The 267,926-nt window shown below is 39.3% G+C and overlaps 7 protein-coding genes and 1 long non-coding RNA gene across 10 annotated transcripts; 4 read left to right on the top strand and 4 right to left on the bottom strand.

Moving 5' to 3' along the window:
• The first annotated feature begins 21,597 nt into the window (after window positions 1–21,597).
• Window positions 21,598–34,565, top strand: LOC130419272 (uncharacterized). The gene is made up of 3 exons (XR_008906485.1): window positions 21,598–21,855; window positions 33,688–33,735; window positions 34,288–34,565. It is a non-coding gene; the product is annotated as an uncharacterized LOC130419272 (long non-coding RNA).
• Window positions 34,566–71,487: 36,922 nt separating this feature from the next.
• Window positions 71,488–89,595, top strand: rasgef1ba (RasGEF domain family, member 1Ba). The gene is made up of 14 exons (XM_056745865.1): window positions 71,488–71,760; window positions 75,967–76,149; window positions 76,303–76,425; window positions 76,561–76,698; window positions 79,380–79,592; window positions 79,773–79,847; window positions 81,310–81,405; window positions 81,586–81,688; window positions 82,983–83,062; window positions 84,550–84,645; window positions 86,339–86,434; window positions 86,684–86,807; window positions 87,202–87,274; window positions 88,096–89,595. Exons 2-14 carry the CDS (start codon window positions 75,973–75,975, stop codon window positions 88,118–88,120), a joined length of 1,419 nt encoding a protein of 472 aa, XP_056601843.1. The 5' UTR covers window positions 71,488–71,760; window positions 75,967–75,972; the 3' UTR covers window positions 88,121–89,595.
• Window positions 89,596–90,445: 850 nt separating this feature from the next.
• Window positions 90,446–108,219, top strand: prkg2 (protein kinase cGMP-dependent 2). Its single transcript, XM_056745864.1, has 19 exons — window positions 90,446–90,552; window positions 91,519–92,008; window positions 93,840–94,006; window positions 94,509–94,622; window positions 96,054–96,159; window positions 96,622–96,685; window positions 98,276–98,353; window positions 100,033–100,127; window positions 100,376–100,444; window positions 100,550–100,648; window positions 101,181–101,334; window positions 101,453–101,589; window positions 101,826–101,915; window positions 102,169–102,310; window positions 102,384–102,547; window positions 102,662–102,784; window positions 102,896–102,958; window positions 103,395–103,461; window positions 107,273–108,219. The coding sequence occupies exons 2-19, from the start codon at window positions 91,527–91,529 to the stop codon at window positions 107,366–107,368; spliced, it is 2,310 nt and encodes a 769-aa protein (XP_056601842.1). The 5' UTR covers window positions 90,446–90,552; window positions 91,519–91,526; the 3' UTR covers window positions 107,369–108,219.
• Window positions 108,220–108,500: 281 nt separating this feature from the next.
• Window positions 108,501–113,510, bottom strand: bmp3 (bone morphogenetic protein 3). Its single transcript, XM_056744866.1, has 3 exons — window positions 112,831–113,510; window positions 111,388–112,283; window positions 108,501–110,596 (listed from the first exon to the last, which is right to left on the bottom strand). The coding sequence occupies exons 1-3, from the start codon at window positions 113,096–113,098 to the stop codon at window positions 110,405–110,407; spliced, it is 1,356 nt and encodes a 451-aa protein (XP_056600844.1). The 5' UTR covers window positions 113,099–113,510; the 3' UTR covers window positions 108,501–110,404.
• Window positions 113,511–114,904: 1,394 nt separating this feature from the next.
• On the bottom strand, window positions 114,905–183,096 carry cfap299 (cilia and flagella associated protein 299). 2 transcript variants are annotated; one of them, XM_056744931.1, is made up of 6 exons: window positions 182,940–183,096; window positions 181,190–181,314; window positions 151,308–151,398; window positions 121,269–121,411; window positions 117,423–117,552; window positions 115,163–115,302 (listed from the first exon to the last, which is right to left on the bottom strand). In XM_056744931.1, exons 1-6 carry the CDS (start codon window positions 183,048–183,050, stop codon window positions 115,210–115,212), a joined length of 693 nt encoding a protein of 230 aa, XP_056600909.1. In that variant the 5' UTR covers window positions 183,051–183,096; the 3' UTR covers window positions 115,163–115,209. The 2 variants fall into 2 exon arrangements, with proteins under 2 accessions (XP_056600910.1, XP_056600909.1); XM_056744932.1 differs by lacking the exon at window positions 117,423–117,552 and having other exon boundaries at window positions 114,905–115,302.
• Window positions 183,097–185,793: 2,697 nt separating this feature from the next.
• Window positions 185,794–194,579, bottom strand: fgf5 (fibroblast growth factor 5). The gene is made up of 3 exons (XM_056747119.1): window positions 194,363–194,579; window positions 192,808–192,911; window positions 185,794–186,156 (listed from the first exon to the last, which is right to left on the bottom strand). Exons 1-3 carry the CDS (start codon window positions 194,577–194,579, stop codon window positions 185,794–185,796), a joined length of 684 nt encoding a protein of 227 aa, XP_056603097.1.
• An 8,801-nt stretch (window positions 194,580–203,380) lies between these two features.
• On the bottom strand, window positions 203,381–208,141 carry prdm8b (PR domain containing 8b). 2 transcript variants are annotated; one of them, XM_056746340.1, is made up of 4 exons: window positions 207,969–208,141; window positions 206,069–206,293; window positions 205,565–205,796; window positions 203,381–205,227 (listed from the first exon to the last, which is right to left on the bottom strand). In XM_056746340.1, exons 1-4 carry the CDS (start codon window positions 207,969–207,971, stop codon window positions 203,975–203,977), a joined length of 1,713 nt encoding a protein of 570 aa, XP_056602318.1. In that variant the 5' UTR covers window positions 207,972–208,141; the 3' UTR covers window positions 203,381–203,974. The 2 variants fall into 2 exon arrangements, with proteins under 2 accessions (XP_056602318.1, XP_056602319.1); XM_056746341.1 differs by having other exon boundaries at window positions 206,069–206,290.
• A 13,599-nt stretch (window positions 208,142–221,740) lies between these two features.
• antxr2a (ANTXR cell adhesion molecule 2a) lies at window positions 221,741–264,191 on the top strand. The gene is made up of 17 exons (XM_056746855.1): window positions 221,741–222,187; window positions 223,744–223,815; window positions 225,775–225,846; window positions 226,053–226,134; window positions 226,516–226,620; window positions 226,886–226,954; window positions 227,547–227,627; window positions 230,452–230,512; window positions 230,651–230,737; window positions 231,837–231,906; window positions 235,098–235,173; window positions 235,315–235,410; window positions 238,237–238,284; window positions 238,436–238,531; window positions 240,102–240,269; window positions 240,471–240,551; window positions 260,882–264,191. Exons 1-17 carry the CDS (start codon window positions 222,048–222,050, stop codon window positions 260,918–260,920), a joined length of 1,443 nt encoding a protein of 480 aa, XP_056602833.1. The 5' UTR covers window positions 221,741–222,047; the 3' UTR covers window positions 260,921–264,191.
• Window positions 264,192–267,926: the final 3,735 nt, after the last annotated feature.

Genomic DNA, 267,926 nt, shown 5'->3' with positions numbered 1-267,926 from the left:
GATGGACATGCGACCACTTCAGCTCTGGCTGAGTTCTTTGAAGGGTGTGGAACACAGGGACCAGATGTTTCACTGTCACACCTCAGTGCCTTCGCACCCCTTGATGACACCTGACTTTTCTCAGAGCAGGGGTTATGAAGTCCCTGCGAGCCACCTTCCTCCGGGCATCTTGAACCAGACAGCCGATGCGCTCTCTCCTCAGGGAACGCCCCGCGGAGACTGGCGACTCCATCCCCGCGCAGTCCGGCTCATATGGGAGCGGTTCGGCCAGGCACAGGTGGACCTGTTTGCCTCCCTGGACTCCACCCATTGCCCGCTATGGTACTGCCTGTCCTAGGTCCCGGCACGGATGTCTTAGTGAACAGCTGGCTGCGGGACAAGCAGAAGTATGCCTTCTCCGCAGTAAGCCTCCTTGCACTGGTCCTGTGCGAGGTCAGAGAAAAGGGACATCAAGTACTGTTAGTTGCGCCTTACTGCCCAACCAGACTTGGTTCTCAGACCTGTTGTCTCCAACGACAATCCTCCCCTGGCCGATTGCCCTGACGAAGGACCTTCTGTCGCAGGGGAAGGGCACCTCTGGAATCTCTATGTCTGGCCTCTGGACGGGACGAGGAGATTCTGAGTGGCCTGCGACAGCGGTTGCCGAGTCTGTCCTGCAGTCTAGAATCCCCGCCACTAGGCGTCTATACGCCTTTTTTTCTGCCTAGGCTAGTTAAGGAGGCAGGCGTGTATGTTGCTTAGGCGGCCGCTGTAAAGTGCTGTAGGAAACCCTGCAGTAAGATATTCCAGGTGAAACAGAAACTAAATCTAACATTAACTTTGTGAATGTAAAGTCTAACCTGACGTAAACTAGCTAGCTGGCGTTAGACAAGAAAAAAGCTCCAAAATATCGTTAACTGTGTTACATCGCATCGGTCCAGAGATTCCGGCTTTGGTGACATATCAAAAGTATTCCTGGCTCTTGACTTACCTTCAGTGCTACTTCTTGCCCTCTTAAGCCGAAGTCCCTCACGTCAATCTGTCCATGTCGCTCGCCATGATGCCGAAATCACCGGCACCAGCACCTGCGCTGCTAGGTCGGTGACTGACGTGACTTCAATTTAAAACAAATTGTTGTGTCATTATAAGTGCACGTTCCCCTATTCCACAGCTTTTGGCCTATTCAATATTCGAAAAAACTAAATGTTGAAATAGTGCTAATATTTACACATTCATTGATTAAAATAATGGGATAGGAAGGTGGAATGGCCGTTTTAGAAGGGGGTGGTTTTGACCATCTTATATCAAGGGGGGATGCCATCCCCCCTCAACTCGAGTACTGATTGTAACTCCCTTTACTTTGGGGCGTCCAAATCTTCTATCCATCGCCTTCAATTAGTGCAGAATGCTGCTGCAAAATTCATTACAGGGATACGAAACATTTTGATTGTGATGTCTCGCGAAATAGTGCGATAAGCTTTCCATTGTATATTATACTACTGCCTTTTAAGGTTATATCTTTATTTAATCAATGTTTGGCTGACATGAATTTTCCTTTTTTGGGTACAGCGCTGCTTGATACAATACAAATAAAGTGCTATAAAAATAATTCTGACTTTACTTGACTATATAATCAGATATTACATATAATAATGTAGTAAAACGTAGTGTTGCACATTTTATTGGTGAAAACTTCAGAGTTATATAGCAGTTTTTTAAAACTGCTTTTTATCACATAACTAGAAACACCATATTAATTAACGTTTCATGTTTGCACTTGCTAAGTGTGTCGGGTTAGAAATACTACGTGCTCACGTGGGACCTTCACGCCCGCTAGAACACCAAAAACAGGAAATACGTCTTGACGTAGTCAAGTGGTCAAGCGCAGAGACCACAAGTGGGGGTATTTGGAAGCAGCCTAAGTATTGCATGTTTGATATACTTCCAACTGCTATAAAAATAAATAAACTGTTGGCTACAATCAAAATGTGGTGTGGCTTCAGTAAACATAAAACTAGACATACATTTACATGAATACTTGAAAACAAACCACATGAATACAACAACCAACTAACAGAAACCAACAAGGGGGCACACAAAGATGGCTAAACATAGACAATAGTCACAGTGACAGTATTCATTCAAGTTCATAAAACACAATAAAACACATTAAATGTGTTTATGTACACAATTAAAGCACTTCAAATGTGGTTGTTTTCTACAAAGCTATGTTTACACATAAGAACAAAACTCAGGAAAGATGAACATCGTATAAGATAGATGTTTTTTTGGATTTAAATTAAAGTTACAAATTAAGTGGAGGTGGATCAGGCGTGTTTTCATCTGTTTGCTGTATATTGTGATATTCTCTGATCTGGTGGAGGACAAAAGGATTTTGGTGGTTATTTTGACCAACATGCGTCAGACAAAGGGATGTGGTTTTGATGTTCAGCATCCCTTATAACCTATTAACAGCCTAAAACTTAAGAGAACTTCATTATGCTCAATAAAAATTGTTCCTCAAATAAAGTTGTCACGTTCCTGTCAGTCCTATAGGTTTTGTGTTTAGTTTCTCGTGTGACTTTTGTGATAGCCTTGTGTTCGGTGTCTCACACTCTGTCCACACAAACACGTGCAGTTTTTTATTGACATTTTAAGAGATAACCCCAGGTATTTGTAATATGACTTTACACATCGCACATAATTAAACACCTTTACGTACATATTTGCATATTTGTTAACTGTTATGATTGGATAAGTGACAGCTTTTAAATAGATGCTACATGCATTGTATAATTGAATGCAGTGCATTGCATTACTGCTGAAAAATTGAGACAAGCAGCTCCTGAAAATCTCAAGCCTTCATCTTTAATTGAAAGCATTTAAGTTAGCAACTGCCGAAATCTTATCCTCTCAATATCAGGTTTGACAGAGATACAGGAAACCGATGCTGATGATATCTCTCTATCTGGAGTCTGTCTCCTGAAAAGCACATGCCTCTATCTTTAAAATCATTTTTATTACAAATTTCGGCAGATAGAACTGCTCAAACTACTTGCTGCTAAATTTAAAATTGGCACAACAACTGGCCCTGGCCCATTTCTCCCTGAAAAGCTGAGCCAACATATGTAAGAAATTCACGTGAAATAATGGGTTAAATGGATTAATATAACAGATTTTTTTGACCCTTGACATAAAATTTGGGGGGAGAAGAACCTCACTGGTGGACACACACTTGACAGCACTTCATTTTGATAATGTTAAAACCGCCCTGAAAACAACAATCATATAGTATACTCATCTATATAAAGATGTTGTTTTATATATGTACAGATAAATTACTATTTTGTTTAATTTTTACATTTAATCTATTCTTTTTTATATGAAAATAATAGATTTAGCTTTCCTGTGGCCCCTTTGGCTCAGTGGTTAGAGCATGGCACTAGCAATGCCAAGGACATTGATTCGATCCAAGGGGATTGCACATAGTCAGAAACATAAATGTATAAATCAATGCAATGTAGGTCGTTGTGGATATAAACGTCTGCCAAATGCTTAAATGTAAAGCATGAATTTAAAACACCACTAGAGGGAGCCAACAACTTATGTTTCTCAAAACTCATTGCTTAAAAGAAACTGTCCGCGTTAGTTAACTAAACAAGTAACCAATCATTTACTAATTTTTAAGTTGTTTAAGTTTATGAAGCCACTTTTATACTGTTATTAAATCATATTTAGAATGACTTACTAAATATTTACCTATTGTCTGTGTTTTTCAATGCCTTGACAATGTTGACACAAGCTGTCAGTAGCCGGGTCTCCATCCAAAGTTGTGAATTTAGTTTATGCGCAAAATTGGAAAATTGCATAAAACGTTTTCGAATAAGCACCGTTTCCATCTAACTTGTCACTTCCTAATTGACTGCCACTAAATATCAGTAAGAAAAGTAAGAGAAGCCACTGAATATAGTGATTTTCATAGAGACTAATCCTTATATACATAATATATACACAACCAATAGCATTTTAAAATACCCAGGACGTGTCCTAATCAAATAAAAAAGAAATTTTAGATACACATCATGAATGAAATTACGAAAATGTGGGACACTGAAAAGTCTATGATAAAAGGTCAACCTCTCATTGTTTTTATATTAAAATACGCTTTGTTATGGATGGTTGAAACAATGCGAAAATTGAACATCATCAGACAAATAATAAAATATGACGCTTTTATTATAAAGACATTAAGCAACTGTTATGATAGACCTATGTTGTTATGATAGAAATAAGTTGCAAAGAAAATACACCTTCAAAATGTCTTTACTGATCTCTTATTTTTTTCACTTTACTTAACAAACACATAGGCTACAACAACAACATGCATAGCATGCATAGGGTTGTTGACAACATTCTTCAAATCATCTACTTTTGTGTTCTGCAGAAGAAGAAGTTGTACAGGTTTGATATGACAAGGTGAAAAAAAACACATTTTTGACTGACTGAAGTACAGTCCCACATTAGGATAATCATACTGTCCCACTTTTTGAAACCACATGTCCTTAAGAGGGACATTAAGAAATCTAATAATAAAAATTGACATACAAAGTTATACTACATTTTGATGGACAAATCAATTTATACGCCTTAATGACAAGTTTGTCAAAACTCTATGTCACTGAACTTTAGGTGGTCTTCACACCATGTGCTTTTTGTTTGGTGATTGCTCCGCCCTCAAATATGAATGGACATCTGAGAGGTCATGTGATTTTGACCACCAGACACCACAGCTTTGACTAACCAATAGTTTCACTCTCATTCATTTATTTAGGGCGGAGCTACAAACATTACACCTTAAGTGTCCCACATTAGGCAGTGTCCCATTTTATGGCAATTCACCCTACTTTGCTCAGGCATTTAAGAATTACCTTAACAACATTTCTCATGATGTGTAACAAGATCAGTACTCTGGTTAGTAAGGTTACGCCGTCTCATAGTGGAATAACGTGACTTTTTGGAAGAATTTATTCAGCAAATGCGTTTCAACATCCCATTAGCGAGCGTAAAAACGTTTTTGCGAATTAAGGGTTTTTAAAGAAATTTGCTGTTTCCATCACTCATTTCTGATGCGAAACTTCAAAATGTGAATAAAACCAGAGTGATGGAAACCCTCTTAGGCCAGTGACATCCAATTCGACAGACCTACATGCCCCTATAATTCAGTATGAGACAGCGAAAATGAAAAACAGGAAGAAGTAGTTTCCATTGGCTGTCAATCTCTGTTCAGTCAGCACAAATCAGCACAATCCCAAACAATATATGGAGGGCTGCTAAACAAGAGCTTCCTTTTTTTAACGGAATGGATGAAAGTGGGCAATTACAGAAATGAAAGAGTAACCTAGCAACTAACAGTCAGTCCATCTCATTATCGAGTGACTGCAACATGACACATATCGCATTATACATGCTCATGCACAAACATTTGCATATGAAAACAAATTATATTTCAAATTTTAGTTTGGCCTGTCTTGGCAAATAGAGAATCTGAATTGTCTAGTAATAATAATAAGTTTGTCCTTTTGAAAAATTATACATCAGTTTGAATTTATGATAAGATCAGAGTAAAATTTAAACAAAGAAATCTAAAAATATGGACATAAACATAAGCAATCTGCCACTGCACTGCACACTAAAAACATTTAACAAAACTTGCAAATGTTTTACAGAATCTTAAGAAATGATCTTTGTCTGATAAATCTGAGCTTATAAATAATAATTCATAATAAATTAATAGAATACAGTTTCAATGTCACAAATTACACGTTGAATTTATTAGTAGCTGGCGACAGAGTGTTTTCCTGCACTGAATGACAAATTGAGTGAGCAAATAAAAATGGAATTAAATTCAATTGCACCAAGTATGTTTTGAGTCACACTATGTTTTAACTGCTGTGTCTACATCAGACGAGGAACAGAGCTGAGCAAACATAATCCCTCTGCCACCTTCGGGAAGTGTGGGTCAGCATTTTTCATCCCTGCAGGACAAACATAAACTTAATATGGTGGCATACACATGCAGGGGTTGAAGATCGGGGGCTGCATCTGGGTAAATATATATGATCTGTAATTCCATTTAGTTATATTAGTGCATTTTTACTTTATCTGTATCTGCAGTATACATATTAAATACAACTCAAATGCATCTCTTAATAACAATGTTGCACTATAGGCTCGGTCATAATGTCAGGTCTCGGATCTAAGCACTTACTCGTTTCGTTCTGTGTTTACTTTGTGTCTTGCACAAGGCATTGCTTGAAATCTCTCCATGTGCTTGGAGTCCTTCGTGCCAGAACCCCAGTATATTCTTCGCTCTGGCGGGTTATTGTTTGTTCTGCCTGTGATATCTCACCCTGTGGCTTCTAATAAAGCTTCTGGTTTATGTAAAACCCTGCAATTCGCTTCTGAGTCCTTCCTAACAGAACGGTCTGACCAACATGGAGTCAGCGGGGACAGACTCTCTCTGCTCGGCCCTTGCGCAAAAGGGAGCCCTGTCAAACATCAAACTGTTGGTTACTTCAAAACTGACACCGTGTTTACACTGAAATCAAATTTGTGCCAACGCGTTCTTTTGTCATTTATCGTGTCGTGTCATGTCCGGTTTAGACACGGTGTAAGATTTATCTGGGAGATCACAAGGATATGCAAATATTTGATCTGTTAACTGGTTCCATATGACAGATTTATTGCATGACTCAATCAGAGAAAAGCTTCTTCTTTCAAACATTGTTTCCTTAATCAACTTAGTCTGTGTCATGGTGAAGGGATATATCAAATAGGCCAGTTGATTGAAAATGTATGCCCCCTTGTAAAAGTATTTTTTTAATATTTTTAAAATACAAAAATATTGTAGTTTATTTTGATACGTCGTGAGGCGGGGTTTGGTATTTGGTATTTTTTCCCAAAAATACATTTTGATGTATTTTTGCCCAGCCCTGTTCCTAATCAATGTTTACTTTTTAGGGTGCACTTTTTGATACGTAGCACATACTGTACATACTGTACAATGAAATTGGATGGTCAAACAAGAATGTCCATTACCTTTTAAACCCCCATCAAAGCTCATCCTATTGTTGAGAGGCAGAGATGCGACAGAAGTAGGTCAGCATCACATTAACTTCCCCTCCTCTTAATCTGTAATTCATAGTTGCTCCTAATTGCTCTTTAATCTTTACACGTCAGAAGTGGCTGTGGAGGGAGGGGTTCCTGCATTGGTCTTTAAGGAACGAAGCCCTCATTAGCACGCCAAGCAAATCCCTTCATGTCTAAAGTGAGCAACAGAGATGAATTAGATCTGATCTGAGAGAGACAAGCAGTGCAGAAAGACAGAATTGTAGAAGCTCAAGTCATAAATTAATACCACGAGAGAGGAAATATGTCATTATGATACATACAAGGCAAACATTAGGTAATGATAGTTTTGCAGTATGAAGGTGTTTTGATGGATGAGTTCTGATGTCGCATCACTGACACTTTACTGTTCCTCCAAAATAAGTAAGCTGCAATTTCCATCTGATATGGAATTCGTAACTATTTGACTAGTTGGCTAATTCGTATGAATTCCAATGCCACATTATTGAATAAGAGAAGGAGAGTCGGACACATCTCTTGACCATCCAACAACTTTACACAAGAAAGTATCATACACTCAAACGTTTTTCAACCATATATATAGTAGGGCAGTTCTAGGCAGCCATAACCTGCTTGTGAGCCATTGCTTTAATATTCTCAAAAATAATATCTAAATAAAGAAGTGCATCTTCTCTTTGACAGGCTCTGTGATGGTAGCAGAAGCAGTAGTTAATAATGACTGAACTGGAATAGCGCTGCCTCCAGAGGCTCCAACAAAACTCTGCTCAGTACCGTTCCAGATAACAGCCATGAAATCACATACAACCTGACCAGACTGGTGGAGCTCTTTCTATTTCCCCAGTTGTTTGAAGCTGTCCAGGCCCTGAAGCTTTTGGATTATGCCAACAAAGAGGTGGTGAGTATTGAGAAAGGATGGATAATCATTCTGTGCAGAGGCAGTGAAGTTGAAATCCAAACTGTTGAGGAGCCGGTGGCAAATACGGTCACTCGGTTGACCGAAATGACTAGGGTTTCTAATGAATACCTCAATCAACTCAAATCTATAAGACAGTGTGTTAAAACACAATAAAAATTCTGTCATCATTTACCTTTATTTAAATTGTTCTTAATCTGTATAAATTAATTTGTTCTGTTGAACACAGAGAAAGTGTCATGATTCACTCCCTTGTCAGGTATTTCTTGGTCTAGAGGTGGAATCATACAGAATCCTCTGTTTCATGTGGGAGAGAGACGATTTCTTCTCTCTCCGTGTCTCGTCTCTGGCCCCGCCCCTCTCTCTTCTCGTCAGCTTTCCCTGAGTGCTAATCCCCAGCACCTGTTGCTCGTTACCATCCTCTGTTTGTTTCCCCTATAAAGAGTCCTCATGTTTCTTTGTCTTGTTGCTCGTGCATTGTAAGCTGTACCTGTGTTTGATGTTTGCTGTGGATATACCTTGTGAAGATACCTTGTGGATATACCTGTATGTTTTCCTTGTTCCTGTGTCTTTGTCAAGTAAGTGTTAGTTTAGTGTTTGTATCCAGTGTTTATTTTCTAGTCTAGTGAGTTAGTGTCCTTGTTTTGAGTTTAATATTATCCAGTCTTGTTTTCCCCATTGTGGGTTTTGTTTTGCCTGTTTTGTAGTGTTCTTTTGTTTAATAATAAATTATCTGTTAACACTGTCATCCCTGAGTCCTGCCTGCAATTGGGTTCTCCCTGCATTGTCTTCCTTGCAATTTCATGACAGAATGCACGAGCCAGTAATTAACCCAGCAGGCAGCAACTCGTCCCAGGCTTGGTGGCAGTCAGCCATCTATGATGTGCAGAAAGGCAATGGCCCTTTTCCTCCCCAGGGTGACCGGACCCTGGAAAATTATGCACAGGGGTCGTTGGCTAGGCGGGGCTTTCTCCCAGAGGTTCTGCTGAACTCCTATTTCCTGGCTGGCCTGGTCAGTCCTCCTCCGCTGGAGGAACGGGAGAGGATTATCCAGGGGTCTTTCCAGGACCTGGTAAAGAATCTCTCGAGCAGTGGCCCCCAGGACTCCACCCACTTCCACCTGGATTCCGTCCCGGAGGACCAGGTGCTGACCACTGGGATGGTGAGGTTCGCCGGTCCATCCCACTCACCTCCCGTCTGCATCCAAGGGAGACGCCCACGGAGGCAGTCGTGGGACTCCCCGTCCGACTCATCCTGCACGGAGCTAGCCGTGTCTCCCACCGCCTCTCTTCGGTCGGCCACAGTCCCTGTGGGCCGCTCCCGGAAGAGGAAGCCCAAGAGGGGAAAGCGTTCGAGTACTGCCCAGCATCCGGTGTTCCCGAGGCTGGCTTTCAAGCCGGTCCAGCAGCCGGCACCAAGCGCTGCCCAGCCACCGGACAGCGCTGCCCAGCCGCCATTCCAGCTGGTCCCGTCTGGCCTTCCCGGGTCTCTTCAGCCGGCCCCGTCCGGTCTTCCCGGGTCTCTACAGCCGGTCTCGTCCGGCCTTCGAGGGCCTCTACAGCCGGTCCAGTCCGGCATTCCCAGGCCTCTCCAGCCGGTCCAGTCCGGCATTCCCAGGCCTCTCCAGCCGGTCCAGTCCGGCATTCCCAGGCCTCTCCAGCCGGTCCAGTCCGGCATTCCCAGGCCTCTCCAGCCGGTCCAGTCCGGCATTCCCAGGCCTCTCCAGCCGGTCCAGTCCGGCATTCCCAGGCCTCTCCAGCCGGTCCAGTCCGGCATTCCCAGGCCTCTCCAGCCGGTCCAGTCCGGCCTTCCCAGGCCTCTCCAGCCGGTCCCGTCCGGCCTTCCCAGGCCTCTCCAGCCGGTCCCGTCCGGCCTTCCCAGGCCTCTCCAGCCGGTCCCGTCCGGCCTTCCCAGGCCTCTCCAGCCGGTCCCGTCCGGCCTTCCCAGGCCTCTCCAGCCGGTCCCGTCCGGCCTTCCCGAGCCTCTCCAGCCGGTCCCGTCCGGCCTTCCCGAGCCTCTCCAGCCGGTCCCGTCCGGCCTTCCCGAGCCTCTCCAGCCGGTCCCGTCCGGCCTTTCCGAGCCTCTCCAGCCGGGGTCCAGCCCAGCAGTCCTGCCAGGGACTAGGACAGTTCCTCCAAGGACTTCCCCTGTTAAGCCCTCTGGGGCTCCGTGCTCTGGCGCGCCCCCACGGGCTAGGACTTCCCCACCCAGCCCTACCCTTTCTGGACTTCCCCCTATGTTCTCTGGTTTGCCAACACCCCCCCTCCCTTGTTTGTTATTTTTATTGTCACACCCGAGTCCACTCGTTGTCATGTCATGTATGCCCCTTATCTTGTTGACCATGTCTGTCTGGTTCTTGTCTTTGTCTAAGTCTGTCTTGTCTTGTTTGTGCCTTTGAGGAGCATCAGGATGCTGCTCCTTAAGGCGGGGGTTCTGTCATGATTCCACCTCACCTTGTCAGGTATTTCTTGGTCTAGAGGTGGAATCATACAGAATCCTCTGTTTCATGTGGGAGAGAGACGATTTCTTCTCTCTCCGTGTCTCGTCTCTGGCCCCGCCCCTCTCTCTTCTCGTCAGCTTTCCCTGAGTGCTAATCCCCAGCACCTGTTGCTCGTTACCATCCTCTGTTTGTTTCCCCTATAAAGAGTCCTCATGTTTCTTTGTCTTGTTGCTCGTGCATTGTAAGCTGTACCTGTGTTTGATGTTTGCTGTGGATATACCTTGTGAAGATACCTTGTGGATATACCTGTATGTTTTCCTTGTTCCTGTGTCTTTGTCAAGTAAGTGTTAGTTTAGTGTTTGTATCCAGTGTTTATTTTCTAGTCTAGTGAGTTAGTGTCCTTGTTTTGAGTTTAATATTATCCAGTCTTGTTTTCCCCATTGTGGGTTTTGTTTTGCCTGTTTTGTAGTGTTCTTTTGTTTAATAATAAATTATCTGTTAACACTGTCATCCCTGAGTCCTGCCTGCAATTGGGTTCTCCCTGCATTGTCTTCCTTGCAATTTCATGACAGAAAGGTGTTTAAATGAATGTTTGTAACCAATACCACCATAGTAAGAAAATTTGCTTTTATTTATTTCTGTGTTTTGTTGAACACAAAATAAATGGTTTTGAAGAATGTAGCAAAGCAAACTATTTTGGGGCACTTTTGACTACCTCTGTAATGTAAAGTGGTGTTTATCAGAAAATGTATACACATTTGGAACAACTGTAATTTGTATTTTTGGGTGAACTGTCCCTTTAAGATTATCATTGCTATCAAAAACAAATGATATAGTTCAAAGCTTAAAGTTAATTGTTTTGGAAACACTTTGTAGCATTTGCTATATGACCAATTGTTACATATGATTTTTTTCTGCATGCACACTGTACCTTCGAAATGATTAATGTCAAAGCAACCGGCAGATGATGAGGAATTTGTGTCTTGAATTATTAAAATTAATTGAGATGCAGCGCAGATGTGAAGTGTGGAGCATGCATGTTTATCTTAGCGTGAGGACTGGCATGCGGGTATTTGGCTACATTAATATTTATAATGTTTTTCCCCTTTTTGGCATATCCTCTTTTCTCCATCTCTCTTTTTTACACACACAGAGCCCTTGTTTTCTCTACGTCTCAGTTCACACTTTGCTTATCTGCATAAAAGCGAAGAGAAATAACTTTGCTGCCAAAATTTAGATGAGAAAGATCAAAGCTAGAATACACACAGCTGACAGTGACCTCAAAGCTTCAAAGAGCTCAGATAAGCTTGTGTCTCATCACCCATTAAAAAAAGCCACTGCTGAGCTGACCAGAGGCTCCACTTACCACTTAAATTAAATCCTATTCGTATAACTTTAAAGAAAAACCACTGTAGGAGTTTGTCTTAGCTCATTGCCTGAATCCATCCCACAACCATCTCTATAGTGGTTTACATCAATGCTTGTGAATAGAGAGAGCGAGGGATGAACTGCCAGTGTGAATTAAAGCTCATTTGCTAATGGTCTTGCCCTCACCCTGAGAGCAGCTGGGAGTGATAAATCAGGTGGTACTGCAGTGCAGTGTCAGTGCTCATGGACTGCAGTCGCTGCGGCTTTACGTGCCCAGCTGAATGCTGGTTTGGCAGGCTGCGTATCCGCAACTAAGATGCGAGAACGAAAAATTAAAAGAAAAGGAAAAAGCAGCTGCATTAAACATCACAGTATGAAGTGCGAGAGAAAGCCGGAAAGAGTTTATCTCCATAATCTCCCACATGACAAGCTTTTACTGCCACATGCAGCTGCATTTTCATGCAGCGATTCATCAAAAAGTTTTACGGCCTTGAATCGTTCCTGTCATCATTTTATGTAACCCTCTTCAGCTCCTCCCTGATGAGATTTTGTGGTAGGGGGTCACTCGCTGGGCTGTGAGACACGATATTCTGCATCCTCCAGCTGTGAGAGCATATGGAGGATCTTCAGGGCACAACATGGAATCTGTCTCAAAGCTCAACAAACTCCGCTTGCTGTGAAGCTTGAGGAATTTGTCATCATTTGCAATGTTTGGAATTCTGGATGACCATTTCTGGAACCCGGATAAAGGATTAAAATGTTGAGAGGTTTAGAGAATGTGTGCTTATGTGTTTGTGTAATTAGTGAGCGGCAGCCGGTAGAACAGCAGGCCACCTGCACATGAAGAACAGGACTCACCTGTCTCTACAGGGCTTGCACGAGACCTACTGGAGCATTCAAATACCTGTCACAGAAGACCTTACAGGCAAACACATGCTGACAATAACAGATTTTTTTGAGTGTTTTATTTATTCTTCTCTATTGTTATTTAGTGTATATGCAAGTTCTGGGACATACTTATGTGTTGCCTATGACATTATGATTAACAATAATATACATACAAATACAATTCCCCCTCACATCTGACTCTTCATTTAATTATTTTTTAAATATAATATAATATATGTAATATAATAACATACGTTATAATAAAGTCCTGAGTGAATGAGTGAGTGTGTGTGCCCTGCGATGGGTTGGCACTCCATCCAGGGTGTATCCTGCCTTGATGCCCGATGACTCCTGAGATAGGCGCAGGCTCCCCGTGACCCGAGGTAGTTTGGATAAGCGGTAGAAAATGGATGGATGGATAATAAAGTCCCTCTGCGGTCACTAATTTTATCATTTAAAACTAATCTTTGACCATCGAAATTGTAAATATACAATAGCTTTAATGCACCTCAGCTTAATTAAGTATAAGCAGATACATGAATATGCAAATCAATTCATTCAATTACACATGGCAGTTCAAGATGCTGCTAAACCTGCTTAAAACTGAAAGTGAAACTGAAAGCTGACACAGCAGTGCTGCAACCGATTCAGCCCGAACATAAGCGCCATCTTTGCATATTTATGCCACACAATACTGATCCACAGGGGTCAAATGAGTTGATGTGATTGGTTTCAGGTTTATGACGTCATTGACGCGGGGCAGTTTTAAACCGCATTTTTAAACTTTCTTTGGTAAACTGCAGTTTTATGGAGAAAATACTCAGCAATGGTTTAGATTGATATATTTGCACATGGTTTTTCTGGAAGCACATTAAAAACACCACATAATCATATAAATAACATTAAAAACTTGATTTTTCAACACAGGTTTTTTATTTATTTATCAATTAATTGTAGCATCACTCAACTCCTCCTTTTGCAATCTGTTTTTGGGAAATATCAGCAGTGTTTCAGAGTGTGCATGGATATTCAATTTAAATTTTCACTTGAAATAGCTTTAGACTGTCCAAGTTCTTTAACAATAAAAAGTTTAACATACTACAATTTGTCATTTAAAACATTACTTTAACTTGATTTGATTTGACTATTTGGGGTAAATTGGGGTGCAGGGATAAAATAAAAGATCAACATTTTAACCTTGCAAGCAACATTGTTCTATGCAATATTGCAAGTGATGCAAGATATGGTAAGAAGGACACTGAGGATACTTTAATGGCCAGTTCATCACAAAACATATCATTCTAACCCTGTAAAAGCTTAAAAATGCAGAACTCAAGAACTAGATGTTTTAAAGAAACCAAGTACCCAAACAAATTGGACCATATTGACTTATATTGAATAGACTCAGCGCCACTGAGACAATTCTTAAAATAAAAAATCATGTCTTTAGTTTTTTGGGGTGCCCAGAGGAAAAGAAAATCAAACAAGAAACCTCCTTATTATCTCACATCGCTCTTCTAGACAGAAATTAGATCAAGTGAACATCAAAATGAGACATAAGGTTAAGTCTCCTGCTTCTCACATGTTTCTCCTGAGACCAAAAATTTAATTATCTCATGTTTGTCTCCACTAAAACGTAGAAAAGATCTCCATAGCATCTCACACTGTGCTCCTTCAATAAAGACTCTTACATTCTCACATTTATCTCCTCTGAAGCTTCATAAGAGATCTTTGTTACATCTCACAATGTGCTCAGAGTATCCCCCTAGAGACTCTAATATTCTCACATTTATCTCCTCTAAAGTTGCATAAGAGATCTCCGTAAAATCTCACACTGTGCTCAGACCTTTCCCCTTAGCCAGGGACACTAACATTCTCGCATTTATCTCCTAAAAAGTTTCATAAGAGATCTCCGTAACATCTCACACTGTGCTCAGACTTTTCCCCTAACATTCTCACATTTATATTAATGCATTTGGCAGACACTTTTATCCAAAACGACTTACATTGCATTGTATTATACATTGCCACAACATCTCACAATGTGCACAGAGTATCCCCCTTATCTAGAGACTCTAATATTCTCACATTTATCTCCTCTAAAGATTCTACAGAGAGTATGTATAAAACAATCTAATTAGTTGGGGATTGAGTCATAAGCTATTTAATGTGCTTTTCCAACCATACAGGGTTGCCCAATCAGCAAAGAAAGCTCCATGGTTGCTTATCCTGTTTTTATTCCTGATAACAGCATATGATACAGTAAATTACTGTTTCTAACAATAAATAATGTGCCATATGTACTTAAATTGTACAGCTTTTATTGTATCAACAAATAAAGAATATCATTAACCTTATTTCTACATATTTTCACTATTAATAAAGACTTATTTATTGGTGCACTCTTTGTAAAGCAATTGAACTCTCTTAAACTAAGAGGAGACAGATGTGAGAATGTTAGTTTCTATTTTAGGAGATTAATCAGAGCACAGTGTGAGATATCTTATGAAAACTTTAGAGGAGATAAATGTGAGAATGTAGGAGACTCTAGCTAAGGGGGAAAGTCTGAGCACAGCGTGAGATGTTACGGGGATCTCATATGAAACTTTAGAGGAGATAAATGTGAGAATGTAGGAGACTCTAGCTAAGGGGGAAAGTCTGAGCACAGCCTGAGATGTTACGGGGATCTCGTATGAAACTTTAGAGGAGATAAATGTGAGAATGTAGGAGACTCTAGCTAAGGGGGAAAGTCTGAGCACAGCCTGAGATGTTACGGGGATCTCGTATGAAACTTTAGAGGAGATAAATGTGAGAATGTAGGAGACTCTAGCTAAGGGGGAAAGTCTGAGCACAGCGTGAGATGTTACGGGGATCTCATATGAAACTTTAGAGGAGATAAATGTGAGAATGTAGGAGACTCTAGCTAAGGGGGAAAGTCTGAGCACAGCCTGAGATGTTACGGGGATCTCGTATGAAACTTTAGAGGAGATAAATGTGAGAATGTAGGAGACTCTAGCTAAGGGGGAAAGTCTGAGCACAGCGTGAGATGTTATGGGGATCTCGTATGAAACTTTAGAGGAGATAAATGTAAGAATGTAGGAGACTCTAGCTAAGGGGGAAAGTCTGAGCACAGCGTGAGATGTTATGGGGATCTCGTATGAAACTTTAGAGGAGATAAATGTGAGAATGTAGGAGACTCTAGCTAAGGGGGAAAGTCTGAGCACAGCGTGAGATGTTATGGGGATCTCATATGAAACTTTAGAGGAGATAAATGTGAGAATGTAGGAGACTCTAGCTAAGGGGGAAAGTCTGAGCACAGCGTGAGATGTTATGGGGATCTCGTATGAAACTTTAGAGGAGATAAATGTGAGAATGTAGGAGACTCTAGCTAAGGGGGAAAGTCTGAGCACAGCGTGAGATGTTACGGGGATCTCATATGAAACTTTAGAAGAGATAAATGTAAGAATGTAGGAGACTCTAGCTAAGGGGGAAAGTCTGAGCACAGCGTGAGATGTTACGGGGATCTCGTATGAAACTTTAGAGGAGATAAATGTGAGAATGTAGGAGACTCTAGCTAAGGGGGAAAGTCTGAGCACAGCGTGAGATGTTATGGGGATCTCATATGAAACTTTAGAAGAGATAAATGTAAGAATGTAGGAGACTCTAGCTAAGGGGGAAAGTCTGAGCACAGCGTGAGATGTTACGGGGATCTCGTATGAAACTTTAGAGGAGATAAATGTGAGAATGTAGGAGACTCTAGCTAAGGGGGAAAGTCTGAGCACAGCGTGAGATGTTATGGGGATCTCATATGAAACTTTAGAAGAGATAAATGTAAGAATGTAGGAGACTCTAGCTAAGGGGGAAAGTCTGAGCACAGCGTGAGATGTTACGGGGATCTCGTATGAAACTTTAGAGGAGATAAATGTGAGAATGTAGGAGACTCTAGCTAAGGGGGAAAGTCTGAGCACAGCGTGAGATGTTATGGGGATCTCATATGAAACTTTAGAAGAGATAAATGTAAGAATGTAGGAGACTCTAGCTAAGGGGGAAAGTCTGAGCACAGCGTGAGATGTTACGGGGATCTCGTATGAAACTTTAGAGGAGATAAATGTGAGAGTGTTTGACTCAGGAGACAAGTGTGAGAAGCATGAGACTCAAGCAAGTCTCTATTTGATGTTAATTTAACCTAATTTATGTCTTGCAAAAACCTTCGGGATGTTGAAGGTAGATTATATATCATTCATCAACACCATTTCAATCAAGCACAATACATGACACATTTTATTTACTGTGTCATAGTTTAGTGTGGATAGATCATACATAGACCTGTGTGTGTGTGCGTTCGTGTTTACGTATTTTTTAAAGATGATGCAATTCTGACATGGGAGTACACACATTTGTTTAGTATTTTATTTAATTTCTCAAATTTAAGTGTATTTGATTGTGCAAAAGTGGAACTATTGCAAGTATGCTTCTCGTACACTTTAAATATCTTCCTTTGAAAGACTGATTTTATTTAAAAAAATCATAAAATACTTAGTGACATTAGAACACATTTTTATTTAAACACAGGCTTAATATGAAGAAATGTCCATTGTGTATAAATAGTACTCCAAATAAAGTTGAATTATAATTTTATATCAGTATGCCATGTCAGTAAATATGTTAATGCATTTACACTATTCTACATATGAAATAAATACCTATTTAAATTATTGTTTCTTTAAAAGGGCAACTACTACTTGAACTTTAGTAACTATTCAACTAATTATATGCAGTGGGTACCTGAAGACAAAGCTGATACATGAATGAGACGAGAACACAGGAACAGAGGACCCAATTGCAGACAGCGGGTAAGGGGTGACAAGGACTTTAACAGCAAAAACAAAAGAGAAAAAAAAAACACGAGGGGGTAACAAAACATAACAACCAAGCTAGGAACATCAACTCACTACCCTAAACTAGATACAAATACACAATAAAAAGCTAAACTAGACTGACATACTCTCATTCGCAGACATCGAAGATAGCGTTCGGGACCCCCTGGGGAGGAAGACCCAACCTTTACCGTGCTTTGAACAGTACGTGCCCTATGTCTGTTCTTGGACCGCACTCAGAGCTTTAGGCGCTCTGAGCACTTTTTTGTCTGTTTTGGGGGACAGCGCAAGGGGAGGGCTGTCTTCAAACAGAGACTGGCACACTGGATCGTAGATGCCATTACTTTGGCATATCTGTCCAAAGATCGCCCACTTGCAGTGAGAGCCCACTCCACTCAGGGTATGGCCTCCTCGTGTTCACTGGCCGGGGGCGCCTCTCTGGCAAACGTTTGTTGTGCTGCTGGTTTGGAGTATGCTGAGCACCTTCACAAGGTTTTACAATCTCCGCATGGAACCAGTGTCAGCCCTTGTCTTACACGCTCCCAGCAGGTGAGACCGGCGACTGGATGGTTGTACTCATGTGAGTCAGTGCGCTACTAGGCTCCCTACTTCCCCTGCAGTGTGAAGTATATGCATTCCATCCATCACTAAGCATTGGCAATATGGGTCTGTCATACCGAGTCCGGTAGTGGTAGAGTCACCCCATTCAGGAAAACCCCTATACTTGGATTGTTGCTCCATACGTAGTGACTCCCCTGCAGGGTCATCCCGTATGTTGACTTCCTCACGCTTGGTTTCCCTTTTGGTGAACCTGTGACCTCCCCCCGGTGGCTCAACACACCTAGGTCGTGTGCTCTCTACTCAGGCTTGCACATTATATCCCATGTAGTTCTCCCCGCTGGTCAGACCATGGTTTCTCCTCATGTATCCTTCCCTTGTGGTAGGATGTGGTCTCCGTAGCACACTCTCTCTCAATGTTTCCCAGTGTTCACTTACAGTATTGCGGCTATCTCGCTAAAATAGAGAAACAACTCCACCGCCCAAGAGAACGACCGAAAGGTCTTCCTGCAACAATGCTTCGACGGCCTGGTGCAGCGAACGGGAGATGTCTCTTAGGCTCCTCTGCCCAAAAAGATGAATGAATGGGCACCGCCATCTCATTTTATACCCATATATATGCACGGGGAGGAGACTGGAGTGCGCATGCCATTTGTCAAGTTCATTGCCGTTGTAAATTCCTCTCACAGATGATAGGTTCTCAAGATCAAAACCCAATCCTTCTCTCAACACAACGTGGTTTCAGCCATTTCAGTTCACTCAAATTATTTATTGTTTAACACAATAATTTGGCGAACAATATTTCACAACATTATTCATAAGTATCATTCATTTCAGTATTTACAAATACATTTTTAAACATGTTAAAATTCAAGTTGTAACTGTAAACATGCACCATAAACTAACATAAATAATTGTATTGACAATACAATACAACCATATTGTAATATGTTACCAGTTACTGTTCTGGGGTTTATACTGTGTTGTGTGGTGGGCAGTAAAGGAAAAAGCAGTATTTCAGAGTTAGTCTGGGCTTTTCCAGAGATGTGTGAAAACAGATATGATTATATCAGGTGTGAAGTGTAAGTTGGGCTGAGCAGAGGTGTGGTAGCTCTTGAGGCACTGTCCCAAACGCCATCTCAGCAACCTGGAGAGAAAGACGTGGTGTATGTTCAGTCCTTTCAGTCCTTTCATGGTGCTGGATTTTTGACAGTGATGATGAAACACAGTATTGGATGTGCTTAGTCCCCCTACGCTAACTGTGAATGTCACACCGCTCCTGGTGGCCACCCACTCCTGATATACAGTAAGCTTGAACCTGATCAGCAATATATATTTGATATGTGATTCTCAGTCAAATTTGATGAATATGAGTGTGTGAATTATAATTTCACATCTGCCAATGTGTTAGCATGAAGCTCTTTATCCTGCATTATGAATTCTCACAGACATAAACCCATATCAGTTTTTGCCTAAAAGGTCCTAAACACATTTAGGAACACATTATATTTTAAAAGCAGTTTTTTCGAAGTAGTTTCTATGTTTAAATACAAATGCATTTTTAAAAAGTCAAGAGAAATCGAGAGAGAGAGAGAGAGAGAGAGAGAGCGAGAGAGTAACGCACTTCATTTGAAGATTACAATTTTTGTACCATCGGGAAAAAAGCTTTTGTTCGTCTCAGGCCTCATGAACTGAAGTGACAGACATGCCTGGAATGTATTTTTTGTACAATTTCTGATAACCAAACACTACTCCAGCAGCTCTTCCTCTTCTCCAAGGTAGGCCCCACCCCTTTTTTGGCGTATTCCTTTGGGCAGAGGTTTTCAACTCGGAATAGTGACATCATTTACCCGGCTGTAGTCCAATTCCAGCAGTTCTCTGTAGTCCTTGAACAGCGAATTCTGTTAAAGACAATATCTCGCTTAGCATTGAACATTGAGCTTTATCATTTTGCGGATATTGCTCTATAATCAACATCAGACACTTATTAAAGATTGGAAATTGGAATCACAGGGAATGGCAGCTTTAAACACAAAGAGATTTGAAGTTCCTTTATAGACAGTTTCATCTGACGCACACTCCTGGCCCAAGTGACCTGGTGTTTGGTTAGAGGTCTGTCTAGTGATATAACAATTTCTTTTATATTCAATTTACATTGTTATTTTATATTCATATTTTATTGTATATCCACTGTATTGAATTCAATTCAAACTACTCAACAGTTTGTTTTTGTAGTTTTTGCAGAGGTCAACCGGAAGTTAAGTTTGGGACACGACGTTTATCTGATTTGCATATTATAGCACGGTTTATTTCAAAAGTGTACTATTCTGAGGCACATCTGAGGACTTGACCTCCGTCATTATGTGAACCGGTGACAGGTCATAATTATTAAGTAGCAGCAATAGGTTAACACTATTAACAGGTCCGGCCCGAGGAATAAGCAAACTAAGCGGCTGCTTGGGGCCCCCCAATCGTTTTCTTTACAATTAAATAACTTAAAACAAGTTATAGAAATGAATGAATAACTTAATTAATGAATATGAATGGATAAATGAAATGAATAATTCAAGATAAGAAAATTCTGATTTGCCGACAACTGTTGCTGTGACTGCCAGCGGTTGAGTCATGCGCAATTGCGCTTAGACACATTTCGCGTGCATTGACAATTCGCGCCGGGCCGCAAGTGCGTGTCACTGTAATTAATAAATTACTAAATCTAAATGTATTTAAAAGATTGCACATTTAATCTACATTTGCAAATTATTTATTTCTTGTTTTTGTGACAGTTTGTATTTAGAAGTTGAAGAGTAAAGTCTTTTATTTAAGTATCGTATTAAGTATTTATATTCATTTACAATGTAACATTATAGCGTGACATTTGTGTCAATAATCTTCAAGCACAGGTGACTCTGCGTGCTGGGAGGGGGCCCCCCAAATCAAATTCTGCTTAGGGCCCCCAAGAGGCTCGGGCCGGCACTGACTAAGACTGCTGATGTAAAAAATACAGGTCGCAAAATACAGGTCGCACTATGGAAGCCCGTTTCCGCCAGGGTTGGGAATTTTTTTAGAATTACTAAGTCATTATTATGAGATACTACGTCATTATTATGAGATACTAAGTCATTATTATGAGATACTAAGTCATTATTATGAGATACTACGTCATTATTATGAGATACTAAGTCATTATTATGACTTACAAATTCTAAAAAAAATCCCAACCCTGGTGGAAAAGGGGCTTCCATATCGCACAACTACCTTCCAGAAAGAAGTAAGTACTTGTAAGTACCCGCACATCTGCCTGTACAGTATGTCGCCCCCATCGCTGATCCCTCCCTCCACGAGGACTATAAGCACCGTTATGAATGAGATCTAAAACAGAGACACCGCAACCGTGCTCAGGACGCGATATGCGGACAGACAGACGCAGACAAAGACGGAGAGCCGTCACACCTTTAAAAAAACGTCTATGAGTTCAGAGTGAAAGAAATGCTGAAAACCCGACGCAATGTGCTGTAGGAAACCGGTGCTGAAGCAAGACTACCTGTCGGCTCTGTAGTGAGAGAAACAGCCAGCTGCGTTTTCATTCTAGCGGGGAAATTCTGCAGCTTTATATGGCAAAGTTTCTTACCGAGCTGCTGGGATGTACTCTGCCCGAGAAAGGCGCATCTCCTATGATCGAGGTAAGATTTAAACCCGTCTGTCTTTCTTCGTGTGTTACAAGAAGTTTGAAACAAGCGTTTCTGAGAACAGACTTGATTTTTTATTTATTTATATTAATTTAAATGTGTTAACACTTAATTCTATGAAAGAAGAAAAACACATTTTGTAGTAGTCTAATTGTTTAACTGTTAAAAGCAAACGGCAGATTTGTGGAGGTGTATTGCAACCTTCACAACAGGCGATCATTGTTGATGCTGCTACCACGCAATTCGTGAATGACATTAATAACTTCACATCGTCAGGACATTGCAATTTAGCCTGTGTAGAACAGGAGCCAGACTTTTGGTTCTTAAGCTCTTATGGTGGGTCAGTGTGTCAGGAGAAACTGCACCTGTAAAACGCATGTCAAACACCAAAGATGCACAAAACAAAAATTTACCTAGCCTTCATTTCATTATAACTATGAATGGTAAAAATTGGCCTATTCCTTTAATTAGCCTAGTTTTACATAATAGAATAGGTTATATTAGAAAATCTTCAATAAGCCAAGTTAATTGTGTGTAATCATTGGATCAGCATAAACACCAATTTGCAGTGTGTTGTCTTTGTCAGGACAATGCTTTCTTTCATATTATAAATGTAATGTTTAATTATCATATCGTGAACTCCTATACCAAGATGTTCAAAAACAAATACTTTTCAATGATCTTATGGTGACAATCAGTTTATAAAGGCAGCAGGAGTGTGTCTAGATAACATGACTACAGTAATGCTTAGGGATTAGCACCAGGCCATTACATAAGTGAATATTCTGTTTGGATCTGCAGCACAAAGCCATCAGATCAGCCTTTGCCGTAATCCCAAAACAAAAAATACTTTCCTCATGTTGATGTTTATATTTGAATTACTGTGTGTGTTTTTTGTCTCATTGTTTCTATTTATCTCAGTTGACGCTTAAATAATAATCTTTCTATTTACATGATTAGGAGGAGTTAGCAGGCCAGCTCTTAATCTGTTTACAGTGGTTTAGGTCTTGGATAAAGTTTATTTTGCTATATTTTTATTTCTCTAAGCTTTTTTCAATGTTTTGGTGATTTCAGTTGTGTTTAGTTGTTTAAATGGGTTCGTTGCCTTTGGTTAGATTAAGCTTTCTTAGTGAATAATATATAAAAGCGTTGAAAAGATATGAGAATTTCGATCAACATATTTTAGAAAGTTGTGGAGGGTTTAGGTGTTGAATGATAAATTGGCTCATATCTGGTACTTATTAGCATCCTGCAGTCACTTGTTTAGCACCCAGTTGGAGATTTCTCTGTCATGCAAGCTAAGGTAGATACACACACACACACACACACACACACAAACACCCAACGCACACACAAACACACAAACACACAGAGGGTTATATGTGTATTGTCAAGATATCTCAAAACAAAGGATAACAGCAAGACAAAACAAAACATCCAGGAGTCAGCCCCCTAGACAAGTGAAGCTTCACCTTTTTAACCTTGTTTATTGTTTTATACTGTTGTATGAGGTCTAGTTATGACGTTTGTGTGATTTTTACATTCAAAAACATCAAAATCAATAGGCTATTTTGTACATGGGTTTTGAGGCCAGCCCTACAAATGCTCAGTTTTAATGGGCATGCCGCATTGAAGACTTTATCGCCCACTGCTTTGATTGGATAGCAGCCTCTGCAAGTATTACAAATGACTAGAGGTCCCCAGGTAATACTAATCATGTGCGACAGTGCTCAGGGCACATGAAGCGATCTCTAGCAAAGCAATAGTGCAGACAGTACAAAATGTTTTACTCACAGATAAGATTGCTGCAGCATTCCTATCGAATCTAATATTGACGACACAGCACTGCTTTTAAATTTATGACATTCCAGAAATCCAGTTCTCCCTCGGAGAAATGAAACGAAGAAACGCTCCATGTTTTTATTCAACTTTAACCAGGCATTACTAATGTCGGAATCCAAATGATTTTCCACGACCAGGGGTGGCACAATATTTAACTATCTTTAACTGCATGTTTGTTTATTACTTGCTCGCTCTATCTGGTTCCACGCCACCTGTGTTACTTCAGAATTGTCATGTGCGAACCAGTGGGCGGGGCTAGAGAAGTAGTCATTTATATTTTTCTATGGAGGCGGTGTTCAACCTATCAATGTCATCATAGGTAGGTACATTCCAGAACCTGCCGTTCACTGGGCCTAGTGTCAATAACAGATGTAATCTCAGTGACAAGGGCATTTACAGTTCTAACACATAAATGATGTTCGCTTGAATACGATTCCCTCTTATATAACAAAAGCTTGGGTTCTTTTTTTTTATTTTAATTCATCCCTCCTTTAACTTTGACTTTCTCAACTTGCTGTGCGGGTGTTCATGTCTCTGTGCATTGGTTAAATCCAGCGTACACATTTCGGGTATGGGTCACCAGGGGACACCTGCAGGATTTTTTCTCGGGGTACACACAGAACCCCCCAGCCAATATAAAGCTTTCACACGCAAATACCAATGGATATGTGGTACCTAGGGTCTGAGCGTGGCATCAAGCCGCGCCCGCCCCAGATGCCGTATTTTCTAGAAGTGCATGAGGAACTCAGTAAGACCTGGAACGACGCCTTTTCGGTGCTTAAACGTCAAATTATTTCCGTCGCCCTCACTTCCCTCGATGATGGGCAAGCTAGAGGATACGCCGATGTCCCCCAGGTTGAGCGTGGAGGCCTCAACCTAGACTCCCGTCCAAAGCATGTAGGCTTTCTGAATCTCTGGTGCGGGCCAAGCTGCCTTCGTTCTCCTCGCCATCCTGCAGGTCCATCAGGCCAAGGCGTTGAAAGAGATCAACGAGGGTAAGACCGACCCAGGGCAGGAATTACGGACCTCGCTCTACGGGCAACCAAGGTGACCACGCGGGCCCTGGGTTGGACGATGTCCACACTAGTGGTCCAGGAGAGACACCTCTGGCTGAACCTTGCACAGATGACTGACGCTGAGAAACCGTTGGGCTGTTGGGCTGTTCGGTGATACTGTCGATGACTTCTCCCAGCAGTTCTCGACAGTAAAGAAGCAGACGGAGGCTATCAAGCATATCCTCCCCCGCCGTGACTCGGCCACCCTCCGGCCGTCAAGGTCCTGTGCACCAACTGCTTCCCAATAGCCATGGTCCTCTTCGGCGCACCCCACCCAGTCAGAGGCAAGGATGATCCAGTGCTGCTGGCTGAGGTCGCCATACTTCTGGTGAAGGAAGCAATCGAGGCCGTCCCTCTTGCCGAGATGTTCAGCAGGTTTTACAGCAATTGAACAATCAGGCAATCAAAATTATTACATATTAGGCATATATTAGTATCACATATCACAAATATTTCAATTTCTTCTTTTGTATTCATTCACTACTGCAAGTGATAGTTAACCCAAAAATAAAAATTAATTTACTCAATTTTTTTGTCATTTCAAACCTATATGACTTTCTTTATGACTTTCTACAAAATATATTTTGTGTTCTGCAGAATAAAGAAAGTCATAAAGGTTTGAAATGACAAGAGGGTGAGCAAATGACTGAATTTTCTTTTTTGGGTGAACTATAATATAACTTATATCTTATATAACTTTAATATTTTACTTCATAATATGCAGCTTAATTTACATGAAATGCTTTAAGCCACATTTTAATCCATATTATTCATAGCTGTTTAAACCAATAGGAGTTAAAATACCACAATAATGACCATTTTAAAATCATGTAAATCTGGTCCGAGAATACTATGGTTAATAAACATTATGATATTCACAGTAGCTTATATAATGGTTATTAAAACATTCTATTTAGTTACATTCACATTGTTGTAGTATTGTCATGTTTTTCTTAAAGACATTTTCATAAATGTATTCACTGAGGTCTGGATTTGTCATACAGTATCTGCAGTTATTTTCTGCTGAAAAGGCCTTGAAGGCTTTATCTCTTTTTGTGCCTGTTAGAGTCTTTAATTGACCTTCATTGACTGTTATCTGAGGCAATTTCCATTTTAAAACCAGGTATTTGACTTGAGGGTAATGGACCTCTCCTTCCATGAAATGAAAACATTTGAATTCAAAGTAAAATGCTGGAGAAAGAGAATTGTCATACCAAGCAAAACAAATTCAAACCTGTATTGAAACCTTTTATTATTTTCTCTTATAGTTTATTTTAAAAACATCTGTTATTGAGTTAGGTGTACTGTTTAAATTTGATCAACGATCACAATTATTGAATGTCACAACTACACAGACGCTCTGACACAGTGCTCTTCATTCCCTTTTCTCTCACCATGAATGAATCTACAGGTTTTCATTCCATGGCATAATCTCATCAAAGAACGTTTCTCTTAGAGACCTCCCTTTCTCAAGACCATGTGTCAATCTTCTTTGTGTCTGGTTATGAACAAAGGCCCAGTTCAATCCTCCTGGTGTTTAGAATGAGGAATCGTCTGGCTCAAGGTCTCAAAACAAAGACCTGTCACTCACATATAACAAGCTAATCACCAAAGATCCTGCCGCTGAATTACACGAGGGGACTCACAATGGAAAAAAGGGCTTGCCAAAAAGATTTTTAATGAACACTTGCATCTCGCTTCTGTCTCTTGTGCTTACTTGAGCAGATGTGTTTCTAAATCACGGGAAGCTCCCTCAGTCTAAATTATGAGAAGAGGCTAATTTACACAAACCTTGTTCATTTATATAGTTTCAGTTTTCTCAAACTCTGATTTGAATATATCAACAAGGGGCTTCTGTACATTTCCTAATTCTTTTAAAAGACCCTTGACGAAAGAAAACATGTTTTTAAGCATGTACTTTAGTGAAATCAAATGTGAAATGCCAGAGGATACAATGGTGTTAAACGGCCAAATTGTTTAGCAATATGTTTTTGTCTGTAAACAAGCTGAGTTCATTCTAGATTAGATGGCACTTTTACCAATAAAAATCTTTCCTAAAGATTTTCTAAATATTAGACTGATAATAGTATAATCCATCATTATATGATTATATATTGACATTATACACTCAGAATGACTCCAAAGTGATTCTATGAGATATATCATAGTTAAAATTCACACTGTAGTAGAGTAGGCGTGGCGAGACCGTGGTTCGAGTCCGGTGAGTAATTGTGAATAAGCGCCAGCTGTGCGCACACCAGGCTCGAATCACGTAGGAGATTGGGAGCATATAAAAGGAAGGAGCGACCGGACCGTCGAGGAGAGAGGACCGGGCCCGAACACACACCAAATAGCATCTTGGTTGCTTCAGTCACAGAACAATAAATATTTCATACTCACTGTTATCATTTTTAAAGCTTCATTTATTTTCAGGCTTTAATGACAACATTTCAACGCGTTCTCAGACCTTTTAATCCTACTTTACATTATTGATCGGAATTTGAGCTCTAACACCTTCACTTGTACATATCTCCATGTCTTGCAAATAGGATTTGTTTGTATAATATGCCTTTCACATGACCTGAGGTTAATCTTTTGTAATTATCTGAAAGCTCCAATATTTTAGTGAGCTCTCAAAGACCGAAGTAATAAAACCTCATATCGGTTTTCCCCCAAGACCTTTCACAAGATGTCAAGGTAATTCATCCTGAAGTTTCAAAAACACCCTGTACATTATTCTGTGCGTTTGTTTTATGAGAGATGTCCTGTGCATTAGCTGCCACTGAGTTTACAGCTGGCGAGGCCAGGGGTGAGCAGACGCTTTCAGGACATCAGATGGTAGTGTGCTTATAGTGCTTCAGCCTGCAGTATGTCATCCCTGTGACAGTCTTGCACTACATCACCCTGACACTGAGAAAATGGATGCCCGCTGATGGGGTGGCTGGCTTTGGACTATCCAGACTTTAACAGGCTCGGCAGGCTGTGCTAGACAAGGTCAGCTACAGTATCTGTAAGAGCTGTGCTGGGGCTTATGACTTGAAAAAAGTCTTGAGAAAAGATGTGTTAATGTGGTTGTATAACTCATGTTTAGATAGCTAACATGCTTTTAGGAAAATATGTTTGCTGATTGTAAGAATCGCTGAAATACTATAAATAGTTTGCTTTGACCCTGATAAGAGTACAGTTTGGTATTGTCTCCAAAACAGTTGTTAGGAGCGTGGACACCAAAGTCTAAACCAAAGAAAGTTCCTATAAACATATTTAACTTCCTGATGTAAAAGTATTCCTGTATATTGTTTAAATCATTTAAAGCATTTGAGCAATGTTGTTGTATAATTATACACAGTAGTGCTGATGTGTTTACAAAATCAAGTCTTTTTCTTTCTTCCCATTCACACAGATGATTAGCTTTTTAGCCAACAGGTGTTTACATTCAGAAAATAGTTTATTCAATCGCCATACATAATTGAGAAACAATTTCACATCACTTACTGAATTATACAGTCCATTAACATTTCTTTCAATACCTTGATTAATGTGAGGCCAGTCAGAAGCCACTAAATTATTGGCCATGCTCGATTTCATTATAAAGGAAATGTGATTGCATTCATTGTCATTAGGATGCTGTAATGAATAATGATATTCTGCTCATATATACAGTTGAAAGAAAAAGTATGTGAAATCTTTGGGCTTACTTGGATTTCTTCATAAATTGGTCATAAAATGTGTTCTGATCTTCATCTAAGTCACAACAATAGAGAAACACAGTCTGCTTAAACTAATACCGCACAAACATTATACGTTTTCATGTTTTTATTGAACACAACATGTAAGATTTATAGTGCAGGGTGGAAAAAGTATGTGAACCTTTGGGTTTAATAACTGGTTGACCCTCCTTTGGCAGCAATAACCTCAACCAAACGTTTCCTATAGTTGTAGATCAGACCTGCACAACGGTCAGGAGAAATTTTGGACCATTCCTCTTTACAAAAGTGTTTCAGTTCAGCAATATTCTTGGGATGTCTGGTGTGAATCGCTCTCTTGAGGTCATGCTACAGCATCTCAATCGGGTTGAGGTCAGGACTCTGACTGGGCCACTCCAGAAGGCGTATTTTCTTCTGTTGAAGCCATTCTGTTGTTGATTTACTTCTATGCTTTGGGTCGTTGTCCTGTTGCATCGTCCATCCTCTGTTAAGCTTCAGTTGGCGGACAGATGGTCTTAAGTTTTCCTGCAAAATGTCTTGATAAACTTTGGAATTCATTTTTCCATCGATGACAGTAATCCGTCCAGGGCCTGAGGCAGCAAAGCAGCCCCAAACCATGATGCCCCCTCCACCATATTTCACAGTTAGGATGAGGTTTTGATGTTGGTGTGCTGTGCCTTTTGTTCTCCACACATAGCGTTGTGTGTTCTTTCCAAACAACTCAATTTTGGTTTCATCTGTCCACAGAATGTTTTGCCAGTAGTGCTGTGGAACATCCAGGTGCTCTTTTGCAAACTTCAAACGTGCTGCAATGTTTTTTTTGGACAGCAGTGGCTTCCTCCGTGGTGTCATCCCATGAAGTCCATTCTTGTTTAATGTTTTCCTTATTGTAGATTTGTCAACAAAAATGTTAGCATGTGCCTAGCAAGTGTTTAGCTGACACTCTAGGATTCTTCTTCACCTCATTGAGCATTCTGCGCTGTGCTCTTGCAGTCATCTTTACAGGACGACCACGCCTAGGGAGTGTAGCAACAGTGCTGAACTTTCTCCATTTGTAGACAATCTGTCTTGCCGTGGACACATGGACATCAAGGCTTTTAGATATACTTTTGTAGCCCTTTCCAGCTTTATGTAAGTCAACAATTCTTGATCGTAGGTCTTCTGAGAGCTCTTTTGTGCGAGGCATGGTTCACATCAGACAACGCTTCTTCAGAACAGCAAACTCAAAACTGGTGTGTGTTTTTTATTGGACAGGCCAGCTTTAATCAACACATCCAATCTCATCACATTGATTGGACCCCAGGTTGGCTGACTCCTGGCTCCAATTAGCTCTTGGAGAAGTCATTAGCCTAGGGTTTCACATACTTTTTCCACCCTGCACTATGAATGTTTACATGTTGTGTTCAATAAAAACATGAAAACGTATAATGTTTGTGCGGTATTAGTTTAAGCAGACTGTGTTTCTCTATTGTTGTGACTTAGATGAAGATCAGAACACATTTTATGACCAATTTATGAAGAAATCCAAGAAAGCCCAAAGGGTTCACATACTTTTTCTTTCAACTGTATATCTGCACTAAGGTCATTTGCTGTGTCCTGCTTGTGGATCATTCTACTCATGTTATCTCTTCAGTATGGTGTATGGTTTGATTGACACTTGGCATTAAAAGGGTTAATGATGTCAAACCCCTGCACTCCCTCAAGCACAGCTATATTGTAATTAAAATTGTAGAAACATGAGAAGAAGACTCATCGGATATAGTCATCTAGTATTGTATTGAGTTCAACTAGTGTTTTTCAGGATGTCTTGGGAAAAAATGGAAATATGTTTGTTGTTAGCATACAACAAACATTTTATTTATTCCAGTTTGCTCACAAATGTACGAAAAATGCCATAAAACAGTGATATGTAATATCAGAATATAGAACTTTACATTAGGGAGGACTATGACTTAAATGTCAACAACCATATTTAGTTTTCACAAGCGTAGTAAACATTTCAGCTATTTCTGTCCTTCACTGTACTCTCTCTTCCAGAATAACATTGTTCCCAGACATTTACAGCCAGAGGGCTTAAATTGCTACACTCATAGATTCACCACCGTCCTTCATCTCCTTTCATTTCTTTTACTCAGTCTCTGATCAGAGACTAGCTTTCATCTATGGTGTCCTTGAGGTAGGCTGTTGCCAACAGGTTATCAGCTGTGTTATGAATACATAATTGAGCAAAGCTTCTATATATTGGTGTAGTGTGCGCAAAATATTAGAAAGTAGACGCTTGCCAAAAAGCTTTACAAAAAAACCTTGTTCGCTTTTTATTACTACATAGACAACTGAAGCATAATGCAACAAAAAAAACGCACTGAATTTGGATTTTTCTAAGCATAAAAGTACATACACAATAATATTGTTTTAAATAGTCATTATTAAATTATAATATTTGAACTAATTCTTTTAAATGTATAGTGCCACAATGCAGTCTGGGTGGCCAGTTCCTCAATGCATATATGCTATGTTGCCTTAGAAACTGGGGGGAAAAATGTACTCTAGAAAGCAACATAATTACTATACTTGTAGGCATGTAGTATGTAGGCAGCTTGTGGGAGGCACAGTGTATCTTTGTCTTCTTTGGTGTCTTGCATGCAATTTTCTACTAAGCATTTGTATGCAATCACCCACGTTGTTCAAAGACCTGGAAAACCGTAGACCTGAAGAGCTCTTGCGTCATACCCCTTGTTATGACAGGCCATTTACCTCCTCCACACATGAATTACCTTGAAAAGGTGGTTAGCCTTTCAGGCAACAAAATGTGACATGGATTTTCTAGACCAGCAAAAAAACATGCACATAGTTTGCTGTTATGGTTACTAAGCAACCAGGTTCCCTAATAATGAAGAAGCTGAAGGCTATGTTATGTGGCCTCCAGTTTCTATTAACAATTGTCTGCACTCTCTCACGTTTTGTGCTCAGACAACTTATCTATATAAATGACTGGATTGCTCAGGACGTCATATCACCGAAGCTACCGCGCCGCCATGTTGGTATGCCCAAACGTTCTATTAAATTAAAAGGGAATTATCACATATTAATGATAAAACAGTAGATATAAAAATGGGGACTGGTAAGTCTCACAGTACATTCTTACAATGCAAATGTCTTCAGCACATAAATGGTTAAATATTTAAAGTCAAAAATTTTCCCGGCTTATTAGATATAGAGTGAGTTACATTCATTTTCATAACAATAGGGTACATACCAGATCAGCAGACTAACCAGACACCTCAACATGTGACAAATGTGCTTATTCGGAAATCTGAATACAGGCATGTAAATGTTCTTTAGGTCATGAAGCTTTATTTCTAAATGTGCCATTACAACAGTGCAATACACACTCACCTTCTATACATTAATTTCTATACGCCGCTATTAAATCAATGGCGCTCTCTGTCAGTTGTCCATACCAAGATGGTGGGACAATCACTTCTGGCAGCTTCACCTCCTGCCGTTGGTTTAGAAGTCTAGATGCAATCCGGTCATTTATATAGATCAGTGGCTCAGACCCAAGATTTCAAGTTTACCGATGATGAGTTTAGGGGGATGACAGCACTCCGTAGGTCTTTGCTATTAATAGAAATAGCTTGCTTTACGGATTGGTGCATTAGCTAAATTAAATGTCATCTGTGAAGGAAAGGTTTATCATCTATGATGGGCTGGAGCAGGTGTTGTTGCGCTGGCTCAAGTTATGTCTGCATCAGCTGAATAAATTCATTCAGGAATCCAAATATCAACTACGCTGTCACCTGTTTCCCTTGTAATTGCTTTGTTCCGTCAATAAAGTGACGGATGGTTTGTGGTTCAGGTCAGTGTGTTTCAATCTAAGCTTCAGACACGAATCAAGTGCTGTAGTGTGTTCTTGTGTGGGGGATTCTGTCATCATGTACTCCCTCATGTCATTTCAATCCTGTATGACTTCCTTTCTTCTGCCGAAAACACAATATTTTGATGACGTTTGGTAACCAAACCACATTGGCACCCATTGACTTTCAATGAATGGAAAACCATGGATACAAAACACATATGCAGGTTTGAATTTTTTCCTGAATTTTTGTCAGGATTCTGGACTATTGTTTCTTGTTTTGGCCACTAGTTGTCATTGTTTCCACCTGTTGTTTCTAGTTAGTGTCATTGTTGTCCACATGTGCCTCATTTACCCCTGTGTTTTTAAGTTGTTCCCTGTATCATTGCATGATCTTTGATGTTGTTGTAGCCAGTCACTCTTGTTGTCGCTACTATCTCATAGTTTATGTGTGCCAGTTTGATTAAGTTTTGATTTCTCAAGAGAACATTACTTTTGCTCAGCCTCTACGGAGTTGTTTTCGTTAACCATTTCACTGTTCCTGTTTCTTCCTTGTGGAATACCTTATTTTGGATCTTTTTTTGCCTTGTGGATTACGTTGTTGTCTGGGATTTCATTAAAACTATTTTTTTACTCATGCCTCCGTGTGTGCGTCTCCGTTTGGGATCCCCATTCCTCAGTGGCAACAGTGCAAAGATTTTGCCTCCAACACCGGAGGCCTGTGTTCGAGTCTTGTCCCTGACAATTTTAAAACATGATTCCTTTTTGTGACAAGTTCTGAAGAATTTACCAAGCTTGGAGCCCTCTCCATGGACAGCAGGCTACATACGCATACCGTCTACCCAGCATTATAATTATTATCTGCAAAGGTGAACTTGTGAAATGGTATCAAAAAAGTACATCATAGGGTTAAAACACAGGAAAAACATGTGGAGAACATAGTGCACTATTCCACAAAAACAATATGTCATTTTTTGGAGGATCTATTGACAGAAATGCACAGCAGGGCAGTGTTGACTTGGTCACCGGGAGACTGCATCTATTTATTTATTAGATATTATTTATTAGAATGATCTTGCTTGTACTCTAAACCGCATGCGCTGTGCTGTGTTTTACCTTTCTGTGTTTTCTGTTTTTCTTATTTGCTCCTATAAAGCTGCTTTGGAACAATGCACATTGCGAAAAGCGGTATATTAAGAAATTGAATTGAATTGAAAACGCAATATAATATACATAACAACGTGTTCAGAGGTGTATCAAGGCCTTTTCTGAAAGACTACATATATTTGCCTCAATCAAAAAGTAAAAATGTATGTTTTAGATTTAATGTGCATGTAAAAACCAACAATATATTCTCTTTTCCCCACAGTGCAGGAGTCAGCCACATATCGGACTGAGGCATGTTACCAAACAACGGGTATGTTCAACATCACAGTCTTTCCTCTGTGTCATGTGCTGTAACATAAATATTGATTATGAAGTTAAGACAAGACAAGAAATCTCAATAATATTTCCTATATAACCTAAAACATGTCTTTTGTGTATTTTGATATGATGTATTAAATTGTATTGCACATTGGGATTTTCACCAAAATGGAAATATTACAGTTAAACTGGATATACAGATATAAGAAAAAAAGATATAAAAAGTTTCAAGCAGTTCTTCTGTCTTCCTTGACAAACTACTGGACAAAACATAGTCATGCTATTGAGGTTTGTAATATGTTGGGCAACTCATACAGAATTTGTTTTGAAGGCATCATATAGCTTACATTTGTCTCTACATATACAGCTGTGATAAGGCAGACAATATTAAAACACACATAGCTGTAAGATTTATGTGACCCTTGATCACATTACACAGTTAGTCAAATGACATCACCAGTCTCACCTGGAGTCGAAGAGGGTCTTTTCTTACACCTGTTTGAACAGCATGACTGTAGCCTGATCCACTGTCTCTGCCCTTCAGACAAAGCAACAGTGAAGCGGGAAGATCAGGCACAAGCGCTCCATCAAATCCCCCGTTTCCATTAACACAGGCCCCCACACACTGTGGCATCAGCCAGGCACTAGAGGGAACGCTTTGATCCTCATGCACATAGGCAGACACAGCCCTTCTGAAGAGTGCGTCCAGGAATGCTTCTATATGACTTTCATCTTTTCGAATTCATAATCTCCTTCTCTGCGTGTGCTCAGCTTGCTCTTAAGGCATTTGTGCCAGGGCTCAACCAGAGTCGGGGTTGACTGGGTTTGTCTGACACTTTGATTGCGTGCAATTTGATGCCATTTTTTGAAGATGAGTTTGGAGAGGATTCACAGGATTTGGGTGCGACTGCTTTCGATGAGTCTCACCTGACTTTTACATTTGACTAACAGGGCCAAACAGTAATATAAGCACCATCATTAAAAAGTGACATGAAGGAGCGTTTATGCAGACAGAATAACAATTAACCCAGTGACATTTGCTGCCAAAGATAAATTGCTCTGGAGATTAAAGAATCAAGTTGGATTCTGTTCTCACAGTAGTTGAGGCCCTGAGAAAGGGTGTACAAGACAAGCATTATGGGAGCTCATGTTTCATTGTGTTTGGTTTCGTGTGACATCAAAAGGCTTTGAATGACTTCTTGGACTGGGCTTGTGTTTTTCGTTTTCTTCTTTGTGAGATCACTCATTTGGCCAACAGAGGATTAGAATGACCCAAAACATATTACGAAAAAACATTAGCAGAATTGTATTCTTCAGTAGTCTTATGCCTTGGCGTAATCAAAAGTGTTCTTATGAATAATTTAATTAAAATACATTAAACCTTACATTATATGTTAATTTAAAGAAATGTCAGGTCTTAATGACAATAGCATGTAAGGTTTGGCGCAGTGGCCAATCATTTTTAAAGTGAAATGTGTCTTTGTAGGCAATCCTTTTAGTCGTCCAAAGGCACCAATTCTCTTAAATGTCTTTCCCCCCACCCATCTTATTCTGCAATAAAAGCTTTGGCTTTAACACAGAGCTATGACCTTTTTTTCTTAATTCTTCACTTCTTTCGCATTGTTAGGCAAGTTTCTTGGTGCGAGTGAGTAATTCTGCATGTTTTATAGAAATGCATCAGTAAATGGTGCTAAATTGATCTCTTTAAATTGTCATAATACAAAGGCTAAAGTAGAATGTTATGGGTTGCCAGTTAGTGATGGATTGATGTAATTTAACAGGAAATACAGTGCACACAGTAGATATCTGGTGCTATTACATGGATCTTCTGTTAATGTTATTTGAACAATCTAATTAAACCTTCACTGCATTTTTAACACATTTTTTTAATTCAGAAAAACATATTGGGTTTGCGTTTTATGTTAATTAATAAACACATATCTGTATTTTATGGAATCAAAATGTTCAGTTGGTAATATTTTAAGAACAAATGTAGATCAGACACAATACAGCTCAGATGCTGATTGTAACTATTTATCCTTCAACTTGAAGAAGTCAAAATCAGTTTACATTCAACATGCAAAGACATATGGTCAGTACTCAAATAGACCAAAAAACGTCTTGGTTACGTATGTAACCTCAGTTCCCTGATGGAGGGAACGAGACGTTGTGTCGAGAACGACAGATGGGGTTCGCTCCTGAGAACCTATCAACTCTGACTACTATAGAAAAGGCCAATGAAATTTGGCGAATGAAATTTGCATGCCGGGCTCCGCCCCCGGATATCCGGTATAAAAGGACGCCGGCGTGCAGCATTCATTTACCTCTTGTTCTGAAGAGCCTGAGAGCCTCTCACAACTACAACAGAAACGATACAAGTTTGTGGCATAAGGGACACAACGTCTCGTTCCCTCCATCAGGGAACTGAGGTTACATACGTAACCAAGACGTTCCCTTTCTGTCGGTCTCTGGACGTTGTGTCGAGAACGACAGATGGGGTTATCAATGGAAAACGCCACATACGTGTATCGCGTCACAACCTCAGCGAAGCGACGGTAACAAGCCGGGGCGTGTCAGCTCGAAGCTTCCGTGAAGCTTGTAACCTTCCAGTGTGGTGGTCGGGGGGTTCCAGAGCTTTCAGGAGAAAGATGGGAACAGCCCTGACCGGTAACCAAACACGGACGGGGCCTTAGCTCTCTATAGGCGAGAGCCGTCCGGTTCGGTTTACACTGGGAAAGCGCAACTCTTAATAGAGAAGCGCTGCAGAGGCCACCTCCTACCCGTGGGGAGGAAAATGGTGGGGAAAAGTAAGGTCTCGTCCGGGGAGGAGAACGCATGGAACGTGCGGACTGGAGTTAACCGCGAGGTGGAGGTCCACCTGGGGAAGCTCATGGGTTACCAAGCTTGGGAACCATAGTCATGAGGGTATGGCAGACGGAACAGCCCTCAGAGGGGGTGTTACTGCGTCTGATAGCACAGGTCCGGTTAGAACTATGTGAGATAGGTCATAAGGTTTCCCGGCCTAAGGGGGAAGGCTGCTCTGCCCAGCCAACCCCCAGGAGTGCTTGCTTAGTGATGGAAGGAATGCCTGTTCTTAACCAGGGTGTGGGTAAGAAAGAAGGCTGGTGAGGTCCCAATTTTCTTAGCCAGAATGGGTAAGAAGAAAAGGGGATAGATAGCACACTGACCCGACCTCGGGGAGGGTGGGAAGGTGCTTTCGCAGGCATACGCCCTCCCGGATGTCACTCCTACATGTCGCCACGTAGGACGTGAGCTGATACCGGGTTTACGCGAAGATTGTAAAACCTTGCGAAGGTGGTGGGCGTAGCCCAACCCGCAGCTCTACAAATGTCTGCCAGAGACGCGCCTCTGGCCAGTGCCCATGAAGTGGCTATACCCCGAGTAGAGTGAGCCGTAACCGCCAATGGGCATGGCAAATTCTGAGATCGGTATGCGGTAGTAACGGCATCTACGATCCAGTGCGCTAGTCTCTGTTTGGAGACAGCCTTCCCCTTCTGCTGTCCTCCGAAACAGACAAAGAGCTGATCAGAACTGCGGAAGCTCTGAGTGCGGTCCAAGTAGAGGCGCAGAGCGCGTACTGGACACAACACGGACCGGGTTGGGTCTTGCTCCCCGGTGGGGAGCGCCTGCAAGTTCACCACTTGGTCCCGAAAGGGAGTAGTGGGAACTTTGGGCACGTATCCGGGCCTGGGTCTCAGGCGAACGTGAGAGTAGCCAGGGCCGAAATCAAGGCAGTCCGGGGACACAGAGAATGCATGGAGATCCCCTATCCTCTTAAAGGATGCGAGCGCCACAAGAAGAACCGTCTTAGTCGTTAGGTGAGTAAGATCGGAAGCTTCAAGGGGCTCAAAGGGGGGCTCGGCTAGGCCCCTCAAGACCACGTTAAGGTCCCATGAGGGTATGGAGCGGAGACGAGGCGGGTTGCGTCGTCTTGCGCCCCTTAGGAACCTAGTGACCAGGTCGTGTTGCCCTAGAGACCTTCCGAGCACTGAATCGTGATGAGAGGCGATAGCGGCTACATACACCTTCAGTGTGGAAGGGGAGATGTTAGTCTCCAGTCTCTGTTGTAGAAAGGACAACACGATCCCGACCGAGCATCTCTGTGGGTCTTCTCCTTGGGAGAGACACCAGGATGAGAAGAGGCGCCATTTGTAGGCGTATAACCGCCTAGTGGATGGCGCCCGTGCCTGTAAGATGGTTTCAGCCACAGCGGGGTGTAACCTACTCAGGGTCTCCTCGTCCCGTCCAGGGACCAGACATGGAGGTTCCAGAGGTCTGGCCTGGGATGCCAGAACGTGCCCATCCCCTGAGAGAGCAGGTCCTCTCTCAGGGGAATGGGCCAGGGGGGAGTTGTTGTCAAGAGCATCAGCTCCGAGAACCAAGTGCGGTTGGGCCAGTAGGGCGCAACCAGTAACACCTGTTGCTCCTCTTCCCTGACCTTGCACAGGGTCTGTGCAAGGAGGCTCACTGGGGGGAAGGCGTACTTCCGCTTGTCTCGTGGCCAGCTGTGCGCCAGGGCATCCATGCCATGGGGGCCTCGGTCAGGGCGTACCAAAGCGGACAATGGGTGGTGTCGCGGGAGGCAAAGAGGTCTATCTGTGCCTGTCCGTACCGCACCCAAATAAGCTGGACTGCACGAGGGTGGAGTCGCCACTCTCCGCAGGGAGTGTACTGTCGAGAGAGCGCGTCGGCTGTCTCGTTCAGTACGCCTGGGATGTAGGTGGCACGCAGGGAGCGGGTCACCTGCTGACTCCACAGGAGGAGGCGTCGGGCAAGTTGTGATAGTTGCCGTGAGCGCACGCCACCCTGGCGATTGATGTACGCTACGGCTGTGGTACTGTCCAGGCGAACCAGTACGTGCTGACCTTGCACTAGAGGCCGGAGCCTTCTCAGTGCAAGCAGTACAGTCCACAACTCTAGGCAATTGATGTGCCAGCGCAGTTGGGGGCCCGTCCAGCGCCCCGCTACCGCGTGCCCGTTGCACACTGCACCCCAACCCTGCAGCGAGGCGTCCGTCGTCACCACGACGTGCCTCGTGGGCAGCCCGAGGGGAACCCCAGCTCGGAGAAAGGTCATGGAAGACCAAGGGGTTAGGGTGCTTCAACATACAGGCGTTACCACCATACGCCTGCTGCCGGTGTGCCACGCCGTCCTCGGAACTCGACTCTGTAGCCAGTGTTGGAGCGGTCTCATGTGCATCAATCCGAGGGGTGTTATAGCCGCGGAAGATGCCATGTGTCCCAGGAGCCTCTGAAATAGTTTCAGGGGGACCGCCGATTGCTTGAACTGGTCCAAGCAATCCAAGACTGACTGGGCGCGTGCTGCGGACAGCTGCGCCGACATGGTGACAGAGTTGAGTTCCATACCGAGAAAGAGGATCGTCTGCACTGGGGAGAGTTTGCTCTTTTCTCGGTTGACCTGAAGGCCCAATCGGTCTAGGTGCCGGAGCACCATGTCCCTCTGTGTACACAACAGATCTCGCGAGTGCGCCAAGATAAGCCAGTCGTCGAGATAGTTGAGTATTCGCACACCTCTCTCCCGGAGAGGAGCGAGGGCGGCCTCCACGATCTTCGTGAAGACTCGTGGAGACAGGGACAGACCGAAGGGGAGGACTTTGTACTGATATGCTCGACCCTCGAAAGCGAACCGTAGGAACGGTCGGTGTCGAGGAAGAATCGAGACATGAAAGTAAGCGTCCTTCAGGTCGATTGCCACGAACCAATCCTGACACCTGATAGATGTCAGGATGCGCTTCTGGGTTAGCATCTTGAAGGGCAGCTTGTGAAGGTGCCTGTTCAGGATACGTAGGTCCAGAATAGGGCGCAACCCTCCGTCTTTCTTGGGAACGATGAAAACCGGGCTGTAAAACCCGCTGAACATCTCGGCTAGTGGGACGGACTCGATCGCCTGTTTCGCCAGGAGGGTGGATACCTCTGCCCGAAGCACGGAGGCGTCTCTGCCTCTGAGAGAGGGGGAGATGATGCCCCGGAACTTGGGAGGGGCCCTGGCGAACAGGATCGAGTAGCCGAGACGGACCGTCCGCATTAGCCACCGAGACAGTGTGGGCAACCTTAGCCAAGCTCCCAGGGACTGTGACAGGGGGACCAAGGGGACGGCCTGTTTCACCATTCCCACGGAGGGTGGTTCGTTGGCGGGTGGAGTCAACCGTGTGTCGCCGGGGCTTCCCCGGGGGGATGGTTGGCTCCACCTGTTTTCCTGCCTGGCGGGACAACGGCACGCACTGTCGGGTCGAGAGTGGTGGCAGCTGTCGGATGTGTGCGGCCTCACACCTCGCCAGGGTGTGAGGTCGGATCGCCGAGCACAGTCCGGGGGAGTGTGCGAAAGGCTGGGGTGAACGCGCGGGGGAAACAACTCTCTTTGTGAGCAAGTGGGCGCCAGGCCCTGATAAGGGCCCGGCTTTGGAAACGAGGCAGGATTCGTCCCATACCGACCTGTCAGAGGTGGAACTGTGACGGTCGGGCCAGATGTTGCTTTCCCCGGCGTCTTCTCGTCAGGGGCGCTTCCTGGAAGGCTGCTGGCGAGGAGGGGGCCTAGCCTTCGGAGTCCTCTTCCGGGGTGCAGCCTGGGGGTGCGCCTTAACCGGTGTCGGGTTCGAAGAGGCCCTGGGCTGTCGGGGAACAGGAGGTGCGCGGGAAGTCGAAGGCCGGGGGGCCGTCGATTCACGGCGCGGTAGAATGTGGCTTATCGCCTCAGTCTGCTCCTTGACCGCCGAGAACTGCTGTGCGAAGCTCTCGACGGTGTCCCCGAACAGCCCACCCTGCGAGATGGGTGCGTCGAGAAAGCGTACTTTGTCGGCGTCACTCATACTCGCAAGGTTAAGCCAGAGGTGTCTCTCCTGGACCACCAGAGTGGACATCGTCCGACCCAGGGCCCGCGCCGTCACCTTAGTCGCCCTTAGAGCGAGGTCAGTGGCGGCGCGGAGTTCCTGCATGACACCCGGGTCGGCCCTACCCTCGTGGAGTTCTCTCAACGCCTTGGCCTGATGGACCTGCAGGATGGCCATGGCGTGGAGAGAGGAGGCAGCCTGGCCCGCAGCACTGTAAGCCTTCGCCACCAGAGAAGCAGAAGTCTTACAGGCTTTGGACGGGAGACGAGGTCGGGTCCTCCAGGTGGCAGCCGCTTGCGGGCATAGGTGCACAGCAATGGCACGCTCCACCTGGGGGACTTCGACGTAGCCCCTGGCTGCCCCACCATCGAGGGAGGTGAGGGAGGCGGAGCTGGTCTGCGAGGAACGAGCCGTGAGAGGGGCGCTCCAGGTCCGACACAGCTCCTCATGCACCTCCGGGAAAAATGGAACCGGGGGTGGGCGTGGCTTGACACCACGTTCCGACCCCAGGAACCAAGTATCCAACCGCGAGCGTTGGGGTAGAGGCAATGGCGTACATTGCAGCCCAATGCTGGCGGCAGCCCGGGTTAGCATGACCGACATCTCGACTTCTGCTTCCTCCTGAGCTCTACCCCCCGGGGGGGGGGGAGTTCGGAATCTTCATTGTCGGATGTCGGCATCTCTCCCTCCGATGCTGCGATCGACATCTCATCCGCTCTGCGATCCGTTGCCGAATGCGCAGAGGAGGATCCAGACGGTGAGCCACCGCTGGGTGGGGAATGGCCAAAAGAGCGTGCTGGGGTGCGAACGGCCCGTGAGCGCTTGGCTGGCGGGTTTGCGTCCGCAGAAGTCCCCAAATCACTAACGCCGCTAACCGGTCCGGAGATCTGGGTTTTAGCCACAGATGTCACGGCCCGGGTAGCAGACGAAATGTTGGCTGGTTCCTGTAGGAAGACAGCCAACCGTGACCGCAACTTTTGCATGACGATCTGCCCGCAGTGCGGGCAAGATGCGTCACTGAACGCTGCCTCGGCATGCTGGACGCCCAGACACCTAATACAGCGCTCGTGTCCATCCCCCTCCTCGATGAGGGTACCGCACCCAAGAGAACAGCGGGACATGCCACGCTGTAGAGTTGTTAGTCCTGAAAAGGACTTTTGTAGAAATAGCTCTGACACCACTGGAGCCGCCGAGACACCCAGGGGAAGATCGCTGCAGGAGGGACGATCCGCTGGGACAGGTCTTAGATCCGGCAGTGTAGTTGTAGGAAGAAAAAACTTCAGTTTTTGTACTCATGAGTCGATGGCTCTGAAGAACAAAAGGTAAATGAATGCTGCACGCCGGCGTCCTTTTATACCGGATATCCGGGGGCGGAGCCCGGCATGCAAATTTCATTCGCCAAATTTCATTGGCCTTTTCTATAGTAGTCAGAGTTGATAGGTTCTCAGGAGCGAACCCCATCTGTCGTTCTCGACACAACGTCGAGAGACCGACAGAAAGGGAACAACATTATTTGCTCCGCAGTCTAGTCTCTAAAACAACCTAATACTTAACCCTCGTATGGTCTTTGTATTTTAGAAAATACAGGAAATACAGCATTTCAAAAATCTGTGAAAAATCTGTAAAAATAATTCATTTTGTAAAATATTTAATTTACATAGTACTCTGACAATGTTTGTGGGTCTAGTGGGTCTAATGTAACATATATATGTATATATATTATATATATATATATATATACACATACTCAGAATATATACACAACAACCAGCACAAATCAGCATTTGTACAATAAGTTTGGATTTTCCGTTTAGAGGATGAAGGGATAAAATAATGCCTCCGATAGGATTTGATTGATAAAATCACTTTCCTTTGTATTAATATACAGCATAAGTTGATTGCTTTTAGGTCAAGCCAGAACATGGTCTTTTCAAATGGTGACACATTGCACTCAACCTCAAACTGATTTAAGGCCTCTAGAAATGAAATGTAGTGACATACTGGATACATTAACACCTTTTACACCTGTAACAATGACAGCACGCTCCAAAGCGATACATTAAAGGTTGCACAACATGTATAATAAATGCATCGACCTGCCACTGTGGCTTTGATTTGCTTTAAAACATTAGCGTGTCTACTAGGCCGTGTAAATCACGCTCTACTATTCTCAGTTGCTAAAACAGGAAAGCAATTGATTTTCCCTTTTTTCTTGTCACAAGGGGCCGAGGGTTAACAGAGCCTCATTATGCCTCTGCATGCAGTTGTGGCGTTTCACACACGTTTCGCTGCCAAAACTTCACTCTAACTGATTAAGAATTGGATGGCTGGCTTTATTAGCTGGCTCAGAGCTCCTGTACCCTGTTTGTTGTCTGCTGCTGTGGCCGTAGCTAAGATTAGGGACAGAAACCTGTGTCCGCATGTAAGCAGTTTGATATTCCTGCCAGAGTGAAATAGTTTTCTAACTGATACCATGTGTAATGGTTGGTTTTGGAATCACTTATGGGGATCAAAGCGCATGTTCTAAAGCATATGGTCTAAAGCGCACAGCGCAGGTACACTATATATTCATTTTGTGTTTTAAATACAATTTAAAATGTTATACATGATCAATAAATACGGAATACATCTCGTATAGCCTATGTGAAATTTTAATATCGTTGAATAAATTATTGTTCAAGCTTGTTGTTAAGCTTCATATGCATTTCTGCACTTGAACCGCTGTTTAAAGCTATCTTTCTTGCTGTTGTTATTGCTTCTTCCAAGTACCAGGGCTCATTACCACACCGGTCAAGATGTACTTCCAAGACCTGCAACTGTGCTTCACAACGGCAGATTTCACAACAATATGGCAGCGCTTGGAGATAGGCATCATGGCAGGTTGCACAGTCTCACCCTCGGCTTTCACGATGGCCATGGAAGTCATCATTAGTGCCATGAAATGGGTGGTGGGCTGAAAACGAACCACGTCTGGGCTACATCTTCCACCTATTAGGGCATATATGGATGACATGACAACACTGACCACTACTGCAGCATACACAAAGCGGCTACATGGAAAGCTGCAGGAAAACCTCAAGTGGGCCCGAATGATAATGTACACACAATGTGCGTAGTGTACAGTGATTGGTACGTATTGTGGCATTACAGTAAGACCGTGTGTAAATTCGTCTGACTGTGTAAGAGTTCTTATTGGTTGTGCATGCTAGTGGGGGATAAAGTGCAGTGCTGATGAGTAGATTGTGGGAGTCAAGTTTGAGAGTCTGACTGCTTGGGGAAAGAAGCTGTCACGTAGTCTAGTGCTGCAGGTTCTGATGCTGCGGTATCTCTTTCCTGATGGAAGAAGTGAGAACAGGCAGTGACTCGGGTGGGAAGTGTTTCTGGTAATCCTCCTCTCTTTTTTCACACACCGTCTGGTGTAAATTTCCTGGAGGGAGGGAAGCTCACCTCCGACGGTTCGTACAACTCTGTGCAGGGCTTTCAGGTTGAGAGCGCAGCTGTTACCGTACCAGAAAGTGATGCAGTCAGTTAGGACTCTCTATTGTACTGGTGTAGAATCGAGTGAGGATGTGGTGATTCTGGCCAAACTTCCTCAGCCGTCTCAGGAAGAAGAGACGATTGTGAGCCTTCTTCAATACTCCTTCGGTGTGAGTGGTCCATGTGAGCTCCTCTGTGATATTGAAAACAAGGAACTTGAAAGTGTTGCTCTCTCCACTGGTGCTCCGTTGATGGTGATAGGACTGTGTACGCTGTCTCTCCTCTTGAAGTCCACCACCAGCTCCAAGGTCTTTCTGACGTTGTGAGAGAGGTTGTGTTCTTCACACCAAAGTGACAGAATGTGCACCTCTTCTCTGTAGGCCATTTCATCAGCGTCAGTGATCAGACCTTCCACCGTAGTGTCGTGGGCAAACTTTATAATGGCATTGGAGCCTCTTGGAACAACTATTAGAGATGGTACTTGATCTGAAAAGTTTGAGAAAACATCTATACAAGAATAGTCGGTGTCCACTGGTGGATTTATGCATGTGGATGGTCAGCACCACGCTTTTACCAACGCTGCCAATAGCCTGAGCTTTAGTACTAAGCTATTCTCTAATTAGCTTTTTACAGGATGTAAAATTTCTTTCGGGCTTAGACTTTTCCTCATAGATGGATAGGTCTTAATCAATGCTGAGCATTGACTTCTGAATCTCTGTCTGAGGTTTGACATCTGAAGGACATCTGGCTGTTTAAAGTTGTTGATCAGACATCTTCGGATGTTTTCTGTCTGCTGGCATCTAAATCTACCTATCAATTCACAATCCAGTGGAGCCAATCAAATTAATGTAATGTCTGAAATAGGCATGGGCCGAGTACCGGTTTCAAGGCATAGAGAGATTTAAAAGAGGCAAGGTTTCAAAACTAAATAATTTGCTCTGATACCGCTTCTTAGGTAGGAGCTGTTCTTACACAAAAATACAAAATTAAGTCATGTAATGAAATGTCTGATGTTTAGGCCTAATAGGCCTTTTTTTGAAAGAGTAGTATCATTTTAAGGCTTTATTTTTACCTGATATACAGTATATGTTCTATTATATACAATGCTGGTTAAAAATCAAATGTATTTGCATCCAGTAAAGTTGTTGTTTGTATACACAGACATTTGAAAATAACACATTTTAGTGTTGTAATTGCAAGTCTGTGAAACCGTGACACTTCTGCTAAAGGTTATTTTACCGTGAAAATCTCACACCGGCCCATGCCTAGTCTGAAATCAAATAAAAAAATACCCAATTTAAAAACCTCATCATTCTCATTATTTCAATTAAACAAACTAGCCGAGTTGATTTTTTAATTGCACATAAGGGGCCATCAGATGTTCTATATATTGCTTGATACACTACAGCTGCACCTGAAAAACTCACTATTAACTTGATTAAATTTGCTTTGTTCACTGCTCCGACAGTTTATGGCAGTCAAGCAATTTCAAAGTTCATTGTTTTCTTGTTTGTCTCCATGTTTGAAGACATTATAATAGATTCAGACATTATGGTACGTTTTATTTATTTGGATAATGTGTATTCAGCTGGTGAACATCTGTTTTTCACACAGACCTCAGTGTGTGACAGAAGATGCAATCATCTGAATGATTAAATGAGGCTGGTGCACCTGCGGCTGCAGTGTGGATTCCCCTATTGTGTCCATTAAAGCAGATACCTCGGTAGACACTGCTGGCTCTTTCGGTGCCAGGTACTGATGATACAGTATGGAAAATATCGGGTTTCTGGCACCCGATGACGATCTTATTCCTCCTTGTTTTCAAATAGTGCTCTTTGCATGATTGAGGATTATGAAGAATACCAGAAAACTTCTAGCCCACTCAGCATTTAATTTAATAAATATTTTGAGTTCTTCAGTCTTATCTAAGAGTATTGACAATATTTTAACTATACCAAGGTTGTTCAAAACAAGAGAAAATGTAATGGTCATTAATTCATGGTTATCATGGGATGTTTTAATAGGAATTATGATATGATTAGGTATTTGATATATTCTATATATGGGGTGTTATCTGACAGATTAAGAAAGATGAATCCTATTGGCTGAATGAATTTCTGAATGGTTTAAATGTAAAACCTAATGGTTCATAATGGTATTTTAATAGAAACCATTCGAATTTCTGTGATCGATTCTATTGGGTTTATATTGTTTTTATTTCAGAAGGGTATAAGTAGCCTACGTAGTGTATACAAGAATGTAAGTCCTTCCTTTTTTGACTTGAAGATCTCAAGAAATGGATTTTGAGTAAGGTTACGGTGATAGTAATACAAATGACACTTTAATACATACTATAAAACAGAAACTAACAAAAGTTAATGTACTGTGGTACGTATAGTGTCAATGAATACGTCCAAAAAATAAAAAGCCATAAGAATAAATGATATGTCAATATTTTTGGTATTTTTTAATAATGATATGAATATGTCATATATCACTGTATTATTTTGCAGTGGGTTTTTATTGTAGCCCATTATGATTGCATGCGTTGCATTAGTAGAATGGTTATAATTACACGCATGACTCCCTGTGCTCGCCCAGTCTGTCATTTTCTCGTTCCCTTCAGGATCCACTAAGTGCCGTAAAGCAGACCTGTTGTTTTGTTAATTGCTTTGGATCACTGACCGTTGGACTTGTAGGACGAGGAGCTTTCCGCAGTATTGTCTCATTTATTTGAAGGTCTAGACTTTAATTAGCCAAAACTAGTTCATATCCTCTCTATTACAGTCACATGATTTCCATAAATCTTGACATAGACACCTGCTCACAAGAGTAATATAGTTTGCACTCTTATTACGGACATTACTCCTCAGCCCCAGTCATTAAACATCACCGGACCGGTTGTGGAGCGTGTATTCTAGACAACACCCTTTTGTGTTAGGTGGCACTAAAATTCTCTGACATTGTTCTGATGGATTATTCTCACAGTTTTGCTTAAATTTTGGTTTTGGGTGCTATTTTTAGGTTTTATAAAAAGCAAAAACAGTGCGTAAAATGATCATCAGCTATCTGTCTTAATAGTATTAAGAATTAATACTATTAAAAGAATTAATACTTAATAGAATTTCAAAATCAAGTGCAGGTGGTAGATCCTTTTCTTATCTAGCGCCTAAACTTTGGAATATTCTTCCCTGCACGGTCCGGGAGGCAGACACACTCTGTCAGTTTAAATCTAGACTAAAGACTCATCTTTTTAATCTTGCATACACTACACCTCCATAATATTAATCCTCAGAGGATTTAGGCTGCATTATTTAGATCAACCGGAACCAGGAACACATCCAACAACAAATGATGTACTTGTTGCATCAAAGAGTGCAGAACAGTACTCTACTCTCAGCCAGTCTTGTCTCTTTGTTCCAAGGTTACCGCAGGATGCAGTTCATGCCCAGACCTGATGGCAGAGCTGAGAATGGGAAGCGGTGACCTGACAAGTGCTAAGAGGATAGAGCTGGATAAAGGACGCGACAACTTTGTTTTTTTTCTACAACATTTCAAATGCTATTAGATTGTTAATGATAATCTTTAATTTTTATATTTTTATTAAGCCTTGTTGTGCAAGCACTGATGAGCTTGTGCAGAGGCAGCAGCTTTTGCCAGAGGGGAACTGGAATCCCCTGGTTGGGCCTGGGTTCCCCTGAGGTTTTTTTTCTCGATGGGAGTTTTGGGTTCCTCACCACCGTTTGCATATTGTTTTGCACTATCTGCCTGGCCGGGGGGGCTGCTTTAGAATTCATACTTGTATTAAATGTGTCTCATGTACAGCTGCTTTGTAACAATGAAAATTGTAAAAAGCGCTATATAAATAAAGTTGAGTTGAGTTGAGTTGAGTATTATTACTGAGTTCATGTCAGGTTTGCAATATCCTTGCAAGGCATTACACAGTGCACTAAACTAAAAGAAGTTCATAATAATGTCTGCAATAGGCTAAGCAAAAATAGCTCTGTGACAAATAAGCACATAATACATAGTATGAGTGATAAATCATGTCGCAAATCTCACTAAAAAGCACATCATGATGCAACCTTGAAGAATTTTTAAAATTACTTTACTATCAAATTCTGCACAACCGGAGCAGATGAACATTTTGCAGTATTTTCTAGGTGTCTTATCTCAGATCATTTATGGTTGCATAGCTTTTCTCATGCTTTGTAAACAATCATGACCTGGTCAAGCCCTATGTAACTTTGAGCTTGCAGTGACTTTGTTAACCCACACGGAAAAAACCTATATAAACTTATATGTTTTAATATAGGTTTTGATATAGGAATTTAATATATGTGACATATATAAAATTGGCCGTTTTCCTATATTATATGTACATATATGCACATATATGCGTACATATATGCGTACATATATGAAACCTATATGCCGTATATATGCACATATATGCTCATATATATGGTGCATATATGAGTATATATGCTGCATATATGCTGTATATATGCCTATATTTGCATAAAAATATGCACATATATGCGTACATATATGCACATATATGCGTACATATATGCACATATATGCGTACATATATGCACATATATGCGTACATATATGCGTAAATATATGCACATATATGCGTACATATATGCGTAAAAATATGCACATATATGCACATATATGCGTACATATATGCGTACATATATGCGTACATATAGGCACATATATGCACATATATGCACCTCAATTTTGCCTATATGTGGCATATATACGCATATATGCAGCAAATATAGGCATATATGCAGCATATATGCAGCATATATACTCATATATGCAGCATATATGCAGCATATATACTCATATATGCAGCATATATATGAGCATATATGTGCATATATACTGCATATAGGTTTCATATATGTGCATATATCCTCATATAGGTTCTTTCCATGTGGGAAATGACTTTGTATTTGCTTCTAATCTGGTTTGCCTGTTTATCTGAAATCTTTCTGTACCTTGATCATGGGTTATAGAGGTCACATGATCTATTCCTCTCCACACAAATATTTAAGATGCTGCTCATGAACTGTGGCAGTTTCAGTTTGTATCTACATTTCTTCTGTTATTGATTGATTTCTACTTTCTTGCAGCCCACCATATTTGGGACACTGATTGAAAAACCGCTGGGTGATCACAACTCAGTAAGCAAACTATATTTTATTTTCCTGTGTTCATTAATGTATGAAGATTATACAAATCTGTTAGATCAAATGATCACCAAATGATGTAACACCTAGAACCTTCATTTTATTTTTTGCCTCTTTAATTTGTCCAACATCTGCAACCAAACTAAGATTCACAGGCCAACTGAGACAGATTGATTTTATACACTTTTTCATTCAATTTGATCAGATTTTCTATGGGACGCTTTAGGACAGATTATCTTTAATACTGCAAATCATCTCACAATACATTTTAGGGTTTTATTTACAGCTGGTTTTAAACAACATCAGAGTTGAGGCAAAGAAGCACATGACATTAAGTAACTTTTGGAGCCAATTGCATGAGCAAACAGCTTCGTTCATCTAAATATCTCAGTTGCCACTTGCTTGTCCCAAAGGTGATGTTCTTCATTGATCTGTCATTTATGTTGAATAGTAAACGCAAAGTATAGACCAACTTTTTTGAAGAATTTCATTTCAAATGTTTCTTTATGCACACAAAGTATGTTTGGTGCAAACTAATATTCACTTGGTTCACATTCTCAAGTCATCATAATCTTGAGGGTACTCACGGTAGGGGTTCATATCCTCATCTTTAAACTTTGGGGCAACAGGCATGCTTTCTCAGCCTGATGTAAACTGGGAGAATTCAGAATCTCCACAGACACACAGGAAGACCCAGGCCTAATATTATTCTAATGTATGCGTGTTGAACAATGGCTTTCTCCATGGGACTCTGCTCCAGATCCACTCAACACAGGGGATCAGTGCAGACGGCTTAACTCCAATGAGATGAGCTTTAAGGATTAATGCAATTACAATGTGCCAAAGCCAAATAGATTTTTTGCTGGGCTTTTGTTCTATGCAAACTGTCAGCCGTCAATCCCTCGTCCACCTTCTCTGTTTTAATGCGTCATCTGTTTGCTATATCGAAAAAGGAAGTTCATGGTTCACATTAAACAAATACTTTAATGATAATGATTTTGGCTTGTCGGGTTTTGCTTGTGCACTTGATGATTTTGTAGTCACCTTACTGAATGAACATAAGGACATAACATTAAGACATCAAAATGGACTTTAAATTATGAATTCAGTTGTGAGTTGACAAAATGAACACCATGAAATAAAAATAAGGCGTTTTGTGTTGTGGGAAACCTGTTTGAAATGGGTTTTTATCACAAAATTATTGCCTGTTGTTGCCAAATACATTAAAGAAAGACTTTCTAATATTCTAATATGTTAAACTGCATCTGCATATCAATGCATGCAAATTTTGCTTATTTATTAACTTATGGAATAATGTACAATCAGTTACTTAATATTGCAAAATAAACAACAGAGTAATCAAGTCCCTAACTCAAAGCAGAGGGGTCTTTTATCATTCTGAAGTTTATTTTCCTTATAATGACATGCTGACAGAACATTATCCTGCACATTGTGCCGGCTACTAAATAAATGACATTAAACATTGATTTGACTTGAATAGATTTCATTATGTGAGAAGAATGCAACTGCTCAGCACTATAAGAGAGAAGCAAAACAAGTACAGCGTAGGATTGGTTGCCAGGGACAACAGTCAATTATACAGTGGCCATTAAATTAAATTATTTCACAGCTCTCTAGGATGCTTTATTCTGATTAGTCAAATGTGGCACTCGCCGGTCACATATTACTGAATAATGATGGTTGTCCTTAGCAACCTATAACTGATTTTTCATCACAGCAATCATTTATTCTACCTCATATTATTCTGCAGTTCCCATCACACAGTCAGGTCTTATTTTGCAATAATGGCTGATAAATGCCACAGTTGACCAATTGGATTAAAAAAGTAACAAAGACAAATTTTCCAAGTAGAAGCTTCATACACTTTTTGACGTATCCCGAGATATTATTTTTTTGTATTCCTTTTTGCGCTGTGAACCCTCAAATTCAGTGAGTTTTTCTAGGTCACAAGTAACTAATGTCAAAAGCATTCATTCGATGTCATGCAACTGTCTGTGTTACTATGGCAACTTGAAATGCTTTTATGCTCATCTGCTCTCTTTGAAACAGTGAGTCTTAAAAGAAATGAAATCATTTTCAGGCTCTGATGCATCCATGAAAACACCTGAGTTTTCAATAGGAAGATTTAGTTCAGCTCATCACACCATATGAAAAATGTATTGTAATTTTTTGCTTATGGGATTGTGATGTCATTTCTAATTATAACAAGCCAAACAGATAATGTTTAATAAAAATACTAAAACATGTTACTGCAGGCTTTATGTTACTGAGAACTTTGGCAGAAATTGTATATTTATGCAGCTACAGTGCTGTGAAAAAGTATTTCCTGATGTTTAGTTTTTTTTGCACATGCTTAAATGATCCAGATCATCAAACTAATTTTAATATTACACAAAGAAAACCAGAGTAAATACAAAATGCAGTTTTTAAATGATGGTTTTATTTATAATGGGATTGTAATTATAATTGCAGAATTGTTTTAATTCAGCCACGTTGGAGGGTCTTCAAGCATGAACAGCCTTTTTAAGGTCATGCCACAGCATGTCAATTGAAATTAAGTCCGGGCTTTGACTAGACCACTACAAAACCTCCAAAACAGAGGTGGACTTGCTGGTGTCTTTTGGATCATTGTCATGCTGTATATCCCAAGTGCTTGAGGTCACAACCGATTTTCTGGTAGAGCGCAGAATTCATGGTTCCATCAATTATGTCCAGTCGTCCACACTACCTCCACCTTGTTTGACTGTTGGTATGTTGTTCTTTTTACAAAATGCTGTGTTAGTTTTACGCCAGATGTAAATAGATGCACTAATAAGTTCAACCTTTGTCTCATCAGTACACAGAATATTAGCCCAAAAGTTTTGTGGATCATCAAGATGTGTTTTAGCAAATATGAGACGAGCCTTTATGTTCTTTTTGGTCAACAGTGGTTTTTGCCTTGGAACTCTCCCAAGGATGCCATTTCTCTTTCTTATTGTAGAATCATGAACACTGACGTCAACTGAAGCGAGAGAGGCCTGCAGTTCTTTAGATGTTGTTCTGGCATCTTTTATGACCTCCTGGACGAGTCGTCCTCGGCTCTTGGAGTAATTTTGGTAGGCCGGCCACTCCCGGGACGGTGTACCACTGTTCCATGCTTTCTCCATTTGTGGATAATGGCTCTCACTGCGGTTCGCTGGAGTCCCAGAGCCTTAGAAATCTAGGTTTCTGCTGGAAGAGGTTTTGTGAGACCCGCAGCGGGTGCTCACCCTGTGGTCTGTATGAGTCCTAATGCCCCAGTATAGTGATGGAGACACTATACTGTTAAAAGCACCATCCTTCCGATGAGACGTTAAACTGAGGTCCTGACTCCCTGTAGTCATTAAAGATCCCGTGGCACTTCTCGTAAAAGAGTAGGATTGTAACCCAGGTGTCCTGGCCAGATTCCCTCCAATGGCCCTTGTCAATCAAGGCCTCCTAATAACATCCTCAGAATTGTCTCTCTTCTCTTCACATATAGCTGGTGTGTGGTGAGCGCATTGGCACCATCCATGTGGATGCTGCACACCGGTGGTTGAGGAGAGAACCCTTTCATATGTTTGTAAAGCACTTTGGGTGTAACACACAATAAATGCCTCATTCATGCATATTATCAATTCTACTTTTATTCTATTGCCTGCCAGATGCTGTCAGATGTTACATGCTTCAGCTTGTCTTGGATCCCAGCAGCCTTCTGGTTGATGCTCCTCTGTTTAGTCAATTGAATGACTTTAATGCATTATAAATAGTCAGGGCTCACTATTAAGCCTTTCATATTGATTCACGTCTCAGCTCTTATCTTCAACCTGTGATTCTTTTAGACAGGTTAAATATAGTCCTCAGACACCTGCTGAGCTTTATTTACAGTGAACATAAAGTCAAATTATGAATTAATATGAAGAGGTGGTTAAGTACAAATTCAGAGCCTTCATGTTTGGATAACTTCATGGTTCCGCTTACTTCCACCTCACAAGCTTAGTCTTGTGTAAGCAAGTATTTTACATGGAAGAAAGATAAGTTAGTTAGTATATATCATATCATAGAAATTTAATTCCCATATCTGTCTTTAATGTCTCAGTTTTTCTTTGATTTGTTTTGAGACAACATGTGCACTTTTTGTCATTAACAGTTGTCGCAAACACAATGCAGTGTTCACTTTGGCATATTGCCATTCTGCACTAAAGTCAATTTATCCTCTCATGAAACTGATTTACGCTGTTGTCTTTGACAGCAAAGCTTTTGTGCAAGTTATAGCGTTGGCACAAACACTCTCTGCACCAAATCATGTCAACACTAAGATGCATAAACGGAAAGTTCTACGCGCAGTGTTGGTTCAACCTCATGTCAGAGAAAAAACGAAATAGGTAGGCTTTAAATTGCAGTGACATCGTGAAACAAAGTGTTATGTTGTGTGGGGGTAGAAAAGTACCTACGCACAAGCTGTTCTCTCATAAACATGGGGCCGGGTGACCTTCTTCTGTGGATGTTTGTCTTGCAAGGAAAGGATGCTTTGATGACTAACTGACTCAGCGCTTTTGTATGGACTGTGTTATGCCCATGTTATGGATGGGCTACCACAGCCCTGACTCCTAAGATGAATTTCTCCTGTTCAAAATGTAATAACAAACAACCTTTGTGACCTAGAACGGCGTGATGCATTGGATCTTAGAGAATTAAGATCTTAGTCCAGAAACAGCAGATGTGTTATAAAAACAAAATTAGGGTCAGAGGACGAATGAGGGGATGAAAAGTTCCTAAGAACAGTTTTAAGATTGTTTAGCTGTTCACACTGTATGTCTGGACATATTTTATTTATTTATTTTATTACTAACTCATCCTGATGGGGATTAACTAGTGGCTCCATTTTAATTTGTCTAAAGTGTCGTCAAAAAAGATTATTATAAACACACTCACACGATCAAAGAACATAAATACACACAAGATCAACTACTAGAACATTGTACACTGTAAAGATATATTACATTGATACAGAAAATCATTTCATATCAGACAAAGATAGTCATTCAGTGACTGCTAGAATAGAGTATAGAAAAAGATGTTAAATACATTTTATTTTGTTAGTTTGTTTCTTTGAGTCCACTGCATCCAATTCAGATATCGTCCTTAGACAGCCATCACATCCTTTAGCAACACAATATACCTCCATTGCAGAAAAAGTCAAGCAAACACGGTGAAAGTGTTTCCATAACATCTGGTAGATTCCCCTATACACCAGGCAACTGTTTTATGTTTTTTTAAAATATGTGTTTTCCCTTTGCGGAATCCCCACTCTTACTTTCATTTCCCTTTTCTTTTAAGTCCAACTTGTTGTCAAAAATCGGCCAAATTTAGTGAACCAGAAGTAGTGTGGAAACTTGGACGTCAAAAAATTTTGTTTTTGGAAAAATAACTTTGCAACCAAGAGCAATGACGGACTACTTGTCACATTAATGCTGAAGTTACACTTGGTATTTAATGCTAAACTTACATCACATGTCAGCAGTTTGAAGTTATAGCTGCATTTGGTGGCCCTGATTGGAGGTTGTTGGTTGGGTGTTTGCGGGGAGTGGGGGGGCTCGTTGGTTGTGGGGATTACTCTGCTGGGGCTGTGTGGGTCCGGTTTGGCCTTGTTTTGTGGTTGATGTCGGACAACAGAGGAATAAAGTTACAACATGTCATTACTATTTTCCCTGGTTGTTCCTCTGTTTTCTGGTGTCGATCGTGGAGTGGGACCGGGTTGAACCTCCACGGTTTTCGGCGAGTGGGACTTTCTGGGTTGCAGATGGTGGGCTCTCCCTCTTCCTCGTGGATATTTGCTCGGTGGCTTTTGGTTGGGGTCACTGAGTGCAGCTATGACACGTCAGAGGAGATCTGGCCCTCCCGGCTTAGCCTTGTTTCTCCCAAGGTTTTTTTCTCCATTATTCAATCATTGGAGTTTGGGTTCCTTGCCACAGCAGGACAGTGTTGGCTTGCTCACCGGGAGACTTCATTTATTTATTTATTAATTAGATATTATTTATTAGAATGATCTTGCTTGTTCTATAAACACCATGAATGCACTTTTCATAGGAAATCCCTTTTTACATGGGGTAGTCAAGTCTTGTGTGTTTACTCATGAATAATTCACCTTATGGTTTTCAGATAAACGATATAATTGAGCAACTGGTGTGGCTTTGAGCAAACTAAACTTTGTGAGTTTAAGACAAGACAAACAGGCATGCTCGGCCGCTAGGAATTATTAAAGGTTTTCTTCTTCACATTTGCTGCCCTTTTTAGCAAAAAGAGATAGATAATTTTTTATTCATGGTCTAGTCTTGCCTGTGGCAAGATAGGTGAGATTAGATACGTTAAGTCATTTGTTAAATTGTTCAAAAGGATAATAGGCTTCAATTTCGCATGCACGGGTTGCAGTTGATTGTTTCGTGTTTACAAACCTCTCAAAGTCAAATTGTAAGTCTGCAGTAGCTAGATAATGATTTCCTTTTCCTACGGATATGAAATGTTGCCCTGATTGGAAATGTGCACTTTCCAAACATTGTTTTTGGATTTTGCATTTTTTGTTTTAAATATAGCTCAATTTGTATTCACAGTTTAGGATATTTATATATCTTTTCTGTGTCGGGAGGAAGTATCAACTTCCAAGCTTTCTTTGCTAGTGATATTTTTCTATGTAAAAAGACTACAGAAAGACCTGCTCTCACCGTCATTCAATCAGTCAAGCATTACAAGAAACAGAAAAAAACTGAGACAGCCTATAAAATCAGTGATTTATATCTGTAATCTTAAACCTTATGATCTTTAATAGCATCTACAGGATGCTAGAAACAACCTACCGGCAAACCTGCCCTATAAACTGGTAGTCAATGGGGTCCAAGAACTGTTTGGTTATAAGCAATGCTTAGTAAGCATGCTGCAATATATCTTTCTCTGTGAGAACAAAGAAATGTATACAGATTTGGAACAACTCGTATGTGAGTACATGATGACAGAAGTTTCATTTTTGGGTGAACTGTTCTTTTAGGGCCCTGACATGAACATTTAGTGTCTATAAACGGAATCGGCAAGGTTTAAAATGAATGTGAGAAGTCTTTTAACCCTAAACATAATGAGATCATTAGAGAGAGGCCAGGCTTTAACGTTAAAATGGCATATGAAATGTTTATGCATACAGTATGTATGATGCATATGTGTTTTGATCAGCTTTGATCTGTTCTTCTAGACCAGAGATGGCGTATTCACATCCAAATTGCTCTTTCAAGATTTTTTCCCCCAAGTTATTTTTGGAAGCTGTAAACATTTTTGCACTCATTGTGATTCGATAACTGTTTGCCTTGTTTGTTGGCTGTTGGGAGAAAATGTGAACCATATCAATTTGATTCAAAAGCAAACATTCTTGTTATCAGTGGAATGAGAAACAATATTGCTCAATTGTTTTTCGAATTCTGATCTTCATCTACACATAAATGCATGATTGTGGTAGCATGTGACTGATAAAAGAGACAGAAACTATCAGATTTTGCTTCAGCCCATTGAGTTTAGAAATAAAGTGTATATTATTCTTTATTATATTATCAAATAGCACGGCCATAAAGTTAACATACAGTATGCAGGAACTTTGTTGTTACATGAGCAAAAGCTTGTTAATTTGAGCTTGTGATGTAAATCTTTAGTTTTTATATTTTTATAACCTGACAATTTGACTCATTTGAGTGAAAGGGACAAATGCGACAAAGAATTATAGGAAGTCATAAATGGTGTCAGTTTCAATTGCATTAAACTGATGGTGACTTTGATGTCTGAAGAAGATGAAGGTAATGGAGCACCTGTGTCTGGCGAGTCTGCAATTCAATGCATATTATAGATCAGAGGACAAAGACACTTATACTGTCCATCTGTGAAAATCACAGATTTTCCTGTTTAAACACATAGCTGACAAATAGTCGAAGCGATAAAGAGTAGCAGTAAAAGTGCAAGTTTACTAGTCCTGCAAATTTTTTATTTATAGATATTTTTACTGAGCTGTGGAAGCTATTTTACATTAAATGAGTATTTGTAGCCTTTTGTGATGAATCTGCGGTTTTTCATTGGCGGTAAAGCTGTTCGTTGTTTTTGACAAAAGTTTCCCGGTACTAAAAGGTCTTAGGTTTCCCAGCATGCTCTCTCTGCTTGAGTTCTCCTCCACAAATGCTAAATGATGCTGAGGTCCAGGTTTGTCACTCGTGACAATTGAGGGACACTTGAACAAGTATTACAACAACTGCAAACAGTGGAAACAGCTTGACGTGGCAACACATGATTTTAAAAGCAAAGAATATATAACCATATAACTTAATAACAAGATAATTTGTGTCATCATTATGTCTGATTGAATATAAACAAAATGTAAATGAAAATTAGCTGTTATTTTTGAAAAACGCCAAACATATTACAACTGCTGTATGGGTAACTATTTGAGCTGGACTGCCTGTAGCAGGATGGGGGACATACAGTAGCCGGTCTGACTTTCTGTACATGTGTGAGTGTGTGATAGAGGGATAAAAAGAGGGCAGTCAGACAGACGTCTTTTCCCAAGGCTTTTATATTTCCCCCGGGTGTGTGAGATTGAGTGGGACAGGACAGGTGCAGGGTCTGACTGCGCTCTCAACACTGTGACTAATGACACTGAGAGACAGAGCAGCGAGAGACACCGCCAGTGTGTGTTATTGGAGGAGTTGAGTGACTTGTGGGAACAGATCTTACATTGCACACACTGCATGAAGTCACTGTATGATGTGGCTCTTGCTGTCAAGTGATGGACAAATTGCATACTCAAATATCGGTGAGTTTTATAAAAAAGTGCTCATTTCCAATTTGGTGGACTGATTATTTTTAGTGATAGAGATGAAGGATGTTTATAAAACCTGGAGAAAAGGATTCATTAACATACCCTTTTATTTAAAGAGAAGTCAAGTATACCGTTTATATTCTGCCATCATTAGTCATGGGTGCATAGTACTGCAGCCAGGACAGTCATCTAAGACGTTTTTCAATCTGATCTCAATATTTTACTAGTTGGCTAATTCATATAAATTTGTGTGTTGTGAATCGTACATAAAGCAATATTGAATATTGAAGTAATACAATTACTAAATTGTAACAGTTATGTTTTGCCGTGAGACTTTTTCACAAAAATGACTCTCTTAATGCGGTCGCATGCAAAGCATGCTGGGAACTCTAAATTCACAGCTCAGATATTAATGTAGTCCCACCACAAATTAATTAAGTAAAGATCCATAAACGAGTTTACGTGGGTTGAACGTGATAAAATTAAGTTGCAATCACTCAATAATTTGTGCATTTAGATTTCTGAGATTTTTTCTATATTTTTAATTAAAATATTCGTTAAAAAAACAAGAGCACAATTGTATTAAGTTTACTCAAATAATTTCATGAAATCTACTACAACACAGAATCATTTTTGACAGTGCATGTGACAAAGATGACAACATTGATTCATTCCGAACATCTAAAAAACATTTAGAGACATTATGCGACATTACAATGAAAAACAGGCAATTTTAATTTTAAAAGTGCACCACAAACATCTTTTGTAAAATAATGTGTACTTTGTCAGAAGTATTTTGAATATCTATCATTGCAATCAGATATTACCCACAAGGGTGTAGTAATGCGTTATATCATTTAGATATTTAGATATTTAGTCATTTGGCAGACGCTTTTATCCAAAGCGACTTACAGTGCACTTATTACAGGAACAATCCCCCTGGAGCAACATGGAGTAAAGTGTCTTGCTCAAGGACACACTGGTGGTGGATGCTGGGATCGAACCAGCAACCTTTGATTTACCAGTTCAGTGGTTTAATCCACTAGACCACCATCTCCTATCCTATATCATCCAACAGCAGTCCTCCAAACCAAACCTTGGAGCTTTAATAGAGATAACCTATAGAGCCAGTTGACAGAATACATTCTGGAAGTTCAGAAAGTGCACAATTTGTGTGACAGTATAAAAACTAAACGCAAAGGACCTAAAGTGATTGAGCAGCACTGTATCTGTAATAATCAAACATTCAGTTGTTGTTCAGAGAGAATGTTGAATTTCACTCTGAGGCGTATCAAACATCACCAGTGGATTAAGCTACTGTTGCTGTTTTGCGTTTTGGCTTTAGAAACTTATTTCTAGAGGTCTCACTGCGACAGATGAAAGACGGGAGAGATTCAAAAACGATTACCATCAAAAGTATGTGTGTGTGTCTGTTCAAGCATTTTGTCTTCAAGCCTACTGAAGCATATACACACTTCTCCTCTCAATCCTCTCAATCCTCTCTATATGTCTAACTCATAATGATCTCATATCCAGTTACATCATAGCAAATCTGCACTTTGGAATCCAATAGGTAGCCACTGGCTGAGAAACTAATTCACCCACCAACTGTTAAATTTGTAAGAGATTTATTAGTTTTCTGATATGTGGAAATAATTCTCACAGGCTCCGTATCGCAAAATCTTGCTGGTGACTGTGTGGATGGGAAACCGTGCCATCTTCATCCTCCTCTACATCGAGTATGATTGGCCATTGTCAAGCTTTCCTTGTGATGTTTTTCTCTGCCGGTTTTGTGTTAGGAGTTGGCGAGTTTATGTAATTTAGGAACGTTCAATGGAAGGCCTCAGTTGTGAGTTTTAAAGACCCCTAGAAACATTCTTAGAAATATTATGTCATGTGTTTTACTTTATGTGATATTGTTATTTTGTGAATATTTATTTTTATTGCTACGTAAAAAAAAACTGAGACTCCATTTGTGATGCTATGAAGAGATGTTCCTATAAAATCTAAACAGAATGTAAAAGATTGGACTGTGAAATATGATTTTAGCTTTAAAATGTTATATTGAAATTTTACATTCACTTTTTTATTCAAGAGTCAAATAACAAATACAGTACTGTATATTTTGTGTTTTAACAATTATCTATAATCGGGTCCATTATGTCCAACCATAGTTAACTTTCATACAGATTCTTCATACTAAGGGTTATGTAACAAAAAAAAATGTTTTATTCTGTATGTGATGAATAATAGGTTATATAAGAGTCCTCTCATGTGAGCTTTGCATAATGGCATTTAAACTTCCCCCCCTGACTTCATAGTTTTGCACTGCCTAAGATGTGCTTGATATGCCACCATAAACTCCGATCAGTTTCCAGTTCTTTTATAGATAATCGTCTACCCGTTGCTGTGTAAACAAGTATAATAGAAATATTTCCCAACAGGAAATGGCGGAACAGGGAGAGTGAGGTAACCATTGGAAACTGTTAATAACACCACACTTAGTTGCAAAACATAGCTAAACAGACATACTGAGAAAATGAGAAGTGACAAATTATAAGAAATCACTTTGAAACAGTTGTTAAAAAACACAAAAACATTCCAATAGAACATTCTCATTACTTTCATTAATTTCACCCTTTAAATTTTGAGCACAGACCAGACAAGAGCTGCACTCACATTTGTCTACAGCATACGCCAAGCTTGTATCATTTCAGTTATAAATGTTATAAAGTTAACATTTATTCGGACGTAATCATTGTAATTTCATTCTTACCTTGAAATGTAACGGTTGCCTAACGGCAGAAATAATGATGTATGCGTACATTTCATGAATCACGTGAATTCCATATTTTCCATTTAAAATGTCCGTTAAACATTTCTATTGTTGTGGTTAAAATTTGTAAATTATTGAATGTTTAGCCTCTAACGTCATGCGTTGCAGTGGTTGCACTCGAACCTTAGCTGTCTTCTTTGATTTGATTGGTCACCACACCAGCACTGTAAACAATAACTCCCGCCTTCTCACATTTGATTGGCCAATGGCCACCTTGTTTTGACATTGAGGCCCACTGCTAGACCGCTGACGAAAAAAGTTTGCGGTACCTTAAGTACAGATAGGCTTTTAGGCATTTCTATAACAAATTTTATTACACACCACAGAAAATGGGAGTGGCGTCAGCTCGTAAAGGGCCCGCATTCATCTTTTTTAATGTTCATCAAAAAAGAAAAGAGGAATTCTATGTTTTGTAGCTTTAATGAAAATTCTTCTGTATTTAATATTACAATTTAGCAATAAAGACTGTAAAGTGTTTGAGAACATCATTAAATTCTTGTATATTTCCTACCCGTTGATACGTTCCTACATGATAGCTCTCAATTATACTCTTGAATGGCTATAACATTAATGTTATGTGCGATTAATCGTCGTTAATCACAGAAAAAATGTGTTAGTAATCAGATTTTTCTTTCAGTTTCAGTTCAGTATTTTTACTATTGTACTATTTTTAATCTTTATATATTTTAGAATTATTTCATCCAAATTATTTCATCACTTTTTATCATGATGTAATACTTTCATTTTCTGCACAACAATGTTCTAAAAAATTCACCATCAATCAAAACAGATGGGTGAGATTGTGTTGCTCATAAAAACATCAGCCTCTTTGTACCATATACCAGCTGTCACCACCGTCACACGAAATTACATTTTACTAGGCATCTGCATGGCCAATATACACTTTAATGGTACAAAAAGAGTAATATTTACCCAGAAAGCCTGGATAAGCGTTATACAGTGCTGACTGATGTTTCAGTTTACCATATAATGACTATAGCAGCTGTTAAAAAACATGGTCTCCAAACTCTAAATAGAAAGAGAATGAGCTTTATTTGGCAAGTGTACACACACGCGCAGTATATTTAACTGAAAATATCAGTAAACTTATCATTTTTGAAGTAGTCTTGCAAATATGCATCCTTAAAAGAATGCTGAACATGAGTACAGCCTATGCACTGAGGATCAATCAAGCAGAATGAGTCTAACGAAACCTATATATCATATATAAAACTGAAGATAAAGAGAAGACGTCCGTTTTATACATGTTTTAAATTGGGTGTTGAATATTAAGATCAAACTACTTAAACATTATCGCTGAATTTACATACTTATTATGATGCAGATGACTGCTGCGCCTTTAAAGTAAGCATTATTGACGTACTGTCATATATGTCCTGTTGCTTTGTGTTGACTTATTTTTGTATCAATTTATTCCCAAATATTACAAAATCTAGGTTGAGAGTGAATTATAAATAGAGAGTAATTTCCACAACCTTCAGGAATGATGCCGGATGTGATTAATCACATGATTCTGCATTTTAAACTGATGAGTGTATAAAATATCACCACATGTTGTACATGTATATGTTCTGCTTTTCAAATGGGTTTCATGATGACTGATCACATACATTTTTTTAAAAGAACTTTAAAACAGATCCAATGCCACACGTACATTATAAATAATGCACAATTCTTGTGTATTTTGAACATGCATGGCTAATAAATATGATATGACTAAAACATTTAAATGGTTAGGGCTTACAACCTTCAGCACATATTGGGCTACAGGATACATTTTTAGCACAATCTAAAGGTCCTTAACTGGTTTTTGGATGAGGATTTTCCTTTTCCAGCACCCTTTGCTTCTCCTTCAGGGCCTTTTTCTGCAAAATAACCGGATTTTACATAAATGATATGGATTGGCTCAACTTTCCACCCCCTTTGTTATGCTAACACAGTGACACAGTACATTACATTGACATATAACAATGAATGTTGTTAGAGGTCAAACTGTGTATGGTCACACAACCATTGTAAAATCTTTCACAAGAAAGAAAAAAAAGAGAAAGAGAGGATTTGTGTAAGGAACTGCTCTCTGGATGAAAGGCGTGTGAAGCGTTTGTTTCACTCCACTTGCACAGGCATCTAAACGTGACTAGAATTTCTTCTCAGGAGACCAGAGAGACTCTTAAACACTAATGAAGACATTTCTTTGATCAAATGATCTATTATTCTCATATTGACTGTATTTACCACAATAAAGACTTGTGAAATCACATATGCACATAGATTCAAGATGTGAGCATTTCATAGGGTTATACCACAGTTCATCTTCAACTCCATGTTTTTCTAAGAGTAGGATTTCAGGTTTTAATGTCAGAAGAAGGCTTCTCTTGACAACCATCTATACATTACATTTTTGGCAGGAAAATAATACTTCCTTGTTCTTATGTAATACTATGTACAGGACAGGAAGTTGAAGTTTTCTGATGGAATCAGAATTTCTTAATGAGGAATTATAGTCATTCCTACTTTCTATTTCAAGAAAAGCTATATTTAGGATTGTGATTGCTGTGAAAGCTTAACTGGAAGGACCAAAAGCCTTGTACCTCTTCCTGACAATTCAAATTTACACAAGTATATAAAAGATTCCATGTCTATTGCCATGAGGTTACCAGATCTTGTGCATTCTGTACTCATTTTCAAGTCTCTCACCAAGACTTTAGGAGATCATAAGAATGTCTCTGGAAGACAGAAGCCAGGCATGATTGGACAATATACAGCATATACAACATCCAAAAAGTGTGATTCCTCCACGTTCTCTTTAATCAGACAGATAGCCCAAGGCCGGCTCCATATGGCCCTGCTTTGTGTGGCTTTTGGCATGGCACGCCTGCCATCTGCTCTTGCATTGTTTTAGACACTGATGGCATGACGGTAGAGACTGTAAGCGGGGTCAGAGCAAATAGTCTAACGGGTCACCTGAACAGACAGACATAACCTTTATGCAGACCTGTTCTAATATGGCTGGATTATATAATGGGTCTAAATTTTGCAACAGCGTACATTTGACATACTGGCATCTGACATTTTCACTCTTCCTCTGAGTTGCAAAAAAGCAGGGCCACTGTGGCTGTCGATTTGGATGGACATGAGACAGTTCTTATATAATCTGAACAAATTATCTTTTATGTGAATGTGGTGGGCTGTTTTGCCCCACTGTTAAACATTCTGCGGTAGTGACATCATTTCTGACCACTCTCAAGCGATGTGAGATTATCTAGTGGATAACCCTGTGTAAAAAAGGTGACTATGAGGCCACTTGACTGAGCAAGTGTTCTCTGCATTGGTGAAATAAATGTATAACTCAAACATATAAATAGATGTGTTCAGCTGTTCAGCAATCATGATGGACGACCCTGATCATTTTCTGGGAACATCATTAGGCCGCTCTGCTATATGCCTGTTGACAACAACAACAGACTGCTGCATTCTTTGAGACCTGTGGGTTGAAACTCATGGTTATGTAGGTTTTGAGGAATGTACATTCTGATTGGCTACCTCCTTGTAATGCAACAATGACATCATATGGGCTACATCAGCCATACAGCCAACCATTTTTGTGGGATTTGTTTCATTACATAACTTTCAGGAATATTTTTATGCTTTTTTTGTTTTATTACTTTATAATCTTTGATGAAAGACAACATCCAAGAGAAAGATTAAAAAATCCCAGCATGCAATAGTGTATTTTACACACAAATACATTAGTTGCATGTCTAGAGCCAAACCATACAGTAGTGGCTTAAAATGTCCAACTTTGGAAAATTAATTTCTTTGCTCGTTATTTAAATATATTATTAATGATTTAATAATAAGTAGGGTATTAAAGTATTACAAATTTTCTTTTAATTTTTTGGGAAAATTGTTGTATTCAGTGCTTGGAGTGTAAGTGAAGCTTAATGTGAAGACAAATTTAGGAAGTCTTGACAAAAGACATTCACAAAGCACATTAAGTCAAGAATCAAGAGAATGACTATTGAGCATCATCAAAACATAATTATGTCCATTAAATAAAAAGTTTACTCTTTTGTCCATTTTGCACCATACATTTCATGTGCTGATCATTTAGTCTAACCCGAGTAAGCATTAAAAGCAAATATTATATAAATATGCCCCTGGACATCTCACGCATTTAAGTGTTTCAGGCATCGAACTGGTTAAGAGCAGACCCTTAAAAATGTGACAAAACAATTCCTTTTCCTCAGGTGGTCCTCTTGTTTGTTTTGACAGAGGGGGGTGGGGATGGAATGTCAGCTCTCAAGCGTCTCTACCCAGAAGGTGGAGGGGAGACGGGGGAGAAAAGGGGAGGGTATGTGGGTCACAGGGAGTTTGTCTGGGTGTTGTCTTCTAGTTTCCTCCATTTCCTAACCTTCCCCCATACACTTATGACACTCGACACACATGCAATGTCAGTTGCTTATATCATATGCTTTAGGGCCACTTCCAAAAGCACATAACGTAACTCAGGATGCTTATAATGGAACAAGAGATTTTTAGTAGAATATTTACTTCTGATATTTAGATATTTTGTTGTAAATATTGATCATTTTTGGAGCACCGTGTGTTCAAGGTGTGTGTGTTCACAACTGTGTGTGTACACTTGGATTGGTGAAAAGCAGAGCACAAAATCTGAGTATGGAACACCATACTTGGCCACACGTTAGTATAAATCTTAATGTGTACCAATCTTAATGATATATATGGATAAATATAAATATATGGATGACTTTCTTTTAATAATATTTAATGTAATTCAAGCACATCTCGTTAGTGTTTAATAAAAGCACTTTAGTTTTGAAAAGGCTTAGATGAAAAATGTTGAAAAACTCCATAAACACATTATACTGTATGTATGATGTAACCATCATCTAAATGGTTTAACTAACTTATTAAAAAAAAAGATCAACAATATTATTGCAATCATTTAATTTGAGAATTTGATATATATATATATGTTTATGTCCGTTATTTCAAAATAATAATTTTGTATCAAGTGTAATTAGTAAAGCCCTTTTGCATGGCCATTGTCTGAATTCTTGTCTTGTTTTTATCGGGCATCATGCTTACATCTGCATCAGTCATGTCCTGTGTCTCTCATTCAGACCGTTTTAAATCATGTCTTCTTTTGTAAGCACTTTTTTCCCAGACCTCAGTCAAAGATAATTAAAATGTCAGCACTGCCTCAGACAGCCCAGTCACAGATGGACGCAAGGCAGTCTTTTGCCCCCTGACTGACTTAACAAACTAGCAGCCCATCCTACTCACTGTAGCATCCAGATGGGAAGGGTTCATACAAAGGAGCAGTTTAATATATATTGCACTTTATGTGTTGTGCTTAGAGGTAGTTCTAAAGCTGGGAGTAATCGAAAGGGATGAGAAATTGTTGCATTATTCATGGCACACTCATACTACACAAAACAGTGGTGTGTGCTGTATGTTATAATATTGACATATTTACAGTATGTAATTGTTTTGAACAACCTACAGTTGCTTATTTACAAATATACAGTAAACTTTTAACCTTAATCGTATAGTTCTGGTCCCAGTTGAGATAGATGGGAGATGTTTTTTGTACACCAGTGTGTGGAAACAGGAAGAACACAAGAGTATTACATATATATATAACAAACTATTCCCAAAAGTAATAAAGAGTAAGGAACGTGATGCCTAAAAAGAGACTTTTCTTACCCATTATATCAATTGTGGGGACACATAAAAGATCTTTGGGTCTTGAGATGATGACATCTGTAAAATTTAGAGTTAAAGAGATAGTTCACTCAAAAAGTTAAATTATTTGATCAATAACTCACACTCTAGTTGTTCCAAACCTATTTAAATTTCTTTGTTTTGTTGAACAAAGAGAAAGATATTTAGACGAATGCTTGTAACCAAACAGACCTTGGACCCCATTGACTACCATGGTAGGAAAAATAACAATGGTAGTCCAACGTGCCCCAGAACTGTTTGCTATCCTGCCTTATTTCAAAATATCTTGTGTTCAACAGAACAAAAAAAAAAAAATCGGTAAGAATTTTTTCCTACTATGGTGGTCCATGGAGTCCAAGAACGGTTTGGTTATAAGCATTCTCCAAATATCTTTGTTGAAAGGTTAGATTTCATTGCTTTCCTAAAATCACAAAAGATGCAACGTTCATACTAACTCAAGTGCATGCTGCTATTAAACAAATGGGTTACATTCCAAATAAAGAGAAAGGTTTGTTCACCTTTAAAAAGTTTAAAATGCCATATTGTCTTTGTTTTTACAAGTGAACATACTTTTGTGTCAGGAAATGGTAAGGCAGAACCCAGGCGCAGGCAGACAAGGGTTAATTGAAAAAAAGTTGTATTAATAAAAAAAATAAAAACCCACGATGGTGAGAACATGAATAACAAAACAAGAAATCAAAACCAAAACTTCCCACAAGGTTGACAAAGCAAACAATATTCGAGGTTAAAAAATAAGTCCAAAACCGACTGGGGAATGGTAAACAGGAACAATGTAAACCACAGGGTGCCACGATGCAGGTAACAAGAAAGGAATACACATTGACATAAAGCACAATGCATCTACGTGCAACAAAGGAAACTGAGACAATATATAAGGAAACACTAACTAAGGAAGAATTGGACAGGGACAATGATGAGCAGGTGATGAGGATTAAACACTAAAGGGAACTAGCGGGAAGATGACACGGGACAGGTGAGAGGGATGAACACTAATGGGAGCTGACGGAGAAACAAGGGGGCGGGGCTAAAAGACGAGACATCGAGGAGAGAGAGCATGGCATAACAAAACCAAAACAATGCCATGCCCTTTCTCCACATAAAACACATGGGTTTGTCATGATCCTACCACAAGACCTGAAAATCATGACACTCTTGAACATCATTGTACACACACTATCAATAATAGCCCAATAAAAAAATTATACATTGAAAATTAGAGGTGTTGATTCTCTCAAACCACAAGTCTCTGTGTTACACCTGTCCTTTGATCTTATCCTCTCCATCTGTGACATGTTGTATCATGTGGCATCTGTTGTTATTGTAGAATGGGAAGGGAGAGGCGAGATGTGAGTGACCTTCAGGGCTCAGTTAAGTGGGTTATTATCTGCTGCTCTGTTCCTAATGAGAAGTCTTCAGTCTAGAGGTCACCCAGAACAACAAATCATCACATTTTTATTGTGGAATTCTTTCACTGTTACAGAACTTTCTTTTGGATAATTTACTGAACTTTAAATCAGGCATTCTGTGGTTAGACATGGCCTATTTTTGTTTCTTTGGGATGTGATCCGTTTTGTCAGTCAGATAAAAAGACGTTCTCCTCAGGCCCACTCAAGCAGTAAAATAGGCCAACTGTGAAAAAATTGTGCTTCAGACATATATGGACAACATTCTTGGCAAAATAAATCCAGCCGTATGGTTTTGAGTGCACACTTTACTTCATACAAAACAGATACATTTTGAGCTGAACTTCTTTTCAAATGAAAAATGACAGAAAAATAATCATGAAAACAAGTGTTATTGTGCCCCCTAAAAGCATAAGTGGCCCCTGCCTGTAGAAAAAAATGAATGTAGATGGCACACTTTGCATAGACCATTAATCAGAATACATTTATTTAATACATTTTTAGTGTCAAGAAGTTCAGAAACAAATTCAGGATGACAAACAACAACCAATTAATAAAAAAAATACAGAGTTAATGGGAAATTTTTCATTCATCAAGTATTCAGAGTCACGCATTACCCATATGTGTGGGATTTTTGGGGGGCATTTTTTACAAAATCCTATTCTGGAAACACATTAAAAATCAAGAAGCAGCTCGTTCCTCATTCGGTGGCTAATTTTAGCGCTGAGTCACACTGGTTTCCAGAGAGCAAACTTTGACATTTCCACGCATGTGATCTCATGACGTAGAATGTGAGGTGCTAGCGATGGCCTATGAACAATGATTGAGTAAAAGGGCAACAGACTGTACTGACCTACATTTGCCCTTGTGTCGAGTTGGCTGCTACTCATTATTCTTCATCCCAAGAATAATGTGAAATGGACTGATCTAGGGTCAGTGGAGAAACGCAGCCTCTGCTTTGAGATTGCAGAGGTGAACATGGTCTCTTACTTATGTAACTGACATTCACTTGTTTTTTTCATTCAAAATGCTTTTATGTTCAGCTGTTTTGACTTGAAATAATGGGGTTGGTATTCATACAGGAAGTCAATCTTGAGTTACTGCATGGTGAGAAAATATCAAGTTGGTTTTCTTCCTAATTAATTTTGGTCTATTTTGGTGTAAAACTTTATTTTGTATACGAGAATGTTAAACATATTTTGGAAACATACTTTAATTATTATAATGGAAGCACTTAAGGAATGAAGTATCTGTTAAAGATGTCAATCATGAAATCATGATAACAGAATGACATAAGAGATCAAAAGACAAAGCTGTGATCTCCTTGACCCCAGATTACAGTCATTTAACATGCATGCACACGCTCATGCATGCACTCACTCACTGTGATGTATAATAAAGTTGCTGCAGTACATTTACATTTTTACAAGTATCGATGCCACTCATTCTGATCATCACCTGTTAGTAAAAAATGTTCTTGTACTTTAAAACATACAATGACTTTTTGTCTTGTAAGACAGTCTAAAAATGCCACATTTTGAATTATTTGGAGGATGAAAATATTTAATTGGAATCATCCTCGAATTAACCTCGAGTAAATCAGAATATCTAGATGCCAGTCTTTGAAGCATTACAAAATTGAAAACAGAACAGGCACTGTAGCCATTCTGCATTCTTTCTGACCATGCCAAGCATCTAACTCAAACAAACAACTCACACTCCGTCTCTCAGTTTTCACATTGTTTATTCTCCATTAAGGTCTTTGAATGAAGGGTGTGAATACCTCTGAAGGAGAAGAGAAGTCATACAGTCATGACTAACCCTTATGTGTGTTTAGTAGTTCATGGCTGGATTTGAAAATCTTTCAGTATTAATGATGATTTCAATACGAACTAATTTCTCATGAAATGTATCTAGAACCATTTCCACTAGCAGCACAATCCAGTGTATTGGCTCCCCTTTCTAAATGCCTTTTTTCTTTTTTGGGGGCATTTGTATCTTTATGTAGATAGGAGAGTGAAAAAGGAAAATATGGGATGAGAGAGAGGGGAACAGGAGCTGGGAAAGGACCATGAGCTGGGACTCGAATTCAGGACGCTGCTGCACAACATGTCGGCGCAGTCCACTGGTACCGACCACTCTAAATGCATTTAAACAATTGCCCCTTTTTAATTCTTCTAAGCAATTTTAGAAGAAACATTTGAGATAAAGTTGATACTTAAATAAAACACATCTAAGAACCCATCAAATCTCCTGAGCTATACAAACAGCCTCTGAGCAGCAAATTACTTATGAATAGTGTATGTAAAGTATACCTTACCAGTATATTTATTGTTAGATTACCTAGTTATGTGTGTGTAAGTTAAGACCTGTTTTCTACCTTGTTAATACATGATATATTTCCTTACACTATGGTCCCGAGAGAACGACATTTCGTTCCACTGTATGTTAATCCACAATTTGCAATGTCCTTGCTCTTAAGAAGTCAATTCGGTAGAATCTGTGGAGTTACAGTATATATGTTATATGTAGGAGTCATATCAAGTATTATATTTCAAGCAAACAGTGTTAGTGATTGTAATATTTCTGTGATAACTCAATATTTTTGTCAATTTGTTCTCAAGTGGAGTTCCTGTATGTGAGGAAGGTGATGACCTCACAGCCTCTTGGAGAGGGAAAATGTTTCTGTGTACCGTTTCATATATTCACCATAGTCTCTTGGGTGGGGTCCTACCCAGTATCAGTGAAATTCCAACTGCAAACATCCTGATTGTTTCTTTTACTGAAACCATCAAATGTAAATTGCACATTAGCGAATCACAATAGCAGATGATGGAACATGTGTCAATTTAATGTGATTTATAATGCTTAACAGGTTTAGTTAATGTAACCTTTTTAAAATTAGGCTAAAGATAATTCAGCTATATATTACAACTGGCTGTTCTAGGAAATTAATTAGTTTATCCTTGGATGGCTTTGGAAGGAATTTCCCCCATCTTCGAAACATTCCCTTCAAAAACACCAGATAACAATTGCACACTTTCTGTTGCTTACTTTTCAGGTTTTTCAGGTTTTGTATTAAAAGTAATAATACATTCTGTGTAGTTCATGGGATTTTCTGTAGTTTCGCTATATTATCATTCATTTCTTCTTTCAGTTGTCGTTGTGTTTTTTATACATGTTCGGTAGACTGATGCACGCGGTTGTCCGTAGCTGTCTCCTCATTGGTTGTCTTCCATTATACAGCCCCGCCTACTATTCCTTACCATTCGCGCGCTGAAGGCACCCGCTCACTCGTGAGATCTAGTGAGAGGCGGTCACGTCTCGCAAATACTGCTTGGATCTATTTTTAGGGATCATGCGCTTGGATGTCACCGTCTGTATTCGTATGATCTGGGAACATTCACTATTTGGCAGCGTTGTTTAAAACTCGTTTTAAGTTCTGTCATATTTTCTGAGGTTTATTTCATTTGGAGTGCGTGATTGTACGACCGGAGGTTCTCGCGCTCCCGTTCAAGGCAAACTTCTGCACGAGTGAGCTACAGCGCAGCTTCATTAACTGTCGAGGTGAGAAACTCTATTAATGCAAGAGATGCGCTCAAAATGATCATTTGCCTTGTTTTTGCTGAATATCATGTCATTTTGACGGATTGTTTACATGAAAATAGTTATTTGTACGGAGATTTATTGTTAGGTGGTCTGGATATACAAACGTACTCATGTCTGCTCTGTTTATTTATTTGTCGATTTCACACAGCTCCTTAAATGCAAAATGCGTTTGTTTATTTATTATCTTACGTTATAAGTTACGCAATATTAATGTTGCAGCACGTAACGTAACGTCCTGCGTCTTAGTTATGTATTTATATTATTTTTTAAAGACTTGCTTATGTAAGTTAATCAATCACATTGATTTGTTTTGCCGTTTGGTGAATATTTGTCTTTATTGTGGGTCTGATGGGGTCTGATGCTGCAGTCTCCTGTTGACTTTAAGATGATCATTACCTACATGTTCCTCCTTCACTATCAAATAAGTAACGTTAAGCTATTTTTAGAGTTAATCAGATTGTCTTCTCTGCTAGACTTTGGTTAATCTGTATTGTATAAACAACTTTACAGGATAAACCCTTATTTTTATCGCAAGGTGATCTCGTTATGTATTAAAAAGGAGTGTGACACAAATTAGGCTTAGAAATGCTGATGTGAATCAGGTATCTGTGATTTGGATGTACTTTGCCCTCACATTACCCTAATGGCGGTCTTGCAGGTAGCTCAAAGTGCTTTGCAATGAGAGGGAGACTATGGCCAGCCAGCCAAGCCCTTTATTTACTCAAACACACTTGAGTAGTTTCAGTGAGGCTACAGCTGCCTTCCCCCATCTTACACACACACACACACACACACAAGCACACACACTCACCTGCTCATTTCCCAGGGCTAGCATGTAACCCACTAAAACAGAACCCGTAAACAGAGACGCAGTTTGAAAATTTTCCTGAATACATTGAAAGATGACAGTGACATATTATATTGCTATGACAGAGCCTTAAAGAAACGGTGACGTCTATATTTCCTCATTTCGTAATGTTTAAACATTGTGATTTGTCTTTGTACACTAAACTCATTTATCAGGCTATTGTCCACACAACTGTGAGATTACTCTTTCAAAATCTAGAAATTATACCCATTTTATGAGTATATGACCACTGTTGGAGGAGTGTGGGGATCATTTTCTTCCTCTTGTCATCAGTTTTCAGTTCTCCTTGGTTATTAGTGCCTTTGTTACGATAAATCTTGATCCTTGTTTGTTTATACATTTATCGTAAAGCGTCCTGAAAAAACACGATAAGAATGCCACATAGGCTTCCCTGCGAACATGCCAATGAGCTCGGCACACCCTGTGTAGGGAATCCAGTTTCAAAACAACCTAGAATGTCTAGCTTTTGTTGTTTCAACATCCATGTTTACATTACAAGATCAGAAAGTTAACTTATCTCGCTCAGAGTTGCTCCTCTATGCTTGAGGAAGCTCATTTTGTTACAGAGTCGCAGTTGTCAACATTATTAGTCAACATGTGGGTGGGATTAAATGGTTTCAGCTTCATCCATCCTTCAAACGGACTCTTTACCAACAGCCACCTACACGTACAGTAGGGCTGCACGATATTGGAAAAAACGTACATTGCGATATTTCTTTTTCTGCGATATATATTGCGATGTGTAGAAATACAGAGCTGTTCATCAGATGTCTTGAATTTCTCCAAAAATAAATAATTGATTCAAGAATAATTGGGGTGATTTTGTGGTCATGTTCATGGAAAGTAAACGATGTGAAACCCTGAAAATAACTTTTTATTTATTGCTATTTAATAATAAATGTTGCTTCTTACCCTAAAATAAGGGAGCTCATTTGTGAATGAAGAAGTGCAGTCTGGCGTCTAGAAGCGATCTAGTTATGGGGGATGCTATATGCATGTATTCCAGGTTAAAACAGAGCGCTACACTAAAGAGGACACATAATTATCACATTAGGGAATTAACATGAGGGACAAAATAACGGCAAATAACGGCTTTGGACGGCAATCAGATCTGGCTTTGCACTCGTCATACAGAGCTCTGTGGTGCGGACTTAAATGATCAAACAAATTAGTTGTGTTTCCGCGTGTTGTGGGAACTACTGCACGGCACTCCCGACAAAGTACCTGTTTGTTTTTGGTCAACATCATCCTTTCTGTAGCCAAAATATTTCCAAATAATTGAAGATGCGCTTCTTTTTGCGAACAAGTCGTCCATTTCCGTGCTTTTCTCCCGTTCCTCGCTCATTTCCCCATGCGCACGCATGCAGAGGCTGCGTGTCAAAAACGTGAAGCAACAACGTGTACTTTGTAAAAAAAAAAAGCACCCATAAATCAGAATTCATTACTTTATATCAGGCAAATATAGAAAAAAAAACGTTCCATGCATCGCACCTCGTGCGATGTGACTATTGCGCATGCGTACATCGCGATATCGATGCTAAAACGATATATCGTGCAGCCTTAACGTACAGTATAGTCCAAATAATCAATAGTCAAAGCCAGCGCAGCAGTTTTGTAAATGGCAGGGGTCTTTTTGTTGGCTTATATGCTTATACAAAGCCTGTGGTCTTAGCAAAGCGACAGTGTTTGTTTAAGCAGGAGAGGGCAGTAGACATGTGGCCAGCCTGACTTGACACCTGCAACCAAAAAGTAAACACATCCAGATTTTCGGCTACTAATAAGCTTCAGCTTTGTTTATATGCTTTCGTAGAACTAGATTGGGGTGCAGCTGGTACGCCTCTCGCTTTTGCCATTTTAGCCGATGTGCATTGTTGCCTTAGAGCTTTGCCATCAGGGCTGCATGGACAGATGCGCATAGGATCCTGCTTTTTGGGTTTATTTGACACAAGAGCGGACTGTGGTTAAAAATCCACTTTTCTACAAATGCTGACACAGTCGCTCTTTTGTAGAGAATTGAAACCGTATATGGTCCGAGACTTGTCAGCAATACAGAACTTGACAAATTGTCAATTTGTGGTAGTGAGGGGAATGTCACCCTCGACACGATTCGGTCTTCCTCAGTTTTTATCTCATTGACATGCTCAGATGGTAGAACACATGGTAAAGCAGATGGGTGGGGGGGCGATTGCTGCTTTGACCTCTCGGTCTTTCATTTTGATGCTAATTCCGATAGTTTTATGTAGGAGGTCTCCATGGGGGTCGGCGGATTGAGGATCCTCTGCATCCTACGACTTCCCACTCCCCCTCCTGCACACTCGTGTCCGACCCTGGCACCCAGATGCCTGTGGCTAAATGTGGGCCCGAATAGGCAGGCGACCATTAGGGCCGCGCATTGTTTGGGGTGTCCCTTGGCGCCTGTGCCGCGGCTGTCAGTGCCTCCATTGAGGGGCCCATATGCGCGGCAATGCTCACGGCTGTCTTTAGGAATCTGCCTGCGCGCATATAGTCATAGACCAGGCTGTGAAATGGCACCAAAGCTCACGTTGGAGCTGCCCGTGTGATCAGGCAATGCATCGACATGTGCGAAAATCACTTTCTGTGAGAGCCTGGAAGACAGAAGTGGGAGGCGTAGAGGCAATGTGAGCCAAAGCGCATTGTGTGGGTGAAGAACTGCATGTGGCTGCATATTACCTCTAGCTAACACTGACTCACAGGACCGTCATCTGTCATGGGCCACGTTTTTGTTTTTTAGGGAGACACAAGAATCGTTCTTTTCAGAAGCACTATCTTTTATAGGTCATGTTCGTTAGGATCATATCATCACTTGAAAGAATGTCTGTTTTGTGTGTCCACGTGAAGCAAATGTACCATGAGGATGAATTAGTTCTAATGTTCCTGTTGAACGTTCAGCTGTTTTAAGATATTATGGCGGATTAGTTTGAGAGCATGTGAGTGGAACACTTTTAATCTCTGGCCCCGTGTCTGAAATGCCTGCTCAATAGAGATGAAATCACCCATTCTCTCAGGCTCAATCAGGGAAGGTGTTTGCCCATTGAGATTAATCCCAAAGTGTTCATTCCCATGAGTCGCCTATCCGAGAAAGAGTCATTTTCCACTCGGCTTCCTATAATGATACTGGGGAGCTTGTGTTTTACACAAAGGTAAACAAAATTTTCAGAATGAGGAGGAAGGATCACTATAACGGAGAGGTTCATGCATCAGTGTCTGATTTTTGATTGTGTTTGGGCTTATCTGAGGCTCCTTACACTGACATGTTTGTTGATGCCCACCAACAGGACAAAATGCCTCAGACACCACCGTTTCCAGCGGTGTATGGATCCAACAGCTACAACAACAATCTCTACAAGACGAAGGAAGAAGAATATGGAGGTCTGTATTACCATGACAACAATCTGGTGTCGGGATCCTTGGAAGCTCTCATTGAGCACTTGGTACCTACTGTGTCATACTATCCTGATGTGAGTATATAGACTAAAGATTTAAGGATGCTTTCTAAAAAAAATTATGTAAAAGTTGAGATATGTAAATGAATATATAAAATTAAAAAGTTTTAAGTTTCATTATTCAGACCAACTAACTTATGATTTCATTTGTTTGACTTCTGTATTCAGAGGACATACATCTTTACATTCCTGCTCAGTTCTCGTCTCTTCATTCATCCATACGAGCTGATGTCCAAAGTGTGTCATTTGTTTGTCGAGCAGCAGAGACTCAGCGATCCTCAAGCTGATAAGGTAAAACACAGTGTGGCAGTAGTTAAATTCTGATGTTTTACATTGCGCTAATAAAATTTAAGACAATTAGTGTGTTTGTTGCCATTATCGTGTTTTCTTTTTTTTAAAGTTAATGGTTATGATCTTTATCTGTAGGCGAGAGTCCGGAAAATTGCTCCCAAGATCCTGCAGCTGCTCAGCGAGTGGACCGAGACGTTTCCCTATGACTTTAGAGATGAGCGCATGATGAAGAGTCTAAAGGAACTAACACATCGACTGAGCACTGGAGATGAAGTGAGTCGCACCATAAGTGTTGCTCGATAGTTTAATCTGAAACTATACGCTTTATTCAAGGAAATGTCAGCTAAAGAGCAACGCTTTGTTAAAAATCAACTGAGAGGTGTGAACGCCTGCGTCTAAGCCATTAGCGTTTCTTTAGCACCACCGTTAGCGCATGCGAAGTAAAACGCCTCCGCATGACTTCTTTAACATTCGGCCCGTTCAGATGTAGAACTTAACACGTTGGGTGAGAAGAGTGTCTACACCTGGGGGGTGAGATCTCTTCAGTCCAAATGTGGTTTGACGAGAGGAACGTGAAGAAAGCTCTTTTGTGTAGTTGCTTTTGTCTCAACTGGTGCCCCTCCACAGGCTGCATATAAATCGTTCCATTTGCGCTGACTTGTATGTGACCACTTTACTAGCGTAGCTTTTTTCCACAAAGGGACTTTTTCCATTACATTTGGTTTCGTATTTTATGTCGTCCAGGGTGTTTTTTTTATCTGCATGAAGTTGAAAAACAAAACAGTACTCTTTGTTTGTAATGCTTTTTTTTAAACCAGGAAATCGAGTTGCGCAATGTCTTTATCAGCCATCAATTACTCCAGTGTACTGTTGACGTCTATCAGCCACAGATAGATGTGGGTCACTTCCTTCTGACTTTGGTTAAAGTTGGTAGCCCTCAAAGCCTTATCCTCAAACATCCCTGTAGACTTTCTTTAGCAGGAACACTTGATTTTGTTAGTGTACCGAGAGCCTGAATTGAAAAGAGATTTAATGGCGTTAGCTTTGCTCATCATGTGGTTGGCTAACATTAGAATAATGGGTTACAGCAGGCTGCTAGTTAGAATTGATGTTTAAGATGAAGGACACGATCCATCAGATGAACGCGATTTCGGTAACCCGAATAGACACCAATGTTCTCCTCCTTCTGTGACTCATTCAGCGTAGGAGACATGTGTGGTTATTGATCTACTTTATCCCGACACACACGATCGATGACCTTCTGTGGCCCTGCTTTATGAAGGAAATGTGTGCAGTGTTGTACCGCCTCCTAATTTAGGTGAAAGGGGTTGATTAGCTATTAAGACCATTTGTATGCACCAAAGAAAACAGAGAATGTTCAATAAGGGTCAAATTTTCTTCCATGAAGTTTAAAATGAACTCAACAGTCTCAACGGGCTAACATCTCTTACGCGGGCAGGGCGGGGGAAATGTATTGTTTTGACTATCTGGTAGATTTGTATCTGTGTATGTACAAGAACTGTCTCAAGGCACAAAGAATGTGATCATTCAGTACATGGATCAATGTGTTGTCTGTATTATGTAATTCACTTCATGTTTTTTTCCATCAACAAGTGAATGGTATGTACTGGTATGCGAATCGTGTTAATGAGAGTTTCTGTTACAGTTGAACGCATCTCTGCGTTTGACTGGGGATTTACAGTTACACAATAGACAAGTGATGTATTTATAGCCAGACATGGACCCATCTGAGATGACTGGGCACATTTGTAACTGTCCTTTCTCTTCAGTCTTAGGAGCCCATCATAACAAGGCCACTACAGAGTGGTTTCCAGTTAGGGCTTCTATGTTTTGACCTCAGTTGCACCTCGAGTTTCCCTTCAGTTTGATGACCTGCCGCCTTCCCAACTGGCAGTTCCATTAAACATCTCAGGCATTTGCTGGAAGAGCTGAGAATAGATGGCGTAACATCTGCCTCCAGACCACAGTTAGGTCCTCAGGCTTTTGGTCAGCTTAGATTGTCATTATGCATGTGGTATTCTTTTTAAGAAATGCAATTTAACCAGTCTGTGTTTTGGCGTACATATGGACACCTTTTGCACAAATCCTCTTGAGCTCAGAGTTTGTGCCAGCGTTAAAAATGTAGAGGCGACACTCAGCTTTCTTTGTTACAACTAGTGAAAATGTCATCTGGGTGTTGCATAAATCATGATAAAAATAAGCCTTTCTCAGTTTTTGTGATGTCAGAGGTTTCAAAACATGTTGGGGCCTTGCAAATAGAGAGAATTATTACAATTCTCAGTGATATTTTAAACACGTCCTGCAGTACTCTTGGCCTAACTCTCGTATAACCATACATTTTCTAAATTTTGCATCTACACAATGTGCTAGAGTGCACAAGAATGCAGCTTGTTTGGGGGGGAAGGATTTATGCTAACGTTCCATTAGACAGATTGATAGGCCACTTTTTATTTTCTGTACATCAGAGTCGGGTTCAGCAGCCTGAAGAGAACCTCTTTTTCCTGGCTTTTGAATCCCACACACGTTGTGAAATGTATGAGGGGTAAACTTTGTACTTTATCTACTAATTTTCTGTAAAACCACATAGCTTCAAAATGGACTAGTCTTGGATTGCCTCAATGAGTGGTCTTATTAGTGGTCAAGCTCTTGTCTTGAGATAACACAAGATGGTGGGGTCAAGTTTCAAAGGTTTTAAAGGGGAACTGGAGGCTAAGGGATATTTGTGAGGGTTTTATGCTGACCAATCATGAGCAAAAAGCTTTTTCATGATTGTATACCTGAAAATCAATGTCATCAAATATCATCTAAGTGCCCTTATCAGTGTGAGACACATTTCGCTGTAATTCTTTTTACTGTAAAATAAAAGCATAATTGTTAATGCTGGTGCAAGGATGGCACTCATATCTTCCTACCCCTGATCTTTTTGTCTGCAGATCTATCGTAAGGCGGTTCAACAAATGATACAAACGTTGATCCGTAGTCTCACAACGCTCAGCCAATATGAGGAAGCCCTGGCCAAGATCAACTCCTCTGTGACTGACAGACTAACCGTGCTGAAGACCAAACCTCAGTCCATCCAGAGAGACATTCTGACCATCTGCAGTGACCCTTTTACCCTGGCACAACAACTCACACACATCGAAATGGTGAGAGGGAGTGCTTCGGTTTACATGACCTTACATTCTTCCTGTCAACTGACTGTTGAGTGTGCATTGATTTATTTACCTAATCATTAGTCCGTTTAGTTATTTTAATGGTTTGATTCTTTAAAGATGACTGATTTGACTAAATTAAAAGTTTACATTGAAATCAACTTTATTTTTCAGGAAAGGCTCAGCTACATCGGACCGGAGGAATTTGTTCAGGCGTTTGCCCAGAAAGACCCTCTAGATAATGACAAGGTAACAACCGCTTCCTGTCTGAGGTTGACTAAAAATAAATTGAGCGTAAATGTTTTCTTTTCCCCCGCTGCGACAAAAACAACAAATATCGGACAAATCAATACACCCAATATTTACGTTGACTCCCAGGGTCAACACGGTGTCTCCTTTTTCACACAGCGTTCACAGCACATTCCTCACACCCACGTCTAATCTAACGCCGTCCAAGTTTCCCTCCCCACGTTCCACGCGGAGTTCTTTTGTGGCCAAAGCCTAGCAACTGCTTTCTCACAATAACCCGCCAAAAGTTTGCTCAGCCCTGCCTGCGTTGGGAATGCCCGTGGAAGACGGTTGCCAGGCAACAGTCTACGGCAGGTCGGCACTGGTGTCATTTATCTTTTGTTCCGACCAGCGTCTCTTTAGAGGGTCCTTGTGGCGGCCATAGTTCTCTGATGTTGTCCGTCAAGCGCAGAGCAGGGTGTATTTTGTGACAGACAGACTTTAGGAATGCGTAGAATGAGAGGGTTAGAGTGACCCGTGCTTTCAGACGGATTGTATGCACATATTCCATAAACAATAGTGCAGGGCCCTCAGAGCGTGGTGGGTCTCCAGGGTAAAGAAGTTCTTTCATTCAATCTGCATTGTTTGAGATCATCACTCATCTCAGATTCCTTTGTTCTTGGGTTGGGAATGCTAAATGAAGTTTCATCAGACACTTGTGAATTATTCCTTTCTGTCCTAAGATGATTAACTGTAAAAAAATGTAACTGGTTAGATTGTAGTTGAAAATATATAAACAAGAGATTCACTGTTTAAAAAGTGCCAATGATCAGGGCTGATATATCCTGTCCTTCAATTTGCGATTAATTTGTGCTCTCTATATATTAAATGTAAAGAAACATTACCAGTTTGATGTTTAATATTAATAAATAATAGCATTCAGAAGGTAAATAAATATTCATGTAATCTTGCGAATCAGTATCGGCATCTATCACTTTAAATAGTCTGCTGTGAGTATCGGTGGAGAAATGTATTATCAGTGCATCTCTAATTTTAACTCTCTGGTACTCTTCCGTAAAAATGTTTTTTACTTCATTTTTTACCCCGGACCACAATAGGAAAAATATGATATAATTTAATTGTATTTATAATATATTTAAAGTATATAATAATATATTATATTATATAATTATAATGTTATATTAAATGGAAAAACAGATCATAATTATTGCAAAAATATTACATCAAACTGTGTATTTCCCTAAAAATAATTAAACATAAATATTACCGAAAAGAATGATTGAACTAAATATACTACAAGGATTTCACAGAAAAAAGATTTCAGGAGCTCCAAAGGGTTAAATGGCGGAATAGTAATAATGATCGGTGGTACAAGTTGGTTTAAGTTTTTGCTGTATTTAAGCACCATTGCTACATGTAATCTGAATGATTTTTCTGACCTTGGACATTTTATTTCTTTCAGAGATGTTTCAGTGATCACAAGAAAGCGAGTAATCTGGAGGCTTACGTAGAGTGGTTTAACAGGCTCAGCTACCTTGTGGCGACAGAGATCTGCATGGTATTTATCTGTTCAATATGATTTAATATGACCATTTATATTGTATGCAAATTTCAAGTTGTGTTGTACATTAGGCCACTCTAATGGGATTATATAAATTTAAGTATTAGAATGCAGATTTGTATAAAAAGTGTTTAGTAATTTTGTAACTGTGTTTATAACTTTGGTTTTATCACACAGCCTGTAAAGAAGAAACATCGTGCACGAGTCATCGAGTTCTTCATTGACGTGGCTCGAGAGTGCTTCAACATCGGCAACTTCAACTCCCTCATGGCCATCATTAGTAAGTACTTCATCCTCTCTTCCAGCACTGCAGTTTTTATAGTCACTTTAATTCTCTGCAAACATATCTAGGAAATGCATTTAGCTGTTGTAACAGAATTTTGCTTTTATAATCCCTGCTGATGTGTTCTTAACATCCTTGTGTTTCAACTGTTCCTCAAAACGAACACTATACATCAGAAAATAATAATTTATAGATCAATCCCAATTCATTGATAACTACATTTTTTTGCTTCCCTACATTTGTGTTGGTTTATAATACACTTAATAAGGATTAAAGAAATACAATAAAATAATAATTTGCTCCACTCATTCATTCAATAAATCAATCTAGGCCTCTGATACTATCAGCCCACCCTGGCCCGTGCCTGCAGTGTTATGGGTAGGGAAACGGGGGGAAAAGAAAGCCAGGAGAGGAGGCAGCTGTTCAGCCTATGTGAGCTGGAGCGAAGGCCTCGTCATCCCTCAGGCAGATGGTCAGTGCTGACCAACCCAATAGCATGAGTCTCTCCTGCGCTCAATAAGTGAGGGGTAGAGGGAGGTAGTGGAACCAGCTGTCTATCCCCCGATCATTCCCTGGAGACGAGCCTACGGGCCGAGACTCTTACACAAGCTCCTCTCCCTGGAGATTGAGGGCAGATATTAAAATCACTGGAAGAGAACAAACAAGTCATGGGAAAGGTTGATCCAATCCTGCCTGTGTTTGTTTGGACGCAGCGTACATTTCGTGACGTGAATGGAGCGTCACACGTAGCTTGGAATCGTGTTACTGTGGAGGTCTGGGCCTGACACCTGTTAGTACAGACAGATTGTTAATGGTTCTGTAGACATGGAGAATCAGATGGCACTAATGTAGATAGAGTTGTTGCTTTTGTCGAGACTTCAAGCTGTTTGGTTTGGGGAAGAAAAGAACTGAAATTTCTGGGTTTTGGTATTTTTCACTTACCTATCAGTTAATTTCTTTGTTTTATCAAAGCAAGCTAAGGATAAATAAATAGATGTAGATATCATGAAAAATGATAGTCTCATCAGTGCAGAAGAACTCAACTGCTCGACCTCACCCCTAATGATTTAGCAGTCAACACCATGACCTCATCTGGTCATTATTGCTGACCGCACAAGACTACAGTGACCCCCTGCACCAAAAGCTGACTTTATTGTCTGAGGCAAATGATGCTCCACTAATGCTATTGTTCCTGTGGGCTCATGGGCCCGACTGCTTTATTGGCTATTGAGAAACTGCACCTCTGGCAGGAAACTGTGCTGATCTATGTCTGTTTCTGTGTGTTTTACAGCCGGGATGAACATGAGTCCAGTGTCACGGCTAAAGAAGACCTGGGGCAAAGTCAAAACCGCCAAATTTGATATCTTGGAGGTATGTATTACATCATATTTTAGATGAGATGGATAGCGTTTGTGGGAATCCACTGACCGACTAGACAATTAGAGGTCACTTGGTTGAACAAGAACACTTTTTTATATCAAATTTTTCAACTTTAACAAGATGATAATTTTTTTAAGGAACGCTGAAATTACTGCTTTTGTACTAAATTACCTTCATGTGAGCATTAATAATTAAACATAATTTTGAAGTGTGTATCAAATTAGCATTATGGGCCAATTGAACTTTGAAGTGATATTTTACAACTAGATTTTTTGAGTTAAAAATTATTTAAGTTCTGTTGACTCAAAAAGCTAATTAGATTTAACTTAAAAAGTTAAGGCAGTTGAAATTGGTGATTTTTTTTATAGTGTATTCAATAAAAAAAATGTGTGGTTTTGCACATCACTTGTTGCCCTTTTTAGCTATCTGTTTGACTCCCTAGAGCGAGAGAAATTTGTAGTGGCTGTTACGGCCGCATGTGTGGGAATAATGCAGCACTTAAGTCACAATGTGGCATCACTAAGACTGATGCTGTGTTAAGTGGGACCGACCTGTGGCCCTCATGACGCATACATGCATTAATGCACGTAACCCGACAATATTCAATCCTCTCCAGTTTTAATCTTCACTGGGTGGGAATTGTTACTTTTGTGTCATCCTTTTTTGAAAACCACAGCAATTCTCCCCTGAAGTGGGTGTGCAAATATTTATAGAGCTTTTAGGCATCGTTTGAGGGTTTAGAGGTGTTTAAGGCTTTAATTTAGCGTCTGCTGACTTTGTTTACTGTCTAGAGGCGGTTTTATTTAAGTCTTGATTTATCTTTAGACACACAAGGCCCTTGAACTTGATATACGGCTTGTGTATGCTGCACACATGTATCTACACACGGTTTTGTCTAGTCTGGAGGATTACAGCGTTTTGATGAATATATACCGACTGAACGTGTAGTCTTGAGGGAGTTTCATCTTGGGCTTTGTATCCTGGTGGATCACACATCCCTGTCTCTTTTCTCATTTTCTTTTCATCTCTTTTTACTCTTCACTCAAGACAATAGAAGGATTGAAGTATAATAGGCTTAGAGAGCCACTTGCTTTCCCTATGGAGTCAAAACCTCAAATATCAAAGTTGAAAAGATATCCACCTCAAGCTCACCTGAGATAAGATTAGTTTGCATTTGGTGTATTTGGTCCTGTAAAACTAGAATGTGTTGTTTCATCCAAGTAATGCTGGTTTAAGATGACTAAGAAATGGTGTGGGCGTCTTACCTTCAGGCGAAGAAAGTTTAATAAAGTGAGAGAAGATGAGATGGATCATCTTACATGGTTCCCATTCTAAAAGTCTCATAGTGAACAGTGACTAGAGTCACACCACATGTATTGTAACCTTTGAATAGGTTTAGTGCTCATAGAACATTCTGTACATGTAAATGTCTACATTTTACTTAAGGGTTGGTGTAAAAATGTTTTTTTTGTTCTTAGCATCAAATGGATCCTTCCAGCAATTTCTACAACTACAGAACAGCACTGCGTGGAGCCACTCAGAGATCCATTACTGCTCATAGTAACAGAGAGAAGGTAAATTCACTTCTCTTCTCCTTTCTTACACTTTCTTTCCTTATAGGTTTTTTTCACATAAATCGCATCAACAAAAAATAACCATTCATAATAGTGTCTGGCTTGGGTGACGCATGCACAGCGAAACAGTGTTCGATGTAGACGAGCCACAAATTAGCAGTGAAAAAAATACTTTTTTTTAATGATAAAATCAAATGACGTCAAAGATGCCTGTGATTTGCTCTTTCAACTAAGCTAAAACAGTAAAGGAATCTAAAAACAAAAAGACAGTCTCCAAAAATCTGGTCTCTGACAGACAGAGTTATCGCCCCAATCCAAAATCTTCTTATTTACTCTAAACTGAGGCAACGTCTGGCCTCTTTAACAGTTATGTAATAACAGGGGTCAGGACGCTTGTGCCGTATATGGTGGGCTTTGTACCCAGGGCAAGACGTCAAACGGGACATTTTTGTTGCTTTTCGCTGTTCCCTTTTCTATAACCATGGAAACCGGCCAGCTAACAAAATGTTCAGAGTTATGTCGCCCAACAAAATCAATTGAGCCTTTGACGGGTAATCTCGACAACATTGTTGTTTCCATTAAAATGCGACTGTTTGGATAATGTGGAGAACTTATTTGTTTTTGTTAAACTTCCTAAGACTTGTTTTGCATCTTGAACGGTTAGGGAGGGTTGCATGGGTTTGGGGTGATGTGACAGAATGTTCCAGAGCGACCGAGGAATGCTCTGCTTTCCATAAGAGGAACGAGCGTTTTTTTTTATGGCCTTGTCGCTTGTTTTGTTTTCCCCATGTCAGATCTGTTTTGCTTTTGACTAGCTTGGCTACTTGAAAAATATATGTGACGAACACAAAGATATGTTCCAAAACAGGAATTTCCATTGTAAACACATACTGTACAGATTGGAATGCACTGTTGCTTTCTTAAGGTCTTCAACTCAACTAAACTGTTTATAGAGTAATTGACAGCAACATTTCTACAGTTTATTTTTGTTTTAATATATTTAGTATTTACATTTTTCAGTGCACCACTTTTTTGCATCTAATGCAGCCATAAATGCAGACACATCACACCTTGGTAGGCAGGCTGTTTTTTAAACTCTTTTGGTAAATACATGGGTGAGGATCTATATTTATCGCACCTTTTGTTTATCGATTTGTATTGTAGCAGAATCAGCTCTTATACATAGCACGTGACTTTAGATTTCTGCATCACATAAACGTCAGCACTTGAGTTATGCATCATTGTTATTGCACTCTGTCTGGTAGATCCAGTTGTGCTCTGCCCCGTAGGCTTTAAGAAGCTGAATACTTGTGTCTTACGGCTAATTCATGAGGAACAGGCTTCTTTAAGTCTGCCTAAAATGATGACGAAATGCAGTGATGTTTTGGTTCTCCTTAAGTCTTTGCTGGCATTTAACTTATGTTCTTAACCTAGAAGAACAAAGAGCATTTGTGATTGGTTATTGTAAATGACGAACATCACATCCACACCTACAATCTTGCGTGCCAACCCTCAACAAAGTCTTTTTCAAACTGTGCATGCTATAATCTTGGCCTTGATTTAAAATTGTTCATCCAGGAGCAAAAGTTTATAGATTTGGCTTTACTGTGCAAAATATATTATATACTATTTGTGTCTCTTTTGATTGGTTCTAACTCTTGTGTAATATCATGTTCCCTTTTTACCTTTTCAGATTGTTATTCCCTTCTTCAGTCTCTTGATTAAAGACCTTTACTTCCTCAACGAAGGATGTTCCAACAGGCTTCCGACCGGACATGTCAATTTTGAGGTAATTTCTTCTGTTTGGCCTGGCACAGAGGCAAGCTGAGATGATGCATGGAAACAACTGCCGTCACCTCTGCTGAATAACAATAGACAGTTGAGAAAACAATGTCACATAGCAACAGAAAGATCCAGATTTAGTTCCCTGACTTATGCATCTCTTTAAAATTAAGTTTCAAGGGTATGAATTTACAGATCATGTGGCGATATACGTGAAAACAAAGTAAATGACAAAATGATTTTTCCCCCAATGCAGAAATTTTGGGAGATGGCTAAACAAGTGACGGAGTTTATTACATGCAAGAAAGTGGAGTGTCCTTTCGAGAGAGACCGCAAGATTCTGCAGTATCTCCTGACCGCACCGGTCTTCAGTGAAGATGGTAAAATGTTTTTTTCAGTTATGGTGCACCAATTTTGGCATTCCATAGTAGATTAGGCTGGTTTTAGATTAATCTAACCCACATGAATTCAGGACCGAAAGCTTTTTGTTGCATATAAACCAGTAGTTCCACATTCCATGTCGCTGTTTTCTTCATGTCTTCCTTTCTCAACCAGTGCTTTTCTGCTTACTCATTATCTGACAAGCTTGTCTCATTAACCTGCCCTAAAGACAACAAGCTCTTTAAAAAAACAAACACAACGTCAATCACGTTTGTTACGACTATCTCAGGTGTAAAAATACTGCCAAGTTAGAGACATGACTGCATTCTTCGTGAAAGAAAACAGGTGTCTGGATGTTGACACACTCGTCTGATCTTGCTTATCTCTCAACAGCTTTGTATCTGGCATCATATGAAAGCGAAGGGCCAGAGAACAACATGGAGAAGGACAGATGGAAATCTCTCAGGTGTGTATGTGATTCATTATGACGTTTCAGGCAGAATGACAATTGAAAATGCATTCAGACACGGAGACTAATTCTTATCTGTCTGAAGACAGAATGTGTCTGGGTGTCTAACACACACACCAAAACCATGAAAGATTTTAGATTTGCGACTTTTTGACAACGATTTGACTTTTTTTTGTACTGTTGTGTCACAATAAAATTGTATTGTGTATCTTTAATATTTCTATTTAATATTCACTTTTTGTAATCTCACATTCTTTAATTAATATAAAAAACAGAAAAGATCTCCAACATTTCGCCAAAGATCACACAGATTTAGTGATAGATACACACATATGTGTTTGCTGGAGGGGTGGGGCCTCCTGGCTCCTCTCAAGACACGTTTCCTGATAGCTTTACAGCTTGAGCGAGATAGAGAGAGGGTGAGGACGAGGCAGACACAGAGATTGTGGAGGCTAACGGTGGGCTTTTTTCCCTCACCACTGCGACAGGATCTGTCACTAAACAGATTCTGTCTGTATCAGCAGATCGTGCTCCGGCCCGCCTAGTGTTAGCTTTCCCTTCAATGAGAGGATGAGAGCCCTCCAAAATCCATGAAAACAAGGCAGAGCACCCAGGAAAAGAATTAGCTGATGTGAAGGAAGACAATTTATTTCCATACGGCAAAGTTGCCTTTTACTGTGAATCTGAAATAAGTCCAGACTTGATTTATGGAGTGGAGGAAGCTGGACAGATACTGTATGTGAGGGGATGTATTGCTTTATTAAAAGCATTTTTAAAATTGTAATGTGAAAGCTAAAAAAAAATCTCTTATTTTGCAGGTCAGCTTTGTTGAACAGGACATAATTGTGTCGTGTGAAGAGCTCAAAATGAAGTGAACCTTCTGACAAGCAAGCCGTTTCCCCTTTTGCCCCCTCCAAAAGTGAGAAGTATCCCTGTTTTTTCAAAGGGAGAGGACCATCCATATTTTGCAGAAAGGTGCATTTTTATGTTGGAACGAGCAGCAAGGCCCTTCTCTTTCAGTCTTTCTTACTGGATATTTCAGGCTTTTTCATCTCTTTGTGCAGACTTTTTTATACTAGTTTTTCCTTCTGAATGAAGGGTTGCTTTGAGTGGAAGGAGAAATGGACTTCAGATGTCTGTTGGCCACAAACCGGTTAAACTTTGACGTTGCGAAGTGATCTAGATGTTGGTTTTCGTTCTTTATTGACTCTACGAGTATGCCGCTGGTTGGCAAACTCAATTGGAACAGGTTAAAAAAGATATAAACCAGCATTGTATACTTGGTTCCACTACTGTATATTTTTATTGTACCTAAAGTAATTTAAGCGTAGATTTATGTTGTCACTATTTTTTGATATTGTGTTTGTCCGTTTTTTATGCATTTGACATAAGTATTACATTGCTCTAACCCCTGTGAGTGACGATCTGTGTGCTTGAATAGCCCATCATGGGTTACCGAAATGCACTGGATGCTTTTGTGAATAAAGACGTCGATTTATTTTCCTGTGTAACTTGCTTTGTGATAACTGCAGCGTTAAACTCCCTTTATCTTTATTATTTTCTTATTGTCACGGATTTACTGTAGACATGTTGAATGAAATCTCCACATCGTTTGTGTTCTCAGTGATATAGTTACTATGCTGTGGAAGAAATGCTAATGGAAGGGAAAGCTCACTGAGTGTCAGTAAAATCTTAAATTACTGTTGTTTCAGTATCCTAGCCTTAGTATAGAGTAGTGTTATGTCGTCCTCTTGTGGTTATTTTGGAAACTACACCACACGTGTTCTTAACAGGAAGTTATGCTGTTACATGAAGGTTTGTCATACCTGTGATAGTCAGGTATGGATTCACTTGTAGAATGTATTGAGTTCGTTTTTAATACGTTAATATTATTATTATTAATATTTTCTTATTCTACTGTAATACTTTGTCTTTATTTGTTTATCATTTAAAATATTGCAAAGATACTCACAAGCTGCATTCTATGTTATTTTGTACTAGGTACATGTTTTATAGTAATGAGATATTGCCCAATCTAATTTTATAATGTTTCTAAAAGTTTGTATGAGGATAAACTATTTGGAGGTACTAGCACACAATATCATGTTTGTGTATATTGGCTGATGTCTACCATTTTCCCTATGGAAACTTTCCATTATCACACATGCTTTTCTTTGATGTAAATATGTCTTTTTTTAACGGTGTATATTTGTATTTATTTCGACTGTTGAGCTGGGTTTCAGACCCTCCTGAAGTGTTGTGGTATGGAGTGAGAAAAAGCTGAACAGATTTAAATAAACCTATGCCAATGAAATTAAGATATTCGAGTGTGTATTTATCTGCTTTAATTTAAGTCATTTAAAGTGTGTTTATAGGCTAGATTAAAAAAATACTATTCAACTAATATTTTAATATAGGGATAGAAATAAGCCTTTGTCTCCATCTGCTGGTCGTGAATCAGACTTCGAAAACAATGTTATTTACAGATACAAGTATTTATGGTTACATGGTGTTGACGTGCAAGCAATATGATATATATATATAGTCAAGTTTATATAGCCTAATTTTATATCATATTTTATATATTCTCTAAATTCTAACAACCACAATGATGCTGTGTGCGTGCAGCACTCACTGTAATATTTGCTTAAAGTATGAAATGCACAGTCCATATGATCGTCAACTTTGAATGTTATATTGGCGGATTCCATCGCCAAAGTTTACAAGCACTCTGATGTAACTCATTGGCTTTTAGTCACGTTAAGGCATTTGAATCAATTCAACTGAACTCTTGGATTACTGTAATAGCACTATACGCAAAACTGAAGTATGTCTAGATGAAATGTAGACATTAATCTGGATAAAATGTTCTACAACTACAAAAAAGGAGAAATGACAAGTAATGTATGTATGCTTGGTGCGTAAATAACGGTATTGTATTATGTACAAATGCAAAACGTGCAACATGCTCACAAATGGTACTTCAGATTGAACAAATATACAAGCAAACAAATAAACAACAAAAAATATTTGAGTAGTGACATAAATAGAAAGAGCCGACGCACGAGACAGAGGGAGAGAGAGAGAGAGAGAGAGAGAGAGATCAATAAAGTGAAGCTGGAGAGATTGACGTGTAGTTATTCTGGAGAATTGACAGTCTTTGTGTTGTGTGGGGCGTGTGAACACTGTGGACAGGGAACACCGACGACATCCATGTGCATCTCTTTTCATTATTTTCTACTTTCTTGGCTCGAGTAACGTCGAAGAATAAAACGGTAGGAGTTTAGCTTTTATTTCAAAGCCGTTCAGAAACTTTATGCTTTCCTAAAACGTCACAGCCTATTGATAAAACGTTACACCTGTTCTTCCGGTTTATCATGCATTGTTATTATAAACTTCTTTTCAATATCAATTTTGACATTCTTTTGACATTGTTGCAACAAAGTGCAAAACGTATTGATTTGATTTAGTATGTTACTGTATGTTTAGCAATGTTGCGTATGTGTAACTGTAGCATACGTCCTCTCTAAATGAAAAAAAAAGTATCTCATGATGTAAAGACAAAGATCATACAAATGTCATGTAATTTCAACATCCAATCTAAATATAAACAAAAGTTCTTTCTTTTTGGGTTCGCATGCTTAAAGTTTATGTATAAAGATGTGGGCGTCTGTATTTAGTTTGCTCAAAGGTCTTGCACATAAATACTGTAATTGTGCTCAAAAATGCTTTTTTCTGTGCAGTAGGAGTGTGCAGTGTCCATTGTATGTTTGTAACTCAATGTGAAATGCAAAATATTTCGTTTTCTTCAATGAGTCTAACAAAGAATGACGTCAGGGGATTTCAGGAAAGAGCATATTGCAGTTCATGTGGTTCTGATGCCATCCGGTATTACTGTGCTTCTGAATTATTGATCACATCTAAATGACTGGGGATCTCTCTCTCTCTCTCACTGAGAGTTGGATGATCACTCTGTGTCTTGTGCTAGTGTCTAAGCTCTTCATAATTAGATACATATCAATGATAGGTAGATTAAAGGCTTGGGAGGATCCTCTAACCTTTACCATCAAAGTTGCGTTCTGTAGGGTACAAATGGCAGCATCATATCTGTCAACAAGAGATCAGCACACGCCCTGATAAACAGCAGCAGTATTTATATTATTTATCAGGAGACATGAGCACAGTGACCCGAATGGGACTTCAGTCCTTTAACTTCAGTCATCTCTTATTATAACTTTTAGGTGCCAAAATGGGGAACGGTTCAATGAAGCTGAACCCTCTCAAGCAGGTCAGTGGCTCGGCCAAATCCAAAAACAACGTGGAATCGAGTTTGGTTCCTCAGGTCCTCAGAGCTAGAGTGGAAGAGCTGGAAAATCAACTGAAGAAGAAAGATGAAGACCTGAGTGTCAAGGAGCTTCAGATCAAACAACTGGAGGAGAAACTTGCCCAGCAGAAAAAGACAATCTCAGAGATCTCTGATGCTTTGAGGAACAAGTGCTTCCAACTTAACAAGCTTCAGGATGCACTAAAGAATCAAGGGGAGTTGGATCTCCTGCCGTCACCTATTAAGGAAAAGGTCAGTCAGTGTCTTACCAGCCTGCTCAAAGACACCCTCAACAGGAGAAAAGGAGCAAAAGCTGGCGTGTCTGCAGAACCTTCATCCAGAACCTACGATTCCAGCGGTATTCCAAAATTTTACTTCGAGAGTGCACGAGTTTGGAAAGAGCAAAGGTGAGCTGTCTAGTGCATTCTTATTCTCTTGCTTTATGCTCTTCAATGCTAGTAGATGGATATATTTTATATTGCTTAGTCTTAGTATTTGATGAAATTAAGAAAGGACATCACTCTCAATTACAGTCTAGTAGCCATTCAATAGATGCATTCTCATAAAGGGTAAAAAGAGGTTTAAAGACGTGTCCTTCCTAAACTTAAGGCTTCTAAGTAACCATGTGAGCAGGGTTTGTAAAGTGTTTTTTATTATTTTATTCAGTATGTTTGTACAGGAATATTCATTATTGGATCCCAGCTAATATCAAGCACCCTTAAACACCTGAAATAGATCTGCCATTTTGCATGTTGGTAATCAGTCTGTGTTATTCATATGCTAAGCTCTTGAGTGGCCATGCTGTGTAGATACTCATTATGTTGGGAATCTTAAATTCACCATGCTGAGGTTCATTATCCTGCCTCTATTCTAACACTGACAAGCAAACAACTGTTGCACTTGATAGCTAGCATGAAATGACATGAAAAACAGCCCAATTAGTCATTTGTTGTCATCCAATAGTCCAACCATCAAGTGTTATATTTCTCCCTATTAGCCACCAAAATTAACAAAACAAATAAATATATATATGTATATATATTCTTTCAGAGTAACACCCATAATGTAAAGCTAAAGGATCTTTAATGAAATGTGAATTCTATCAATCATGGATTCCCTTTTCACATGACATCACGCATCTTACGTTCTGCCGCAAAGCAGTGTTTCGTTACTTCGGCTAGCGCCTCAGAATGGACTTTAGCAAGTCCTTTGCGCAGCTGGCACAAATACGGCTAGATTATGTACAACATCTTGCAGACAAATGTTCGCTTATGACAAGATTAAAGCTAGATGAAGGATACAAATACTTTGTTGAACAGTACCTGTTTGATTATGAAGGTAATTGTTTTGTTTTCTTTTTGTGTTAACAAAGGTGCTAGGATAAGTACTTGAATAAGTGAGTTTATCCGTCACTGTTGTTAAATTCCAGCGCGACGGCAAAACGGAAATTCTTCTTCTTGTTTGTTGCAAGACGGGGGTCATGATACACTTCTTTGCGAGAAGGCGGAAGTCATGTGACGTCATTTTGAAAAGGGCCTATTTCAAACATGTATGACTTTCTTTCTTCTGCACAACACAAAAGAACATTTCTAACCAAACAACATTAGCACCGTTGACTTGCCACTGAGACATTTCTCGATAATCTTCTTTTGTGTTCTACTGAAGAGTCAGTGTTGTGTGTAACTAGTTACTAAGTAATTAGTTACTGTATTTTAATTACTTTTCCCTTGAAAAATTAAAGTAAGGGATTACTCATATGTTTTCTGTAATTTAATTACAGTTACTTTTGATGTAATTAAACTAAATACTTTGAGAAATATATGCGTGTGCAATAGTGTAATTGACATCAAAATTCAAAGTCTTACTTTAAAATCTGTGCTCACATTTGTAATACTTTGGTCAGTTAATAATATTATTTATTTGAATGAATAAAATAAGCCGTTTCATGTCTATCCTTGAATCACTTAACTAATCAAGGTCGATGTAGGATATATAAAGTAATTAGTAATGAGTAACTAAATACTTTTTGGACAGAGTAATTTGGACAGTAATCTTATTACACTATTGAATATGTAATGAGTAACTAGTAATTAATTACTTTCTCAGAGTAACTTACCCAACACTGTGAAGAGTCATATACAGGTTTTAAACAACATGAGGGTGAATAAATAATTCTTTATATTATGGGTGAATTATCCCTTTAAAGCAAATTTGACAAAATGTAACTGTTTTTAACAGTGTGAAAAAGCTCCTCACAGATGCATTGAATAAGAACCAGTATCTGAGGAGACTGGAGGTGCAGCAGGTGAAAGACATGGTTGAATGTATGTATGAGAGGACATACCAGCAGGGAGAATACGTCATTAAACAAGGAGAGCCGGGGCACCACTTGTTTGTCCTTGCAGGTATGAATTAAATGTGCAGTTTAATTGTGTATTGTATTTTTCGACCATTGTCACACTGGCCATATGTTCATATGAGGCAAAATACATGGACAATTTGTTACATAATCATAATAATTTATTTGGTCAACCTCATTGCACATGTAATTTAGAATGTAAAAAGCATTCACATTTTTTTTAACATTTATGTAAGTTACTGGCAACAGATTGTTCAAAGATAAATGAACATTAAACATAAGCAAACATTACTTTTATCTTTAAAGAAAAAATAGAAAACAGCCTCATGCAAAGCATTCTTTGAACCAAAATAAAAAAAAAGGTTGATGAGGATTTCTTGTTCCCAGAATGCTTTGCACGAGGCAAAATAGTTATTTTCCTCTAAAGATAAAGACATGTTAATGGTTAATGCTCATTTATCTTTGAGTAAAATGTTGCAAATAAATTAGATAAATATACATATACAGTACTGCATAACTATAGCAACGAGAATGTTTGATTCTTACAGATGGCAAGCTGGATGTCTACCAGCACAATAAACTGCTCACGTCAATATCAGTCTGGACCACATTTGGTGAATTAGCCATCTTGTACAACTGTACCAGGACTGCATCAGTCAAAGGTAAATTCTTTTGTATGCTCTGATTGTATCTGATTGTATTGTCCTTAAACTGGGGGAAGACGGATTCAGGGGGGCCACAGATTTGTGGCATTTTACATAGAAATGTATCATAAATTATATGTAATCAAACATCAGAAAAATAATCCCACAAACCAAAATAAATGCTGTTTCAGCATTGTATAAATAAACATTTCATTGGTTTAATACAAATTTGAAGTTTAGGATTGTAAGACTTGATTTGAGGGGCCGCAAAGTGAGGCACCCTACACGGGGTACCCTACAAGGGGGCCTAACCATAAAAAAGTTTGAGAATTTAAATGCTGTCATTATTTACTCACCCTCGAGTTGCTCCAAATCTGTATACTGTACATTTCTTTGTTCTGTTGAACACAGAGGAAGATATTTTGAAGAATGCTTGTAACCAAACAGTTCTTGGCCATCATTGTCTATTATTGTAGGGAAAATTGCTCTATAAATTTCTTTGTTCCGTTGACCAAAAAATAAGATCTTTTGAAGAAAGCAAGCAGTTCTGGGGGACTATACACAACCACTGTAATTTTTCCTACTATGGTAATCAATGGTGGCCAATAACTGTTCGGTTACAAGCATTCTTCTAAAAATCTTTCTGTGTTCATTAGAAATTAGTAAAAATGGTGAGCAAATGATGACGGGATTTTTATTTTTGGCTGAAATGTCCTTTTAAATAATAAAATGTTTTTTGTGCGTACTGAAGAGTTGTTTCATGTGTTACATTTCATGTGTAAAATGTCTCAATGAAAACTAGATGAAATAACAGTCTTGCATTAAATTCAGACACAACAACCCATTTGTGTTTAAAGCAAGCTGTGACCATGTATTGGCCACATGTAGCCACAGGCTATCAAACAAACAGCTGAAACCCACAAAAACATCTTGTGAATTTTGTTGTCTTGTCATGTTAATCTTATTGGCTCGACAGTAACTTTGTTTGGTTGTTTGTCCACCTTCTTAAATCGAATGAGCTTGTCCTGTGATGAGAAATCATTCCAATGTTTCCTATAATTCTAAATAGATGGCTGCCCTCAAAATATCTTTTATTTCCGGTCCTAAAAGAGCAATTATGTGCTGTAAAACTCAATAATGTTAAATAATAAATCAATCCGGCACTTGGATGACTATTCCTGAAAGAAATTTTAAACTGACCATTCAAAGCCTTCAGGTCAATTCACTAAGAAAAACTATGAAAAACTATTTTGATCTTGAAATTGAATACATAATAATTGTGTCTCAACTTTTTGAGTCAGCTCAATAAAATGTTACCACTTCCTATCCCTATTGGAAGCAGCTGTTGCTTCCTGGTCAATGAACCATTGAAAGTTAAATATAAATCACTCAGTGAAGGGAAAAACAGAGATATGTTGGTATTTCTCTTACCTGCTGTGATGGTTGCAGCTGTCAGCAACGTGAGGACATGGGCCCTCGACCGAGAGGTCTTTCACAACATCATGCGGATGACTGCAGAGGCTCGCCACGAGCAGTACCGCAACTTCCTTAGGAGGTAAACCTGCTCTTCCATCCTCCTAAACATGTTATAGATTAGACAAACAAACAAAACAAAACCTTTTTTATATACATTAGCTGAACTATTCATAATAATGGTCAGTTCCGTTGCCTCTGTGACTTTATAGCTTATATAACTATTATCTGAAATAGAAAACATGAAAAGAACAAAATTCTATTCAGGGTCAAATATTCTAATTATGAAAGATAAATAATAGATATTATATAAGATTAAACAAACGCACTTGCTTTGTTTATCACTCTACAAATATAAAAAACCCTTGCCCTTCATCCAGTGTAGACGGAGTCAATCTGAAAATATCTGCATCAGTTCAAGCTTATTTAACATTCTGCATATTTCACATGACATGATCATGTAAATTTACATATTATTTGTGTTTAAACATGAACAAATGTCAAAAAAATTGTCTCTCCAACTGAATTTTTGCTTTTCTTTTAGTGTTTCGCTTCTTGGGAGTCTGCCTGGGGATAAATTAACTAAGATTGTTGACTGCTTAGAGGTGGTAAGTAAATCTTTAAATAGTAATGAAGTCTGGTGATTTAAAAGAAACGAGGCACCCCTTTCTGATTTAATACACTTATTTGCCAGTTAAAATCTATTCAGGAACCTTAAAGGGATAGTTCACCCTTTCCTAGAGTTTAGCAGAACAATGTAATTTACACAGGTTTGGAACAACTTGAGGGTGAGCAAAAGATCAGCCATCGAGACCAAAAGCGACAATTTGGGATACACAGTACAAATATTACATCTTTCCTCACTCGGCACGGTGTATTGTTACCATAGTTATTTGAATAAGGCTGAGCGAAGTGTTCGCTCCAATTGAGGGGACGAGTGATTTGTTAAAGATGTTTTTAGCAGCCAATGCCAGCCGACGACTGATTTATTCCACAACTCCAAGAGGGGCCGAAGAGAGTTTTTCTAAAAGAGTGTGGGCTTTGTCAACTCAATGTCAAATAACCTTCATTGCGTTCTTCGATGCTGAAAAAACATCAAGGACATTCCTCTCGATTGTTGGCCCCTGGGGTCGAATGGGAGAATGTCGTTATTCAATCACTCCGATGGAGTTGATTATATTCTCCTCTCTAGGGGTTTGGAACCAATGTAACCCAATAGTGGCCCAGATGTTTCGCACTGAGACATGCAGATAATGTGGAACTCTATTATTAAACAGTGGGGAATGGAATGCAAGGACGAACGCTAGGAGCAGAAAAATGTTTTTGAGAGCCGTGGCATGCCGAGAGAGCTTCTTTAATGAAACAGCAGTGCTCTGAGAGAGTCATGGTGTTGGACGGCTTGGGATGAGATCATGGATGGAGAAATTTGGACTCCTTTAGTGCTCAAAGACTCTCAGGCAGTTGAGCTTGTGGGTGAATTCCAAACTGCATTTTTGTGCTTCTGAAGGGTATTGAGGGAAGGAGACACCGCACGATGGGTCGTGTCAACTAAAGAGAAAGTGACGTTGATTTTTATTACTCCTTTCACCAAGTGTGTTCTAAATGGCTATATTATAAGATACAATTGCCCATCACCCTCCCGAGTTCCCATTTACCCTTTAGAGCGAGGGATCCTCACTTCCAATTGAAATATGCTCTTAATTCAACTGCATTGTAAATGGCCGATTTAATTTTCTAGAATATTTTAATAATTTTATGAAACTCAATGCTATATTCAATAAATATTTATACAATTTAAATAAGATTTTATCTCACACAAAGAGCAGTGACAATAACAAATATGTTTTCAATGCAATCTGTAATTTCTTGTTATATTAACAGTTCATCCATGAACATTGCAACCAGTTCTGATAATCAATAATTTTATTGTTATTTATTAGAAAGATGTTATTGCCTGGGTGTGAACACTAAAATGAAACCATCAAGAATATTGGTCCTATCCTCATCAGTAGTTTTTTCTGACCTTTGTAACACAAAAATGATACAGTGCAGAGGATGTGGGGACATATCGTCTTATATGGAGTCAAATATGGCAGCCTTCCTGTTGCCTCCCTTGGGGTCATCCCTTCGGGAACATGACAGCAATGGCTTGATGGTAAATCAATGGCTAAATTAGTTTTGTCTTGTTTCCTGATCAGGAGTATTATAATAAAGAAGATTACATCATCAGAGAGGGAGAGGAAGGAAACACCTTCTACATAATTGCCAATGGAAAGGTAATCTGCAATATATTACCATCAGTTTGTCTGGGAAAGGGTTGGGATTGAAGGGTCAATAAATCTGAGACTTCATTAAAAATCTATTACAAGTGCAAACCTAGAAATAAACAACACGTTGGACATTTTCAATCAATGTGTTAATATATACAGTATATTATATTTTTGATGAAACTTATATATTGCTAAGCATACAATAAATTCAATTGTTGCTTTACATGTAATTAGGTTAGGCCGAAAAAAATACTGACTAAATAAAGAAATTATAAGTAACAAGGAAAATACAGTAAATATGTAAGATTCTGCACTGTTCTGGCCACTGATCAAATATATTTAATTCACCTTGTTTCATTGACCACATCACTTTCATTGTACAAAATATTTTAGTTTGTATATAAGTGTGCTCCACGACCATTGAAGCTGACAAGATATTCTTTGAATTATATACAGGAATAAAACATGGAGTAGGTTGTAAGGTTTTGCATAAAATTTTGAAGACCATACTACCTTGAGCATTTGCTATAATGCATTTTGCGAATGCATTTTACATTAGCAAAAGTGACATGTACCAAATACGAAGAAATATTTTTATACTTAAATAACGATAATCTGTTTTAAAATTGAAAAATATAATATTATAGCATTTTTAGTGGTTGCATTAGACTCTGCACTGAAATATATTTACTGCATTTTGTTCAAGTTACAAATTTTGGGGGTAAATAAATAACATGAAAAACAAATGTACTTACTGGCGACCAAACTACAGGAATATTACAGTTTTTTTACAAGTATTTCTTTTTTGGCACAATTCAAATGAATATGGAGATATGGAGTATGATGTGACTTTGTAATGTTACGATTCATATAATTGTATCATTTATTTCCAGTAAAATCAACAGTGTATACCTCATTCTTCCAAATTCACCATTGATGTAACCTTTAGTATGCTCAAACCATCTAATGCTGAAGTTAAACCATCAAGAACTTTTTTTGAAAAACGGTGATTTAACTTAGCTGGAGCCGTTGAGCTGTGTCTGTGGGAGGTCGAGTGTGTTGAGATAAATCAGTAATTTGACACTGAAGGGGTTAAGAGACAGAGCTATCCACTGGGAAGCAACAGGAACTGTTTAGCATGAGCTAGTCAGCTTTGGGTCCTCTGTTGGTCTCTGCCCCACTGTAGCTCAAGATGGGGGGAGTTTTTCCGGGGGGGAGCAAATTTAATTACCGGAAATGATGGTTCTTGTCAGCCTGTCGCCACCATGTCCAGGAGCGTGTTGGGAATAAGGCCATTAGTGCTAGTCACCCAAAACTGAAAGGTCAAGAGGGTCACTGTAGTTGAGAGGATCATTTTACAGAATTGGGGATGAATCCAATTGTATGAAGAGGCTCGATTTCTTCAATACCATTAATATTGACTTGGCTACATGTTGTCTGCGATTGAAAGATTGTTTTTACTGGAATCTGTAAAAAAAAAGCATTCCAGGAAATGTCATTTCGACATCGTTTGATTTTAATCCAAGTAAAGATAATTACAGAAAGTAACATGCAGTTTCACGATTCAAACAGAGAATGTGATATAGAGCCAAACGTTATGGACTGCAGCTTTAATGTAAATTGCAAAATTGAAAAGTAAATTACAACACACTGTAATTCGCTGGTTATCTTTGTATGTTGTATAGATTAAAGTCACACAAAGCACACAGGATCATGAAGAGCCTCAGATCATCAACACCTTGGGGAAAGGGGATTATTTTGGCGAGAAAGCCCTCATCAGGTACAGACTTTCTTCAATCCCCAGCATCAATTCTCATTTTCCAACTAAAATCCTACTTCTTTTCATCAAAGGTGTCTTTTTGTATAACTGCAGTAACAAAGAACATCAATGGATAGCTTTTATGTTAACTGTGTTGATCCTGTGTTTATTATGACACATATTCAATTGCTGCCCAAAATGTCAATCATTTCAGTAAGGACCTGTAATGTCTATTGCATTTGATGTGTCCCTGCATTGTCAAATCACAGTGATGATGTCAGATCGGCCAATATAGTAGCAGATGAGGATGGTGTGGAATGCCTTGTCATTGATCGAGAGTGAGTTCACTATTCAGTATCATGGCATTCATCGTTCTAGCAATTAATGTGTTTTTATTTATTTTTTATCTCTCTGACAAAAAACAACTCTGTGTTTTCCACTAGAACTTTCAGTCAGACGGTTGGAACGTTCGACGAACTAAAGAAGTACCTGCAAAGTTATGTTGATAGTTTAGCTCGTGATGATAAGAAAAGAAATGCAAAGTAAGTACCAACTGTGTACTTTTCATATAAATGTAGAGAGAGGTATTAAAATGTTCTTGATTTGGTATTAATGTGCCATAATTTTTTTTTATTAATGCAAAAATATTAGGGCTGTCAAACGATTAATGGCAACTAATCGCATCCAGAATAAAATGTTGTGTTTACATAATATACGTCTGCGAACTGTGCATATTCATTTTGTGTTTATAAACACAGACACACTTTCTTATATTTAAGAAATATAAAAAAATGAATAAACATATGTAATACAAATTATTGGTGAATATATATAAATACATATTTCCTAAATATGTACACGTACACGTATGTGTTTGTGTACAAATACAAAATTAATATGCACAGTACACAGATTATGTAAACACAAACTTTTATTCTGGAAGCAATTATTCGCAATTAATTGTTTGACAGCCCTGAAAACTATACAATTGCATTCTATCTAATTCAGATATTTGTCTCTTTCCTAAATATAATCATTGATCATTGTTGTGTAAATCCTCACTAATTCTTTCAGGAGGTCAGGAAGCAGCACCCTGTCCACTCCACCAGTGTCACATGATATGATAGAGCTGAAAGAGACAGAAAGCAGCTTTGCATCTGCTATACTTTTCAGCAGTTTGGAGGTTATTTCCACGCTGGGAGTTGGAGGCTTTGGCAGGGTTGAATTGGTAAGAATCTTGTGCACCCTATATGACACACATTGCCTTTATCATAAAATAAATTACATATTAAAACATCTTAATTTGAAGGACATGAGCAATGATAATGATGCCAGATTTTCTCTAGGTGAAAATGAAGAATGAGAATGTGACGTTTGCGCTGAAATGCATCAAGAAGCGGCACATCGTAGATAACAAACAGGAAGAGCATATTTATTCAGAGAGGAGGATCTTGCTTGAGACAAACTCTCCTTTCATTGTTAAGTATGTCAAAGTCTGCTTTTAAAAGAAATAAAACCACAATGTTTATTCGCAGCAAGTGTGCAGATTTGGTTTAAACACGGAGGAGGGATGCATAAAGTGTGACTGAACATAATGTTTCTATTAATTGTTGTATAAATATTGGAAGGTTGTTGAACTTGCAATTTTGGGATTTGGGTGGGCTGTGAATTTGCCAGACATCTTTCATTTTGGATTTTGTTTTAATTTTCTTCTTCTAGAATGTATCGTACTTTCAAAGACAACAAGTATGTGTACATGCTATTGGAGGCTTGCCTTGGCGGAGAGATCTGGAGCCTTCTGAGAGACAGGTTAGTTTTCTCTGAAGTCACGTAACAGAGGTTTTACTGGTTTTGACGCTAAACAACATCTCTTCTGAAAAGAGCAACTCTGCTGATCACCAGCACATGTTGTATTTTGGATGGTGGTCTTCAGAATGGAATTCTAAAGTGTGGATGTTCTTACCAGACTGCTGAAGAACTTCCTTTCTGAATGGATGTTTTTTCAGCTGGGACATTATAAGTGTTGCGTGTGTGAGAGCTTTACTGTAATGTTTTAATCCAGGGGGAGTTTTGATGAATACACTGCCAAATTCTGTGTGGGCTGCGTAACAGAGGCCTTTGACTACCTTCATTACAATGGGATCATATACAGAGATCTGAAGCCAGAGAATCTGATGTTGGATTCTGATGGATACGTCAAACTGGTGAGCAAACTCACTGAGTGAACTCAAAATGAATTTGGCTGCAGCAATATGAATCTAATGCATCTTTTCTCAGGTGGATTTTGGATTTGCAAAGAAACTCAAGTGCGGGCAGAAGACCTGGACGTTCTGCGGGACTCCAGAGTATGTTGCACCCGAGATCATTCTTAATAGAGGCCATGGCCTCAGTGTGGACTTCTGGTCTCTTGGAATCCTGATCTTTGAACTTCTCACGGGAAGGTTTGCATCAGTCCTGTCCTCTGTGTGGTCAAATAAACCTTTTAGGGAATTTGCGTAGATGCGTAAGTGCATATGGCAGTTTATTAAACCATGTTCATCTGATTTTTCCTTAAGTCCCCCTTTTACCGGTTCAGATCAGATGATTATATACACATTCATACTGAAAGGAATAGAGAAGATGGACTTCCCAAAAAAGATTACCAAAAGGCCAGGTGACCTTATTCGAAAGCTCTGCAGGTATGATCATCCGTCAACAGTTTGTGCTTTTTCTACATGTTTTCTTAAACTATTCTCATCCCACTGTAACACACTGTTATTTTTTTAAATACTTGTTTTTGTCACATGAAGGCAAAACCCTTCAGAGCGACTTGGCAATCTCAAGAATGGAATAACAGATATAAAAAAACACAGGTGAGAAACACCCTAATCCTAACATAATGTCAATAATGTGTTGGTTAAACAGAAATGTCACAGTAGTTTGAAACATGGAGGATTTTCATTGGAGGCTCTGCACCTGTACTATGTTTAGACAGCCCTTGAAAAGCTCACAGCTGTACAAATTCAATAAGCTGACTCCAGTTGGTCTATGCTGTTGATTTACACTTTATCGTCTTGTCTGTTTGACTATTTCTTTAATTGTAGCCAAACCAAAGTCAAACCAAAGTGTAATTTGACTTAGTAACAGAAATATGTTCTGGCACTTTTGAAATTAAAAAGGTTTTAGGGAGGTTTATTTCTTAGAGGAGAAACCCCCCACGTGGACATTTATAAATATGTCACTTTAATTATTGTATAAATGCTATAATTGACTCAATTTGTGACTTTATTGTTTTAACGAGCTTTGTAGGTGGTTTACAGGATTTAGTTGGGTTGGTCTGAAGTCCAGAAGTCTGAAATCACCTCTTAAAAGAGAGGTAAGCCACATAGATACAGATTAAAGATGCTCCACACAAAAATTTAAATGATGTCATCATTTACTCACCCCCAAGTTGTTTCAAACCTGTAGAAATTACTGATGAATACAAAGTAAGATTTCTGGAAAAATGTTAGCCACTGAGATTTCTGACTATACTAGGAAAAAGGATTGTAAATTTTTTTGTTCTGTTGAACACAAAATTAGATATTTTGAAGAATTTAGGAAAGCAAACAGTTCTAGGTCACCTTTGACTACCATTGCATTTCTTCCAAAAAGGGTAGTCAATGATTTCTCAGAAATGTCAGTTGCTTACATCTGTCCAAATATCTTTGTTTTTCGACAGAACAATGAGATTTCTGTCATGACAACTCTCGGAGGGTTTAGCATGGTAGTGTACATGACATATTAATTTCGGCGGAATGGATCTGCCACGCTGCTGCGGCAGAGCAAGTACGAAGACTTGCTACTGCCAATACATCTACAGCATACTGATGCTGCACATATAACTTATATGAATAAACGTCTTGGTTACGTCTGTAACCTCAGTTCCCTGATGGAGGGAACGAGATGTTGTGTCGAACCGACAGATGGGGTTCGCCGTTAAGAACCTATCAACTCGGACTTCTTTTAGAAAAGGCCAATGAAATTGGCGAATAAAATTTGCATGCCGGGCTCTGCCTCTGGATGTCCGGTATAAAAGGAAGCTGGCGTGCTTCATTCATTCACCTTGTGTTCTGAGGAGCCTGAGAGCCTCTCACGACTGCTGCAGAGGGCGATATTTGTTGTGCCATAAGGGACACAATGTCTCGTTCCCTCCATCAGTGAACTGGGGTTACAGATGTAACCAAGACGTTCCCTTTCTATCGGTCTGTCGATGTTGTGTCGAACCAACAGATGGGGTTCCCATGGAAAATGCCACTACGCTGTATCGTGTCGCAATCTCTAGTGGAGCGATGGTGACAGGACTTGCCGTGTCATACACGAGAGCTTTCGCGAAATTGTAACCTTCCAGTGTGATTGGTTGGGGGTCCCAGAGTTTCCTCAGGGGAAAGGTGGGAAGCCCCGACCACCCATTTACGGAAGGGGCCTTATCTCTCTTTATCTGTGAGAGGCCGTCTGGTCAGGGTTCACTGGGTAAGCGCTGCTTCCTTAATTAGGGATGCGCTGCAGAGACCACTTCCTACCGTCGGGAGGAGTTTAGCGGGATACAAACATGGTCTCGCCATTTAGGGGAGATCTCATGAAATAAGTTCGGACTGGGGCAGTTAACCGCGAGGTGGAGGTCAACCTGGGTAGGTCACGGGTTAACAGAGATGGGAACCGTTCATGAGGTTAAGTTGGACGGAACAGCCCATGGGGGGTGTTACATTCCTCCGGTAGCACCAGGTCCGGTTAGAGTTATACGCTAGATCATATTGAATCTCGGCCAAAGGGACAGGGCTGCAAAACCCAGCCCCCCTGCAGGGAACCTCGGGCACGTGGCCGGGTCGGGTCTCAGGCTAGCGTGAGACTTACCGGACCCTAATTCTAGGCAATCAGGGGACACGGAAAATGCTTGTAAGTCTCCTACCCTCTTGGAGACGAGCGCCAACAGGAGAAGCGTCTTCATCGTGATGAGGAAGAGCGACCTCGAAGGGGCTGGGAGGGTACGGAGCGTGACCGAGGCGGCTCTGCCTTCACGCGCCCCTTAGGGTTCTACTGATCAGGTCGTGCTGCCCTAGGGAGTTTCCAGTAGTGGTAAGCGGATGCTACAAACACTTTCAGTGTGGAGGGGGAGAGGTTAGTCTCCAGTCCCTTAGGAACAGCTTGTTTCGATCGAGCACCTCCGTGGGTCTTCTCTCCGAGAAGAGCACCGGGACGAGAAAGGGCGCCACTTATAGGCGTATAGCTGCCCGGTGGCTGGGGCCCAAGCCTGAGTGATGGTCTCCACCACAGGGAGGGGGGATAGCCAACTCAGGATCTCCTCGTCCTGTCCAGGGGCCAGACATGGGGGCTCCAGATGTCTGGCCTGGGATGCCATAATGTGCCCTTCCCCTGAGAGAGCAGGTCTTTCATCAGGGGAATCGGTCAGAGGAGAGTTGTTGTCAAGAGCTTTAGCTGCGAGAACCAAGTCAGGTTGGACCAGTAGGGTGAAACTAGTAGTACTTGATGCTCCTCTTCCCTGACCTTGCACAGGGTCTGTACAATGAGGTTCACTGGGGGGAAGGTGGATTTCGTTAGTTAGCTGCGCCATGTTCATCCTGGCTTTCTTCGGATTTCACAGAGGCGCGTAAATCTCCACCACTTCCAACTTCAAACCTTCAGCTCAACCCACCATCTCCGACCTGTCAGTGCTCGATTCGGAGACAATCGCATACTTCACTAAGCAAAGCAAGTCGGATCCGGCCAGGAGAGGCCACTTCATCTACATTTACATCTCCACTCTCCAATCCAACTGTACCAAACCCTCCTAGCCTACCTTCATTTCAGAACACCACATGCCAAATCTTCATCTGACTAGTCTTCGTTGACGACTGAAACCGCCCTGCCACTCGCTTTTGATTCCTCAAAGCTGTTTTGCTCCGATCTGGCATCCCCGCAGACCACTTTTTCAGCCATTCCTTCTGCATCGGTGCAGCAACAACAGCCACCCAAAAAGGCCTCTCTCAGCCTCAGACCCAAACGCTCTGCCTCTTGTCATCAGAGGCCTTCAAAATGTACATCCGGTCAGAGCATTCCCTCAGCCGAGAAGCCCACTGGACCCTCATCACGTAAATCATTTAGCAACAAACTTTCAACCACCGACCAGGCATCTTCAGTCCTCCACCAGCCAGTATCACAGCAGCAACCACTCCTGCAGGGACCCGTGCTTCCATCTCATGCTCTGCCACAGCAGACACCAGTAGTACTTAGTAGTAGTAGTAGTACTTAGTAGTAGCAGACACCACCCAACACGAAGCCAGTATTGGCACAGCACCTCTCCCCCAGGGACCCCCCGAAGAGTCCGCTGCTTTATCTCGTTTCATTTCCCATGAGCCTTAAGCCGCGGACACATTTGACTTTCCGTATAAGAGTCCGTCTCATGCACAAACGCGTCCACACAGCTTCCTGCACATACTCAGGATTGGTTGAAGATTAGTCGCATTGCAATCTAAGGAGGAGAAAGCTTCCAAAACTACCTAAATTTGCGTTTGGGGAAAATTGGAGGTCCTACAGATGTTAAACTACTTGACGGTTTTGAGTTACCATTTAATGAAGGGAGGAGTGACGTGTACTCTCTTCGGTTCATTGAACACCACTATTGACGCTGCATTCTGGATCAAATAAATTAGGCAGACCACACATTATGCACAGCTAGTAAGTAAGGAATAAAAGATCCTTGACTTATCTTAGATCCAGATGCTTTCAAAAATGCGCTGCTCTGCTACAACAATCACTAGCCAAGTTTTAAATGTAAAGCAGTAAGCTCATTGGCTGCTGATACAGAAGGAACGATCAGCTGCACTGTGTAGTAAAATGATTATATGTCAGATCGGTTTAGACTTTAGGACTGCGCCATCTAGAGTTTCATGTCAGAACATTCTCTGTCATTTATAACAAGTTTGGAACAACTTGAGGGGGAGCAATTCATGACATCATTTCCTTTGTGGGTAAACTATCCGTTTAAGTGGATGAAAGAACAAATAATTGAATATTCAAACTAATGTTATGATCTGGAATCATGTATTATAAGATGACAAATATCAAAGCAATTCTCAATGATTGTTTTGGGCGAGCTCAACTATTTCAATGTTTTCTCTCATTCTCTCACTTTTGTTTTGTGTCTCCAGGTGAAGGGACCCACGGACCACAGTTACTTTGACAATTATCCCCCCGATGAAGAGATTCCTCCGGATGAAATGTCGGGTTGGGACGTGGACTTCTAATGGACCCCTGTATGCACCCTGAGTGTGTTCAAACAGTGTGTGGTCAACAAATCTCTTCCAACATTTTATGTCTCCAACATGTTTACTTTTGTTAAAAGGATCTTGTGATCACGAAACAAACAGAATCAGTTTATATGCTGAAACAAAAGACTCCTTGACTGAAATCTGCTGTTGCGGTGGAGTGGGAGGCACAGCAGAGGAGGAGACACGTAAGAATGAAATTGTTGCATTATTATGATGTCAGAGTGTTTAAATGGAGAGCCGTATAGTACATTGGGATGGATATGAGATGCATTGTTGAGAAATAGTTTGGCAGAAATAATTTTGCAAGCACGTAAGAGGAGTGTGTGTGAGTAAGCATTGTAGAGAATAGTGTGAAACCATTGGTAATATTTACCTAAAGACATAGAGACATTTTGCGGTCTGACAGGAAGGTGAGATGTGCCTTGTTTTAGAAGTGTCAATGATATAATGTATTTGAACTCTGGAAAGTGATAACCACCCGTGACTGTGAATACGGCACTGATGAGGTTAAAGAGGTTAACCTCAAAGAATGACTTGCACTGCAGTTTGGGAAATTCAAGCAGAGTTGTGTGAGGAGTAGTATTTTCAGTGACTTTTCCTGGAGCTTGTGAGGTTCACGTCGGCCTCACCTCTGCACCTGAGCCGAATGTGTTTTTACTGATGTAATAGTTGAGGATTTGTGGTTATTTTCATTCTTTTTATGAATAGGAAATGTTTGTAGTTTTTAATGCAAGTTTGAGTAATCAGAAAAGACCCCAAGATATTTTGCATAGTCATGAACTGTCATTGTACATGTTGAATTTGTATAGAAAATACAGTGATTTAGGTTTGCTTTGCTGTGTTTACTTTTCTTCGACTTTTTATATTAATTGCACTCTGGTTTGTAAATGAGATATCTATTAAATAATGGACTCAAATGCGGCTGTATGGTGACTTTCCTGAACTTATCGACCCATTGGAAAATTCCATGATGTAACAGTCTCAGCATTATTTTAATTACATAACAAAGCAATCAATATTTAGTAGTGTTAGTCAGTTGGAGGATTGAGGGTTCAACATTAACACATGATAAATACAAACAGCTACACGACTCTTAAAAGTACACAACTTTATTGAGTTTCCTTGATGGTCTGTCAGAGTCCTCTAACTAGGGAGATCGGTTACAAAAAATCAGCATTTTCACTAATTTGACTCGTAATCCACGCTTTGTGCACACCTGTCTAACCTTTGTGCAGCAAAGCACTGAATGAATGTTTAATGAAGCCCCTGCTTGCTTCACAAAAATAACAAGGTAGGCTACAGAATGCAGTACAGAAAATAAATAAATGCTTTTAAAGGTAATTTCCATATACAAATATAATTTCTTATGAAGCTTATCATACAAGCACATCCTTTCACCTACAGCATAACATTTACAAAACACAGTGTGCTGGAAGCCCTCCAAAAATATATATTACACAAATGCTAAAGGAGTGCTTTACATACTGTGTCTTTGGGATTTATATGTTATATATTAAGATATTAGGCCACTTTTACATATACGTTTACATTTCTCTATTGTCCAAAGATTGAATATAAATTTAGAACAACAAGAAAATTCAATGGGAACACACTCCATTTATACGGCTGAATGATATGTCATTATTGTAGCTCAATGTTATATAAGAAAACAGTACAAATGTGTACATAATACATTATAAAAAAAACCTCACTTTTGTATCCAAATAAATCAATGTGGTAAAAACGTTTTGCAAAAATAAGTAAACATGACAGTGCTGTTCCGTTTAACATTACTCCATAAGTTACACGTCATTGTGAAATGTAAGTATTCTACTTGGATGTTTATTTAGCATATGAACATGCATATGACATTTTTTTTACTATCCAAAATCGTTTAATGTGGTAAGGCACTTTATAAAGGAATTGCTTAAACAATCAAATGGCTAAATACGCGACATACAATTTCCATAACTATCTACCTAAGCATGTTAGTATATGAAAAACCTGGTTTGATGATTTTTCCTCATTTGCAAAATTAATCGAACAATAATTAGCAAAACTCAAATTATGGCTGATATCTTCAGCATTTTCTGAACAGCTTGAATCTGAAACCTGTCTGAAATAGTGGTTTCTTGTTAGCCATAGTTGTGTAATAATACAGTTGTGTGAATGAATGACAAAACTTTACAAAATCTTGGCAGTATCATGAATTTAGTGGAACTTTAAGGATGTAACCTTATACGGGTAGTGATGGAAGCATGTATCATAAAACATATATTTACAAATGCAAGATATGTGGAAAAACTCCTGCCCAAAGGTTCATTATGCTTATAAAATGTGATGTAATAATGTGAAATTGTACAATCTGCGCAATTAATAAGAAAATAAATATTTTCTCTTATTTAAGAAGATTGAGGACATTAAAAACAAGTTCACCCAGATATTAAGCACTATTTTAAGTGTAATGTGGACAAAAGGAATTGTATGTTACATATTACTTATTTTTAATATAATGATATTTTTTACAAATGTAACAAAAAAAGATTCATTTTCTTTCTTTCAGCTTTAACCACATTTGGGCTTTGCAGTAAAGTTTACCTCTATTTAGCAGCCATAGAATACAGACATTGAGAATCAATCAATGCCAATGTAGCAAAAATATAGCTTTGATATCATAAGATTATAAAAACTGTACAGAATCAGATTCATGATCAATAAACAAATGTTTAAAACAACTGCTGATGAATCTTGAGGTTATCATTTGTGATATTTGTGAGAACACAGGAACCTTGATAGTCAAACATAGAGTTTCTTTGTATGTTCATGAATCTCAGATGATGATTAACGAATTCCTTCTGGGAAAGCACTTTGGTCTTCACAATCCTTAAAGCTAACGACAGTCCTTCAAGGCTTGTGAAATAATGTTTTCAGTCAGCTACTGCTATGTAGGCTTTCTTCCAGTGCAAAAATTGGAAATGGGTTTCGGAGGCTGGTTGAAAAGACCAAAACGTTTCATCGACAGGCACAGGAGTCCACTGTCATGTTGGGGTAGACCTTGAGAACCACGTTCTTGTCTTCATCAAAGAAGAGGATGCTGAGGGGAGACATCTTCTCGGGTACACAGCAGGGCTCTGGGATTCCGGGGACCACACCTACCGCCCGCACAATACTTTGAATGGTGGCGTGGTTTGAAGGTTTTAAAGACTGCAAGAAGTAAAAAAGTAAGCAGTTAGCTACCTGTACATCCTCTGGAACCTTCTTAACCCCCCAAAACTATTAGTGGCTGTAGATGGAGAACTCTCTAAAATATAGTTTTTGTAACATTTCATATCAGTACTCACTACTCTCACATAGCCTTTCATGAATTTTGAAAAACAAACACAAGCACGAATTATCAGATATCGGAGAAGAAAGCTGTCCACCAACATAAATCTTGAATGCGCAACAAGTGGGTCTTAGTTTTCTATGAACAGCTTTAGCAAAGAGGCCTTAAACTGACAGATCAAAACCAAGATTTTTTTCCTGACTAGGACCACATGTTTCTTTACTTTGAATGCCATAGAAGAAAACAATTGGTAGCGGCAGTTCACCTAACAACATGTGTTCTCAAAGTGAAAACATGAGGTGAAAATATTTGAGTGACATTTCTTTCAGGTGTTTTGTAGGAGTGATAGGCAGGTTATATTATGAACCATGAAACTGTACAATGATGGGTAATGTGAAAGCACTGCTGTGAAGTCTACAGGGTCGATTAAATACATTTACAAGTTGATTTTTCCAGACCGCCACTTGGTGTCGCTGATATTTCAATTCTCTAGAGATGCATTGTGCCCTATTTTCTCTTGATGTGAATATCTGCATCTTGAGTTGGTCAACAATTTTGACCTTTGACTTTTTTGCTAGATAATAAATCCAACTCACTGACTAAAATTGTGTGCAATTAAACACTTGAAATTGAATGTAACTTTGTGCATATTTGAGGCACTGTGACGTACCTTTTGCATGGGGAACTGACAGGACCCTGAGCAGTAGAAAGCGTCGAAAGACTTTGGGGAGATAATCCACTCACTCCAGCCGATATCTGCGAAATCTACCTTTAAATATCTGCGAGCACAGTTTTTAGGTTCGATCCATTGTTTCTTACGTGCTTTCTTTATAGTCTGCTCATCAAACTGCAGCAGCGGATTCTTGTGCCGTGGGTTCTTGCGAGGTTTCTTACGAGGACGCTTGACTGGCTTGGTCTCCGTTGGATCATAGGGACTGGTCTCATCCCAGGTCGGAATCTCATATGGGTACTCAGGCCCTGGAAGTTCGTTATTCTGTAGCGGCAGTAGGATGTTGGCAGAGCGCCTGGTCCGATGTTGCGAGGCACTGCGATTATAAGCATCAAGTAAATGAAGATTAGGCACTAATTTACCTTTGTGTCGCTGCAGGGTGGACACAACACTCTCGGGTTCTGATATAGCTGAGTCATTGGCGTAGACCAGAATGTAAGGAGATCTATCAGACAAGAGTTTCTTCCAAGGCTGTCGTCCTTTGGAGTCAATGTCAATGCCTATAAGAAGTTGGTCGTGATGCTTGGCTTGGTTGATTACACGGGTAATGTCTTTCCACTGCCACGATATAAAGTCCCGGTACATTGTGGAAATGTTAATGGGAAAATGGCCGATTGTTCTGGTGGAGTTATCCACAACGCTGAAAGTCCAGACATCGAGGTGAATGTGACCTTGTCGCCTGAGATTATGGTGAGGACAGCTCTTAGACCTTGCGCATCTGTGGCTGCTGTTGCGCAAGTCACCAATATAATAATGCAATGTTGCTGAGAGAACGTCCTCTGATTTAGTGAGGGAAGTGAGATTAAAGATTTGCAGCTGCTTGTTGTTGATTGTACCTAATGGGAGGAAGACAAATTAAACTAGGATTATGACATAAAAAAGAAACAATTTTCACATCATATATATTATATTAACTGAAGCCTAACACGCGTTTATACATTAAGATTATAATTGAACACTAGGGGGCGGTATAGTACGACCATCGCCGTGGTGTTGGACAGCGCACATGTGCAATTTCTTTTTTGTCAAAACTACATCTTATAACATTAGAATCAGTATTTTATATAACTGAAAAAATACTTGGAGCGAGTATCGGCACTTGTAAAACACTAAGGATGAACGCTATAGCTCTACAGGTCAGACATTTAACTTAGCGCGATAATAGCCTAAACTAACAACATGACGCAAATAAAACGTCTAAATACTGTAAATGAAAATCTGCAGGACAAGATGTGAATCTCGGGCTGGTGGAGCAATTTACCATAAGTGCGATTTCTCAACAGGTGTATCTGCACCGACTGCAGCGAACGCTTACTCTGGACACGAAGAACTTAAAGTCACCTGGAAGAAAATGTCTAACGATTTTGACGAGGTTTGACATACCTAGATGCGCTTTAAAGCTGCGCACTGTGTTTCCGTCCTTAAGAGCGAATTCCGCGCTGTTGTATTTGGCGTAGAGCATCTGCATGTGTTCAGAAAGCGTGTCCTGCTCTGTTTTCTGCGCATGCTGTCTGCCTTGCGTCTCCACTTTCGGTCCAAATTCCGCGTCTTTTGCGAAACCCACGGAGGATGTTTTAAGCACAGCACAGTATCCACAGCTCAGATAGCCCCATCCCAAAAGGAGGACGAACAGTCTTTGACAGCGATCCATGCTTGACGTACGGGACTGTGAGTTTATCTAGGTGTACCAGTGTTGCGTGCGTTTCTGAACTCTTCAGGGGAATAGCATCACATGGACGCTGTTGACTTCAAAAACAATGAAAATGAAACAATGTGTCAGTGTAGTCCCAAAATGCAGGTGTCCGAAAAAGTCGACCTTCATGCAGCAAATATCACGGTCCTGTATGAGGATAAATGTTCAGTGTGAGTTTCTATAGCTGTAGTCCGGATGGTCAGACTTGATCCTCGGGTTTTGTGTTTCGCAGCCTGTCGCTCCTCTCCTCTGACTTCATTGAAGGTAAAGCTTGTTGCGCTAGAAATATATAGGGCTTATGGGAGCAGTGGGATATTCTTCTTCACACGAGAGCGCAACGGAGAGGAGGAGTGCAAGAGGAACGCGTGCGTGCGTCAGGGAGAGAGAGGGCGCGCGCGCAGGCGCTTTTATCATGAGCAGCACTTTAATTGCATTAGCTACGCTTCCTAAACAGTAGACAAATAATGTTATAGTGACGATTCAATTTAATTTAAATGAATGAATTAAAATAATAATGGTAAAACATGATTTAAAATTTTCTTTATTGCATCAAAAGAAACTTTTGCATCTTGAACGTATACTAGCTAAATGTCTCTGGAAGCAACTTTATGACTCGTTTGGGACTGTTTTGTAATGCTTGATAGAGATCCGAGAAACGTCTCTCAGCAAAGCTGTGTGTCTGGGATGACGCGCTGAATGACATGGCTTATGGAGAGCATTAAAGGCTCTCGGTCCCATTTAGTTGCGTTCAATGGCTGTGAGCAGACACATCCTGCATAGTGGAGTCTGATCCGGATGCTGTACGGCGTCCCCGCCGCACACCAGACCCATGTGCGCGGCTTCTATATCCTCTTTCACGGTCTCTCTTTCAGGATCATTGAGGAGGAAGTGATTGACCCCCCTCTCCTCTCCCCTAGACATCTGATGCCATCTGAGTTCTTTTCAAGATACATTTATGCGGATCTATCCAAGGCCTGGTTCTCTCGATAATCTATATTTTTCATGTTTTATTTCCCCCACACTAAATTTTGGTCCGCCTTAAGATAAAAACGTCTGTTTGTTCTCGCGTTTATTTCACAAGCACATCTGCTATTTTGATTTGTAGGTGTTTGAATGAGCTGTGCCGTCGTGAGGGACCAGTGTGGGCAGTTCCATCACACTGCCACTCGACCACATGAATGGAGATCGAGGTCATTTGAGTTAAACAGTTATGAATGTGGGTGAATTGCCACCCACTTCTTGAGCTCTTCCTAGTGATTAAACAGAAAGGTTCAGTAGGTATATACACTACAAATCCCTTGTTTCTTGTCAGATTGATTGTCCTCGGAAATCTCTACTGCAGACAATTGGGAGTTTGGAGGAATTGGTCAGAACAAATGAAGTGTTTGTGGCAGTACGATAAAAATGTATTCTTTATTATAAAAAAGTTTCAGTATATATCAGTTTTCACCCTCATATTTATTTCAACGAGTACCAATAGACACCGACAATGTAATTCCTTAATCCAAGACAGAGGCCGTAACTGACTGGTGGATCTAAATGAACTCTCTGTAGTAGTTTTGGATCGGAATCTCATGGAATGAAAGCTTGTTTTCATTTATTATGTGGCAGCTTTTAGTCAAAATGCAACGCAGTCATAGGGGTACATGAAAGTCCCCCATGTCTTTCAAGGCATTTATCTCTGATCTGCCCAGACAAACAGAGAAGTTGTTTTAGAAAAGCGTACAATACAGGCTTCATGTTCCCATGTAAATTGCTGCATCATCAGACGTTTCTGAGAGTTAAAAGAATGGCGTGCACATGGCGTGTTCTTTGGTTGCAGTAGATGCAACTACAACATTATTAAATGCTCCAGTAAATAATAATATCACAACTGTATCAATACAAAACTTTACTCTGTTTTGTGGGTCGTAAATATAAAAACCCAAGTCTCATCAACATATCCAGATGTGTGCGCAACATGAAGGCATAAGGATGTAAGACTAAAACAGTTTTTATGTAGATGAAATTAGAGACTTCAAGTGCTTTTTAATACATATTTAATTGTAGAGTGGTGAACAGGAACTGCTTCAGGGTTTTCTGAGGATGTGGTCATAAAAGACAACATGTACATATAGGTCAGACTGGACAGGAATTCGGACAGAGCTGTCACCAGGTGATGCCTGTTGGGGTAAAAAACAGTAATTAGGCTAAAACGGATTAATTAGAATGACAGGTTGGAAACTGCAAACCTTTTATTTATTCAATAGTTATTGCTACTGTCAGATCAAATCTGTAGCAGGGGAAATTCGCCTGACATGTTCCGTAGTAGGTTTACATTTTAAACCACTGCCACATATTTTTCTTTGCCTATTCGGATACAAAGGTTTCCTATAGAGAAATATACTAGAGGGCGGGTTTACTAAAAAAAACATTAAGTATTTAATCAGTATTTCCACACAAAAACCTTTACAGACATTTCAACACTTACATTATATTGAATAAAATGTCTAAGAGGGTAAAGATTGTGTTCAAACATCAGTCTGGGTATGACTTTAAAATGTGGAATCAATAGGATGTCTCCAACATGAATAAATACGATCTTAAGCCAGCTGTGATCCCTTACTAAAGGGTAACTGCGTTCAAAGATTTAAGTGGACTGAGGTTTTCTTGGCTTTTGCATTATTCTTTAAATTGACATTAAATTGTCTCGGCATTTAAATCACATTTTAATGTTCCCTTAAGGGTGAGCAAGGATAAACACCCCTTTTCCTTCACAACAAATAAAGTTAAGCAAACAAAACGCATTAGCTGTTGATTTACTGTATAAGGGCTGGTTATCAAACTAAACCACTAAATGCTGCTTTGAAGAGATAACCTGCATATTTTCATCAAAGGGGGACAAAATCCAAATTATAAAGTTTTGACCCATGTTTTTAATGGGCACAATGCTGCATATATCTTACAGGGTGATAAAAATGAGCAAACAATAAATAAACAAACATATCAAGGCCAGTGTGTAATATGCCATCATTCTACTGAAGAAATGCATCCACATGGGCAATGAGGTCATGGCTGGTGGGGGCCTGAGGTTGGATTCCGGGTGCACGAGTGGTTTCAGTGTCTGGGCTCCTTAGCCTCCCCTCGTTTTTTAATAGCTGGCCTGGTCGGGGTGTGCTCGACCACAGGCAATACTCGCCTCTGCCATCTCGCCCTCAACGAGGCAGCCTGGGTGAGTTTGTGTTCAAAGAGACCGGTCTGCAGCGTTGCCTCTTTTCCAAAATAGAATGCACTCATAGCCCCTGGGCACGAAGGCAAAAAAATTGAGGCACAGGTTCCAAGACTGCATTTGCGGCTCATTATAAGACGCTCTGTCGGATATTTCGAGAAACTGGGACAAAAATGCTGCCCAGGTGCAGTAAGGATCGCTCGGTTTTACATGGGGGATATTAGATAATATGGCACGTTATACAGTGCGTTTTAGTTTAGACTTTACGATGACTTTATCCTAGACTGTAAAAATAAAAGGTGCTTCAAATATCCTGTTGTGTACTGAAAGAACCTTAAACTGTATTTTGAGTGCTTTTTCTCATAATAAGGTTATTGGTGGAACCTCTGTAATCTTGGTGGTTTTTCCAAGAACTCCTTAATTCATGAAAGTCCCCATATTCAGTTCCGAAGTTCTGGAGTCACCTTTTCACTACACCTCGAAGTGCTTTGCGGGCTGTTGAAGGAACTCAAATTGGTTCTTGTAAGATCTGTAAACATGCAAGTGGTACCTGGCACCTTTAATTTTTTTCAGCTTAGGCTCAATACTAGATTCTGTTAATACTAGGTAATGATAAAAATACTGTCAGAATATTTTATAAATATATATGGATGGATGGATGGAAGGAGTTTTTTAAGTCTTTAGGTCCTGATGAATTCTGTTAATAGATTGATCAAAAACTAAATGCCTATAAAATAGTTCAAAGTGTTTATTTGTAAATAGTTGCCGTCATTTATTCACCTCCATGCCTGTCAAAACCTGTATATGTCTCCTTCATCTGTGGAATACAAAAGAAGATATTTTGTCGATTTAATGGAAGTCAAGGGCTACGCTACCAACATTCTTCAAAATATCTGCTTTAGTGTTCTGCAACCGATACTGGTCTGGAATGACATGAGGGTGTGTAAATGACGAACAAAAATGAATATTTGGGTGAATTATCATTTTACAGATTATGCAAAATTGATATAATCTGTAAAATTCATGTATTTTGACCCGTGCCTCACCAATGCTTTAAATATCAGACAGGCTTACCTCCGGGTCAACATTCAAGATTTTTCTGTCTTCTTTGTTTTCAAACAGCAAGCCACTTTGATTCTCTGTTATCACCTCATAGTTTAAACTGGTATTACATTTAGCCACCTGAGTTTTCCAGCTGTAGAAGCTGAAGAAAAGACATCAGTATGAATAACTTATAAAGATATTAAAGTGTATGTTTTAAATAAATATGCTGACAGATATAACAAGTCTTTGTAAAAATCTTTTCAAAATGGGTGAAACAGGAAAACTCACACTTAAAAGCACAAAATGCAAAAGCAAAACAACATTTTTCAATGATCAAATAAAATAAACCAAATAGACAAAGCAACTCACAGTTGTCAAAGTAAACTACAACTCTCTTAAAATTAAAAGCCTTTAAAAACTAAAAAAAATACACTCTTAAAAATAAAGGTGATTAAAGGTTCCTCACAGCGATTTCACAGAAGAACCATTTTTGATTCCATGGACGAAGAACCATTCAGTAAAAGGTTTTTCATAGAAACCATTTAGGCAAGAAAAGGTTCTTATTTTTAAGAAAGAGGCCAAATGACTTATAGAAGAAACATTTGCTCATCAGAGTTTTTATGTAACCTGACCAAAGATTTTTTTGTAAGTTTGTTTACTTTGGAAAATCTAGACAAAATTAGATTTTAGTGAAAGGTTACTGATTTTCCAATTTCAGTGTTTAATGTGCATGTTGGACACAAGCCTCACTTACACATCACATTACACATCAGATGTCGTTCGCAGATGATATTTTGCAAAAGTTTTAAATAAAACATTTTAGTCTAAAGAAGAAACCCTTTCTCACAGCTACAACCAACACAAATCTCCACAAGAATTCCGGTCTGCACTGATCAGTGTTTGGATTGAGACCCAGCAGAACACTGGAAAGGGCAGAAAGAAGAATTTTAAATGTAATTGATGCACTCGGTGAACAATAATGAAATACCTATTGCGGCAATAGGAACAGCCGGTTTCAAAAAGCTATGTTTAGTGGTTCTTATCAAGCTGTTTGGAGACGCAGACTCCAAACTCCAAATGTCACACTCTGAAGCAGCAAGGGCTGCTCAAATGGACCTCAACTATTCCCAAGCAGTAGTTTGTGGTCCAAGAACAAAGTTGGACTTCGGGGAGAGGCTTTTACTGTGAGGGAGAGACATATGGATGCAAGAGCTACATATTCTTAGGACATCAGCCAGAGCTCTGTATGCTGCTACTATTACTAAACAGTCCTGTAAACAACACCTGTAAAATGTTAATGATATTAAAGATATTAAGAAAACATTAAGATATTCTTATTTAGCTCATGTCAGGTTAGCGAGGATTTGGTTCAGTAGCAATCCCTCGTGAAGTATAAATACAGATATTCACATGACGCTTGTGAAAAAATCTTGAGAACGCTCCGACATGTAACTATTCAAGAACCATAATATTTAATTTAATAAACCACCAATAAAACAATCGTCTACATTAGGGAATAGTATTAAGACTAAACTTCACACAAATTTTAACATATGTTTAATGTTAATTAGTTAAAATGTCTTTGGGAACGTACCGGATCAACTCTTCCCTGCACATTTATATATATGCTCAGCAGACCTCATCCTATGGCTGTAACATCTTGAAACAACCACAACTTATAATTTATTACACATGGTTTTGTGCATGAGAAAAAGAGAGAAAGAAAGAGTTGGAAAAAGACACCTCAAACTTCCTGTTAAGGTGACCAGAAACCATGGTGCTGGTCACCAAAGCAAATAAAATAGTGCCTGAAATGAAAAGGATGTAAACAAATAGTAATGGCCTGAACTAAACATTCTCACATTTTGCATCCCATGCAGGAAAAACCTTATTCCGTTACCTTTGGAGCAACTGCCTTAACAGTAAACATGGCAGACCCACATAAAGAGCCACATTCTGTGAGGAAATACATTGATGCATGAAATCACAAGTTCTGTCTGCCTGCTGGATCAAACCTAGGCTTCCTTTTTCATTCCAGGGGATTTATAACAGACAGAATGTAAACTTTTCTAAAAGCAAGGATGCATATTCACTTCCTTCTTTTTGAAATAAGGTTTGACAGCATTTTCTGTGTCTATTTATACTGAAACGCCATATAGCAATTAGCATTTTTGGGTTGACCACTTTTATGCAATGGTGAACCGCTTACTTTTGGTCAAAGAAACAGGACAGATGTGAGATATTTTAACAGCGAACATGAAAAGATGGGCAGAAAAATGCTCCAGAGCTTTTAAAATTTCAAGTCAAAGGAAGACGGAGGACGGGCCGGGCTCTCTTAGTTCTCCCTAACCCACGAGCGAGGCAACACGTGTCAGATTGACATGTTCACTGGCCCTTTTGGACCCCTATATTGTCCCTAAAGAGATGTCACACACCAACATACAATGCTCAATAGTCATAGTGCAGCTGGATGGCACCCCACCCACACTAACTAGCAAACGTGTGAAAAACCTGAGCTTTGTGGAAACAATTACCATGCTGTTAATAACACGTCTGTGTCTTTACCATAACACTACAACACTTACAGAGAAAAAGAGGTTTGTGTACCACAGTGCTCCATGGTTACCGTACTGAAGCCTAATGGAGTGTTTTAGGGAAAAATCCACCAGTTGTTACTATATGGATCAATGAGAAATAAAACAGCTTTCAGTGAAAAGTCTGGTTTGTGACCTTGAATAAGACCAATCTCAAAGGACATTCAAAGAAAGTGACAAAGAATCTATAAAATACATTGCAAATGCAAAAACACTCCCTGGCAACTAGAAAATTAAGTCATTCTCTCAACTCTTTTGAGCATCTTTCTTTATGCTCTCCACTGAGAAGAATGTGAGTGTCCTCAGCTGGTGGCCGTGACTTTTTTACTCTTTATTTTTGTGGTGAGGCAGTCAAAGTCTGTCAGCTGTGGTGTGGATTCATGCATCTGTACGGGAAGAACACAGCATCTGCTCCATCTTAGTGGCAACCACAAGCACTGCCTGTTATTGTTCCCGTGCGAAGGATGGAGAGAGAGAAAGGGAGAGAGAGAGAGACTAAAAAACTGAGGAAACAATAACGCTTACTCTGTAGTGTACTCATCATATTATTTCAAGTTTTATGTTAGACTCATTTAAATTATTGTACTTTACATGGAGATGTTTATTTTAACGCATTAATATTATCAATATTTTTTTAATTCGGTGTTCCTTTACCGTCACAGTATAAGAGAACGCTGTAAGTTGGAACCGTTTTGTTTTTAAGTCATAAATAAATCAGATTTTCTGTAATTCATCACATGTTTGCGTGTAGGTTAAGATAACATTTTGATGGCTATGATTTCCTAACCTGCTTCACAGACATATATATTTACATGAATGCATTTGGCATACGCTTTAATCCAAATCCAAATTTAAATTGCATTTTACAATATTGTTACTAAGTATGTGCAATCCCTGGGATCAAACCAATAACCTTGTCACTGCTAACGCAATGCTCTAACCCCTGAGCTACATGAAATCTACATCAAACCATTTGATTCAAATTAAGAAGTATTGCTGTATGAAAAAACTTGGCTAATGTAGATTCACATTATTATTTAATGTGTTGGCCAGAGCAGAAAGCTGACCGGTCTGCTCTTCCTATATTATGAGAAGTCGGTTTTATTCTCATCATCATTTCAGGCACACTTTTTCATAGATCTTTTCGGTGTCTTTTCAAAGTCAGCTTTTTTCTGCTTCTTTTTCAATGTTTTTACTGCTTGAATGCATATTAATATAAGCAAATCTGACTTTTAAGTAGTTCAGATCACGAAATCATGTTGCATCTCATAAGTAGGCTTACCTCAAGTCAGTTGGTCTTGGCAAAAGTCTTTTCTTTCCGCTAAAATATGGTTCAAAGTCTTCGGTTTTTAGTCGGTGGGAGTAGTCTATGTAGCCAGATATTTCATGTCCATGAGAATTTCTGTCCCTTATGAAAATGATGGACTGAAAGAAAACACAAGGGGATAAACTGTATTAATATGATACCTGCAAAAACTACACACAGAAGCGATATAAATCATTAGAGTAGGTAAAATATGAGGTTTTGGTTGCAAATGCGCTGTTAAAAAAGTATGTGACATGAATCAGATTGTAGTTCAGATTGTGGAAGAATTGTTAGAATTCACAAGTCATTTTCACAAGTCAAGCAGTTGTTTTGTCTGCATGGTAATGATAAAAGTATGATTTCCAACAACATCTGCTGTGAAGAGGACTTTTGTTTTGGCTCGTCTGTTTACTTCTAAGTGACGGAAAGAGGCAAAGTCATACTTTGCGGAATCTTCCTCTTTTGATAACATAGTCACTGATGTCACATTTGTCTTTCTGTAAGATCACTGGCCATCTGTGGATTTTTTCTTACATGTGCAGGATAAAAGTGAGATAACTGGCACTGCAGACTTTAGATGCTTTAAACAGATGCTATCAGGTTCACAGCTGGCCAGGGGCTGATCCAGCTACCTTATCTCTGGCTTTTGAGGCCCCTTCGTCAACCATGAAAAGAAATCATCAATCGAGGGCCAGAAATCACAATGGGTTGAGAAAAGCAGATCATCTTTCGATTGCAGAAGAAGAATCAAAACCCTCTATCCCACACTCATACCACGCTGGAAAGCTTTCCACACGCCCTCATAAGTCGGCAGGCAAAGTGTTAAAAAAGAAGTCTGTGGAAGTGATGTCTGTTTCCAGCAGCTTCCCGTAGTTTCACAGAACAGGTGTTGTCCTCTCAAGAAGTTTCCCCTGTTGCTGCCGGGCTTCCTCTTCTGTTGTCGTACCAGCCTCAAGAGCAAACATTATTTATGGACTGCTTTCCACAAATACGGTATATATTTTGTTCAAAAACCATTAAAAAATGTACAGCAATTTTAGATAAATGTACAATTATTGAAAGATGATGATGGAATATAACAGATAACTCCATTTTTAAAAGAAAAAAATTCCATAATCATGTTTTTTATTGTGTATTCCAATTAAATCAATCAATTTGCAGTTGTTTTGATTAATTGATAAGAAATACAGCTAACTAACACAATAAAAAATGATCAAATAATAAAAACATGATAAAAGGTGAGTTTTAAAACGGAGTTCTGTTTTAACAAAAAACTCTTTTAGCCCTGTCTAAAGTAAGTAATTACTGTAAAAAACCTTCACGTATAATGTCTAAATAAACTTTTAATTAACAAATTTTAACTGTTTCAAAACCTTAAATATTAATAAAAATTAATTTTTAATGAAAAAATTATTAAAATATGAGTAAATATTTTACTGTTATTTGCCGTATAAGACCAAATTATATTTGTTTCTAGTTATGGACAGTGCTTGAAATGGTCAAGATTCACTTGGGGGACTTTAGTTGGGGACATATGATATGTTTTCTACAGATGCAGGTTCATGGCACTTGAAGGTTATATCATGGGAAAAGTTGCAAATCCATGGACTCCACCAATACCCCCACATTCCCCCTATATCCAGCTCTGGGTATTTATCAACTGAAATAAATTAAATAATTTTGCAATCCTTAGCACAGTAAAAGAGTGAAATAGTTTATTGTGATGAATGCAGTCAAGTTCAATTTGTGTGTGCCCCCAAAACATTTATTATCAAAAATATATAATGCACAAAGACTTAATAAAAGTAATAATCTGATTCTCCATCTGTTTGTATGTTCATTTTAAAAACCAAAATCAGTTCAAAATCATCCAAAAGATAAAACCATATCATCTGAAAAGTTAAGACAGGCAGTGTCAAAAGACTTGACTTATTGCAGAACACAATTGAACAAGTACATGAATGTAAAGTAATAAATGTCTGAATGGCACAGGTCTGCATGGCTGACGAGGGCGTTTCCTCTGGTAGGATTCACCATCGACACATGTATTTCATGGGTCCAACGTGTGCGTCGGGGCGTTACAGTGGCATTCTCTCAGATGGATAACACTTTCAGAGGAAAGCAGGGCCTCTCTGGCCTCCATGGGAACAATCCTGCACTGTCAGGGAGCCTTGCAGGTGTCTAAGGGTGTCAGCTGGCCTCTGTTTATTATTGGTGGGCCGTGCTTTAGGAGGAATCCCAGGCCATCACTAACAACTGTGTAAATTTGTCGGGGTAATGAAAACATGACCTGGATGAGAGGAATGCATGAGGTCGGAGTCCTTTTTTTTGGCAAGCTTACCCTTGTCCCTCTTTAGGTGTTCCTTGAGGGGGGAGGTGAGATAGGGGGTTGCTTATTTGACTTGGAAGTGACTTCATATGGTGAGGCTTGTGTAATAGATGCGGTGGTGAGTCCAGATGTGCTGAGGTGTTCTGCTTCTGTTGGGATTGTCCAGATCTCTATTTGGCCTTTAGAAAACTCACTAACTAAGAGGCCTGAAAGTGTTCTTCAGGGTCACAGAACTTCAAACAGTCTTTGGACTGGCACCATGACGCACATCTTTTTCCCCTTTTTTAGTAAGAAAGTAGCTTACATATAAAAAGCTCTACCTCCAAATTGCTTTTCTTTCATATCTAGAACGACTTTTCTTTAAGGTTTGTAGTCAGTTGCCCTCAAACAGGTGTCCTAGCAGAGCACACACTGGTGCAGTTTATCACATTAACTATGGACATGTTTCACAAATAAAAATATCATGTTTTTTTGTGATATTTTAACTGATTTATTTTAAAATCTTATATATTAACCAAATGAATTCACTTGGTTGGCTATTTAGTTATATAAATGTAATGCAATCTCTTTTAAACAAATGCACTTGGTTTTATAATTAGTTATAGTTCATATAATACATTTTAATTTAGTTCATATAATGACAAATAGGTTAATAATAATAAGGATGATAAAACATTTGTCTATAGGGATGATGCCTAGATTCTTTCTGAAAACGTCTTTGGATAAAAGAACACATGTAAAAATGTATGTGTGATGTGTGTTTAAACCCTCGCAGTCTGTGGCCATTATCTCAACACTGACACAACCGCAGGCTCCCTACAGCAAATGAATCAAATCTGGCAGACAAAACGTAAAAATGTTTCTAATGTTTTTGACAGAGTTGAGTTTCTGTGAAAATACATGCAATCCGATTAAAAATAATCAAAAGATGCTGCTTCCCTGTTCTCATAATCACAGGGTGTGTCAAAAGACAGATGTCCTGGCACACGGAACAAAAATGTACGACTTAACCATACAGCAAGGCTGGTTGCTCGCTTTGGCAGCTGGACATTCAAATCTGGATTTACTTGAGAATTTCTGAGCTCTGAAAGATCACATGACTTTTAAAAATAGTTTGAAATATATTCACGAGAATAATTTGAGACAAAGAAAGAAAAGAAAGTAATCAAGACCTGTTACCGTGGGAGAGCAAATTCAAAGCAGGTGGTGGTGGAACTATGACAGGAGTTTTGGGAAAGACAGAAATAGAGTTGTGTCGAGCTATGTGGTTGAGAGAAAAAAAAGAATATACTTCAAAAATGCCTAAAAAATTGAAAAGCAGGAAATGTACAAATAAGACTGTTTATAAGGGAGATGGGATTTAAGCAAATGTTTACTCATGTGCTCGGCTTTTCCAATCATAAACATAGTCCTTGGCTGTTTGTGCAAGAAAATAAACAGAGCTCGAGCAGGTGTCCTCTGAGCCATCCACCAAACACTCAGAAGTGAGCTGGTGTTCCAATTTGAGGGTCTTGGAGATGGGGGCTTGACAACTGTGAACGCCGTGCCAAGACTGCAGGAAGTGAAGCGCTCAAAAAGCTAAGTAGAAAGATTGTCTTGGACTAAACAGGTCGCTTAAACTTGTATTAAGTGAATCTTCGGATATACTGAGTAAATTATGAGATGATTTTTATTTATGGGCGATCTGTTGCTTTAAGAATCTGCTCTACGAAACCAAATCACTTTAGTAAATATAGACCCAGTGATTCTGAGTGTTATAAAGAGCAAAATTCTATTCCGTTATCATTTTCATTTGGAAAATGTCTCAAGAAGGATTGTTTTTGATACAGCAATTGACAATTTGGGGAGGAACAAAATGTCAAAAGTTCTATACCGTGTGTATACAATGTATAGATTGCACCAGTATACAATACAACACACCTGGTTACAAGATGACACATTACAACAATCTATCACAATATTTAAACAAATCCAATGATTCATTTGATTTCACAGCCTCAGATATTTTTTAAACACATTTCATTTAATCAGCATTTCTAGATGTATTTTTTGCCATTCAAGTCCAGTGTCTGCCTCAGGAGTGACATAATGTCATCCATCAGCAGGGTGACAATGCAAGAATCACATACATTTTTGTTCTACTTTTCCTAAACACATATACAAATATTACTGTTTTATTGCTTAAAATGAAATATGAACTTGTTTTATTTGCAGTATCTGAGGTCTGAAAAAATACAGAGGATCTTTTCTATTATTTTGACCTGTTTCTCCACTTTTCCTTTTCTGCAAATAAATATTTTAATTTGAAATTTGGGAGAAATGTTGTTAGTTCACAGAATGAAACAAATATGATAATTTTACCTAAACACATACCTGTATATTATGATGGTATCTTATTTTTTCAGCGGCTGTCTTTCACCTCAAATAATAATATGCCAAAACAAACATATTTTGCAGGATGCGCGTGGCTGTGTAACAGCTGGACAATGTTATAAACTGAGTAAAATTCATTGCACTGGGAAGTTCAGGGGTCTGTAAAGCAGCGTATCCACTGCGAAAGGAAAGGTGTCCTAAATTAAGACCACAGCTACATTATGTTGAGAATTACAGCTTCAAAAACTGAGCACTTGGGGTCAACAAAAGTGGCAGTACACAAATCACTTGAGTTTAAGTCTCTTTTGAGATTTTCTACACCATTGTGACTACACACATACAGCTTTCCCCTGCAGTGCTACTTCTGCAACCTTTTCCACATTCTTTTGGCTTATAAGTCACTTCTGGGAAAATTTAAGTTTATCTGAAACATGTGCAAAGCTGTATGGCCCTCAGGGACTTAAGAGACTTCCATATTTGTGAATCTGTGGGAAACCTTTCAAAAATCTTACATTTATTGATAAGGTGCACATCAATTTGATCAGACAATTAAGTTTTCCTAGTGCATAACATTTCATTCTTCTTACACTTGTTGGGAAGTTTTAATCGAGAGGAATTTTTTGAGAGGAAGGCCATGTGCACATTGTCACACAATGGGAAAATAGTTCTTGTTTCTTGTAAATTTAAATAAATTAAAACAAGCTCCAACACAATTCTTGAGGATTGTTGCAACCTAATTTTAAAGTGTGCGATAAAATCAAGTTTGTAAAATTAAACACATAATCACACGATTCAGTGCAATAGTAGCATTTTATATTTGTGCTGTTCCTGATCTTTGATTTTGAAGAAAGTATAGGCCTACATTAAATTTTTCAATTTGCTTTGTGCATTAAATTTCGAAAGTTCCCCGATCTTGCCGTCAAATGCCACACAGCCTGCTCTGGAAAGGTACTGAAAATCTGCCAGAATCTGACAGCTTTCTTGTGTGAACCTGAAATATTTTTGCACAATTATGTAGAATTCTCTTTTGGCTATAAGAAAACAATATTGTTTGTAAAGCCTGTCTTTGTTACTGAAGGCCACCACCGGCAAAAGCGCATGAAGCAAAGCAAAGTAGAGGTGATTCAGAGGTGACTGACCACATGCAATAATGCTAAACCTCTAACACTGACAATGGAATGCTTATCTATGCACTACATGGCAAAACCAGAATGTTTAAAAACTGGATTTCATGAACCAAACTTTCAATAGTTTACTTAACTAGCAAATAACCAATCACTCTTCTACACATACCTAATATAAATATACAGTAAGACTTGAGGTAGCCATTTAACAATTTATAGGTAATTTATAAAAGAATAAATAACAAGGGATATTTTTTTTTCTTGATTAATCAGATGTGACTGTAGAGAATATTGCTTTCATGGGAAGAAACGTTCTCCATATTTATTCTTCCAAAATGGAAAATTACGCATAACGTGTCATTGCTAGTTCAGGTGTGTGTGTCCAGCTGTTGCGCTGGGATTTATCAAGTGGCTTTTATCAAGATTTTCTTGAATTATTACCTCCCTCTTCAGTTTTTAGAGGATAACGCTTAATTCTAAGCTACCAAGTATTTCAATGTTTTGCTTGTTGGAGTTAACAGATAACATTTCTGTTAAACCGTAGCTGAGGTTGAAGATCAGTATACATCTTATGTCTTGGACATCTGCATAGCAGTAACTATGGTTTTAACCTAGTACCATATTACAAGGTTTCCACTACTTTTGGATCAAACAACTCATGGAAAGTCGGATGCAACTGACCTCAAGATTTCTATGAATGGAGTGGAATGATAAATGAGTCAGGTTAGTAAATCGCAATGTTTTAGGGTTAAAACCACATACAGTGGCCATCTGTCCCCCGCCTATGTAGCAGGAAATTTTGTGTAAAAATTAACCTTCAGTCGGCCACAAACAACCACGTTTTGGAATGCACCCCCTTCCTGTTGTTTACAAAAATGTGTTAAATCAAAAGCAGGGAAAAACAATGTAAAAAAACATTATTATTTGCCCCTTAGTTCAGTATTTAATTTGTAAATTGAATCTGTTTATTTATACATGATAGAGAGGGAGATTAACGGAGAATGGCTATTTGTTAAATAATAGTAGCCAGTGAAATGTGACCATGGGTCAATTTTTCGAAGTTGAGATTTATGTATCAGCTGAATAAAAAAGCTTACCATTGATGTCTGGTTTGTTAGGATGGGACGATGTTTGGTCGAGATACAACTATTTGAAAATCTTGAATCAGGGGGTGCCAAAAGATCTAAATCTTGAGAAAATTGCCTTTAAAGTTGTCCATCAGCGGCGCCGTAGCATGGCGTTGCTAAGTAGGAACAAGTTTGTTGTAATGCTCTCTATTGGCTTACTGCTGTAATGATCTTGAGGAGAACGGATGAACCCAAAAGAAGAGATTCTAACCGATACCAAACTTAAGTGTGTAATTCCTAAAGAGCGGGCAGCGGCGAGTGAAGTTTGTAGGCGTTTCAGGCAATTTTTGTTTACAATTTTACTGCATCCCCGCACAAATATAAAGTCTTGATATATTTACCGTAAAAAATATATTCATGCAACATCATCTTTGTTTAATATCCTAAAGATTTTTGGCATAAAAGAAAAAGCGATAATTTCGACCCACACAAGGTAGCTATTGATACAAATATACCCGTGCGACTCGTGACTGATTTTGTGGTCCCAGGTCACAAATGCTATAACATCCAGACACCTGAATATACCATTTGCTGAAACTGACAGTTAATTGTCATGAGATCAGCATTCAGCAACACTCTCTCTATATATTTTAAAGATTCATGTGAATCTGCAACATATCCAAGATGCACGTCTCACTGTGTAAGTAATTTATCAAACACTGCTACATAATAATGTAGATTACAAGGCTCAGTGTCTTTATGGGGGCAACCGTCAATCACCACCGGTCAATGGTCATTAAATTTCATAACTTGCTCAGCATGTCGTCTTTAACAATACAAGCCACACATTTAATATACTTCACAGTGTGTCTTTCCTGGGCTTCATTCTTCAAAAGAAACTGCCGGCCAGGATAAACTAAGGTTTAAGGCATCGCAATCATAGTAATTACACAGTGCCTCTGGCCCAACCAAACTTATCCTCCTGTAATTAGGAGGGCCAGTCTCAAATGCACCGTGATAACATTCTTGCTTTGTGAATCTAGAATTCTGTCGTCTGGCTGGTCTTCTCTGCTGCCCTGCAGACAATTGAAAAAGTATTCTCGACTCCGATGGAATGATGCTGAAGGCTTATCTAAGTGCATTGGCTGAATCCTGGTGGTTTTGCATGTTGTTGTTGGTCACAATAGTAAACACTAAGGAGAGGGACAGACTGATAGACTATCAGAAGAATTTAAGTCGCTCAAACATTCTTCTGGTTCATCAGAAAACAGTCTGAAAAAGAAAACTGCCATTATGTCAGGTAAGATCTCATATCTCAGCTCAAGACAGTTCTCTGATAAATGCGATTGCGAAATGCCACGAGAGGTGTTAAAAAAGCCTGCACAGGTTCAGGCCGATTTTATTCTAGGAGAGGAAGAGAAAGGAGAAATAACAATGAAGGGGAGCAGGGTGTTGTCTTGCTCTGTCTCTGTTAGAGCTCACACAAAAACCCTAGAGAAGCAATTATTTCTCATTCTTTTTCTTGGAAAATGCTTCGTTTCAGCCTTTCGCTACAGCTCTGTGTAAAGGGTTTAACATAGTCCTCTAATTCCCACATTTTAACAGGCTGCTGGAGAACACCCACTGGAGCATTTGTGTAGATTCTACGAGATACTTGGCTTTAACTATAAGTTTAAGGGAAAAAGGTCAAGAAAGGAAAGTAATAGCTTTAAAAAAAACATTCTCTTATACTTCATTAGCATTTTTGAATGTATTTTGATGAACAGAGTGTCAATTCATGTGGATGGCTTAAATAATATTATTTGAATTATAATGCAACCCTTAAAAATACATTATAGGTAAGTTTTTTAACTTAATTACCGTCTTGCTTAATCGTGCATAACTGTCTGCCCTCATTCGCCAAGTGCCATTTTTGTGGTCGTGGAGCTGGTTTGAAAACCCAGACGCAAGTTTACCCAACATGGGTACACTCGTCTTTGATGTTCTTGACCGTAAATGACACAATAGTGATGAAATGGGGTTGGGTGTTGTGATATTTACTGTACTGTTGAAGGTTAAGGAATGCTTTTCATCTGCCCATTTGGGCCTGAGGGATTCATTTGGGGAATGCCTGGACTGTATTCAGAGTGGTCAAGTAATTTGGCTGTGAACAAAGATTATTACAAGCTATGGCATGGTGTAAACCCTGTGTGATTATGGTGGTCGCAGACTATGTCCAGAGGGAGAGTGTATGGAAATCTTCAGGAAAATCATTTTTCATGCAGGGATATAAGCCATATATAATTAAACAGATAGATAGAAAAAAGAGTGAAAGAAAAAAAATATTTAAAAAACAAATGATGCATGACTTCAAAGCGCTGGGTGGAGTGTAATGTGTAATTTCCTCTCTAAAATGTTTATATCTCTCTGATCTTAACAAGTTGTGGAAAAAATAACATATACTCCTCTTATGTCAAGGACCATTACCTGTTATGTCAAAACGTCAGGATAAGGCATAAAGATCTGATAAGAGAAAAAAACTAAACAAAACAAAACATGTCTGTAATAAAATATGTCACCTCTTGTCTCTTTATTACCATCACTTCCCTTGAGAACTTCAAAGTGATTAAACAAATTTAGGCAATTCCATACAAATGTCAACAGTAAACAGGAAAAAATCTAGTTCCCTTTCTGTCGGTCTCTCGACGTTGTGTCGAGAACGACAGATGGGGTTCGCCCTTGAGAACCAATCAACTCTGACTACTATAGAAAAGGCCAATGAAATTTGGCGAATGCAATTTGCATGCCGGGCTCCGCCCCCGGAAATCCGGTATAAAAGGAGGCCGGCGTGCAGCATTCACTTACCTTTTGTTCTTCAGAGCCATCGCTCATGAGTACAACTCAGGATTCAATCCTCTACAACTACACGCTGGTGCTATGACGTGTTACAGCGGATCGTCCCTTCCTGCAGCGACCTTCCCCTGGGCGTCTCGGCGGTTCTGGAGGTGTTAGAGATTTTTTCTAAAAGTCCTTTTCAGGACTGACTGAGCATTCTCCAGCGCGGCATGTCCCGCTGTTCTCTTGGGTGCGGCACCCTCATCGAGGAGGGGGATGGACACGATCGCTGCATTAGGTGTCTGGGCGTCCAGCACACTGAAGCAGCGTTCGTTGACACATCTGCCTGCACTGCGGGCAGATTGTCATTCAGAAGTTGCGGTCACGGGTGGCTGTCTTCCTACGGGAACCAGCCACCATTTCGTCTGCTACCCGGGCTGTGACATCTGTGGCTACGGCCCTGATGACCACCCACGTTAGCAGCGTTAGTGATACGGGGAACTCTGCGAACGTAAACCCGCCAGCCAAGTGCTCACGGGCCGATCGCACCCCGATTCGCTCTTCTGAACGTTCCCCAACCGGCGGTGGCATACCGTCCGGATCCTCACGCACACACTCGGAAACGATGTGTGACGTAGATGAGATGTCGCTCGCAGCATCGGAGGGAGACTGGCATCCGACTCTGCCGAATCCAAACTCCACCCCCAGCGGTCGAGTTCAGGAGGAAGCAGAAGTGATGTCATCCGTGCTAACCCGGGGATACGTGGTTCCCGAGGTCGGTGCGCGGTGCAAACCGCGCCCACCCCGGGTGCCATGTTTTTCCCGGAGGTGCATGAGGAGCTGTGTAAAACTTGGAACGCTCCACTCACGGACCGTTCCAGTGAAACCAGCTCCGGCTCCCTTACTTCCCTCGATGGTGAGGCAGCCAAGGACTGCGTCGAGATCCCCCGGGTGGAACGTCCGCCTGCGGTGCACCTGTGCCGCGGACGGCTACCACCTGGGGGGGGATCGACCACTCCTACCGTCCAAAGCACGTAAGACTTCGGCATCACTGGTGTCGAAAGCTTGCGATGTTGCGGGCCAGGCTGCCTCCTCTCTCTATGCCTTGGCCATCCTGCAGGTCCGCCAGGCCAGGGCGTTGAGAGGGCTCCACGAGGGTAAGGCCGACCCGGGTATAATGCAGGATCTCCATGCCACCGCTGACAGCGCTCTACGGGCGACTAAGGCGGCGGCACGGGCCCTGGGTCGGACGATGTCCACGGTAGTGGTCCAGGAGAGACACCCCCGGCTATACCTTGTGCAGAAGAGTGACAGCAAGGAAGTCCGCTTTCTTGATGCACTCATCTCGCAGGGTGGGTTGTTGGTAACACCGTCGAGGACTGCGCTCAGCAGTTTTTTGACGGCGAAGCAGACAGTGGCAATTAACCACATTTTTTTCACGCCGCGACTCGGCCGCCTACAGGCCTCCGAGATCTCACGTGACGTCTGCTTCCCTGCAACCCAGGACCCTTTCGACATCGGCTCCGGTTCCTGTGCCCCCACAGGCGGCACCCCGGAAGCAGAGGTCGAGGGGGAAACCTCCACCCCGTCAGCAACCTCCTCGCGAGAAGGGACACTGACGGGAAGACCGCAGGGAGAACAACATCGGGCCCGAACCTTCACAGCCACGGCTCTGATCGGTCGGTACGGGACGACTCCTGCCTCGTCACCAAAGCCGGGCCCTTGTTAGGGCTTGGCGCCCACTTACTCACTGAGTTTTCTGTTCTCCCCGGGTTTACTTGCAGCCGATCGCACACTCCACTGGACTGTGCTCGGCGAACCGACCTCACACCCTGGCGAGGCGTGAGGTCGTACACATATGACAGCCGTCACCACTCTCAAACCGACAGTGCGTGCCGTTGTCCCGCCAGGCAGGTAAGCAGGCGGAGCAAAAACCTTCACTCCGGGGACTCCCCGCGACATGGTTAGCTCCGCCAGCCGACGAACCACCCCCCGTGGGAATGATGAAGCAGACCGTCCCCTTGGTCACCCTGTCACAGTCCCTGGGAGCTCGAGAGCTGCCCACACTGTCTCGCTGGCTAATGAGGGCGGTCCGTCTTGGTTACTCGATCCAGTTCGCCAGAGACTCACCCAAGTTTCGGGGCATCATCTCTCCCTCTGTCAGAGGCAGGGACGCCTCCGTACTTCGGGTAGAGGTCACCACCCTTCTGGCAAAACAGGCATCGAGTTCGTCCCTCAAAACCAAGATGTTCAGTGGGTCACCACCCGCACTTCATCGTTCCCAAGAAAGACGGCGGGTTGCCCCCAAAGGCTGCGTACCCTGAACAGAGCACCTTCACAAGCTGCCATTCAGGGTGCTCACACAGAGGCGCGTCCTGACATCTATGAGGTGTCAGGATTGGTTAGTGGCAATCGACCTGAAGGACGCTTACTTTCATGTCTCGATCCTCCTCGACACCGGCCGTTCCCACGGTTCGCGTGCGAGAGGCGGGCATATCAGTACAGAGTCCTCCCTTTCGGTCTGTCCCTGACCGCCCTTTCTCCCTGAGAGGAGGAAGGCGAGCGGGTACTAAACTATCTCAGCGACTGGCCTATCTTGGCACACTCGCGAGATCTGTTATGTACACAAAGGGACCTGGTGCTCCGGCACCTAGGTCGATTGGGACTCCAGGTCAACCAAGAGAGGGGCAAGCTCTCCCCAGTGCAGAGCATCCTCTTTCTCGGTATGGAACTCAGCTCTGTCACCATGTCGGCACACCTGTCCGCAGTTGTGCCCAACCAGTGTTGAACTGTCTGAAATGAACATTTTAGGCAGACAGCGGTCCCCCTGAAACAATTCAGAGGCTCCTGGGACACATGGCGTCCTCGCGGGTTAATACCCCTCGAGTTGATGCACATGACACCGCTCCAACACTGGTTTCAGAGTCGAGTTCCGAGGAGAGCGTGGCACACCGGCAGCAGGCGCATGGTGATGCCGCCCTGCTGCCGACGCACCATAACCCCTAGTCTTTATGACTTTTTCGACGGACTCAGGTCCCTTTGAGCAGGTTATGAGGCAGGTCGTGGTGACGACTGAAGTCTCCCTGCAGGGGTGCGGTGTAGTGTGCAACGGGCACGCAGGTGGGGTGTTGGACGAACCCCCGCCTGCGCTGGCATATCAATTGCCAAGAGTTGTGGGCTATGCTACTTGCACTGAGCAGGCTACGGCCTCTCGTGCGAGACATGCACGTGCTGTTCCGAGGACAGCACTATAGCTGTAGCGAATACAGATCGTCAGGGTGGCGTTCGCACACAGCAGCTAAACACAACTTGCTCGACGCCTCCTCCGGTGGAGTCAACAGGTGACTCGTTCCCTGCAGGCCACACACCCCGGGCAAACTGAACTAGACAGCCGACGTGCTTTCTCGCCAGTTCATGCCTCGTGGAGAGTGGCGACTCCACCCCTGTGCAGTCCAGCTCATTTGGAGGCTGTTCGGGTAGGCCCAGGTAAAACCTGTTCACCTCCCGTAACACCACCATTTGCCCGCTTGATAGTCCCTGCCCTCGGCACGGATATCCTTGCGCACAGCTGACCGCGGGATGGGCGGAAGCACACCTTCCCCCCCCCAGGAGCCTTCTTGTACAGACTCTGTGCAAGGTCAGGGAGCAGGAGCACCAAGTGTTATTGGTTACACCACACCGGTCTAACCGCACTTGGCCTCAGAGCCGATGCTCTGGACAGCGACTCCCCCTGAACCATTCCCCTGACAGAGGACCTGCTCTCTCAGGGGAAGGACACGTTCTGGCATCCCAGATCAGACCTCTGGAACACCCATGTCTGGTCTCTAGACGGGACGAGAAGATCCTAAGATGGCTACTCCCCCTATACGGCTGAGACCATCACCCAGGCTAGGGCCCCATCTACTAGGCGGTTACACGCCTCTAGACGGTGCCTCTTCTCGTCCTGGTGTCTCTCTCAACGAGAAAGACCCACTGAGGTGCTTGATCAGGATTGTGTTCCCCTCCTCACGAGACTGGAGACTAACATCTCCCTTCCACACTGAAAGTGTATGTAGTCGCTATTGCCACTCATCACGACTCAGTCGGTGGAAAGTTTCTAGGGCAACACGACCTGGTCACCAGGTTCCTAATCAGCGAGAGGGCGGAATCCGCCTCATCTCCGCTCCATACCCTCTTGGGACCCTAAGTGGTCCTGGGGAGCCTCAGGGCCCCCCAAAGAGCCCCTCGGAGGTTCCGATCTTCCTCATAGAGTAAGACGGCCCTCCTGACGGCGCTCACTTCCTTCAAGAGGGTAGGGGACCACCGAGCATCCTCCGTGTCCCTGGATTGCCTTAAACTCGGCCCTGGAAACTCTCACGTTATCTTGAGACCCAGGCCCGGATGCGTGCCCAAGAAGTTCCCATTACTCCCTCCGGGGCCAAGTGGTGAACTTGCAGGCGCTCCCCATAGGGGAGGAAGACCCAACCCGATTAGTGTTGTGTCCAGTACGTACTGGACCACACGCAGAGCTCTGAAGCTCTGACCAGCTCCGTGTCTGTTGGAGGACAGCAGAAGGGGAAGGCTGTCTCCAAACAGAGGCTGGCGCACTGGGTCGTGGACGCCGTTACGACGGCATCCCGATCTCAGAATCTCCCATGCCCATTGGCAGTGAGGGCTCACTCCACACGGAGTTTAGCCACCTCCTGGACACTGGCAGAAGCGCCTCTCTAGCAGACATCTGTAGAGCTGCGGGTTGGGCTATGCCCAAACACCTTCGCAAGGGTTAACAACCTTCGCGTAAACCCGGTGTCAGCCCACGTCCTGCGTGGCGACATGTAGGACTGGCATCCGGGGGGGCGTATGCCTGCGAAAGCACCTTTCCACCCTCTAACAGGTTGGGTCAGTGTGCTATTTACCTTTTCTTCTTACCCGAACACATCGCTAAGAAACTGGTACCTCACCAGCCTCCCTTCTTACCCAGACACTGGTTAAGAATAGGCATTCCATCCATCACCAAACAAGCACCCCCTGGGGGCTGGCTGGGCAGAGCAGCCTTCCCCCTTAGGCCGGGATACCATGTGAGCTATCACAGATAGCTCTAACCGGACCTAGTGCTACCGGACGTCTGTAACACCCCCTCCGTGGGCTGTTCCGTCTGATGTATCCTCATGAGAATGGTTCCCACTCCTGGTAACCCATGAGCTTCCCCAGGTGGGCCTCCACCTCGCGGTTAACTACTCAGTCCGCACGTTCCATGCGTTCTCCTCCAAGGACGAGACCATACCTATATCCACCATATTCCTCCCCACGGGTAGGAGGTGGCCTCTGTAGCGCTTCTCTGATTAAGAGTCGCGCTTACCCGGTGTAAACTGATCCCTATTTTGTTCCCATTACCTTGTTTATTAGCAATTTATTTAAAGGAACAGTTCACCCAAAAAATGAAAATTCTGTCATCAGAGATCTCATCCCCCATTTTCCCTTACTTTAGAAGTAAATGAGGGAAGAGATATTTTAAGTTACTGACATTCTTCCTAATATCTTTCTCTGAGTTCAGCAGAACAGAAATGTATACAGGTTTGAAACAATCTTAGGGAGAGTTAATGATGACATAATCTTCAATTTTGGTTGAACTGTCCCTTTAAACAGATTATTGTCCAAAACTACTTACTTATTCTCTGTTCTATTCCTGTTAGCCTTTGGTTCTTAAAATTCCTGTGAAATCCTCAAATAAACTGATCTCACACCTCACATGAAATCACATAAATTTCTAATTGCCATTCTTCTGAAACTATAAGATGCTACTTTCTTTGTAAGGTTTCTGCAGCCCCCTTTCCATTCCTCACCATACACAAAATGGAAAATCTTTCTGAATTTCTGAGCTCATTATAGATTCCAATTGTTTTACTTAAACTCCAAATCCAACGGTTTATCCCGACATGAACGTAATGTTACCTCAAGGATGTTTTTACTGCTTTGTACAACTCTACTTTGTCAAACAGACAACGTTTGTTTTTTGAATTTCCGATTTGTCAGTAAAGTCTTAGAAACTTCAACTTCTCAGTGGAAGTTTTAAGACTTGTTGATGTCCAAGTGAAGTGGTTCCTGTTACCCTGTATAATTTTTCCCGTAAATAACGTAATTTGTATTTCAAAATAAAGTTAACAAATCACCCTCAAAAAAGCTGACTGTACCAACTGCTGTGGCAGGGAAAGAAAATAAATATCTGTTGAAAGTGCTTGGGAATGAATGTAGAAAAAGCATTTAGAAAGCATGACTATATCACACTCTAAAATTAGATTTTCTTGTGTGTTTGCTGCCCGTCTGTAAAGGCCTTTATGGTCTGTCATAAAGCTTAAACGCATTCAGTTAAGCATAGGGTTACTATCACTGGACTGCATGTGGTTACGGGAGCTATTTATATTTACTTGGTGTGACAGAGCAAGTGGCATGACAGTGTGAACGCTGGCAGGGCGGCTCTTGATGACTAATGGCCATATCTACTTGTGTGGCACAATATGCACACAAACACGCTGTTCAAACACATGCTCTGAAAGACTTGTTTGCATGTATTTAACAGTAGTCTTATAGTGCTACTGCATAAAACTTGTGTGTGCTTTCATATCAGTGAAAGAGCAAAACAGATAAGCTTTCGTAAAGAACAAATATATACACAATGGACATGCTGCCTACCCCACAGCTATGAAAACAAGTAGTAATAGCTACACATTTGTCACTTCATAAATGTGTTAATGTTTGTTCGGAGTTAGTCATTAACTTGACAGACGCTTTTATTCCAAAACAACTAACAGTGTATTTAGGCTTTACATTTGATATAAAACTGAAAACGCTTTTTTAATAAAAAAAACAAAACAAAACATGTGATAACCATTTTTGAGATATTACAATTTTTTTTATTTAAACAAGTATGAGGCAGGTAAAGTCCAAAAGAAAAAAAAAGAGGCTATAGATAATTATTTTTGCAACAACATACAATCTTCTCTATAATACGGAGACAGTAATATGATCAATGATCTATAATCTAACTTTTAAACCATCCGCAAGTGACTCGCATAAAATAAAATTTAATGTATTTGTCTGCATAAGTGCTTGCTAATGTGGTAACGTTTTATTGGAGGCTAAATACAGATAATAATTTCAGTGGTCAAAAACAATTTAACAAATGAAAGACTTGTTACAGATTGATTCTTAGCTTTGTAATTAAAGGTTAGGAAGACCAAAATAAACAGGAGCGAGACAAGGTTATGATTAGACCTTTGAAAAGCATGATAGGCTTAAGAAGGAAGACAAATTTTGCCCTATATTTAAGACTGAATCCATTACTTCATTCCACTTGGCTTGTTTCTCATTTGCACATTTGGCAGACACTTTTATCCAAAGCGTATTACATTGCATTATAGTATATATTATATCTGAGTATGTGAAATACCCTGGGATTGAACCCATGACTTTAGCATTGCTAGTGCCATGCTCTAACCACTGAGCTACAGGAAAATCCCTTAGTTTCAACATAAATAAATACTTTAATAGTGACAGTGAGCCATCTGGCGGAAAATGAGCTGACTGTAGTTCAAAGATATTGAAGATATAATGCATGAATATCTTTATTAGTGATAGGTCCTCCTAAACCAGGCTAAACCTCAACAACCAAAACCACAGCAGAGTTTTACCACCACCATCCCCTGAAAAGACAAACTATGCTTCAACTCAGCTGAATATTTTATACATATTTTAAACATATTTCCTGAATTCTGCACTGTTTGCAGTGTGTATATTTAGAATATTTGTAACAAAATTTCAACACACTTCATATAGAGAGAAGAGGATTAGGCCTACTGAATCACACTTTAACATTTTACAAGGTTCAGTTTGTTAACAGTTAATGCATTGTCAAAATGTCAACATATCAATACATTTATAAATTAAACAAAACAATATTTTGTTTGTTTAAAAAACATTACTCAATCAATTTAAAGAGTCAATTTATTTTTTTCATTAACTGATCATATGAAATTTGTCAGGATGTATATAAGGATTTCCCCCTGTTGACTGATTTTAAAAACAAATATATATTGATTTGTTTTTGTAACATTTAGACAAGATGTACACATTGTGCTTCGGGGACTTGCCAGAACTCCATAGTTTTAACCTGATGTATTTAGTTTAAAGAAATGTATAAGCTACCTTTTATGTCACTAGCTTCAGTATGATGACCAGTGCTGGGTAAATTACTCCAAAAAAGTAATTAAGTATTAGTTACTGATTACATATTCAATAGTGTAATAGATAACTGTACAAATTACTCACTCCGAAAAGCATTTAATTACTTATTACTAATTACTTTCTATAGCTTACATCAACCTTGATTAGTTAACTGATTCTAGGATAGACATATAACAGCTCTTAATTCATTAAAATAAATCATAAATAACTACATTAATTATTCTTATTAACTGGCCAAATTATACAAATGCTAGATGGATACATTAAAGTATACATTTTAAAGTTAAACATTTAATTTTGATGTAATTTCCACTATTGAATATATCACAAAGTATTTAGTTCCATTACATCAGAAGTAACTGTAATTAAATTACAGAAAAAATATGAATAATCCCTTACTTAGTTAAATGACCGTAACTAATTAATTAGTAACTAGTTACACACAACACTGATGATAACACTTTAGTATTGATTCTGTTCATATGCTTCATAATGGTTTCTTAAAGCCTTATAGGTTGACTGCATTAAAAAACTGTAACCTTCTAACAACTGTAATTCAATTGTTTTAAAGCCAATTAAAATGAATTGCCGCTTGCAATCTCATTGTTTTTTCAATCTGACTTGATTCAGCCCTGGAGTAATCTGAATAAGTAGCAGCTGTACACAACAAAGCAAAAAGAAAAAATCCTCTGTTTCGGCTTCAGCACGCACCCCTCCAGAGGATTGTGAACTTCTCCAATGTAAATATCACAAGCTTCCATGTGCCGATCATGTGCTAAACAGGAAGTTGCTGCTAACCCCTGTCCTGTCCAATAAAAGTAGCGCTCTAATTATCTCCTCCCATGTGTTAAAACAGCAGGAATCTTTCATGGTGAACAATATTCACATTTTATGTGTTTAGGGGAATAGTTCAGTGTAAAATGGACCAAAATACAAAGTCATTATTTACAGATCATCTTGAACTATTGGCAAGATCTGATGTGACTTTCCAAAAAGCTCCAGTTTTGAATCATCTGTCCAATGGACATTCTCCCAGAAGGATTGTAGATTGTCTATATGAATTTTAGCAAATTCCAGTCTGGCTTTATGTTTTTCAGACTGAAATTTGCTAAAATTCATTTTGACATATTGCTCAAAAAATGACGGACGGTGCAATAAGAAACTGACGTACCTTCACCTTTGAGTTCAGTTTACCATACCAAAGGCATGTAAGTATACATGATACAATAGCTTTTAATTTCATCACTCTTCAGGAGGACTGAAGCATTATTTCAATGAGCTGTAAGGGTACCAACAAATTATTGGAATATGTATTTTTGCAAATCCTGGTAAGTGCTCTGCTTTTTATTATCATGTGCCATGAACGCCTCTCTCTGAAGGGTCAGATAGAAAAACACCAGGCGCTGTCATGAATAATTAGGAGAAATGTCTTCTCGTTGGAAAAGAAAACACAGTCTCATGAATAATTATGAGACACCGACGCGTCATCAATATACTATCGTACATCGCCATGTCACATCCTTTGACATTGGCCAGATGTGGATTTGAAACCTTAAAATTTACTTTTTTTCTCTACTGTAATAACTTACAGTTGCTAACCTTGTTTTCTATTATGTGCAACACAACCAACTCTGTAAACATCTAAATGATGTTGTTTAGTATTTCGTGGCGGTTTGAGCAAGATCAAACACACAAAGAATTTTAAAGAGCTGCTGTACACTTGGCTTCAAATTAGGACAAAAAGTCATGTGTCCCCCAGATTTCCAAGGTTATTTTAGTAGATTATGCTATTAAAACAGTTTTAAAAGTTAAAAGGTTTTGCAAGGTTAAATATTTGCGATACATTTCACTCATGATAAATGATCCTTATGTTGTAATTTATGTCAAAGTAAGCAGGATTTTAGCTGTTTTGCATTGTAAACTCTCAAGTTTCCCCCTTGCTACTCTGGTGCAAAACTCTGCAATGTGTTATTCTAAGAACTCTCATCCATGACACCTGTCAAGAGACCTTTTGCTGTTGTTGGCCTCATCGCTATAAGCCTCTCCAAGACAAATATTATGGCCCAACCACTTTGCAGGACTTTACTGTATCCCTGCACGTCTTTAGGCAGGAGGGTCAAGAGGTTGAAAAATGCACAAAAAAATCTCCAAAAAAAATCTCACACCACTTGAATGAGATCTCAAGGATTGACTTCTTTCTCTTTCAGGAATATTTTGAGCCAGTTTGTAGCACAATAAAGGACTGCTGTTGTTATCTTCAGCACCACTCCAACATAATGTTCCAAAAGTAGGATCAAAGAGGATGACATAAGCCATTACACCCTTTAGATAAATGCACCCGTGGGCTGTTATCAAAGGCTCGGCTGTTTAAAGATTCTGATTAAAGTCTTGCAGCGCTTTTTTCGCATTCTCTGGGGAAATAGGTGTAAAAACATGACACTGTTTGCATTGGCCTGGAAATCTAGTAAGACCCTCCCTCAAATTTGACCATGAGACCCCAAAGCAGTTTTTCTGATGCATGATGAGGAAGATTTTCAATGTATCCTCAACACATTCTCAAACAATGTCAAATACCTCAGCAACAAAATATTACTGTAACAGGATCACCCACGGAAACATAGACAAAGGTAGGTATGGACCAAAACCACTTTTAATAACAACATCCAAACACATTTGAGACTCGACAAAGAACATGAAACCACGGTGACTATAAATAGATGAGTCTTGATGATGGGGGATCGCTGGCAGGTCAGCGTGATTGTAGACGAGAGACAGCAGATAGAGCGTAGAGAATCGTGGGAGGTGTAGTCCAACGGGGAAAAAGGCATGGGGACAGATGAGACTGTGGCAATTTCTGGACTACAGGACTAAATACCAAACAGTCAAATAAGCTGGAAAGCTATTCATTTGTTCCTCTGTTTACTCAAATTTGGAAACAAATACTGTAATTTTTATTGGTGCATGACATGAACACAGTCCTGCTTAAGAATTGTGGGTGGTAGAGGTATTTACACGTTTTTAAACACATTTCATGTCTTTTGTTCCTTAGAAGATTGCTACCTGAGGTTATACACTACATATAAACATGTCCTCTAACCCATACGACAGTGCAGTACATACAGTAGCAGGTTGTCAATTACCTCATACTTACTGTGCACTATAGGATTTGCTAAAGTGCGATTGGGATAAGGGACCGTGTAAAAAGTTCAAATATTATGGATAAACTAACACACATTTTGATTGGTAGCAATGTTTAAAGGTCATTAAACTGTTAACTTTTAATACATGCATATCTAGTTGGGCTCAATTTATTAACATTTATTTATTTAAAAAAAAAAAATGTACGCAGGGAAGAAAAATAGATCAGATTTTTTGGAATTAAATACCCCAGCCATAAGTTATTATAAGCTTCTAGCACAAAGGACCAATGAGAGTGGACAGGCTTCTCCAGCAATTACAACAAAACCATGAGTCGCACGGGTATATTTGCAGCAATCGCCAACATTACATTGTATGGGTCATCGGGATATTAAGTAAAGATCATGTTCCATGAAGATATTTAGTAAAATTTCTACTGTAAATATATTATAACAGAATCACTGCTGCCCTCTCTTTGGGAATTACCCACGCAAGTTTGGAATCTATGTAAGCTTAGAATTTCTGCTTCCGGTTTAATCTATTCTCCACAACATCTTAACAGCGGTTAGCCAATCGAGAACGTTGAAACAAACCTGGTTTCTCTTTGCAATGGACGGCTACAGCGCCTCTGACGGACAACTTTAAAGCCCAATTTTTTTGCACCCTTCCAGATTTTTAAATAGTTGTAACTCCGTCAAATATTGCAAACAATACATCAAGGGAAACCTTTATTCCAGCATTCAGATGATGTAAAATTTCAATTAAAATTGAACCTTATGACTGGTTTTATGGTCCAGGGTCTCAAATGGGATATAAATTCGATACCATATTTAAATGCTAAAAAGTTATTTTTTTAAATGTTTAAAATTTGAGAGAGTTTGTATTGAACTCTCTCTCCACATATGGCAAATTGCTCTATACATGTGTCTCATCTCTGACTGCTCGCTCACTTGTGGATTGTGAGGTCTCCAAATGTCCATATGCTGGTGCAGTTCCGTTTCTAATAAAGAACACTTATGTGGCCCGAGCAACCAGATGCATTTAAACTTGGCCACGTTGCATCTTCTATGTGGAACAGAATTGCTATCCATCTTGAAAACATCTTGGAGGTTATTTACACCCACAGCTAGCTATCTGATCAGTGCAGGCATAGAGATGTCCATGTGTAAACACACCCTCTCGTCAAATAATCTTGTTTGGACACTCTCTAAATCGTTTCTTTCCTCATTGTTCGCATTACAAACTGCAAGTCATGCTGAATAAAGCAAACTGCAAAAAAACAAAAAAGCACTTTGGCTGAGTGTAAGGTGCAGACGAAAGGAGAATCTAGAGCCTTGTGTTCACAGCAGCGTGGTTGTTGTTGAATGAGCACCACAGAGTGACAGCAGTCAGAATATGTTTACTTTAGCACGCCTGTCAGTCGCCCACAAAAGATTGCAGGTCTTCCGCTGTCTGAAGATGATGAACAGATTCGAGTTTTTCAGGGAGTGGAGATATATGAGAGCAAAGACTTGGAATGCTTGGTGATATCAACATCACCAGATGGTGACTGGAAGTGGGAAGTTGATAGGTGAAATTCTAGAGAACAATGATCACATTTTAACTCTGGGGAATATAGGAGAGACTTATATAACACTGCTGATGCTGATTATAGCAAGCCATAGGTTTTGAGGATGAAAATTCTTCCAAAATAATTCCTCACAACACAAACAATGCCTCTGAACTTAATTATTGACCAAACTTAAGCTGCATTAGATTCTTTATCAGCCATAGAGTCAAACTTAAAAACAGAGGTTCAAAACCATCCAGAATATGGCAAAATACTCCTCCTATATGCAGCAAGGTCAGTCGCAACAACAACTGCTTTCTAGCGTTTACACCAAAATAGCCGTAAATATGGCACAATATTTAAAAAAACGTTGTTTCTCTATCTTATAGCATAGATACTGTACATAAGATATTATAAATATTTTAAAAGTTTTTTTATTATGTTATCATTGTGTTTTATTGTGTTAGTTAGCTGTATTTTTTAAATGAGATATTATGGCATAAAATCAAAACAAACTAACTGCAGTTTGATTGATATTAACAATTGGAATGCACAATAAAAAATCTCTTTTTGGAAATAAACTCCCATATATATGCTCTTGTTGACTTTTATTATTATTTGTTCCAAATATTCCTTTTTTATATATAAAAATTAGGTTATAATATTAAGTAAATGAATATGTTGCCACAATTATATTTTTGTCAAAAAAATGTATTTCTAACATTGAAACACACACCTTCAAGTTAAAAGAGTTTTAGTATCATGAGAAACTTTTTTTCAACTGATCCTAAACATTGTACAGGTAGTGTGTATATATGTAGTTTAGTAGAGAAAAACTAGGATTAATATATACATTTAATAGCCTTCAACTTTCTGATAAAACTCTTTTTCAAACCATCATGGAGACCGGGAATCCGTTACTGCACCTACTAATATAAAGTGAATGAAAATATAGGAAGAATTTGGCATGTCAAGTGTTTTGAAACTGCAAGACTTATGGTAAACTAAGTTTATTGGTCCATATAGAAATACTATTCTATTAAGTCATTATGAGGATTTACACCGGTTCATAATATACCTAATAAGAGAAAGCTTGACAAAATGTGTTTAAAGGACATAAAGGATTGTTTGCCCCAAAATAATACAAAATATTAATATTCCATCATGTTGTTCAAAACCAGAATGACTTACTTCTGTAGAACACAAAAGAAGACGGTTTTGGTGTTTTTGTGTCCATATTTGGAAGTCAATGAGGACCAATATTGTTTAGTTATTGAGGTTTTTCAAAGAATATAGGAAATCATATAGGTTTGGAATGAAATGATATTGAGTAATTGATGAAATTGTTTTCAATTTTGGATGAACTATCCTTTAAAGCATCTTTAGAATTGCAAAGATTTTTGTAGATTTAAGCCACATCAGCATATGAGGGAGAGAGACAGAGGCCCTTCTCGCTGAAGATATGCTTAGTGGGTGAAATGGTGTGCACTATTTTCTCAGGTGGAATAATACACATCCAAGCAGGCCACTATGTATTGATAAAACAAAGAGGATTCCAAAGAATGTGCTTTGTGAGCTCCTGAGCCTGCTCGAGTGCAATTGCATTTCCCAGTCGGATGGACAGCCATTACCAACAAGAGAGCTTCACGCAAAGCCCAGGCCACACGTCCGGAGGTGCTGCGATAGCATGAGGGAGCCCTTGAACTTTCAACCTGCTTTGCATGATATAATTCATAGCTACAAACCAAGCATTTTCACCTAAGTGGTTGCACATCATCTATTATCTATCAAGTGTTTATCGCTTAGAATTCCTCAGCTGCTGAAATAATATCCAGCTCATGCTGAGCTCATTCTTGACGTGAGCGCTATACAGCATAGGTTACAAAGATCCGGAAAGGAAAATGAAGGCCTTGATAGAGCAGGTGTACATTCCTTGGATGGAAGAGCCAAGAACCCTTCAGCGCAAAGAGGTTAAATGGTTCCTTACAAGTAAGAGAGCACATGTCATGTGTCAGGCTGAAAAATGATGTCTGTGGGTAGGAGTATCAGGAATAACAACATCACGATGTCGGAAAAGTGGATGAGACAGAATTCCATCGGAACGGTTGATAAACAGGTGCAAGGAGCGGACGTAAAAAGAATGAGTTGGAAACGAAGGAAGTAACTTTTGATAAAGTCTTATAATGCTTTTGAACACTTGAGGAGTCTTATGATTTATGATGTAAGAATTAGATCAAGATGTTGCCACAACACAGCGATTAGAGTGAAACTGCAGGATGCTACATTTAGTTTAAATCAGTGAATCACGACCAGTGAGTTTATGATAACCGTTTGTGATGGTTAATCCTGAAAACAAGCCTGCGCTTTATGTTTTTTGGAATAGAAATGAACATTTTAAACTGAGCCAAGATTCCAACTCTTGTGTATTGTCAGATGTTACAATGTTACAAGGCACCTATCAGTGATGTACATCTTCTAGAGTGGACCCAGATGAAAAATATTACATTGGTGTCCGTCTCTAGTGGAGTCCTTTTGGAGAACGCACCAAGCTGAGGAACAAAACCAGAAGACTTAAGAAATTAGATTAAGAGTGTCCTGTTTCATCTTCTCTCAAAATCTTCCGGCAAATATTTGAGAAGATGGTCAGAAGCTTTTGCAGCTGTTCATTAGAGACGCAGGCTACAGGAAAACATTAGGGAGGCTTCTTCCATGTTAGCAAAGACGACATCATGCCATTTGTATTTCGGCTAATATACCCCAAACTTGACTTAATTTCATTTTTGATTTGATCTTAATTCTGTCTGATCTCCGTGGTCTGACATATTAAATGTTAGCAAATGTGACTCTGTTTTACTCAAACTATTTATGTTTCTGTTGCTTATGAACCGCATCATTGAAATAATAAGAAATCTATGCAAATATTTTGTTTCGACACACAAAATGGAAAACCCTTCAAGGGCTATACAAAGCATATCTAAATTCATTTTTACAAAGGGCCGTCTTTGTCTCTCTATTCTATGAATGAATCCAAACTTGAGGTGGGGTGTGTGTGTGGGGTCAGATACCCCAACCCTCAATACTTTGAAAGTCTTTGTGGGCCTTTCAAGAGGAGGTCACATGATAGCTCTGCATGACTGTTTTCTAAGGGACCTCCACCTTTGGTCAAGTGCTTTGAAACCAACATGCTATTGTTATTTTACTGGCCATTACAAGGACAAAGGACCGACTGACCGGGACACACACACTAACTGTAATGGTATATGGCTGGGAAATTCACTCATGTCTATGCTTAATGCCATCTTTGAACTGCATGACTTACCATCATGAGCACAACTTATCAATACAGAACTTACTGGGTCTGTGAACAGAGGACTTTGTGGAAAGCAGGTTTAACTCTGTTCTTTTATAACATTCAGCAGAAGTATTTCTGAACCATGTTTTCATCTTACAAAAGGTTTTGTAAAGGAGAAAACATCCTCCTATCTCTGCCGAGTAATGCCAGCAATGTTTGCTTAAGAAAACAAAGTCTGTTCGGGGGTAATTAGAGGCTCATTTGCAGGTGAAAATAGATTAGATAAAGCACATGAAGATATAATCACAATGGCTTTTATGTTATCTAAGTGCCACCTATGAAGTTTTCACGTGGCCTGACCGGTGTCAAAACCCTCATTTGTAGCTAACAATTCATATTTTTTTGGGAGAAAGTGTACACAAATTGTGTTGTGTTCATTTAAATAAGTCCCATTATAACTTGTTAAAGTAAAATTAGTCCAAACATTTGTATAGTGTTTATCTTCAACAAAGTAACAAAGTTCATTTTACTGCTGTCAAAATAAAAATGATTGTGTTTATATAATACGTGTGTGTGTGTGTGTATGTGTATTTATATGTATAAATAACATTTAAGAAATATGATTAATACATATTTAAATTAACACATAATGTTAATTACTTGATATATACTATATAATATTATATATATTATTCTATATAATATATAAAACTTAAATTATAAGTTTATTATATACACTTAATTAATATTTGTTATATATACACATGCATTTGTGAACATTTGGGTAGTTTATGAATAAAACGTACATATGTTCTATGGTGTGACAGCAACATCTAGAAAACAAACTGTTAATATTATGTTTTATATTATGTATAGGGCCTATTTAAATTTATATAAAGAGATATTTATCTTAATTGTTAGTTTTTTTTTTACTATAACAACATTGGACAAATTTGCATATTAGTCACCTAACCATTTATATACACATGTTAAAATACATGGCACACACGCACACATTATACAAATATTTATTTTGGAATAGATTAATCGTGATTAAATAATTTGACAGCACTTTTAAATTTGTTTATCCTTTTGCAGTCAGTGCTTTTTTAAAAAGTACTCTCTTGACAAATAAACCACATGTGTCCTATGGTGTGACATTGCGAAAATTATGAAACAACCTAACAATGAAGACAAATCTCATTTATGCTATTTTATATTATAATTATAAACCACAGAGTGCTCATTCAAAAATGTCGCTGTCACATCATAGGACATCTGGTTTAACCATCAATGATATGACTGTTTCAATTATATGCAGTTTCAAATGCCGCTCTCAGTACCACCCAGAATGCACTTGGATGACTTAATTTCATCATGAAATAATGAACAGGAAAAAAACTCCACTAGCTGTGAAATTGAAGAGGGCATGAATTCTGACATCATTGTATCGTTGGCCAAAGAGCAAAAACAAATAGCAAGAGGGTGGGGTGGGGTTAGGGGTTAGAGCACCTTCAGTTTCAAATGTGTACCACCCAACAATAGAGCACCTCAGGCATCTAGCACAGGTGTGACCTGGATTTGATAAAGAAAAAAAACTTAACTTCTTACCCAGAGTAAATAATGCCAAAGCTGTCCAGGTGCACCTTTTGTTTGTGTGTGACTTTTGGCACCGGGGCAACTTTCGCAACACGGACAAGGAGGAAAAGTACAATGTAGGCTGAGCCCAGTGCTTTATGAGCTCAGCTGATGGAAGAGATAACACTAACAACGAGACTCAAAACGCCCAGGCTTTAGTGTAGGGTGCTGATAAAAGTTAAATGACAGTAGCATTTTTGCCTCTGTTTCTGATGAAATTTCCGCCTGTGATTAGGTTTACACCCAAAAATGAAGACATTTGTTCCTTTCAGGGAAATTCTACATCATCAGATTTAAAACAAGCTGGAACATACATTAGACACAGTATTTATACAACTGACATGTGTAATTTAAACTTCACATTACTTTGGTCTGTTTCCAAACATTAGGACTGTACAACACATGGAGGCCAAAATATATTGGATTCATATGACTGCGTTTCAGAACAAAGGCTTACATTTGGGGGAGGGAATAAAGATGCATAAAAGGTTATGGAAGGGTTAAATTGGTAATACAATAGTCGCCATTTAAATGAGAAAATGGCAGAATAAACACTAGTTGTAAGGGGTTAAGTTTTGACTGGCATGGGCGTTATAGACAAAATGTGTAATTGGAATCGTCATATATTATTTTTCCCCAAAGCTGACACTACTCAAACACTGGAAAGGAGAATCAATCATTTAATCACATTATCAAAAGCTATCGTAATAGAATGAACATAAAGAAAAGTAAAGTAAACCAATATAGTGCTTGTAAACTAAGTTACAAAAGAAAAACAGAAACATGATGTTGACTGCAGTTTCTTTCCTCATACTTACGACTGTCTTCACGATTGTGATAAAAAGCAAATTATGATATACCAAGTTGAACATAAAAAATCAACAAATCTTTACCTTACAAGAAGGGAAGTCTGTTCCTTATTTTGCAAGTTATGCGTTATTTAATATTACCAAATAATATGCTTATATGAAATTGTATTATATATATATATATATATATATATATATATATATATATATATATATACATATATTTTATGCAGATGGCAAAATATATAACCTAGATGAGGAGCATGAATTTAAAGCTTTATGATATCTCTTAAAAATAAATTGCCAGTAAAATATTTCTGTAACACATATACATACAAATCTTGCCAGAATGTATTAAGTTTACTGAACATTCACATGTGCATTTAACTGTAAGCAAAATATATATATATACGGTTCTAATTTGATCCAAAGAAGCACTTTAAAATATGAAAATAATCCAAAGTGTGAGTAAAGGTCTGTCAACATATTTTTTTTACACATTTTATGTGTTATTTATGCACAAGAATAGATATTTTAGACAGTTCTTGATTCACAATGTGTTTAACACGCACAGAACAAGCTGCATGCACTCAATTATAACTTATTTATACTCTAACTTAATTTATAACTCTGAATTTGGGTTTTTTAAATAATCCTGTTTACAAAGACAACAATTACTGTGGAAATCTGTCAGCAGACAAGGGCTCAGCTTGCTGTGTGCTCTGCATTTGATCTGAAGTCACACATCCCACTGGGATTTGTACAAGAGGGTCGGGAAAGACGCATGTTTTGTAACTGGTTGTGACAAGATGAGTGCAGATTAACATTTCGCTCCCGGCTGGCCAGAACAAATTTCATTTATTTCCCTGGTCTTGGGTTCCATGGACAGAGGTTTATTTGATTTCTGTAATTCTTGTGGGTGTATGACCCATGAAGCAGTTATAATAAACCTTTACCTTCTTTTTTCATTCTAACACAATATCATTATTATTTATATAATCAAACAGGACCCTTGTTGACCACAGTCGCACCAATTAGAAATTAGGACACAAGGACTTCATACTGGTCATAACTATCTTGGATATTGTGATAATTCTGTATATCAAACTATGACAACATAAAACAGGCAATAGAGAATCTTTTTTCCATAATTTATTAGGCTACAATTTACAAGTTAAAACCTTTAGACTAGTTTGTACGAGACTTCCGACACTGACCTGTGCAAACCCCCACATGTTTTAGCAATACAATGGCAAAGGTTTAATATTTGAATTCAGAAGATGTATTTACCTAGAAAAAATCCTGAAATTGTTGCAAAGTGTACTTTTAGGATGCATTGTTTGTAAAATAAATCAAGGCATTTTTTTAAAGGAGCTGTCGTGTCCAAAGGTGCTGAACAGAGGCCAATGTTCACAAACACCTTCATTCTTTCCCAACACAAAACAAAAATGCCACCAAACAAGTATGTTCATGTTTACTGATAAAGACAGAGGTTAATATGTACATGTACACTCTGTATCCTCAACTTGAAAAGGTTGGAAAGGGGGTTGCCCTCCTCCATTTGACACAGTATGGATTTTGTTCCCATCCTAATGGAATTGCAGAAATATTCTGGGGGAATCCCATTACGTAGCAAATGGAGTGCTGTAATACTGTACTCACATTCATTTCCCCGCTGCGGTTTGCCTCCTCCCGCTCTGCCATGGCTCTCAGGAAGTTATCTTTGAGTTCCTTTCCTGCATTTGCCAGCTTCCTGGAAAAGACAACATTTAAACAGTTTGAAATGTCCCTTAAAAAATCTATGTTTAATTTGTTCTCACAGGCATATACTGGTGCTTCATACATCACTTCAGTAATAAATTCTGCTAGTCATAAATCCTACAAATGATAGCTGAAAATATTTGAACATATTTAGATTATTCCTAGACCCAAAAACGTTATTTCACAAATCCGATTATTTATCCAATTATCATGATGTGATGTTATTTTAGTCACTTGCATGTACTGTATTCTTTTTATGTTTACCATATCGTCCTTTTTTCAGAAGGACATTTCACTGTTTTAAAATTGTACTTTTTTTACTGAGGTGGTTCCCTAAGGTTGTTTTTTTTCAGGCATAGACAACAAAAAATTATGTTACCTTTTTAGGTACATAATTGTACCCTAAGGACCTATTGTGTACATTATACACAGGGATTAACGAAATACATCTAATTTAGTAACATATTTAAAATACGAAATTTGAGTAACTGTGTTTCATTACAGAATATGCAAAATTGGATACATTTTAACAAAATAAACTCACTAGAAAAATGTCAAAATTGCAAGATCTTACAATTGTGTTTTTCATGCAGTTCTGATTTCATAACTTGAGACTTCGAGTTTAAATCTCGCAATTCTGAAAAATTATTAAGTGATGGAAATAAGTTTCCATGAAACACAATGCATTTAGATAAGGGGAATGAAAATGTTTAGAAAGGATGATGTGTTAAAGGAGCCAGTCTTTGCTGTTTTTGAGGCTTTGATTATGTTTTTTGGGTGTTTATCAATGGATGTTAATGTTTCTAATTTTAAAATAACGCCTTATATTTTACATATTTCAAGTCTATTGTTCACCGCTGTCCCTCTTCTCACTAAACGACTGGATTTCTTCAGGTCTATATAAAGTCCCTCCTGCCGAAACGCTCTGATTGGTAAAGCTGTCCCGGTCTGTCGTGATTGGTTCCCCGCTTAGAGCGTGTGAAGATGTCCCACCCATAGCATATCAGCCTCTCAGTGCACGTGTATTCATAAACTTTGGCTTTGAGCAATAAACAGTAACAATGGCGTCAACATCACTTTATCAGTTAAAAACATTCGGATCGATTGAAGCGTAACAGAGGTCTGCTAGTGCATGTGCAAAAGTCAATCTTTGTTAGGGATCGCAAATGTTGTTTCCGACTAAGGCGAGAACCGTTTGGTGGAGCGATTGGCGTCAGACCGGTTATTTTAATTAACACTAATAAGAGAAGATTTAGTTTTGCCTTTTTATATTGGACCCGAGTTGAATAATAAAACAAGCCAATTGACCAGGAGACATTTGCAAGCAGGACTTCAAAGGATGCTTCATAGAAGTGTTGAAGAGGTAAGCACACACAGACATTATCAGTGTATTACACAGAACAGCTTTCACGGCCGATGTAAAGTCATGGAAGACCGTTGGTTATCTTAGGATGTGTGTAGCTGAATTCTTATTACCAGCTAAAGGACTATGATGAAAGTAGTTTAGCGCGTAGCTCAGTTAAATGTTTACAATCTCTGATAACCAAACACTACTCCAGTGGCTCTTCCTCTTCTCTAAGGAAGGCCTCGCCCATTCTTTTGCGTATTCCTTTGGGTGGAGGTTATTAAAATGACTCAGAATAGTGACATCATGTACCTGGGAAGCAGAGGGCTGTAGTCCGATCCAGCTCTTCTCTGTAGTCCTTGAAATGCGAATTCTGTTAAAGACAATATCTCGTTTGGCACTGAACTTTGAGCTTTATCATATTGTAGGTATAATTTAGGGTCTAACAGCAACATAACACTAACTGAAGGTTGAAAATTGGGATCGCGTGGAACGTGCTCTTTAAGATTTTTTATTTTGTTATAGATAATATTTTTTCATTTGGTACTGCCCTTCATGTGTATAACCAACCACAAGTTTCCCAGAAGTCAAAATATGTACAATTTAGCCTCCGATTCAAAAAAGTTTACACACCCCAACTCTTAATGCATTTTGTTGCCTTCTTGAGCATCAGCATTTTTTCCTTTCCTTGTCTGATTTTTTGCTTTAAGATATATTGTGGAAAACTGATTTATTTAAAATAATATGCAGAGAGACACCAAGTCCTCTGTTTGGTGGTCCCTTTGTGTTCTGTACAGAACTTTTGTAATCTAACAAAATACATTTCCAATTACTTTTTCTAAGAACGTATTTTGTAATCTGTAGTGAAATTCATTTTGTAAGTAATCTTCCCAGCCCAGATTAAATATACATAACAGATGTGACAAAAAACAGACACATTTCTGGTAGACAACATACCGGAATTTTGTTAATTAAAATTAACAAACCAGAAGCAAAAAGAACCAATAAATGGGAAAGGGATGACTCTTTTTAGAAAAATAAAGATTTATTTTATTTTCATTTAATGTACACATTTATAAAGACGTTATGGATGAACATTTCTAAAAGCTGCCCTTACCTGACTATGGAAAATCATAAAATAATGCTTTAAAAAGAGAGACATTACAAGGGTAGTTAAACTTTAATATTCAAATCCTAGATATCAGTATAGTTTTACAGTCATAGTCTTTTTTTGGTGTCTTCATTGTGTTCTCTCTTTGTCCTTTGCTTCTGTTGATTATTCATTAAGTTCACCTGAGTTCAGTTTAGTCTCTCATTAGTCTAGTTATTTATACTCCCTGTTCTGTTCAGTTCCTTTGTCTGGTTATACACTCGTTAGTGTGGTGCGTTTGCGTTTGCGTTTGCGTTTGCGTTTGCCTTCATATGGATTTATTAAACCACTCTATTGGATTACCTTTTTCGTTGTGCATTTCGTATTTACATCACTTTCCATTGCATAAAACCGGACCTATTAACACTAGTAATTTTTGCGCCGTTTTTCCTTTGTTGGCTTTTTGGTTTTGTTCCTCTCCCGGGATGAACCTATGGACGTTCGGTCCAACATCTCAGCCTGAAGCAGGGAGACCGTCTCCTGGAGATCTATACCCAGGACTTTTTAAATCTGGCGTGCCTCATTCACTACCCTGATCGCTCTGTGTGTTCTACATTGCCAGCTTGAGCGAGCAATCTAAGGCACGCCTGCTAGTGGATGGTCCAAAGGGGAATTTCAACTTTTTTGTGGATTGGGTGCTGGAGAGAAATTGACTCTTTTTCTCTATTTGCCTGGCTGAGGACAACTCAAGACCCACTTGTGATCCAGAGACCAGCCTACCATTACCCTTCTACACAAAGCATCTGCACCTACAGTAGATGGAGAGCCTGAACCCGCCCTGACATAAGCGCCAGCGCATGAACCCTTAACTGAGCCCGTCATCGCCCTGAGCCTCAAGACTTGTCTGACCAGGTGCATGAGCCAGCAACAACCGTGGGAGTTCTGGTGGAGATCGAGGGCCTAGAGGGAAGCCTCACCCACACTCCCGCCGCTGAGGGTGAGCTGCAACTAACTGTGCTAATAATGAGGAGTACTGGCTGTTCACTTCCACGCTGGTCCCGTCCAGCTCATCCACGTATTCCAAGTCCCTGCTGGTCCTGTACAGCTCTTCCACGTCTTCCAAGTCTACACGGGTGTAGTCCAGCTCTTCATCAGCCAGTACCTCCTCTCCAAGAAGATCCCGCCAAGCCTCCCTTTCCGCCTTCTCCGTCAGCCTGTTCATCAGCCCTAGGTCTGCTGGCATCTGGAGACACCTCCGGTGCAATCCAAATGGGATTTATCGCCCTCCGAAGGGCCCTTCGGAGCGAAAACAATCATGGCCGCCATATTGAAGGGTTATTCCAAACCGAAGTGCTCATAACTTGCCACTTCAAAGGGCCCTTCGGAATGAAGGATTTCGAAGGGGAGAACTGATGGACACTTCGGGATCTCCAGCTAGCACCTGCTCCACCAGGTTCCCTCCAGGTCCACCTTGGTCAGTCGATACCATCTGTTGCCTTGAGCCTCCAATCCTTCGGCTACATCTTGTCACTCCACCCCTATGGCTCTGTCAGGCTCCTGTTACAGTCATAAGGCTTGTTCGACCTCATGTCGCGCCGCAAGAATCTGAAGCCGCCTAATAACAGCAATGCATTCTGCTTTGATTATTTATGTTCAACTGAAACAGGGAAGACATATACATCTGGGATGGCATGAGGGTGAATAAATTAGTAAACTATTTTAATTTTATGGTGAACTTTTAAATTGCAGTATAACAGACAGGATTGGAAATATAAAACACACCAAACCTACACTAAACCTGTGTTTTTATACAGACACAGATTATAAAAATATCCAGAATATCTAGTTTCAGTAAAAATATTAACTAAACCGACAGAAAATATAAATAATCAAGGAGTGAGACAAAATTATATTTTCATAAAAATAAATCACACCACCTCCACCCTAAAATCCCTCTGCTAATTAATCACAGTGGGAGATGCTATTGCAAAAACTCTCTTGAATTATCATCTCTGTCGATTCACGAAACGTTCTCTCCATGATGTATGGCACGTTTCCATGAAAGCAAAGATTTGCAGAACTCCAGCCCGTACACCTGACATAACACTCATTGGCATTCAACTCGCAGACCTTTCACAGTGCAGTACCAGCAATCGCGCCCTGTCATTCACCCCGAATTTGCTCAACTTTCATAATGTCTGCAGTATACCTGCAGAATCATCTGCTTGCCAGTAAACAAGTATTTGAGAACTATCTCGTGTTTAAACAGTGTTTCTGCAAGGGGGAGCAACCGCAGGTGAAAAGGGCAGCTAAGAACAGCAGAGATTCACCTCACCATATATCATCGAGAAACTTGGTTTGACCTTAGAGAAATGGTTAATATAAAACTTGTTTATAATTTATATCAGTGATATATTTTTTAATCATTTTTACTTTGTTTTAATTTTTTTACATTATCTTTATTATCTTATATTATCTTTATTTATTGTGGAAAAAAAGGATTTGTAGTGTAGCACAATGTACTGGTTGCTTTGTCAATAGTGGATGGTGACTATAAATAGCACCATAAAAAGAAATTGTAAAGTAACCAAATCTTGCATCTTTTGTAAATATTGCCTCATCAACTTACTACTATATGTGAGTGTATTGTTACACTGACGTACATAGAATCGGCCTCATTCTCATATTTTTCTCAACAGGTCACCCTTTTCTCATGATCTCTATTTGGTATCTGTCACAGAAATAATGGCTGTGAAGTTAAAATGTTATGCACCTGTATTGGGCTGAAGATAATATTTCTAATGAGTCCCTGTACCCCCCTCCTGGTGGGCACGCTCTGTTGCCGTGCTCAGGTTACATGGTGGCAGGTGGGGGGGCTTTCACAAACAGGCTTGCTGCTTAGAAAGGATTTAACAGACCATGATGCACATGGGGCCCGGCTATGTTTATTCTGGATGATGAAAGAAACTGGGGAAAAGCTCTAAGTAAATGGAACACACACATGACATTTATTTTGGTCAACTACTTGGCTGCCTGTAGTTCATAAACGGGCAGCCGGATGCCATGCATTGTAATACAAGCATGAGAGGCCTTTGCTACAGTTCCTTACAGGGCCCATAACTCTGTCAGAGTGATCTAAAGCTCACGTCAACTACTATGCAAATCTTCTGCTCACGATAAAAAGTTTAATCTATTTGCAATTTATGTTACACATGAACGTTTTGTTTGTTTACTGAACATGTTTTATGTGGTAGTTCATCACAAAAGTTGTACACACAATTTCGAATGTTTCGAATTAAGCGTGCAATTGCAGTTTTTTCGACAAAGTACATGACCACCCAAGTCACTGTTGTCATAACAATGTCTGGTGTCAACAAGCAGGTGTTAACAATGATCAGCGTCTTCCAATACACCTCAGAAATAACTTTGACCATCAATCTAAAGAATGCACGCCAATGTTTTCATACACCCATTTATCAACCCATGTGGATGGTGTTACTTAACAAGTTTCATGTCAAAGAGCATCAACTATAAGGGCTGTGTTGAATTAAGAAGACAGTGTTTGAAAAAAGCACCTCAATGAGCAAGTCTTTGTTAATTATGCAAACAGAAATGCTCAGTCAGAGATAGACACTGATATGGGAGTAGATGCGTGTTCGTATAATGTAAATAATGGGATGAATATTGGAACATTTCTGGGTCTAACACCATGCGAACTGATCTCATTATTCACTGTAGACTAATGTCCTAACGCAACCATTTCAATGTCTTGCATCGTAAAGCGTACATCTATAAAATGGATTGTTAAAATTTTATGGAAACAAATATAAGCCTGAATGGATATGTCAATCATTCAAAGTCGAACTAAAAGACTGGTCAGCCGGTTGTTATCACAAAATAAACCCCAACAGGGTGATTAGAACATGGAAGCCGAGGGGTCTCATTTAACTCAGAAGGGGTTCAATTTTGTGACAATGACTGGTTTGCTGCAAGCAATCCTGCTTATTGCTCAACTACTTACCACATAAGCACATAATATTTTTATGGTTATTATTTCATTATGAGTCACATCTGTAAAGCCGTGTTTATAATCGATCTGAATCACTATAATTCCTACTGTATCTGCAGTGATTATTGAGGAACATCAAACTTGCTGATGGTCATTAAATTAAATTTAGTCATTTGGCAGACGCTTTTATCCAAAGCGACTTACAGTGCACTTATTACAGGGACAATCCCCCTGGAGCAACATGGAGTAAAGTGTCTTGCTCAAGGACACACTGGTGGTGGATGCTGGGATTGAACCAGCAACCTTTGATTTACCAGTTCAGTGGTTTAACCCACTAGACCACCATCTCCACCAAACTATTTGACAAACTATTCTATTAAAGGAATAGTTTGTCAAAGACTGATGTAATTTCTTACTCACACTTATTGCTTTTCCACATCGACGTTTAACGCCTCTTGACTAAACAAAGGGCACCAATATGAGTGCACACCAACTCGCAAAACGGCAGGCGAAAAAGCATAATTCTTTTACGCCTCGGGCTCGTTTTTTTGGTTTGACACTCTGCATTAAAAACTGGCCGACATATGAGATTGGCGCTTTTGTTCACGTGCCTGGAGCGGCTGAAGTTACAGTAAAACATGGCTTGGTGGCGCTCAAGCACAAAACGACCTTGCCGTGCACACATTGACGAAGAGGATGCAAGATGAATTCTATTGAAGATTTCTTTGATGAAGTCTGGGAGTTTTCTGCTCCCATAGACAGCAATGCAACTACCACTCTCAAGGCACAGAAAGATGGTAGTAAAGACATCAGAAAACTCTCCGACTTCACAAAAATACCTTAATATGTGTTCTGAAGGTGAATTAGGGTCTTACGATTGTGACATGAGGGTGAGAACCTCATGACAGGATTTTCATTCTACTGTGAACTATCCCTTTAAACAGTTATTTAAGCAGTATAATTTCTAAACACAAGCAAATTAAGCTAGAAAATGTCATAGCATCACTAGTGGGTTTTGTTAGTTCATACCTATAAAGAAAATACACAGTCTCACAGCTGTGCAATATTTGGATTTGACGTGTGTGTCAAACAGATGTGCCTCAGTTACATTTTTACATAGCTAATTGGAAAGTACACATTAATTCATTCGCCAGATGTCACACATAAAAAAGTTTCTAAGAAAACATAAATTCCCTCCAGCAAAATTTACCACACAGCATTCATTACATCCGGCACAGCTTTAAAATTTGCAAATTTCTTGGCAGTGGCATATGTGGTGAGCACAGGGGCGGAACCCGTGTCCCACCGTCTAATTGTGATTCCGATTCGTTTTTGCACAAGGTTGTCGGGACAGTTCTGCATGTGTAACATGTGTCTTTTTATAAGGCTGCATGGAAAATTTTGTGAATTGATTTTTTCTTTCATATTTTTGCAAGTAATAAACATTCATTTACGTGGATTTTATTTCTACTACTATTCACTAGATGTCACTTTTCTTTTTACAACGGGTGGATGTTAAAACAGGGAGCGTATGGTTCTTCCAATTGCCTAATTAACATGTTGGATGCCGGTTTGTTGTCAAATTTAACATCACCTTCACATTAAAGGCAACGGTTATTATGATTGCAGCCTGTATTTACAGCTAATTTTGTGAAATTTTGTTTGTTAAATCTTAAACCTAAAATAACCTGACCCTGTTTGATCAAGGTATGTAACTGTTCTGTTTCAATATACCCAAGTGTAACATAAATTAAAGTTTAATATACAGGTTTGTGGCTCTTTATTTCCTGTTTTAATTCACCATTATTACCTGATGGTTACTAACCGTTTTTAGAAATATCTATAGGAATTGTACTAATCATTGACTCGAATCGAGAATCGAATTGAGAGCTTGTGAATCGGAATTGAATCGTAACATCAGAATCGATACCCAGTCCCTTTTCAACGAGTACGGATCGATTGCCAGAACTAGGGAGGGGGGGTTCTTTTGGCTTCAATAGCCTAGACACACAGTTGCAAAGAAACTGAGCCTCCATTTTTATAGGATTATGATAATGGCCCCAAGTCTAAGTGTGCTTGAAATATGGTGTTGATGCACACATAGACTTTGGTTAATTACAATCTATTTAAGAGAGTTTTGAACATAAGACATGAAGACTCTTCTGGTTAGACAACAATTCTAAGACTGAGGCTCAATGTCTTGAGAGGGTAAATTCACTCCTCAAATTAATAACAATAGTGTCATCTAGCTTGAAACTACATATGTTTTACCATTTTTAACCATAAAGCGTTCCTAAGATCACATTATTATATTGCGTTAGTGAGCAGATGTGTGTTGGTCAACTTGAATTTGTGACCACAAAAGAGGGGAATCATTTTGACTTGCCATGCGCCCACAGAAGTAATTAATCACAGTGAAGGATAATAAAAGAGATTCTTTCCCAAAATGGAGTACAGATGGTCTTTCTTCTTGATACACAGCCCTCGAGTGTAACTGTGTCAATAACAAGGCAAGTTAAGGAGAAGAAAACCACACATAACAACTTTATCATCACTGTGAAATAGTCCAAGAATAATGAAATGATGAGAGAAATGTTAAGTCCTCATATATTGGTATGCAAATGTAACAATAATTCGCTAAATAGATGGATTTATAGAAATGTAAATTATAAACGTTTCTAGTGTAAGCCAACCCCAAAAGTGTACGTTACAGTTTAATACCGCTATACAACCCCCGTCATGATATTTATTAGCCCCGTCAAAAGTCCTTAGCTCAAACGTATGGTATTCCAGATGTTCTGAGTTCCAAAACCAGTTTCAGGAATATAAAAATAACAATGTTGTTTTTACACATAGGATTGAGATGTATAGATTTCACTTCTTTTCCACAATGCAACTTTCTAGTATAGGTTTCTGAATGCACTCAACACTTTGTATTCTTGTAAATGTTTTGGACAGCTGAGTTGCAAGTTTTAGGAAGAAGGGTATGATTTCTGGCTCCAATGTGAATAATTTGACTTCATATAGACCACTTAAAAGTAGTCAGATTATGTTTTTTTTATCATTGTCAACAGAATGTTGTCCGAATGTCAATGCCTTAATCATTAAAGATATATTGAAGCTTTACACACATATCTGTGGTTTGAAGAGACATAAAAATGAAACGCATGCAAAGGACATATAAGATCAAGAAAAATGTTTCCAGTCCAGCCCTGCTTAATCTTCAGAGCACCACTTTTCCCTCAAGGCCTATATATTTATTGAGAAAAACAACAGGTTCATGCACCATCCCACCAAAGAGACTGGGAAAGGAGTAAAAAGACCAAATCATTTTCATTTTTCCTAGGAGGCTGTGATAACAAGCCCGAAATATCTAAATACTATTGCGTGACTAAAAGGAGTTTTAAATGGCCAATTTCGATGCCATTATCTAGAGAGCACTAGAGAGAAAAAAAATAGAATGCTTATTGTTCATTGAGCTATACTTTTTGAAGATTTTGAAATTCAAACAAAAGTGTGCAAATATTAAGAAGGTACTAGAAGCAGTTGATGTGATAATATCAAAATGATCACTACATCTTACCATGCGTACAGTTAACAAATTATCCCCAAAAGATTTCCTTTTCCGCCTACATCAACTGTAAAAAACTAAAATATGATTTACTTATTTTACCTAAATAAAATTCATGTAAAGTTTTTGCACACAATTTTTTGAAGTAAAATTTACATTTACATTTAGTCATTTAGCAGACACTTTTATCCAAAGCGACTTACAAGTGGGGTAGATAATGGAAGCAATTAGGACAGCACAAGTACAACAAAAGCATAAGTTCAATCAAAAAGAAGACTAGTCTCATATAGCCTAACACAGTATACGGAACCATTCATTCATACATTTTTTTTTTTTTTTTTTTTTAGAGTAGAGAAGAAAAGAGTCAGAACAGATCAGTCAGATGTTGGCGGAAGAGATGGCTACAGAATCTGCAGATCTTGTAGCAGTGGGCAGATCATTCCACATAGGTGGAACAGATCCGGAGAAGGTGCGCGAGAGAGATTTTTTACCTTTATGGGATGGCACCACAAGACGTCGTTCGTTTGCAGAGCGTAGGGATCTGGCGGGTACATATGTCCGCATTAGCGATTTAAGATAAGGTGGTGCCGAACCAGTAGTGGTCTTGTAGGCTAGGAGCAGAGTCTTGAATTTGATGCGAGCGACTACGGGAAGCCAATGTAGCTTAATGAGTAGATGAGTGACGTGTGCTCTCTTCGGTTCATTAAAGATAACTCTTGCCGCAGCATTCTGGATCATCTGTAGAGGTTTGGTTGTGCAAGCTGGAAGTCCTCCCAGTAGTGCACTGCAGTAGTCCGGTCTGGCCAGGACAAGAGCCTGGACAAGGATTTGTGTAGCATGCTCTGATAGGAAGGGTCTAATTTTCCTGATATGTAGAGGATGAATCTACAGGACCGGGCGGTGCTGGCAACTTGATCCGTGAAGTTGAGCTGATCATCGATCACCACTCCCAGGTTTCTTGCTTTTCTGGAAGGTGTGATGGTTGATGAGCCCAGTTGAATGGAAAGGTTGTGATGAGTCTTCGTGTCAGCCGGGATTACAAGCAGTTCTGTTTTTGGAAGGTTCAGCTGCAGGTGATGGGTGTTCATCCAGAGCGAGATGTCGGCTAGGCAAGCTGAGATGCGTGCAGAGACAGTCGGATCGTCAGGGCGAAAAGACATGTAGAGTTGAGTATCATCCGCATAGCAGTGATAGGAAAAGCCATGTTTCCTAATGACAGAGCCAAGGGATGTCATGTATACAGAGAATAGCAACGGACCAAGCACTGAGCCCTGAGGCACACCTGTGTCGAGATGATGGGACTCCGACACCTCACCTCTCCAAGATACTCTAAAGGACCTACCCGAGAGGTAAGACCTGAACCATTCTAGCACCATTCCAGAGACCCCCATTGCCTTGAGGGTGGACAGGAGGATGTGATGGTTTTAAATTTACTTTAAAAACTGTGTGCAAATTCTGCGCAAATTAAGTAAATTGTTTTTTACAGTGAGTAAGCTTCTATAAATCTATATGTAATGAAGCTGAACTATTTCTAACTAAACTGAAATAAACACTAATACTGTACATTCACTGATGTACTGTTGTTTCTCCATAATCCTTACATCACCACCATAAATAGACCTCATTCTCAATCAATATGCAGTGAGCAAAGAATTTTGTGTTGTCCAGTCTAGTGGAAATCTTTTCTCAAACGCACGCTGCAATAATAAAGTGCAGGTTTTCTTTGTTTTCACCACCTACATGTTCAAATAAACCCTAATATGTAACCTATACCACTCAATTGCTGATTCCCAAAATGAAACTCTTAAAGGAATTGCATAGTGGTGAAAGTGCAGAAGCAGCACATATTTGAGAGATGGGAGCCCACTTCATCTTTGGTGTGAGTGAAGGACTGCTGCTAGGTCATGGGGGCCGAGGCCCCAATGTAAACACAGGTGTTGAGGAGGCAAGAAAATGGGGTTACCCCAATCCAGTAGCTAGAGAAACACCAAAAGTCACGCTTGGAGAGTGAGTACTACCCCCGCAAACGACGCCAAATGGAACATTCCCCTCCAATCTGACATGACTCCTCATTAGGCCTCATTTGAGAGAATTAATGTGGACTGCTGCTACACCGCAGTTGCTGTAGCTAGTGATCAGCTGCAGAAGGATGTGAAACTTGGGTGTTTTTTAATCATTTGGAGAAGTGTTTATCATTCATCTTCTTACGTTTTGCAGTGTTTGCCTTGGTCCCAGTGCTGAATTAATGAGGTTTAATGATCTAAAATTCTGTTATTAGGAAAAATGGTTTCCATGTATGTCACAGGGACACATATACTATGAAGAAACATAAAAAAATCAAATTGTCCATTTCTGAAAGAGTAAAGGAATAATGTTATGTCAATGGTAAAAGAGTCAGTGGATTCTACAAGCAACACTCTTAACATTGTGTCAAGATAGTATTTTAGGAAATTCAAGGTTAAGAAACCACAAATTTTGAATTAAGAGACAGAATTTAAATTAAAATTATGCATCACCTTGTATCTGACAGAAAATTATGAAAGAAAATATTTTTCTCATACAGACCTCCACAGAGAGCGTGAACCTTTGTAGGGGGTAAATGACCTCGGTGCAGACAGAAGATCTACAGCCATCACTGACTGTGTTTACTGTAACTGTAAACACTACATTAAAAACAGCGATGCCGTGATGGGTACACAGAAAATCCATGAGCCTGTTTAGCATAATGATATATGAAACCATTTATTCTGAGAATGGTTTGGCAACCCTGATGTACTGCATTGTCCAATACGGTAACATTGCAAAAATACTTGTATGTCAATTTATGCGACTCATGGGTAAGCCTGTACAAGCTCTTTTGTCATGTTACACATACAGTACTTAGAAACAAATGTGTAGCATAGTGTAATCTAAGTCCCTTTTGATAAAAGCGTCTGCAAAATTCATAAAAGTAAATGTAATGTTAACAACAAAACGCATTTAATATAATTTATTGTTGTTATTTTAAGGTTATTTTTCATTTTATTTGTTTTTAATTGAATGATTTCAGTTGGCTAGCCAATATATTCTGGTAAGGACAGCTACATATTTTTATGCCTAACAAAGTTGCAACACATAAATGACAATAATTTTGGTTATAAACATGGTTTCAGACGATCCATATAATGTAAACTAAATATTTGCCTTAGAGAATAAGAACATACGAACACAAAGTAAAATTGATATTATGACCAATATTGTTATATACTGTAGATGCACATAGACTTTAACAAATAACAGACCAATTTCAATAACTGTGACAAAAAAACACCAAGCGCCTAATTTTACGATACAACAAAATGCCAGCAGTTATGGCAAAATTATAGTTGCAAGCAGCAATTACGGGGTCAAGCCCTACAAGTGCAAAAAGGGAAATACACATGGTCATTTCTGAAGATTAGTTTCTGCACAGCAGATATGTAAAAGCACAAAGAGCACAATATAAATGCTTATAACTTTTTTTGTCACCTAACTTGTTTGAGGGGAACAAGACGTGCCAGTGATGATGCATATCAAGTTTTGTATCAATGCACAAAAGTGTCTCGAAGATAAAGCCACATGACCCTTATTTGTGCTCTCCTTGATTTTGTTAAAGCTGTATATGCCTCCATATGCCTGTAAGCCTCCATCTTCAGTGAGTTTCTCTATATAGGTCTACAAAAGGTGAAGCTGATTGGTTGTTTCCCGTCACATGACCTGCGGTGCACCTGCGGCATTCTGAAAAGTTAAAATATTTTCATCTCAATGTGTCACCAACGCTCCCTATTTGAACACGGTTGCCGTGCGTCTATAATTAAAATGTAAGTGTGCAACAGATGCGAAATGTGAATGGCCTCAACAGTATAGCCTATACTGCAATGCATTCTAAGAGCTTTATTGAAACAGTGAAATTATCCAAAATGAACAACTTTATTAGATATCTTATTATTAGTTAAACAGTACTATCTAAAAACTACATTTGAAGAAATACTGCTGTCTAATTTGTATTTATAAATATTCAAACTTTTTCACAATTCTTAGTGTCTGATTCAAAATACCTTGTATGCTGAAAAAAAATCTTACCATCAAAAAGCAATTTAAAGACTACTGCTTGTGTGTCGGCTCAAATACGAGCACTGATTTGCAGTTAATTTCTGGTCATATCTTTCTTTCCCTCCTGGTTTTACTCTGGTTTGTGCATGAAAGCACAAGGAAAAGAATATTCAGAGGGAGTTGCTTGCTTTGGACAGCTGACCACTGGCATGAGTACACCAACGTTCCTAATAAGTCTTCCTACCTCACACAGATGTTTATCTTCTTTCACTCAATCGTTTCCCATTTCAGACCCATTTTTCTGAAACAGGGACATGGTTGAAAGCTGATCTGCCATTACTCAACAACAATGCCAGATAACTATTAATGACTGAAATTAAAATTTCAACTAAACTGTTGAATATGGCATCAAGCTATTTGCCTGCCCTTCAGCTTACTGCCTAAAGTAATTTCCTCAATTTTAGTGTTATATCCACACTACCAAAAAAAGATGCTTGCAAGGTTACCACACTCACGGACCATTAAAGACCTTTAGCCAAATAAAAAGTGTTATATCAATGTGTTTCTAGTGATAGTGCCTCAACTATGCTCTGACTGACCAACACTTAAAACAATGATTTACCTTCTAGCTGCTCTTAAGCTCAATATTACCATCTGTTTTCACAGCTGAAAAGAGAGACAGCCTTCAACATGTGAAGAAATTGAATAATCTGCGCTGCTGTGAGCGATAATGGCTATGCTTTTACAAATAATATGATCTGTATTCATTTCTGATTATCATTAAATGACCAAAGGGTTGATTTCCACCGATTAGTAAGGGCAAATAATTCAGACCATTATTGATGGAATTTCATTAAAGAAACTTCCAAAAAACATCACAAATTCTTGACTTGATGTACATTTTATAAACAAAAACTCTGCAATTCGCTGAATTATCCTTGATAAAAGATCCATGAATAGATGAAGGTGTCTCCAACAACAACAGTTGATGTGTTAGAAACGATGTCTTTCTGTTGCTTCGAGTTTTTCTCAAACAAAACACAAAAAAGACAAAACATTATTTTCTCAATATCCTGGCAAACAGCAACTTTCAATAGTACAGTGATTTCAAAATATCAGCAGGTATGTTTCATGAAATATTTTTCCTGAGGGTACTTGGAGAAAAAGAATCTCACTGCAAATATTATTTTGGGCTGTTGAACGTCAAGGGAAATTCCACCCAGCGTGACAATTTACCTAAATCATTTTTTTTTTATTTCTCCGTCACCTCAGATTATATTAAGCTGAATGTTTCAGTTACACATGCTCTATTTTACAGAGGCCTCTCTTTGTTAACCATTGACGTTTGTGTTACAGCAAGGCTTGTAAATAAAAAGTCAGCATCATTCAATTACAGAGAGGATACGTTTAATAAGACTAAAGACTGGTGTAACTCGACATGTTACATTTTGTTATGTTGAATTGTGTTTTACACTTTTATACTCCTATTTAATAAATAATATAAAATATACATTTCTAATCGAATGACATTAAGAACTTGCCTTTCCTACAAACCTATAGTTGTAGTTCACTCGTTTTCTGAACCAAAATTAAAGTCAACATTCTCCTATACATGATAAATTTTGTATTCTTCTGTTTTGCAGTTATATACAGTATACTAGAATTGTATGTAATGTTGTGTGAATGTACACTTAATGACATTTTTCAAGTCTTAAATGCCCAGTAGAACGAGCTGTTTCATCTCATTCTGACATTCAGCAGGATTCCTCCATTACAAAGCACAGTGGTCCATTACATTAATCTGCTGTGCACATGTTAGACTTGTGGTTCTAACCTCATCAGTCTGTAAGACCTTCTAATCATGCAGCGAGCTGAAGAGGCTGTTAACAGAAAGACAAAATGTTCTGACCAGTTGGTTCTGCCCCATTACAATCATACTTACAATACAATAGTAATTTGATATAGGTTTTGCACATGCTCCTCAATTTACCTATTTTGATGTTGATGTGCTGTTCCAACTATAACTCTGTAGTCTGTGGTAAATTCCACCTCTCAAGGTAACCGGTGGTCCTATGTAATGCGCCTCTGTACTCGCAAAGCGTTGCACCAGAGACAAGTCCTATTAACATAGATTTAACGTTATACCTCCAGGTTACTGCAGAATCCATCATATATATCCGGTAATCGCAAGGAGGCCAAACTACAAAGCGGATGATGACAGTACCGTCTAGTATCTTTACGGCGACGGGCTATATAATGTGAAAAACACTTCCACCTCTTCAGTGGGATCCTGTAAGCCACATCATGAGTCATGAAACATCACAGGCCTCGGAGCCTTAGGTAAAGGATGTTGGGGGAAAGGTGAACTCATACATACCGCCACAAAGTCACTAACCACTGTAACAGCTAATAATAAAAGCGATTTTCAAAGAAGACCAGAGCCTGAGCAGGGGGACCCATATCCACTTAGTGGGACCTCTAAACCAAAATAATACATACATGATGAACAGCACACGGAGAGGAAATGGTTATGTACAATAGAACAAAAATACAGTTTCATTAAAGAGAAAAGGACACCCAGTACTCAAAGCTTTATTCAAGCTTTTCAAATTTTACATTGATATTCCACTGTTGTGGAGCCATTTTGGTGAAATATCCAGTGTAATTATGTCTATGATAAATTAAATAATTGATGGTTTATATGAATATTATTCAGTTGCAAAAAACACATGTGATTTTAACATGTGGTAAGAAATTAATAAGAACATACTGATGTGTCTTTATATTATATCAGCACTTTGTGCAATGCAGCTTCCCTTTCTGTCGGTCTCTCGACGTTGTGTCGAGAACGACAGATGGGGTTCGCCCTTGAGAACCAATCAACTCTGACTACTATAGAAAAGGCCAATGAAATTTGGCGAATGCAATTTGCATGCCGGGCTCCGCCCCCGGAAATCCGGTATAAAAGGAGGCCGGCGTGCAGCATTCACTTACCTTTTGTTCTTCAGAGCCATCGCTCATGAGTACAACTCAGGATTCAATCCTCTACAACTACACGCTGGTGCTACGACGTGTTACAGCGGATCGTCCCTTCCTGCAGCGACCTTCCCCTGGGCGTCTCGGCGGTTCCGGAGGTGTTAGAGATTTTTTCTAAAAGTCCTTTTCAGGACTGACTGAGCATTCTCCAGCGCGGCATGTCCCGCTGTTCTCTTGGGTGCGGCACCCTCATCGAGGAGGGGGATGGACACGATCACTGCATTAGGTGTCTGGGCGTCCAGCACACTGAAGCAGCGTTCGTTGACACATCTGCCTGCACTGCGGGCAGATTGTCATTCAGAAGTTGCGGTCACGGGTGGCTGTCTTCCTACGGGAACCAGCCACCATTTCGTCTGCTACCCGGGCTGTGACATCTGTGGCTACGGCCCCGATGACCACCCACGTTAGCAGCGTTAGTGATACGGGGAACTCTGCGAACGTAAACCCGCCAGCCAAGTGCTCACGGGCCGATCGCACCCCGATTCGCTCTTCTGAACGTTCCCCAACCGGCGGTGGCATACCGTCCGGATCCTCACGCACACACTCTGAAACGATGTGTGACGTAGATGAGATGTCGCTCGCAGCATCGGAGGGAGACTGGCATCCGACTCTGCCGAATCCAAACTCCACCCCCAGCGGTCGAGTTCAGGAGGAAGCAGAAGTGATGTCATCCGTGCTAACCCGGGGATACATGGTTCCCGAGGTCGGTGCGCGGTGCAAACCGCGCCCACCCCGGGTGCCATGTTTTTCCCGGAGGTGCATGAGGAGCTGTGTAAAACTTGGAACGCTCCACTCACGGACCGTTCCAGTGAAACCAGCTCCGGCTCCCTTACTTCCCTCGATGGTGAGGCAGCCAAGGACTGCGTCGAGATCCCCCGGGTGGAACGTCCGCCTGCGGTGCACCTGTGCCGCGGACGGCTACCACCTGGGGGGGGATCGACCACTCCTACCGTCCAAAGCACGTAAGACTTCGGCATCACTGGTGTCGAAAGCTTGCGATGTTGCGGGCCAGGCTGCCTCCTCTCTCTATGCCTTGGCCATCCTGCAGGTCCGCCAGGCCAGGGCGTTGAGAGGGCTCCACGAGGGTAAGGCCGACCCGGGTATAATGCAGGATCTCCGTGCCACCGCTGACAGCGCTCTACGGGCGACTAAGGCGGCGGCACGGGCCCTGGGTCGGACGATGTCCACGGTAGTGGTCCAGGAGAGACACCCCCGGCTATACCTTGTGCAGAAGAGTGACAGCAAGGAAGTCCGCTTTCTTGATGCACTCATCTCGCAGGGTGGGTTGTTGGTAACACCGTCGAGGACTGCGCTCAGCAGTTTTTTGACGGCGAAGCAGACAGTGGCAATTAACCACATTTTTTTCACGCCGCGACTCGGCCGCCTACAGGCCTCCGAGATCTCACGTGACGTCTGCTTCCCTGCAACCCAGGACCCTTTCGACATCGGCTCCGGTTCCTGTGCCCCCACAGGCGGCACCCCGGAAGCAGAGGTCGAGGGGGAAACCTCCACCCCGTCAGCAACCTCCTCGCGAGAAGGGACACTGCCGGGAAGACCCCAGGGAGAACAACATCGGGCCCGAACCTTCACAGCCACGGCTCTGATCGGTCGGTACGGGACGACTCCTGCCTCGTCACCAAAGCCGGGCCCTTGTTAGGGCTTGGCGCCCACTTACTCACTGAGTTTTCTGTTCTCCCCGGGTTTACTTGCAGCCGATCGCACACTCCACTGGACTGTGCTCGGCGAACCGACCTCACACCCTGGCGAGGCGTGAGGTCGTACACATATGACAGCCGTCACCACTCTCAAAGCGACAGTGCGTGCCGTTGTCCCGCCAGGCAGGTAAGCAGGCGGAGCAAAAACCTTCCCTCCGGGGACTCCCCGCGACATGGTTAGCGCCGCCAGCCGACGAACCACCCCCCGTGGGAATGATGAAGCAGACCGTCCCCTTGGTCACCCTGTCACAGTCCCTGGGAGCTCGAGAGCTGCCCACACTGTCTCGCTGGCTAATGAGGGCGGTCCGTCTTGGTTACTCGATCCAGTTCGCCAGAGACTCACCCAAGTTTCGGGGCATCATCTCTCCCTCTGTCAGAGGCAGGGACGCCTCCGTACTTCGGGTAGAGGTCACCACCCTTCTGGCAAAACAGGCATCGAGTTCGTCCCTCAAAACCAAGATGTTCAGTGGGTCACCACCCGCACTTCATCGTTCCCAAGAAAGACGGCGGGTTGCCCCCAAAGGCTGCGTACCCTGAACAGAGCACCTTCACAAGCTGCCATTCAGGGTGCTCACACAGAGGCGCGTCCTGACATCTATGAGGTGTCAGGATTGGTTCGTGGCAATCGACCTGAAGGACGCTTACTTTCATGTCTCGATCCTCCTCGACACCGGCCGTTCCCACGGTTCGCGTGCGAGAGGCGGGCATATCAGTACAGAGTCCTCCCTTTCGGTCTGTCCCTGACCGCCCTTTCTCCCTGAGAGGAGGAAGGCGAGCGGGTACTAAACTATCTCAGCGACTGGCCTATCTTGGCACACTCGCGAGATCTGTTATGTACACAAAGGGACCTGGTGCTCCGGCACCTAGGTCGATTGGGACTCCAGGTCAACCAAGAGAGGGGCAAGCTCTCCCCAGTGCAGAGCATCCTCTTTCTCGGTATGGAACTCAGCTCTGTCACCATGTCGGCACACCTGTCCGCAGTTGTGCCCAACCAGTGTTGAACTGTCTGAAATGAACATTTTAGGCAGACAGCGGTCCCCCTGAAACAATTCAGAGGCTCCTGGGACACATGGCGTCCTCGCGGGTTAATACCCCTCGAGTTGATGCACATGACACCGCTCCAACACTGGTTTCAGAGTCGAGTTCCGAGGAGAGCGTGGCACACCGGCAGCAGGCGCATGGTGATGCCGCCCTGCTGCCGACGCACCATAACCCCTAGTCTTTATGACTTTTTCGACGGACTCAGGTCCCTTTGAGCAGGTTATGAGGCAGGTCGTGGTGACGACTGAAGTCTCCCTGCAGGGGTGCGGTGTAGTGTGCAACGGGCACGCAGGTGGGGTGTTGGACGAACCCCCGCCTGCGCTGGCATATCAATTGCCAAGAGTTGTGGGCTATGCTACTTGCACTGAGCAGGCTACGGCCTCTCGTGCGAGACATGCACGTGCTGTTCCGAGGACAGCACTATAGCTGTAGCGAATACAGATCGTCAGGGTGGCGTTCGCACACAGCAGCTAAACACAACTTGCTCGACGCCTCCTCCGGTGGAGTCAACAGGTGACTCGTTCCCTGCAGGCCACACACCCCGGGCAAACTGAACTAGACAGCCGACGTGCTTTCTCGCCAGTTTATGCCTCGTGGAGAGTGGCGACTCCACCCCCGTGCAGTCCAGCTCATTTGGAGGCTGTTCGGGTAGGCCCAGGTAAAACCTGTTCACCTCCCGTAACACCACCATTTGCCCGCTTGATAGTCCCTGCCCTCGGCACGGATATCCTTGCGCACAGCTGGCCGCGGGATGGGCGGAAGCACACCTTCCCCCCCCCAGGAGCCTTCTTGTACAGACTCTGTGCAAGGTCAGGGAGCAGGAGCACCAAGTGTTATTGGTTACACCACACCGGTCTTACCGCACTTGGCCTCAGAGCTGATGCTCTGGACAGCGACTCCCCCTGAACCATTCCCCTGACAGAGGACCTGCTCTCTCAGGGGAAGGACACGTTCTGGCATCCCAGATCAGACCTCTGGAACACCCATGTCTGGTCTCTAGACGGGACGAGAAGATCCTAAGATGGCTACTCCCCCTATACGGCTGAGACCATCACCCAGGCTAGGGCCCCATCTACTAGGCGGTTACACGCCTCTAGACGGTGCCTCTTTTCGTCCTGGTGTCTTTCTCAACGAGAAAGACCCACTGAGGTGCTTGATCAGGATTGTGTTCCCCTCCTCACGAGACTGGAGACTAACATCTCCCTTCCACACTGAAAGTGTATGTAGTCGCTATTGCCACTCATCACGACTCAGTCGGTGGAAAGTTTCTAGGGCAACACGACCTGGTCACCAGGTTCCTAAGCAGCGAGAGGGCGGAATCCGCCTCATCTCCGCTCCATACCCTCTTGGGACCCTAAGTGGTCCTGGGGAGCCTCAGGGCCCCCCAAAGAGCCCCTCGGAGGTTCCGATCTTCCTCATAGAGTAAGACGGCCCTCCTGACGGCGCTCACTTCCTTCAAGAGGGTAGGGGACCACCGAGCATCCTCCGTGTCCCTGGATTGCCTTAAACTCGGCCCTGGAAACTCTCACGTTATCTTGAGACCCAGGCCCGGATGCGTGCCCAAGAAGTTCCCATTACTCCCTCCGGGGCCAAGTGGTGAACTTGCAGGCGCTCCCCATGGGGGAGGAAGACCCAACCCGATTAGTGTTGTGTCCAGTACGTACTGGACCGCACGCAGAGCTCTGAAGCTCTGACCAGCTCCGTGTCTGTTGGAGGACAGCAGAAGGGGAAGGCTGTCTCCAAACAGAGGCTGGCGCACTGGGTCGTGGACGCCGTTACGACGGCATCCCGATCTCAGAATCTCCCATGCCCATTGGCAGTGAGGGCTCACTCCACACGGAGTTTAGCCACCTCCTGGACACTGGCAGAAGCGCCTCTCTAGCAGACATCTGTAGAGCTGCGGGTTGGGCTATGCCCAAACACCTTCGCAAGGGTTAACAACCTTCGCGTAAACCCGGTGTCAGCCCACGTCCTGCGTGGCGACATGTAGGACTGGCATCCGGGGGGGCGTATGCCTGCGAAAGCACCTTTCCACCCTCTAACAGGTTGGGTCAATGTGCTATTTACCTTTTCTTCTTACCCGAACACATCGCTAAGAAACTGGTACCTCACCAGCCTCCCTTCTTACCCAGACACTGGTTAAGAATAGGCATTCCATCCATCACCAAACAAGCACCCCCTGGGGGCTGGCTGGGCAGAGCAGCCTTCCCCCTTAGGCCGGGATACCATGTGAGCTATCACAGATAGCTCTAACCGGACCTAGTGCTACCGGACGTCTGTAACACCCCCTCCGTGGGCTGTTCCGTCTGATGTATCCTCATGAGAATGGTTCCCACTCCTGGTAACCCATGAGCTTCCCCAGGTGGGCCTCCACCTCGCGGTTAACTACTCAGTCCGCACGTTCCATGCGTTCTCCTCCAAGGACGAGACCATACCTATATCCACCATATTCCTCCCCACGGGTAGGAGGTGGCCTCTGTAGCGCTTCTCTGATTAAGAGTCGCGCTTACCCGGTGTAAACTGATCTGGACGGCCTCTCGCCTATAGAGAGCTAAGGCCCCGTCCGTGAAAGTTACCGGTCAGGGCTGTACCCATCTTTCTCCAAGAAAGCTCTGGAACCCCCCGACCACCACACTGGAAGGTTACAGTCTCACGAAAGCTTCGAGATGACACGCCCAGGCTTGTTACCGTCGCTTCGCTAGAGATTGTGACGCGATACAGCGTTGTGGCGTTTTCCATAGGCAACCCCATCTGTCGTTCTCGACACAACGTCGAGAGACCGACAGAAAGGGAACGTCTTGGTTACGTATGTAACCTCAGTTCCCTGATGGAGGGAACGAGACGTTGTGTCCCTTATGCCACGAACACGTATCGTATTCTGCTGCAGTTTGAGAGGTCTCAGGCTCTTCAGAACAAAGGTAAGTGAATGCTGCACGCCGGCCTCCTTTTATACCGGATTTCCGGGGGCGGAGCCCGGCATGCAAATTGCATTCGCCAAATTTCATTGGCCTTTTCTATAGTAGTCAGAGTTGATTGGTTCTCAAGGGCGAACCCCATCTGTCGTTCTCGACACAACGTCTCGTTCCCTCCATCAGGGAACTGAGGTTACATACGTAACCAAGACGTTTTCCTGGTATCCACAATTTAATTTTCAAAACTAGCCTGATAACAAGAGCAAAATTATAAAAATAAAATGTCTTTAATGTTTTCACTGCACGCGTGCCTAGTTTCAAAAATTAATATCACATCCAAATCAATTGGCCACGTAAAGGCAAGTAATAAATACATAGTCGCTGAAATAGAAACCGAAATATTTATTCCAGATCGAACATTGCAAAGGTCTATAACGGAAACTGAAATAAGATATTGTTATTCCTGACAAATCCAATTTCTTTTCAATCCTAACAAGCTGAGCAAGCTTGCCTCTAATCCTGGTGAGTTTGGATATTTCCTCAATCGATCTGAAAATAACCCTTATTCGTTGAAAAGTTCAAATCAAAGATTTAATCAAATATTTAGGCCTCCAGACATTTTTGAATCTGTTCACTCATAGGGATCAGTACAGTGAACAGCTATTCAATAGCCATTTCTTGCATATACATGTGATTTGATGGCATGGTGGCATATCATTACAAGTGACAATAGCACATCATTGCCAACTCTTCAGATTGCCAATCGGGTGAAAATCTTGTTATTCATACCCTAAAACAAAGGTTTTCATAACTGAAAGGGTTAACAAGGTCCCCTATAATTAAAGAAAAGTAAATTAAATCAAATAGCTTATCACTGTCAGTCAATTCTTTCTATTTCATATTAAATGTCGTGACTTGTCCTGACTTTACTGACTTTACAATGAGCTAGATTACTTCAGACAGATACCTGAACCACAGACACGGATCAAATCCACCATTACTGTCACATTTAGTAAACTAATTTGCTGGCACATCACTTCAGGTTTGCTGTGGTCTATAGAACACATGTGGGTACAACTAGCTTCTCAAAATAGTTCCAGCCACTAGAACATATCAGGTGGAATTTTAAGTCTCAAGTATTGAAACAAAGACCTTAGCAAGTTTATGTCGGCCCCCTAGTAGACGGATCTCAATAAACATCTGTTCTTCATCACTGGTGATGGCTATCACAGGTTGCTTAGTGAAGTGTGACACCCAAAGTAAAGAGGAAGGCTGTTAAAAAAAAACATTTAGAGATATAGTTCAGCCAAATTGAAAATTATGTCATAATTTGTTGCCAAATAAGATCATTTAATGAATATGGCAGTTGTGAATCCCTTTCATGCTTAGTAAGATGTAAGAGTGTGAAAAAAGCACCATCAGCCAACAATTGTGAATCAGATGTCATTCAACTAAATATAAATGTGGACCACACAGCCTTTGGAAAGAACAACCACAATTATTTCCATTCATTAATACCATTCATTTCACTGACTTCGGTTTTATGGTAACATATGTAAGTATTGAGAACTTTTCTTATTTCAAACCTTAAATGTCAACTAATAACAAGTATTATGGGGTCTCAGGTTCAAATCCTGCATGATATAAACTGTGCAAACTTGAACAACCTTGGAGCTGAATGCGAGTGCATATCCCCTTCTAAGAAATACAAGATAAACTGGTTTAAGCTGGTCTCCTAGCTTGGTTTTAGCTGGTGAAACAGGCTGGTTTTAGAAAGGTTTTGCCCACTGTATTAGCTGGTCAAGCCGGTTTTAGCTGGTTTTTCAGTAGGGTCACATACCGGCTGCACGTGGTGTATGCACTTGTTTGCATTACTGTATATGTCATGATATCACCGGACAAAGTCAGCAGATAAACGATAGAGCAGCAGAGTGTTAGTATTACAACTCTGTGTGGAATCTGCTTGTTAAATCTGTCATTGCGCACCAACGCTTACGGGTCAAAAAGCTCTATGAGATGCAAACAACAAACAATGCTAATATACATTACCCGTGAGCTGTAAAACTGCCGAAAAGCATTATTCTAACCTTCATCTCCATAACGAAATTGATAAAACAATTATGTTGGAGATTCCATGTGCCTGGAGTACACCGTGTTAAAGTGAGATATGAATAAACAGTGCTCATAAAAGGCTGTTCAAATACTAGCCTCACTTGAAACAAATGGAGGCTTGGAGCCAGAAATAGTATTCGTTACATCACGACCTAACAAGCGGATAGGATATTGCTGCACTAAAACAGGCCCCGACACGGATCACAACCACATCAAACACATAGCGAAACTCAATTAAATAAAAAGCAAAGTGAACCTATAACTAACAAATTGAACCCACTGCCTTTCAATTCCTCTGTATTAAGTACTGCTGAATTAGATCCCTGCTGCAAACCATTTGATTCTTTTCCTCAGAAGTCTTTATAAAATCAGCCATGTCAAAAAGTGGTTAGAATATGGTTGTATCAACCATGGAAATGAATGATAGTCCTTCAAAGTGACCTTGACTGTGCTTATGCTGACTAACGCATAACACATCATATGAAGATTATATTTTGTTAGACAGTGGCATGCACTCGAGTGCTGTAAACGTGTCGAAATGAATTGCTAAAGTACTGCACCAATTTTTCAATTAGCCGCATTTATCACCTCATATGCCGGGTCTTTATGGGACAACCAGCCCGGGCCAAGCTACCTTTGCCCATATTTACAAATACATGGCCGTGCCCTGAATAACAGGGCTGGAGGTCTTATTTCAGCCTATGTGAGCGAGGGATTAACACTCCGGTGCATATGTACAGTCTGTGTTCGCAGCAGGGTTTTACTTGGCTATGGATTGATGGCTCCAACCATCAGTTGAGAAAGGGGTGAAATTGAGGAGACTGGCATTTTTCGAAGGAGCCAAACAATGAACAAAGAGCAAGGCTGTGGTTGTTAGGGGGCTGGGGGGGTAGAGAGGGTAAGTTCTAGTCTCCAAAGCCTGTCACGAGCACGTGAGGTCAGGACATCTGCTGACATTTACTGCTGGACCCGGGCCAGCCTACAGGTTTCAGGGCTCCTGCCAGGGCCTCATATCAGGCCTGCGCAAAACCACCAGACTCCCCGGTCTCTCAGAAACTCGCACTAGAATGCTCGGAACCTGTGTGACCTTAAGCTTTTTGATCCACGCCTGGTGGTGCAGCTTTTATGAGGACACTGTGAATTGTAAACTCACACAGAGGGCATGAGCTGATTCTCAACTCGGCCAACACGCTAAACGCCTGTACGGGAAAAACAGTGCACAGTGCGTTTATTGCGTAATCCGTGCGCTCAGCTCCGAGCCAAATGCAGATCACTTCCATTCGCTCTGTATGGATGTGATTTATTAGCCTTCTGTGTAAAAAAAGAAATGCTGTCACTCATCTGCTTAACACGCATTCATCTTCAAGAAGTCACAGATGCAGTAAGAAACAGAATGAGCAAGAAAAGGAGATGGTGAGAAAGGGGTCAGGCATTCAGTGAGTCCATGGTCTATGTTTAAACACATAAAGAGAGCCTTACGTTTACTGTTACTGTCCATTATTCAATACAGTCATAAGTCATTGTGGAAGCACTTTTCTCCACAATGGCCATCTTTCAATCATCCGTCTCTTTCATTGAAGTTCTTCCCATTGCGTCCAGTATTGAGTTTCACACAAGCCTTCTAAGCGCAAAAATCCCTCCGTTTGTTCAATTGTGATTTGTTGGCAGGATAACACTATGCCTATCTGTCAAACCAAGCATGCTATGTACTAGCCTATAACAAGGCAACAAAAGGGCAACATCTGATTAGCATTCATAGCGCAGGCTTCCTCGTCTCTTGGTATTTTATTACCACAGGTGCAGGGGCATTCATTGATCAGATGCACGCTACAGGCAAAGCACGTCTTAATTGAAAACATCTCTATTTATACACCTGCAGGCACTAAAGGTCTCAGAGAGCTGAAGGATTGCTGAAAAGAGTTGGTGAGAAAGGAAGGAATGGAGGAAGAAAGAGTCTGATGATGGGGAGAGATTCAAAGCTTATTTCGCATAGAAATGTGACAGCAGGTCAATGAAAGATTCTCTTATTTGAATGTCTTTGTCACCTTTAATAACTGAATATTAAACTCAAATCAGTTTTGTACTCGACTCACACTTATGATGTCGTATAAAGGCTAATTCACACTGATCCAACAAACCTGAAACCCTGTTGGGGTTATACATATTAATATTGATCATATAAAATAGCATAAGCGATATTTAACTTCATTGTTAATCAATTTTTGCCGTCACGCCGACACATTTGTTTATTGGTCTGTCAACTACCCATATTTATTTTGAGATATATTTCCTACCTTTACTAATTGTATTTTTTTTGTGCTGAGGCTAGTAAAAATGTTGGCAGGTCAGGTGAAAATCGAAACTACAGGCCCCCACAGGCCCCAGTGTTGTTCTCTGATTAAAAATAAATGAATAAAACTTGGCACATACCACATACTGTAGCTTCACAACATCTCTTATGTTACAACGGAGATTGCAACACTGTATTATTGATTTTTACTAAAACACACCAAATAACTTTGGTATGCTATCCAAACAACAGTGGAACTGATAAATCAAAAGTTAGCTTTACAAGAATTAATGAACGTCTATCAATTACAGTATTATCGGTTAGTTTCAGATTGTAGTGGTGTAGGCGGGGCGAGACCGTGGTTCGAGACCGGTGAGTAATTGTTAATGAGCGCCAGCTGTGCGCGCACCGGTCTCGAATCACGTAGGAGATTGGGGGCATATAAGAGAACGAGCGACCGGACCGTCAAAGAGAGAGGACCGGGCCCAAACATGTTTGTATTTGTATTTATGTTTTATGTCTTTGATTAAATGTCTGCCGATCCCGTCTCCTTCTTTCCTTTTATTGAACCTCTCTACACAGATATTTATATCCTTTTCCACAATATAAAAATATGTCTAAATCATCCTGAATTACATACTTAGGCAAAGTACAAAGTAATCTTAGAGTTGGAGTGGATAAGTATAATAACCATTGGTTGTGGATAGCTATAGTACTTAACCTAAGATCGGTACTGAAGTGATAGGGCCTTCATGTGGAGGACCTTTATGAAATCCATACAGTACGATTCAAACCAAATATGAATAATATTTAGTTAGCCTCAATCTGCAGTTATACCCGCAAAACAATTAACAATTGCCCCAAGTAAATGACAATTTATTAGCGTGGAAACACATTTAGACATACAGTACACATGTTGTCTTACTTTGATTATTAGTAAAGGTCCTTTGTGTAATACTTTGTAGGATCTATTGACAGAAATGCAATATAATATACATAACTATATCTTCAGAGGTGTATAAAGACCTTCCATAATAAGGCCTTATGTTTTTATTACCTTGTAATAAGTTTTTATCTATTACATTGTAATATGTTTTTAGCTATTTCTGTCTACATGCACCGCAGATCCGCACGCATGGAATTCTCCATGTTGTTTCTAGAGTAGCCCTAAATGGACAAACTGCTCCACAGAGAATGTGAAGGCGATGTCACGCCCTATGTTGGGAGAATAATACGCCGCTGCTATTTTTGTTTTGATATGTACCGTTACTGGTTTAGTTTGATATATGGAGAAATCGAAAGTGAAAGAAACATGGGCTTTTCCTGAACCACTCTGTGTTATGGAATTGCAGTGTTTTAACACGGCAAGAACGACCTGCCTTAAATATTTTTCCTAATCAAACAAGAAAAACAAAACACTGCATTGAACGCACTACCAGCCATCCTCCCAAGATGGTGCAACATTCAACGCTCCGTAACATCTATTAACAAGCTCTATAGAGCGTGTTTCGTAAATACGTTATATTCTTTGGCAAAGTGGCGAAAATGTGAAGACATCTCAGTCCTGTGTCATTCAGGGTGCTTCGAAAGGAAGGGTGGAATGAGCCGTTGGATGCAATTTACAACCTTACCACTTGATTCCGGTACATTGAATACACTGGACCTTTAACTTTTAGACCTTTTACTGTAAATGGGGATAATGAGGAATGTTTAATAAATGTTACTAATTTGAAGGAAACACAAATTCTAATTTTGTAGAATAACGTTTAAACTTTTAGCTGCATTATTGTATGAAAGTAGTCTTTTCTTACTTTCTATTCAAACCTTTTTTTGTTATATTATTTTACTGAGACCAAAATGTCGGACCATTTTGACAAGGGCTGAACACCACAAAGACACGTCTGCAGGTGGTTAGGCAGGGGAGCTGCCGCAACCAGCCCGAGAAAACACAAATATAGTTCTCCAAAAATGTTTCCTGAACCCTCACCACACCAACTATGCAATCATCTTCCACGTTAGAGTCCAAGTTTACTGCATCCCACAAACATACATAAACAAAATTTTGCTTCTCTCAAAAGCAATGAAAGATATCTAATTCTAGTTTTTATGTTAAAGGAACACATGAGCCAACAGGTGCGATGATAAAGAGCATTCTTGTCAACCAAAAAATCATTAGGGCTTCCGTCCAATATATAGTGGGTCTAAAAACATGGCTATTGTGTCGATACATTTAAATCCTATGATCCAAGATCATCTGTTACCATTATCCTGTAATCTGATGTCCTACAATGAGTGCGTGTCATTCTTTTATTCATTACTTAACTATACAGTCCTTCATGAAACACAAGGAGAACAAATTTCTGTGCAAACAGTTCGTAAAACCATTCCTACAAGTGTAGCATTGAATTGAATGTGACAATTTACGCAAGAATGGTTTTACAAATGATTTACACAGAAATTCATTCCGCTCGTGTTTCATGAATGAGGCCCAGTGCTCTTACTGGAAAATGCTAATTCATATTCTTAAGGTCACATACCGGTGCGAAATGTGAAATCTGTCCCCTTTTAATGGTCACTATATGGAATCTTACTTCTGTTGGCTCTTCGAAGCAAGCCTGGAGGCCACGGCAGCTGCTTTCATTGTCTCAAATTCCTCCCTCTCCAAACTGCTACCCTTGTGGCCCAGCTCCACCAGCTGGCGGGCCACTTCCTGATCCTGTAGGAGCAATAACACAGATCTGCTGAGCTGGATTGGGAGAAGGGTTGAAAATGAATGAAAAATCTAAAGAAATCTGTTGAGTTTAACAAACCGCTTTGGCGTTTCTGTACAAACAGACCAGTTCATTTATGCCATATTAGTGCTAGTTTTGTGCTCAAATCCTTTTTCTATCAATCCAATTTTCGTATTTGTGTTATGATGACAAAATAACATGAGCTATGCTGACAGTTTTTTTACTTTTCGGATCAAGGATTTTTCCAATATGTCATTGGAGCCTATTTAAAGTAGATATCAGCATTTCCATATGATTTAGTGGGATTCCTTATGGCCTCAAAATGAGGAACTGCTTTCATGTGGCTATAGAGCATTAAGTTCCTGTAGCGAGCTGCTTTCTAGGATGCCTGGAGGTTTTTATGCTTCTAATGATATGCTTCAAGATATATTTGCAAAGGGTCACTCTTACAATTTCATTTTCTGTTTTCAGCACTAATTAATTCAACTAACCATATTGTTTATTGTATGACTTATTTAAAATCCAAGGTCTAAATCTTAAAATCAGAGCTGCAATACTTCCTTGGATAGATTCCTGACTGTTTCAAGACATGGGACACCTTACAGTTTAATTCCTGTAACCAGAACTGAGCCTTCACACATACAAACAAATTCATATTACGTGTCTGAATAGCCCCCTAGAGTTCTCATTTTTTACAAACCACACGCTAGGATCACTGTTATGGACAATTCCTCCATCTCAGGCTTGATTTATGTATAAACTTCATCCTCCAAGCACCACAAAATCATACAAATCCCAAGCAAGCAAGCAGTCACATTAAAAATGTTATTTGGATATCCAATTGAGGTTTATGGGGGACAGAGTCAGTTTTCTGGGATCAAACATTTTAAGTGTCGTACTTTTTCTATGACTTTGCCTCACTCAAAAGTCTTATGTTTACAATACATAATTTATTTAATTATATTCAGTAATAGCCTATAATTATAATAATATAAATAATAATATTAGTAAATAAACAAAATACTCATTAAATAATTCAAAAAAGTGTTTCTTTATCAATACTGTAGAAAATACTATGTTTTGAAGATAAATAAGAAAGACAAAAAAGTACTATAGAGAAACGAAGAGGCACCTGTTGTGGCTGTTTACACTCCAAGAAGTTCCCCACTAACCACTAGGTGTAGGTAATAGTCTACATCTTGTTTCATTGCAGAAGTATCATGTCGCCATCTACCGGCTAACTGCTATACGTTTTCATATGCAATAAAAAATAATGTCTTGCTATAGAGAGGAGTTATCCTTATGTTCACAGCTTGTACTAGACAAAAATAAAGTGTTTTTAAAAATAAAAGGAAGAGACAAGAGATTTCAATATATTTCATATGTTGTCCCAGAATCAAGGGGATTCCATTTCCAATGATGCAAGGTAATCGCTTAACAAAATCACGTTATGCATCACAATTGAATTTATATATAATGTCTCCTGTTTCATTTCACTAAAGTTACATTTATAAAACAGATAAATCATCATTACTCAGTTGGTTAACGTTTCATTTTCATACTATAGTTAGATCTCCCTTGTTGATGAAAATGAATTTTAATATTTCACCTGAAGGTAATATAGATCCAAAGGTTTAATTTGAGTATCCAAATAGTCCTCAAAAGTGCGAAACTCGTCCCCGATTTCACTCGGAAAGCTTGCACCCCTGTCGTCCTCCATCTTGTTTACACTGCCATAGCAACAAAGTCGATGAATGATGCCTTATCACGTGCCCTCGGAAAAGTGTGCTCGGAGTTTCCGAGGAAAAAATGGCACATGAACGCCATCCGTAGTCGGGCTTCCTACTGGGAGAAAGTCCCACTTCAACCCGGAAATATCTCTATAGGAATCTGTGCTCTTTTAATGTTTGCATATTTCATCTTGTGTTATTTTCACATTATAAATAAGCCTATTTTTTGTCCCACCTTGTATACCAGCAACGGAATAAAAATTGCAAATATGTGTCCTACAAATACCACAAAAGAATGAAAATAACAAACATGTTTAAGCCCACCCAAATCTGCCTTAACATTAAAATGCTCACGCTTTAAGAAATGTTGCCCTTTTAAATGAAGGTAAAACATCCCGTTGCTCACACAAAGCACAAAAAGGCTTATGCACAGTTGCATAAAGCACCTTAAGTTTTTCACATAAGTGTTAGGCTACTCTTAAGGGGTGATTTCCCTTTACCATAGACAATAGGAGAATAAAACTTAAGGTATATTTAAGGGCACACTTATGGGAAAATTACACTTAAGGTGATTTATGCACCCGGGACTTAGACCTCATATTCTATTTTGAGGAGTATTGATGTTTCGTAGATACACTACAGTCTGATTAAATATCATAAATTCACAATGTCAATCATAATGCTAAGAATGAGAACGTTATCATAAATGTTCATGTACACAGAGGCACCTTAAACATATAGCTCTAATGTTTCAAACAGTAGCACATGAGCTCTTGGTTTGAGCATGTGATGCATGCACAGGGTATTGTGCTAGCTTAAAGGTTTGAAATCACAGTGGCCAAACCGTAAACAATTTTCTTGGAAATTCATTAACAGAATGATTTTAATGGATTGAACACATTATATGAATCTATTGAATAAATAGATTCAATAATAACGTGCAGGGAGAATATGGTTTAAGGGATATTCCAACCAAAAATGAAAATTCTGTTTATGAATAACTTTTACCACCGCCCCCAAGTTGTTTCAAACCTGTATAAATGTCTCTGTTCTGTTATACACAAAGGAAAAAGGAAAACAATTTTCGGGGTAGCAATGACTACCATAATAGCAAAATAAAAATAGCAGTCAAAGGTGCCTAAGAACTGTTTGCGTTCCTTAATTCTCATTTTGTGTTACAGAACAAAAAAATATATAATTTTTCCTTCATTAGGACAGATGAATGACATAAGGGTGAGTAAATAATAACAGAATTGTCATTTTAGGGTGAACTGTAAGTCAAGCTACTGTAAAAACTTTGAGAGCTTTTTCCTTACTTGATCACTAGATGGCAGGCCTTTTCCATTTTTTCAGTTCTCTTTTTCTAAGTTGTTTTTTTCTATGTGAAAACAGCTTCATTTTTTTACATTTTGTACATTTGATACATTTTGTATCTTTCCAATACAAATCTTTTGTCAAAACCTGTTAATATAGCTTTAAGATTCAAAATACTATACAGTAATGGTTTTATGTAGACACTATCATTTGGATTCCTTTTAGGTTTGATAAGACACTGTTGTAAAACATTCCCTGGTGGAAGAATGTCCTGTCCTACACCTTGGATCAATTTAACAGGCTAATGGCACAAAATAGTGGGTAAGGTTGTTAGTTTTAATCTTAGTTTCCTAAAATTCCTTTACAAGCCGGAACTGAAAAACATGCACGTCCACTTCAGTAGTTAGGAGTTTCATGAAATAAACTGTGACCTCAAAACAAATGTATTGTTTGACAGGATTTTTAACAAAACAGGAAGTCTCTATGTTAACCTCAAACTTTATATTACTCATGAATAGTGAAGTGCTTTTAAAAACCTTTTAGAAATTCCCAAAAGAACTCACTCAAAGGTTCATTCTCTCCCAGATTATTGAACAGATCAATTGTGAAATGTTTTAATAAATAAATTAAATCTGGCTGCTTATAATGCTTGCTTTCATCTGTCAACGTATGCAAATGATATTACCTGATATAGTTATTAGAATATTTTGTCAAGGGTCATACTACAACTGTCTGCCATTTGATACACCTATGACTGCAACTCTGTAAAAACAGAGCAGCCTTGTGAGACATGTTTATCCTTTTTAGACATCCCTCTTCCGCGGAATGTGCTGGGGTCATGACAGGATTTTTATTCTTTGAGTCAGCCGCTAGACTGATAGTTTTGATAGATTGTTTTTAAAGACATCTACAGAAGAAAATAATTAGAAACATTCAAAACATTCATAATGATATTTGTATTTCTGTTTACATAACAGATATTTTAAATATATATTTACCACCACAAACATTACAATTTTATACGCTGGAAAATTGTTTGTGCAAAACAAGCTTGTACTACAGACATACATATATTGTATAAATACAGTGAGGTATAATATAAAAACATATTTTGTTAAATTATTGAGGAAAGTAAAGTAAAATTATTTTGTGAAGCAATTATATCATTTTTGGGATGCATGGGAAGATCTTTGTAAAATGTGCAACAGACGTCAATAAGCAGTTCATTAATTTACCACATCTGAAAATGTTCCATTATTGGGTCATTCTGCCTGTTTTTGTGATATACGTGATAACTGGAATGCTCAAGTGAAGCAAACATTTCATCCTGAAGAGAAAACTTTGGCTTCCTGAAAACTCAGGCATCCAACCCTTTCTTTGCATGTTTCAAGATTAGTCCAAGTTTAAGGCAGCATGAGTCTATCCAAATCTAAACTTTGGCCAGTACTTTACCACCGGGCGATTCCTCTTTACAGTGTTGATGGTGGTTTTTGGTATCGCAGGCTTTGATGGATGTGGAGGTGGTTGTTTTTCCTTTTCTTTGTCTGTTATTGTGAAACCTTGCTCGGATTTATCATGCAAGTTCATCCTAGGCAGAAAATGTGTAGATACGTGTTGTGACTTCACTCTGGGACTGGACCCCATTTTTGCTTTGCCTCTCTTGTTTAGCGCCACAAACCATTCTCTACCAGTGCGATGGTTCTTGTGGATCACCGAGGCATATGTGTTATAGCTGTTCTCTTGAAATCGCTCCCTAAACTTGCAATCATCTGTGAAACTATCCTAAGGAAAGAGAAAAGAGGAATGAAATGATAGAATACATATGTACTGTGAAATATGATGTGCATAACAATCTCCTGAATTTTGTAAGCAAATTTGCATTATATTTGTACACTATAAAATGAAGAACTCCTGCAAAACATCAGAGGACACGTTCAGTTTTGCAGTCTCCATGTACCTCTACTGTACAAAATGAAACAGTGTATGCTTTACTGATGTAGACACTCATGTGGTTGAAAGCGTTCAAACCGCCACAAGAGACGCCTACTCTCCACATACGGACATAATGCGTAATAATTATTTAACGGGCGTTAGCCAGACCGGATTTAAACCTTGCCAGCAGAACACCTAAAAGTTTGTTTAAAGACGAAAAAGGTATCAAGCACATGTGTTTTTTCAACATTCTAGATTTATAACGCACTCTCACAGTGTTCAGCGCGGCCTTGTGGCTGTCTGTCAGAGTAGAAATAAAAAACATTTTTTTGCAGTCTCCGTATTATAATCCTTGTATTAGCCGCCCATAAACACCCTCATAGAAATCAGGACAGAAGTGGTCAAAGTGGAAACAAGAGATGCATTTAAATACCAGGTGATAACAGGTATGTGTCTGTTTCTTCCACTTGTGATCCGATCGACCAAAACGCATCTTAATACCAGGAATAAACAGGGCCTAAGTCCTGCAGGTTTATGTCTATCTATGACCATTAAGTGAGAATGCTGGATTGTACCTCACAACGAAATCATCTCTTAGGGAAAATGACTGTACTGAAGTGACACATTTTGCCCATGTTTGGTTAATTTCTTGACTCCTGAATCCCCCTCTCTCTCTCCAATCTTCAACCCTAAACTTTTCACTGTTTATTAAATAATATTAAAATTACTTTCCTCTTTTGTGTTGTTCTTTTCAAATTGTTAATATGGCTTTGTTCACTTTTTATATTGTTGGCTCTTTAAAGGACTTATCCGATGAAGTGCTTTAATCGGGTCCCCATTGCATCTAGCAACCCGAAAAATGTAAGTTTGTTTTGATGAGCCTTTCCCTGCAAGCATGTGAGAAATAGAGCCGTTCAGATTTCGCTCCTGTTGTGATGTAGACGCTGGCTCTTATTATAATATTACCGCCCCTTAATCTACACAACCATTGTTGTTTTTACAAGCATCAGCAGTGTACATGACACCATGGCTATAGATCATAGACAACATGCAAAATGTAATGTAGTTGGCTCCACAGACGAACACAAGTCTTTGCTTAGAGTCCCAACCTCGAAAGAGACGAGACAGGAGTTGATTTATCCCATAAGTATAAACCTGCTTGTTTGCGCGAATCACTTCAGCTGGAGTGCTTCATCAACCTGGGACAGTACAAGCAAGATCAGCTTCAAAGTTGTTCCTCAAGAGGCATCGAGACCAACTAAACGAGAAAAATCTGCTGATGTGAGTAATATTTATCAACAGTCTGAATTGACATAAATGTACTGTATATATAGGAGGATAATGATAGGATATGATAGCCAAGGGAAGTCAATCACGGGCTAAATAGAACACCCAAAGCCAGTTTTAAACTTACTCTATATTTATATGTTATTTGGCAAATGGGCACTTAACTGTATTTATGTTAATACATTATGAGCGTTAATATGTTTAGCTGCGGTAAGCTGTTTGTTTGGCTAATGAACAGAGGCGAACACTGCGGTTAGTTTTGTTCTAAACATCTCAAATCATTCGTCCTTAGGCTAAAAAAATCTGTCACAGCAAACAGATCATACTAGTTATGCTCACAGACATTTCATGAAGACCCTAATAAATCATATCAACTTGTTGAAAGTGCTAATACGTGTCTAGTCCTTTAAGGGATAGTTCACCCGAAAATACAAATTCTGCTTCATGTCGTCTAAACCTAACTTTATTCTTTGAATACACAAAAAAATAAGAAGAATTGTTTTAGTTTTTTGTATTCATACAATTGAATCAATGGGGACCAACTGTTTTGTTACCAAAATTCTTATTTTGTGTTCTGCAGAAGAAAGTAAGTCATACAGGTTTGAAATGACACCAGGGTGAGTGAATGATGAAAAAAATATGTTTTGGGTGAACTAATGCAAAATGTTGAATGCTCCTACATGTTGCTTAGAAGCGTCTGCTAAATGAATAAAGGTAAATATAAATCTCCATAGTGCAAATGAGAGAGAGTTACTTAAACCAAAGGTCTAATAACTCTCATTAGTCTCTTCACTATAACATATTGGAAAGTTTTAAGAAAGGACCATGTAATGGTGAGCATTTTTCAAGTGATGCTTTAAATTTAGCACAGCAAATGCACAGGGCCACAGCACATCAATAAAGCTTTAACTATCAAGCACACAATAAGTAATTACATTGCATGCACTTTGCACAAGTAGGATGCCATATTAGCAGCTGCTGGAGAGAGAGATTGAGTCTGATTGAGTTAGCCCCTCATAAAGAGAGATAATGAAAAGCAGCACGCAGATTACAGACACCAAGCCACAGAAGGAAACATTGAAGGGGTTATAGAATAATTTCAAGTCTTACTTTTATCTCGCAGCTCAAAGTCATCAAAACCGACTTTCTAATCAAAGACTGCGGTGACTGACAGAAGAAGAGCTTGCTTTGTGGGGGCTGAAACTCATTAGACTAGGAAATAACTCTATCCGTCCAGAGTACAGGGAAGTAGTACAGACGCTTTTGTCTCTGCAATCTTTAGTTATATTACCGGGCAAACTTGGTTCAGTGTTAAAGAGATAGTTCACCCAAAACTGAAAATTGTGCAATCATTTACTCAGACTCTTGTCATTTCCAACCTGTTTGCCTTTCTTTCTACTGCAGAACACAAAAGATGGTAATTTAAGAAATTCATGAACGCTACCTCTCTTTCTAAAAATACATTTGGTGGGAAAATATATCATGAAATTAATGAGGGCCATTCCCAACTGCATAATTCCCAAACACTGCAATAATAAAACTGTTCTGGGTTGCTGAAGAGTGCAGCAAAGCAGAAAATGGTGGCATTACAGTATTTTCCAAACATGCCACTCACAACTTGACCCACCATAACTTCACAGGAACACTCTGTCCTTAATGTTTTAATTTGCCCCCAAAAGATCAGAATGTTTGTTTAAGTAGGGTATGTGGTTTTTGTCATCTGGAAGTGTCCCTGGTGCCCTCAGTTTTAACGACAGTCAGCTGCTGAGGATAAGATGGTGGTGAGATGATTTTTTGGTTGTTTTAATCTGTGACACGAGTAGATGAAAGAAGAACCCCATGTGTCTGTATGTTCCGGGACTGAGAGCAGTAGACATTTTATTTTCATGAACTTGCACAGCTGTCCGACCTCTGTCTGTTCTTTGACAGCTTTCTTTCTGAGTATTATTTCCCGGTGACATTTTATTAATAACATTAGTAAATCCATTAACTTGCACCAGCAGTGAGCAACATAGATTTTACTTTTGTTAGTTCATGGTGCATCAACTTACGTTAATATGTTTTATTTAAAAATATTTTAGTAAATGTTTAAATTGACATGAACTAAGATTAATGAATGCAGTTGAAGTATTGTTCAGTGTTAGTTCATGACATGTTAGCTAATGACTTAATTAACGTTAACAAATACAACCTTATTGTTAATTGTTACCAATTTTTATGGTTCCTTTACCTGAGGAAGTGAATTACCATCTATCCACGAAATTTTATTTCATGCTTCAGGAGATAATTGCACCACTTTTACCCTCTTGTTTTCTTGCCATCGCCTCTTAGCGTTCTCATTGAATGCAGTAACCCTTTAAGCTTTAAAAACATTATGTTTGTAATGGCATGCTGGGTAGGTCGCACAGCATAATGCGCATCTGTTTTCCTTGCCATTAACACAGCAATAAATTAAATGCAATGAAAACATCAAAATATTAAATATGACAGACAGTGCAACAAAATCAGACACTGAGTCACTCGATACTCCTTTGGTAAAGCCGACTTGTCTACGGAGTGCAGCGCTTAGGGTTTAAAACTCAAGCTGACAGACCTATTAAATAAGCCTGTGCAACCGTAGCTGGTCTGAGGAAATGAAAACCAATTCAGCTCTGATGGAGCCACTGCAGCTGCTTTAATTACAGATGATGTCTGCGGCAGTTTTTTTGGCTAATCCTCAGATTTATCAGACTGCACTTTTTCTGTGCTATCCATCCCTTATGCTCATGTGACAATTTTTCTAAAATGTTCACAAAATGAGTCCACAAAATACAAAAAGACTAAATAATTCTGTCAGAGTAATGACATGTGAATTTGTTTTTGGCAGAGTTTGCTTACAGAAGTGATTTAATGAATCAGTATAATTAGTAGCGGACATATACTCTACCACGATTTCTGAAAATTGGTTACTTGCTTTGTGTTTACTGATTATATGTGACCCTGGACAACAAAACCAGTCTTAAGTATGGGAACATTTTTAGGTAGTCGCCAAAAATACAATGTATGGGTCAAAATTACAGATTTTTCTTTTATGCAAAAAATCATTAGAATGTTAAGTAAAGATCATGTTCAGTGAAGATATTTTTATAAATTTCCTAGTGTAAATGTATAAAAACTCTATTTTTGGGAGTGGATGGCCTGCTACAGTGCCTCAGATTAACAACTCCGAAGGGAACTTTCTCAATATTTGGCATTTTTTGCACCCACAGATTCCAGCTTTGTAAACAGTTGTTGTCCCCCCAGATACTGTCCTATCTAACAAACCATATATCAATAGAAAGCTTATGTCTTCAGCTGTCAGATGATGTAAAAATCCTAATTTAGGATTGGAATTGCAGCGTATATACAGTAGATAGAAATAGCTCATTCTAAGGTAATAAAAACATATGCCGCCACATTAAGGAAGGTCTTTATACACCTTTGAACACATCATGTATATTATATTGCATTTCTGTCAATAAATCCACCTAAAAACTACACACTGGACCATTAAATGGGTTTTGGGTTAAAAGGTGAAAGTGTCTAGACCAATTCTATATTCTCTATATTATAAAAAATATATCAGCAAGACTCAAAGGTTTTTTAAATTATTCTCATCATAAGTTTTGTTTACACTTGTTCTCCATGAGCAAGGGTTGAATAACATAATTCTAAATTATCCTGCTGGCTCAGTGGTTAGAACGTTGCATTATCTGCGAAGAAGGTTGAAGGTTCGGTTCCCATGGAAGACACGTACTTAAATATGTAGCCTGAACGCACTTGAAGTCGCTTTGGATAAAATTATCTGCCAAATGTATAAATATAATGTAAATTAATTTTTTTAGTATGGCAAATAAGCCATTGTGATTTCTGAAAAAAAATTCTGATTATTCACTGTATTTTGAATGAGATGTAACAATATTATGCAAATAAATTGTCACAATAAACAATATTTGAATACCAATATAAGTCTAATCTTTGCTTATAAAACTTCTATGACAGTATAAACAATGCCCAATACTAAAAAATGACTACAGATTTCTTAATAATCGATGATCAGCTTAACTTCACGGATCATATTGCCAGCAACACCCGGTCCTGTTGATTCATCTTCTACAACATTAGGAAAATCAGACCTTTCCTGTCCAAGCATGCTACGCAAGTCCTAGTCCAGGCTCTTGTCCTGTCAAGACAGGACTATTGCAATGTGCAACTGGCTGGACTTTCAGCCTCCACAACCAAACCTCTAAAGATGATCCAGAATGCAGCGTCAAGAGTGGTCTTCAATGAACCGAAGAGAGCACACGCCACTCCTCTCTTCATTTAGTTACATTGGCTCCCTATAGTCGCTCGCAACAAATTCAAAGCTCTGCTCTTTGCCTACCAGACCACCACTGGTTCGGCACCCCCATATCTTCAGTCGCTAGTATAGACTTATGTACCCGCCAGATCCCTACGCTCTTGCAAACAAATGACGTCTTGTAGTGCCATCCCAAAAAGGGAAACAATCATTCTCATGTACCTTCTATGGATCTGTTACACATTTGTGGAATGATCTGTCTGCTGCTACAAGATCAGCAAATTCTGTCGCCATCTTTAAGAATCGGGTGAAAACACATCTCTTCCGTCAGCACCTGACCAATTAGTTTTGACTTCTGTCTCTTTTCTACTCTTTCTATTAGAAAGAAAAACACCTTAGCTTTGTATACTGTGGTAGGCTATGTGAGACCAGTTTTATCGCGCTAATGCTTTTTGTTGTCCTTATTAAGTGCCAATTGCTTTCATGGTCATTTGTAAATCACTTTGGATAAAAGCGTCTTTTAAATAATTTAATGTATTTGTTGTTGAAACTGTAAGTTCATTGCTGTTTGCATGCTATAGCTGCCCATTATTGTTTACACAGATATTGATTCCCTTCGACTTCTTGCAAGATTATCAACTAGACCCTTTAATCTGCTCTTCCTATTAACATATACTAATAAACTCTGCCTTCTATCAGGCAGTCCAGACTCCCGCAAAGCCAGATTGCTTTGTGTAACAGCAGTTTGGCTCTCCACCGCTGTGTGCTTCACTTCTTTATAGAGGCTCAAAAACATCACAGTTACCCAAGATGTCTAATGAATGTGGTGTATAACACATTCGGGTTGGATTGTGGTTATTGGTTTTTGTACTGGAATAGTGCTGGATCAGACTTACGGTCGCGTGAAGCCTCCCCCTCTTGTTCATGGCTAAAAAATGGTTGCTGAAAACTCCTCTGATTCCAATGACGCCTTGAGACACAGCAAACAGCTCCAACACACCTACAGAAACAGAAAGATCGTATACTCCACAATGAGTCATGAGTGATGACCTTTGGGGCGGAAAGTCAAAGGTTTTGGTTTGACAGGTTTAGACAATTTTATGTCAAACATACAAAATAAAGCACATATACATTAAACACGCATTAAAACGCTGTATAGAGTGAAACACCTTAAAGGGATCCTTCAACCAGAATTAAAAAATATGTAATCATTTATTCATTTTATTGCATTCAAAACATGTGGAACACAAAAGAAGATATTTTGAGAAAAGTGGTTTTATGTTCAATCAGTGGAGTCAATGGAGACCCATGTTGTTTGGTCACCGGCATTCTTCAAAATATCATATTTAATGTTCTGCAAACGAAAAACAGTCATACAGGTTTGGAATGACACAAGTTTAATGATGAAAGATTTTTTTGGTTGAACTATCCCTTTAATATATACTCTTAAATTAAATTGGTACATTGTTTCAGAGTGTTGAATCACAGGAGTAAAGTTTGCTCTATTGCCACGTAAGTGTGATACTTTATAAACGCTGACTGGCATTTAGATTTAGCACTTATCTTTTAATATTTATTTCATGGACATTGTTGTTCTGCATATTTACTGTCTGTTTACATAATAAATATGATCGATTAGGGTGTATTGTGGGCTAAATTCAGGTTGATTGGGACACTTTTTGACGTTGATATGACTGTATTATGTTTTATGACCTAATTATGTTTTTATGTGTATTCCTGTTACAAATTCTGTCTGGCATATAGATTAAACACCCACTTCCAAATTTGGAACTCATAGAGGGAGTCTTTAATCCAATTTTCAGCAACATCATCAGTTTCACACTACATCCTCTAAATAGAGCTAGTACTATGGTATGTACAGTGAGCGATTCAACCATTAACAGAAATCTAGTGCATGGCATGTTAATGATGCCACTCACTCCAGCTTCCAACTCACTAGCATTCTGATCTCAGCTGCTGCACCTGTTCCCCCATACCTGTAAATAAACAAACATCTACAAAACTAGGACCTTAACCGGAGACAGCATTGTAAATTCATTATTTTGAGGAATATATTATCTTGGCCAGACTGAGCCATATCAAACATTTTTGAAACAGCTTATCAGTATGCCATGTCTCTCTCTATCTCTCTCTCTCTCCCTGTCTCTCTCTCTGTCATGCATTCTCTTGTAAACATGCAAAAGTTCAGAATTTAAGGCAACTTTACAAACACTGCAATTAAAAGTAAATTAGCACAATGTTAATCATGCAATATTATTCAATGTAGCTCAGAATACAAATGATAAATGATGAGTCTGCAACTATAGGCTTACGCATATTGGCCATCAGGGGAAAAGGAAATAAATCACGCATTAATCTTTCCTTCACCCACTAGGCTACATACCAATGTTTGCGATTTCATTTCATAAAGATTCGTAAATGATAACTCACTTAACCGATTAGGTTCGTGACTCCCGTTGACTTTTCCATCGGGGTGAATCTGAAGGTGGAAGCCTATGCCAACTCTACAGTACAGTCTCCCCGTCCTGCGCCCCGACACGCACCCTTCCTCGACAAGTTGGTGCTCCTCAGAAACGCGTTCAGATCCCGCAAGCGCTGCAGAGCGAAGCAACAGAATGAAGAGCAGAATCATCAGATGAACTCTCATTCTTTCCAAAAAGCGTCCGAGAGCGCGCTAGGCCACTTCCAGCATTTTGCGCTCTGAGAGGTAACTCGCGTTTACACCATCGGTGGGCATTACCCTCGGCTGCAGGAGCTGGAGCAGATCTGCTGACAAAGATATATTTATAACGAAAATGATCTCACTGCCTGATGCGTGCCTGAGTTGTGAAGTACGCGCGCTCTCTCATCCTGAATTTATATTCAATGCGACCTGTGATCTATATAGAGATGCATTTCCACATCGCGCACCTTTGACCACAAGTGTGCTTTAATGCACTGTTATGTTTATACTATACACGCAGTTGTGCGTTTGAGGCACATGGGGGGCACGGGGTGGGCGAACTGAAGGATTTATGACCGAAAAGATTGTGTGGAGTCTCGCGCTTGCCGATCCTCAGGTAGCGTTTCACTTTTGGTTATGACGCGTACAAGCGTGAATGAATTTGACGCGTTTTCCCAAGCGTTTTTTAGAGCAACTCTCATCATGACACCTGTAACAGAGTCCGTTGTAGTTTTGCTGAAAATATCATATTTGACCATTTAGATTTTTTCCACTCAACGGAAATTAAATATTAGCTCTTCAATCATTACATTTACAAAAGACGCAAACTAATGTGTTATTTTTATTCTTGTTACGTTTTGGCACAATGCCAAGCCATGTTTTAGGTGGGTTAATTGGTGCACACATGTTAATGACAACATCGAATAAAATACAGTATTGCAGTGTGTTATTCAAGTAGCTCTGCTGAGACCTGAATGAGTGAAAAATGCGTTTTTGGCATTTCACTGTTTCCTATTAAATGTCTATAACATATGCTTCATCTGCACAGAATACTTTAGTAGTATTATATGTAAGCGAATGCCCTTATTTATTCACTTAACATTATTCATGCAAAACCCCATGTTTTAGGTTCACAAACAATATGTTTTAACAATTTCTTAACCATTGATAAACCATTGGATAACAGTCTCAGATCATAATAGACTTGGCCATCAACCAAACAACACTGCTTGGTATATAAAACATTTACATTGTTACACTTTTGCAACTTCACAGACAATGCAATAGAGCTACTTTGGTATGTTTCCGAAGCATCTCAATGTTGAATGTAAATACAAAACAGGTGTTTAGATATTGCTTTTGCCGCTACAGGCAAATATTTCGCCAATTTATTTTTATATTTTGAACTGCGAATAACCCGACATTTACTGCAGTATGTATTACATCAATTTAAAAAAATTGCATTGAAAAAAAATCCTCTGTAAGAAATGTCAGTCTACAATATTGCCTCCTGACTTCACTGCGCTTTTCTTAAGCATTCCGCCAGAAAAACGAGCACAAGAACAGAACAGTCTTAAATTATTATTTTTAATTACATTTTTATAAATCTTCTGTTATCTGAGGGTCAAACACATGGAGCCGGTTGAATAAACAGCTTAGACTAGTCTTACACGTTAGTCGTCTAAATTTTCTTCAAGAAAACATAATTCAATTTTTATCTTTAAGTTCATGTGTGTAATTGAGATGTAAGTAAAAATTTGAAAAGACTGATTAGTCCTAACAAACTGCTAGTGAGAGTAGTTGTTAAGGCACCTTAACTTAGTGTCTATGTTTATGCAAATTGCCCCTGATGTTGGTGTTGCTGGACCATGAAGAACCAACAGAGCTATAGAACACTGAAAACCCTTTTTTGATTTTTAACAGACTCACAGCATCTTAGGTTACTTTTAGGTGGTGGTAGCCTCCAGTCATTTAAATTTTAAAGGAATGTGTCCTGAAAACATTACAGTCTTAATCACTAGATTAATGACTGAGACACGGAGGTCTTCTCGTCTTTGTTTCACTTGCTGCACAACATGGATTGATCACTTTAATGTAAACAGTACAGATCAGTACCTCCCAAATTGTAAAGGCAATTCGTTTGTGTTGGAAGCTCCAGTAACTGTGAGGTAATACCACAGATGAGTATAAACACAGATGATCCTGATTGATTCATCAATGATCCTGGCTTTGAACCACTTTGTGGTTTAATGCTGCTTTTTCTTTACTGGGGCCCAATCATTCGTTATTGTTTTGGCACAGGCAACCGTTATCTGTAAATTTAACTTTTAAGTAAAAGGGGAAGAGATGAGTCTTTTGGTACTGCCACAAGAGACATAGGTCTGGACAATGTTAAGACTGTCTGACCCATTCATAGATTGCTAATCAATTTTGTATGGGCTGGTGGTTGTTAAAGGGACAGTTTATCATTTACTCACCCTACATCCCTTACGCAACAAAAATATATGGGAATATACTGCAAAACATAATGATTACATAATATATTTACATATATTGGAAACTGTTGCTAATACTTTTCAATATACAGCCATGTATGCTTTGACAATATATGACTATATATTGAACATAAGCATATTTTGAAACAAAGACAATTTTTTTTAATAATCATCACATTGATCTTTTATTGAGTATATATTGCCAATCTACGTTCCCATATACACTAAATGTGAATGTATGCACATATATGGACACATTCACGGAATGATTTGAAGCAGATTTCCAGTTCCCAGCATGCTTTGCTTCTGACTGTTAAAGGAGAGTAATGTTTACATTAAGGTGTTATTTCATGTCTTTTTGCTGAATATTAACATAGGGGGAGATCTATTAGTGTTTAATGTTGTGTATTACTTTGAAATTTAGAAGGGTTTCCTGCATGTGTAAATTCGTGGGCTGAAGAGTAGCGCCTGTGGTTAGGATAACGATTGGCCAAACACCATTAAGACTTTTCAGTGCAGTCATTGTCTGTTCACTAAGTGCTTTATGAGCAGGTTGGCTTATGCTATTATAACCTAGCCGTGTTTTTAAATATGAAACAAATATAACTTCCAGTACCATATATTATATGTTCATCTACATATTATGAAGTGTATTTCTAAATATAAAATGACATATATTGTCCAAAAAAAATTAATTGCTGAAAAGCAGCAATTCCTTATGTATTTTCCAATATATTGTAATAAATGTACACAATAAGCTATTCTGTATATTTTTTCATATACCATTATGTCATTTAATATATTTTTAATTCATAAAAATACACTTTCTTTCCATGAGGGATGACTTACTTTCTTCTGACTAAACATTAACAGTGATGTTCAGGACCATGGTTTCACAACTTTTTTTCTTTCCGTGCATTTCCCTACACATTTTCTTAATTTCCCTAACTAGCCATTTGCAAACCACTGATTCGGGAATCATTTATATTAATTCCCGAACCACAGTGTGACAAGGGACTTTTTTCTCTCTTTTGCTTGAGGGTGTATGTGCTGTGACCCCAGAATCACTTCTCCACATAAGTTTTCCCTCTGTATGGAGCTTTCTTTAAAGCAGAGGCACATATTTTAAGACCTTCTCAAGGGTCAAAGATTCTCACCCTTTCCCCTTCACCCATTTCTGAGAGATGGAGCATGAGGTGACGTGAAAGTGGCCATGCATTTTTCAAAACAGCCCACGGATCAGCCAAGCATTTAATCTGTGCATACATCTAAACATTTGCTTTGGACAAAGTAGTCTACCGTTGAGTTGTGAGAAAGCCAGCACTGTGTTTTTGCAAACTATCCGAGGGCATTTAGTGAGGAACAAAGAAGCACCTGTTCGCTTGTTATAGACAGAGCTGCCTGTCAATGAGCAAGGCAACCAATGACGAGATGCTGTCAGTGGAAACGATCTGTACCTACTGACAGATTTGGCGTGGGTATAAATGAGCAAGGAGATCTGCCTTCCACTATGGAATGACGTGACAGTCAGAGGTAAATGAGAGGATACCGAAAAAAACTCTCGAATGGTGTCAATAAGTGTCATCAGTTTAAGTTTGATCTGTTGCTGCAGCACCTCATTATGGATCATTAAATGGGCTTTGTGGGCATAGATTGACTTTTAAGCTCTTCAAAGAGGCTTTTGTCACCTCGATTTGTATTTCTTGCACATGTTCTGTACAATGAGACCGATGTGACACTGTTGGTTTTTACATTTTATTGATATAATGTCACTATTCTCATGAAGTAAGAGTACATTTTCAAACGTTGCAATTTTGTGTGTTGTAATATGTAACCTCCACAAAAAACAACGGAAAGAAAAAAGAAAAAATATTAAATATCATGCCTGATCAGGAAATGTAACAAAATATTGGACCCATAAAGATAATATACAATATACATAATGTACATACACAATAAATGATGCTTCACAATTCCATAGAACCCTTTTGGGTAAAAAGTTCCACAAAGAACCATTGACATTCAAAGAAACTTTGTATTTCTTGTAGGTTCTGTAAAATGATTTGTAGTTGTTGTAAGTTAAGCAGCGGACTTCAAATCTGTAGTTAATAGATGTTAAAAAAAATTGTTAACATGACAAATTTGCTAACTTTGCTAACTTTAAATTTTCTAATATAATAACTAGTTCCTATATGTTGAATAACAAAAAAATTAAAGAAGCTGGGTAACCTTTAAAAAAAAACTTTAGAAAAGTATTTTAACTTTAAAATAATTTTTAACATCAGCTATGTCTTTGGGGAAATGTAACACATTTGTTCTAAATTTGTTTCAAATTTCACAAGAAAATTTAGTTTATACAGTATGATAATTATTTTCATAAATGAAGTTGATTATGACAAAGTCATGCACAAAATAAGTTAGAACTGGAGTAGAGTAGATGTGGACTAGATGTCCTCTCACAGTAAACTGACATTGAGACAAAATGCTTTTCAAGACTATATCAGTTCTTATTTTAAAAGTTTGTTACAGGTTATTCAGATTTTTTTCAGGTCATGATGCAGCCTTTTTGTGTTTTGTTGAACACCTTGTAGCCTATGAACCACTTTCACCAACAGCCCATACCTTCTCCGCATTCACATCTGCTTCTGTCTTGAATCTATACATCTTCGTTTTGTAGTGCCAGGCTTTTTTCTCCAGCCTCCATTTCTCCAGGTCAGAGTTGAGGGCACGGAAATTGTGGGGTTCTCTGATGTAGGCTGTATTCCTCGATGAGAAATGCATCTTTTGAAGTGCTCCCATCCTCCCCCTTCACATTTTCTCTGTTTCTGGTCCTTATTCCTATCTAGTAAAACCAACAAACAGTCACCATTCCCCCTTCACCAATCAACAGTGAGTTTCCTGTACACTTCCCCTGGCATAAATCCACCTTCAGCCGTACCTGACTGCTCTTGGCTCAGAGGCGTAGTAATCAGAGCCGGATATTCAAGATGCCTGCGCAGTGTTGAAAGATTAGTTCTGTATAGTTTTACAGTGGATTTCCAAAGGTCTATATTTTATCTCCAGGGCATAGTGCTTAAAGCAACCTCTCTCTGCGAGCAAATAAAAATATCATTTTCGCTTTTACAAATTATCCAGAAAATAAACATCAACGAATCTTGTGTCAGTTTTGAAAAAAAAGTTCCCTGTGCACTCCTTTCGTAAAGTATGCAGCTTGTTGTCGTTAATCACATGTAAACGTGTCATGGCCATGCATGACCCAACTGTGATAATGTGATGGTGCTGTGGCCAATATTAACAGTGATCCAGTCATCTCTTTGTGCATTTGCGTTATGTTTGATAACAGTTCAGCTTGCAGCTGTAGTAAAAGTGGTGACACTTTACAATAAGGTTGCCGTTTTTGTTAATAATAGTTAATGCATTATCTAACATAAACTAACAATGAGCAATTGATTTTATGCATTAACCTATGTTAGTAAATACAACCTTATTGTTAACTGTTACTGTAAAAGTGAACAACAGCTGTGTCTGACATTTTGCGACTGAGCGGACACCTGCGTGTTCAGTATAACGATAACTGTGGAATTTGAATGAGAGGTTTGCATGCAAAAGACAAATATTTTAGTACAGGTTCATAAGCGTCAAAAGAAATCAATTCATTCATTAATTTCAAATGTTGATCTGTTTTAATCACATTTATAGCATTATTGCTCTTTATGGAAAGTAAGCACTTTAGCCATTTTAATGCATTGCTATATGAAAATAAACAAATCCCATTCAGACCTCTTATGTTTTGAGTTAGTTAAAAAAGAACAGAGAGCTGTGATTAGCAGTACATTCCGAGACAGATCAAATCAATTAATTTTAAGCTGTTTCTCTTTGCTTGAAGATTTAGTGGATGACCCATGAAGGGCAGAACTTTGAAGAGGAGAGACAGGTGCAGTCTAAATGCCTGCATGCGCTCAGATCTGTCTATTAATCTCAGCAATGCATAGAATTTGCAACGCAGACACACACAAGACAGGTACAAACAGTTGAGCAATATAGAGTGCATTGTAAGTGCAAAAGCATGTCTATAAAGCGGATCTGTCCATCTTTGAAGTGAACGCTAAGTGTAAATTTGTCCATGTCAGCGTTGAGGAAGATTGAATGTGTCATGCTTTAAAATAGAAAGCTGCTGTTTGGTGTAAAATATAAAATATGATTTAGATTCACTTTGTATTGTGTCACTATTTAAACATAATGCATAACAACCATTGAACACTGAGTAGTTAAACATGAAACAACAAATGTGACCCTGTCTGTGAAATTTGAAGCATCAAAGTTAGATTTCAATCATTAATTTCACAATAATTTCAATCTTTGCTTTATGCAGCCAGGACTATATATGAGGGTTATATTTTCACATATTTTTATTTATTTTAAGCAGAAAACCCTAAAATCACAGGCATTGTCACAAATTACACCATGCATCATGTCCAGCAGATAACTTTTATTTTTAATTCATTATTGATGTATTCATTTGATACTATTTTGAGTAGTATAGGCAGTAATTCAGCAGTTATAAATCATGCATTTGGCTTTCTTATGCTTCTCAACATGATCTCCTATGTCACTGTATCGTTAGTGTGAATAATCTATAAATACCTCATTCCTACATTTAACTGTTCGAGATCTGTGGGTTTTGCACAGACCTATTTCGATGCAAGATGTTACAGAACAACAGAAAGATGAAGGGAAGGGACAGATGCAGGGAAGAGAGGTTCACTATGGGACACAATCACACGTAAAGTATGAGAAGCCGGCCAGATAGGTTAGCCAAGGGTGACCACATTGGCCATATGTGAGAAGGGTATAAACTGATCCCGACATAGGGGTGCTGAGTGATACACTGACAAATGAAACTGGAGCTTATGAACAGACGGATTGCTCCGACCACAAACATGGGTCGGGCAATAAATATCTTCACTAAGTATGAGTGACGATCATCATTTCCTATTACGTCATGTATTGGATACATTTTTTGATTGCATGCTTAGGAATGGTAACATTATAAATGGTCGTTTAAATCATATTATATCGCAGTACATTGCAAGTTAATAGTATTTGTTTATTTGTTAAATATTTATGTTGTAAATAATGTATTTTTCAAAAATACGGTTTGAGACGCTGCAGCCGATTAAACTTGGTGTGTGTCCATCCTTTATTCACCGTTAGATGGAGCACTTCCACTATTTAAAGGCCTCGCAATCCGTTTTTAAAATCGCTAATTTGGTTGAAGTATTCTTTTTAAAAGCTTGGTGTCACTGTTGAGCTATTTTACGTCTTGCAGCTGCCTCACGGGTTCTTGATTTCGAGGGACATTGTAAATTAAGACGTTATTAATTTATACTTAAAAAAGACACATGGATGTAACGTAAAAGTGTTTTATGGACTATTTTGGTTAAGCAATAAAATCATGGTTATGATGACCATGACGTTTAATTTGATAGATCTCAGGTTTAAAGTATGTTGTTTTATTGTTTTACTTGTAAACTCATGGCACATAGACTACGTAAAAAATGTCTAAATCAGGGTAATATCATTTTAATTAAAAGAAGGCGTTTGTGTTCTTTTAAATCAGTCAACTTGTGTAAAACTACAGCTATCCTTTTGAAAATGTATACGTATTCAGTTTAGGTTAAAGTCTGTTTTGCCCTTTAGAGTCGGATTTGGAACGGACTTTAACATTTGCTATTATTTTCCTTTCCTGAAGAAATTTAGGGCAGTGTTAACATACAAATAAAAAAAGTAAAAGTAATATTTTTATGTCGCATTTTTTGAGTCTTGCTATTTTAAAAATACATATATATTTTCATACAGTATTATTCCCCCGGTGATAGGGTTGGAAATATAATTAGTAAATTTAAATTTTATTTAGTATTATTATATTAATAATTTTTATTATTTGTCCACAAGAAGGTTGAAAATTAAAAATAAAATAAAAACACGACCCCTAGCTCTGTCTTTCTCTCAACAGGTAGTGGTCTAGCTTTTGTTGAAACCAGTAACTTTGTATTGGCATCTATTGTATTATTGCTCCCATATCGCTTATTGCTCCCTAGACTCTTTGTAAATCGCTTTGGATAAATGACTAAATGTTCATTTATTTTAATAAGCACGACAGTCACGAAGAGCGTTTTACTTACATTTTAAATCGACCTATATTGTAAGGTCAATGAATTTTAAATTTAATATTTAAGATCGTGTCTTATTCGCCTATTACACACGTTTAACAAAGTAAGAGAAAACTGCGTGTTCAACGAAAGAAGCCTATTTTTTTACCAACACCACTTTAATTTGATAATGGGTGTTAAGCCTTAACCAGTTCATGAAACTTATTAAACATTGCTTACTTACTAGTGCTATTCTGAAAGGACGCTACCCACTTCATAAAGCGTCCCTCTATGCCCGGCATTACTCGTATAATTTCCTATTAATTCACAATCAGGCAGAATTAACCACACAGTCAGGTGAAAATAAAGCTATTTTATTGTCAAAGCATTCAACATGATTAGATAAACTATCAAATAGTAAATTTCAGCAAAAGGAAGAAACACTGAATCTATTCCCCACAGACACAAAATATTACGCTTTGTATTCAAACAAAACAAGTATTTACATCGTTTCAAATAGACTGCATCTTAAACCAATAACTATCATTTACATGCATTCTTAAATACACTTCAACATCATACTCCCAGTTTTCAATATCCTTATAGAGATAACACATCATTGTATAACTCTCAATGAAATGGATCTGCATCTTACTTGGTTTATAAATTATACAATACTGTACAAAATTCCAAGTACACTTACATTAATATCGTCCCTTTTTTCAAATTATAAGTGCTTCATATAATAAATAGATTTGAGGATTTTAGGTCAAAATTTTCCATACACAAAAACATGACATTTGAAGAAATCAAACAGCAACGTTTTTTTAAAAGTGAGAACAAATGTGTTGGCATTACTCCTCCTGATATTCCCTTTTGATACAAAATTGGAACTTCTTCTCCAAGAAAAAAATGAATGGAGCAAAAGATAAAGATGTAGTAGAATTAATCCTCAGTTGTGAGAGGTCATGTGCCGGGAAAGGTGGTGCCGCTCTCTGAAAGATTCGTTACAGATCGGACACTTTAACTTTTCCTCTCTCCTTCTTTTAACAAGAGGCTCCATAGCGTACTCTTTTTTGTGGTGCGAGCGCATGTGGTAGACTAGGTCAGAGGTCATGCGGAAGGAAGCATTGCACTTGGCACACCAGTTCTGGGCAGGTAGGCAAAGAGAAGTGAATGAAGGGGGCAGAAGTGTAAGAGCAGAGGGCATCTGCAGCTGGATGGGGGCTGAGGCCTTGGGCCAGAAGGCTGTGGCATAAAGGAAAGGGTTCTGTTTTCCAATCCCACCCGGCACGGGGCAGTTGCTGCCTAGTTCTGAGCCTTGGAGCTTCGCGGCGAGGTGGTCTGCCTGGTAGAGTCTACTGGAAGAGACAGTGTCGCCCACTGCAGGATGACAGTCTACCGCCGACAGAAGCTTAGGTGCCATGACAAGAGGTGATAGCTGCGAGAAGGTGCGAGACGGCTGGCTAAAGGCACTCTTTCTCTCCGATCCTCCACCACCATGCTGGGGCACCGAAGTGAAAGCGCTGCCAATTGATGAGGTCCCCATTCGGGACTGCGGGGGCTGAGTCTCGCTAAGAACCTGTCTGATGTTTAGGTGTTTATCAATCGGGTTGCTGCTGGGCCGGCCAGCCTCCTTGTTCTCAGAGTTGGAGCTGGAGTTTTTGCCACTGTGCTTCAAGCTCTGAGAGGACTTCTTGACCTCTGTAAAGGCGCTTCTCTTGGTTTCTTTCGGCTCCGAAACAGGAGGAGAAAAGGCCCGCCTGCTCTCTTCCAGACCGTACGCTCCACGGTACTGCTGTGCCGAGTTGGCCAGCTCCTCTTTGGACTTGAGAGGCTGGGATAATCCACTGTTCCTGCTGTCCTCCATGTCAGAGAACTTGCGCTTTCCTGAGTTCTCGCTCAGGATTTCTGCCTCTTTGTCGCTCGGTGGACTGGTTCTGTTATTCTCTAAATCCCTGGCAAGATTATGAAAGTCAGTGGATGGCTTTCCGTCCTGTGGATTGGAAAAGCCATCGGATCGGCCCAGCTTGGGACTGGACCTGGCAGGAGGTAGACTAGCCTGGTCGCTGGCATCTTTGGCCTCCTCTTCTGGGCTGGCCATGCTTTGTAGTCTCTTAGTGCAACGGAATCTCAGATGAGCCAAAATGGGAAACTCGAATTGAAAACGCTGGCTACAGTCTGGACACGAAAAGGGTGAAGCTCCTGCAACAGATAATTGTGGAGAACAAAAGAGAAATATCAGGAAAGGCGTTCGCAAGCTGGTACACTTACATAATATTGAATCACAGATGGAAACATGTTTAAAGCATATTTAATGTGTGAATTGATTAAACATAAACAAATTAATTTATACATCTGTCAAGCACTAATTACATCATTTTAAAATGACTGTAATGAGAACTTAAATTTATGTTTAACGTTTCTCACTGTTTTAATTATACACCAACTGTCAAGTCACATTGTATTTTGATTTAATAAAATATTTATCTAATATTACACACGTTACAAAATGTCACAGATAGCTATTTCCAAAGTTTACCTTTATTTTTGACTTGGTTTCTCCCGGTGTTTAGGAGCAGTAACTCGATAAGATCTTTTCCATACCACACCAAGAGCTCTTCATCCTTCTCTATTCTCCTCAGTGACCTGTAGAAAAGCTGTCCGTTCTTCACATAGGCCTCTAAATTCTGTTCATCCCTGTCTCTTGCCGACTGCACGAGCCTCAGCCACATCAGGCCTTCCGAAGAACTGTTGGCAGCTGAGGTGTCCACCTGTAATCCAGCACCAGTAAAGCGGTTAAAAGGTCAGATGTGACTTAATTTCCTTCAAACATTCAGCTAAAACATCACTTTTCAAACTGTGATTGAAATCACTATATAAATTAGCCCTCATTTCATTGGCTAGAAAAGCATTTTTTGTACCACAATTATTCAGTTTTGTACAGATTAACAAAAGCTACAAAATAAATCTGAGTCTGTTAAAGACAGTTATCAAATGTAACATTTAAGCTGGAACTAGAAAACACACACGAACATGATCATACCCGGAATATGTAAGGTGCGGTTCGCTTGTCTGTGGACTTCAGAGCAATAAATGCGATGCTGTCATACAATGAAGTGTGGCTCAGAACACATGGGCCAAAAATGGCATTTTCTGGAATGTCGCAGGTGGTGTAGACACTGGTAAAAATATCCGTTAAACACTGCTGCATCGCCTTGGCGTCGCCATCCCAGGCCAGTCTCTGGGAACTAGATTCCTCCATCTTCTGCTGCAAGACAATGAATTAATGTTAGTAAATATTAAAGACGAACTATTTCTGTCATTTCTGTTTCTCTTAATTTTTTCACAGCTTTCATGTGGAAATAAATTGAGACCTCTGCACTACACAAGTCAATAATAAAATAATGCAAATTCTTTGTGCAAAAGTATAAGTTCTATGTAATATTGACCTTTCTTTGATGCAATCTATGTTTTAAATTCCTTTGAATTATGAAAGTTAAATATTATTAGGGTGTGTTTCAGTTATCCTGTAAAAGCAGAGAAAAACATTTACAAGCTGTGAGCGTACCTAATAGGTTACAGTAATTCTTAATTTCTATTTCTACATTTTCGTTTTCTTTGAATTTTAGGATGCAATTTCGAAAATATCTACATGGATTTGACAGGGAAGAATTATTTATATTTACAATAGCAGACCATCTCGAATTGATTTTAAAAGCTCCGTCAAAGTCGCAGATTTCATGTTAGCTAACCTTTAGCACCATTATACAAGAAGGAACGTATGTCTGGTCATTAGCATAATCCACCACTTCCCTTCTGAGACTTTAATTAAGGCAGCACGCGGAGATAATTATTTTTTCTTCTCCAAACCCCTAATGCCCATTTACAAATAAGCGAATATCCCGTGTCTTGTTACGCGTGCAGTTTACTCGTGCAACTTGTTAAACACAATAGGGGTTTTCTTTCACAAAATTAAAAACAAATCTGACATGTCAAACATTCACTCTTTAAAACGATTTATTTCTGTTATTTAATTTTATTGTTATTTTAAAAGACACACGTCCCGTGCTATTGGTTATTTCTCAGCATTAAAGATACAATAATAAATAAGCATGAAACATGTTTTCGATGTAACAAAAAGATGTGGGAAAAACTGTAAATTACAATCACGTATTTTGGAGCGAGAATTACCGGACACTTTATAATGTTATTTTATTTTTTGTCCTATTAAAATCTCTTATTTCGGCTACACATGTGCGTTTTCGGTTTTTCATCTGAGATGAAGGCTGCTGTTATAAACAACGTGCTCACCTGTTTCTCAATATTATTTTGTATTTCCATTGCAAGACTAAATGATGGCGCGCATAACAAATCGATATGAAGAAAATAGATAAACATATCCTACAGCATTTAAACGGCAGATTAAGCAAAGAAGATGCTGTTTTAAAGGGAAACGTTTGGCTCTCGTTTCGGGACAGAATTCTAAAGTTCCTTTCATCCACAGAAAGCCTTGGTGTGAATTTTGCCCTTTCTTTCACGATCCTGTCCTTTTGTAATTGTGAGGTCGCACTCTCACTCAACAGAATTCCACAAAGGATCCAATGAATATGCATTTCAGCTAAATACTATAATAGACCCACGAATATATGCGCATTTCTAAAATAGAGGAGACGAACTCATTGACCTCCTGTTTCAGCCTGAAATTTATTGGTCTTTGTTGGCTGTACGGCTTCGCTGTCATTCCAACTTTATGACAGTGTACCGCTTAAACCACTTTCCCCGATTCAATGACCCAACGTAGGCTATGGCTTTGTAAATCGGCGCTCTCTCCTCTCCCATCAGCGAGGTTTTTAACAGTGCTGCAAGGATGCTGTTTGCACGAAGCATCGTCCCACGAATGAATAGCCTCCGGATATTTTTAATGCAAAATTGTCATTACTCACCATGGATACAAAGGTAATATAATCCACAAGGTTTCAAAATTGCTGTCAATATCTTCAAGCAGGTGTTCGGTGCCTTGAGTGAAGTCCGTGCAGTCAGCACATTTCCTCGTCTTTTGAAAGTGACAGTGTCGCCGACCGTCTTATGATTCGCGAGTGTAGAGAGGCGTGCAGATGGGGCCGATACACTGACTGAGTGGCACCCAGATACACACTTTTTGTTTGCTGCACATAATCTGCCCAATGAGGCGTGACACGCTTGGTCTCCTCCCTTTAACTCTTCGGTCGCCGACAGTAAGATGCGATTTGTTTGCAGAGTGCATATTCAGAAACATTTTAAAATACATTGTAGTGACTTTTGCACAGCCTATAAGCAGAATAGAATAGGGAAGTAGTTCAGTTGTCTGTCCATTAAAAAAAAAACGTTTGATTAATATTTATTCATTTAATGAATAACAGTATTTTTTAATTAATTTGGCTCTTTAGCCAAAAACACTTTCTAATTTCTCTTTTACGTGCACCTTCTTCATTAAGGTGCTCTATAGGCATAGCCAACTTCTGTAACACAAGTCTCCACAGCTTCCTTTACAACATGTCACCACTTGCAATTGGCCTCCAAATGATGACTTCCACTGATTATCTTTATTACTTTTCACAGTTTTTAGTTTATCTTCATATATCACACTTAAGTGCATATGTGCTGCTCCTGTGATCTCCGGCTGCCTGAGAGAGACGCGGCTCATGAGCGCAGCAGGCTGGACTCTTGCGCACCTGCTCACTCTCTATAGGAGAACCTGACCTCGGCACGACTGGATTCATGATGTCTCTGTTAACACCTGCGAGAGACCGAAGTGAGTATTCAAGCAAATAAACGCACGCGGTTTATTTCAGTGTTCCGAAACGTAACCTTTAACGTTTCGGTGTGTTAAGGACAAGCAGGCTGAAGTGTTGATAAGCTCCACAAAATCTATACATTCTTCTGTGGGAGGGTTTATAGGTCACGGTCGTACTAGGTACTAAGACTTTGGACGGCGTCCAGCATCTTAACCTTGAACGTGATAATTAATAATCTGTCATTATCGATCACTTTGTTGTGTATTTAGCCGCGTTTATAACTACAGAATGCTACGAACTTTTGTACTGCTGTATTATAAAAATAGCATTTTGGAGACCTTTGCAAACACATGTAACTATAGACCTAAATGCCTAATTTACTTCATTTGTAAGACCATATAACACATTCCGGTGTTCTTAGGCATACATGAGGGCAAGTGGGTGGCTGTCCTTTCCAGAAGTGAAATCATGACATCATCATCATCTCCAGTAATTGTACACAAATACTGTGTTGTTTTACAAAAGGTTATTTCCATTTTGATAATAGACAGACCAAGTTTTACTAAATGATCATTCTGGAATAATAAAAATATTAGCCATCATTTTTTTTTGTGAAATGTTTGGAAGACCTCTTAAAACTTTTTTGTTTATATTTGCCGACAAATGTAAATGCAAAGCAAAGTTATGCTCATGTCAATACATTTCTGATGTATTTTTAGTATTTCAAGTTTCCAGGGTCATAATTTGGACATATTATATAGTATAATGTATTAGTTTAAGTATTTAATTTTTTTGTAACGTTTACTCATACAGTCCATAACACACAATTCACAGTTGAAGGATTTTTTTCATCTGATATTGTAATTTACTGAAATTAATTAATCAGACAGACAATTATTTTCTATTTTGAAGATCTTCATGGTAGATTAAAAAATAGCAACTCGAATATAACAGTTTATCAAGTGGAACTAACTGAGGTTGATATGGTAAATTATTTTTGCTTTCCACAAAATGCAGTCTTGTCTCAGTCTATATTTTCTTACTTTTCTACACTTCTTTTCACTGAATCATATTGGCACAAGGTTTGTGGGCATACAGGTCTTTTTGTAGATACAGGTCTCTTGAGAAAAAACTACATGCAATTTACATGATGTATTCTGGATTATATGATTTTTGCCACCCTTCCTATGCATAATTGTTTTTTCCTATTCTGAGGTCTTTGACATATAAAGATTTACACAACTCTTAATCGTAGATCTCTTTGTGCACAGAACACTTGCCCAGCCAAGCATGATAAATACTCTTTTCCTATACAGTTTTCCCAAAGCTTGCTCAATCAGTAGCCATCTGTTTAGCTCATGATCTGCAGGGTTATAGTGGCTGGCGGAGGCTCTGCAATGGACACTGACTCTCCCCTCCTCTTTTATTGTCTTTAAGTCATACAGCCCCTGTTTTAACTACTATACTGGGGATATCTTTTCCTTGTGTAAAGTGAATGACAGATTTGAATTCTCTGTAGGACAAACTACTTGTTATACTTATACTTATATATTATGTCAGTTGTCAATGCAAAACAACTCTTTTTTGAAGTCACAAAAGCCCATGTTAACATCACGCAAAAACCTAAGAGTGCATTTTGTTTTATGTTGTAAATAATAATTCTGTTTAAAAAGGTCAGATGGAAGATTATAGTGAATTCTGAATTATAAAATGTCAAGGGGTTCAATAATAACTTGTTTTACATGTTGTATTCAGATGTGCTGTGTGCTAATGATACAATTTTATTACCAGCAGGGAAGTGCAGAAACATCTGCGTATTTCAAACAGATGCAAGTCAGGGCACAACATGGTAAAAAATTGTTTTGTCGATTGTTTGTATTTAGCAATTCAGATGTACTGCACTAAATGTCTTGCAAGGGAATATGAATGACAACATATACTGAATAGCAATGAAGATCAGCCCTGGGCCTATTGAGGTAAAAGGCTCATAATAATCAATGTTTTGATTAATGTTTACATCTGGTGTGGCATTGTCATATTGGCAGGAGGACACATATTTATGCAATATAAAGCTCAGCACCAACTGTTCATTTCTTCAGCAGTCTGGAATAGTGGTCTTTCTAATGATATTTTATGCAGTTGTAAGTTATTTCTCGAAGATTTTTTTTTCTCGAAGAATTTCATTGCGTTAACAGACAGACAGACTGCATTTGATTAGATTGAATTAGATTTAGAGCAGGAAACTGAGGACTTAACATGGTCTTTCCAATGGAGGGCAGAAGAGGAAAAGGAAGGAGTCTAATCCTTGTAAGGAAGAACGGACATCGTATGTCAAGTGTTTAGAGCAAAAGAATAAAAACAGTTTGCATTATCTCTCTCTCTCTCTCTCTCTCTTCTCGTCATACACACAAACACACACACACACACACACACACACACAGTGCACCGCATACACACGAACACTAATATACAGGTGCCTTTGCAGTACGTAGAAAAGTATCAAAGGTTCACCCATAAAATTACTAATCCCAAATCTTCTTCTATACTCCTTTTCATATGAACCCTCTGAGCTGCGTTTGCATAAATGGTTCTTTTAAAGGGGTACAAAATGGTAAATAGAATAATTAATAATGAACCACTTTTATATCGCATCCAGTGATTATACAAATGGAGGAAACTGCCAAAAATATTCTGTTATGGCATATGGCACTTCAGCTGCCATATGTGCCAGTTTTCACTAAAATTGGCACCACGGCTCATGATGGTCAGTTGTGACTGCCAAAAACACAGCGAGGGCTGTGCAGAGAGAGAGCGAAAGGAAGAGGGGGGAAGCTTCATTGCCTCAGACAAGTGCACTGATGTCCTTCTGCAACTCCCACAGCACAATCAAGAGCGTGTTAGTCAATGCCAGAGAAAAGATTTGGAAAAAGTGATACGGGGGACTAATCTTTCACTTCCCTATATTCCCTGCACTTGTTCAAAGTTTAGACCTATCAGCCTCTGTGTTTAGTGAACTTTGCTGGGAAGTGAAGGAGACATTTAATCATCACTCCCTTTGATCTTTTATTTTCTGAATACAATGGAAACATAATGCATTATACCCCTTTTTCTTTATGTCTTTGTGAATCTCTGTGTAGAGAAATGTCTAGAAGTGTTTAAATTAGGTTCTTGTGTTGAGCATCTAGATGGAGTCATATACATTTTGGATGTCAGAATTGAGCCCAGTGACATCTTCTGCAACATGGCACCTGTTCAAGCTGTCCTCTCTCCACTATAGGATTCTGGATTTTTTTATGCTGTTTTTAATCCAGGTTCATAGTACAAGAGAGTCCAGTCCTGGCTCTGAGTCATCCAGGCCTCAGATCCCACCCTAAGCTGCCAGACTAGCACAGGGTCGATGGCTGAGTTTTAATGTTCCAGGTTTTGGGCGGCCCCAGGGCATATGCTGAACCCCCCTGTGATAGGAGGACAGCTCATGTCTGGCAGTGAAGGACTGGGCCGGGCCCCAGCAGTCCTTCAAATTCTCTCTTACACAGGTCTCTTATGGTGCCACTCCTAAGTAAGTAGTTAATAAGTTTTAGGAAAGTTTTGTATATTGTGGATTCATATGATCCTGGTCAAACAATTTCTTGTGTCTACAAAGGTTTAGCGCAGTGTAATGGAAGAGAATACAGGGGTCTTGAGAATCATTTTTAAGAAACTTGATATATGCTGTGTTATGTCCACAATGTGACCCGTGGAAATGGCCTGATAGCCTATGTAATGGTCAAAAATATTGTTTTAATGTGGCTGGGGGGTTTTCCTATAAAGGGGATGAATTTAAAGTGACACTTCACCCAAAAATGAAAATTCTGTCATTTTCACACACACTTGTCATTTCAAAGCTGTATGACTTTCATTCTTCCGCAGTACACAGACGACATTTGAAGAAAGTTGGTAACTGACTGGCACTGGCACCCACTATTGTATTGACAAAAAAACAGTGCAATGTGAAGGGGTGCCGGTTACCAAAATTCTTCAGAATAACATTTTTGTGTTCTGTGTTTTTGTTTGAAATAACAAGACGGCTGAGTCAATTATGCCAGAATTTGCATTTTTGGGTGATCTATCACAAGAGTCAGCTTTTTAATGCAGTTTTAGCCATTCTACCCGTAAAGCAAGTAAAGTTTAGCATGGTGTTGGCAAACTAAAGCAATGTAGCTCAACATTAAATAAAATGAGAATATACTTATTGAACATCCTAAAAATCTAGTTACAATACAGAGTACTAAAATCTTGACTCCTGTCAGTGTGTTTTGCTACTCTGATGTACCCATGAAATGGCATTAGTTCAATCATGTCTTCGGAAATGAACAACACGTGAATGTTTTCCCTTTATGTCAGCATATTTTATGATTTTCTACTATTTTTCAATTTTCCTGAGAGCTACCTAAGGGCTTAATCCAGCTGTTGTTCTCCATAAATTAAACTCTATCATGGCAGCAGAAGCACACTTAGGGGTATAGACATTTGATGCTGTTGTTTTAGTTTATTTTTTTACAGAGTGTGTTTGATGTTGCAGTAGAGAGGGGTGATTTGGTAAGTTGATGGCAAATGCCTTGAGGAGAAGCTGTCAGCACAGCCAGTTACCTCTGAAACCCATGTGGCCTGAGCCGACCGTGGCAGAGAAAATCAAAGACAGCCAGCAAACTGTGGAACGGCGGGACTCTGCGGGGCTGCCCCCAGATCAGGTGTGTGTTTGAGAGAGTTGCACACAGGCAGTGTTCTGATTCCCAGCATGGGGGTAGATAGAGGAAAAAGTTCATGAAAGTTTAAAACTGGCCAAATGACAATGAGCTGAGGATGTGTTTGCGAGCCACACTGATTCCCACGATTCATTTGCTGGCTGATGGATTGAGATGGCATACATAATTTTTTTGATTCATTATCATTTTAAAAGGAATGCATTTCAGTATAATAGTCACACCTAAAATGTGTTTGTAATTGCAAGGTTCTTGCAAACAGATAGATAGATAAAAAACAACACAATTGTCACGAAAACTATATTTGTTTCTCGTGCAAATCTGACTTCTCTTGATCCACCCTTCGAGTTGTTGTTCTTGGACTGGGCCTGTGAAAAAGAAACAGACTTCCCTGAGCCCAGAGTATACAACGTGCTACCAGGAAACCAGCCAGAATCGATGGCAGAGCCGTCCACCCATCTCCTTATTCATCCCATGAATTTGGCCTCGAGGAAAAAGCCTGCCTTCACATCAAGGATCCTGCTTCCAATGAGACGCAGGCCTGCCACATTCCCCTAACGGACTGCAGTGTTTGTCATTGATTGTTTCTGAGCCGTATCAAAGTTCTACTGAAGCATGACGTCCTTTCCACCGTTCATAAGAAATAGAAGAGAGTGTAGCACTTCGTATTAGGTTAATATAGGTTGAGGTTGTGGCCGAGCAGCTCAATGTCCAGCTAAATATTGCACAGATTGGCCAGAGCTTACTGGTATCATAAGTGTTCACATTAAATGTTGTTTAGGTGCTCCGGAACACACAGCTGCATCGTCCATTTCCGTCAAAGTCATTTAATCGACGATTAGTGACCATATAGAAAAGAAAGAGAAAGTGGGCACTTAAGCATGAGGATTTCAGGTAGTCAGGAAGATGTTTTTCAATGGCTATTTAATCTCAGCTTGCCATGGGACATGGGTGTCTGGATATGCTTCTCCACTCTTCAAAAATACATTCCTGTTTTGTGGCACTAAGTTTTTAAATTGTAGATCTGAGATGATTTTTGAGCCATTTAAAATGCCATGGTTGGTTGTCATGCAAACTATCTTCTATTCAATTCAAATGTATTTATACCCACTTCACAGAACATAAACACTGTAGCACTTCAGGTTTCATTTTAATTCATTTCATTTAAAAAAGTTACCTATTAAATTAATTTAAAGATATTTTTTTAACATTTTGATCTGCTTAAACATGTTTTGTTGGTTGAATTTTGTTTATAGTGCTGCTTTACAATGTTGCTTTTTTTTTCAAAAAAGCAATTACAAAAAGAGGAAAATTGTTAAATGTACGGAATACACGGAAGATTTTATCATTGTAAAAAAAAACTGCTCAGGAAATACATTGCAGATTTATTTTATTTTGTATTAATTTCATCGATTGCTTTGGAATAATAACATGCTCGGGTGAAAAGGATATCATTTTTATAGTTCTTGGCAAATGTGTTAGCTTGTATCTATTTATTTCATTTAACATTTTAAGAAAGACATTTTCTGGGATGCATATCGCTCCACTAATATTTATTCCACAAAACAACATTCCCACACAAAGGATGATATCCAAACATTACATGAAGTCCAAAAATGAAGGCCTGCATTTTAGCCTGTTTTATTCTTACTATTATGTTTTTGGCAGATGCCTCTGTACAAAAGCAATTTACACAGTGTGCACATTGTTTGATGCTTAAAGAACAGTTGTAAATGCCGTAATGCTTCACTGTGTATTTCCTGCCTCAGCTCAGCTATGTTTCTACATGTACACCTGGCAGGGCAACAATTGTTTGTGTTTCGGTGCGTTTCGATGGCGCCCACTAAAAGGTTGTTTGTGCACACAAATACATCCAGTATCTCATTGGCATCTCCAAAAAGGAAAAACAAAAAGGTATGCATGTCCATCTGTCTGGAAACTGCAGCACTGGTGATGATCCAGACTCCTGATAGAAGGATGTGGTAGACCAGTGAGCACTGCAGCTGCTTCTGCCTCTCACTTGTTTTGGACATTTGTGTTATGCTTGGCCCCAATGACTGATAGAATCATTCTAGATGTGCCCTGACATCGCAGACAGCTCTCGCCAATGAATGAGAAGAATGAGAGAGCCTCGCATCAAGCCGTAATGGCAGGTGATGTGTTGCTCACCCAGCTTTGGAATCACAATTTTGATGCCTTAGTGTGCCACATATTTTTTTCGTGTCTGCCTTTTTTGTCGCCTAATATACAGTATAAACAAAAATAACGATTTGTTACTTTGTGAATAACTTTAATTTTTTTAAATTAGCAATAATTTAAAGGAATAAGTCCAAACTGAAACCAAAATAAAGTAACCATTCTCGCAGCAGGCTGGGAGGATCCAAAATGTGCCTTCTCAACCATGTCATAAAGTTAGAAGCGGTTTTCATAAACTCTAGCTAATAGAAAGTGACACTGCTATTTTTCTGGCTGTTGTAATCTCTGCTCGGTACTCCTGAGAAGGATGAGGTGGAAAAATAACAAATGCAGAGCGTGATTGTGCAGGCGGTGGTAGAGATGCCAGGCCATTGAAAATGGCAGCTGTCAAGACAAGCTGACAGAGAGAGGAACTCGCGCAGGCTCTTGCTGTCTGATGCCTTTGTCACATTGCAGTAGAAACCTCAAGGAGTTCACAGAGATCTAAGGTGGCAAGCTTGTCATATTTATTAAGTAGATATCCCACCAACATGTGAACCCGAGTGTGACCACCTAAATAATTGTTTAAAAAGGAGGACATTTTTTTCAGTGTTCGGAACATTTCAGTACTTAAGAATTGAAGTAATTGACTAAGGATAGTGCCTGTTATCGTTAACATGATCTTAAGATACAGTATGCTTTATATGTTACAAAATAGAATTTAATGAGAAAAAATATCATAGTTGATTGTAAAGACATGGCACCCCTGTACATTTTAGAATGTGGAAAAGTGCCCTGGGCCAATGTAACTAGAGCATGTATTAACACAGTTAAATTGCTGTTTGTTATGTGTTACATCAGCTAGGAAGTCATGAACTTTTTCTTTGCAAGTCTGTTTTCCCTGAGGGATGTTTCTATACTGTATTTTTTAGCAATTAAATGGTGAACAAGCAAATGTTATTTAAAAAAATCTTGACAAGCAGTGAGGTAAATCCTTCAAGTGACTTTATTTTGACTAAATCTAAATTATGAGAGCTATTGGTTGGACGTTTCACACTGTGCTTAAAGGATTAATTTACCGAAATATGAAAATTATATAATAAATTAGTCACATCACACTTTCTAAATGTATTAGGGAGTTTGTAGGAAATAAAGCAAAGATTTAATAGAATGTTTGCTAACACTTTCCTTGAAGCATATATGTATAATGCATTATAAAAGTAGTTTTAAAGCATTGTAATGCACTTTTTAATGCATTATAATGTCTTATAATTAAGTTTTATTACAGTTTATACATTATGACACTTAGCAATTCATTGTTACACTACACATTTTAAATTGGTTATACTTCTTTACAACTGCATATAATGCATTACAACACACATTATGAAGAATTATAATGCATTTTACCCTTTAATAACTCTTTATAATGCATTATACATACAAGCTTCAAGGAAAGTGTTACTGAATGATTTTATATTTTTATGTTGATCCTCTTGTGTAATAATATTTTTTAGTCATTCTCCTGAGCTATATCTCTGTAAACGTTTTGCCAAGCCTTCTCAAATCTTTGTCAAGGAGCTTCAGTTTATACCCCAAGTACAACTATGCAACACAGTTTTTTATAAATTTTTAATAATATATTTGAAAACAAAATTAAAGACAGTTTTCTCGCTTTTTATTGTAGGTACCAATAATCAAGTACATCCATCATAATATACTGTATTGTGGTTCTGAAGATAAATGACAGATTAAAAAAAAGTGATTTTAACTTTTATTTATATTTTAACAACAGTTAGAATTTTTTTACAATAGTGACACTTAAATTGGAATAAACAATTGTGTGTCCTGTTTTCTCACTGAAACGCAAGGCAATTGGTTATTTAAAGCAATGGCGTCCCATATTTATTCAATCAGTTGACACTGCTGTACTGTATTTATCCAATCGAGACTGTTGACACAGCACATGCAAATAAGAACGATGATATCATATTATAAATAGCTTGGGTTAAGAAGTAAACCGAGGTATTTATAAATAAAGTATGAGCAGTGTGAAATGTTAAACATATAACCCCCTCACATTAAGAATGACCCAGGTTTAACAATCTCAATTGTGAAAACCTACAGTATTTTGTATTAATATTCTTCCTTATAGATCCAGAGTAGTGCCACACGTGTATTAGTTTTACAGTATAAAAATATAAGTTATGTTATTATGAAGCACATGTAATTATTTATATAAGTCTATTGTGAAGAGAAATACAGATTTGAATAAATTAATAGCTTTAGTCTTTTTTATATGAGCGAAGACAATCTTGATGCCGTGTTTATGCAGTTGCTTATCCACCACGGCCACCTGCGTTATATCATAAGATATAAAAAGTAAATACAGCTAGAGAACAATACTGACATTTATCTAAGCTCTGGACAGGAAGTTGAGCAAACAATCAGTAGAAGCAGGTGTCATTTGATGGACAAAGCTGCCAGTGCAGGCTGCTTGTCAAGCGAGTAAACAAAGAGAGAGATGGAGAGAGAGAGGAAATGACATATTCAAATTGTGCTGAGAGACAGATTTTAATTTGATTGTTCTCTGACTGCTTTCAACTGCTCTTCACCAAGCAAATAGGTGACAGGTCCGGTGGTAGTACTGTAGCGGTGACCAAATATTTTTAAAGGAAATAAAATTCATTCAGAATGTTTTATTGTCTTGTTGGTTATATCTTTAAATCAGGACCATCGAAATTGTTCATTTGTAGGGTAGATTAAATTGTGCAGATGTCACAAGACATGTTCAAATGTATTTTTTTGTCATTAGAAAGGAGTCTTTAAAGGGATGGAACATAAAAACGCAACAATCTAAAGAAGAGACTAAAATTAAAAGTAGGTATTAAACTTTAAAGGTGGTTAAAGGAGTTACATTGCATTATTGTTAAGGCCTGATCTATTTTAAATTTAATACAAGTTATTAGAATATTAATTTTACATTTATTTAAAATGGGTGTTGAAAATAAAAATACAACAAAACACATCAGAATGTGTTGTGGTATCTCTCTCTCTCTCTGTCTCTCTCTCTTGTCATGCACGTGTGAGCACTCTTCTTCTTCAGCATCTTTTACCTGCTCTGATTGAGTCTTTTTACAGGTCAATCCTCATGAACCCAGCCCTGTCTGGTTTGATTTCCACCTCTTCAGTCCTACTTCGGCACGTTCATGGACGCCTGATCCACGCACAAGATGAAGGACGAGCAGGCACTCCGCAGAATCCTCTCATTAAGATGACAGGTCCAACCATGGCAACAATTAATTCCATTCAGCCACAATTCATCCCTTTTTTCAGGGTGCACAGAAGAAATGAGAGGAGACGTGCGAGTCGGACTCAGCTGAGTTTGAGTCCCGTGCTATGACAGATATTCTGAGGTACTGATGCCATGAACGACACTGATGGAGGTCTGGTCCAGCGGGATGGACTGGCCTTAAGTAGCACTAGTCAACTTATGGGACAAGAATGTGAAGAAATATAAACACTAAGTAGTCTTTAAAGGGAGACATCATCAGGTCGACCCATGAGCTGCAGTGGTGGACAACCACAAGATGTGGTCAAATTTAGATTGCTAAAATCAGTCTCTACTTTTACAATTTCCACGTCACCCTAGTGGCTGAAATGTGAACTACAGTTGAACTTGTGCTTGTCAGTAACAGTAAAAGAATGTTGCACCATTTTTTTGCACAGCAAAAAATTGGAAGATCTTGTTATCCTAGAAAAGATACAAATCTTGTAGCCTGTAATGTTTTTTAAGGGATACTTGACCCAAAATTCTGTCATAATTGACTCACCTTCGAGTCTCAGAGAAGGATATTTGTACGGATGCTTATAACCAGAAAGACTTGACTTGACATACAATAGTAGTCAAAAGTGCCCCATAACGGTCCTACATTCTTAAAAAAAATTGGTTGGGGCAAGATCTGTTTGGTTAAAAGCATTCTTCCATATGTCTTTCTTTCTCTGTGTTTCTCAGAACAAATAAATTCATACAGATTTGGAAGAAGGTGAGTTTTCATTTTTTGGTGAAGTATCCCTTGAGCTGCTTGCTAGAAAAATATATTATAGTAAAAAGTTCTGAAAAAAACATTTAATTCTTATATTTTTTACTGTCTAAAGTATATTATTCAAATACAAAATAATATTTTGTGGAGATTCTGTGGATGTTAAGGGCTCTTTATGCTTCATGCAGTGAATTTGATTCTCAATGCTGGCAGGAAATGAATGGCTGCCCACTGCTCTCACTTTTGACAACTCTTTATATGAAGTAAATATTGTACAACCTTCATTGCATATTACCAACCAATTGACATGCTTCAAAAAGCATCAATAATGAAGACTATTTGTCTTTTGTGATTTCTATACAGAACCAATTGTTTCTTGGCGGTTGTTTACCAATTCTACGTAGATGCAAATGTTGAATGCTGAAATTATTGATACACCTTTGTATTTTGTTATGGACTCAGCTGATAATGAGTTTTAACACCTCAATGCATTTCACAATTAGTTGAATTGTTTTCCTTGTCATTTCCAATTATTCTTATCACTAAAATGTCCATGACAAACCGCTGGAATAGAACTTCCAAGATTCCAATGAAATTTTCAGTACGTCACCATAATTAAGCATGTAAAACACAAAGAGTGTTTACAATACCAGCACTACTTCAGCTCCATTATCTAGATATACAACCATTATCAATATAATATATGCAAATTGTGATGATTCAACTGTTTGATCATAGCCTTCTTAAAAATTCATGATAGTTTATGGCGCTTTCCGCGTCTCAAAGCACCACTACATTATACCTAGCCTAACTCAATCACTTTTGTTTTCAAAAGTTCTAATCAAAAGAAAATGCAAAAATGATTTTTGATGGTATTGGTAATTATGGCAATGAACAATGTGAATGAAATTAAATGAGTCCTATTGGTGCAGTGAAAGATCAATGAAGCAATTCATTGTCGTGCTGCCGAGATCCTAAGGAATTCAATGGACAAAATCATACAAACATAGTGAAATTAAGGTTTAAATAAGGCTTTAAAGATATAACAGAGATTTTGTGTTATCATCGGCAAGTCATTCTCTGTCATATTTGACTGGCATTAAACTAATATGGAATATAGTCTTTAAAGAATAAATGTACAGTAGATTGGATATTTGCCTATATGATTACTAAGATAATTATAGAGAATATCGGAATGAGGAATTCCTTAATAAAAGAATACTTTTGCACATAAGGTTTTCTGCATCAAAGTAAATTCAAAGCAAAGGCACACATGTGTTGTGAAACAAATAACTTGGCAGTTTTTCATATAAATCTGGCTCTTAGTCAGTCATAAATTAAGGACGGATGTGTGTTCCATTCAGAAGTGATCATCCCTTTTCCCGTCTGGGATTCACCCTCGACAGTTTTTTCCTTTACTGTTTGAATTTACCTTGATTTACAGTATATGAAAAGGCTTTAAGATATAAATTAAACATGTCCAATCCCATCATTATTCTTGATTTCCTTTACCACAAACTAATACAAATTTTGTAAAATGGAGATTAATAATCTGTCAAATAATCTTTAGAGGTCTCATGGGAACGTCTTTCTTGTCATAGTGTGCCTTCTAATATTTCACAATACCTGTGTGAATATATTGCCGTCAGGGTTTATTGCATGCTCATTAAAATTCCCACACTAAACAGTGACTCAAGGCTAAGTTTGTCACAAGTATGAGTTAACAAAGTGTTACATTTAGTTTCATAACAGAAGCAGACTTCAAAAGTATTAAAATCAATTTAACTTTTAAATAAGAGTGTTTCTACAAACTCCTATTAGCATTCAGTAAAATAAACGTTACTTACTTTGTTAATTATTTAAAAACAAAACCCTTCTCTTTAATTAAACAAACTGTTTGAGGAGAACTTCAAACATATTGAAATCCAAAACCTCTGTCGGACATATGGGCGGTCGCGCATGCGCATTAAACTAGGTGAAACACCCGAACTTGCGAGCAACTTTAAAAACTTCTGCTTCCTCGAACTTTTTTTCTAAAAGTGGCTCCTGTCAAACCTGCTTTACTGATGATGTAAATCGGATGAGTGAAGAAATTTGACCGTTGCTTCACAGGAAGAAGTTTTCTGCACCGCTTCGTTATAAATTGGACAATGTAGTGCCAGGCCGGGGAACACAGCGCTCTTTTTTCATCTCCGCATTGTTTTTACTTCGCATCGTTTAAGGAGAGATCATTGGACTTGAAGGCCATTGTGTGATTTTTGTCCAGCGGATGCGACTGTAGCACCGTCATGACAGTGAAAACGCTCGTCGGAAAAAAACACTGGAGCGTGGCGATCACCGCGACGCTTTTCTTCTGTTTCATTTCATCTTTTAAAGCAGAACATCAATCTTGTCATGGAGCGTACGACCTTTACTTTGTTTTGGATCGGTATGTGCTCTCCAAATTCAGTGTCCCTTTTCCCTGTTTTATGCAAGTTCTGAATATAAAACGTATTGTAATCTTAAGTAGACTTTTATAACGTGGTATATTGTTCAGAGGATCTACGATATCGTGTTTGTAGTTGTCAGTAATTTTTGCGCACATGAACTTTCCTTTGTCAGCTCTTCTGCAGTTTGACCTGATTTTACATCATGCAGACATTACTGGCAAACTGCAGCCAACTGAAAGACGCAAGCTTGGTTACAATGAAAAGTCTTTTTTGTAGGTCCTTCTGTGAATCTTGGGGTAAACATGATACACAATTACATTACGGTTTTGGTTAACCGTGACAATTTCCTAATCTGTTTGTGTGTAAGAACATATTTTGTTAAATCAAACTGAAGTCCTAGTAGAGCAACCCATAAGTTAACTTTTCTGGTTCTAGACCGTTTCGGCGGCTTTGTTGAGTTATAGTTTTATCCTTTGAAACGTTTCATATTTGTCTTAATATTCCCTGTTCATCTGCTGCTTTAGATTTGATTACACACCGCTGAGAGTTGTTATAGCCACCATCTTTGGTGATACCATCTTTGTTTTTTAGGAAGTGATGACCGCATAAAAAGTAGAACTAGATGGCAAGGTCTGTGTATCCAGCCCTGAGTGGTCAAGTCCGGAAATGAAACTTCCTTGCACGACAGACTATTTCACTTGAATGGGGTTTAGGATGTTTTAGATTCTCTGACCTTGGCTTGAGATGAAGACTGTGCATAAAAATGATTGTCTAATTAGCCTACATATCCTTTGTGTTTTATGTTCTCAGCACATGCAGTGTAATATAATTATTAGTTCAATTACCTTGTAGCTGTTATGTCAAGGGCACATTTTACACACCTTTCTCATTAAAGACACTGCATTGTATTGAGGTTAATGTCACAGGTTTCTGAAGTCTCCTACAGCATCAGTCAAACAGTTTCATGTTTTTCATTTATCAAAATGTACATATTACAGTCTATCGGAAACTAATAGTTTGATTTGAAGTGTTACATATATATAACACTGCCTTGTCAATGTTGTTTGCATTTTTTGTTTGCTGTAAGTATTTTTTACTCAAGTTGTTGTAAGTATTGTGTTTGACTGAATGTATACTGTATGTACAGGACATAAGCTTTAAATCTGTTCTCTAAATATTGGTATTAACATCAGTTCTGGTTTGGTTTGTTGTCGGGTTTTTGAGCTATGTGGCGGCTTCAGAACTGAGAGATGGTGAAAACTGAACTTTGTCATCAGTTGATATGACTCGGTGTGTTGTTATCATACCGCAGGGTCTGTGCTGAGCCCTTTTTAGACTAGACTCCATCATAAAACAGTGAAACAGTGTTATCGATGAAGCTTAGCTGACTCAACAGGTTCCTTGCCACAGTGTAATAAACAGCGCAGCTCTTAGAATAACCACATGAAGTTCGCTTATTTGATTGATGGATATGTATAATTGCATAAAGCTGGTGTCTTTTTCTTTGGATCCTTTCTTGTTTGGTGCTGACTTTCTTTCATTCGCTTTGTTACAGATCTGGAAGTGTTTCAAATGACTGGGGTCAGATCTATAACTTCGTCAAAAATCTTACAGACAGATTTGTGAGGTAACTATTCTTGTATTTCTTTTTTTATGGATGTTCTAATAAAAAAACACAAATGGCATATACGTGTAACATAAGATCAACAATCTATAGCTAAGCATGTTTGCTTTAAAGTGATACTTCGCCAAAAATCTGGCATGAATTACCTACTCTCTAGTTATTCCAAACCTGTATACATTTCTTTGTTTGGTTGAACACAGAGAAAGATATTTGGACAAATGCTTGCAACACAACAGTTCTTGGCCACCATTGACTACCATAGTAGGAAAAATGACATTAGTAGTCAAAAGTGCCCCAAAAATGGTTGTTGTCTAACATTCTTCAAAATATATTCTTTAGTGTTCAACAGGACAAATTTTTTTATTGTACTCCCCCAATATCCGTCACAGGTACACATCCGGTCCTGAAATGGCCCTGCCTTGTAGTAGGTTATACACATGAAATATCACAAAATATTATAAAAGCAACAAAAAATCGGCAGATGAATGTGAACTTATGTAACGTTGACTCAATGTATGTGCCAGTACAGACGGTACCGACCTAGCCAGAAGAAAGCAGTCTGCTTGAGAAAATAGCAAAGGGAGCAGGTGGGAGTGGGTGGCAAAGAGGCTCAGTCTTCTGGGCTGTGAGAATGGCCATTTGCACTGCAACCATCCAACAGCACATTTATCCCTCACACATGAAAGGAGAAGACGCAGCCAACGTACTTTAAGTCATGAGTGCGGGAAGACCAGTGCCATAGACTTCGATGTTCTTCTGTTGCGCCATGTGGACTCTTTTAGGGTCCTTTATCAAGCTTTGAATGGACCAGCTGTATGAATAGTGATTTATCCCTTTTTTGTTTTGTATCGTAGTGACATTTGGAAAATGGTTTTATTAATCAAGCGCAATCAGTCTTTATCGTTCTTCTTCCCAATATTTGGCTGCTTGTACATATTTGGATTTTCTCCCTGAGTATCTCACATGGGGGATGATTGTGGATTGGATGTCATTCTGGGTGAGAAAAAGCAGCACCTCTCCTTATGCTCAAAGTCCTGAGACCTGACTTGAAATGTGCAGAGAAGCCCAACATGTTCCTGTGCTGTATCAGATTTCAGGACAGAAGGTTGTGAAAAAGACCAACTGCTTCATTGAAACGTACTTGTCATAATCAGCGAAATAATTGTCAGATTATGTGTCAGTTCTGTCTGAGAAAAAAAGAGACACAAGATTCAAATACCCTCTATTGTAAATGCTTTGCTAAAAATTAACAAAGAGACGTGTTGAAATTCAGTTTTACTTTTGAATTTGATGGAGGTCTAGATTCACCTGCGTTTTTCAGAAAGCTGTTGTATGTCCAGATTATGTTGCAAAGGTAGGATGCATAAATATAGGAAGTGACAGGTATAAATATACTCCAACAGGATGTCTGCGTGAATCACCCTTGACAACCTGCTTCCTGTCTGAAAATCAATTAATCACTTCCTTTGTCCAAGAAGGGAATTTTTGCGAGTCACAAGTTTTTATTAGCTAGTCACGTTGGATATTTTTCTCATAAACAAATGATTGGGAAATTGACGTTTCGTAACTCGTCACAGGATATTTCTGACAGCAATTGACCAGACTTTCTTCAGGCTTAAAAAAACATAAAAATGTTAGTAAAGAAAAACAATCAAATCTTAAAACATAATATAAGCAACAATCTTAAAGATAAGAAATCTTAAAATGTGAATGCAAATTTACTATACATGAATTGTGACCACTGCTTCGGTAAAGGAATTATGCAAATCTGGGAACGGGAAAAACACGTCCCAAAAAAATTGCAAAGCTTTATTGCAATGCTTTGTTTCATCACTTGTTCAGCATGCTAAAACAAAAACAGTATATATAACAAAAATGTATAGATACAAAATTATTTTTGGTTTTCCATTAGTTAACCATGATTTGTCACACATTTCCATATTTTTCATTTTTCTATTTCAGTCCAAATATGAGAGTGTCCTTCATAGTATTTTCGTCGAGAGCAGAGCTGATGTTACCACTCACTGGTGAAAGGTACAGTTACTATATGAAAACCAGTAATATACATAACATATTGAATGATAAGGATGAGAAATATCTTTATGATGTAAAGGCTGCCTTTGTCTACCTGTGGATAGTAAACTAACCACTTATTGACTATGATTTTTTTATTCCTTACATTACCATACACATAATATTTGGTAGTATTTTTATCAGTTTTATTTATTTTTTATTAACAGGCCAAAAATTGAAGAGGGCCTGAGGAGCTTAAGTAAGGTCATACCAGCAGGAGAAACCTACATGCATGAAGGAATAAAACTGGTGAAGACATCTTTTTTTTTTACTTAACATGCGCATGAGCTTTTACGAATTTTATTTACACAAGTCAGTGCTTTTTTGTGTTGTTCAGACTGTGGTTTGTATGAACTTAATCTACCACTCTCGCTGTATTTCCTGTATCTCGGTCTCAAAGGTAAACAAAAAAATAGGTTAACTGTTTCAGTAGTTTGTTCTGCTCGTTGCCAAGATAAGACTAATCACATGTTTGCGTTCTATATAAACACACCGCATTCAACATCCCATCTGGCCTCAAAATGAGTCTTTGCTGGGATGATAGATAATGTATGCATTTTTTTATCCCTGCTGTGCATGAAAAAAATAATCTTAAACAGCTTTCTAACACGAAGGTTCTTCTTCTACCAGGCTTCTGAACAAATGCAGGTACAGGTTAAAAGATCTTCTAGTATCATTGTGGCTTTGACTGATGGAAAGCTTGAACCATATATCCATCAACTCACTAAGAATGAGGTGAGCTGGTAACACATATTTAGAGGAATAGTTCTCCCAAAAAAGACATTTCTTTCATCATGTGTTCACCATCATGTTGTGACTGTTTTACTTTGTCCGTTTACATTAATTTATTTAAACAAACAGTTTCATTCAACATGCTTTTTAATACAGGGATTGTTGTGTAAAAGATGTGACAATTATTTTTGTAAGAACTATCCATTTAAGGCTTATTTTGTGATAATAGCACAAACAGTTATCCTATAATAAATCTGTTGTGATACAGGCTGACGGGGCAAGGAAATACGGGGCACGTGTTTATTGTGTTGGCGTTAAGGACTTTGATGAAGAACAGGTAATATTGACTATTTTCTAGTAATTTCAATATGCACTTGTATATTAGTATGTGGAGTTGCATGCACACAACATACATTGCTATAAACATTAATACACAAAGAATGTATGTTTAACATGCTAGGGTTTGGAACGCCGTATAGAAATCTCTATGTATCTTGCAGTGCAGGGGTGTTGCTGAGTTGCCTCTAATTATAGGACTGCTGCTTTCTTCCTGTCTCTGCTGTCACGAAAAGACAAGTTAAAGAGAATGGAAATGTCAGCAAGTTTTTTTTGGTCACACTTTATTTTCAGTTCCAATTCTCAGTATTTATAAACCAATAAATATGACTTTTGCCTCAGTAAACTACTACTTTGTTGCTTATTAATAGTTAGTAAGGTAGTTGTTAGGTTTAGGTATTAGGTATTAGGGAAGTAGAATATGGTCATGTTGAATATGTGCTTTATAAGTGCTAATAAACAACCAATGTGCTAAAAATAGGCATCTAATAAGCAACTAGAAATAGTGAGAATTGGTCCCTATCTACTAAAGAGTTTTTTTTTGTGGGGCTTTCTGCTATTTTTCTTTTATCTCTCTGTTTGCCTGCCAACAGCTTGCCGATGTGGCCGATACCAGAGAGCAAGTGTTCCCAGTCAAAGGAGGCTTTCAAGCTCTCAAAGGCATCGTCAATTCGGTAGGTTCTCCTCGCCGCTTCCCTTCTACCTATGCCAACACATGTGTGCATTTCTCTTAAAGTGATAGTTCACCCAAAAATGTAAATTCTGTCAACATTTACTCACCCTCATGTCATTTCCAACCTATGTGACTTTCTTTCGTCCGCAGAACACAAAGGAAGATATTTTTAAGAAAGTTGGTAACCGAACTGCACTGGTCCCTATTCACTTTTATAGTATGGACACGAAACCAATGCAAGTGAATCGGGGCCAGTTAACAACACTCTTCAAAATATCTTCTTTCGTGTTCTGCGGTCATACAGGTTTGAAATGACAAGAGGCTGAAATGATGACAGAATGTTTTATTTGGGTTGAACTATCACTTTAACGTTTGTCTTAGTCAACTAGGACAAATCATTGAAGTAGTCATTCAGTAAAACATTGTTGAGCATCAGTGGGTTTGCTAAGGGGGGCGAATGGTTGTGTGGGATTTGAAACTACATTGTTTTGGTTAGCAACCCTGATGTTTAACCACCACAACACCCAAGTTAACACAATTGAAATGGCGTAGAGGAGGGTCTAGCTTATTATGTATTTAAGTATTTAAATTTTAATCCTTCAAAATGAGCACATTTTTGCCATTTAACAAAATAGGTTTAGCATAATGCTAAAACAATGCTGGTCATGGACGTTCGTGAAACAGCTACTTTGTAAAGCAACTTTTTGTAAAATTGAAAAAGATTTTAAAAACTGGTTGTAAATGGTAAAAGACTATGAAGGTTCAGATAAACATTGTGTTTGGATGATGCTTTGTTTGATGCTCAAACACTGTTTGTATGGAGTTGCCAAAGCTGCTTCCTTCCACATAGATACTGTATGTTAGTTATTCATTTGTGATGCTTTCCATTTCCCTTGCTTAACAATGCTTGAATAGGAGTTTTAAGTGCAATTTTGTCCTACATGTACACACAGCGATGCTTCAATTTGACATTGTAAACATGGTACAAAGAACATCTTAGGCCACGAGTAAAGCAGTAACAGCTGAGGACTGTGTTGTTGTGCACGGGCATGTAGTTATGTGATCACAGACACCGATTTCTGAGATTTTTTTCAGCATTAGTCACATAAGACAAATGCACAGACTTTTTTGTAATTTGTTGAAATATGTTTCCACCAAAGACAAGATAAAAAATGGACCCATCTCATTATTAAGTAAGATTGTTTGTCCGAACAGAGTTTCAAGCCCAGTAAAACACAGGCATTCTCAAGTGATTAGTAATCCTGGTGTAGTTGGTTCGTGTTGCTCTCTGCTTGGTTTTCCTGGATTTGAGATCATCTGTGCAGTTTTGCAGTCTGTGCCTCAAGCAGACTTTACTGAGATTTTGGAATAAGCAAAAGTCTAAAGGAAAGATTAAGCTAGACAGGTTTTATTATCTAAGAATGTTTTTATATGCAGAGAAGAAGTTGTTTACTATTTATTTTAGATCCCGATTTAAACATGGGCTGTATGTTTGGCTGCCATAAAAAAGCTATACTTCAAATAGTCAGTAAGATGTGTGAGCATATGTTTGCAAAAATTTGTACACATTTGTAGGCTGATTAATTTAGCTTTATTTAGGTCAGTTTAATTTAAATTGAGCAACATTTAAAATCAGAACGGGTGCAAATTGTCACACATCCCACATCTCACAGTGAGGTCATCGTAGCATCACGCTGGTAAACTGATGGTGCAAGATCTGGTTGTGCAAATCACAGGAAAAATCTACAAAGCATTTTGTTTTATAGCATGGAAGAGAGTATATCTTTCAACACAGAACACTGATTCAAAGCCAAGAGACACAGGCCAGTGTCAGATTCATGATCTCAATCCATTTGAGAGTTGAGATTCCATTAATCTGCTTGTTTACCCGTCAGGACTTTCTTTATCGTGCAGAAATTTTGAAGAATGTTGGTAACAACTTAACAACATTTCCCTTATTGTATGGACACAGAACAAATGAGACATTTCTCAAAATATCTTCTTTTGTGTTACACAGAAGAAAGAAACATGAGGGTAAATAAATTACAAATCTTTTTATTTTTGGGGGAACTATCCCTTTAATAATACAACATATATTGCCACTACAGTGGTAAATGTGTGGTGTTATTTAGAAGAAGTCTGTTTATATAGCATAATAATCAACAATAAATGATTAATACTTTTAATTTTTTCCTGTGTGTGTATAGATTCCTGTCAGAAAAAAATAAGTTCAAACGTCTCACACCAAACCTGTATCATATCATCTCATAACTCATTAAAGAACTATAAAGCCCATACACACTATCTTTCCGGTCCGGTCAGGGCTTTGTCTCCTCTTTAATGATAACAGAGTTTATCAGGTGTCATATTCAATCAGCCTGGTTTATATGTTTCCCCTACTTCCTTTGAAAGCCTCATCTCCACTGCATGTGATTTTGAGGACCATATCTTCTGTTAATGTTGCCTTTTCCCCCCTTTGTGTACAGAGATTTGCATAGTTTGTCCTCTGTTGATTTACGTGGATGATGGTAGAGGCAACGACGGCCCTTTACAGGCCTGTTTATATGATAATGTCAGACTGCGCTGTCTAATATAGAGGCGAAGAGGGAAAATGGCACCGCATAATTTCCCCATAACGTCTGACACGGGTCTGTCCCACAATGCACTTCACTGTATGCGATGCTCCTCTCATTGAGCTTGATTTGGCGTAGCAAACACGGCAGCGCGAATGCATAAGAGCGGGGCGCGGAAAAACAGACAGTGATAGCTGATACAATGATTCAGCAGTGACATGTAATGATTTGAATGCATTTTTTATCATGCAGATCCTCAAGCAATCATGCACAGAGATTCTGACAGTGGAGCCGTCCAGTGTCTGCGTGAACCGTAAGCATTTCAAAAGGGTTTTACAACTATCAGAGGTGGATGAAATTGTGCGTGTGTATGTGGTCGTTGATTTGGGTGTTGATTTGGGTGAACGCCCAGAAGTGCTTCTAATGTCCTCATCTGGTTTACATACCACAGAGTCCTTCGACATTGTTCTGAAGGGGAACGGGTTCAGACTGGGGAAAAAAGTTCTCTGCAGTTTCATCGTGGATGGAGTTACTTACCGTATGTATTATTACTCAGATACTGCGTGTCTGAGTCAGTTGCATCATGCAGGATGTCCTGGCCACACCTTTCTTGCAAGATGTCATGTTGTGGCTTAACAGTTATATGACTTCTCACAGTTTCATTTAGGTTAGCAACTAAAGACAGAATACAGAATTCAACTAAAAACAGAATTATAATTGCGTGCTAAATTTTCTTCTTTGTGCAAAAGTTTAGAGTCTAGACTTATGTCTGTATTCAATTTTTTTTTACTTTGAAGATTTTGCACAATATAGGCAATTTAAAATACAATGAATATTTGTTGTTTATGGTGCAATCCTCTAAAATCACAGTAGAACACCTAGATTATTCATACACAGTAGAATACCCGTAAAAGACAATTTTGTCGCGAATTAATCGCTCTCTAGTTGTTCCAAATCTGTATACATTTTGGTTGAACACGGAGAAAGATGTTTGGTCGAATGCTTGCAACCTAACAGTTCCTGGGCAACCCATTGACAACCATAGTTTGAAAAATTACAATGATAGTCAAAAGTGCCCCAGAACTGCTGGCATACATTCTTCAAAATATTTTCTTTTGTGTTGAACAGAACAAATATATGTATAAAGATTTGGAACAACTCAAATGTGAATAAATGATGTCAGATTTTTTTGTTGGATGAACTATCCCTTTAATTACATATACATCGTAATAAATAAATAATTTGAATCGTCATTTAGCTTTCGGTAATTAAACATTACTTTTAAATATCATCTGGCTGTAAAAAAGTAGCTTAAACATTATTAATTACAACAACATAATAAAATACGAAAAACCTTTATAAAATGCTCAGAAGTGATAAAATATCAACATTTTATACAAGCGCATGCCTACTACTGTCACTCTTAAACTCAGATACCAGAATAGTGTTGTCTTGTCACCTCAGAAAAAAACAACATATGGGATACACATGTTTTCCTACTGGTTTTGTAATAAGAAAGGAAGTACATAATTGTTAATATCTGTGTGCCTTAAGCAGCGTTGAGACAAATGGCCTGATGTTACACAACTCATTTGCCAGCATTGCATTACAATAAAAACTTTCTATTTATTTTACAGATGAAAAGCCAAGCAAGGTGAGAGATGACTATGTGCTTTGTCCTGCTCCTGTGCTGCATTCATTGGGACAGTGAGTATTCCAAATATATACTGTCTATGTGTATATGTGTGTTTAGGCAGCAGGTGTCAGTTGCTAAAAGCTACTTGGATTGGTCAAACTCATTGGAATGTGCAGATAAAACGCTTTGCAAATGAATTAAACATGTCTTCCATAATTTCCAACAGACTGTTATGGCCTTTAGATCTCGCAGACTTTCAGCTACAGCATTGCAACCCATTAAATGATCATGTCATATACTGACATTCAGTGTCATATCACAGCGCTACGTTGTTGAATCGAGTAAGAGACACAGCACCTTGTGTAGATCTGGGATTAGCTGCGAGCAGCTTGTGTGAAATCGTGGTGCAGATTTACCCAGGATGTTTGAACCTCCATACGTGGTCGCTATTCAAAAGGCTTGCTTAATTAACTCTTGGCTGGCGACTGTGACCCATTAAGTAGTTTGCTGCTATGAACGGCTAGTAAACACATCTGGTTGAGGGCTTTAAAAGGATGTGCGACAGATGCACCGATTCCCTTTTCCACGCACCTATTTAAATAATTCACCATGCACAGACAGTAGGCACCAAATAACACCTGCAACACGTTGAAGTGCTAGGAATGTCTCTTTCTGTCTCTCTCTTTATCTACCACTCTCTGTCCCTTCCGATCCATCCGTCCAGTTTGCATTTAGAAAACTCCTCTTCTTAGTCTTTATGCATGAGTATTGTTTTTTGAATCACGCACAAACTGTGCATATAAAAATCCATACATAAGGACGAACATCATAAGAGCGTTGAGGTCGAACAGACTACAGGAGAACGTCAGCATTTGTCTTTTTGGACTCAAAGGTTCTGTCTGACTCATTGCCTTAGAACCAGATATCAGGGTCTCATCTGCAACGGCAGCTGTTGGTTCGTCAGACCAGGATCGAGGGCATCTGTCAGCCTGCCCATTAGCGCTGGCCGGACCCGTCCCTCTGAGTCTTTGGCCGGAGGGGGTGAGGAACTTTTGTCTGGCAGCAGCGTGTCCTCACCTGCGCATTCACAACAACAGCGGAGTGAGAAAAATAACTGAGGGACAGACCTGACACCTGCCTACAGCACGAGTGGTGGAACGTGCCTCATCAATAATCAATCTGATCTGTCAGGCCGCCATTTTAGTTCCATCTGCGCTGAGGGTGGGACATGAGCCTAGAACATGGCAGCATTCCTCCTCTAGAGCTCCTCCTCTCATTCTGCCAGATGATAAAAAGATGGTCATTCATTTGAAAATGAAAGACCATTCCGTATCAGACGTGGATGTATGGTGTGGGTTCATTTTTGAAGTATTGGAAGATTTTTTTCTGATCTGGTTGCTGTTATGACTCTCAGCTTTTCATTGAGTAAAGCTCAGAGTGTGTCCCTTGTTTAGAGGTAAAGCAGGCTAAACAGAGTCATTGCTTGGCAGTGATTTAACCATCTTGTGGAATTTTCCCAGAGGGCCGCCACACGTGTTAAAAGTTTGGTTGCTGTTATGTTGGAGTTCGTCAAAGCGGATGCATATGTCGGGGCCTTCAATTATTCAGGGCGTGCCATTTCATTTATAAAGGAAGTTGGAAAGCCTTCAGTGGGAGCCACGTTGTCCCATTCTGCTACGTCACTTGCGGTTTCCATCACCGTGTGCTTTGTGACCTCGTAGGCAGTTCTCAGTCTCCCGTGGCGCTACGAGCTATCTTCTGTTTTAGCAAAAGCACTTTCGTGGAAGTTGTTCACCCCAGCTTCTGTCATATTTTCTTCTTCTCTGCATTGCTGGACAAAAGAAAACAATTAGTCGCTTGAGGCAGGCGGTCGGCTTCAGGAACAGCTTTCTTTGTTGAGCGTGGGATTCACCTGCTTTGAATATAAATGTTGTAATTGGGAGCCTCTTGGGAATGCCGTTTAGACATTACCACCAAGTTTTCTCATTTGATGTGGGACATTTTGGCACGTATTGCGGTTGCACGGTACCTCTGAAAAAATAAACAGACTGGATATTACTGATTGCGAGCATTGTTGCCAACACGACGTCCAAGAGTAATGCCGATTTTGAAAGGAATGTGATTAGTGATCGTATCTCACAAAGCATCGTAAGGATCACATTTCCCTCAAAACATTTAACTAAACTGCCTCGTCTTTTACTAAACCAAACAACGTGGCCAACAAATTCCAGGAAATGGAATCTTGTGGAATGCTTCTGTCAGAGCTCTTCCTTTCATCAAACATGCATACAGTATATCCAGCTTGATTAACAACCTGCTTTCCATTTGCAAGTATTGAGTATGTCAGCTAAATTAGCCTCTCCTCTCATCCATTCAGCACACGGACCTAGTTAACATGCAAAAAAACCTTTACGAGCTCGCTACAGCCACTGGATAAGGTTTAAGATAGGCTGATATCATTTGAGGACCTTTTGTGTTCTTGGGAATGCCTAGCTCAAGACTCAAAGCCTATAGGAAGTTGTTTGTTATTGCTCTCTCCGCTGCATCATTGTTGGCTCTACAGACAGTGGCCTGTCGTCTTCTTTTTACATATTCTCTCATTTTGGGGAGGATCTCAGGCGTTCAGTCAGTCGATTTCCTGCTTGAGGATTCTCATTAGCCCCATGGTAATTGTCTCCTGCATAATAGACATATGGAAATTACAATGCCGTTCATCATTAGTGCCTTAATTGCAAGCCACCTTCAACTTTCTTCTCAGTAAATAAGTGAGAATCTTCTCTCAAATTTTGTAACCAGAATGAAACATAATGCTCATGCTTACATTGAGCTTTGCTTTTGGCAGTGAGGTTTAGCATCATTTATTCAATTAAAATAGATATACATTCATTTTTGTTACAGTTTTGATTTAGTTTATTCTATTTCATTCGTTAGGTTTATTTGTGAACATTGCTATTTGAAAATGACCTTATTTGGGTTTAGCTTTTGTTTCTTCTCTTTTCACAAGTACAGATCCCTTCCCCATAAGATGATGAAATATTGTATCATTTTTGAAATAATCACACTATGTCAGTTTCCTTCTGATTTGCTTTCTTATGTAACAGCGTTTAATAATTCTATTATAAACATAAAATTATAAATATGTATGACTGTATATTATATGCCTGTGAGTGAGGATGATTCTTTTATTTCAATTAACAACAATTATCTCTGTACTTTATTCAAGGCCAGTGTTTTATTTTGCTTCTGTGTTCTTTTCCTACAGACAAATGGAGGTTCTGATCAGTTTGAACAATGTTTCATTTCTGACCAGTTCTTTCACCATCACATCCTCCTCATGTGTAAGTCAAAAATGGAAGATTTCAAGAATAAAATTACTCTTATGACAACTGTATATGATTTTTTTACATTACATGCACTACTTTCTCATTTTTGTATTATTCTGCTTTCTATTGATCTGTAAATGTTCTCTCTCTCATTAGTCGGACGGTACAGTGGTGGCCATTGTGTTCTTGGTGTTATTTCTGCTGATGGCTTTGGTTCTGATGTGGTGGTTCTGGCCTCTCTGCTGCATGATTGTAAGTGTCTCAACATTTTATTTTATCTGCCATATTCCTGTAAAAGATTTTGTCCTTGTTTTTCCCACAGAATCTATATTTAGGTTTCTTTCTTTGTATTACAAAAATAATAATAAATTACATGATGTTTACATTTATAAATACATAATGGTGGTTAAATCTAGTTTGCATATTAATTCTTGGGTTTAGTTTCGTGATACATTCCAGAAACTACTTTACATTTACACAGAACATAAAAGAGAACCTTTATTTTGTGATTTGTGACTTTCATTTCCCCTTTCGATTCCAACAAATCACATGTCTAAGCCATTATTTTTATTTTTTACAGCAAAGTGAACAGTTCAATCGTCTATGCCTAAAATATAATTAAAATAAAAAGCAACAACACTTTTCCAGCTTTGATGAGCTTTTAAATACAGATGGTGCACAAAATATCTAGGATTCTGTAGCCCGGCTAGTGTCGCTATGGCAATCGGCATCAGAGCATCACCAAATGATATGCACCACCTCTCTTTGAGAACCTGGTGGGAGCCGTTCCAGGATGAGATGGAAGCATATTTTGGAAAACCAACAAAGGCATTAAAATGTAAACCCCCCGCAGCATGTCTGGACCCGGCCCTGTTTGTCTTGGTGGTGGAGCTGCTGTTCCTCTCCATCAGGGACCCCGGCACAAGAGAAGGGCCATGTGTGCTTTGTTAATATTTAAACTCAACGTTGCCAGTTTTCAGCAATCAGAGAAATACAGAAGCACCAGCACCCCCCAACAAGCACACATGTCCTCAAACACATATCTTTTCACAGATATGTTATTTCGGACAAATGCACATCAAATTAAATATGGATGTCCGGAACGTTTTAGTGCTTGGAAATAGGAGGGTTTTTTGTTTCAGGCGTTGTGGAAAGGTCACCCCAAGACTACACTTGGAGTGTTTTATTATTCCAAAATCGGCAATGGTAGAAATTCTACAAATTTTCGTATAAAAGCATCTGTTTATTTACGTTCCAAAGACACACCCTCTCAGATAATTAATTTGCTGTTTTACTAAGAACTGGTTAATTTTCTTGTTAATGGAATTGCACCATTTTAATTTGCAAATATGCTACGTGCTACTTGTCCATGATTGTGTTAAGCCTGAGAAACAGCTTGACACAACAATAGGTTCGGAGGGGTGAAACGGACAGATTATAAACTCCAATTGGACAATTATCCCGAAAGCCATATGAGGACGTTGCACCCCCTGTGATTGGTTGAGTCCCCAGCTGTGCCCTTGGTTCTTAGGCTCTCGTGTGTGTTTCAGATGACTAGGATACTGGCATTTTGTATTTAATTATCCGAACTTCATCGTCCAAACCGCATTTGAGAGGTCGCCCTGCACCTCAGCTGTCTGTCAGGTAGTTTGAGATCCTAACAGCCCAGCGTGTCATTTGTGTAACGCCTTATTTATCCCACAATATGTCTCACAAATATAAATCTGATCTTTAATTACTCAATAAAATGCTAATCCTTTATCGCAAGGTTCTGTCCAAAGTTATGTTAATCATGGCACAGGGGGACCCACGGATGGATATGACTGGATTTGCAGACAGTTAGTTATGAGTCAAAGAGCAATTAATTAACTCTAATTGATCATTTTCCATCATTATAATGGTAACACTGGTGAAATGGTGTCAGTGTGCTTTAATGTGAATGAAACAGCTGTTCAACCCATGATATGTGATAATTAAAAGGCATTTTTTCCTTGAAAACTAATTTAGTAAATGCTTAACCTGCAATGGCAGTGTATCCATCCTTCATACTTAATGAGACAAGGCTTACTTCCATTTTGCGTTGATTCTGCAGCGGAAGGGGTTACACGCATGACAGTTGAAACATGGTTTCATCCAAGGCGTTTTATCTAGATTGTTTAAACGTTCTATTGTGTGAATTTAAGGGGTTCGAATATGCTGAGCTTTTTAATTCAAAAGTGCAGTCATTCCATTCCTAAAGTTTGCCCTGTTAACCTATCATCTTTTTTCACCTTATAACCAGTTTTATTGACCGTATGAACAGTAAAGCGAGGATGGAGAGTGATAGGGTGATGAAAGGCTAACAAGACTGGTCAATGACATTGGAATTTTTCACATTTAACTGCTAGGATTTCATAAAAAAAGCTCAGAATGAGCCAGCATATATATTTATCTGGGCATTTCTTGTGGTCCAGGAAATGTTTTTTGATAAGGCTTTTCCTGACCCATCACTAATAAAGCAACAGAGCCAGAGGTTGCCAAGGCCATTACAATGATGAATACATTATCTGTGAAGGAAGACACCTGCTGAATTCAGCTGCTTGTTTCTGGGGGCAGATAAACAGTCACAGAAAGTGCTGCAGGAAGGCTTCTCATTCTGTTAACTTGCCTCTTCTTTGCACTGGGGATCAGCCTGGAGAGAAGCCCAAGTTTCCCTTCTGCATTTCATTGGAGCTAATTAATTCCTCAGGACTTTATGGTTGGGGATTGCTGGGGAGCATTGAACCTTATCCAATTAATTAAGAGATAAACGGACCACCATGCTCACCCCAAAAGACTCGCCTGTCAACAAGTTGATTTTTGGGCTTTCTTTATTTTGCACCAGGGGCCTACAGCGTTGGTTTACAAGCAGATCTCTGTAATCAATTGTGCTGGTGCAAGGTTCCAGTTGTTCAGTTGTGAATCAGATCTTTAGATTGCTCAAGAAAACTGGAAAACCGTCACATATTAAATGTAATTTCCATTAGTGCCAATGGCAGCTTCTTATTTCAATGTATGAATTCCCATGAGCTCATTTCTAATGAACTTTCTTCCTCTCAGGTTATTAAAGACCCACCTCCTCAAAGACCTCGTCCACCACCACCACCTGTAAGATCTGTTTTTTTCTTTATGAGAGACCTTAAAAATGTTTCATATTTAATGTTAGTATGTTGAGATGGCTTTTGCATTTTTAAAGATACTGTACATAAAATACCTAAAATTGACATTATCAATTCCCTCCTGATATTTATTAATGCAGATGCCTGACCCTGATCCAGAACCCAAGAAGAAATGGCCGACCGTGGATGCATCTTATTATGGGGGAAGAGGTGCTGGTGGAATCAAACGCATGGAGGTAAAAACAGAGGGATTACATTTTAAATACGTACAAATAGTGATGCGCAGCCGACTCATGACTGGAATATTTGGATGCAATCACAGCTGTGATGGTGCATTTGCTCTCTTGGGAATGTTATTGACCTTGCTCATTGTAAAAGTGTTGTAAGTTCTGCATCCTTTCTGGTCGATTTGAGCAATTCTGGAGAACATGATTCTAATTAATAATATTTAAATCATAACATTGGTTAAATTGTTCATTTGGTGGGCATTTGTGTATTAGTATTATAGTTCTTTGATAAATTCAAATCATCATCATCATCATCTGCATTTGCAAATCCGAGTTTGGATGGTGAAATAGAAATAATTGATGCTGCTCTGGCAGATGTGCTTTAAATAGTTGTCAGTCTCCTTTTTTCTATAATTTTTCAAACGGAAAAATAGGATTTTGGCTTCAGAATATCCATACACATTTTGGTAAATTGAAGTATCCTTTTACCTTAATCGAAAGGTTACTACAGGTTCAAAAGGAATCTCCTTAAGTGTAGCACAGCCCCTTACTGATGGTTTTGACGTGACAAGGTCCTGCCAGTTCAGCTTTTGTGATGTCCCGCTGTCTTTAGTCACGTTGACGGTGAAAGATTGTGAACCTCTCTGACTAGAAGAATTCATCTTGCTGACTTCCATTCTGTCACCTGACTGCGTTAAGAAAAAATGTGCTAATGTATCCATCACAAAAAGGGATTGTTGGCCCCCTTTTTCTGGCCTCCTGAAGACATAAGCATTGCTGAAGATGCTTTAGAAGTCTTGAAAACTCTAACTTTTCCCATTAACGTGCAAGGCAGTATAGACTAAATAAAGGCACATCTTTCTTTTATGTCTCAAGAGCTTTAATTTATTCAGACAGCCTATTTCCATTTCTGAAGATGTCTTTGGACCTGGGGAGAAGGTATATCCTAGATCAACTTGCTTGCTTTTACTTTTGCTCAAAACGCATGCTGACATGTGGGATGCGATGCAAGGAATGTTTTATTAATTGAGAGTTGTTGCAGCTTGGGATGTTCAGGGATATTGTTGAAAAGCTGTTATGGATTGTTGTGTCTTAACTTACAGCTTGAGGAGTGCAGGTTTAATTAAGCCTTCTTTAATGTTTTCATTCTGGAAGGTATCACAAGATGTGTGAGGAATATTATTAGGAAGATAGAGACAGAGCACTCATAAAGTAAAGAATATGTTATTTTAGATCACGACTGCAGTCCTTCACTTAAAATGTCATGGGATTGATTAAAATAATTTCTTGATTAGTTTTATAAGGATTAATATTTGCTGGCCTCCTGTAAATTCCACTTAAAGAATGCGGGTCTTTTTTTACACTTCTGGCCATTTGTCAATTTCATTTCACCAATTCCCTTCAAGGTCATTTTAAGGAAATGTATTAAGTCACTTCCTCAGAACTCACATCCTCATCCGTAACCACAAATACCCAATCAGAACAACCACAGATGTAGGTCAACACATTTACTATGATCATGTCACTCCAACATTTTACAACCAGACAAGTTAAGATTTCTGTTTAAACTTCCGCATAGGTCCGTTGGGGAGAGAAAGGGTCCACAGAGGAGGGTGCAAGGCTAGAGATGGCTAAGAATGCAGTGGTGTCGATACCAGAAGAGGCAGAAGAGTCCATGATCAAAAAGCCAAAATCACCACCACCCACATATAATCAACATGAATCCAAATGGTATACTCCGATCAGGGTGAGTCACTTCCCGTTACCATTGAGACCAATGTTGAAGCAAGATAACATCTCTTATTTGCCTCTCTTTCTTTATCTTGAGTTTCAATCATTCAATCTTCATTCTATAAATAAAGGCTTGGTGTCTCGGGTATAATACGACTGACAGAAAGCTGAAAGAGGAAACCAAACTGAGCCCTCAATATTTCTCATTTCTGCACAGGGCCGCCTTCAGGCACTGTGGGCTCTGCTGCGGCGGCAATATGACCGAGTTTCCCTCATGAGGCCCACTACTGCGGACAAGGTAAGCCACAGATGCATCACCTCAATGCAAAAATGTGTGCAAAAATGACTAATCACATTAAAGAACAGCAAGCAACAGCATTCTAGGGCTGACAAGTGTGCACACGGGATGTTGTTATAGTCCAGGAAGTATTTCCTTTAATGTGTGTCTTTGTGTGTGCATGCATGAGTATCATCTCTCTGACAAAACAGTTAGACAACACCCGTAGTTGCAAAGATTTTGAACAGGATATGACTGTCAAGAGTTTGTTTGCAAAGACTTCCTGTTGTGTAACTGTACGCACTGATGTGTAAATACACACTAGTACCCCTATTTTTATTAAATGTGCAAATACAGAGCCTTAAGTAAGGGATAGTGTACCGGCAGCTGGTTGTTATCACAGGAATTATTTCGCGAAAGCAGCCGACTGCTTGTACGCTATCCTGCTTATTACACGGCTACTTGCCACATGAGAAACAAAGTGGACATAAAATGTGAATTAGAAATATTTTATTAGCTAATTTATACCGAATGCAGACCTTTCGCGAGGAAATGCCAGTTATTATCGGTTTTGAGGTAAGAAGTGACGTTCAAACGTCATAAACAGGCAATTTGGTTTAATAATTTGTATATATGATGTCATATATGTTATTAAAAGATATATGTTTACTTATTTTGGCAAAACATTTTTACCAGGTTACCGTGTGTTATTAGTTTTGAGAGGTCGTTATTTGGGAATAACGAACCTGCAAATGTTGGGACTGGCCAATCAGAATCAAGCATTCCAACAAGCCAGGTAATACATGTTTATAACATTGTAAAAATAATTCAGTGTGCCTTTTAATCATAGTGGGGATTATTTTAAAGTACTACACAGCATGCTGGGAAACTTGATTCTGATTGGCTAACAGCTGCATATTAATGGAATATTTCAAGAAGAAAGTCATATTCAGTTAGGATGTGTAAAACGTGAGAAAATTTTGTTTCTTGACTGAAATATCCATTTGAGGTCTGTTGTTGCCGGATAACAACCCCTCAAAACTTTTAACACAGGGTCATCCTGGTACTCGGAGTCATCTTGGCCAGTGTCGTTTAATATTACATATAAATTCAATATAAATATGCCTGGTTATTAACACACAGTACAAGATCATATTTACAAATGAAACCAATTTAAACTTTAAATGTGTTTCTTAAAGTGATAGTTCACCCTTCATCATTTAGTCACCCTCTTGTCATTTTAAACATGTAAGACTTTTATTCTTCCACAGAACACAAGAGAAGTTATTTCGAAGAAAACATTTAACTGGCCCCCATTCACTTGCATTGGTTTTGTTTCCATACAATATAAGTAAATAGAGGCCAGTGCTGTTCAGTTACCATCTTTCTTCAAAATATCTTCTTTTGTGTTCTGCGGAAGAAAGAAAGTCATACAGGTTTGAAATGATAAGAGGGCGAGTAAACAATGACAGATTGTTTGATTTTTGGGTGAACTATCACTTTAAAACCGATGGGAAACAGTTTTGTTACAAATGAGCTTGTTTGAAATTGATATTTCTTGTCCATTCATTTCATTATAAGGTACGTAGCACAATAGAAAGTATAATCGCTTTGTACATTACACCTTATTTATAAACATTTATTATTTGTATTATTTTATTTTTATATTTATTCATATCTCTCTTTATAATATATTTCATATTGATCAAATTGATAATCCCCTTTTAGACAAATGTAGTTGTTGCCCAAAGTAAACAAACTTTATACAATGAGCCAATTCTTTACTTGTTTCCAAAGTGAGACACAGTTTAAAGCAATTGTTTCAGTTCGTTTGATCTCGAGGAACTCCTCGCCGCATCTGTGCCAGCGCAACATCCCAGTCACGCTTGAGCCACTGGTTCTGTTTTACTTTCTTCAAAGAAGCTGTTAAAACCTTTGTAACTCTGAATTCGTCTGAGAGGAGGGTCTGGAAGCCTCTGAGCGGGTCCCTGCCACACTTCAGTCAGACCACAGCTCGATTGTGCAGACTTTCAAGCCCTTGATCAAGTGCACTGGGTGCAGGCATGAGCTATCAAAGCCTGAGGAGTCCCTCGTCATAGCCAAGGTGGGCTGCGTACGCTCGGCTTGAGAGAGGGGGGCTTTGATGCCCGACAGGAACCCTCCGGGGTCATGAATTTTTCAGCGCCGGATCTGTGGGGTTACGAGTACTCGTACAGGTGTAAGGAAGCAGGTTGTCGCAGACATCTGTTCAGCTCTGAGACCCCCCGGTCCCTCCCTCCGCACCCTCCCGCCACCCCGCCCTCTGCCAGACTGCTGGATTGTCAGCAGATGTAGTTTTTTCAAGACAGCCTGAATACTTTCTGCTCTCCCATTTACCGCCTGAGGGGCTCCAACACCAAAGGTAGAGCGGAGGGTGGACACAGCTGCACTGCCGAACTTGCCTGGGGCACAAATAAAGAGATCTAATGTGGTTTGACTGTGTTGTTAGGGAGACCGGGGAACCGGAGAGGCACTTCAGAGCCAGCTTAGCGCTGCAACATCTGCCGTCAAGTTTCCGGAAAAAGCATCAGGGGACGGAAGGTAGAGAAGGTGGCAGCGCGTCAAGGGCTGGCCCATTACTGGCGGGGGCTCTTTTGAATGCCTGCCCGTCCCTCCCTATTCCTCTCTTCCCTGCCTCTAACTAACTGTCTCAGCAGGAATCTGTGTTATTTTACAAAGCGGCAGTCGGCAAAACACACTAATAAGCACCTTTTTAAATGATAGATTAACATACATTAACCCCAGCGAGACGCCACGGAAAGGCAAAGTCAAGACGTAGTCTGTTGAACTGGTTTCGTTTTCCCAATCTGCGTAGTCTGTTTGTTCCCACACGTCTTCTGGGGGAGGAATGGGGTAATGATGATAACTAATGTGGTGATTATAGAAATCCTGGTTTGACCGTAAAAGTACTTTTTTGCTGGAATTCATGCCTTATTTTCCTCTCGCCACATTAATTTGGTCAGGCCGAACAATTAGATGTTTCATAAGCGAGGAAACCTCAATGTGTGACACGGGCACGCCGTGCACACATCGTACAGCACAAATAGCACCCCCCAGAAAGCATACTGGCCCATTGTTCAAGATGTATAATGTCACTTTAGCGTAGCCTATGCATACATTACACCCTATTAAAATCAGCTTCCGTATAACACGTACCTTATTAGCCCATGCAGACTGCTTGCCTCCTTGGGGCAGTGCTGTAATGAGCTAGTGTATTTTTAAATGGTGTAAATTCCGACCTCAGACAAAGAAAACATGTCAGCTCGCGGTCCCGAGGCCTTACACTCACGGCGGAGCGTGAAAAATAAATAAAAATGTACCGTCGTGGCCCAGTATGACAGGATCTTAATTTAACAGTCATCGGTCACATAAACAGAGCAATGGGAGCATTTTAATTAAGAGACCGCGAGCGGGCGGCTCGGTGGGGACGGTTCTTGAAGAACGCAGGAGAGGGAGGCATCGCTGGCATGGAGAAATAACGACGGGGTGGACGATGGAGATGAGAGGGAACGAGTAAAGACAAAAAAAGGAGAGAGAGTGTGTGTGGGGGATTAAGGAACTAGGCTGGCGGGCCGGCTCCCTCAGGTCGTACGCACACATGGCCGGGCTTAGCCGCAGTTGTGTTCAAGAGCCCAGTCTCATGACAGGATTAGGGTGGCGAGTGGCAGACCCCAAACTGTTTGTGTTTTTGCCGGGGAGCCAAGAGAGAGCGAGTAGTGTCCTAATGAACTAGAAAGGCCAGTATGAAGTGAGTCTGGCTGCTTAAGCGAGGGACAACTGCCTAATGAGGCACACTGAGATGCGCTGAACAGTTTAGCCATACAAAAGCCATCGGAATTGCGGTTTACTTGGCAGCAGGAAAAAGCAGCACAGTTTAAATGAGTGATATTGTATTTCGTTTTAATTTACTTTTGTAAATAGCACCGGGGGTTTTGACTGTATGTACTGTCTTAAAATAGAAATGTCAATTGGTAAGGATTATGTTATATCATTTGTACATATTTTACATGTTTGACACATAGCAATAACATTCTTGTTTTATATTGTGTTTAGAAAAAATCAAATGAGATTAAAAAAGATAGTTCAGACAAAAATGAAAATTCCTTCATTATTCTTTTTGTTTTTCTCTCTTTCTTTTATGGGACACAAAATAGGATGTTTTGAAGAATACTGGCAGCCTAACAACATTGGCCCCATTGACTTCCATTTTATATACAAATCCATCTTCTTTTGTATTCTTTTGGGTTTTAAACAACATGAGGGTAATTTTTAATTACTAGATTTAAAAGATAGGCATTACTATTTGTTTAAAATATGAAATGTATTTTTAATATTACAAAACTTATTATATCTACGTAAATGTAACCAAAAAAATCCTGCCATGAATCCCTTTGTTATGCAGATTTTGTACAATCAATGTGCTGATGAAACAGAAAATTTAATTGTGCATTCACATCTCAAGAAATGTGACAAATTAGGAAAATAGTTCCTAATAGTTTTCATGATTATCAGTTAATGTCGTCTCTGATTGCGATATCACAGAATGTTTTGTGATTCAGCTCATATTTTCGTCTCTAGAAAAAAAAGCTTTTTTATGTTCTATAAACAGACACGAGCAAGCACTGGTACAAAAAACACTGGCAAATGTTATTAAGTTGAAACATACCCTAGATCAGAGGCCACGAGATTTCTAATTAATGGGGTAATTGGAATTAAATCAGAGCGTCACAAATAATAAAGCAAAGTAAAGCACTTGTTTATGGAAGCAGAGGGTTGACCGCCCAACTAAACATTAACATATTTATAGAACTATGAGTCTTTCAACATCTGCTGAAAGTCTTTACATCTCTATAATTTTCTGATGTGTTTTGGTTTGCGATTGGTTTTGTTGTGACAATCGGTGTGCATGGTGAAACGGTGCTTGTGACTTTTTTTCTGGTCCTCATTAGTGCTATCAGAACACTGGCCTGTTACCCTTAACAAGCATTAAGTAGAAGGGTGACAGTTTAGTTAAACCCCACCGGCCACAGAGGAGAAATGACAGCTTTAACAATGACTGGCTTGATGATTTCACGAAATGACCCCTTGCTCTTTGAACCAGGTCTGTCTGTTTTTGGGGATGTGAATTGCAGAAAGTAGGGCAGATGTCCATGTGGCTGGTTGTAAATTCGGCGATGTCTGCCGTGTTAATCTGTGAGCCTCTTCAAACAGCCAGACCTCCTGGTAACAGGATTAGGTTGGGGACCCCAGTGAGCTGGTTTGGAGGGTGGTACTGGGAACTAGAAAGTGGTGGCGGGGTGGAGGGGGGGTAGTGCCAGAGTGCATGACGGAGCTCTTGGGTTGGACCGGTGTACACATGAGATGGGTTTGGAGAGGGACTAACATATCCACAAATGTTGATGGATAGCATTTTACGTATTTGAGGTGGTTCCAGCTATTGTCTCCAGAACATTAACCGCTATTAAATTGCGATTTGCATCATTTAATAATCCTTAGCAGCTCAGATTTGTGATTTCCCCATTTACGCACTGTATAAAAATGCTTATCAGTAGATTTTTTACCAGGGCCTTTGTTTTCTTTTTGCTTTTATATTTGATCTCTTTATGCCTTCAATCCCTCTTATAAGCGCTCCAGCATGGCATTACTTGACTTACAGTGAAATGGCACTTTCTACTTTAGATTGAGCGCTTGTTTTAACAAAATGCAATCCATTAACAATCATATTTTCTCCATCTTCTACATTTGCATTCTAATTTTTTACCATATTGAGGTCAAGTGTCTATGTGATAGAGGCATGTGCTCAGAAATCTCTTTTCTGCCTGGATCTGAGCACATTGTGCTGATTAGCTGGGTGGGCTGGTACCTGCCCCCTCTAGCAGACTGTTTAACACGGGCGCAAGCTTCTGTGTAGTTCGCCTTAACCCCCTGATTCAATCCGAGTTGATGTCCTGCCGTGTTAGTGCGAGCGCACGTGTCTGTGTGTTTTTTTCCCTTGGCCGACTGGATACAAACGTGGTCGCGTCAACGTGCGGGCCATTTCTTCATCGTCTATTAAAATCAAAGCCCCATTGCAATGAGAGCTGGAATCGTGGCTTTAATTAAACAGCATTACTGTTAGTGTCAGACATTCCCTGGGCTGCTTTGTCGCATTGATTTTTCTCCTTAAGTGTGACAGACCTATGGAAATCATACAGGGAATCGGTAATGTATTGTAATTCACTCCTTCCCTCGTCTGATCAATTTGAATATTTAAAGTGATGAGCACAGGCGCACGACTGTTTGAAAGGCAATTTACGTAGATATAGTTTTCTTTAAGATATTTCAATAAACTCATTTTTATTTGAATGCTTATTTTCACATTGTAAACTTTTACACATTCAGAAAATAACTAAATTTAGATTCTGCAAAAAAACGGTACAATCTGTATTTACTGTAGGAAATAAACAAGAAACCATTAATACACAATGTATAATTTCCATTTGTAGCTGCCCATTTTCATCACTCTGAATTCCACGCAGAAGATTTCAACATTGTGATTATGCTAATTAGTTTAAATATGCAAATCTGGTATGTCTCTTTTTTTAATCAATTGTCCAAATAATATTAAATAATTTTTAATCCTTTATTTATTAATTGCGCGGATAAAAGCTTGACATCAACAGTTTTGAAAGCAGGACTTTTACAGCGTGGCTTGATTTTTGCAACCACCCAAACACAACATTTAGCTTAAAGCTGTAAAACAGCACCCCGGAATCTCCTTCTAGAACTTGAATCACGTGGCATTATAGATTATACTCGTGTTCCCTCAATGTGGGCACAAAGTCACTTTCTTGCAGATCTGATGTAGCATGTAATTTTGAGCAGATGTATTTTTTAAGATGGCAAGTTTGGCATCCCTATATCACTTTGTATTTGGAGTGTCTTTAACATTTCATCACCAGAGCCTGAATTGACCATAAATAAATTACAACTTGTGGTTCATAATTGATTGGAAGAAAGGACACAGATGTGACAATTATCGTGCAGCTGTTGAAAGAAATTGCTTTATTCATTTATGCATTTGTTCCTTACTGTCAGTCAACCAGCCTCTCTCAGGAAAAAAAACTAAACTAGGTGAAGTTCTGCTTCTTTTTCGGAGTTGAAACTTGTGCTCTCCGGTCTCCATTGAAGGAATGTGAATCACAATCCATAAGACATTTATCATCATCATAGATCGTTAGAACAGTTTATAATCTAACATAGTATCTATAATGGTGTTGTCAACCTTAATGAGTTATAGGTCATTCTGTCCCATATATCACACCATTTATCATCATATCAATTAGAAAAAAAGGGTTTGTCATCAGCGGAGAGATCCAGATTTAGACATATAGAGATCAAATCCTTGAGAAATGGCTTTGTGTACCTTCTTTTGTTTTGATCGCAATCATCTGGATATGTATCTGCGGGTCTCAAAACAAATGCATTTAAGTAGTTCCGAATCCTGATTTTTGTGTGCACAGATGCAGAACTCCTTTTGCCGTCTTAATAGTTTTAACCCATCAGATGGCCCAAACCCTTTCATAGTGGAAGCCTCTAGACTTCCCAGTACCCCAAGTACTTTTGAGTATTTTACCCATCCGTTCTCTGTATTTGTCCAAAACAAACACAGTAGAGATTCAACGTTGCCAAGTAAGCTACTCATTACATCCCCCCACATAATTTAATGGCTACACATAATTCCCTGCCATAATATAATGCAAAACCAATATTATGAAGAATTAAACACATCTAAGGTCATGTCACTATGGCATAAAACTCTGATCAGCAGATTTTTGAAGGGTATTTTTTTCACAGTGATGGATGTGTTTAAGGGATGACATCACCAATGACATCTGATGGTCTCATATTAGTGATAATGTTCTATTGAACACAGTAATTCAGGATACAGGCAGAGAGGAGACTGTGTGCGTTTGTGTATGTGTGTGTTTGGACTCCACCAGTTACACTGATTAGAAGCAGAAGGTCTTGCATGTGGTTTTGGTCCCTGTGAAATCATGGGGCAGAATTTGTTGAGATCATGTCTGTGTTCACTTTAGTCTGCATTTGTGTAAAAACTTCCTCACATTATCCTGACACAGAGGTTTTCCCCTAACAATTATTAGTTTGTTAGAAAATCATTTTGACCCAACTTCATGAAAAACAAGAAAGCTCAAGAAAGCTGTCACTATCAGGGTATTCTCAACACCCTGACTTTAGATTTAAAATCAAGCAGCAATCTAACGCAGATCCAACATTTTAGTCAACATAAATGCTCTTAATATCAAACATTGGAATTTATTAAGTTTACTACAAGAAGATAAAAATGTTACAAATATTAACTTGGCATTGTCTAACTTCAGGAATGTCACCCAACAGCAATGTGGAGTGATGGACTGAGAAAAAAATCGGTCTTATTCTATCGTACACTCAATTTTGAACTGTTTCTAAAATACATCTTTCAAAAATAGATTTTTTCTTTGGCTGTAGAATAGGAAAAGTGTTTTATGGAAATGACCAATAACCAGATGAAAAATCATGCATTAAATATATATACTTATGCAAGACAAACATGGAAAATTCTAGCAATTTTCCATGAACATTTCCACTTTGTTGTCTGTCACTATTTTGTTAGGTCTCTTTTTTAATTTTAGCTAAACTTTTCATTAAAAAGTCTGTAAGTTTAGTTAATATAATGAAGTTTATGATCAAATAAATTGTGATAATAATAACTTACATTTTTTAACAAAAGTTGTAAAAGTAACAATAACATCATGACTTTTTTCTCTCCGAAGAGACCGCGTGTAAAGTACCAGGTCTAGACTCTGGTTTTAACGGGCACCCTGACGGTGGCCCGGTTAGCACGATAGCTGTGGTGTGGGTCAGCCCACCTGGGAGGGAGACAGCTGTCTCGTCGCTGTCCAGCGCTTGTCAGGCCTAATGACTCGCAGCTGACACCTTAACCCAGCCTCGCCGCAAAGCAGCGCATTAGAATAATTACTCCCTGTCAGCCTCCATTTAATAGTCAAGCCCCCCCAACCCACCTCAGACACTCCTTCACAGATCCTTATACAGATGCTTACACAGTCTCAAATTCTTTCAAAGCTAAGGGCACCTTTTTACTCTACCCTATTGTCATATGCCCTTAGTAGACTGAATAGCATTTGCAGACTACATTAAGGCAAAATGACTGAGAAACGGATCAATGCTATTGCCAAAGACAGTGTTTGCTGGAGAGAAACGGAAAGACACACGCGGTCACAATAAGTCCAGCCTGAACAGGCAGCTCATTATAATGACATCTGCATAGCTGAATACAGGCACTCTTCCTTATGATACAGTGGGAGCGGAGCCATTCTAGTGACTTATCCTTATAGTCTACTCAGATAACAAGACCTTTTTCTGTCTGAATCTCACCTGTTGAGATTGCCAAATTATCCATTTCCAAGTTGCCGTTTTGTTATACAGACGGAACAATTTATTTTCTCTGAATTGATCTATAGTGTGAATTTTGTAAATTGTTTTGGAAACGTCATAAAAAGACTGTTAAACAACTAACCTTTTAACATTTACTGGAAAGGGAATGTAGCTGGTTTTTGAAAGTGAGTGAATGGAACCTAATGAAAAGATCAAGAAAAGGTCTGGATATAGGGAGATGTGTAAGGTGTGATGCAGTGACTGTTGTCTGTTCTCCGTGGGAGGCTGGGGTAGACGCTAGAGGAAAGGTCACTGGTTGTCTCATGTGGAGTTTTGAACAATGGTGATCAAATAGCTCTGACTGCTGAAAAGGATTATTTACGGCCTTACATTGAGATTATTGGCTGTAGTTATTAGATTGAAGCTGTGTTGGTTGTCTTTTGGAGTGTAATTCATGCACTCAAAATAAATGTAAATTTCATGTATTTATGTAAAATTACCATGCACATCTCCTTTTATAGTACCGGTGTAATGCTTTAATATGTATCTTTGTGTACATGTTTGTTCTCCCCCTGACCAGTCTGTTGTCTGACCAATTTAGGTCACATTAACCTAGTTCTCACAGTTGTGGTGTAGAAAACAACAAAATCACACACGTACAGTGTTTCTTCGTAATGTAGTGTGGCCTGAAGCTGCTACATGTTGTGAGATTTTCACTGTTGCTGTGCAATGATCAAGTTATTTACTGCTTACATTACCATGCGGCTTGATAAGCATATTTTCCCTAGTAGACATAACAAGATGGTTTATCACCAGGGTTACTACTGAATATAGCAGGATGTGCAGCCAGTATGTATTTACACTCCTGTGCTTTATAGCGCCACATAAATAAACCTTTTCTCTACCGTAATTTAAAGATGAAATTTTTGCATTAAATAATGAGGGGAAGTTGCTCGTAAATGCATCATGAGGTCATAAATGAAATAAAAGAGAATAGGTGCAGACTCAACTGTTTCAAAACTTTTTTTAGTGTATATAAACATTTCATCGTGTATGGATGCGTTGTTATTTTTTTGTAGTCTTTGTTCTGTTGAACACAAAAGAATATATTTTAAAGATTATAGGAAAGGAAACACTTCTGAGGCACTATACACTTGTATTTTTCCGACTATGGTTGTTAATGGTGGCCAGGAACTGTTTGTTTACAAGCATTTTTCCAAATATCTTTCTCTGTGTTCATCAGAACAAAACATCTATACAGTTTTGGAACAACTCGACGATGAGTAAATGATGAGAACTTTTTTTTTGGGTGAGCTGTACCTTTTACAGTCATCAATATACACCTGTACACTATAACATTATTATACATACTATTTATAGATTTTTTATTATTATTATTATTATTTATGAACCTATACATTACACAGATCATAATCATCTTATGATTCATAAGTGTTAAAAAAAACAAGTAACACAAGTTCATAACACACATATCCAAGTTTACCGGACTATCAGTCTGCACCTAATATTTTTTTAAGATGTATATTTTCCTTTACATTAAAGCTCTTCTAACAGGTCAACCGTCCACCCCTTTGTGGGCTGGTTGCCAGAAACAATTCCGCACACATTAACTTCATCACTAGCTTTAATGCACGCCACCCCATGGGATGGTAGGCGCCCTGGCACGTGTGTGTGGTCGCATCCAAATGGCAGGATCTCACGCGGACACAGCGCTGCTCCATCCTGACAGCTCTCTCCAATTACCACCGCTCATGTCGCATGCCGCCCATCTCTTCCTGGCCCAGATCTCACGTGACCCTGCCCGCCACCATGCGGGTGGAAGCAAAAAGGGGGAAACAAAGTCTAAGGGGAAAGGCTGGCTCGCATAACACGCCCTTAGATGTTACTCTCCTTTTTGTGCATTCCGTTTCTAAGCAGCAGTTTCACATATTTTTGTAGCTTTAGTTATTGCGCTTTTTCTTGGATTGTGAGACCGTACATAAGCTTATGTTTGCAGCTGAATGTTTATCATGTCTAGGGGCCTGACTGCAGGCCAGCTGAGGCTGTAGAGACTGTCCAGAAATGAAAAAGTACAGATGAGCCCTATGGCTCTGCTTGGATGCTCATTTGCAATGTCGTGAGGTTTCTCTGAGAAGATGTAGAGGAGGAATGGTCATGCAAGCAAAGGACTGAGGAGTTTTGTATGGTTTGTGGGGCTTAGAGATTAAACACAAGGAAAAAATTGTCTCTAATCCTCTGCTCCTATCAGGCACACAAAACGCTGCTATGTGTTTTACATGAATTGTAAATATATGAATACAAAATTATTTAAATTTATATAATTTGGATTATGTAATATTTCTCTTTTTTGCCTAGCAATACAGTTATCATCTACATTAGCATCTGGTTTTGGTTCCAATTGCAGCTCTATAACTGGCATGTGTGAATGGGCTTTTTATGCCACATAAGCAATATTATATTCACAGACTTTTCGATTCAGACTTGTAGGTCGCCAAGCTCATTAAAATGATTATCATCCAGGCTCGCCAAAAGACCCCCACACTTTCTATCTCCCAAAATCAGAACACTGACCGATATTGAAAATGCATTAAATTGAAATAAATTAAATATTGAATAAATATTTAGGAAATATAAAGTAATATTTATTTGTGTTTAAAAATGCCACAAAACAAATAGAATAAGCATACGTATGAAACAAATCATTTTGATCTAACGTAAAATCATTAAAAAAAGAAAATCGCTGTTGTCTGTATGGAATCTTGTGTCCCCATATTTTTTTTTTTTTTTTTTTTATAAATCATTATTATTAGTTACCCTTAACGTTTGTCTCTGAGATTTGCAAATATCTAACCAACATAAACTAAACTGTAAAAAATTACTTTTCAACTTGAAAACACAGTATTTAGTCAATTAAAATGTACAGTGCTTTTTCAATTTTATGAACAACATTGAAATTGGACATCCAAGGTTTCGGCAACAAGTTTTCTGTATCTCTATAGGCTTGGCATATTAATTTGCCTAAAATGAAATGACTCCACAACCCGCAAAAGTTTTAAAAGAACAGCACTGTTTTATAAAGTATATCAATCACTAAAATGTGCATTATACTTAACACACAACCTAGTTAGAGCGGATGTATCAAGCTTTTGTACACTGGAACATGTATTTTAACTAGGAACAATTTCCTTCCCATCTGATTCCCTGGCATCCTGCCAAACAGATTTCTCTCCCCCTTTTGATTATTTTATCACTTTAAATTCTTTATGAAACACTGCAGCGGTAACCTTGCTAGAGCCGAGCAGGACCTGGCTTTAACTGCTGCTATTTGGAATAGCTCTCCTCAGTGGCTCGTTCTCGTTCCCTCTGTTGGATTCTGCTTGTCCATTAGTGCCATCTGTGCCCGCATGTGCCGTCTGTGAGCGCCTGCGCTCCGCCAAAATGACTGGCATTTTCTCTCAAACAACCAGGGGACGGTGCCCAGAGCTGTTAGCTGGCAATGATGTGCACTTATACTGACAAACACGGCAAAAGAAAGACAGAACAGGCAGCAGAAAACATCTGCACATGTAGTGCGGCTTTGCTTAAGCCACTTTCACGGGAAAATACTTTTCTGGTGACCATGCTGCTAAGCCAAGCTTTGTCATGTAAACTTGATTCCATCCAACACATGGGTTCTCCAGAGTAAAAATCAACTCCTGACTCCTGAATACATTTTTCTAGGACCTAAAGACACTGGATCGAAATGTTTTTTGTTTAACATTTAAACATTTGATCCTGTGGTTTATTAAGGTCTGCATTGTGTCACCAGTGTAAACGTCGCAACATACTCGATCCACATCAGCAGGGCAAAGGGAACTTTGTTTTTGCTGGGTTGAGAGCTTGTGGTTTAACCGAATGCGATTAAAAGGCAGTGAAATAATATGTAAACAATAAACAGGCAACACTAGAGAACAAATCACTAATGTTCATATGCATTGTCCTCGCTTATTACACATAATATAAAAACATTCAACATAATAATATTAAGCGGTCAAAATGACTCACTAATCGATTAATTACGATTGTTTCTGTCTCATGTGAACTTAAGCCTTATACAACGTCTTCATCTGACAACCATGCAGTAAAAGATAAACATTCACAACAGTTTTGTTGGAATTCTGGCCTTAATCTGCTATTTAATGCTGCCCCCACAGGTGAACCGTAGTCTTTACACTTATTTCAGAAAAACAGCAAGGGGCTCATTTATCCATCTAGCTGATTGGATGGGTTTCACTTTAGATTCATCTAACCATATGCATTGGCAGCATTAAAGGCGGAGAAGAAAGTCTGCAGTTTGGAGGAGATCACAGAAGAAAAATTTTACTTGCGCAAAAATGAGTAATTACAATTAAATACAATTAAATAATTATTCAAGTATTTAACAAAAGAAAAGACTATTAATGTATTGCCCACGTAGAAATACTGTATCTAATATAATATACTGAAGTATATTTCATACTGTACGAGAGTATAAATATTTAAATATTCTATAGTATTAGGTTTTTCATTTCATAATAGTTAAATACTATAGTAGATATAAACAGAGTGAATTAATTACTATAATATTCTACAGCAGTGGTTCTCTAACTATGGTACCTGTGCCACTAGTGATACTCGGAGAGACCCCTAGTGGTACGTGACACCACGGGAAATAAATAAAAAGAAAGATCCATTTGGTGTTAAAACTAGAATTAAAAATGTTATACACAAATGATAAATACGGTACACATCTTGTATAGCCTATGTGCAATTTTAATTTATAATGAATTATTGCGATTTGTCATTGGTCGATGTAACTCAACGCAGAGCGGAAGCAAACAGATGATTGTTTGTCTCTCTCTCTCTCTTCCGATGAGCAGCTTGCAAATGAATCTTCTTATGTATTTCTGAACTTGCACCACTTTAAAAGCTGTTGTTATTGCTGTAAAGCGCTAATTCAACACGCGTCTGCATCTACTCGAGGTTAAATCAATGAAACATTCATGAAACAAGACAGACTTAGGCCTACTTAAAACAGACCCTGTAATCACCACTTTATTACTCACCTTTTTCCGATTTATAATCTTTAGATATTTATATGTTATATAAAGCATTTCTCTGCATGTTTATGCATATATTTATACATATCCTCCGTGTTAAATATTCTTCCCACATTGTATGTCTTTAATATTGGTTTGTAGTCTTTTTGCGAGACCCCACAAAGCTTATAAATCCCCATAAGAGTAATTTACAGAGCCCTGTTTATGGTAAACTAGAGAAAAGTGTTTTGTGTCCACTATTACTGCTGACTTGAAAAAAAAAAAAATGTTCTTTAGTTTGAAAACGACTTGTAAATAAAAAAAGTGTTTGTATTATGATTAGATACACCTCGACTATCAATGCTGATGTATTATTAATAAGGCAAGTAAAGATTCACAGCGCTGCTTATAATTTTAGTGTTTATTCATGTGTTTTCTATGGCGGTTGTTAGGTGGTACCTGAAACAACACATTTTATTAAAGGTGGTACTTGATCTGAAAGGTTTAATAACCACTGTTCTACAGTATACTTCACAGAGATACTTTACTTAAGTATAGTATTTTCCTAGTGAGGAGAAATGAGAAACTGTTCCTAAATCACATTTTCCGTTTGATAAATAAAACCATAAAATAAACACAAGCGCTCTTATTCCTTTTCGGGATGTTAAGCAGGTACACAGACTAACTTCTAACACTAACTCAAAAACTTGCATACATAATAAAGATGTGCCAATCCGCTATAACATCCCCTAAATAAGCTGTTAAAAAGAAAGCATTCATCCATCACCCACTCTTACATCTGATTTTCTTTTATTAATATATAACTACACTTGACCCCCACCTGATAGTTAACATTAGATTTACTCTTATTCACAGTGTTACTGTAAGCATGATGATATGGTAACATATTACACTGAAGTTGACAGCTTTAAAATTAACATTTATTTCAAATGCTGTTGGTGCTGTCCTACACTCCTTCACAGACATTAGGGGCCAGTTTGTGTCAGTGCAAACGCCTCATTTGGTGTAAAAAAACGACTGTCTGTATTTACTGAAGACACGCAGTGAAAATAAGCGCTGTAAAGGCATGGACGGTGATTTTCTAACTGACCTTATTGTATATGCATTTGTAGGAGTTTCAGATGCAAACTTTAGAAAGTATGTATAAATACAACGCGATTTACTACGGTTTACGTTCATTATTTATTGCATTCTGGTATTTGCACTATTATTTAACGCCCAAAATAACATGTCTTAAACCCTGCGCTAGTTTGCGCGGCTCTTGCGTTGGTCACTATGGCAATCAGATAATGCATAAAATGATCATTATTTTAAGTTTATTTAGTGATCAATATGTCACATATGTAATGCAAACACAGACAAGCTATAAGTTTTATTATGGCTGCACATTGACTCTCATTGGTTCTTGTGTCTCGTTGTTGTCTCGATGACTAATATTACTTTAAAATGTCCAGCCAACCTGTTTCTCTCCGTTTTTTTGCAAGAATGAATATTATTTCCATTATGGGAGTATACACTTCTTTATGTGGGTGAAAACATGGCTAACAATCTATAATATCACAAAATGTCTTGTATCATAATGTGCAATATTTCATTACTTTTGTAAGTGATACATCTCTAGTGAAAGAGCAGCTGCCCTCAAATTCAGCCAGACGTATGGTATACTTGAGGTTTAATTCACAGAACTCTAAAGTACATGCACACTGCGATTCGCTGTGCTTGCTGAAATCAACCTGTAAGTGTAAAAATGTATCTGCAAGTCGAGCTTAATGGACTGGTTAGGTTTTTCATCATCAACTTTGCCTCTAATATTTTCCCAAAAATGCGAGGCTGTAATGACCAATTTGTAAACATCATGACACCCGCTGCCAGCGTAGGATTTTTACTGGCATCTGGAGATTAAAAACCATCACTCTCCCGCTGTCTCCCGGGTCAATCCGGCAGTCATCAGCCCTTGATTGCTGATCATATGTCACTTTATTTACCCAGAAGACTTGATTTGAGCCAGTAGGACTCGCTGTATAAATATTGTGTCAGCAGGAGGGGGTGTTTTATACCCTTGTAAATTACGGTGCGGATGTGCCTCTGAAAGACATTGTGGTTTATTGTGACTGGGGACTTAAATTACAGGGATCACCACCACGCTGTCAAAACCAACTCTCTCTTTCAAAGCAAGCTGCGGGCGGAGCATTATCACATCCTCCAGAGCCTTTAAGACCCATGCAGTTATGCATTTTTTTTAAATTTAATGCATATCAGAGGATCGGCTTTGATTCCCCAGCAACAGAAATATACAGTTTCCAAACATAAAATCAAGAGCCTTTTCTTGAAGCGTTTTAATGTATTCGCTGTTCCAGAGCCTATATCACTTTTTAATGACTGGAAATTTATCCAAGTTGTCAGCATGCGTTAGATTGTAGGCTCTCTTGGCTTGGTTCTGAATCTCAACCAGACCAGATGGCTGTGCTATGTGGGCCGTATGTGGACCATGGGTGTGGAGATAGTGGGGGCCAGCTCTAAAGTGCAGGATTGCTCACATTCTGGCAATTTCCCTAGGCCTGTTTGCAGCTGCACTTCCTGTCCTATTTTGAACTTCTAATATGTTCGGTGTGTGGAAAAGGCTTTTAAAGCCAGACCTTATTCTGTGCAGTGTCACAACTGTTTTACAGATGATGCGTAGACAAAAGAAAGATTGCAATAAAAAGTTATAGTTTTATCTTCACTGCAATTAAACATGATTGCACACTTTGAATTGTAATATCTGGTTTTTACTTTTTAGATGAAAACAGCTCTATTATGATTAAGTTAGTGCTTCTTAAACTGGGGCCTGAAATGGATCCCCCTTTGGCTAAAATGGATCTAGGGGGGCCCAGATTGTGTGGCATTTTATGAAATATAGAAATTAATCATAGATTTTATGCAATCAAACATTAGTAAAATAAGATCACCAACCAAAATGTTCCGGCATTGTATAACTAAGAATTTTATGAAAATTTTAGTTTGAGATTATAAGTCTTTATTTGTGGGGCCGCAAAGTAATGCATTCTTCTCAAAAAGACCTTACAACCAAAAAGTTTGTGAACCACTGGAAAAAACGTCCATGAATTCTAGAATAAGAAATCAACTCCCAGATTAAAAAAGCTTTTGGTTGCTTGGGATGGTACCAAGAAGGACATGGGTTGATGTCCATGAGTTCAGTTCCACCCCTCAATTCCTGGATTTCACTCCTTTAAAGAACTAAAAGTGCAAGACTGCTCCTCTGAGGGTTCTTGGGTTTGGGAAAGCAAGCTGTTTCGGAGACATGCAGATTCCTTCGTTGGACAGGTGCCCAAGCAAACAGCTAAATCAGAGTTGCAGATTTCGTTCTGTGAAGTCTGGTGGCCGTCGGACGGGCATGGTTTGGAGATGGCTCATAAAAGTTGAGGTGGTGGGGTAGTGGTGGCCCCCAACAGACTGTCTCTGTTTGACTGATCTGTATAGGTGTATCAAATGTACGGAGTTAGCAAGGAGAAGCTCTTGATACACTGAGCCTGTGTGATCTATTAAGGATGGCATGAGAAATCTCTGTTCAGGCAGATCGGACACGAGTCTTTTGCCAGGTTTATTAAACTGTTGTTTTGAATTTATCCTGCTTTTATATGAATAAACTGGTTTACTGTGGTTGTTTAATGTTTGCCCGTACTTACTATTGAATAAGTTTAGTTCTTCCACACACAGTGAGTTAAATGTTGCTGCTTCAAATTTTTTATGATAAAGCAAATATTTTTACAAATTATTATTTGTCATTTTCTGCATTTTTTTTCTGATATTGACTTGAAATTGCAAAAGAGTATGGCCTGTGATATCAAAAGTAACTATCTTTCTACTATATGTAAAGAAGTGGACTTTTCATCATTCAAGACATGATTTTTCATGTACAAAAATATGTAAAATGATCGAAAAAGAACGCAAATTTACAGGAAAAATGTTATTTAAAGGCTTATTCCTGGCACCCCAGCTGCCAGAAAATGTCTGTATTTTTAAGAGATTTTTTTACAGTATATCCAATACAGGTGTAGGCCTACTGAGTAGCTTCAAATTTAGAACATGATGCTAATTTAAACATTAAGAACATCTGAAGACATAGCAGTACAAAATGCATCATTTGTGAATACTTCCCCTTTAGAACATGACAGTATCTAAAGAAAATACATGCCTCTTAATGCTATCATATCAACTCCAATAAAATCATATTGACATTTAAAAGTGATATCTAGGCCATGGTTCTACTATTCTAGGGGCACAGGTGGGCTCTGCCTGTCTCAAGTGTGTCCGATGCCAAGTCCATGCATCCTGACCAGAAGCAATGGGGTTAAAATACACTATCGTTAACAGTTTAGAGTCATAATACATTTTATTTTACACATTTTAAAATAAAAGTACTTATCAAATGGAATTATGTTGTGATAAAAGAATGATAACCGTACATATCTTATATTCATATATATCGTATCGTATATCTTATATTTGCCTTTTATTTGAGGATCTTTGTACTACAATTTGCCTACAATTTGTAAAAGATATACCTTTGGTACTTTATCAACCCTTATTCTCGGCTCTTATTGATTGGCTGCTTATTCTTCACTATATGCAATTCTGGGCTCTTCGCTATTCTTCACAAACTAGTGTTTTTTTTTTTGCTTTGTATTAAGAAATTCATGTTTTAAGCAATTAAATTGAACTACAAATACACTTTAGGCCTATTCAGAGTTAAGTTTTTGAGGTCATCAAAAACAATGCAGTCACCTGACCCTAAACTTTTGAACGGTGGTGTAGGTCTACCAGTAAGTCTGTGTATGACCGTATTGATCAGCACCTGGACGAATCTTACGACAGACTTATCAGAGCCATTGCGGAGAAGCCAGACAGCTTTTCAGAGTTCCTACTTCAAAGCCTGCAAAATCCAGTAAACTTAGCCACACTATCAGTCGCGGCCAAAACAGCATCTGATGTGCCTTATTTGTTGACGGAGTGAGATCTATTGCAGAGGGTGCGCCTCGCTTGGCTTACAATGCAGGGACAATGTAAAGCCCCTTATTCGTGGATATTATAAGAAGTCCTTGGGCTTCTTCCAGTATGCAATGCCAATTGTGACTTGAAAGTAGGGCAAGTGATTCACTGTAGTTAGGAACCTAATATGTTTTAATTGATTCTTACACGCTAGTTCTCAAACTCATGTGTTATGAGAATATTTTCACTCTCTGTGATTTGGTTTTAATGCAACATTAAAAAAATTGCGGAACATGCATAATTGTGTGTGTTTGGCTCTCTGTGTGTATTTTTGTGTTACGTGGTTGGTAATATGCTAGGCGAGAGCTCCCTCTTGGTGCCAGTGCACCCAGTTTCCCCATCAGTCAGTAATGTGTGTGCTAGAGATACAGAGCTGTTTACAAAAGACACACTAACGCACACATTAAAGCATTGAGAAAGTCACAGGGTTAACACAACATTTCGTTGATTTACTTAGTTATTCACTTTTTTAATATGTATTAATATTATTTAATATGATAATAATAATAAAAGCAATATTTAGACATTAGTGAAATACTAATAAATCAATAATAATATTATGTGAGCCAAAGTTTTGGCTCACATAATAATGACAAAACAACAAAAAATATGATAATTATTATTATTGTTGTTCTTGTTATAATTATTAAGTGATTTTGTTGTTGAAAAATGTTACGTTTAAATGAATCAATGAATTAACCTTCTTCTGGCCTTTTCTTTGTCTTCTAGGGAAGGTGTATAAATTTCAGCCGGATACAGCGTCAATAGATGACAGTTGCCAGTCCCCAAATAATTTTCTCTCCAAAACGCTGATGGGCCGACAGAAAAAGCATCTTTTCCTCTGGATGACATGGCTTGTCTACTGCCACTTTAAAGTATCCTGCTTCAGACTGATGTACAAAGGGATCCCGTTTTGCGTAGTATTAGCTTTCCAAACTTAATTAAGTATTATATGGTATCCCTCCAGCTACTGAATAAAAAGAGGAGGATTAAATATCATTCAAATTGTCAGATTTTACAGCGGATCTGGTTATGCACCGCAAAGAAGAGTTTTTTTATACTTTGACCATATTGTGCCTTATGTGGAAAATAAATAATCTTATGGACACAGACGGAGGCTATTTTCAAAAAAGCGGAATAAGATAAGGCTCTTTGCCGTTGGCTGGGAAGAAGAACTAATCCCAGTAGTCTCGCAGAGAGCAGAAGTACTTTGCCTCTTGGCAATGTCTCTTCACAAAAATCTCTCCAAGCCCACTATCGTCGGATGCCTAGCGGGGTTTCTTTGACTGGAGATCTTGTCATTTTAACACAGAGAAGCGCACACGCATGACAAATTGTAGACAGTATGCCCTAAGGTATTGGAAGCAGTAAGATTTTGCCCTTTAGTTCATGAAGACACCTTTGTATCAATGCGAGAACTGAGCAGAGAAATTAATAGAGCGTTATTGCACCGCAAGACACCCTGTGACCAAAGTGCTCCGGCAAGGTTTTGAGGGACACATTTCCCTCTGGTGGCTGATGCCTCCACCCCACATATTTGGCAGTCTGTTCTGTGCTCACTAATGCATAGACATTCACAATTCATAAACGTGTCCATCGGTTTAAGGTTTTTAGACGTAAATACTGCTGTCTGTTCACTGCTCTCCAAAGTTGTTTCCAGTGGTAGCTTTTGGCACAGAAGTATCAAACTTTGGTAGCAGTAGCAGCAGCAGTATGTGAACTTTTCTAAGAGGTTTATATTTTAAATCAGGTTCGACGTGAAATGACCTACACTCGCATCAATAGAAATGAAGAGTTCTTCATCTGTGCCCTCACATCCAAAACATCTGAAAGATCGAACCGAAAGGGTCGACGGACGGATAAGTATTGTTCATTTCCAGAAATTATCCACGTAGCGCTCCCCCCTCTATTCGCACACAGAAAGGCGAGCAATAGATATTTATTTTAGATTTCTTCAACGCGCTGTCACGACGACGATTGCGAGTGATGTCAGCGCGAGCGGAGACACTGTGGGGGAGGAAGAGGGCGGCAGCTGAAGAAAAAGGCTCGAACGATCCAGTCACTTTCGATACGCTACTTCAGATGCAAAATGGATATTCGAGTCGAAATCTGACAAAGCGTGCCGGCTTTGACGGGAAGTGGTATAGACAATGACCAGTGGCTGGGTCAGTGGGATGTCTCGGTGCAAGCAGGGATGCTTATCAAATGACACTAAAAATAAGTTCAACAACCATCAAGTTTGAGGGGGGAACAGAACGGGGTGGAGTGGCTCGCATTTGGTGGGCATGCAAGTGTGCAAGATGGCAGGACCATTGGGGACAAAAAGCTCTGGTTTAATTATTTCTTTGTTGCTCGCGTCGTAATTGTAGAGACGTTAATAATTACTGCCCTCGTCCCCCCCCATCCCCTCAAAAATTTTGAAAGAATGAAATACAAGCCCAGAAAAGGTAAACATTCTAACCGTTATTTGAGTGGCACCTGCAACTTTAGCACTTCTTGGATAGTTTAGGTGAGTGTAATTTACAACCTTATTTTGGCAGGTTTGTCCTACGTTTGAGATCAAAGGTATTTAGTTAAGTATTATATTTTCATATTAGATGCAACGCAGCTTCATATCATTATCAGCTATTTCCGTGGCTCACCAGAATCTCTGATTTTGCCTTCCTTTTTTTATATTTTTTTGTACTTTAATGTTTCTAAATCATTGTATTTCCTTGTTTAATTTCCTTTTTTGTTAAGATACATTTTACTTTATTTATATTTTGCCTGGGATTCGAGACATTTTTGTGTTTTTATGTTTCTGGGCCCATTTATGCCAATTTTATTTTTATTTTTGTGTAGCATATGGAGTTCTTCGTAATATTGAACTAAAGGCAGGATATAAAAAATTATAAAAAAAGATTAGTCATTTATGTAAAAAATGTAATATTGCAAAGTAAATGTACAGTTTGCATAAAACAATTATTTTGTGTTTGAACAAATGAATGTCAACAACAGTGCACTATTTTCTAAATTATAACGCAAAAGCAATATATTAATTTAGTTAATTTTAATCAATTTAGTTAAATTTAAATAATACCTTTTTGTAGACATTGACATTTTACACATTTTAAGTTAGATACATTTGTTGTAGTACAGTACCTGTCTTATAGTTTTATTTAAATGTCCCACTGCAGTCTGGCCAGTGAATGTAATTTTCAAAGTAACTTATTTTCTTCTCCATCTACACAAACACCAAATAAATAATTGTGTTTTCTGATTCAACAATATAGTATGATATACTTTTTGTCTATCACTTTTTTTAAACATCACTAGTGCAGTGGCTCAAATTAAAAATGTCCATTCTTTATTCAACCTCGTGTCATTCCAAACCCGTCTATGACTCTTTTTTCTGTGCAACTCAAAATAAGATATTTTAATAAAATTATCAGGAGTTTTATGTACAGACAATAGTCCAAAATATCTTATATCTGCTTTATAATGCTGGTTTTTGAATGACAACAAGGTGCGTAAAATACGAAAAAAGTTTATTAGTCATTAAAAGCTCTCAAAAGACATTAGTCTCTCATCATACTGTAGACACAGGCCATTTATGTTCTTTAGATTGCACATATACACTTTGCAAAATTGACATCCAAATACCACAGTTTTTTATCATTTCTTTTATCAGCTAGTGCATCGAGCAGTTCATGTTCAGCTCCACTGTAGGCAAATAGATGCAATGCTCAGGAGCAAATAGTGTATCAATAAATGCAGGGAAGTTTATACATTTAACTGTTCTGAGCATGTTCACTATGTTATTCATCTGTTTTTATCTATTTTTGCACTCGTTTTATTACTTAAAAAAGTAGATCATGGTATGCTGAAATAAGATCATGCACACAAAAACATTTTCACACTTATCATCATTGTGTGAATGATTTTAAATGCATCTCATTTTGTGCATTTCTCTTTCTCTCAGTATTATAGTTTCAGTCTTTTTCTATCATTTGTACTTTGCATTTATTTGTATAAATAAATTGCACCTCTTTGAAATGAATCTGTGTATCACTGGACTAGAAATTATTTGTCAGACATCACACTTAACACTGAATACAGTGTTTTTTACAACTGCAGTAATCGGCTTTTGGTGGACAAATTTGGGCACTTTGTGATCTGATGGACTAGCAATTACATGAATTATCAATGTAAATACAAATTAAGCATTTTTAATTTTTTAACCTAAAATTCACTTCATAGAGATTTTCATAAATCTTTATTCCACTAATTAAAACACAATGAAAACCGCCAAAGTATCTCCCACTTTAGTTTTTTAGTGATATCTGATATTATCAATTACATGTAGCAGGGCTATCAATGCCAGTACTACTCACTGGTTGCAAAGGCTAAAATCTATAAACCAATGTTGTAACAAACTTAACGTATTAAGTTCTAGATTTTTGGAAGCTAAAATTGAATTAAGAAAAAATTGTTGGGTACCACTTATCAAAGATGCCATAATATGCTTACAGTCAAATCTAACTGTGATATAAGAAAATTCAGGGTATGACAAAATAATCACTTATTTAAAGAACCAAATTTCAAGTAAGAGATCCAGGGTCTCTGGTACATTAAACCTCTTTGCCACTGTGCTGTTATAAAATTTCTTGAAAACCTAACTTTAGCTATGTTTTATCTGAACGCATCATCAAATCTTGCAGTGGGACTTCGAACTCTTGAAGTGTGTATGTGGACGGTGCTTTTAACAGTATAGTGTCCCCATCACATCACTGGGGCATTAGGACCCATAGACCACAGGACAAGTTTTTTCTGTTTTAAGAGCAGTACATGTTCAGTACCCTGATCTTGTTTACTATTTGTTTTTTTTCTTATTTCTTATCTACTACATGACTTAAAGTGTTACATTGCAGATTGGTGGTTTATGATATATTACTCCAACCTGCTCTCATTCAAGTCCATTGGAGCTTAAACACAAATTCACTGTTCATGCATTCAGCCCCTCAAGGTCTTGGGTAACAAGCAGTATGTATATATTAAACCTACCGGAATTCCCACCTAACCCTGTTTTTTTTCGGCTGTGCCTCACACCCCAGCAATGCATGACCAAAAGCATCAGACTGTTCAGTGCCGCTCATAATTTCCTCTTGAAATGAGGCATAATAGAAGTTTCACACACGTGGCTTTGGCTGTAAAATGACTCTTTTTAAAGTCTTGTGCCTTGTAAACCTGCACCTTTAACACAACTTTAGGTCACAAAAGGAGATTTTCCAATTAAGCTGAGAAAACGCTTTGAGTTGAGTGGCATGGATCATTATTGCTGTGTTATGAGGTGTAAATGTTGAATTATACGATTTTAAATGGTTATTTTAGTTTGATGTAGTGGAACTTGAAACTTTCAGGGAAGACAGAATGAGAATGCATTAAAGGGTTGATGTCACTTTTTTTAATTGTTCTTTAACTTATAGCGTTAATAAGTTCATCGCCTTTTTCCTCTCTCTCTCTCTCTCTCTCTCTCTCTCTCTCTCTCTCGCTCTCTCTCTATCTCGCTCTCTCTCTATCTCTCTATCTCTCTCTATCTCTCTCTCTCTATCTCTCTCTATCTCTCTCTATCTCTCTCTCGTTCTCTCTCTCGTTCTCTATCTCGATCTCTATCTCTATCTCTATCTCTCTCTTTCTCTATCTCTATCTCTCGCTCTCTCTCTCTCTCTCTCTCTCAGAATTACATTGGCTGTTTTTTCTGTCGTCCCTTTAAGCCTTCTGTAAGAACTATTTTATTTCATTTAGTTCCTCAAGATATGAACTCTTAAGTCTTATCCTACCACGAAAATGCTGGAAGCCAGTTGTGTGACCTCAAAAATGTGTCACGGGAATTTATATTGTATTGAGGAAAATGAAAGCCAAAAAAATTGAAATATTTCCTCTCCTTACGATTGCCATAAAACAAGATCTAAACTTCCTCTTATTTAGTGCAGCTGTTCAGTTAAGCCCCCTAGTCTAGTCTTAAAGGTTATCCCACTATTCAGTCATGTACGAACCATGGGTAATGCTAACCTTTTTTTGAGCCCTTCTTTTTAGACCTGACTCTTAATTTTATGCATTGCATTTAAAAGGGCATTAAAACTAATCCAACTCATATTGTAAAGTATCTTGTTTCAAAGTGCAACATGTGGAAAGTACAGGTGGGGTTTTAATGTGTTATGATTTTGTATTAAATGTTTTTAAAAACTTAAATCCATTATTTGCCGTTTTAAAGAGTTAGATGTGTTCCTTAACATCACTTATGATGTTATTCAGCCGAGCTCAGAAAAAGCATAAATACCACGAGGCATCGTGGCTCCAGCACACTCACTTCAGTGCTGGGAGTGTTAGGGGGTGTGCGAATCGTTCCGTCTGTTAATGATAAAAACCAACATACGAGTGTCGCTTTAGTTATGTCTCCAACATGAGGGCAAAAACCATTGGTCTCCACACAAAGTGCTAAATGCGCTGAATGAGTAGTCTCTTAGCCAATCCAAAACGAGGAGGTGTAAATTGCGCTGAATGAAGGCGGGGCTTGCTGCAGGAGTCACCAGAAGAAAAGTCACCTTGCCGCTGGTCAGGAAAGTTCAGTTAATGGGCATGGAAAGGAACAATGGCTGGAGGTGCTTTGTCCGCAGTTGTTTTTAGAGGTCTTTGTCATCTAAAGCCCAGAACAGCTTTTAGAATTTGAGAGCAGATGTTTTGCGAATTTGCACTAATACGTGTATTAATGTTTTGGACATTTATTCTGACGCCATAGCATTTTCAAACATCCGTTTCTTCCCTTTCAGAACATCTTCATTTGCTGAAATGATCAAACTGAGATATAAAACATTGACTTGCGCTCAAATCAACAGTAAACCGGTCAGCAGAACATGTAGAACAATGCTCCTCCCATCCTTTTTGAGAGCTGTTAGAGATATGCACGCCATTCCAATTTGGTCCAGTGCAGATTGGGCAAATGAAGCCAACACCGCCCATAATCCAGCCTGCCCAACAGAGAGATGCACTGAGAACACGCGCTTTACTACCTCAGTCGGTCCAAGTTCTCTAAGCACAAACACAGCCCGCCCACACAGGCAGCGGCACCTCTCCCCGTCGCTGGCATCATTTAACATTACGATATTTTCCCTGTGTTTTTTTGACGGATGATGGGGCCTCATTGCTATGCAAGTACCAGATGAATCATAAACCTATACCATATGCCATCGCAATTTGCTGATGGGACCAAGCTGTTTTGTTGGATATAAAATCCGGGGATTATAAATGCTTGATCCTCAGTGAATGGTGGAGGCACAAGGTGGGGTGAACACAAGCCATCTTACCAAATGAATTGGGTCAGCGAACACAAAACAGGGAAAAGATTTGCCGGTGTCATCATGCAACTTTTACTTTGGTTAATCCTGAAAACAGTTGAATTATTATGGAGAATGGCATTGTGGGGGGGGACAAAAGCAAGCAAATATTGATAACATGTTTATCACCTTCAGTCAATGTCAAAGCTTTACAAACAAAATCAAAGGTTAATCTGGGTTATGATTCCTTTTTTTAAAATTAGGTTTAGATCGCTTTCACATGAACTCAGGATTAATATGTCTGCCTGGTTACATTCTGAAGGCACAACGGAGCCAAAAGCAGTTCAAAACAAGACTGATGCCTATAAAAGCTATGTAACTTTTTGTTATACAGTTTTATGATAGATGTAAAGAATTTATAGTTTTTATTTTTAAACAAAGATGAGTACAGAATTATTACT

Source organism: Triplophysa dalaica, chromosome 4 (genome assembly GCF_015846415.1).
Source record: "Triplophysa dalaica isolate WHDGS20190420 chromosome 4, ASM1584641v1, whole genome shotgun sequence".
Taxonomy (NCBI): Eukaryota; Metazoa; Chordata; class Actinopteri; order Cypriniformes; family Nemacheilidae; genus Triplophysa; species Triplophysa dalaica.
Note: the sequence above shows the minus strand (reverse complement) of the source record. Positions and strands in the feature narration are given on the sequence as shown.

What these genes read in the sequence shown, in the direction of transcription:
- prdm8b (XM_056746340.1), bottom strand. An exon ending in CCGCACCTTACATATTCCGG is followed by an intron (nt 205,797 to 206,068) that starts GTATGATCATGT and finishes GCTGGATTACAG; the next exon opens with GTGGACACCTCAGCTGCCAA. An exon ending in AAACCAAGTCAAAAATAAAG is followed by an intron (nt 205,228 to 205,564) that starts GTAAACTTTGGA and finishes TATCTGTTGCAG; the next exon opens with GAGCTTCACCCTTTTCGTGT.
- fgf5 (XM_056747119.1), bottom strand. Translation starts at nt 194,579, where the DNA reads ATGAGAGTTCATCTGATGATTCTGCTCTTCATTCTGTTGCTTCGCTCT. An exon ending in TCACGAACCTAATCGGTTAA is followed by an intron (nt 192,912 to 194,362) that starts GTGAGTTATCAT and finishes CTGTTTCTGTAG; the next exon opens with GTGTGTTGGAGCTGTTTGCT. An exon ending in GGGGGAGGCTTCACGCGACC is followed by an intron (nt 186,157 to 192,807) that starts GTAAGTCTGATC and finishes CTCTTTCCTTAG; the next exon opens with GATAGTTTCACAGATGATTG.
- rasgef1ba (XM_056745865.1), top strand. Translation starts at nt 75,973, where the DNA reads ATGCCTCAGACACCACCGTTTCCAGCGGTGTATGGATCCAACAGCTAC. An exon ending in CCAAATTTGATATCTTGGAG is followed by an intron (nt 83,063 to 84,549) that starts GTATGTATTACA and finishes TTTTGTTCTTAG; the next exon opens with CATCAAATGGATCCTTCCAG. An exon ending in CCGGACATGTCAATTTTGAG is followed by an intron (nt 86,435 to 86,683) that starts GTAATTTCTTCT and finishes CCCCCAATGCAG; the next exon opens with AAATTTTGGGAGATGGCTAA.
- antxr2a (XM_056746855.1), top strand. Translation starts at nt 222,048, where the DNA reads ATGACAGTGAAAACGCTCGTCGGAAAAAAACACTGGAGCGTGGCGATC. An exon ending in ATCAACTCACTAAGAATGAG is followed by an intron (nt 226,621 to 226,885) that starts GTGAGCTGGTAA and finishes GTTGTGATACAG; the next exon opens with GCTGACGGGGCAAGGAAATA. An exon ending in AGGACTTTGATGAAGAACAG is followed by an intron (nt 226,955 to 227,546) that starts GTAATATTGACT and finishes GCCTGCCAACAG; the next exon opens with CTTGCCGATGTGGCCGATAC.
- cfap299 (XM_056744931.1), bottom strand. Translation starts at nt 183,050, where the DNA reads ATGGAGGACGACAGGGGTGCAAGCTTTCCGAGTGAAATCGGGGACGAG. An exon ending in TGGATCTATATTACCTTCAG is followed by an intron (nt 181,315 to 182,939) that starts GTGAAATATTAA and finishes TTGCTCCTACAG; the next exon opens with GATCAGGAAGTGGCCCGCCA. An exon ending in GCTTCGAAGAGCCAACAGAA is followed by an intron (nt 151,399 to 181,189) that starts GTAAGATTCCAT and finishes TGTCTTTTCCAG; the next exon opens with GAAGCTGGCAAATGCAGGAA.
- prkg2 (XM_056745864.1), top strand. Translation starts at nt 91,527, where the DNA reads ATGGGGAACGGTTCAATGAAGCTGAACCCTCTCAAGCAGGTCAGTGGC. An exon ending in TGGAGCCTTCTGAGAGACAG is followed by an intron (nt 101,916 to 102,168) that starts GTTAGTTTTCTC and finishes GTTTTAATCCAG; the next exon opens with GGGGAGTTTTGATGAATACA. An exon ending in ACAGATATAAAAAAACACAG is followed by an intron (nt 102,959 to 103,394) that starts GTGAGAAACACC and finishes CGAGCTTTGTAG; the next exon opens with GTGGTTTACAGGATTTAGTT.
- bmp3 (XM_056744866.1), bottom strand. Translation starts at nt 113,098, where the DNA reads ATGGATCGCTGTCAAAGACTGTTCGTCCTCCTTTTGGGATGGGGCTAT. An exon ending in CAGCTTTAAAGCGCATCTAG is followed by an intron (nt 112,284 to 112,830) that starts GTATGTCAAACC and finishes TCCTCCCATTAG; the next exon opens with GTACAATCAACAACAAGCAG. An exon ending in GTCAGTTCCCCATGCAAAAG is followed by an intron (nt 110,597 to 111,387) that starts GTACGTCACAGT and finishes TACTTCTTGCAG; the next exon opens with TCTTTAAAACCTTCAAACCA.